The 288,358-nt window shown below is 41.2% G+C and overlaps 1 protein-coding gene across 1 annotated transcript; it reads left to right on the forward strand.

Annotated features, from left to right (window-relative positions):
* The first annotated feature begins 55,949 nt into the window (after positions 1 to 55,949).
* LOC126336745 (uncharacterized) lies at positions 55,950 to 221,565 on the forward strand. The gene is made up of 5 exons (XM_050000742.1): positions 55,950 to 56,070; positions 176,092 to 176,268; positions 181,417 to 181,490; positions 199,511 to 199,649; positions 221,409 to 221,565. Exons 1-5 carry the CDS (start codon positions 56,007 to 56,009, stop codon positions 221,438 to 221,440), a joined length of 486 nt encoding a protein of 161 aa, XP_049856699.1. The 5' UTR covers positions 55,950 to 56,006; the 3' UTR covers positions 221,441 to 221,565.
* Positions 221,566 to 288,358: the final 66,793 nt, after the last annotated feature.

Raw genomic sequence — 288,358 nt, forward strand, 5'->3', positions numbered from 1 at the left:
AATCAAGGATTATCATACAGCAGGAAATTACTGGATGAAGCCATGCAGCTTTTAAGAAACTGACCTGATATACAGGAGGATGAAGTTGCTCTGTCCAGCTGTCTGATATAGATTTTCCATGGTTTTCTTCAGTCACTAAGGCCAATGCTGGGATGTTGCCTTAATTAAGGCCATGACTGACCACCTCTCCTATCCTTTTGGGGTACCTGCTCCATCCTCATAAAACTTTATGTATGCTGTGTGTTGTACATTTTAGACTCTTGATTTGCACTAAATTACTTTGACAAATCCTATATCACTGAAGATGGTGAATAAAGAGAAATAAATCAATTTCTCATATATGGCCTCATCAGTACACTGTCAGAACTTCTGTGCCCATTAATGAAGTATAAGACTTAGGGAGCTGTTCATTGCATTTATTTAGTTCTATGGCCCGGGACTTTATTCAGCTTTTCTCACCTTTCCTTACATTTTACTACAGTGATAGTCTTCAAACCACTCTGAAGTGAAGTTTCCCACTATACCAAGCATTAGTGTTTCTTCCTGTTCCATTTGTGTATGGAGCATGGAAGAATAAGTTCTTTTACACCTCTTGAAATGCATCTACTGCTGCCCAGGACTACTAAATATACACTCCTGGAAATTGAAATAAGAACACCGTGAATTCATTGTCCCAGGAAGGGGAAACTTTATTGACACAATCCTGGGGTCAGATACATCACATGATCACACTGACAGAACCACAGGCACATAGACACAGGCAACAGAGCATGCACAATGTCGGCACTAGTACAGTGTATATCCACCTTTCGCAGCAATGCAGGCTGCTATTCTCCCACAGAGACGATCGTAGAGATGCTGGATGTAGTCCTGTGGAACGGCTTGCCATGCCATTTCCACCTGGCGCCTCAGTTGGACCAGCGTTCGTGCTGGGCGTGCAGACCGCGTGAGACGACGCTTCATCCAGTCCCAAACATGCTCAATGGCGGACAGATCCGGAGATCTTGCTGGCCAGGGTAGTTGACTTACACCTTCTAGAGCACGTTCGGTGGCACGGGATACATGCGGACGTGCATTGTCCTGTTGGAACAGCAAGTTCCCTTGCCGGTCTAGGAATGGTAGAACGATGGGTTTGATGACGGTTTGGATGTACCGTGCACTATTCAGTGTCCCCTCGACGATCACCAGAGGTGTACAGCCAGTGTAGGAGATCGCTCCCCACACCATGATGCCGGGTGTTGGCCCTGTGTGCCTCGGTCGTATGCAGTCCTGATTGTGGCGCTCACCTGCACGGCGCCAAACACGCATACGACCATCTTTGGCACCAAGGCAGAAGCGACTCTCATCGCTGAAGACGACACGTCTCCATTCGTCCCTCCATTCACGGCTGTCGCGACACCACTGGAGACGGGCTGCACGATGTTGGGGCGTGAGCGGAATACGGCCTAACGGTGTGCGGGACCGTAGCCCAGCTTCATGGAGACGGTTGCGAATGGTCCTCGCCGATACCCCAGGAGCAACAGTGTCCCTAATTTGCTGGGAAGTGGCGGTGCGGTCCCCTATGGCACTGCATAGGATCCTACGGTCTTGGCGTTCATCCGTGCGTCGCTGCGGTCCGGTCCCAGGTCGACGGGCACGTGCACCTTCCGCCGACCACTGGCGACAACATCGATGTACTGTGGAGACCTCACGCCCCACATGTTGAGCAATTCGGCGGTACGTCCACCCGGCCTCCCGCATGCCCACTATACGCCCTCGCTCAAAGTCCGTCAACTGCACATACGGTTCACGTCCACGCTGTCGCGGCATGCTACCAGTGTTAAAGACTGCGATGGAGCTCCGTATGCCACGGCAAACTGGCTGACACTGACGGCGGCGGTGCACAAATGCTGCGCAGCTAGCGCCATTCGACGGCCAACACCGCGGTTCCTGGTGTGTCCGCTGTGCCGTGCGTGTGATCATTGCTTGTACAGCCCTCTCGCAGTGTCCGGAGCAAGTATGGTGGGTCTGACACACCGGTGTCAATGTGTTCTTTTTTCCATTTCCAGGAGTGTATATTCAAACTTCATTTATTTTGCAACATACAACTATACTGCAATATTTTAAAAGATGTTTTAGTAGAGGAAGCATAACACATTTTTACTTATTTTTTGCATTGTTAAGCTCAATTAATATTCATTGAAGACATTACATTTTTGTCTTAGATACATTTCAATTTTTGTAAGTTGGAAGAGTAACTAATGATTCTGGTATTCTTGGAAGTTAATTTCTTCAGATTTTTCATTGTTGAGATTAGTTTATTTAATATGAGTTACAAAAGTATTGCAACTGAATACAGTACTGAACTTTCCAGTTACAGTCTTACAACTCCATACAAGATCTTGCACTTACACAACAACAAAAACTCTCAACTCAGTTCGATTATGTGACATAACTAACACTCAGCAGCCATAAGTAACAAAGATGTACGTGAATGAATGCAAAACACTGATTTTTATGGTTTATTATATTTTCCCACGTAATTCCTATATGTATCATGTACAAGATACTGGACTTTGCCTGTTGTTTTACAGCTTGCAAATATATGCTGTTTAAATTTTTGTAACATATTGGATCTATATAATGAATAGTTACATATTTGTAAATATTTTGTTCATTTACAACTTATTTCTATTCAGTAGGCCTTTCTGCCCAAAGCTTACTTCATTGGCAGTCTCTTTGTTTTGCCTATCTGCAACTCAACATATCCACTACATGGTGACTCTTTTCATAATATTGTCAATTACTTGTTTTCAGGCATGTATACAGTATGGGTAGTGAGTTGGGAGTATGTTAGGGAATTGGTTAAAAAATTTTATTTGACGGTTATCAGCTTTATCTTCCAAACACTTTCACATCATGTGCTCTTACTGTGGCATGCATGCTTGGTGGAATCTGTAATCATCAGGATCATATCACTTTTCTTGTTGTCACAGAACGAGCTAACATCATTCCCCTTCTGCTGAAAAAAGTAGCTACACACATGGGAGAAGTTATACTGTGGTTGCTGGCTTGGAAGGCTGAGTGCAGCATAGATGATCTCTAGTAGTTCAACTTTCAGCCAAAGCAGATAGCTCCCACTGTCTGTCCCTGGCCCTGTTCACCAGGACCAGCCACCACCCACGCAAACATGAACCACCCCCTCCCATGCTTACTATTCCTTTACGTTATTCAGCCAAGTAGAGTAGAAGTCGACCTTTACCTCCACAGCAGGTGAGCCCATCTGTACCCTGATTACCTAGAATATATTGCAGTACAGTGATTTCATATTCTGATTTTGAAAACCTTCCCTTTCAACATCCCTTCCCTCCCTCCCTTACCCCCCCCCCCTCCCCTCTCCCTCCCCCAGGCCCTTCCTTTCCCATCCTGACCAGGCTCCTCTTCTTCTCTTCTTGTATACCTCCAAACCTGAGGTACTGAGAGGTTGAATGAAAGTAGTTTTATAGTAGGTGGAATGTCACAGATTTTTTAATGTATTTAGTTCAGAAAGAGATCTTGTATATCTTGTTGTTATGTTTTATAGTTTTGTTCCTGCAAGATCTAAGCCTCGTTGGTACAATAAGGTCACTATTTGACCTGGTACTGTAGTCATCAACAATTTAGTTTTGAGTAAAACAGTTTTCTTTCCTCATTACACTTTTTGTGACATGCATGACTACTTCAAATATATGGATGTAGGGAATGGGTAAGTTTCTTATATCTTTCAAAAAAGTTTTGCAAGGTTTTCTGCTGCCTGCTTGTTTCATTATTCTTATAACTGCCCTTTGGTTCCTGGAAACTGCCTTGGTCTGATGTAAATTTTCCCAGAACATAATACTATAATGAATATGGCCCTAACTGTTTCAATACTATTGTTACTGGAATTTATTCTAACTACATAGTTAATATTTACTAGTTTTGAAAGATTTTCTTGAATATGAATTCCAAGAAATATAGTTTAAATAAAAGCCTTAATATTTTGGTTATTGATTGATTATCTTGTTTTGCACAGTTCTTGACATGTATATTCAACATCTGCCAGTTCACATTTTACAATATGCCCTGTTAGTTCTATTATTCCATTATGCATAGCAAAACTGTTGAAATGCTTCACAATTTTCAGTATCTTGTTATGATATCTCAAGCTCATCTCAGCCTGTAAAACAAACATTTAACTCCCAAGTGCATGTAATTATTAATGCAAATGAATTAATATTAGCTAGATGGTCTATGTAGCCAAAATCCAGTTCATGATCACATAAATATAATGTTTCCAGAATGAGATTTTCACTCGGCAGCAAAGTGTGCGCTGATATGAAACTTCCTGGCAAATTAAAACTGTGTGCCGGACTGAGATTCAAACTCAGCACCTTTGCATTTCACGGGCAAGTGCTCTACCATCTGAGGTACCCAAGCATGACTCACGAACCATCTTCACAGCTTCAATTTTGCCAAAACCTCGTCTCCTACCTTCCAAATTTCACAGAAGCACTTCTGTGACTCTTGCAGAACTAGCATTCCTGGAAGAAAGGATATCACAGAGACATGGCTTAGCCATAGTCTGGGGAGATATTTCCAGAATGAGATTTTCACTTCCTTGCCAGGAAGTTTCATATCAGCGCACACTCCATGTCTCTGCAGTATCCTTTCTTCTCGGAGTGCCAGTTCTGCAAGATTCACAGAAGAGCTTCTGTGAAGTTTGGAAGGTAGGAGATGACACACTGGCAGAATTGAAGCTGTGAGGACAGATCGTGAGTGGTGCTTGGGTAGCTCAGATGGTAGAGCACTTGCCCGTGAAAGACAAAGGTCCCGAGTTTGAGTCTCGGCCCAGCACACAGTTTTAATCTGCCAGGAAGTTTTAAATATAATGTTGCTCAACATTAGGAAGTGTTTCCTGCTTAATATTATAATCATGTTCTGTCAGCTGCTGATGGAACATTCAGTTAATGTTACAAATGAATTACTTTAAAATCAACAATGATATTATTCTGCTGCAACTGACAGTTTACCATTGAATTCTTCAGTTTTAGCATCCCAGCTAACAAACTCATGAACAAGCCTTTTTCAGACTGATACATCATAGTGTTGTAAATAGACCCTACATGTCATATCAGATGTTGCCAATGGACATTGGATCAAAATATAAGAGTTATATGAACAATTAATTACAAGGCAATAAAACAATGAACAGAACTTTCTTGATATAATTGTAGACAACGCAGTTACCACCAGTGCTCTGATATCTACAGGAAAAAGGACACTACAGAAAATACACCTCCCAGTGATGCACAAGAAACACTGCTCTATCCTGTGCAAGCCTCTTCATCTCTGATTATCTACTGCAGCCTACATCCTTTTGAAGCTGCTTACTGTATTCATCTCTTTGTCTCCCTCTATAATTTGTATCCCCCACACTTCCCTCCAATGCTAAATTTGTGATTCCCAATTCTATTCAATACCTCCTTATGGGCTACATGATCTACCCATTTAATGGTCAGCATTTTTCTGTAGCAGCACATTTCAAATACTTCTATTCCATTTTTGTGTCAACTGTTTATCATCCACATTTCACTTCCATACAAGGCTATACTCCAGACAAATACCTTCAGAAAAGTCTTCCCAACACTCAAATCATCTATAGCTGATGTTAACACATTTTCTTCTCATAACTGGTTTTTTTTCCCAATCTGCATTTTGTATCCTCTCTGCTTTGGCCATCATTAGTTGCTTTCCTTCCCAAATAGCATAACTCATTTACTACTTTTAATTTCTCATGTCCTAATGTAATACCCACAGCACCATCTGCCTGACTTCAGTTGACTACATTACTCTACCTTGTTTTGTTTTTGTTTATGTCCATCTTATATCCTCCTTTCAAGATGCTATCCTCTCCATTCAATTGGTCTTTCAAGCCCTTTGTTGTCTCTGACAGAATTACAGTGTCATTGGAAAAGTTTTTATTTCTTAACCCTAAACTTTAGTTCCTTCTCCAAATTTTTCTTTTGTTTCCTTTACTGTTTTCTCAGTGTACAGACTGAATAGCATCAGGTATAAGCTACAACCCTGGCTCACTCCTTTCTCATCCACTGTTTCACTTTCATTCCCCTCAACTATTTTGACACCTGGTTTCTGTGCAAGTTGTATATAGCTTTTTGCCAATAGCCTTTTGCCACCTGCATTTTACATCTGCTAATATCAGAATTTCAAAGCTTGTATTCCAGTTGACATTGTCAAAAGCTATAAACATAGGTTTGCCTTTCCTTAACCTATCTTCTAAGGTCAGTATTGCCTTGCATGTTCCTTTGTTTTCTGAACTCCATACTGACCTTCCCTGAGGTCAGCTTCTGCCAGTTTTTCCATTCTTCTGTAAATAATTTGTGTTAGTATTTTGCATTCTCCCTTAACTGACTGAATAATTTCTTTTATCTCACCATACATTTCTTCAATCTCTTCATTATCTGTGGAGCTAGGTGGCATATAAACTTGTACTAATGTGGTGTATAACAAGAGCCTACCTATTCGACCCTTCCTTCTCATTCTCTCTCCCGCTAAACGCCCTTACTTTTTTTCATCCTCTATCTCACACTTTCTCTTAATAAATTTGTTTGTCTCACTAAGGTTGTAAAATAAGCTCAAAGATATCAATCAATGTTGAAAATGAGCACAGTTAACATTGTAATAGCACAACAGTCTGTATTGGGTTCCATGAAGCTTGGAAAACAATCATCTGCTATTTAAAAGAACAGTATGTATGTTTATTCCCTGTATAGATGATGAACCTGTCGTGCTGCCAACCATGTTTTCATGGATGTACAAAACTGGTTCAATTGTAAGAAAGTACATATAGTTTCAAGGTCATATCATACAAATTGCAAGTACAACTTTAAATTGTAATGATCAGCAAATAGACCAAGTAAATTCACTGAAATCCTTGGGCTCACACAGTGACAACAGACTATACTTGTTCTGCAATATTCTGTACCTGTTGAATAGGCTTAGCTCAGGAGCCTTTCTGTTTTGCCTTCTGCAAACTTCACCTTCTGCAGGTAAAAATTCTAAGAAAACTGCATACCTCAGATACTATTATTCATTTTTGTACACGAATTTCTTCCAAATAACTGTAGAGACGTACAATGATGTCACAGTATATCTCCTACTGTATGTCCTTTGTTGATGAGAACTGCTCCCTCTGCAAAACAAACAGTGACTATCATGACAAAAATACAGTATCAACAGATGATCTGCACAAAAATTTAAAAAAAATGAGTTTTCCTCACAAAGAAGGACATTATTCAGTCACAATATGTTTAATGCACTCACATAGACATCATAAACTTCCAAACTAAAGAAACTACAAATTAATATCTGACTGAAGGAATATCTTCTGAAGAAATCTTTCTACTCACTAAAAGATTTTGATCTCTAACCAAAAACATTCTCCCCCCACACCTTTCCCCCCATCAACAATCCTTCACTCCACGTCCTATTATCCCAAATACAAATACAACAAGCAATTGAAAAGACAAATGGTAGGAATTGTCAATGTATACATAACAATTTAGATAGTGTAGTAAAACATAAACAAAAGCACAGTGTGAATTAATAATAAAAAGCATAGAGGATGTCTCAAAGCCTTAGTGTCAAAATCATACTGATGGTTGAAGGCTGTCTTCATACTTACATACAACTTTTAGGGCTTCTTCCCACTTCATTCTCACCTATAGCATGGTAAGAATGCTATCAATGACAAACATAATGACCTGCAGTATGATTTTAAATGCAATCCATCTGAGCACAGTGTATATCTAGCCCCCAGAAATTCCAAACAAATTATTAACATTATTAGTTCCCTAAAATCTTCCAGTTCCACAGGGCATGATGGCCTCAGTATTAATATATTAGAAGTGTGCTGACAAAATGTCTCTGTACCTCTGCCTGCAGCAGTAAATAATATAACAGAATCAGGCACCTTCCCAGACAGACTAAAAATAGCTCAGGTAACACCAATCTTCAAAAAAGGTGACAAACTGAAACTCCAAAGCCACAGACCAACCTCAATACTTCCTGTCTTTTCCAAAATAGTTGAAAAAGTCATACACAACAGAATTATAAAGTTCCTCCAGATGCACAACCTAATGATTGAAAATCAAAATGGATTCTTAAAATGTAAATCAACTGGCACAGCAGTTGCTCAGGTAATTGAAGAGACAGTAACTGGAATTAAGAACAAGCAACATATTTCAGGTATATACATTGATCTTGAGACAGCGTTTGACCATGTGAACGTCACTATCCTATTAGGTAAGCTATGGAACATTGGCATCAGAGACACTGCTTTTGACCTAATAAAATTTTACATGAGTAACCGAAATCAGTTTGTACTGCTTAAAACTGAAAGTGGTGCTCACAAACCCAAAATCACTTATATAATATGGAGTGCCCCAGAGCTCAGTACTGGGTGTGCTCCGTTTTTTATTTACGTAAATAATATAAGATATTGCACTCAAATTTCCACAATAGTTCTGTATGTGGATGATACATCCATCATGTGTAAAAAGGAATCATTTAACGAACTAGAGACCCACTGTAACAACATGACAAATGAAATCATTCAGCACTTAAATGAAAGCAACTTAAATGTAAGAAATAGTAAAACACATCTCATGGAGTTTAACAACAGTAGTTTTAATTATGAAATTAAACTACATATAGACAATGAATTAGTAAAAAAAAGTGTTTCATGTAAAATTCCTTGGTTTAACAATTCAAAGCAATCTAAAATGGGACATATATGTTGACACTCCAGCATGTAAGTTGTCTAAGAGCATATTTGTAATTAATATGATTAGCAAGTTGTCCTAAAGACAGCATACTATGCTCTAGTTTCCTCTCACCTGAATTGCTGTTGTTGTGGTCTTCAGTCCAGAGACTGGTTTGATACAGCTCTCCATGCTACTCTATCCTGTGCAAGATACTTCATCTCCCAGTACCTACTGCAACCTACATTTTTCTGAATCTGCTTAGTGTATTCATCTCTTGGTCTCCCTCTACGATTTTTACCCTCCACGCTGCCCTCCGATACTAAATTGATGATCCATTGATGCCTCAGAACATGTCCTACCAACCGATCCCTTCTTCTGGTCAAGTTGTGCCACAAATTCCTCTTCTCCCCAATTCTGTTCAGTACCACCTCAATAGTTACCGGTATGTGATCTACCCATCTAATCTTCAGCATTCTTCTGTAGCACCACATTTTGAAAGCTCTAGTCCTTTCTTGTCAAAACTATTTATCACCCATGTTTCACTTCCATAAACGGATACACTCCATACAAATACTTTCAGAAAAGACTTACTGACACTTATATCTATACTTGATGTTAACAAATTTCTCTTCTTCAGAAACGCTTTTCCTGCCATTGCCAGTCTACATTTTATAATCTCTCTACTTTGACCATCATCAGCAATTATTTGGCTTCCCAAATAGTGAAACTCATTTACTGCTTTAAGTATCTCATTTCCTAATCTAATTCCCTCAGCATCACCTGATTTAATTTGACTACATTCCATTACCCTCATTTTGCTTTTGTTGGTGTTCATCTTATATCCTCCTTTCAAGACACTGTCCATTCCATTCAACTGCTCTTCCCGGTCCTTTGCTGTCTCTGACAGAATTACAATGTCATCGACAAAACTCAAAGTTTTTATTTCTTCTCCATGGATTTTATTTCCTACTCCAAATTTTTCTTTTGTTTCATTTACTTCTTGTTCAATATACAGATTGAATAACATCAGGGATAGGCTATAACCCTGTCTCACTCTCTTCCCAACAACTGCTTCCCTTTCATCCCCCTTGGCTCTTACAACAGCCACCTGGTTTCGGCAAAATTGTAAATACCCTTTCATTCCCTGTATTTTACACCTGCCACCTTCAGAATTTGAAAGAGAGTATTCCAGCCAACATTGACAAAAGCTTCCTCTAAGTATACAAATGCTAGAAATGTAGGTTTGCCTTTCCCTAATGGATCTTCAAAGATAATTTGTAGGGTCAGTGTTGCCCCATGTGCTCCAACATTTCTAAGAATCCAAACTGATCTTCCCCAAGGTTGGCTTCTACCAGCTTTTTTCATTTATCTGTAAGGAATTTGTGTTAGTATTTTGTATCAGTGACTCATTAAACTTGTAGTTTCGTAATTTTCACACCTGTCAATACCTGATTGCTTTGGGATTGGAATTATGATTTTCTTCTTCTTGAAGTCTGAGGATGTTTCACCTGTCTCATACATCTTGCTTGCCAGATGGTAGAGTTTTGTCAGGACTGGCTACCAAGGCTGTCAGTAGTTCTAAGGGAATGTTGTCTACTCCGGGGGCCTTGTTTCGACTCAGGTCTTTCAGAATCATATCCCCCATTTCATCTTCATCTAGATCCTCTTCCATTTCCATAATATTGCCCTCAAGTACATTGCCCTTGTATAGACCCTCTTTATACTCCTGCCACCTTTCTGCTTTCCCTTCTTTGCTTATAACTGGGTTTCCATCTGTGCTCTTGATATTCACACAAGTGGTTCTCTTTTCTCCAAAGGTCTCTTGGTTTTCCTGTAGGCAGTATCTATCTTGCAACTAGTGGCATAAGCCTCTTCATCCTTACTTTTGTCCTCTAGCCATCCCTGATGACCCATTTTGCACTTCCTGTCAATTTCATTTACTGGTGTTTTATATTTTCTACTTTCATCAATTAAATTCAATATCTCTTGTGCTACCAAAGGATTTCTACTAGCCCTCACCTTTTTTTTACCTACTTGATCCTCTGCTGCCTTCATCATCTTCGTCATCTACAGAGCTAGTTGGCATATTAACTTGCACTACTGTGGTAGTCATGGACTTCATGTCTATCTTGGCAACAATAATGTGTTCCCTATGCTGTTTGTAGTAGCTTACATGCATTACCCCCCTTTGATTTTGTATTTATAGCCCTATATTTGCCTGACCAGAAGTCTTGTTCCTCCTGCTACCGAACCTCAATAATTACCACTATATCTAACTTCAGCCTAGCCATTTCCCTTTTTAAATTTTCTAACCTACTTACTGGATTAATGGATCTGACATTCTACACTCCAATCAGTAGAACGCCAGTTTTGTTTCTCCTGATAACAATGTCCTCCTGAGTAGTCCCCACCCAGAGATCCAAACGGGGGGCTATTTTACCTCCGGTATATTTACCCAAGAGGATGCTATCATCATTTAACCACACAGTAAAGCTGCACACCCTCAGGAAAAATTACAGCTGTAGTTTCCCCTTGCTTTCAGCTGTTCACAGTACCAGCACAGCAAGGCCATTTTGATTAATGTTACAAGGCGAGATCAGTCAATCATACAGTCTGTTGCCCCTGCAACTACTGAAAACGCTGCCGCCCCTCTTCATTAACCACATGTTTGTCTGGCATCTCAATAGATACCCCTCCATTGTGGTTGCACATACGGTATGCCTACCTCTATTGCTGAGGCACGCATGACTCCACACCAATGGCAAGCTCCATGGTTCATGGTGGCCTCACCTGAATTATGAAATCGAAATTTGGGGAGCAACAACCAAAGGAAATCAAAATAAACTGCTACTGCTTCAAACAAGGACTATAAGAATCATTTGTGTAGCAACATATGAGGAATAATGTCATGGCTTGTTTCCAAAAACTGTTGTGCTGACTAGTAAACATGTACAACCTAAAAGCCATATTACTTGTTAAAAGACTGCAGTCCAACATTTGTTCTGATTTGTATCAGTACAACACCAGGAATAAAGAAAAATTTTACATCAGCAACCACAGAACAGCACTCTATGAAAAGGGTCCACTATAATCGGGTTGAAAGTTAGCCAATGTAGTACCCACAATAAAGCTTCAATTTCAGCTAAGGAAATCCCTGTTACACAAGCCCTTTTACACATAAGTAGAATACCATACTTACATGCAGAATAAGAAGTGCTTCAAGACAATATATAACTAATGCTAAGCAATCCACTTTATTTGTAATTTAATCATTTTGTTAATGAATGACATATTCAGAGGAATGTATTATTGTATTATGTATCAAGAGCTGTAACCTGTTTTATAGATAAGCAATGAATCGTTCAATGTTGAATAAAGTGTTAAAAGCATTTTTCAAGCTAAATCCATGAAAATTTAAATTTGGAATCTCAGTTAGAAATTAAAAAAAAGTGTTTCTCTGTTTTTGGAAATTCAGCCCTTATGAGGGTGAAATGGAGGATGAAAGTTCTTATGGGAATGTTTCACTATGCAAGCATTTTGGAAGCCAAATCTATGAAAATTTGTATTTGGCTTCTCTGTTAGAAATAAAACATCGACAGTCACTGTTTTTGAAAATTCAACCCCTAAGGAACTGAAATACAGTTTGAAACATTTTATGAAAATATTTCATTGCAACAGCATTTTTAAAACTAAATCTTTGAAAATTGCTTTTAGGCTACTGATGAAAAAATAGGTGCTTCATTGTTTTTGAAAATTCAACACCTAAGGTGCTGAAATATGTTCAGACTGATTCACTGACCCGTCATCACCCAGCCCAAACTGCTAAGGATAGAAATATGAAGTTTGGAGAAGATGTGAATCTTATAATGTAAACATCATTTAAAAACAGATTGTCCAAACTTCTGCTACTAAGGGGGTGAAATAGTGAATGAAAGGCTTTTTTTGAAAGTATGTCACTATTAAGGAAATTTTGAGGCTAGAACTATAAACACTGGTATTTGGTTTCTCAGTAAGAAAATAAAAAATGTGTTCCAGCATTTTTGTTAATGCTACCACTAAGGGGGTAAAGTTGTGGGTGAAAGACATTTCTGAAAACAAATAATTGCTGAAGAACTACTAAAGGATTTTTAAGGCTCCATATATGACAACTGGAATTTGACTTCATTTAAAAAAAAAAATGTGTTTCATTGTCCGTGGAAATTTCACTGCTAAGGGATGACTATTTTTAAGAAAATATACTGTTAAATTTAAAAAAAATTAAAGCTAAATTTATGAAAACTGGTACTTCACTTCTCAGTTAGATATAAAGGAATATTTGTTAGGGGATGAAAGTTGCTATGGAAATATCCCACAAGAATTCAAAAGGCATGATTAATAAAAACTTCAGATTCCACCTACAGAATCGCTTTTTGGTCAGAAGTACATTCAGAAAAGACCATGCTTATATGGCCTGATTTAGCATGAAAAGTGTAGAATGTGTTGCAATATATGAATAACATAAAAATTTGATTAAATACAAATAAAAAAAGTGTATGCACACCATATAGCTTACACAAGGGAAGCAGCAGGTGCTAAACTAGTTAGTTTAATACTGCCTTCATGGTCCTTATGGGAGTGATATGTAGAGGGTGATAGTGTATTCCCATGTTTCTCACTTAATGCTGGTTCTTAAAGCTCATAAGGTGGCTTGCTCAGGATATTTGTGGCTATCTTCAAGTATCTGACAGTTCATGTTTTTCAGCATATCTGTGGTACTCTCCCATGAGTCGAAAAAAACCTATGACTATATATGCTGTTCTCCTTTGTATATGTACAACAACTCCAGTTGCTCCTATCTGGTATGAGTCCCACACACTTGAGCAATATTCTGGGATATGTAGCATGAGTGTTGTGATAGCACTCTTATTTGTAGACTGATAGCATTTCCCTAGTACTCTAGCAATAAATAAAAGTCTGCCACCTGATTTACTTACGACTGAGGCTAAGTGACCATTCCACTCCATATCTTACACATTGTTACATACTGGTATTAGTGTGAGCTGACTGTTTCTAATTGTGACTCAATAATATTGTAAGCATAGAATACTACGCTTTTATGTTTTGTGAAGTGCACAATTTTACATTTCTGAATATTTAAAGTAAGCTGACAAATGGAAACACCAGACTGGAATATCAACGATGCAGCCTGGACCAGAACCTGTCCAGATTCTGATCCAAGCTGCAGGAATTGGCAGTCATGTGTGCGTGAGGTGTGCTTCCTTCTGTAAATGAATGGTGTGAGTTTCCCTTCCTTTTTTTTCATTAAGACTGTAGCCCAAAGCTTATATGTAAGTGTCTAATTGTGCCTATCTGCAAATTAAGTGTCATCTTTACAGTAGGTAGAAATCTAGCTTTTCATGGATTGTTGTTGTTTAAAGTAATCTTATTGAGGTCTGACTGAATATCTGTGCAGCTTCTTTCATATAGTGCTTCATTATAGATAACTGAATCATCTAAAAAAGTCTGAGCTGATATTCGTACTGTCTCCTAGGGCATTAGGAGACAACATAAACAGTAAGGATCCCTGCAATCTTCCCGGGGGCGCACCTAAAGTTACTTCTACATTTGTCAGTGTTATTCCAAGGTAACATGTTGCATCCTACCTACCACAAAATTCTCAATTTGGTCACTGATTTTGTTTGATAATCCAGCCAGGGGCCACACTGCCATAACATACTGGATCATGCCAGTTAATCTTAGAAGAGGAATAAAAAAAATAAAAAAGTGTTTTACTCCATCCCTTATAATTTCCCTTATATGTCAAAAGTTTTGGAAACAATCTAGAACCCCTGCAGCTACGTCATTTTTCCATATAATATGTGGACTCAACATGCCACGGTGATTCTGCTTGCTGCAGGTTAGTTATCTCACAATGAGAATTGAAAATGTAAATTAAGTGGACAATAAGTAAACTACAAACAACAAAAAAGAAAATGAACACTTGTGCAGTATACAGTTTATTGAGTAGGAGTAGAACTGAGGATGCAGGTATATAGCAATCAGTGTGTCTGTGAATAACATGGTTGTCACAGCCATTCATTGTAAGTTTAACAGAATGTAAGTACTGCTTCACTCATTTTAAAGCTTCATACCTTCCATCAGTTCCAGACACATACAAGTACCACTCATGGCATCTGTTTCACACTTTTCTATATCTGTTACTTTTTTTCCTTGTGTAAGTCCTGGGAGATGAAGAAGCTTACACAGGATAGAGTAGCATGGAGAGCTGCATCAAACCAGTCTCAGGACTGAAGACCACAACAACAACAACAACAAGTCAGGCAGTGAACTTTTGTATTTCCTGATACTAGACCATGAGATTGTCATAGTGGTTCTTGGCTCTTAGAGAATGTTGATCATGATATTGTATCCAGTTCCCTGTACATTGACTTCAATTCATACAAGAAATATAAATTGATGCACAGCACTGCAAGACATCTACAGTGCATAGAACTCTAAGAAGCCACAAGTGCAACCACGGCTAAACTGGTAATTTGTAACCAAATCAAGATCACATTTACAGGCTATGTTCATCCAAATTATAAGTTTCATCAACAAACTGCATATGGGTCTCAGTGTATTAGAACACACAATCCAAATACACACAATATTAAACAAAAGGAAGCAAGTGACCACCAAAGAGCACATGGTATCAGACATGAAGCTCTGCTGTGTCCACCAGCAGCCATGTGGCTGTCAATGTATTAACATGTATTGGTGTTGTACAAAGTTAAATGCTTTTTGGAAATTAAGAAATGATGCCTCAAACTGACTGGCTTCAACTATGACTTTTACAGTGCCATGTGAGAAAGGGATGAATTCGGTTTTGCATGGCTGATGTTTCTGGAATCTGTGCTAACTGGCTTGGAGGGAGTCACTCTGTTCAATATATTTCATAGCATTTGAGTTCAGAATATGTTCTAAAATTCTACAACAGACGGATGTCACAGGTATTGGACGGTAGTTTTGTGGATTGCTTCTGCCGCCCTTCTTGTCAACAAATGTGACCTGGGCTTTTTTCTAACTACAGAGCAGAACTTGTTGTTCCATGATTTAAGGTATATTATGGTTAAATACAGGGTGTAATTCAGACGCAGTTTCTGTGTAGAATGTGACAGAGATTGCAATTTTGACCCTGAAAGTTTGGAATACCGTATCTCGTATTCATAGTTTTGGATTAAAGGACACTACTCACTGAAAAGCAGAAGTGTTAAGTTGTCGATTGGCACACACAAAAGAAAGAAAACTTTCTAGTTTCCAAAGCAATCCTATTACAAGACATGTCAGCTGGACTATCAGTGCCAGTGCTGATTTTTACAGTGCACTGGTTTTGGTGGGGGGAGTGTCATATGAGGAGGGTAAGGAAGAAGAAGGTGGGAGGTAGGGAGAAGGAATGAGGGTGGGTGGCTACTGGCTCTGTGAGAAACAATTGGTTTGCTGGCTAGGAATGTGGAAGGGAGGAGTGCCAGGTATATGTGTTGGACATGTAATGAATAATTGGGGGGGGGGGGGGGTGGCTAGTGGGGAGTGGCACCTACTGAAAGTGATAGTGGGATGTGAATTGGGAGGGGGGGGGGAGGGTGACAGGCCAGAGGAAGGGGAAACTGCTGTGGTACAGTTTGGATACAGGGGGTTAACAGAGATAAAGATCTACATCTACACTCTGCAAACCACCACGAGGTTCATGGTAGAGGATACATCCGATTGTACCCGTTATTAGGTTTTCTTCCTGTTCCATTCACCTATGGGCTGTGGGAAGATGTTTGCATGCCTCTGTGTGTGCATTAATTATTCTAATCTTATCTTCACAATCCCTATGTGAGCAAAACGTAGGGGGTTGTAGTATATTCCTACAGTCATCATCATTTAAAGCCAGTTCTCAAAACTTTGTTATTAGAGTTTCTTGGGATAGTTTACATCTATCTTCAAGAGTCCCCTAGTTCAGTTCCTTCGCTCTCTCTGACACTCTCACTGTTACAGTTACATGTGTTTGTATTTAATTAAGTGGCAGACAAGAGTTGGCAGCACTTCAGCTCTGAAGTCTTTGGAGAGACAAGTACTAGAAACTAGGTCTTTGACAATGTGTGTCTGCGTGTAGCTGTACAATGTGAAATAAACATAACGTTCAGTGAAGTAGACGATTCTTTTTAAACCCAAAACAAGTAAAAGTAACACTCACATGGATTAAAGAAACTTGTGTCCATTCATGCAACTACTAATATGTGTCTCCAAAAAAATTCTGAAGTCAGAAAGCCATTAAAACAGGAGAGGTCTCTTTCTCTAAATGCAGTTAAATGATGTATTCCTATCGTCCTACGGAAGCAACGCCAAGGTTGAAAAACCATACAATGTGTGTTATCTGCTGTTCTGCCAAATTTCGCCCTATGAGCATACAACGTCAAATATCATGAGCCATCTCAGATCTGCGGCCTTCAATTAAAGAATAATAGAAAAAGTGCCAGGGATCTCCACCTACCTCTTGTCTGCTCTTTAACACGGAAAGACTGCTGTTTGCTTTCCTTATGAAGCACACAGCTTTTGCAACTGTTTCTCGATAAAAATGGTACTCCAAATAAATGCTAGGCAACGTGCAGTCCATTGTTGAACATTACGTCACAGTGAAAGTTGTTAGTTGCGTGATTTGTGGCGTCTATATGCATTAAAGCGCACATAGCGATCACACCAGAGCATAAACGTTTAGTCAGACCAAGCATGGGCAACCTTTCGTGATCCACTTTCCTGGTTCACATACTTTCTTAAGATCGCAGGCCGCCACGTCATATGTGACAGCAACCCTCCTAGGGCATAAAGTCGAAACTATAGCGTCTGTGACGTTAATGTTTATGGGGTAATAAGCACTGATATGTTTGGAAGCCATTTCTCGACACGTCACGTACACCAATAATGCTTCAAAGAAGCGTTCTTGAAACTACAATTATTTTATGATCATCCGATCTTCATATGTTTGTGGTTTTTTACACGTCGTGAACGTTGTACCGTTTGTTTACTCAGGGCGTTCCACAAAGGCTGTCTTAAAAACTCCCGTTGCGAAATACTGCAACCTCATTAATACAGAAGCTATGTTCACGACATGTAACTGAAGTAAACAGCTGAAGAAGGGTTTCCAGGCATCTTTAAATGTCATGGAAAATAAACACCTATAAAAGCGACTCATTATAAACTATACTTAATTTAAACAGTTGCATTGTTTTAAGACGCCAAGTACGTAGCCAAGGAGGGGTGGGGGTATCCTGGGAGTCCAGATCCCCCCCCCTCCCCCCGTCCACAATCACGTAGATGCTGCGGCATATGTGCAATGTAGTGCGACTCCGATGTGAGCCGTACCGTGTCCTCCTCTTATCTGGCGCAGTGGTAGAACGGTGGTTGCTTTCTTGCTTAGGATAATGCGTTAGCTATCGTAAATGTGGGCGCACTGGTCTCCGCGTAGTTGGTAGAGAACCGCGACACAACTAGACACAACCTACTTATCGCCACTTTTCGGTTTGGGTGCAGCGAAAAAAACTATGCTTCAAAATGCGAGCGAATCGTAAAAAAACTCGGATGCTTGGCACTGCACAACAAGTTGTATCGACAGCTATGCAAGCCTACGCTAAAATGGAGCACTTTATTTATTTCCAGTCGGATTAATAAGATTCTGAACTGAATTACCTCCCTCGCATATCTAGTAAGGTAAATTCAAGATCGTATTAAGTGTAAAGATGTTTTCCAAGCTACTTTGATATGTGGAGAAACCAGAGAAAATCACTTGAAACAACTGACTACTGAATAGCATAATGTTCGCTATGTTAAAATTTCAGAAAGGAAATATAAAGTATTATCACTTTAATGCTGTCCACTGCCCATGTTCTTCATCTACTAATCATTTTATTCACTTTACCTGTATCCAAAAATAAGTATTTCTAGTTCTTTAACTGATTTATCACACTTGGAAAGAAAATGGTGATCTTTGGAAACAATGTCGACCATTCGTGGATTCACTTTTTGGAATAAATCGGGTAAAACAAAATTTTAGTAGTAATGATGTATTGTTTCAACTTCCAATTCACATTTACACATCCTATCGAAGCGACTAGTACTAATAGACAAGGTTCTTGCAGAACGAATCTGAACACACCAAGAGCATACAATGAAAGTTTCGGGCTTCTGTAACATAAAATTAGCTACGGCGTTCAGCTTTAAATTCTTGTAGTACCTTTATTTGTAGTTACTAACCTCCTCTCTTTAAATACCTTTTATTGAAATATTATTCAAATATACTTTTTACTGAAACATTATTCAAATACCTTTCCGAAACGTTTTATTAGAAGGAGGAATCAATTAAAAGTATCTGTTAATTACTCGCCGAAATGAGGGAGTGGTTACAGAATACATAAGCTACGGCTGCTACGACATTTTGGTATGGGATTAGTGTGGCATTCCTGTTCTTAATGACTTGCGTATGTAACTGTGGAAAAACAAACTACGGCGATGTTATTACTTTATGCGTCCAAACGAGACCATCGGAGGAATAAGAATGCGTTTTTGGTCTGTGTGATGACCAGACAGTTTCTAATTATGGATAACTTTGTAACAAGAAAGAAGAGGAAAACCGATTTTGATTCGTCCACTAGCATTATGATAAGCTGAAAACATGTAGGCACTACTATAACACCCTAAATACCTATCTACGGCAGTTTAATGTTAACACTGGAGCCGTTATTTTCAGACGGGTAGAACTTTGGGGTTGCAATATTTCAGTTTTTCACAAGGCAGCGGAGCGTTAAACATCATTATAAATAACATTAAATTAAAATCAATGCGTAAAAATACACTTGCATTTGCGTGTGTCGTCCAGAGCTCGCGTTGATGAACAAAAATACCGCCCAAACAGCAATGGTTGTATTTCTTTAGAAAATTGGCTCAAAATTCTATCAGTATTAGCCCAAATGGCAAAATATCGCACAGTTTGGTCAACCGGGCGGTACTCACTAATGAAAACAATGAGGAAAGGTTTGTGAAGTACGGAAGGGGTATGTTATGACAACACATTCGTTCGCTTCTATGATTCTTTTTCAGCGGGCTGTTTGAATTTGTCCAAGTATCATCCCTCGCCACCCTTCCGACCAAAATCTGTTTACGCTCTTGCATTACTACAATAACTGAAGCCACGAATTCCCTGCACAAATAAATCTTAAAACATTCATACATTCATGCACTATTAAATAACGAAACATGTATAATTAAAGGAAAAACGTGCAGTATAAGAATCCCATCTTTTTTGTGATTCATTTTATTTTATTTGATGTACAACAACCAGTTTTTCCAAATTCTCCATCGAGCGGAATAACTCTGCGCGTTGAGGCCCTCTGGATTCAGGAACCGAGGTGGTCTGAATCTACCCGACGGCAACCTTGAAAATGGTTTTCTGTGGTGTCCTATTTTCAGTTTATGCAGGGGCTGGTCTACTACTGTAGGCCACAGCCAATACCTTCCAATTTCTTTTATTTACTGACAGATCCGAGTTCACTCTCTGCGTAAATGAAAAGAGCCGCATGAAGGCGAGCCGAACATCTCTTTGGAGACTCTCGGCACTAAAAGCAATACTTACATCGGATCGTCATTTTGAATTACGTATCTGTGTGTCACTTGAAGAACGGCGGTGTGTCATGTCTTCAAGTTTTATACAAGACCGATGTTCTACTGTGAAATGTCTTAGACGTAATACCCTTGGAACAGTAAGTCCAACCACCACAACTCTTAACGTCGTACAAACGCAACATATGCTCATCAGTCCTCTGACTGGATTGATACGTCCTCAGTTGTTTGCTGAATAGATTCCAATGTCTGTCTCCCTTACAGTTTTTACCTTCTTCAGCTCCATTTCGTACCATGGAAGTTATTCCCCAAAGTATTAACAGATGTACTACTATCAAATGGTTCAAATGGCTCTGAGCACTATGGGACTTAACATCTGTGGTCATCTGTCCCCTAGAACTTAGAACTACTTAAACCTAACTAACCTAAAGACATCACACACATCCATGCCCGAGGCAGGATTCGAACCTGCGACCGTAGCAGTCGCGCGGTTCCGGACTGAGCGCCTAGAACCGCTCGGCCACCACGGCCGGCTCCTACTATCCTGCCCCTTCTTGTTGTCGGTATTTTCCATATATTCCTTTCCTCGCCGAATCGGCGGAGGACCTCCTCATTCCTTATCTCATCAGTCCATCTACTTTTCTACACTCCTGGAAATGGAAAAAAGAACACATTGACACCGGTGTGTCAGACCCACCATACTTGCTGCGGACACTGCGAGAGGGCTGTACAAGCAATGATCACACGCACGGCACAGCGGACACACCAGGAACCGCGGTGTTGGCCGTCGAATGGCGCTAGCTGCGCAGCATTTGTGCACCGCCGCCGTCAGTGTCAGCCAGTTTGCCGTGGCATACGGAGCTCCATCGCAGTCTTTAACAGTGGGAGCATGCCGCGACGGCGTGGACGTGAACCGTATGTGCAGTTGACGGACTTTGAGCGAGGGCGTATAGTGGGCATGCGGGAGGCCGGGTGGACGTACCGCCGAATTGCTCAACACGTGGGCCGTGAGGTCTCCACAGTACATCGATGTTGTCGCCAGTGGTCGGCGGAAGCTGCATGTGCCCGTCGACCTGGGACCGGACTGCAGCGACGCACGGATGCACGCCAAGACCGTAGGATCCTACGCAGTGCCGCAGGGGACCGCACCGTCACTTCCCAGCAAATTAGGGACACTGTTGCTCCTGGGGTATCGGCGAGGACCATTCGCAACCGTCTCCATGAAGCTGGGCTACGGTCCCGCACACCGTTAGGCCGTCTTCCGCTCACGCCCCAACATCGTGCAGCCCGCCTCCAGTGGTGTCGCGACAGGCGTAAATGGAGGGACGAATGGAGACGTGTCGTCTTCATCGATGAGAGTCGCTTCTGCCTTGGTGCCAATGATGGTCGTATGCGTGTTTGGCGCCGTGCAGGTGAGCGCAACAATCAGGACTGCATACGACCGAGGCACACAGGGCCAACACCGGGCATCATGTTGTGGGGAGCGATCTCCTACACTGGCCGTACACCTCTGGTGATCGTCGAGGGGACACTGAATAGTGCACGGTACATCCAAACCGTCATCGAACCCATCGTTCTACCATTCCTAGACCGGCAAGGGAACTTGCTGTTCCAACAGGACAATGCACATACGCATGTATCCCATGCCACCCAACGTGCTCTAGAAGGTGTAAGTCAACTACCCTGGCCACCAAGATCTCCGGATCTGTCCCCCATTGAGCATGTTTGGGACTGGATGAAGCGTCGTCTCACGCGGTCTGCACGTCCAGCACGAACGCTGGTCCATCTGAGGCGCCAGGTGGAAATGGCATGGCAAGCCGTTCCACAGGACTACATCCAGCATCTCTACGATCGTCTCCATGGGAGAATAGCAGCCTGCATTGCTGCGAAAGGTGGATATACTCTGTACTAGTGCCGACATTGTGCATGCTCTGTTGCCTGTGTCTATGTGCCTGTGGTTCTGTCAGTGTGATCATGTGATGTATCTGACCCCAGGAATGTGTCAATAAAGTTTCCCCTTCCTGGTACAATGAATTCACGGTGTTCTTATTTCAATTTCCAGGAGTGTACATTCTTCTGTAGCACCACATTTCAAACGCTTCGATTGTCCTCTGCTCCGGTTTTTCCATAGTCAGTGTCACAGCCATAGAATGCTGTGTTCCAAATGTACATTCTCAGTAGTTTCTTCTTCAAATTGAACACTATGTTTGATATTAGTATACTTCTCTTGGTCAGGAATGACCTCTTTGACAGGGCTAACCCGCTTTCGACGCTCTTGCTCCATCCATCATTGGCTATTTTGCTGCCTAGATAGAAGAACTCCTACATTGTGAACACAAATTCTAATGTTAAGTTCCTCGCTGTTCTCATTTCTCCTGGTTCTCATGATTTTCATTTTTTTTCGATTTACTCTCAGACCATTTTCTTTATACATTAGACTGTTCATTCCGTTCAGAACATCTTGTAATTCTTCCTCACTTTCACTGAGGATACCTATGTCAGCAGCTAATTTTATCATCGCTATCCTTTCACCCTGAATTTTAATCCCACTCTTGAACCCTTCGTTTTTTTCCGTCATTACTTCTTCGATGTATAGACTGAACAGAAGGGGGGCAAAAGACTGCATCCCTGTCTTATACTTTTTAATCCGAGCACTTCGTTTTGGTCTTCCGCTCTTATTGTTGCCTCTTGATTCTTGTGCATATTGTGCCTGGCGAGTCTTTCCCTGTAGCTTACTCATATTTTTTCTCAGAATTTCGAGCACCTTGCAACAATAAGCATTGTCGAAAGGTTTTTCCAGGTCGACAAATCCTATGAACGAGTCTTCATTTTTCTTTAATCTTGCTTTCATTACCAGCACAACGTCAGAACTACCTCTCTGTTGCCTTTAGCTTTCTTAAAGCCAAGCTGATTGTCATCCAACAGATCCTCAATTATCTGTTCTATTCTTCGGTCGATCAACTGGAGTATTTCTTTTGTTGCATACGGTTTCTTCGCAGGTACCTTCCGTGAACCAATGATTTTCTTTCCAGCTGCTGTGATACCATTTTTAGATACGTCCATTCCTTTTAAAATGAACTGCTGAATGCGTTATTCAATGTAGTAGAATCTATAGCGTCAGAGAACTTCAAGCGTCTCTCTTCATTCTTCAGTACTTCTGTATCCCACTTATTTGCCAGTTAATTCTTTCTTATTAGTCTCTTTAACTTCAGCCTATTCTTCATCACTATTAAATTGTGATCTGGATCTATATCTGCTCCTGGGTACCCCATGCAATATTTAATTTCGGTATCTGTGCCTAACTGGAATCTTCCTCCCTCTTGTGATTCTTGAACAGAGTATTCGCTATTACTAGCAGAAATCTATGGCAGAACCCAGTCTTCCTCCTCTCCTATTCCTATTACGAAGCACATATCCTTCCATAGCCGCCGGCGCTGTGGGCGAGCGGTTCTAGGCGCTTCAGTTCGGAACGGCGCTGCTGCTACGGTCGCAGATTCGAATCCTGCCTCGGGCATGGATGTGTGTGATGTCCTTATGTTAGTTAGGTTTACTTAGTTCTAAGTCTAGGGGACTAATGACCTCAGATGTTAAGGCCCATACTGCTTAGAGCCATTTGAACCTTCCGTATCCCTTTCTTCTACTCCTTCCCCCGCAACCACATTCCAATCTCCCATGGCAATCAAACTTTCATCTCCCTTCGTACTGAAGTACCCGTTCTATATCCTCATATACTTTCTCTATCTCTTCATCTTCTGACTGCGGTGTTGGCATGTACACTTGAACTATTGTTGTCGGTGTTGATTTGTTGTCGACTCTAATGAGAACAATCCTGTCACTGTACTATTCACAGTAACTCACTTACTTTCCTATTCATATCGAATTCTACTCTCATTAAACCATTTTCTGCTTACGCTGATATTATCCTATACTCTTCTGGTCAGAAATCCTTATCTTCTTTCGATTGATCACCACTGTATTTAGATTGAGCCTTAGCATTTCCCTTTTCAGTTTTTCTAGCTTCCTTACCAAGTTCGCATTTCGGACATTCCACACCCTGACCTGTAGAACCTTATCCTTTCGTTGGTTATGAATATCTCGTGGTCACTTTCGCAGTGGCCTCAATTGGGACTAGTCTCGAATCTTTTGCCAGTGGAGAGATAATCATGACACTTTTTCCAATAACAGGCTACATGTCCTGTGGAGACACATTATGTGTCATTAATGCAGTGGTTTTCGTTGCCTACTGCATCCTCATGCCATTGATCATTGCTGATTATTCTGCCCTTTAGGTGCAATTTCCTACCCCAGGGGCAATAGAATACCCTCTACCCGTTCCTCTGACCTCTTTGACAGAATGAGGGTGACTTCTTACGCCAGAAGTTTTCCTCCGGCATTGCTGATGTTTTTAATTCAAAATTGAAGCAGTGACGAGGTTCCTACCCAGGACCCACCACGTTTTGATTGGGAACCAAAGACGTTTCTCCCTCTTTTATCTTATTTTTCTCTTAGTTTGATGTGGCAACTACTTTATTTTTTTGTTTTCATTTAAATTAAGTTTGTTATTAACTGATACGAAAAGTTTTTCATTAAAAAGAAAAGTAATAATGGAGTAAAGTGCCTTTTGGTGGTTGTATGTTTCTTCATCCCTAAACTGTAAAGTAATTTTTTCGTCTTCTGAAATCCTTCCGGTCTCTTTTCCTTCTAAAAATGAAATGTATGCTTCTTTATAATTGCAAAGGAATTTTATATTTTGCCTAAATCCAATCGCTGGTCATCTATAGAAACTGAGGTCTTTGTTTCTTTACCAGGAAAATTAGAGAAATAAATAAAACAAATTTCTTTTGCCTACCTTTATCCTATCTCGAGATCGTGAGGTGCATTTAAAATACAAGTAACATAGTGAATGAAAGTATTAATCTTAATTCCAAAGTAAAAGGAGGGTATTCAGCAACCTGTACACTGGTCTTAATATCTGAATTGCAGGGATACCATGATCTTACATATTCTGTAAAATTGTTTTGATAATATCGTTTGTTCTGCAGTTCATGGTGTAATGTAATCAATTTGAAATTAAATTCCGTTAAACTCCGTGTTCCTGACGTTATTACATAGTTTACTAACTGAACTTATCCAGATAACTATATCGTTTTTCTGGTCATGGTATCGCCTTTGGTCTGGTGTGGCTGCTTCTTGTGTCTTGATATATTGCTGTGCTACCCGTAGTAGTGATGCAAGTTTTCTTTGAGTCCATTCCCAGATTTCGCGTGCATGTTGACATGTCAACTGGTGTATAAGTGTATCCTCTTCGTGAATCGGCAAGATGGATATATTACAATTTTGAGTGCAATGGAATCGTTCCGTTGACGACTTTGTACCTTTCTGTCCAAACATCTAACATAAGCTGTTTTTGTGCACGTTCTTCCACACCCCAGGTCTACTGACATGAGGATATTTAGTTTCGATTCTGTTAGGAACTGAACTTTTCTACATATGATGGTAACATTTCATTCCATTGCACGTTTTGTCTTCGTGGGTTACGTAGCTGTTATCGACTGTGGTGGTTCTGAGCAAGCTGAGCTTTGAATGTATTTTGCACGTACTGACGGATGCTACTTGCGTTTCTGCCTGATCTGCTTTCAGATATATACTTGTAAGGCCGGTAGGACAGAATTTTGATTTTTAAGGACAGTGTGTACATGTAATACCTTGCACTTTGCGTCAGTATATACTAATTCGTTCCCACCGTCTTCCCCCCCCCCCCCCCCCCCCCGCCCCCTTCTTTCTCGGGGGCTCTCAACTCTTTTATGGGTACGTGCTTTGTTATCACAGGGCCCCAGACTTTGCAACTTTACTTCCTTTCTGTACTGCACGCTTATACTTCCACTATCCCTTTCTCCCTCTGACTGTCCATCGGATGGTTTTCTTCGTGCCGATTCTGCTTGAATCTGATTTATGACTGTGCACTGAGTTTCCACTTCCAGCCTATTGCACAATTTTTCATTAAATAAACACTTGGTTCCTGTTGATGGGTTTTACCTGCGACTAATTTTCAAAATTCCCCAGAAGTGCAGATCGTACAGGTAAGGTCACCAAGGCGGTATTGTCCTCCACCTTTGTGCCTTTCCATCTGTGCATCCTTCCCTTTAATACTGTAATACAGGCAAAACCCGGCTTTTTTCTAAGATCAGACGACTTTATGTATACCAGACACCTGCAGGTATCTTGAATGGGCACTCCCTACATTGATCCAGACGCCATCATCGAACATTTTGTTCTGCACTATGCTCGAACCTCAGTGTCTGAGAATTATCAATCTGCCCTTCATGTCCTAAAGCTGTGATTGGCACGAAATATTTTACTACACGCCACCTGGAGTCATATAATGCACCATTCAGTGAATGGGAATTCGTCAGTGTCCTAGATCACTACCCTGATACAGCCCCAGGGCGACACCATATCCACAACCAAATGATTAAGCAAGCACCTACTGGTGGACTGTCAGCGTCATATCCCTGCCATCTTTAGCCGCCTCTGGAGTGAAGGCGAGTTTTCATCGCCATGGCGAGAAAGTATTATTGCCCCAATACTGAAACTGGGTAAGCACTTTCAAGAGATGAACAGTATCGCCCAATAAGTCTCACTAGTGTCCTTTGTGAGTTGCGCGAAGGCACGGTGAGCTGTTGGCTGTGTTGGCTCCTTGAGTCTCTGGGTCTTCTGGCTCTGTCTCAGGGTGGTTTTCGGCAAGGCCATTCCAGGACTGATAATCTGGTTTACCTGTAGACTGCCGTACAAACAGCTTTTTCCCAACGTCAACACCTTATACCTATCTTCTTCGTCCTGAAAAAGGCTTATAACACCACGTGATGACACTGCATCCTTGATACCTTACACGAGTGGGATCTCCAGGATCTGCTCCAAATTTTCATCCAGGACTTCCTATAGCATCGTAAGTTCTGTGTTCGATTTGGTGCTTCCATTAGTACCCCCCATATCCAAGAGAATAGGGTCCCGTGTGGCTCTGTTTTCAGTGTCCCTCTCTTTCTACGAGTAGTAGCCATCAATGGTCTAACAGTGTCTGTAGGATCCACAGTGTCACCCTCCTTGCGTGCTGACCATATTTGCCTCTGCTATTGTTCCTCTAGTGTGAGTGTCACTGAACGTCGATTGCAAGGTGCCATACAAAAGGCACAGGTGTGAGCCCTACCAGTGACTTTCGTTTTCCGCCACCAAGACTCACGTCATGTATTTTTGTAGACATCGTACTGTTCACCCACAACCAGAACTTTACCTTGACGTCCAGCTACTCGGAGTGATGGAAACATCATTTTAGGACTGTTCTTCAATTCAAGATGTACATGAATTTCCTGTCTTCGCTAGCTTAAGCGAAAATGCTGGCAGCAAGTTAATACATTTCACTACCTGAGTAACACCAGCTGGGGTGCAGATCACACCACACTTCTGCAGCTTTACAAGCCCTGATACAATCTGGCCTCTATTATGGGAGTCTGGCAAACGGTTTGGCATCACCCTCAGCATTGCAGATACTGGATCATATACACCACTGAGGAGTTCAACTCGTGACAAGAGTCTTTCAAATTAGCTCTGTGAGCAGCTTACTCATGAAGGCTGAGATCCCTCCATTGCGGATCAGGCGCCAACAATAGTTTGTCATTTATGCTACCCACGTTCACAGCTCCCCTTGTCATCTGAACTACTGTCTTCTCTCTCCAAACATGGTAATCCATGTCCTGCAACAGTGGCCCCAATCAGGGATTATGATCAAAATCCACATGTGGTCTATCCTCTCCGAACTTCAGTTGTTTGCTCTTCTGCCTCTCCCACACATGTCTGTGGAGCATCTCTCAGTCACAACTTCGTCTAGACTTATTACAAAAACTGCACGACTCAATTCATCCTGAGGCCTCTGCCAATTTTTCTCCATCCTTGGCACATCCCAGGGTTCGCAAGTAGTCTACTCAGCTGGCTCGACTGTTGCTTGTCATTTAGGCTTTGCTTATACTCATGTGGGACATACTGAACCGCTCTCCTTGACAGGTGGTTGTAATGTTTCTACTGTAGATTTGATAGCCATCTATCATGCTCTTGAGCATATCCGTTGCTGCCCTGGTGGTTCTTTCTCATTTGCAGCGAATCCTTGAGCAGTTTTCAAGCTCTAGACCAGTGCTACCCTCATCGTCCCTTGGTCATTGCTATTCAGAATTCCCTTTATGCCCTTAAACAGTGTGGAGGCTCAGTGATCTTCGTCTGGACCCTGGGCCATGTCGGAATGAACTCGCTGATAGCCTGGCCAAACTGGCTACCAGTAAAACGACTCTTAAGATCGGTATCCTGGAAACAGACCTTAGATCAATGCTAAACCATCAAGTTGTAGGTGCCTGGAACACGGCATGGCTCAGTTTGACTTCTCCAAACAAACTATTGGCGGTAAAGGAGACAACGAATCTGTGTAGATCCTCTTTTCAAGCATCTGGCAACGAGTGTGCCGTTATTTGCCGAATCCGCATTAGTCATACTTCTCTGACTCATGGTCATTTCCTCCATAGCAAGGACCCACACCACTGTTGTTGTGGCTCTTCTTCGACAGTGGTCCACATTTTGCTGGACTGTTCAAACGTAACCACCCTGAGGCAGACCCTTGATCTCCCTGACTTGCCACCCCTGGTGTTAGGAGACAATTTCCCAGCAGCTGACTTAGTTTTACGTGTTATTTGTGAAGAGGGCTTTTACCACTTTCTTCAAGGGAGGTCCACTTAACCGTAGCGGCCCATTGAGGTGTTTGCAGAACATTCAGTTGCCTACTCTGTCCCGACTAGGATGCAGCTGTCTGGATTTGGTGGTCCAATCTGGTCCTGACCCTCCCTCCTCTTTTAGTCTTCTTTCCCCACTCTCACATGGTCTGTTAGACTTGGTCATCTTTTGCCTCTCCGTGTTTCTCTCGCCAGTAGTTGGTCAGAAAGGTGATCAGTATCTGATAGATTTCAAATTTAATGTTATACAGACTAACGTCTCTCACAGAAAAAAAACTGAAATTCGTCCTTAGTGTTTCCGTACAGTAGAAACGCAAGGGCAACGCCTGCAGTGAAACGTTTCGCACAGAAACTGTACCGTATCTGATGTACCAAACAGTTCACTAGAAAACGAAACATCCATCAAGTGGTGATTTTGTTACGCAAATTAAGCAAAACTCAAAAACCAGAGGTGTTGATGTATTATAACGACTTAGTTACCATTTAACCAACAGTTAGTGAAGCTTTAAATTAATTTATAATTTGGATTACTTTCCATTGCACATAGCCTTCACTCTGGAAGAAATTTTCTACACATTTATGATTAAGCCAACTGAAAAAATTTGTTTTGCATATATTTTATGGACAGTGGCACAAATACGGTAAATGTCAAAGATCTGTTATTAACAGCAACGTCCGCTTTGGACGGGCAATAACGTGTTTTTAAGGAAGTTAAGATCTCAAAATGCTACGAATGATTTAAGCTATGCTCTTAGGATCATGCCTCACCACAATCTCAGAAATTCACGTTATTGTCTTCAAAGAGCTTTCGTATATTTATTTCATTGCCGTTAAGTTAAACTATACATTCTGCCGATTACGTTCGATAAAAGTTATTTCTGTTGTAAAACGTTTGGTTGTTAGCGCCTGAATTGGAATGTTCCACTGAATTCAAAGGCAAAAATTGAATTAAAATGCAATTCTCTTATTACTCGTCCCAGCATCTACACATACATCTGCATCTATGCACTGCAAACAACTGTGAAGTGCATGACAGAGAGTGCTACTTAGTAGGTCTTCTATTCGTTCCATTCGCAAATGGAGCGCGGAAAGAATTGACGCTTAAATTCCTCTGTCTGCGTTACAGGGTTAGTCCGATCATGTGGGGGGCTCTAGTATATTCCCAAGTTGCTCCTGTCTTCAAGCGCCTGCCGTATAAAGTTTCTCAGCATCTCCGTGACTTTATATAGGGAGTTAAAGGCAATGGTGTACAATGTTCTAGCAATTCCTCATAAACCACACAGTTCTGAAGTCACTGCTAAGTGACGTTTTGTGTGGTAGAAAGTGCGATACCAATGGGCAGTGGATAAATGGATACTAGTGATCTCGGGCGATTAATTACGCTATACCCTGTGGTAACCTGATGCATGGGTATGGGTTTGCCTAATGCCTGGAGAACGTTGCCTGACATCATGCGTAGTGCCTACGGCGGAGAATGGAGTAGGTAGTGTTAGGAAATTGGGATGTCTGTTGTTGTTAGGGTGTTATCTCCTTACTGCGATTAAGAAAACGCTAAATGCAGACGGATGTGAACACGTTTTAAAGCTTTGTGTTGTGCGTACAGTACAGGAACAGTTCGTAGATCATTGTTTGTATCAGCACGACAGTGCAAAATGGTTCAAATGGCTCTGAGCACTATGGGACTTAACATCTGAGGTCATCAGTTCCCTAGAACTTAGAACTACTTAAACTTAACTAACGTAAGGACGTCACCTACATCCATGCCCGAGGCAAGATTCGAACCTGCGACCGTAGCAGTTGCGTGGTTCCGGACTGAAGCGCCCAGAACGGCTCGGCCACAGTGGTCGGCTCACGAACGTGCACTCTGTGATAAAGCAGCATCTTTGAGACAATGGTTTGCTAACAATAACATTCCTTAAACGACTGGCCCGCCCAGTGTCCTGACCAGAACCTTATAGAATACATTTTAGAATGAGCTCCAGATGCCATTTTACAGCATCACTTTCTCTGGTTTCGGCTGTTGGTGAAGAATACCGTTTCTCCAAAGACATTCAGACACCTCTCTGAAAGCGCCCCTAGCAGAGTTCAAGTCGTCACAAAGGCGAAGGCTAGACACACCCCACATTAATGTCCACTAATAGACGTCCTAGTACTTTTAATCAGATAATGTGCTCAGTGTGCTCACATTGCACTGCATTGTGCTAAATTTCCTTCTGACGAATCTTCCCATTAAGAACGATATACTGAATTCATCTTTCTGTAATGTCTCTAATACATCTGTTTCTCTCATCAGATATTCCGTATCCGCCTATTTTATTTACGAGACGGTGGTTTGGATATGTGCCAAATGCTTTCTGGCAATCAAGGAGCGAGTAAGCGACCTTCACTCCGCTATCTCATGTCTTCAGAATGCGTGAATGAACAAGAAAGTTAGGTTTCACATGACAGATGTTAGCAGGATTGTTCACTACGGAACAGTTGTTTGGTCTCTAAAACAGTCATCACGCGAACGCAAGAAATGTTTCATAATTCTGGAACAGCCGGCCACGGTGGCCGTGCGGTTCTAGCGCTGCAGTCCGGAATCGCGGGACTGCTACGGTCGCACGTTCGAATCCTGCCCCGGGCATGGATGTTTGTGATGTCCTTAGGTTAGTTAGGTTTAAGTAGTTCTAAGTTCTAGGGGACTTATGACCTAAGATGTTGAGTCCCATAGTGCTCAGAGCCATTTGAACCATTTTTTGAATTCTGGAACATATTGAGGTCAGTTTGCATTTCTGACTATCTGTCCTGTTAATTTTCTTGTTGACCAGAATGATCTGCGGCCTTTTTTTCGGTCACGAGATAGGCTTCATTATAGCAGCGAACTGCGGTATCTTGTTATTAGTAGATTTTTTTTTCATCGATTAGGTGAAGAATCTAACGGACACTCAATCACATCCAGTGCCTTTCCTGCATTGACCGATCTGAGATGATTTCTTCTGTGATGCAATCCTGGATTTCAAGAATTTAGTGTTACAGTCATCATTCTATCACCTTTCGTCTTGGTACCATCAGGAGAATAAGTACTGTATTTGCGTTGTTGACTTTTACCCACTGAGCGATTTAAGTGGCCGCAGTGGAGCGGCTCTTGTATGAAAATTTTTAAAAGTCTGATAATCTTTATGAGGTACCCTCCGGTTTGTTTCCATTCAACGTAATATTTAACTGTATGATATTTTGGCGCATTACAATAAGAATGTCCCTGAGCCTTCAAAATAGGCAAAACAGAAAAACAAATCATGCAAGTCTTTCGATTTGACGCCACTTCGGCGACTTGCGCGTCCATGGGAATGAAATGATGATGATTAGGACAACACAACACTCACAAGGGGAGGCCGCCAATTATGGAATTCAGATTCGATTCATACTGCGCATAATAAAAGCTCAAGGCCAAAGGTGAAATGTGGCAAAGCACCAAGATGCAATTCTCAGCCGTTGTCGAGAGAATCGACAGTTAAAAGAAACCGTTGCGGTGAAATACTCTCTACGATTAATAATTTTCCACAGCGTCGTGGCGCAGCGGTAAGCGCTCGGGTTCATAATCCAGAGGTAGCCGGATTGAATCTCGCGCCATACAACTTTTTTTTTAAATATTTGTTTTCTGTAATTCAAATGTGTGCATATAATAAGTTGTTGAAAGTCGTTTGTATTGGAAAAACTGTCGACTTCGAACATCCTTATGTTTTCCGCAAACAAAGTTGTATTTCACTAATGTTATTAATTGTCTTCATAATGTTAACCACATATAGTTAACGGAAGACGTAGAAACGATATTCCGAAACGAATACGTATAGCGTAAGTCAAACGTTCGAATTAGAGTAGAAACCCCACGAACACAAATTTGCTGTGGCAGGTATGAAATATAAACTCCGTTACTCACTCGTTACACTTGAAGGACAGATGTTGAATGGGCCGTAACGACCCGCCGCATAACAGCGTAGTTGCGTGCTGACTTCGAAAGAAGGTAGATGCGGTCCCTAGCGCAACTTATAACATCGTCGAAAATAAGTGCGGACGTGAGAGCTTTGGTACACCCTGTTAAACAAACGGAAAAATGGAGGCGGTACAATTGGAGAGCGATCCGCCTTCACCAATTCAATTCATTAATAGTTTATATATATTTGAATTACAAAAAAAACCAATAATAAAAAAATGTTGCATGGCGCGAGATTTGATCCGGAGACTTTCGGATTACGAACCCGAACGCTTACCGCTGCGCCACGACGCTGTAGAAAACTTAATCGTAGAGAATACTTTACCGCAACGGTTTCTTTTAACTGTCGATTTTCTCGACAACGGCTGAGAAGTGCGTCTTGGTGCTTTGCCACATTACACCTCTGGCCATGAGCTTTTATTATGCGCAGTATGAATCGAATCTGAATTTTACAATTGGAGGCCTCCCCTTGTCAGTCCCTGAGCGGAGAAAATCTCCGACCCAGCCGGGAATCGAACCCGGGCCCTTAAGATTGACATCCTGTCGCGCTAACCACTCAGCTACCGGAGGCGGACCCTTTACTTGATAAACGCACCCATTAACAAATGTAGGTTGGTTGTTAAATTCATTTTCCTTAACTGTATAGTTATCGGTGCGTTTTTTTGTCAAGTAAGTTACAGAGACAGAAGAGCGAATCGTATTCTTCTTATGACTCAGCGTTGTCATCTCTACATATCTTCACTTTTTAAGAAAGCTAGCAATTGCAGTGTGCACAATGTATTCGTCTACAATTAGTTAACAGGAGACAATTTATTTGGTCGGGCATCGCAGTTCACGAGTGTGAAAATGGACTACAATGAAGTGCCAAACTAACAATGCCAGTCGTGATTTATTAGAAAAAAAGCACATATCTCTACAGAGAAGGTAATAGCTCTTGAATACCGAGCGAGGTGGCGCAGTGGTTAGCACACTGGACTCGCATTTGGGAGGACGACGGTTCGATCCCGTCTCCGGCCATCCTGATTTAGGTTTTCCGTGATTTCCCTAAATCGTTTCAGGCAAATGCCGGGATGGTTCCTATGAAAGGGCACGGCCGATTTCCTTTCCAATCCTTCCCTAACCCGAGCTTGCGCTCCGTCTCTAACGACCTCGTTGTCGACGAGACGTTAAACACTAACCACCACCAGCTCTTGAATACAAAAATTATTAGACTGGAGCATACGTTCATAGCGATTTTGTTCTGCATGTCGATATTCCACTTGCTATGGGTTTATTTATAGATTGTCATTTTTTATATGCAGTTCATAGTTCACTGTTGCTCTTTTAGCTTACATGTTGCCATTTTGTCACTTGGAGATAATGAGCGGAACTGTGGACGCTAGAAAATGGAGTGCCAAATGTAGAATTCTGAACATTTTCGTTATATTCTTCTGTTTGAGTTGTATAGAGAGGTATCAGCAGCGGAGGCACCGGGAACATTTGTGCCGTTTATAGGGATAAAGCTATTGGACAGAGAACGGCAAGAAAATAGATTTCTCGTTTTAAGCAGGATCTTTTTGACATTAGTGACTCCCCACATTCAGGAAGAACTTCATGGTTTGATGAAGATCGTTCAAACGCATTAATCCACAATGATCCAAGTCAGTGTAGTTGCGAACTGGCAAATGTGATGAACTGTGATCATTCCATCATTCTGCTTGAGCCATGTGCGGCTCGCCGTCATGGCGTTTACTGCTCGTCATCTTGTTCTTGTGGTTCTGTCGCCTCGTTTTTCTTTTAATTCGATTTACTGGCGTCACTAGGTTTCTGGTTTGCTTGCCCGTGAGTGGCAGCAGCAGCGCTTGTAAATAAGTGCACTGTCATACTATCTCTGGAGTGACCGATAGTATTTCCGGGTCATTGTGTGTCTCGAAGTGAGTCCGAACGCAGCAGCAGTGAAGTCGGGGATGGAGCGCCACTAAGGTGCAGACTTCCAGTGCTCGCAGACCGCTGACGACAGACATGAACTGTGCGACAGGAGGAGACTGGACAGGGACGACCGTTGGTTGGTCGTCTCATCGGGCGACGTGTATTTGGTCTTTTGACCGTTTCCGGGCCTCGTCACTTGGTCATCTTGCTGGACGTGGGTCGGTTCCTTCCTTGTGCAGAGATGTCGTGGCCAATGGGCAAGAGTTACCTCAAAATGGATGGATCCAAGTCAGGGTGCCCGGGTCGCCGAGTTTCCAAGTTCTGAAAGGACATGGAGTTGAGTCGGGTTGGAGCTGCATTCAGATTCGGGCAGCCAAGACTCGCCCGACCATTGCCGATACACGTAACTTGAGTGAGAACGACCTGGGTTGGTCGGTCGGTCGGTCGTGTCATCGGACGACGTGTATTTGGTCGCGGACCGCTTGTGGAAACACTCTGTGTGTCGAATTGATTCGTCCTTGTGGTTACACAGTGATTGTGTTAACAGTTGTTCGAGTTCTTGTGCAAGTGTTTTTACGTGGAACCGTCTGTAGTTTCTGTACTGGAGCACGCAGTGGGTCGGTTGCGACAGAGGGAATTGACTAGGTTGTTGGTTGGTTCTTCAGCCGTTCCTAGGTCGTGTTGCCACCCGATTGTTTAGTGTTACGCTTGGCTGCCTGTCTCACCTGAACGGTTTTTAAGAGTTTCCTCTCCAGGCCGACCCTTGGAACACAACTGAGCACCACTGTTGGTTGTTTGTGATTGTCATTTTATTTGGTCGCAGGTACTGTGCCAGGCCTTCAACCGTGTATTGATATTGTTTGTTTTATGTTAGTATATGGCCTTCAGCAGAACTTCATAACAACTTTAGGACTCGGCCTTCAGCAGTGTTTCATTTAAAATTCTTGTTGCTCTGTATTTATGCCTTCAGCCGCGTTTGTTTCAGAATCTGTGGCTTTAATGTGTGATGTTTCCCTTTAATTATCTGGAATCTTGAAACGGCCTTCAGCCGTGTTCTTTAAATGTTCATCTTAAGGTTGTCTGTAATTATTGTTGAGTAATTGTTTGGGCCTTCAGCCAACAAGATACTTCAAGTTTTCTTGAGATGTTTTCCTGTTGTACTGTGTAAAAGCCTATCTGTAAAGCTTCTCTTTTATTATCAAAAGAAAATTTTTTATTGGGACTTCAGCCGAAGAATTAACTTGAATTTTCCTTAATATGGCCTTTAGCCGGAATTTGTAAATGCTTGGCTTTTAAAGAATTCCTCAGCTGATCTGAAATATTATTTCGGCCTTTAACCGAGAAGATACTGTAACTTTGCTTAAGTAAGGCCTTCAGCCGTTACTTTGAATCCAGATGTTTTAAAGCAATCATTCAAACTTATTCTGAAGAAGTTACTTGGGCCCACAGCTGTGAATTGATATTTATTGTTTTAAAGAGAAATCTGTGCGTTGGTTGGAGGAATAAAGTTGTGTGTGTTCCTGTATAACTGACAGTAAATGACCTTGGCCCCTTTCCACAACCTGATCCGCTCTGTCCTGGGAAACCTTTTTTCGCTGCTGCATTTGCTTGCATTGGAGAACGTTCGAAAATCGGGTGTATGGGTACCGTATGCTCCAAGCGGAAATCCCAAAACTCAGTGGATTGCCGTAAGCATATTGCTCGTGATCGACTGATTCGTGAAAACCACCGACCACTGCCGTACTGCATCGTTACTTCTGAGGAGAAATGGTGTCTTTATGCTAAGATAAGAAAAAGAAAGAAATGGTGGAGCCCAAACAAAGCAGCAACTCTCGGTATAAAGACCTGCGCACATCCGCAAAAGATAATGTTATGCATCTTGTGGAACAGCGACTGTGTGGTGAACTAAGAGTTGCTTCCACGAGGTATAACCGTCACTGCTGACATATTTGTCTACAACTGAGACGGAGAACAACAACCGGGTGAAGTGATGCTACTCCACGAAAACGTCCGCCTGCATTCTGCTAGACTGATAACAAACACTGTACAGGAGTTGGGTTGGGAAATAAAACCACATCCGCCTTCTTCATCTGATCTTGAGTCCTTTGATTCAACTTTTCCGCTCTGTACGGAACAGCCTTCAATCAGCTTGCTTTCCGGATGAAAATCCGCTCTAAACATAATCTCAGTACAGCCCTGTGCCAGGCAAACAAAAACTGAACGAAATCGAAATTAGAATCCCAAGAAAATTTGGAAATTTGTGGTATGTTGCTATGGGACCAAACTGCTGAGGACATCGGTCCCTAGGCTTACACACTACTTATTCTAACTTAAACTAACTTATGCTAAGAACAACACACACACCCATGGCCGAGGGAGGACTCGAACCTCCGGCGAGAGGGGCCGCGCAATCCGTGACATGGCGCCTCAAACCACGTGGCCCCTCCGCAGGGCGTTTCACTTGTTTATTTCGTAGAAACTGCAGAATATAGAAACACATTGCGCATGTCATTGGATAGAGAACGGTTCAAATTTTTGTCACATCTGCGCTGTTGTTTGCTTGTAGCAACATGGCGACTGCACCACAAAAGAAATAAATTTGTGTGTTGGAATTTGCATTAAGTCAATCCATTGTTGAAGTGCAACTTACAAGAAACGGCCTCTGCATAAGCAACTTTAAGGCTGATATACAAAATTCTTGGAAGTTGATTGCGATATGCAAAAGGAAGAGCAGCGGTCGACCACGCACGTCCGAAGAAAATGTCGAGCGTGTTCGAGATGTGTTCAACGGAGTCCTCAGATATCCGCAAGACTGACTACTGTTTATATGTTTCTCGAGCAATGTATGGTGCTCGTGTTGAATGTATGGTATAATGTTTGCGGGAGCATAAAACGTCGAATCTTCCTCTACCCTGTGGCATGCGCAATGTTTCTACCTTTCATCGTTCGCTTGTAATAAAAAAATGAAATCTGTTCTTTCTTTTTTAATCACGCTGTATAAGTGAGCGCGGGACTGAAAGTCAACTAAATTCTCTAAACAGAGGAAAGGTGAATGGGCCCAGTGGGATACCTTACCAGTTTGTCTGCGCGAGCTTGTACGTAATCTACGCTTCATACAATTCCCTGACAAGCTGTATCCCGTGATGCAGGGGCTACCACGAAGTTTATCAGTTACTAAAATTATATGCCCATTAGGGAAATGCCACTACGAAGTTAATTAGAATTTAATGAGCAATTAATGATGCTGTAACGCTAAACTGTGGCTACAGGATCATAACGATGTCAATAATTTCGATGATATATAGCTGAATATTAAATGAGAGATGTGGTACAGTTATTTAATTATTTTAACCATACAGATTTAAGAAACTGATTTATGTGTACAGGTCGTCCTACAAATGTTGCGATAAACTTTGAAGGGTTGTGGAGATTGTCTTGTAGAACAAATGGGACAAATCGAGAATAGGAACCAGTGCACGCGTCGAAATTATAGGAGCCGACGTCTGTCACTGGGCCACCCCTTTCAGAAGCACCTGTGACTTCTTACGCTGACGGATCGTAGGCGGAATGTCTCGCAACGTTGTTTACTATTCAGTGATCGCGTTTGATTGTCACGATTGCTAGTGGAGAAAATGGAGCGATCCGCTGTGAATATGATGCTGTTGCCTTAATGGATGATGCTTTCGGACACAGGTTTCCATCGGCAGTTTATTTTTCGCCTGTACACAAAAGAACAGTGGAGATTTTAGAGGGTTTCAGGAGAAAAATGAACTGCATAGAGAAACCCGTGTCTGAAATTGGCAAGGCAACAGATCATTGTACTCATAGGAGACATGGCCTTTCTTCGCAGCAGCTATCACCATCTTTTCCACTGGTGATCGTGGCAATCAGTCACGATCACTAAATAACAAACAACATTGAGGGACGTTCCACCTACGGTCCGTCAGCGTAAGAAGTCACGTTTGCTGCCATAAGGGTAGCCCTGTGGTAGGCGCCTCCACATATACCTCCCGTGCCTTCGATGCCCTGCAGCGTAGATTTCCAGACACGAATTCCAAGCCTCGATATGTTCCTCACGAGGCCCTCTACACCCTCTCGAAATTTGTTGCTACATTTCTTGGACCCCCTGTATATTGCTTCATTTTTAGTACAGCTCACAAAAAGACCATGTACAGTTTGTTCATAGAGTCCTGAAGGGCTCCCTAGCACTAAATACAATACTGCCAGTAGAATCCGTTCGCCTCTGGGCTACGCTTGTTTTGTCTGCGTCACTGCCAACATTCGCTATTTAACAACACAGTAACTGTCTAAGGTGCTACAGTCATGGACTGTGCGACTGGTCCCGGCGGAGGTTCGAGACCTCCCTCAGGCATGGGTGTGTGTATTTGTCCTTGGGATTATTTAGGTTAAGTAGTGTGTAAGCTTAGCAGTTCAGTCCCATAAGATTTCACACACATTTGGACAACACATTAACTGTGTTTACCGTGGCTGTTACAAAGTAGTGATAGTGTCGTGCCAAACCAATAAGCATATATGTAGCGCCAGCGCTGCATGAGGAAAATGCAGCTTATTCTTTCCCCCTCTGCAACTCCACGCTCCCCACCATTATTTTATTGTCTGGCTGCTTAGCTGAGTGATAACGTCTTTGCCTATCATGCAATGGGCCCGGATTGCAGATTTCCTCCGCTTGTCGACTGTGTTTTGTGTTGTCATCATCCTTTCATCATCATCGCTGACAGGCAAGTCGCCCAATGTGGCGTCACCTGAAATAAGACTTGTATCCGGCGGCTGAACTTCCCAAGATGGGGCCTCCTGGCCAACAATGCTGCACGATCATTTCATTTTTTTTTAATTTTATGTTGGGCTCAGGTATGAGGAGCTTGCTTCCTCCGCTCGCCATACCGCCTCGCAAACTCAGCCAGGCCATCGTGAACAAACTATATATAAATTTAGAGAAATTCGAGCTCGCACTATTGTTGTTTCCGAGTGTCATTTGTGACTGAAACAGGAAAGGGGGAAGAGACATTGGTATTCAAATTACTATCCGCCACACATCATGAAGGTACCGTGCGGCGTATACAGTCTAACCAGGAAACAATAGTATGAAGTAATCAGTGCCAGGACTGATGATCATCCTGATACACTGGTCGAGCAAAGAACACGTTTTTAGAAGAAAACTGGTAATGATCATCCTTTTTTTCCACTTGGATCATCATCATCAGCCAATTCGATCACTTGGTGATGTGGCCACTTGGCCACTGTGAGTCGACGAGCAACATAAGAAACCTTCAGATTCTTCCATTTCTGCTGATCTTGAGCAACCTGTTGCCAGTTTTTTAAGGTTCTGTCCCATCTGTCCTGCGGTCTTCCTCTTGGTCTTTTTTGTAAAATTGGGCTCCAATCTAGGACTTCTTTTGACCACCTGCCACGTTTTCTTCGAGCAACGTGGCCAGCCCGCTGCCATTTCAAGGTATTCACTCTGTCCATTATGTTACTGACTTTTGTTGTCTGGCTGTGATCAACTACTTTCTTTCTGTCTTTATTGAGTAGCCCAACATTGATCTTTGCGTTCCTCTTTCTGCTACTATTAGTTTTCTGACAATGAACTCATTTACTGTCTTTGTCTCACAGCTGAAAGTTACTACTGGCACAACACACTGGTCAAAAAGTTTTCCTTCAGCTCAGCCGACATGTTGGACTTTAAAACTAAGGGGTATCTTCCATAAACTTGTCATCCTAATTAAATTCGTCGAAATATTTCTGGTTTTAGTTCTCCTTTCCTATTTAGCAGTTCAAAATGCTTCAAATGGCTCTAAACACTATGGGACTTAACTTCTGAGGTCATCAGTCCCGTAGAACTTAGAACTACTTAAACCTAACTAACCTAAGGACATCACACACATCCATGCCCGAGGCAGGATTTGAACCTGCGACCGCAGCGGTCGCGCAGTTACAGACTGTAGCGCCTAGAACCACTCGGTCACTCCGGCCAGCTCCTATTTAGCAGTTGACCCAGATAGATATATTCTGTGACCCTTTGAACTTGCGTACTTCCGACAGCTGTATTTCCCTCCTGTGTCCATTAATTCATCATGATGTTAGCTTTTGTAAGTAGGCTGTTTAGGTTTTTATATTGGTAACGCCACGTAGCGCTCTGTATGAAAATCACTGGCTGTGCTGTGTGCAGTCTGTGGCTGGGTGGCATTGTTGGAATTTGCCATTGTAGTGTTGGGCTGTTGGCTGTTACCAGCGCGTAGCGTTGCGCAGTTGGAGGTGAGCTGCCAGCAGTGGTGATGGGGCGAGAGAGATGGCGGAGTTATGAGAGCGAATGATCTGGACAGAGACAGTAAATTTGTAAGACTGGATATCATGAACTGATATATATATATAATGACTTTTGAACACTATTAAGGTAAATACATTGTTTTTTCTCTATCAAAATCTTTCATTTGCTAACTATGCCTATCAGTAGTTAGTGTCTTCAGTAGTTTGAATCTTTTATTAGCTGTCAGTAGTGGCGCTCGCTATATTGCAGTAGTTCGAGTAACGAAGATTTTTGTGAGGTAAGTGATTTGTGAAAGGTATAGGTCAGGGCCATTCTTTGTAGCGATTACTGAAAGTCAGATTCCGTTGCGCTAAAAAATATTCTGTGTAAGTTTAAGCACAGTCATGTATAATTGTTCAAAGGGGACGTTTCATATGTCGACCCTTAGCCGAGGATACCTCACTGGAATCTTCTGATTTTTTCCTTGTAGTTTGTGTAATTAGTGTAGCTTTTGTGTATTGCTAGCGCGTAATTGTAGAGAGAATCTCCTTTGTAGTTGCATTCTTTTATTGTTGTACAGTAAAACAGTTGTGGCATGCATGTAGATTTGCACCAAGTATTTCGCAGCTGCGCTTGCGATTCCGTGTTATCGTGTGAAATATTGTGACAATAATGGCGTGTGAAAAACGTAACACTAGGCTCCAAAGTAAACTGAGAAATGATAGTGAAGACGAAAGCAGTGTGTTAGCTCCACCGTGTAATGAATTAACTGATGTTCAAAGTAGTAATTTGGTAATTGAACATAGGGAAATGGAGCGGCCTGCAAATAATGGCGTAGACAGTGAAACAATTAGTGAACAGGGAAGCATTATCGATCGATCGGTCGGCAACAGCTCGCCTCAGGATTCCGAAATGACAGGACACAATCTTGCAAATGCTGTAGGTTCAGGTTTTGCATCCTCACCGTTTTCTCAAATAAGTCAAGACACATTTTCTGCTTTTCAAAATGTGAATATTGCCGGTTCAAATGCACTGCCGAATAGCACTGAGGAACATGTTTCAGACACCAGTGCATTGTTATTACAGTTAATGCAACAAATGTGACAAAGGCCACAAAAGTTAGACACAACGCTTGAACAAAATCAGAAACAAATGGGACAAAATTTTCTAAAGTTAGACGCAATGGAACAAAAGCTTCAAAAGTTATACTCAGTGGAACATACGCTTGAACAAACACGTGACGATTTAACTACTGAGTTACGTAAAATCGAATCGAAATGTCAAAAAGTCTGTAATGACGTAAAAACACAAATTTGTGAGCATTTCCAACCTATTTTTTCGCGTCATGAAAATGCTTTACGGAATCATGAAGCAGCCATAAAAGAACTGCGAACTATTGTTATTGAAAATCACGACACCTTGCAAGCTAAAATTGACTCAGTTGCATCTACCGATTCGGTTACGCAACTTGCAAAAACTCAGGAAAACTTAAAGGACACAGTAGATACGATTTCAACACAAATGGACACTCTGAAACTTGGTTCAGAAAAACACACAGAGGAAATAATTTCACTATCGGATAAAGTAGCCGAACTTTCAGATCAGTTCACTAACTTATCTACAAAGATAGATGATGATCTGAAAGACACAAGACCTGTAGCCTTCACTGACACTGAAGAGTATGAACAAATTAGAAAATTCAAACAAAATCAAAATCAAATCAACACACAGTACAAAAGAGAAATTCGGGAAGTACATCAGTTGACGCAGGTGATACAAGAATTACATATTTCAGAGGACACTCGCACACCAATACGGGAAGAGGGCCATAGAAATACGAAACAGCCACAAAATAATAACACGGGGCACTTCAGGAATTATGAAAGAAATTGGCAAGGTACACCGAATTTTGAGATGGAACCGCCGAAACGAAGTAACAATGACCGATATGCGACTCGCAGACATGATGATTCTGGCTACAAACTGTTTATTAGTACACGTAAATTCAAAACATTTAAGAATTCCGGCAACGGCATCCATCCACAAGCGTGGCTTCATCAATTCTCTCATTGTTTTCCCCCCAACTGGTCATTAGAGCACAGATTAGAATTTATGTGTGGCTACTTAGAGAATGAACCAGCTGAAAGAAAGCGATCGGTCATTCACGATTGTCACAGTGAAGGAGAATTTTATCATGCCTTCCTCTCAGCATATTGGTCTCAAGCTACACAAGACCGAGTAAAACATAGCATCATAATGATGAAACACTTCGAACAATCTGAATTTTCCAGTTTTGTGAAATATTTTGAAGACATGTTGCATAAGAATCAGTATCTTTCAAACCCATACAGCCCCATAGAACTCATCCACATTTGCTTAATCAAACTACCTGAACATTTACGACATATTATTTTGGCAGGACGTTGCAAAGACGACACTGAAGTTTTTCATGGACTGTTACAAGAACTGGAAATTGACACTGACAATCGCGGAACGGGAAAACAGGAGCACAACAATTACAGGTCACATCTGTCACAATTCCGGGATGACAGAAATAATACACGACAAGGCTATTCTTACAACGTAAATCGTGACCAAAATAGACACCACCCGTATGACAACCGTTGCCACACTAGCCATAATTACAGGGAAAGATCACCTCTCCGCGGTAATGACTATCACAGAGACAATCAGAGAAACAGACAATATGGAAACCAAAATAATTATTATCAAGGGAGACAGAATAACTTCAGACGCAACGGTCCAGAGCGCAGTTACGATTCAGGGGGACATTCTAGACCATGTGACCAACAAGAAAGAAATTATGGAATCTACCGTTATGACGACAGACGATATAATCGTAACAACAGACCAGAATTTAATCAGAACTGGTGGGTTTCAAACAGGGCAGGGCCTTCTCGACAAGGTGAATTTGTAGAAGTTAGACCTCCAAATCCCAACAACGACGAGCGCCAACAAAGAGACAGACAATGACTTGCGCCGGCTGGCTCAGAGAAAAATAACACCGACGCTAACCTTGAGAAAAATTTTAGCATTCCTTACCGACGTATAAAACATGATAATTGATTTGAAGTTGGAACTCTGCGCACTAGAAAGGGTACAAGATTGCACCACATTTCAAATGTAAAACCGTTTATTGAAAGATAATCTGTTTTTTAACTTAGTCTTTGCCATAAAACTTTTCACTTCACGCTACTAGTACAAGTTGTCACACTGAGAAACTGTTAACATGCAACAATGTTTTGAAGTTAAATATCCAGTCAAGAACGAAGAGAACTTATTTAAACAGAAATTACGAATGCATTGTTATAGTGAACAGACGACACAGTATTGTTATTTGTACATTCTTGCTTGTTTGTTGCACGATCACGTAACGACTATAAGGCTCACATGCTTAGAACATATACCGGCACTACTAATGAGATTTTCATGCAACATTTTGGTTTACTTGAAAAGACATTCTTTATTTGAAGTACTTTCTGTGGGATTAAAGATGACTTAGCATTTGGTTTCTTTGACAGCTACACAACTATATCACGACACTACTGATGTGTGAAACAATTTACATCGTTGCTTTTGTGCTGTATCTGCTTTATATCTGCACAGTTTTTCTGAACTCTTATGGAAAGTATAACATGTTTTAGTAGTAAATTTGTGGTATAGCTACAATAAGACAGCCTTTTTTTTGTAGCACAACAATACATTACAGTGTAATACTTTCTTGATCACGGTACTGTACGTAATAACTACGATATCTATACGCATAGCATTTTGCTTTTGTTTATTACGAGGTAAGTACATTGACTTCCACAGAACTTTGCTTACGGTCGACGATAATTACGACACTTCGCACAAATTTTACCCTTAAATAATGACAGAGATTATGTTACAACAAGACACACAATTTAGCGCTACAGGACACGCATTTGAGTGATTAATTTTGTACTTAAAACATTTATTTTTAAAGATATTTGAAGGTTTTCCGTGATACATTTCATTCCATTGCTGTAATATGTAACACCTGAGGGTATAATTATTTTAATCACCAAGGGGGTACACGCTTACTTTGTGTATCATGTGTTTGGCAAGCACAACGAGCCCTAGCTAATATGGTATTTGCTTATACAATTTTACACATTGGTACCATATTTCTCTAACACATAAATTACACATCTATCTGATCATTTAACTGAGAGAGACAAACTTTTTTTTTTACTACATCAGTGACAGATGTTTACACAATTACACAATTGGATTACTTCACACTTACGAAATTGTATTTTGTCTGTACTTTGTGAACTGTTCATATTTTTTTCAGAATCATTGTGATACAATGAGAGCTTTGAATGATGTATTTGGTATGAGATCATGATTTTTAAAGTACATTTGAGGTAGATGACACTATTGAAATGAGCAGAGAATATTTTTAGGTTTTGACATTATTGCTGAAAGCTACTGCGTTTTAGAGATATGACTGAGGTGTTATGATGTTATTTTTACGACGACGATGTGTATTATACTATTGAGGTATGTATATGATCAATAAGCTGATGCTATAGGAGGAATTTGATGATGCTACATATTTAAAATGATGAAATATTGAAGAATGTCGACGAATATGTATATGTGTAATAAACCAAGGAATAATGAGTAGTGGTTAGCGACTCTCGTTGTGAAAAAGGATGTTGGAAACAGAGAATCATACTTTAAGAGTTATGAAATGTGTGTATATGCCTGAATGTATCACAATGCCAGCGAAATTTTTTTTTTTTTGACACTGTTATATTTACAGGATTTTGTTTCTACAGATTTGCAACGCAAATTCTCGACCTGTGAAACTTTTATATGAGACTGTCACTGTAGTGCAAACTGGTGACGTAAATATTTCGGTAAGAAAGTTAAGTGACCACCTGCACGTAATGCGTCGTGGGCACCCAGCTGCGCGACATTCGCCTGGAAAAAAAATTAGTGTGTGCCTTTCAGAGGCACAGGTGGAGAAAAAAAGGCCATTATCCTCGCTATTGACATTCCTTTGTAGAAAGCATCGCAAATGCGACACGCTCAAACTTGAAAACATATGATTATACTGTGGAGCTCCTAATTTATGATATTTACTAAAATGCCTAATGAAATGATGAGAAACATTTTAAATATATTGTCTTTCTAATTGAGAGATTGCTCATTTTGTTTAATATCTAGTTTCTAGCTGCACTGCAGCATTGGTTAAAATAAAGTTTAATAGATGTACTAATATAGATATTTTGTGCCTTCAGATTCAGTAAATAACCATTTTATGATCTACTTCCAAAAAAAACGAGGGAGCACAAAAAGACGTTTCCCTTCACAGGAATTACATACATAATTTTTGTCAATGACTGGTAACTTTTTAGTAGTGTAAGTTAAGGTGAAGCATCACCCTAGTGTTAAGATGTGACATAGGTATTAAACATGGCCATTTTGACTGTAATATTTTTTCTGCTTGAGCTTTGTCATGATTAGATATAAGTTATTGCATTTAATGCTGCTGCTTGCCAGGCATAGTGCTACTAAATTTCACTTTGTATTACTCTGTTAGGCCAGTTTTATTACTGATTTATTTTTCTTGTTGCTGCACATTGTCTCATATTAGTTGTAATGTTGCATTGCTTGGTAATTTAGATTTACTGTAGCTTGCTTTGCCAATTTGCATTTTTTGTCATTGCTGTTTGTGTTAATTGTTTTGTGCTGCTGCATTACCTCATCCCTTAGTTTAGCATCTGAGCTCAGTAGATTTAAGTTAGCTCATGATGGGGTAGGCTATATAAGAGAACGAGTTGTGATTAATGGAAAGAAATGCATTGATAAGCTATAAGAAAATGGTTTGGCGAAAAAAGTACTTAAAAGAGGATATGAACAAAAAAGTAGGGTTTAGGGTCAACAGGTTTAGGTAGGATTTTCTTGGAAATAAATGATGAGGTAAGATAATGGAAAATAAATAATGAGATAAGAAATATGTGAACCTATAAATACAAAAAGAATGCTTGGATAGGATTTTTGTTTGGTGGGAAACAAATATTGAAATAAGACGAAAGATCTATGGAATGAAGTTTTGGGTTGGACTGCAGTACCAAATGTTACACTGAAAACAAACCCTGTCCTTTCCTCCTGTGTTACTCTGCTATGTGTTTGTGTATTCTTGTGTATTTGTGTTTTTCCTGTCTTTATGTGTGTAGCTGATGAGAGTTATGTAGTAGAACTTTTCTAATACTCAGCTACATTCACTATGATGAGGAATACTTTTATCATCAAATATAATTTGCATTAATAATATGTTATTTACTTTCTAAATATGTTGAGACATTATTAATTCTGTTGTTTCAATGCTCATATATGAAATTAATGTTTCAAAAACTGTTCTCATTATTTTATATATTTAATTATGTCACAATTCCTGTAACACTGATGTATATGTTTATCTCTATTCTTTTGTAAAGCCTGTATTACTACAAATGTTATCTGTATTATTATGTTTTTAATTGGTGTTTTCTGTATCTTTGTAACTGTATTCTCATGTTATATAATTGTATAGACACCAGTTCTTCATTTCACTGCACACATTTCTGTTGGTCATAGTATATGGACAATATGTGAGAAGTAGGGACTGATAGTGTTTGCACGTGTATTAATAATTCAGCAAGAGACTGGATAACAGCACTGCTGGTTCTAAGGACATTTCCAAAAAATGTTTTGTGTGTGCACAAGCTGTGGTTTATGGACTTGCTGTATCCTCTGCAAGACTCTTCGATGGTGATTGTGCACCTGCACAGTCACAATAGTTGGCTGCTGTCCATCTCTACAAGGATTACAGTGGGTCTGCATCTTTGATGACTCACCAATACTATTATTTCTACAAGGACTGCACTGGGTAGGCACCTTTGATGACTCGCCAATACCATACTCTCTAACACGACTGCAGTGGTCTGCTCTGTGATGACCTACCTATCAATATTCTTCAAAACGTCGACTGACTCTGCGGTGGGTTTGCTCTGTTGTGGCCCATTACCTGTCTTCATGTCAAGAGTCAGCACTGTCTTTCCGTTGGAAGGACAACACTACTTCTTCGAGACTGCATGGAAATCTATTACTTCCATGTGCATTTTCTTTTACTGCTCAGGCTTTGAGAAAAACAGTGCTATTTTACTGTGATGAACGATCAGGACTGTCTTTATGGACTGTGAGAAAATTTTAGCTTTTGGCCAACATTGTATCAATAAGTGTGTGCATTTGATTTCTTTGTCATTGTAATTATGAAATTTTTTTTCAAATCTGTATTGGCCACTGCCCAAAACAATTTGTAAAATATTTTGTGGGGAGCATGGGGGCTATGTAAGTAGGCTGTTTAGGTTTTTATATTGGTAACACCACGTAGCACTCTGTATTGAAAATCACTGGCTGTGCTGTGTGGCTGGGTGGTATTGTTGGAATTTGTCATTGTAGTGTTGGGCTGTTGGCTGTTAACAGAGCATAGCGTTGCGCAGTTGGAGGTGAGCCACCAGCAGTGGTGGATGTGGCGAGAGAGATGGCGGAGTTGTGAGAGCGAATGATCTGGACAGAGACAGTAAATTTGTAAGACTGGATATCATGAACTGATATATATATATAATGACTTTTGAACACTATTAAGGTAAATACATTGTTTTTTCTCTATCAAAATCTTTCATTTGCTAACTATGCCTATCAGTAGTTAGTGCCTTCAGTAGTTTGAATCTTTTATTTATCTGGCAGTAGTGGCGCTCGCTGTATTGCAGTAGTTCGAGTAACGAAGATTTTTGTGAGGTAAGTGATTTGTGAAAGGTATAGGTTAATGTTAGTCAGGGCCATTCTTTGCAGCAATTACTGAAAGTCAGATTCCGTTGCGCTAAAAAATATTTTGTGTGAGTTAAAGCACAGTCATGTATAATTGTTCAAAGGGGACGTTTCACTTTATCATAGTTCATTTCCAGGCCGACTTCAGAGCAAACTGACGTAAGTTCGCTAACCAGTATTTGAACTTTTTCTATACTAATTGCAAATAGTACAATATCACCAGAGAACCTCCGGTTACTTAGTCTCTTTCCCAGAATTTCGATTCTCTCTGTTTTCTGATCTAATTTAGACATCGCCTTTTCGAGGACTGCTGAAAATAGTTATGGAGACATAGAGGCATCTTGTTTTACGCGCAGTTCGATAGGAAATTTATTGTTTTCTTCAACTACATTCACAAACGCTATGGAGGTTTAGTATATGTCTTATAAAGCTTTAATACAAGCCTGTTCTGTTCCTTGCTCTGTTAGAGCCTTAAACACAACTGGGTGACTGATCGAATGGAATGCATTTTCAAAATTGATGAAGGCAAGGCAAAGAGGTAGATGATACTCATTTGTTCTAGTAATTGTTTCACGTAGAGTGAGAATATGATCGACTGTATTATACTCTGCACGGAAACCAGCTTGCTAGATGGGTTGAGCCAGGTCAAGTGTAACTCTCAATATGGCAGTAAAAATTCTAGGAAAAACTTTGTACAGTAGGACACAAGGCCGATAGAGCGACACTTCTTATATCCTTTGTACCACCTTCCTTACGTATTAGGATTATTTTGGTTCTATTCCAGTCTCTTGGTAATTTTCACTGTGCACACAATTTGAAAATATTTTAGCTAAATGCTTTATAGATTCGTCATCCATCACCTTTAAAATATCGACTGAGAGATCATCACTACCTGAAGCGGTTCCATTTTTCGTCTTGTCTATGACATGTTTGATTTCTGAAGGGAGTATTTCTGGGATTTGGCAAACAGAAGCATCCAAGTCGTCCAGGATTAAGATAGGCCTATCATCATTGACTTTACTGTGCAGGTCACTCTAAAAATTCTCAATATATTCGAGTATTTCTTTCTTGTCTGTAATTCGGCCTTGGTCTGTGTGTAACGCTATTAGCTGATTCTTTCCAATCATAAGTTTTCACCTGGCTATCCATATATTTATTTTCAATACTGGCATTTAACGTATCTACTTTATACTTCTTGATGTCATCTTTCATGCTCTTTCGCAGTGCCTTTAGCAGTTCCGCATATTCTATCTTATCTTTGTCTGTTTCTACTTTCATTTCTCCTCTCTTGTCCATCAAATTTATTGTTTTATTTGTCAGCTTATTTCGTTGATTTTAAAATTTACATTAGCCACCCATTTCTTCGGCTGTTATATTAGTGTCTTTCTTACTGTTTCTGCTTCACAATCTTTTAATTTTCTCTTAATTCTCTCTTGAAGTGTCTCTTTCCGATCTTCGAGATATTTGAAATTATCGTTTTTTACCTTTAATTAGTTTCAGTTTTTCATCTTTCGTATTTAGTCCAAGTCTTGCGCTTATTACTCGATGACCACTGTTTGTATTAGAGACAACTTTAATATTTTGAGAACTGTTGGTAAGAATGAAGTCTATTTCATTCTTCATTTTAAAGTTAGGACCTGTCCAAGTACATTTGCGACTCGGGTGCTTCTTGAAGAACATATTCACAATAGGTGTTTTCACGCATTCTGAAAATTAAACCAGTCTCTCACTTTTTTCATTTCTTTCATCTATTTCATGTTTGCTAATAACCAAATCATCTTACTTGTACTTTCCAACTCTAATGTCAAAGTTGCCGACTAAAAATACATGTATGTGCCTGAACTATTTGTATTTTATACCCTTCTGATATTATGAGGTCCAACGTATACTTCTATTTGAAGTTCCTTTTAATACTGCTGTCTTGTCTACTATTTTTTTTACTAAAAGCCCGACTACTTTCAGTTTTCCATTTGGTTCACCACAGTAAGAGAAGAAATTTTCCGAATTCAGTCGAAGTCAGCTTTCACCTTTACGACGTTCTTCACTAATTCAACAATGCTCCAGTTAATTTTTTCTAATTCCTCTTCTATTCCTGTCAATATGTCCTCTCCTACTAGTGAACGATAATTATATCTGCATGTGTGAAAGCATTGCTTCTCTCTCTTTGTAGACTTAGAATTTTGTGACACTAAAGCAGCCCCCACCCGGAGATCCGAATGCAGGTTTAACTTAACTCCGGAACACTTTACATTACTGACACACATCATGGCCCATTTGACTCAAAGGCGAGATGCATAATCGCCACGTTTGCTTCAGAACGGATTGACGATCTGATTTTCAATGCCACCCCTAACGTGGAAAGAGGCGCCTCTGGTTGGCCGTTCCTTGGAGTACAGACGCCGCTTGGATATGACTTGAATATGGATCCTCCGATAGAGTTTTTTCAGCTTTCAAAGTGCCACTATTTATCGCAAATCTAGTTTCACAGAAAATTCGGCATGATAGCAATCCCTGAAATCGTTTTTCTAAATTGTTTATATTAGAAATAGTAGACGAATATTGTTAATAACTACATCAAAATTTTAAATTCAGTCGATGTTATAATTAAAAATTAAATGATGTCTTTTGAAACTAATTGTCAACTCTTTGTGACTGATGAAATTTTATACAGAAAAATATATTCAACTACATCACAAATTGCGTAAAAACTGTTTCCGTTTATTCTACAACACTTCTCAATACTTGAACGTATGTAAACGTATGATTTTAGTTGTAAGTTTAATCATGTTTAAGAACTAACAGGGCACGAGAAACATCTCAGTTATTCTACAATATAAATAAGCTAGGAACTGCACTCGCCATCACTTGGTCTAACATTTTAGTCTGACTTTAAGCCATGCGAGTCAATGTTAATTTCATTTCAGCAGCAATCTGAGTCGAACAGTAATCAGAGTGTAAATTGTGTCACGTTAATTGTTCTTGGAAGAGTATAAAGTACTGTACTCATCTTTTTTCATTAGAGGGAAGCAATAAACAGAACACGGACGCAAAAAGTTGTCTGGTTAAAACCCACAAAAACCGAGGCAAACATTTAGCTTCACGAAAGGTAAATATATTTCCATAATCTCTGTTTTACGTTACCATTCGACTGCAGTTCGTATAAAATGTTCGCTGAGGACTAGGATCGTAAGTAATGCGAAAAAAATTTAACAGATAAAATATTTTAACTGTCTTCGAAAATTAATAGAACTTTAGAGCGTAAAACACGTAAAGCTCTGAAATTTTATATAACAGTTGCGTTACCAATCCTATTATATGGGAGTACACGGCGACTACTGAATAACAGGGAAGAAAGACAAATACAAGGAATAGAAATGAGATTTCTTAGAGCAGTGACTGGATGGAGAAGAATACATAATGTACGAAATGGAGATATTCGAAAGGAGTAGAAAATATGGAGAGTGAAAGAAGTACTGAATGAAAACAAAATGAAATGGAATGAATATGTAGAAAGAATGGCTCCAGACAGAGTACCACATCATTAGATAAAGAACTTTAAACCAAAAGGGAAAAGAGATCTTGGCAGACCGAGAAAAAGAAGAAGACCGTGACAGAGCACAATAGGTCTAATAACGAACGCACAGAAGAAAAAGAAGAAGAAGAAAATCAAAATTGATGTTCATAATTATGCGTTTTTTCCCCGGAAGGTAGTGTGACGATATGTTCACGGTCCAGACACATTAATTGACCACCACCTATAATCGACGTCAATGCGGAATAGCCACTCACAGACAGTAAGTGGTAGCACTAGCGGTGAACGGGATGTACGGTGTGTTGGGGGGAGGGGGGGGGGGGGGGGGGGGAAGCCACCAAAAACAGTACAGTCGTCGTCGTAATACGGAAATGAGCTATTTATCTGACGTCCAGAAGGGCTTAATCATTGGCTTTCGGGCCAAGATGGAAGCATTTCTGAAACGACTGTTTCCCATCATGGTTAAAGTATATCAAGCATGGCAAATTGGCCCTATCCAAAACAGCACCGAGGCAACTATGTTGCACAACGAGCAGTAGCTGTCTCTGGAGATGTGTACTAGAGAACAGACGTGCAACTGTTGAGCAACTGCCGAGAGCCCATATGAACCAGGAACCTGTCAACAGTGTCTGCTGAACGACAGCTCAGCACACGATGGTGGGCCTCTGTAGCAGGTGCCTGGTTCACGCACCCATGCTGACTGCTGTTCATTGGGAACAAAGGCTGGAATTTGTGGGCTAATTCTGCGACTGAACGTTCACTGAGAGACGACATGTAGCCTTTTCAGTTGAATCACATTATATTCTCCATTGGACAGATGACCGTTTGCATGTATGGCGTGAGACACCTTAAAGTGAACACCCTGTAACAATTGTCAGAAGGGTCCAGGCCGGTGGATGAAGCGTTATGGTCTGAGGAATGTTTTCGTGGCATTCACTGTGTCATCTCATCATTCTGAAAGGCAGATCCTTCGGGACCATAAGCACTCCTACACGAAGTTTGTTTCTCCTCAGTACGATGGTACCTGTCAGAAAGACAACAGTCGCGTGCCCCCGGACTCCAACCGCGTGCTGATGTAGTCGACGCCGTAGAGCTGCTACTGCCACAGCTCTCGCGGCTGAGTAGAGACACGATGCGATATAACGTCAGTCCCCTTAGATTAGTGGGAGAAAAAAACCTGAAAAACTTCCGAAAAGGCGTTCCTGGCGTAGTCGTTGTATCTCAATTACAAGTCTGCAGCGTTTCCACTTATGCGAACTCGTATAATTGATGCTTTTTGTTATTAATATTGTATTGTTAATTGCCCTGATTTGCAGTAGTTATTAATTCTTCTCTCGTTCGGATAGCACACACCGCTGATTGCGAGGAAATACTTTAGTCAACAGTTTTTTCTTAGGCTGTTGTCTCGTTGCTATGGAATTGTTGTGCTGTATGCAGCGAGATCCAGATTTACTCTTTGATTCAGTCTTTGTAAGATTGCGTCGTAATACGAAAATATTTTAAAGTTCACTTCTCAACTAATGACGTGAATTTTTGCACTTCAATGAAATAGTCTTTCATGAGTAGTCGTTGATTTAGTCGTTTATCAAACTATTTAATGATGTAGTCCACACCGGATATTTAACTGGTAACGAACAGTTTATTGTTATTTAGTCACTAAATACTTATAACTCCCGCACCACTCACACACGGAATAGTTTAGTTAAGTCAGTCCGATTGAGTTATAGTTTCTTGGCAATTACCACAACTGAACATTTTAGCGTAATTGTTTTATCTTCATGATGTCGTGTACTTGGGTACTACTCAAGACTAATTGTGTGTATTGTTTCATAGAATGTTCACTTCTCCTTAAGGTCCAACTCATTTAAAGTCAAGTCCAATGAGTCTGTCTGTTCCTGTCTCAGTTCATAAAACCAGTTTCTTAAGCCGTGAATCCCGTCACGCAACAAACACTTGTAAACTCGAAAACAATCTCGTCACGATTCGCAATCTCAGTAATTCAGATCAGAACTGCTCTCGTACGTCTGAACTGGTTGAGTTCTAGCAAGCGAATTCTTCTGTGGAAGAGCATTGTACGCGCATTGAACTTCTTCGTTGCGCTTACAACTCTCTTCCTCATAAAAGTTTTCTCTGATGACATTACTTTGAATATTAGATATTAATTTCACATTTGTCACATGGATATTCGTCCATTGCTGAAACACGATGTTTCTTCTTTCTCTTTCGCTAACAAATATGCTCAGTGGTGTACAATGTAGTTGTTGACAATACTCTTTCGTGTTAGCTCATCGTCAAAGATGCCGTAACTGCCAAGATAACTTTCCCTACTTCATGTTCTTTCTTAATTGACTTTAAGGTGGTCGTCGCGGCGTTACACAATGCAACGACTCACACAGCTCGCAGTGTGCGTGCGTGGTTTGAAGAGCAGCAGGATGAGTTTACTATATCCACCTGGCTGCCAAACTGTCTGGAATTAAACCCAATTGAGAATCTATGAGACCACCTCGGTCAGGCTATTTGCATCACCGATCCTCAAACCGAGGAACCTGGCACAACTGGTCACAGTAAGTTGGCATGGCTCGACATCCCCATCGGGACCTTCCAGAACCTCGTTGACTCTAGTTCTTTGTCCTGATTATTCAGGCTTTTGATTAGTGGTCATATTAAGGTGACTGAACAGTAGATGCACTAGGGTTGGCCCGATGGTACCCTTTGGTATATGTAACCCCACACCATGTAGCGCCATTGGATTACGTTTCAAAAAATGGTTCAAATCGCTCTATGGGCCTTAAGTTCTGAGGTCATTAGCCCCATAGACCTTAGAACTACTTAAACCTAACTAACCTAAGGATATCACACGCATCCATGCCCGAGGCAGGATTCGAACCTGCGACCGTATCAGTTCCGGACTGAAGCGCCTTGAACCGCTCGGCCACAGCGGCCGGCGATGACTTTTCCGAATATGGCTTCCCTTCGCCAATTTGTTCCTCAAGATGTCCTCTACAAACCCTCGAAATTTGTCGTCGTCGATTTGATACGCGCCCTTTAGCTACAGAAGAACAGCGATGCGTACTGCCGCCGACCTCCGCCCTTGCCTGCAGGTTGGCGCTCGCTTGCTTCCAGGAGCTGCAACCTCGCCCAATGTGCAGGCGGCGGGGTCCGAGAGAGCGGAACCTGTTCTGGCTGCCCGTCCCACGCAACAGGTTGCCAGCTGCGCGGCCGTGGCCAGTCGCGGTCAGTGCAGCGCGGTCCGCCGAGCAGAGAGCTTCCAGACGCATCAATGTTGGCGCCGACGCTGCTGCTGCTGCTGCTCCTCGCGCTGCTCACCGCGGCTGCCTCCGGAGGTCAGTTGCTGGATCGTGAGAGCTACTGTACCGGTAGTTTTTATGAAGCGTATTAATGCCAGTTCCTCCTAGTAATGTAGATTCCCGAACCCAGAATTCCCTGGGCTATACTTACCTTATGGTCGTTTATTGTTCACATTTGAAGGCCCATAGCTTCATAGTTGACTGGGATGTTTATTTAATAACTCTATAAATATCGAAAAAAGCGCGGTCTTCAGGCAAAAGTCTCGAGTTCGAGTCTCGGTCCGGCACACAGTTTTAATCTGCCAGGAAGTTTCATATCAGCGCACACTCTGTTGCAGACAGAAAATCTCATTCTGGAAACATCCCCCAGGCTGTGGCTAAGCCATGTCTCCGCAATATCCGTTCTTCCAGGAGTGCTAGTTTTGCAAGGTTCGCAGGAGAGCTTCTGTAAAGTTTGGAAGGTAGGAGACGAGGTACTGGCAGAAGTAAAGGTGTGAGGACGCGGCGTAAGTCGTGCTTGGGTAGCCCAGTTGGAAGAGCACTTGCCCGCGTAAGGGAAAGGTCCCGAGTTCGAATCTCGGTCCGTCACACAGTTTTAATCTGCCAGGAAGTTTCAAGCGCAGTCTTTGTTTATGTGACTTCTGAAGTAAGAACTACGTTTTTGAGATGCACTCCATTTATCATTGCTTTGGTGTTTCCACCTTCACGCTAGGCAGAAGCAATACAGCGCCAGCATGATAAGATCCGCACATCTATAGCTATCAAAACGTCTGCTTGTAACAGCCGTCGGTAGCGTGCCAAGACTGTCACCACAACCACCTTCAGCTAAGGCCGCTTCTTCTATTCTAGTGGCTTGTGACGTCATTGCAATGGCGTCAAACAAGTCCTACGTCACAATTAGGAGGAGTCTTAAGATTCAAATCAAGTTTCAAGTAATTTTAAGCTATGCTGACGGACAGTTATACCGATAATTCAGTGCATTCGAATGTCATTACAGTCCTTCATAAATTTCCGGTTTCGTTCGCCTGCAAACCGTGTTTGTAATAAAGTGACTGAATCAAGGGTGGGTTAGTAAGGGTAAAACAATACGCACACAAAAATCACTACGAAAATTCCAAAATAAAAATCCAACAGAAAGTATATGAAATATATTCGCAGTTGCTAATGTGGTCAGACATGAGCTTTGTAATGGAATGACGAAAATGAAAATTTGTTCCAGACCAGGACTCAAACCCGGACATCCCCCTTACCGCGAGCGGTCACCTTACCATTTTTTTAAAAATTGTTATCTCATTTTGTTCGTTATAGTTCGTTGAAATTGTTCATGGCGGACTTACACTGACGCCCGTTGACGTTCATTATTGATCCATTCACTCGACTTTTTTTTTTTTTTTTATTACAGAGAGCAGCTAACCCTCTGACCGAACACGCTGAGCTACCGTGCCGGCTCCCGTTAGGCAATCCGAGCACGTTTTACGGTTAGACCCAAACTTCCACACGTCGCCAACTTGCACTCGTACATTCATAATGTGTATTCTCGTACAGGGGAGACATTTTAATTGAAAGTCCTGGTGCGGCACAAAATTTTCAGTGTCGTAATTCCATTATACAGCGTATGATCGTCCATATTCGCAAATGCGAATACATTTCATGAACTTCATAGCGGCTGTAGTGCCAACAGCGCTTGTCCGAAGAACAATAGTTCTTCTGTACAACACCGGCACTACATTATCATATCAACAGAATATTATTGTGATGTATACCGAAATAATTACGAAACTGTAATTGGATTATGTCTAGGGGAACTTTTACAAGGGTCTAATTCCTCATAATTAGAGATGGAAAGCAGCGACCTGTATTTGCTGTGAAGTAACTTTTGATGGCCAAGATGGCATTCAATATATTTATTCGTGATGACCTGTTTCAACAGTTAAGACTGTCATCAACTGATCTTCAAATTTTTTTTTGTTGTTTTACGTTCTGTTCCAACATGACTGTATCGTACCTACCATGTCGACATTATAGTGGATAGTATTTAGCACATTCCACACAGGTTTGTCAGAAATATAAACAGGTTTGTCAGATACAAAAACAATAAAGTTAAAGAGCACATCCTCTAACTAGGTATGTCTACACATACAACATTCCACTCATGCTTGTTAGACGTTTAATTACGTGACAGTGCACATTCGTACATCTTTAAATTTACATAACGAGTTAAACACGTCACGGATGCACACTCTTTCAAGTACATAGTTCAGCTGTTGAACTGAACTGTATTGAGTTGAACTGTATACTTCAAAGAATGTGGATCCATGATGTATTTCAAACTCGTCATATAAATGTAAATAAAATATGTGAGTAAATGTGCATAGTTATGTAATTTAACATCTAGGAAGCGTAAATGGAGCCTCGGGCATGGAGGTGTGTGATGTCCTTAGATTAGTTAGGTTTAAGTAGTTCTAAGTTCTAGGGGACTGATGACCAAAGAAGTTAAGTCCAATAGTGCTCAGAGCCAAGCGTAAATGGAATGTTATGTACGTGACCATCACTAGTTACACGGTGTGCTTTTCAACTGTATTGCTTTTATTTGTGACAAACATGTTTTTATTTTCAGCAAACCTCTGTGGAATGCGCTACCCACTATAATGTCGACACGACAGGTGTGATACAGTCATAATGGAGCAGGACGCATAACAACACATTTGTTTGAAGATCAGAAGATGACAATCCTAGCTGTTGAAACCGGCCGTCGGGGATAACCAGTACTGAATGCGATCTCAGCCATTAAAATTTTATTACGAGAGTTATCGATGTAGCTTTATCGATGTTTCAATTCATTAATGGTCATTAAAACTTATTTTAACCAAATAACAAGTAATTTTTAAGTAATTAAAACTTCTTTTCACAAAACGAGTTATCAGATTCGAGATAGTTTGATCTCTCGCTTCGACTGAAATATCTTGAGTGCTCTTCTAATCAAGTGTGACAATCAAGATCAGGCTTTGCAGGATCAGTTTGTGGAAGCCAATCCGCACAATACCTATCTCGTCACTTTGATGAAGAGGTGGGTCTGATTTCCAGTACATGTTGATAAAGCTGGGAATAATTTATAAATGAGAAACCAAAAGTGAAAACTTGAACCACACGAAGACAGCTGATAAAAAAATTAATACAAGTAAAGGAGTCGATACGGAAACGGTCGGATAATTTCAAGCAGTTTTAGGTAGTGGCCGAAAATGCTCGTTATATCACATCAGGACCAACGTGTACTGTGTAGACTTTGAGGATATAAGCAGTTTTCATCTGAAGAAATCGATCTGGAATCGATAGAGTGGTCACACCCAATCTTTGATTTGTGGAAAGAGCGGAGAGTTTAATAGAATTATGTCACATCCACCGCTCCACGCCTTGGCATCATCTTTATCTCCACAGTGCTATGCCATTTACGATTTCTGGATATGCAGTAGTCTTCAAAAGCGTTTTGCAGATAGTATTAGTTACATAAGAATGTGTGTAATAGAAGAAATTGCCAATGGATAGTTGAAAAGTATGTAATTATACTCCATTTTGTATATAATTACATCTAGTTTAAACAAATATACGTTACATTCAAACAAAAAAACAATTCCTCGGGCTCAAAACTAATTTAAGGATAAGTATGTAAGATTAAAACAGAAATATTTTGGAATCTGAAGAACAAACCAGTAATTCGTTACATACTTATTGGCTTTGATTAGAGCTGCACATCGATTTGGCATTGAATCCACAAACTTCTGTAATATGTCAAGTAGGAGTTTTGACTAATCATCCAAAAGGGCTTCAGCAAATTCGTCCTTGTCTGAGTAATTTCTACCATGAACACGTCAGTCTACTACATCCCAGAGATGTTCGGGTGGGCTTAAATCCGGGCTCTGGCTTGATCAGTCGAAAAGTTTCGTTTTCTTCTCTGGAAAAGAAAGGCCGGAGGTGTGTTTTGAATCACTATAATGCTGCAATATGGAATTACGCGGCATATTCTTTCTCCTGTGTGGAACCATATTCTTTTCTAAAGTGTCATTGTACAGGAAAAGATCATTTGTGCCTTCTGGTTGGGCTAGAGAACCAGGTTCACGTCGAGGAAAACGTCCTCACATCATGACACAGCCATAACCGTGCTTTATGGACGGTACCTGACACTCTTTGTTGTCCTTTCGTCGACGTATAAACTCCACACCGTCAGAAGAATACTCATTAAATTTATCTTCAACACTCCCAACAACCTTGGACCAATCTGCAGCATTCCAAGTTTGTTGGTTGTTTGAAAACTCTATCCTGGCCTTCTCGTTTATTTTAATTTATGAGTGGTTCACGTGATTGTAGTCTAGCAGTTCAAACAGTTACTAGTAGGCGACGTTTTACATTGGAGACCTGCGGGTTCAGTCCATGACGCTGCTCCAGATCATCCCTAATTTGTCGAGCCCATTTTTTTGCATCGGCAGCTGACTGCTTACAAATCATTCTGTCGTTTCTGACCTTGTCTTATTGGCCACTATTCCTTCCTGTTTTTGCCGACGACTCTGTCATAGTCTCTAGCAACGCTAGACCGCGACTTTCGCTTCTTCAAAGCGAACAAAGCAGCTTGTCTCACACCAATACCGCGTTCTTTGTGTACCGGCATGCTTCTAGTTGCCTCTAGAAATAAACAAACACGTTCTGGATGTCTAAGTAACAATAGTTAATTAATACTGTCGGGTCCTGCCCACTCGTGTCTCATAGGGTGTCTAAAGAATGCTGCTCTCTCGGATAGCTAAACAACACTTCAAGCAAATCACATTAGTGGTTTTTATTACAATAAAGGAGATTGACAAAACAAAACTTTCGTTTACAAGAACATGTCGCAAGCGATTGTCTGCAAGCAAACAGTCAGTGCCCTTCACTATACACAATGTCCATGCAAGTAATGGACATGGATCATAAGTAACAGTTCTTCTGGTGCTCTCTTCTAGTCCGGGTCTACTTGTGTCCGTCTTCTTCTGTCCGGCCCAGGCTGTTCTTTTTTCTTTTCCTTTATTGAATTTAGATTCCCCCCCGAATGGGGCGGGCTGGCAGCAGCTTAGTACGCTGCTCTGCAGCCTACAGACTTTTTAAAAACGTAAGAACAAAAGAAACAATAAAAGCAGGCTATAAAACGGTGACTTAAATTGCAAAACGGCGGAAAATTGTGGAAAGTTAAAACATAAAGCAAAGGGGTTGGCAAGGCTAATAAAATACACAGGAATCAGACAAGTAACATAGTTGACACACAATTAAAAAAACATGGCGACAGTCTGGTTTCTGTGCCCAGGCTGGCAGGAGAGGCGCTTATATACCCTTCGGCTAGAGGCCGCTCCTGTCGTGCTGCGGTCCTAGTCAGAGAACTAATGGCTGAAGTCGTCTCACAGCCTTGTCTGCTCTTGCGACCTTCATCTCCGTGCCGGCGCTTGTGGCTACGCCAGCACAAATACCGTACTACCAAAGCAAATAAAAAAGTACGTTTGAGCTAAAGGAATATATTTTTACATTGTAACTGTATGACCTTCCTTGTGTACTAGATACATTACCACAGCGCCGAGTAGATCCTGATGGACTGACACAGTTATGTGCTGTACTATTGTTGGTGTATACAAATAGGCATACTGACAATATAACATCGCATAGTCCGTCTACAAAGGAGGTGGCTTACAAAACACTCGTTCTATCTATACTTGAGTATTGCTCACCAGTGTGGGATCCGTACCAGGTAGGGTTGATAGAGGAGATAGAGAAGATCCAAAGAAGAGCGGCGCTTTTCGTCACAGCGTTATTTGGTAAGCGTGATAGCGTTACCGAGATGTTTAGCAAACTCAAGTGGCAGATTCTGCAAGAGAGGCGCTTTGCATCGCGGTGTAGCTTGATATCCAGGTTTCGAGAGGGTGCATTTCTGGATGAGATATCTAATATATTGCTTCCCCCCCCCCCCCACCCCCCACCCCCCACTTATACCTCCCGAGAAGATCATGAATGTACAATTAGAGAGATTCTAGCGCGCACGGAGGCTTTCTGGCACTCGTTCTTCCCGCGAACCATACGCGACTCGAACAGGAAAGGGAGGTAATGACAGTGGCACATAAAGTGCCCTCCGCCACATACCGTTGGGTGGCTTGCGGAGTATAAATGTAGATGTAGATGTAGATGAACTGCAATGTACCGTACTTTTGACCGCTATTGTGCGAGGACGTGCTGACAAGTAATATCTCCGAATTTTTTTGTGAAAACTCTTAGAGATTTCTAAATGAAACAATTGTTATTAACATTTTACATCTTTAGTCTTCATATCTACATATTTATATCTCGCCCTGGAGAAGAACACCTCTCTCCTAACGAGAGACCAGTTTGTCGATACCGTCACTGTACAATGTTTCATGTTGACGGATGCACAACCTCACCTCTGATTGCACTGCTTCATCACTATCAGACTAAACTCCTCGAAAGTGTTCTTCAGGTGTTGGAAACAGACGGAAATCGGATGGTACCATGTCGGGGCCGTCTCAAGGATGATCGATGACAGCAAACTCAAGACGTCGGACTATTGCAGGTTACGCAGCGCTCGTGTGTAGTCTGGCATCGTCATCCTGAAGGAGAGAGGGCTCTATGTGGCGATGAACTCCTCAAATTCGAAACTCTATTACAGAATCCTGTTTCTGACGCATCGATATACACTGAAGAGCCAAAGAAGCTGGTACACCTGCCTAATATCGTGTAGTGCCCCTGCGAGCACTTAGAAGTGTCGCAACACGACTTAGCATGGACTCGACTAATGTCTGAAGTAGTGCTGGGAGGAACTGACACCATGAATCTTACAGGGCTGTCCACAAATCTGTAAGAGACCGAATGGTGTAGATCTCTTCTGAATAGCATCCCAGATATGATTACTAATGTTCATGCCTAGGGACTTTCGTGGCCAGCGGAACTGTTTAAACTCAGAAGAGTGTTTCTGGAGCCACTCTGTAGCAAGTCTGGACGCGTGGGGTGTCGCAATGTCCTTCTGGAATTTCCCAAGTCCGTCGGAAAGCACAATGCTCATGAATGGATGTAAGTGATCCGACAGGATGCTTATGTACGTGTCACCTGTCAGAGTCGTATGTAGACGTATCAGGGATCCCATATCACTCCAACTGCACACGCTCCACACCTTTACAGAGCCTCCACCAGCTTGAACAGTCTCCCGCTGAAATGCAGGGTCCATGCATTCGTGAGGTTATCTCCATACCCGTACACGTCCATCCGCTCGATACAATTTGAAACGGGACTCGTCCATCCAGGCAATATGTTTCCAGTCATCAACAGTCCAATGTCGGTGTTGACGGACCTAGGCGAGGCATAAACCTTTGTGTTGTGCAATCATCAAGGGTACACGAGTGAGCCTCCAGCTTCAGAAGCCAGTATCGATGATGTTTCGTTGAATGGTTCGCACGCTGATACTTGTTGATGGCCGAGCGCTGAAATTTGCAGCAATTTGCGAAAGCCTTGAACTTCTCTCACGTTGGGCGATTCTCTTCAGTCGTCGTTGGTCCCGTTCTTGCGAGATCTTTTTCAGGCCGTAGCGAAATGGTCTCGAAATGGTCATACGGAAAAATCCCCACTTCATCGCTACCTCTGAGATGCTGTGTCCCATCGCTTGTACGCCGCCTATTAATACCACGTTCAAACTCACTTAAATCTTGATAAACTGCCATTGTAGCACCAGTAAGCGATCTAAAAACTATGCCGTAAACTTATTGTTTTACGTAGTCATTGCTGACCGCAACGCCGTATTATACCTGTTTACATATCTCTGTATTTGAATACAAATGCTTATACCAGTTTCTTCGGCGCTTCAGTGTAGATAAGTTATACATCGGCATCTTACACGCTACATTTCGGAGCCCTCTAGCAGCAGAGGGCTGTAAATATGTAGACACGAAGAACAAAGGTGGAGAATGTTAACAATATTTGATTTATTCAGTAACTTTTAAGACTTTTCACAAGAAAAATTTCGGAGGTATTAGTTTTCACCACGTCCTCGTACTTCTCACAATGAAGTTTACAAAGCAGTAGTTTTCTCGTCTATAAATCAATTATCGGTTCGACGTGTGCGCCATTTCTTTGTATCCTACGACATTTTCATTGTGTCTCATTACGTACTATACCCATTGTCGTAAAAAATCCTTACGAAAGACGACTCCCAAGCGATACCGTCTTCTGCTATTTAAAACCCGTTTTCAGAGAACGACCTGAGCGTATTTCTCATCAAACCTGTTTCTCTTTCCGGTAACTTCCGGTCTCTTCACTTTGTTACTCAAACGTATGACACATACTACACATACTACTGTATCATTTCAAATGCCTGAAGGATCTGTTCCCGCGTTTTACTTCCATCTATGACCAAACCAACAATTTCAGAAATATTATTATCATATCCTTGTAGTAAGTTGTCTGAGTTGTTCCTAACGCCGAACAAATCCTCTTTCGCTAACATCTGTATAATCTTCCTATCTTCTTGCTTCTCTAGTGTTAAGTAATTTGAATAATTCTTTTTCTCTATGTTACGCAGTTCTCGGCTGTCTTACCTGCTACATATACTGTCCAGACACACTAATGTGACCACCTGTCAGAAGCCTGATAGACACATTTTGCAGCGTCAGACTTGCAGTCAGTGAGGTTCTGGAAGGTACCGACTGGGATATGGAGTCACACCGACTGCCACTGCCGTGGGCCAGCTGCTCTATGTTTTTCGGTTGAGGATCCACGACGCGAACAGCCCATTCGAGGTGGCCCAGAGATTCTCGACTGCGTGTAAATCTGTGGATTTTGGTGGCCAGGGGGAGTACGGTAAACTCTGGCGCTCATCGACCCACGCACGTACACTGCTAGCCATGTGACTAGTTGCATTGTCCTGCTGGTAGGTGCCATAGTGCTGAGGCAAAACAAACTGCATGTAGAGCTGGATATGGTCCCCAAGGATAGATGCATATATTTATTGATCCACAGTGCCTTCCACGATAACCAGATCACCCCGGGGAATGCCACGGGAACATTCCCCAGCCCAATACTGTTCTACTTTTGCAAGGTGTTTGCATTCAGTTTCACGCCATAAACGCCAACAGCCACCTGTCCGAGGGAGCATAAAGCGTTATTTATCTGAAACGGCCACTGTCGCCACTCAGTGGACGTATAGTTGAGATACTGGTGTGTACATCCAGCCTTCGTCGCCAATAAACAGGAGTTAGCATTGGTGCATGAACCAGGCGCTCGTTGAGGAGACACTGTTGGTAGCCCTTTGGTTCATCTTCTCAAGAGTTGCAGGTCTATTTGCCCTTACACATCTCCGTAACCGTCGTTCACACCTGTCATCTATGGCCGGTGGTGCACCGCAGTTGCTACGCACAGTTTACTTTAACCACGGCGGCAAGCGAGCAGCTTACGAACTTCTACGTTTCGGAAAAGCTTCCATTCTTGGCCCGAAAGCCAATAATCATATCCTTTTGCAATTCAGATAAACCGTTCCGTTTAGGCATTACGACAACGACTGCACTGTTTTCCGCGTCCCCCCGACACGTTTTATATGACCTCCACTGACTTTCCCTCAGTTCGTGTTTATTGGACGTTGACTTCGTACATAAGCGGTGGTCACATTAACGCGACTGGACCGTGTATATACTCCACAATCCACTGCATGGTGAGCGTAGGAGGGTACTTTGCATCAGTTATCAGTGCTATTCCGTTGTCATACTGTTGTTGTTGTTGTGGTCTTTAGTCCAGAGACTGGTTTGATGCAGCTCTCCATGCTACTCTATCCTGTGCAACCTTCTTCATCTCCAAGTACCTACTGCAACCTACACCCTTCTGAATCTTCTTATTTTATCTATCTCTTGGTCTCCCTCTACGATTTTTACACTCCACGCTGCCCTCCAATACTCAGTGGGTGATCCCTTGATGCCTCAAAACACGTCCTACCAACCCATCCCTTCTTCTAGTCAAGTTGTACCACAAATTTCTCTTCTCCCCCAATTTTATTCAATACCTCCTCATTAGTTATGTAACATACCCATCTAATCTTCAGCATTCTTCTGTAGCACCACATTTCGAAAGCTTCTAATCTCTTCTTGTCCAAACTAGTTATTGTCCATATTTCACTTCCATACATGGCTACACTCCATACAAATACTTTCAGAAACGACTTCCTGACACTTAAATCAATACTCGATGTTAAAAATTTCTCTTCTTCGGAAACGCTTTCCTTGCCATTGCCAGTCTACATTTTATATCCTCTCTGCTTCAAGCATCATCAGTTATTTTGCTCCCCAAATAGCAAAACTCCTTTACTACTTAAAGTGTCTCATTTCCTAATATAATTCCCGACTTAATTCGACTACATTCCATCATTCCCGTTTTGCTTTTGTTGATGTTCATCTTATATCCTCCTTTCAAGACACTGTCCATTCCATTCAACTGCTCTTCCAAGCAAGTCCTTTGCTGTCTCACAGAATTACAATGTCACCAGCAGATCTCAAAGTTTTTATTTCTTCTCCATGGATTTTAATTCCTACTCCGAATTTTTCTTTTTTTTTTCCTTACTGCTTGCTCAATATAGCGATTTAATAACATCGGGGATAGGGTATAACCCTGTCTCACTCCCCTCCCAGCCACTTCTTCACTGTCATGCCCCTCGATTCTTATAACTGCCATCTGGTTTCTGTACAAATTGTAAATAGCCTGTATTTGATCCCTGCGACCTTCAGAATTTGAAAGATAGTATTCCAGTCAACATTGTCAAAAGCTTTCTCTAAGTCTACAAATGCTGGAAACGTAGTTTTGCCTTCCGTAATCTATCTTCTAAGATTAGTCGTAGAGTCAGTATTTCCTCAGGTGTTCCAATAGTTCTACGGAATCCAAACTGATCTTCCCCGAGGTCGGCTTCTACCATTTTTTTCCATTCTTCTGTGAAGAATTCGTGTTAGTATTTTGGAGCCGTGGCTTAGTAAACTGATAGTTCGGTAATTTTGACATCTGTCAACACCTGCTTGCTTTGGGATTGGAGTTATTATATTGTTCTTTAAGACTTGGCGTACAGTATGAAGGAAAAGTGGTTGCTTTCATATTTTGGTGCACTAACTGACCATTGCGTCTTATTCTCACGACCCTTTCTTGGAATATGGTTATAACATGGCACCCACGAATTCGTACTAAAACGCGAAAGAATATACTTTCTGATTCTGTGTCCCAAAAGACCATTGCGTCTGAAGCTCCAGATTTCTCCATAATATCAAAACGAACTTTTTCAGACAACGTCTGTGACGCTAGTCTGTGTCCAGGCTATTGGCCTGTCTGCAGACAGAGTACAGCCTTTTTAAGATGCGACACTAGGAGAGAGAGGGTACTTTTTCAATACCAGGAGCAAAAAACGGGGAGATTTATGCCTTATGATTTAAAAACTATTGTGTGACACAGACACTGAAAGACTGATCAGACAATTGTCCCGCTTTAATTCATCCAAGCTCTCCTCATACACTCTTTTGTTGCGTCAAAAGATGCAACAGAAGTAGTTAAACGTGTTAGCATATTAGCCAACTCTTGAACTACGTGTAATTCCTAAAATCACGTGTGGTAAGCAGTGCAGACTCCTCGTGAACAAAGTTTACGTCGTCTGTTCACAGATGCTGCTGCGAAACAAGTAAACAAATACTACTTCCCAATACAAACTGGAATACATTTTTACATACTTGGTGTGTGGAGGGACGCATTACCTACAATAATTTATATTGCTACTCAGTGTCGTAGAGATACTTACTGCAAAAAAACAATGGATTTCTCTAAATAGGACGTCAACAATCGAGTTTTCTGGAAGATTACGTGTACCTCGAGGTATAACGTGTCTTCTGTTTTGACAACAACAAAAAAAAGGAGCACGTACACGGTGACAGATAATGTACAGTACCTCGGGAATAGCTTGCAATAGTCGTCAATTTCCTGCAAGGTTTATACAGTAAAGATACAGTGCTCGTACTCTCTGAGGCTTCGTTCGCAGTGGGACCTACAGTTACCAGACGCCGTCAACTCAGGTCTCCAGGTAAATCACAGTGCGTCCGATCTCCTTCTCGCTTTCTATCCATCTATCTACATCCGTACTCCGCAAGCCACCTGACGGTGTGTGGCGGAGGGTACCCTGAGTACCTCTATCGGTTCTCCCTTCTATTCCAGTCTCGTATTGTACGTGGAAAGAAGGATCGTCGGTATGCTTCTGTGTGGGCTCTAATCTCTCTGATTTTATCCTCATGGTCTCTTCGCGAGATATACGTAGGAGGGAGCAATATACTGCTTGACTCTTCGGTGAAGGTACGTTCTCGAAACTTTAACAAAAGCCCGTACCGAGCTACTGAGCGTCTCTCCAGCAGAGTCTTCCACTGGAGTTTATCTATCATCTCCGTAACGCTTTCGCAATTACTAAATGATCCTGTAACGAAGCGCGCTGCTCTCCGTTGAATCTTCTCTATCTCTTCTATCAACCCTACCTGGTGCGGATCCCACACTGCTGAGCAGTATTCAAGCATTGGGCGAACAAGCGTACTGTAACCTACTTCCTTTGTTGTCGGATTGCATTTCCTTAGGATTCTTCCAATGAATCTCAGTCTGGCATCTGCTTTACCGACGATCAACTTTATATGATCATTCCATTTTAAATCACTCCTAATGCGTACTCCCAGATAATTTATGGAATTAACTGCTTCCAGTTGCTGACCTGCTATTTTGTAGCTAAATGATAAGGGACCTATCTTTCTATGTATTCGCATCACATTACACTTGTCTACATTGAGATTCAATTGCCATTCCGTGCACCATGTGTATATTCGCTGCAGATCCTCCTGCATTTCAGTACAATTTTCCATTGTTGCAACCTCTCGATACACCACAGCATCATCTGCAAAAAGCCTCAGTGAACTTCCGATGTCATCCACCAGGTCATTTATGTATCATTTGAACAGCAACGGTCCTATGACACTCCCCTGCGGCACACCTGAAATCACTCTTACTTCGGAAGACTTCTCTCCATTGAGAATGACATGCTGCGTTCTGTTATCTAGGAACTCCTCAATCCAATCACACAATTGATCTGATAGTCCGTATGCTCTTACTTTGTTCATTAAACGACTGTGGGGAACTGTGTCAAACGCCTTGCGGAAGTCAAGAAACACGGCATCTACCTGTGAACCCGTGTCTATGGCCCTCTGAGTCTCGTGGACGAATAGCGCGAGCTGGGTTTCACACGACCGTCTTTTTCGAAACCCATGCTGATTCCTACAGAGTAGATTTCTAGTCTCCAGAAAAGACATTATACTCGAACATAATACGTGTTCCAAAATTCTACAACTGATCGACGTTAGAGATATAGGTCTATAGTTCTGCACATCTGTTCGACGTCCCTTCTTGAAAACGGGGATGACCTGTGCCCTTTTCCAATCCTTTGGAACGCTTCGCTCTTCTAGAGACCTACGGTACACCGCTGCAAGAAGGGGGGAAAGTTCCTTGGCGTACTCTGTGTAAAAGATTAAGAAGACTGGGTTGTGTTAGGCTAGATCTGTTCTATCAAGGAGGCAAGACGTTAGCCTCCGTGGACGGGCGGATGCCTCTGCGCTTGGAGGCTGTTTAAAAAGCGCCGAATGCCTGTGAATGAGCGACAACTGCCTCAAAAAGAACCCGGCTAGTACTGTGCCCTCTTTCGACAGTTACTGTATTAACCAGACAAGTTTTACGGACACGTGAATGACGAGAGAAACTTTATGTTACGTACTCGAAATGATTCGCAGTGACATTGATAAGCAAGATTAGTAGTGGTAGTTGTAGTAGTGGTTGTGTTATTCATCTGTAGAGCTCTTTTACAAGGATATTGAACATGTTTTGTATTACGAACTATCAGTTTAATATGTCACAGCTGCAAAATACTAACACGAATTCTTTACAGACGAATGGAAAAACTGGTAGAAGTCGATCTCGGGGAAGATCAGTTTGGGTTCCGTAGAAATGTTGGAACACGTGAGGCAATACTGACCTTACACCTTATCTTAGAGGAAAGATTAAGGAAAGGCAAACATACGTTTCTAGAATTTGTAGACTTAGAGAAAGCTTCTGACAATGTTGACTGGAATACTCTCTTTCAAATTCTAAAGGTGGCAGGGGTACAATACAGGGAGCGAAAGGCTATTTACAATTTGTAGCCTCTCCCCGATATTACACAATCTGTATATTGATCAAGCAGTAAAGGAAACAAAAGAAAAATTCGGAGTAGATATTAAAATCCATGGAGAAGAAGTAAAAACTTTGAGGTTCGCCGATGATATTGTAATTCTGTCAGAGACAGCAAAGGACTTGGAAGAGTAGTTGAACGGAATGGACAGTGTCTTGAAAGAAGGATATAAGATGAACATCAACAAAAGCAAAACGAGGATCTTGGAATGTAGTCGAATTAAGTCGGGTGATGCTGAGGGAATTAGATTAGGAAATGAGACACTTAAAGTAGTAAAGGAGTTCTACTATTTGGGGAGAAAAATAACTGATGATGGTCGAAGCAGAGAGGATATAAAATTTAGACTGGCAATGGCAAGGAAAGCGTTTCTGAAGAAGAGGAATTTGTTAACATCAAGTAAAGATTTAAGTTTCAGGAAGTCGTTTCTGAAAGTACTTGTATGGAAGTGAAACATGGACGATAAATATTTTGGACAAGAAGAGAATAGAAGCTTTCGAAATGTGGTGCTACAGAAGAATGCTGAAGATTAGTTGGGCAAATCACGTAACTAATGATGAGGTATTGAATAGAATAAGGGAGAAGAGGAGTTTGTGGCACAACTTGACAATAAGAAGGGACCAGTTGGTAGGGCATGTTCTGAGACATCAAGGGATCACACATTTAGCAATGGAGGGCAGCGTGGAGGTTAAAAATCGTAGAGGGAAACCAAGAGATGAATACAGTAAGCTGATTCAGAAGGATGTAGGTTGCAGTAGGTACTGGGAGATGAAGAAGCTTGAACAGCATAGAGTAGCATGGAGAGCTGCATCAAACCAGTCTCAGGACTGAAGACCACAACAACAACACATGTATTACAATTTAAGAACGAAAAAAATAAAGGAATTCGCATATACATGCATTTACAGACTTACAGGTCTAGTATGAGGAGGATGGAACATGCAGTCGGCCGTGGCCTTATAGTAGGAATCATCCTGGCATTTGCCTGAAATAATTTAGGGAAAGCATGGAAAACCTAAATCAGAATGTATGTATGAAGACAGGGGCCTATTTAAAACAGTGATACCTCGTTGGACTTAACACTTGTGTTCAATACCTTTTACATGTTAATTATTTAGTAGTGAAAAAGTCTAAAGCTGTACTGTTCATTCATTCCTCACTCCGAGTCACTGCAAACGCTACACACGCTGTATTATTACACTAAACACAATACATATACTAGCAGCTAATGCCAGGACCATTTTGTGCACCACAACTTCCCATTTTCCAGCTTGAAAAACTGAGTCAGCATCCCTCTGTAAGGAGTAACATGTTGAACTCAGAAAGAGGACAAGAGACTGGAATTACACATTGCGTAGCTTTGGGTGTACGTTTTTCCAAAAAAAAAAAAAAAAAGAAAGAAAAAAAGAAAAAAAATATAGTGTGAAAGTGTTATGTGTAATGACAAATGGTTTATTATCGTTGTTATTATTTGTGTTACATTCTTTTTGCCAAACCCCGACTTTCTGGTACCTAAGTAATCTTCCAATGTATAGAACGTTTTGGTTAAGAGGTAATTTCTAGCTGTCTTTTTAAATAAGTTTGTTTCAGAAATTTCTATAATCTCCTTTGGTAATTTATTGCTCAGTTTTATTCCTTGGTAGAAAATACTGTTTTGAGCCTTATGTTTAGTCTTTATTGATAATTGTAGCTTGTAATTTGAGTCTAGATCTTGTTCTATTGTCACGGAGAGTTGATTGTGCAGTAATTATCGATGTTATTTTTTGACGTGTATTCGCATGGTGCAATGAAAGTGGCCAGTGTTCGAACAGACTCTTAGAATGAGCACGACTACTGTTTTTGGTTATTATTCTTACGGTCCTGAATTTTGAAAATTGTGTTCTTATTTTGTGCGTTATTCTATAGGAAATGATGCCATATCTAAGAACTGAGTGTTCAAATGTATAATATGTGACTAAAAGGCAGTGGCTGTTACTCATTGATGACAGGGATCTAAGGGCATAATATAGTGATGACATTCTGTTTGCAAATATCTTTGGGTGTTCAAACCACTTCAACCGAAAATCATTATTCATTCTTAGAAATTTTGCATTTGTTACACAGTCTATAGCTGCGCCATCTACATTTTATTTAACAGCGTCATTTTCCCTCTTAGGTCTTAAATTCATCTTGAAGGCTTCATTTACTTTCTCTGGTAGTAGTCCTCCGGTTTTCCCAGTGAATGTAATATTACTGTAACCAGCAAAGAGAATTTTTTCTCCATGACTACCACTACTGGAAAAATTATTGGTGTATATCAAGAATATTAACGTATTTTAATATTGCAAATACTCTGCACAAATTCAAATTCAGCATAACAGACATACGTCAACTGACCTTCAGTTAGTGTCATTCAGTGTACATGTGAAAGACAAATATATATTTTAGAACAAGATACTCTGAACTCCTAAATTGCTGAAAAGTGGAAAAACATGCACCACATTTGCAAACCACCTGATATTACAGAATCAACAACCTACTGGCACAAAGATACCGGTAAGCAGTAGCAGTACTTTGCATACAGCTAATGTCCACTTACAACAACCCAACAACCCAAAAAGATCCACTACAGTAACTTTAAGGATAAGATATGCTACCCCTTTGACTTGCACAAATTATGTTTGAGGTTATAAATTACGCCTAAAATTTGGGATTAAAAGTTTGTCTGCTTGTAGTTTCCAATTAAGCTGCTTTTTCAGTCCACATATTCCTGGAAATTTCCTGATTATGATATTTTTCATCCTCAGGATACCACGAACACCTTCCTTGGACTAAAATTATCATTTAGTTACAGTCCATATTTCGCTTATATTAACATCGACCGATTCAACCGAAGAAAGCAAACTGATTTGAATTTCACCGAATCTTGTCCGAAGTCTTTATGTTCGGCCGATGAGATCGGCCGCATTGCGACCACGCACGTAATTGCGTAATGACTTGACAAGATCCGCAGTCTTTGGCCAATGTCGATCGTCAGTGTAATCCACCGATGTCGGTGCCAACGTGACCGCAACCTTACTCTCTTGGCCTCACAAACCGCAGTCAGTTTTTTGACTTCGTCAAATAGCCTTCTTCACAGCGTTCTGCCATTTGCGTCTTGTTCTCTAGCTTTAAGTATCTAAAAATCCTTGGCCACCTGGCCTTTCCGTATTATTTTCGGTCTGTCAAAAGTCTTCGACCTTCGGGTTTTCTCTCTGACATTTCTCTCAGTCTTAATCCCTCCTTTCTTCTATAGACTTGGCTGGCTCATCAGAGTCCCTTTATATTGGCTTCCGTAATATCTGAGCTATTATATATATGAGCTCTCTGTTCTTCCTCCTCCGCCATTCTCCTTCTTTACAATACCTGGTACAAATAACTTCCGCAGCGTTTTATTTCCAGCAGTCCACATCTTTCTCTCCGTATGCTTATCTGTCCTTCATATTTTTGCCCCATGTAGTAACAGCGGTCTGATTATAATTTTATGCACTGAAGAGTCAAACAAACTGGTATACTTGCCTAATACTATGCAGGGACCCAGAGAGAACGCGGAAGTGCCGCAACACGACGTGGCATAGACTAAACTAATGTCTGAAGTAGTGCTGGAAGGGATTGACACCATGAATCTTACAGGGCTGTCCACAAATCCGTAGGAGACCGAGAAGTGGAGATCTTTTCTGAACAGTACGTAGCAAGACATCCCAGATACGCTCAGTAATGTTCATCTCTGGGGAGTTTGGTGGCCAGCGGAAGTGTTGAAACTCAGAAGAGTGTTTCTGGAGCCACTCTGTAGCAAGTCTGGACGTGTGGGTTGTCGCATTGTCCTGCTGGAATTGCCCAAGTCCGTCGGAATGCACAATGGTCATGAACAGAGGCAGGTGATCAGACAGAATGCTTACGTACGTGTCACCTGTCAGAGTCGTATGTAGACATATCAGGAGTCCCAACACTCCAACTGCACACGCTCCACACCATTACAGAGCCTCCACCAGCTTGAACAGTTCCTGCTGGCAAGCGGGGTTCATGAATTCAATGGGTTGTCTCCATACCCGTACACGTCCATCCGCTCGATACAATTTGATACGAGACTTGTCCAACCCGTCATCAAGAGTCCAACGTCGCTGTTGATCGGCCCAGGCGAGGTGTAAAGCTTTGTGTCATGCAGTCATCGAGGGTACGCCAGTGGGCCTTCTACTTCGAAAGCCCATATCGATGATGTTTCATTGAATGATTCACACGCTGACCTTTGTTGGTGGCCCAGCATTGAAATCTGGAGCAATTTGCGAAAGGGTTGCACTTCTGTCACGTTGAACGATTCTCTTCAGTCGTCGTTGGTCCAGTTCTTGCAGGATCATTTTCCGGTCACAGATTTGATGTTTTGCCGGATTCATGACACTCACGGTACACTCGTGAAATGGTCATACGGGAAAATCCCCACTTCATCGCTACCTCGGACATCCTGTGTCCCAGACACTTGTTGTCTTATGTAGACGTTGCCGACCGCAGTGTGTTATTGCGCCTGTTTACATATCTCTGTATTTGAAAACGCATGCCTATGCCACTTTCTTTAGCGCTTCAGTGTATATATCCTTATTTTGGTTCCTCCTGAAAAAAATTTGTATAAAAATACTTTTTTGAGTGTATATTTCACTCTGGATGCCGCTTTGATCCTTGCTTCTGTATCCTTTTCCCATAATTTCTGCTTTTTACTACCAACAGATATTTAAACTCAAGTGCTACTCCAAAAATGTACATATCTATAAGGTTTCCCAGCTTCTTGTCTTGTAGTCTTGTGATTTCCTTCTGCCTTTATGAATGTTGTTTTCTCGTCTTTTGCCTCTAATGCAACTTTGTTTGCTTTTCTTAGTAGCTTTCTTGCCAGTATTTTCAGATATATATTTTCAGCGATTAATGCTACGTCATCGACAAAGGCCAGTATCTACATTCATTTTTAATGCAATGCTAATTCCCTCTTATGCTTCACCTAAAGATTCCAGTGCTTTCTGTAATATTGAACTAGCATGGTGATATTTCATCGCCTTGAACGGCGTCTGCTTTTATGTTAAAATCCATGGAACGTTCTCAATCAGTTTCATTTTGCCTTCGAGTGTAGCTTTTACAAGATTTTTAGTCTTCTTTGATGCTAGGAACTTCCGGATTTTTCCGATGACTTTTCTCTGTTTGTGTTATCGTCGGCTGAAATCAACAAACAGGACTACAACTGTTTCGCTCCACTCCCAGTATTCTGATATGGTTTCTTTCAGGACAAATACTTGCCCAGAGTTTGAACGATTCTTCAGAATTCCTGCTTGTTTCTCATCTATTACCTCTTTAATATGGTTCAAATATTGCCTGGAAAATCTTGGAGAACACTTTGTTGGCCGTGCTAACTAGTGAGAAGCCTCTATAATTTTTGCATTCTTGTTAATCTGCCTCTTTGTGGACTGCTGTTATGATCGCTTCTTTACATTCAGCTAACAATATACAATGCACACGAAATGTCATGGAGCATTAAATATTCTGTTACCATCTGCAGAAAAAGAGCCACAAGGCAGTTTGCATAAATCATAGCTTACGTGAAGGAAGGAATTATTCTGGTCATGTGGGCGCCTTTTAATGCACTATTGCAGTCTTGTGCTGATCTGATAAGGCCCTGCTCCAGACTGCTTAACTATCATAACCAGAAATAAGAAAATAATCCTTAATCAGGTACCGTAGAAGAGACAGAAACTTTTAGACCAGGCACAACACGGTGGACGTTACAGTTCTACTGTGTGCTCAGTGAGTGGAGCTGTGAATCGAGGTGGTGCAGAGTCCACTGGTTGGCCCCTGTTCAATCTTTGTCGCGTGAAACAGAGAGCAACATGCTCTCAAAGAGTTACGAAGTATGCAACGCAGTTGGTGTAGTCACGCGTTAGACCATCTTGGTTTATTGCCAGCCTGTTGAGAATTAGTTCTACCGGATTAAAGATAATTTTTTCAGATCTCAGCTGCATAGGGGCTTTCCGTTAAATGCAACGGCGGAATGTGAAAGTTTGTGCTGGCCAGGACTCGAACCCAGGTGTTCCGTATATCTAGAATGGTTGCCTTAACCCCTTCGGCCATACGAGCACGCCCGGGCAGCCCCAATTCCCAATGTAGTGTCCTCCGTGCACTATCCCCCGTTTGCTCGCAACTATTCAGCTGAGTCCCGTAAGGCTTCGGAAGAGTGAGTGCATCTGTGCCTAAAGGTGCATATTTATTTGTGTGGTGTCCTAAAGAACAGAAAACACACATATAAATAGTTCCACCGACAAACAACAGCGAGATTTTAGTAATTTTCTCTCATTCATCTAATTCAATTCTGAGCCTCAGCACACTACATAAAAAAACCAAAACACGTAGCCTGCAAAACATTTGTCCAGTTTTTATTATGAAGAAAGAAAGGAAGGAAGGTTAGGATTTAACGTCCCGATGACAACGAGATCGTTAGTGACAGAGTACAAGCTCGGATTGATTCAATGACTGAGTAGGAAATACACTCCTGGAAATGGAAAAAAGAACACATTGACACCGGTGTGTCAGACCCACCATACTTGCTCCGGACACTGCGAGAGGGCTGTACAAGCAATGATCACACGCACGGCACAGCGGACACACCAGGAACCGCGGTGTTGGCCTTCGAATGGCGATAGCTGCGCAGCATTTGTGCACCGCCGCCGTCAGTGTCAGCCAGTTTGCCGTGGCATACGGAGCTCCATCGCAGTCTTTAACACTGGTAGCACGCCGCGACAGCGTGGACGTGAACCGTATGTGCAGTTGACGGACTTTGAGCGAGGGCGTATAGTGGGCATGCGGGAGGCCGGGTGGACGTACCGCCGAATTGCTCAACACGTGGGGCGTGAGGTCTCAACAGTACATCGATGTTGTCGCCAGTGGTCGGCGGAGGGTGCACGTGCCCGACGACCTGGGACCGGACCGCAGCGACGCACGGATGCACGCCAAGACCGTAGGATCCTACGCAGTGCCGTAGGGGACCGCACCGCCACTTCCCAGCAAATTAGGGACACTGTTGCTCCTGGGGTATCGGCGAGGACCATTCGCAACCGTGTCCGTGAAGCTGGGCTACGGTCCCGCACACCGTTAGGCCGTCTTCCGCTCACGCCCCAGCATCGTGCAGCCCGCCTCCAGTGGTGTCGCGACAGGCGTGAATGGAGGGACGAATGGAGACGTGACGTCTTCAGCGATGAGAGTCGCTTCTGCCTTGGTGCCAATGATGGTCGTATGCGTGTTTGGCGCCGTGCAGGTGAGCGCCACAATCAGGACTGCATACGACCGAGGCACACAGGGCCAACACCCGGCATCATGGTGTGGGGAGCGATCTCCTACACTGGCCGTACACCTCTGGTGATCGTCGAGGGGACACTGAATAGTGCACGGTACATCCAAACCGTCATCGAACCCATCCTTCTACCATTCCTAGACCGGCAAGGGAACTTGCTGTTCCAACAGGACAATGCACGTCCGCATGTATCCCGTGCCACCCAACGTGCTCTAGAAGGTGTAAGTCAACTACCCTGGCCAGCAAGATCTCCGGATCTGTCCCCCATTGAGCATGTTTGGGACTGGATGAAGCGTCGTCTCACGCGGTCTGCACGTCCAGCACGAACGCTGGTCCAACTGAGGTGCCAGGTGGAAATGGCATGGCAAGCCGTTCCACAGGACTACATCCAGCATCTCTACGATCGTCTCCATGGGAGAATAGCAGCCTGCATTGCTGCGAATGGTGGATATACACTGTACTAGTGCCGACATTGTGCATGCTCTGTTGCCTGTGTCTATGTGCCTGTGGTTCTGTCAGTGTAATCATGTGATGTATCTGACCCCAGGAATGTGTCAATAAAGTTTCCCCTTCCTGGGACAATGAATTCACGGTGTTCTTATTTCAATTTCTAGGAGTGTAGAACGTGCCCTTTTGAAGGAAGCATCCCGGCGTTTTCCTGACGCGGTTTACGGAAATCACAGAAAATCTTAAATCTGAATGGTCGGACGCGAATTTGAGCAATCATCCTCCCTTATGCAAATCCAGTGTGCTGATCACTAGGCCACGTAGCTCGGTAACTTTTATTGCGCCAGTGAATATTAACTGAAATGGAACACAATATCATGCAATATAACGTGATAAGATGGGGTGTGATATAATGTCATCATAGTTGAATAATCAGTTTGTAAGGTTTCTTTCCTGCATTTCCGTTTTTAGGAGTATTTCTCAGTGCGACCATCACCTTGCAGTGCGTGCAGAACACTGCCAACACGCGTTTTTGCTGCGCGCAGGCGCCACAACACGTAGCACCGCGAGATAATGCAATCGGTCGCGTTTTTTTCCACCGCCACGGCCAACTAGTGACAGGCAAGCGCTGTCCAGTGAACTACACTGTTTCGGGACGGCAAAATAACGCGCAGCGGAACACCGCAGTGCGTGCAGTATCTCCCTGAAAAGCTTACATAGCTGTTAGTGTCGCTTGATGTAGTTTTTGTTTACCTTAAGTCTGGTTCTTGAGCTGACTGACAGGATTTGCCGTGACGTTAGTGACCACAAGACTACGTCACGGCCTGTCCCAGCCTTCTACCAAAGTTGGCTACCAGCATACAGCGTGTTGCAGAAAAGGTTACTGCATCAGATGGTCGACGACGAGATCTTTGGCAATGGAAGTCGGGACTGAACAATGACAGCCGTTACTGCCTCAGCAAAAAGGTTAGCCGCGAATAGCGCTGTGACTGGAGGTAGATTTTCAGGCTGAGCTATCTTAAACACGCGTTTGATCTTGCTATTCAAAATCAGATATCAAAGGTCGTTGTTAATCGTCACGTCGAGGTATTTACAATAGGACACATCTCTGCTGCACAAAATTCGGAAGGTAATTGACCACAGGTGCGAGAAGAAGAACAATCACCTTCAATGATTCGGAAAAAAAAGCACGGAAAACGATCAGAAATGAGAAAATCTGTCCCAAGTGTAAATAGATCAATAATGCCAGTCACTCTCCGCCACGATCGTTTTGCTGAAGAAACAATCTACTAACTTGCTATAGGAAGGTAACTTGTATGCTCCAGGAAGAATTAATATCGCCTTGCGGCAACAACATTTGACAACCAATCGTCTCAAACGGTGCTGATTCGAAGTTTGACACCAAGATAACGCCTTCTTTCGCGAAAATAAGCCGGAAGGGCTCGTAAACGAAAAAACCTTGCGACATGTACTATCAGATCACGGCGACGTCCATTGGCTCGTCCCGGGGTACCGTGGTGGCGCCAGCGGGCGGCTGCGAAGGCTGCGCGGTTCCGTGAAGCCTTGAATCTGTGGGAAGAAAAGCAGCAGAATCCCGGGGCAAACGAAAAATGGGAATTTAATTCTGGTGACGGCGCTGTAAACCATTGGGACCTGCAATTTGATACATAAGTGTGTCAATGCGTTTCTGGATCTCGCCTCGCTCCCAGCGCTGACATCGGCCAAAAACCCTGTAAAGGACAAGATCACGCGGTGTAAAGCGATACTTGTGGACCATCGGCGGCGCCGGATGCTACTGTGGGTGGGGCGAGTATGGCAGTATCCGATGGCGGGGGCCACGTAGAAGTTCTGCCGGTCGATGGTCTGTCTCGTAGGTGGGAACAGTAGGAGGAAAGAAAGAGTTGCTGCGCCTGCTCCCGTCTGTGGAAGGTGCAAAGCTTGGCCATCTATTTAAAAGTGCGTATGAAGCATTCTGCTTCTCCGTTGGACTGGGGGGGGGGGGGGGGGAGGGGGGGGTGAAATGGAGCACCTGTGAGGATCTGTTAGATGACGATTGCCATTTGCTTCACAAAACTGTTCAAAATCATGTGACGTGAACAGAGGTCCGTTATCCGTAACAATGACTTCATGCAATCCTTCAGTGCAAAAAGTTGAGGACAACGCTTGAATGGTGCTACGTGACGTGATAGAGTTCATAGGCACCGCAAATGCAAACTTGCTAAAACAGTCGACCACAATAAGCCTACTAGTGTCCCAGAATGGTCCTCCTGCAAAGTCAATGTGCACTCGTTGCCTTGATGATTAATTCTTGGGCCAAGATGCGTATGTCTGTGGCGGAGCTGATTGGTTTCCAACGCATGCGCGACGCCGTGACGTCATCTGTTAAGTGTGAGCCCCCAGACCCTGTCAAGTACAGTGCCGGGCGCTAACCATTTAGTGCGAACAATTACACAATGTCCTCGGCGAATCAGTTTTCAAAATAGCTCTTAGCACTATGGGATTTAACATATGAGGTCATCAGTCCCTAGAACTTAGAACTACTTAAACCTAACTAACCTAAGGACATCACACACATCCATGCCCGAGACAGGATTCGAACCTGCGACCGTGGCAGTCGCGCTGTTCAGGACTGAAGCGCCTAGGACCGCTCTGCCATAGCGGCCGGCAAGCAGTTTTAACAAATCCTTTTGCAACACTGTTAGGGTGAGAACACACGATTTTCCACTGTCAAATTGTACTAAGAACACACCTTCATGTACAAACAGGTTATGCCGACGAGCAATGTATCGGCGCACTACTGAGTTTTGAATACTGTTCAAAGAGCGAGGCCAAAACATGCGAATGTAATGCAAAAAATCTTCAGATCAGGGCCCGCTTCCGTGACATGTGCAACTTGTCTGTAATTCGATGGAAAAGATTTCAGTAGTTCAGTGCCCTGTGCATCGATTTGGCAACAAGATGCGTCAGAGGAATCAAAATAAGAGTCGGGGCCGATCGGAAGGCCAGAAAGGGCATCAGCATTGCCATAGGTCTGTACACACTTTTGTACTGATACTGGGATAGAAACATAGCCTAACGTTGCAATTTTTGAGCACTACTTGTAGGAACTGTCTTTGAAGGATGAAACAAGGACTGCAGAATCTTATGATCTGTCACTGAATAGAACTTGCAACCACACAGAGAGTGATGGAATTTTGTCACACTGCACACAATAGCGAGACCTTCTTTCTCAATTTGTGAATAATTTGCACTGAGTTTGAGCTAACAATTTTGAGGCAAAAGCAATAGGTCTGTCTTGCGTACCAGTTCTTTGCGAAAACACAGCTCCGATTCCATAAGAGGAAGCGTCTATTTGCAGAATCACTGGTTTGGCGGGATCATAATGTACTAAACATGAGCCATTGAGCAAGACATTTTTAAGTTTCTGATATGCTCGAGACACTCTTTGGTTGACACGAAAGACACATTTTTCCGACGCAACCGATGCAATGGAGCTGCGATCTGTAAAGCGTTCGGAATGAAGTGAATGTAGTATGTCGACTTGCGTAGCAGATACATTGCGAGGAACAGCCAGGTCACGGTTTGCAAGCAAACGTGATTGGAGGGGGTGCACACACTGACTATCACATGACCTAAGTACTGTAGTTCTGTCTGGAAAAAGTCACTTTTCGAGTCTTACATCTGACAACACTCGAAAAAGAATACGCAAATTGGCAATGTGTTCCTCTGGAGTGCGACATGAGACGACAATATCGTCAAGGTAATTCGAACAGAACAGCACTTGAACATTCAGCTGTTCCAAGTAACGTTGAAAAATTGCAGGTGCTGAGGCACGGCCGAAGGACAAACGCAAATACTTGAACAGGGCTAAGTGAGTATTAACTACAAACACTCTCTGTTATACTTAAGCTAAATGTATTTGCAAATAAGCGTCACGCAAATATATCTTAGAAAAGTAACGGCCTTCGCCAAGCCTGTCCGTAAGTTCCTCAGGGCGAGACATTGGATAATGGTTTATTGTCTGTGGATTGACTGTAGTTCTAAGTCAACACAAATGCGAATGCGACCAGAAGGCTCCAGCATCAAGCAATCACACCGTTGTCTTGCTATTTTTTTATTTAAATGGCTACTTGGTCTCATAAAGCAATGGGAACTTGCCGAGCCCGGAAAAACCTAGGCTGTGCACTGACTTTCAGGGTAATGTGCGCTACAAAATTATTAGCTTTTCCAAGTCCAGCAGAAAAGAGGTCAGTAAATTCCTTAAGCATACTAGCTGCACTGTCTTTTGGATTAAATCTGCCGGCCGGGGTAGCCGAGGGGTTCTAGGCGCTTTAGTCTGGAACTGTGCGACCGCTACGGTCGCAGGTTCGAATCCTGCCTCGGGCATGGATGTGTGTGATGTCCTTGGGTTAGTTAGCTTTAAGTAGTTCTAAGTTCTAGGGAACTGATGACCTCAGATATTACGTCTCATAGTGCTCAGAGCCATTTTTGATTAAAAGCCGACACTGAAAGTACATTGTCTTGGATGCTAAGGCCAAACAAGTCAAACGAACTGAAGCCAAAAATATTTTCACTGTCTCTTGATTGCAGTACAATAAATTTCACTGTCCTAGTGAGAGATTTGCAAGTACTGGGATTTCCTGTCTGTTGTATGCAGTGAGGTGCGTGTTAGGGTTTGATAGGCGTGGTGAGCTAACTGTTCGTAAGTGGCACGATCAAGCAAAGTTACAGAAGTACCTGTCTCCATTTGAAAGTCAACACGACGGCCAGCAATTTGTAATGTTGCAAATAGTTTGTTAGGATGGCGTCGCACTGTACTGGAGGCGAGATGAGGGCACAATCTTACTTGAATTACTGCTAGAACCTGTAGTCGGTTTTGAAAACAGTGCATTCACTGAATGTACATGAGACGTTCTTGCGAGAGCGGGCAGAATAGGCGTTCTTTGGCCGTTGCAAGCAAACTGCCTTTCTTTCTACATGAGTAACATGTCGCGTTGCGCGACGAGCAATCTTGCCCCTTATGGCGACCAAAACAGCAAAAGTAAGACTTCACTACATTTACAGACCTGGCTACTTGTTTACTAGGCTGTCTACGAGTCTGTGTGCACGCTCGTTGTGGCGGCTGGGTGGGACGGTCGCCGGCCCGAGTGGCCGTGCGGTTCTAGGCGCTACAGTCTGGAGCCGAGCGACCGCTACAGTCGCAGGTTCGAATACTGCCTTGGGCACGGATGTGTGTGATGTCCTTGGGTTAGTTAGGTTTAATTAGTTCTAAGTTCGACCTAAGAAGTTAAGTCGCATAGTGCTCAGAGCCATTTGAATTTTTTGAGTGGGACGGTCACGGGTAAGAGGTGACTCGATCCGACTATACGGGACTTGATCAAATTTATCGGTGGCTGTGGCGCCGTAATCGAATTGTTCTAATATTTTGAACACTTGATGGAGAAAAGGATCCGACTACTTGAGAATCTGTTCTCTAATTCTACTATCAGAGACACTTTATGTGATCGCTTCAGGGATCACCATGTCGCTATAAAAGTTGCCACAACTACAGTTGAATTCACACTTCCTAGTGAGACCCTGTAAGACCCGCCAGGGTAGCCGAGCGCGCTAACGCGCTGCTTCCTGGTCTCGGGTAGGCCCGCCGGCCCGGACCGAATCCGCCCGGCGGATTAACGACGAGGGCCGGTGTGACGGCCAGCCTGGATGTGGTTTTTGGGCGGTTTTCCACATCTGACTAGGTGAATACCGGGCTGGTCCCCACGTTCCGCCTCAGTTAGAAGCGTCGCAGACATCCGCACTATTTCACGATTTACACTAGACGCAGAAAGTTGGGGTACTCTGATTCCGCCTTGGGGGGTACGGGGTGGCGGCAGGAAGGGAATCCCTGAAGCTAACATTGCCAAATATGTTGTAACCACGCCGACCCTGCGATCGCTGGGGGACTGTGGCGTAAGCGAAAGAAAGAAAGTGAGACCCTGTAACTCAGTCTACCACTGACAGTATGTCTGTTAAGCCTTTTTCTTAAGAACTGGCTGCCGCGACCTGAATCTGCTGTTCGTAATGCTGACTTGATGCACCTACTACTTCATCATAGGAGAGTGCGTCGGAAGACGGCATAGGGAAGAGTTTTTGAACTAAGCGAAACGCAGGGGTTCCGCGACAGACAGGAAATAATGAGATTTCAAAGTACCTTGAATTCGATGGACTTGACAGTGGGCTTGGAACTTGCTGCGATATTCGAGCCATTCCGCTTCTTTTTCATCGAAGTGCTGAAAACGCTGGAAGCACTTGTTGGATCGGTTGGTTAGTCGGCTGGGCAACCGACGCACCTTGTGCGGCAAATAATTGCTGTACAGTAGACAGCAGTGTGACGATTTTCTGGGTCTGAAACCAAAAAAATCTGGTTTAGTTCGAAGGCAGGAGCAGTCTGTGGCTGAGGCGCAGGGGCAGGACGCGGAGGGGACAGGGTAGCCATTCTAACGCTAACAAATTACAGAAAAATATGAAAAGACAAATAGAAAATTCTCTGAAAACAGAAATAGATTACTTCTCCAGTGCGTGTAATACAGACCGCAGCTCGTGGTCTCGCGGTCGCGTTCTCGCATCCCGAGCACGGGGTACCAGGTTCGATACCCGGCAGATGACTGGTTATTTATGTTGTCCTCATCATTTCATCATCATTCGTGAAAGTGGCGAGACTGGACTGAGCAAAGGTTGCGAATTTGTACGGGCGCTGATAACCGCACAGTTGAGCGCCCCACAAACCAATCATCATCATCCTGCCCGTCCCTGGTAGCTGCATGGTCAGCGCGACGGAATGTCATACCTAGCGGCCCGGGTTCGATGCCCGGCTGGGTCGGAGATTTTCTCCGCTCAGGAACTGGGTGTTGTGTTCTCTTCATCATCCTCATTTCATCCCCATCGTCACGCAAGTTGCCGAAGTGGCGACAACTCGAAACACTTGCACCAGGTGAACGGTCTTCCCGACAGGAGGTCCTAGTCACACGTCATCATCACCATTATCATCCTGCAATACATGCAACATCAAGAACAAATGAGCAAATAGAACCACTGTAACGAAAGCTCCCTTGCAGCAAACTAGAACACATGAGAAGCAAGCAAACCTTGTTGACCAGGCTAGAACACATGAGAAGCAAGCAAACCTTGTTGACCAGGCTCGTCGCCAATTGTTGTCGCTGTGCTCTCTTGTAATATTTTGTGATTCCTGGCTGGATGAGGAGAGGGTGATATGATAGGTGTGTGGCTGGTTTCCTCTCATTACAAAACAAAATTCAAACTTGGTTAAAATACACTTTATTATAGGAACCAATTGATTACTTAACTTCAGTTTGTCCATTCTGAATTCAGTGGTTAACAGCAATCAGTTAACTTGTACTAATTCTCGAATCTGGTCTCTGTTCGTATCTCAACTATGTATAATGACTAACGTTCCCTCATAGCTATCTAATGTGCGAGGCGACGACTATCACTGTGGAAGACTAGAGAACAGTGTCACGTATTGAGGTGCAAAGCGAAATGAGTCCCGATGCGACATAAGCTGCCCAGGGGGCGTTATCGGCACGTAGTCTGTCTTGGTCTTCTCTTGTCATAGAGCCTGCGATACAATGTTTCCTAGTGCCGACCGGTAAGCTGGCGAAGGCGTAGGCCAGCACGCTGCCTATCTGACTTTTCAAAACCCTTTTTCTCAGAACAAGAGGACGTGCCCAGTTGAAATTTATGTCACACACTAAGGTTCAAATGGCTCTAAGCACTATGAGACAACATGTGAGGTCATCAGTCCCCTAGACTTAGAACTACTTAAACCTCACTAACCAAAGGACATCACACACATCCATGCCCGAGGCAGGGTTCGAGCCTGCGATCGCTGCAGCAGCGTAGTTCCGGGCTAAAGCGCCTAGAATCACTCGGCCACAGCGGCCGGCACACATTAAGGTGTGTCATTTATGTCACGTATTTTGATACTCGAACACTCATCAAAACCTTCCTCTTGTCTTGGAATTTGCCAAAAAGCGGAGTTTCACACTACAACCCAACGAAACAAATCCAAAAATTGTTAATTTATAATTATATCACACGACAAAATAATTTTTGTCATTTGTTCTTTGACTGTCTGTCTGTCCGTCCATCTGTTAAGACCTCTTTTTCTCAGGGACAGGAAGATATATCATGTTGAAATTCAGGTCGCATGCGAAGGTCTATGGTTCCGTGGCGGTATAATGAACTTTGGATTCTAAGTCAATGCAATCAAACGATAAGGCCGTTTATCTCACATATTTTTATAATCGCAGACTCATGCATCAAAATCTGTACGGTACTTTCCATTGACCAAGAATCATGAAATTTGGCGACAAGCAACGTTTTACTACACAAGTAAAGAAAAAAATTCAAACATTGTGAACTTGTAATTATGTCGCACGAAGAAGTTGTTTTATCATTTGTCTATCCGTCTATTAAGCCCATTTTTCATCAGGAACGGGTACAGTTATCATGTTGAAATTTATGACACACTCTAAGATCTGTAGTCACATGGCGGTGCAATAAATATAAGCTATTGAGTCAATGTAACATCAAGATACGGCTATTGATGTCACACACTTTGATACTAGCAAACTCATTCATCCAAACCTATGTGGTACTTCCAGTTGCCCTAGTATCATGAAATTTAGCAAGAAGCAATGTTTCAATGTACTATCAAAGGAAAAAAATCCGAACAATGTATATTTGTAGTTATACAAGGCATTTTTTTTTCATTTTGTACAGTGAAGGCCATTTACTAGTATAAAAATTTGATTTTTGTTTTTCACTTGATGTTCGTCAATGCCTTCTGCCTGGCGGTAAGTTGCAGCGTCTCAGTCACGTTGCCCAAAATCGGATAGAACCATCAGCAGCTAAACTCACGTGTTGCTGACTAGGTAATGCTACCGAACTGCGTCTTACGATCTGACCGACCAATAGGGAGGTTTGGAGGTGGTCAAGTGGGGGGGTGGAACCGCGGATGGCTGCCGGGAGCGGACACGCCGTTCGCTCTCTTCTGCTGGCAGCTTCCAAACCGACCACACGCCCTCTTCTCCTGCTCTCTCGAGCGGTAGCCCATTCCGTCCCGGCGGCTTCTCCAGCCCTGACTGGTTATGGCATTAAACTTCCATGCATATAAAAATATGTTTTCTTTACGGGTACCTACAGCTTTCCCCTCCTGGCCAATTCTGACGTATTAACAATTTATCGTCCGCCTGTTAAGATCCATTTCTTCCAGTAATAAGTAGACGTATCAAGCTGAAATTTTTGTCACAATGCTTTGGTTGCGTAAAAATCTTAAGCTCCAAAGTCGTTGTTGTGGCCTTCAGTCCTGAGACTGGTTTGATGCAGCTCTCCATGCTACTCTATCCTGTGCAAGCTTCTTCATCTCCCAGTACCTGCTGCAGCCTACATCCTTCTGAATCTGCTTAGTGTATTCATCTCTTGGTCTCCCTCTACGATTTTACCCTCCACGCTGCCCTCCAATACTAAATTGGTGATCCCTCGATGTCTTAGAACATGTCCTACCAACCGTTCCTTCTTCTAGTCAAGTTGTGCTACAAGCTCCTCTTCTCCCCAATTGTATTCAGTACCTCCTCATTATTCATGCCATCTACCCATCAAATCTTCAGCATTCTTCTGTAGCATCACATTTCGAAAGCTTCTATTCTCTTCTTGTCTAAACTATTTCTCGTCCACGTTTCACTTCCACAGATGGCTACACTCCATACAAATACTTTTAGAAACGACTTCCTGACATTTAAATCGACACTCGATGTTAACAAATATTTCTTCTTCAGAAACGATTTCCTTGCCATTGCCATTCTACATTTTATATCCTCTCTACTTCGACCATCATCAGTTATTTTGCTCCCCAAATAGCAAAACTCCTTTACTACTTCAAGAGTCTCATTTCCGAATCTAATTCCCTCAGCATCACCCGACTTAATTCGACTACATTCCATTATCTTTGTTTTGCTTTTGTTGATCTTCATCTTATACCCTCCTTTCAAGGCACTGTCCTTTCAGTTCAGCTGCTCTTCCAAGTTCTTTGCTGTCTCTGACAGAATTACAATGTCATCGGCGAACCTCAAAGTTTTTATTTCTTCACCATGGATTTTAATACCTACTCCGAACTTTTCTTTTGTTTCATTTATTGCTTGCTCAATATACAGATGAATAACATCAGAGATAGGGTACAATCCTGTCTCACTCACTTCCTAACCATTGCTTCCATTTCATGCCCCTCGACTCTTATAACTGCCACCTGGTTGCTGTACAAATTGTAAATAGCGTTTCGCTCCCTGTATTTTACCCTTGCCATCTTCAGAATTTGAAAGAGAGTACTCCAGTCAACATTGTCAATAGCTTTCTCCAAGTCTACAAATGCTAGAAACGTAGATTTGCCTTTTGTTAATCTAGCTTCTAAGATACGTCGTAGGGTCAGTATTGCCTCACGTGCTCCCATATTTCTACGGAATACAAACTGATCTTCCCCGAGGTCGGCTTCTATCAGTTTTTCCATTCGTCTGTAAAGAATTCGCGTTAGTATTTTGCAGCTGTGACTTACTAAACTGATAGTTCGGTAATTTTCACATCTGTCAACACCTGCTCTCATTGGGATTGGAATTATTATATTCTTCTTGAAGTCTGGGTGTATTTCGCATGTCTCATACATCTTGGTCACCAGATGGTAGAGTTTTGTCAGGACTGGCTCGCCCAAGGCTGTCAGTAGTTCTACTGGAATGTTGTCTACTCCCGGGGGCTTGTTTCGACTCAGGTCTTTCAGTGCTCTGTCAAACTATTCACGCAGTATTTTATCTCTCATTTCATCTTCATCTACATCCTCTTCCATTTCCATAATATGCAATGCAATCGAAAGATACGGCTTATTGTACCACGTATTTTGATACTCGCAAACGCACTCATTAAAAGGTATAGCGTACTTCTACGTGACCAGAACCATGAGATTTGGCAAGAATAAAGGTTCCACAGTACAAGTAAAGGAAAAACTTAGAAAATTGTTGATCTACAATTACATCACACGAAACAAATATTTATTTTGTCGCCTGAAACAAATATTTCTTCTGTCATTTGTTGTCCGACGTCAGTCTTAAAATTAAAACATTCTCGAAGGTCTTGGAGTCCCTGGAACCGATGTCTTGTCCGCATCAATGTCGATAAGAGACAAAAATTGTCAAGATCCTCGGATCTTCGATTCCCGGAATGGTTGAATTGTCTGCATACATACAGGTAATTTTGTACGGAACCCTCGGTGCGCGAATTCTACTCCCACTTGGCCAGTTTTTTTTTCTTTAAACGACAGTGCAAAACTGTATTAAATGCCTTCCGGAAATCAAGGAACACAGCGTCACCGTCGGCGCCCGTGTCGACGGTCCTAAGGAGCTGATAGACTAACAGAGTGAGCTGAGTTCCGCAAGATCTCTGTTTGCAGAATCCATGTTAATTTTTACAGAGGAGATTTCCACTCACCAAAACCGTCTTCATAACGAACTAACTGATGACTGCGAATGCGATTCCCCGCTATCGATAGAGAAGGGAGTAGAACCTCTTGCCTGTTCAGAGTTTCCAGTTTACGTTCGCAGCAGTTTGCGCTCGCGGCGCCCGCGGTATTAAGCCGGAGGCACAGCTCCTGTGACGTCATTACCTTCCGCGCCCCTCCAGGAGATACTGCAGCGAAAGAAAAAACGCGCAACTTGTTCCGCCGTCCGCCAAGAGTGAGGTTTAGCCTCCATTCTATGACTACTCCCGCCTCTCGCTTGCGTAAGCGACAGGGTTGCCAGTCCTCTAAAAAGAGATAAAATAAATTACGCGTTCGTCTGAAGATTGCTTCAATACTGCAATAAAAATGATATTACAGCTGGAAACATCCCTAGATTAGATACGGAGTTCCAAATACAGTCTTGTGGTTATAAAGACATGACTTACACAACTACGAAATAAAATGAGAACTGGGATGAGTAGCCAGCATAAAAAGGATACCTTGAGATTAAGGTAGTAGCGGATAAAGGGCTCTGGACAGAAATAGGAATAAAAGAAATTGTCTCCTACCCTTTAGGAAAGAGACAGGTCCTGTTGTGGAGTAAAGATCAGCATATTGGCCGAAAATTGATACCTTAGGACCAGTTTGAAAATTAGTTAAATGGTTTCAGTTCGCAAGATGAATGCTTCATTGTCTCTGTGCGATGGTCAATGCTACCCTGTCATTTGCCACATCTCGCGTAACTGTTCCGAATTTTTCCATCGTAGACTTAAGTGGTCGGTCTGAATCACTTTCAGGCTCTTAGATTGCCATTGTTCGTTTTCTCTCGACTCCCATTGCTGGTGGTGGACAGTCCGCCACCAACAATGGAGGGTGAAACTTTGACAATGCCAGCCACTCGTGTTGGCGAAACGTCAGAAAAATCATCAGACGAAAGTTGACCGAAGAACCGGAGACAGAAGCCAACAGGCAGTTTGTGTGATTTAAGTTGTTCGTAATTGCAATACCTAGGTATTTAGTTGAACCAGCACCATTAAATGTAAGCGATTTATCGTTTAACAGAAATTTAAGGATTATTTGAGCACTCGTGTGGATGACCCAACACTTTTTATAGTTTAGGATCAAATGCCGCTTTTCATATCAAGCAGATAGCTTGTCTAAATCAGTTTGCAAGAAGTTTTGAACTTCTTACGACTTAACTACTCGGTAAACGTCAGAATCACCTGTAAACAGTTTAATAGGTCTACTCAGACTGTCTCAGATCAGAAGAGATACAATAACACATTATTCGTGAGAACCAGATATCAGATCTGTTTAACTAGATAACTTTCCGTGATTACTGTGACATTTTACTTTGAATTTTTTATGCTGTTGGCCTGTGCTTCATTTGTGGACCAAATGCAATAGTCGAAAAGCGAAACAGCAAAAGAGAGGAACAGTGTGACATTACAATGTCAAAAATGATGTCCGCTCCAAGAATTGGAGGCTTTTTGAAATCTATAGAACTATACAGCGAAACATGCACTCATACTGTTACAAAGTCTGCCGGCCGTTGTGGCCGAGCGGTTCTAGGCGCTACAGTCTGGAACCGCGCGACCGCTACGGTCGCAGATTCGAATCCTGCCTCGGGCATGAATGTGTGTGATGTGCTTAGGTTAGTTAGGTTTAAGTAGTTCTACGTTCTAGGGAACTGATGACCACAGATGTTAAGTCCCATAGTGCTCAGAGCCATTTGAACCATTTTTTGAGGCGACTGATGACCTCAGAAGTTAAGTCCCATAGTGCTCAGAGCCATTTTTTTTGTGACAAAGTCAGGAGTGCAGTTGGCTTTGATGCGCAACAACGTGCCAATCTGAGGCAACAAGAACAGTCTTGGTTTAGTCTTTAGACTCTGTTGACCTATTGCCCAACGCCAGAGGCGTTCTGGGAGGTTTACCACATTCATCTAGTTGAATGCTGGCACGGGTTGCGCTTTACTCAAACAACCAAAAATGTTCCCTTCATTATACATTTAGTTCGCGTTTAAGTATACCAGTCAGCATTAAAAAACTGAAGACATGAACATAACCAATAAACAAACAGAATAATTTTGATGGTATCAAAGTTATATAAGAGGTTTTTAAACATTATATCTTGTTTTCTCACTTTGAAGAGTATAAATGAATGGCATTTCTTGGTGGTAATTTTTCTTGACGTCCAGCTAGATTTCTCCTGTCGTTCTGAATCCTTTATTTTTAACAACATGACATTGCTGGTACAGGAATTTCTTGTGAATATTTTCTATGTTTTTTGCCATCTCCTTGGACACACATAATTTAACTATTATAGGTTGTAACTTCAGTTCCTCAGTACAAAAAGGTGGCATTTATAATATAAAAATTTAAATGCTTACTAATTAAATATGCTTATCTTTTAGATATGAAAGTAATTTACCTTCAAAAATACTTTAAGTGGAACCCTATAAATCTTTTAAGATCAATGAATACTAAGTCCAGTGTACTTTTTGTCAATCTTAGTGCTTGGGAAACGATACGTCTACATATTCACCGAATCAGCTGTATCAAAATCTTGCACATTTTTGATAAATTTTTGCTGACACCCATGCTTAACTCGTTTTTCAATATGAGCTTTCGGAATTTCATTAGTAAGATGATCCACTTTTTTTGCAGCGTCTCCGACCGCTGTTTTTTCACTCTGTCTCTTAGAGAGAGTGTATCTCTTAGAGACAGGAAAGAAAATGAATGCGTTAGATTGGGGGAGTAGTTATGACTGAAGTGGAGGCAACTGGGACCTCTAGCCAGGCGAATGGATATTAGTCACAGCAGGTTAGTACTTTGACGGATTGATAGAGGCAAGCAAAGACGAAGACGACAGCCGTAACGAAGATGTGTACAGGACATGAGAACACATGGAAGAGCAAAATGGATGTGCACAGTTGGAGACCTTAAGGCATGGAGAAGTGTGGAGAAAGCCTTTATCCAGCAGTGGGTGGCAAATGGCTAATGATGACGATGGTGGTGATGACTGTGATGACGATGACGGCGACAATGATAATGATGACGACGACGGCGATGAGGATGACGATAATAATGGTGATCAAATCAACTACAGTAGGAAGTTGATGCCGCTACCAGATGTCATTGAGTACTCTGATCCTTCCGAGCTCTAATCACCAAATATTTTAGTGTCACTTACGAAAAAGGTAACTGTGTAACGTTTGTGCACTTCTCTGCAGTTTTCTGACTTGTAGCAGCCAGAACATGTAGCAATATGATGTCTATATTTATGTTATTCTTTCCCAGCACTTTCACTAGTCTAACAAAATTTAGTGGAAATTCCTGCAAAAACATCAGTTTTATCTAGAAGTTTATATTTTAAATATTATCCGCCTCATCTTCCTGCTGTTTACAAACCCACAGTACCACAAAAGCTCTTTACTCGTAACGTACCAGTTTTCTCCGTCGAGGTCATCACAGCTACGTAGCGTGGTGCCGGCGCTCACAAAAACGGCATGTAATACACCTCGCTCGCCGGTTTTTATTTATTTTCAGAACGCAGGCATCCGGCAAGCTTTTCGCTAGAAGACGAAGCCATTAGTACAGCACACGGAGAGGTGAATACGGAAGACTGTTGCAAGATGAAAGAGTCCGTGCCATTAGTCTCACAGAAAATCCAGCTCCCTTACAGAACCTTCAATCATCTATTTGAAAAGAATGTAGAAATTACCAGACCGTTTGATTTTAAATTGGACAGATATTGTTAAACGTTAAAATGTGGAAATCGTCAAGATCTTCTGTTTTGGAACTTTTTGGGCTATATATGGCCCAAATAACAACCTCAATTTTTTGTGCGTGGATTCTACTTGTTCCATCGGCCTTCCCGCAGCGATAACACCGTTTCTAGTCAGATCATCTAAGTTAAGCGCTGTTTTGGCGGGGTAACCTCCGGTTCTGCCGAGCCCTGTTGACAATCGGGATGCGCTCAGCCCTTGTGAGGCCAATTACGCAGCTACTTGACTGAGAAGTAGAGGCTCCGGTCACGAAAATAGACAACGGCCGAGAGAGGGGTGTGCTAACGACATGCCCCTACATATACGCATCCAGTGACGCCTATAGGCCGAGGAGGACACCGTGGTCTCGGTACCGTTGGGCCTTCCAAGATCTGTTCAGACGGAATGTCCTACGGGCCCGGGTTCCATTCACGGCTAGGCAGGGGGTTTTCTCTGCTTAGGGTTCAAATGGTTCTGAGTGCTATGGGACTTAACATCTCAGGTCATCAGTCCCCTAGAACGTAGAACTACTTAAACCTAACTAACCTAAGGACATCACACACATCCATGCCCGAGGCAGGATTCGAACCTGCGACCGTGGCGGTCGCGCGGTTCCAGACTGAAGCGCCCAGAACCGCTCGCCCACACTGGCCGGCCTCTGTTCAGGGACTGAGCGTTGTGCTGCCTTCATCATTTCATCCCAATCCGGCGCGCAGGTCGCCCAATGTGCGTCGAATGTAATAAGGTCTGCACCAAGGAGGCCGGATCTGCCCCGCAAGGGGCCTCCCGGCCAATGACGCCAAACGCTCATTTCATTTTTTCAGACGGAACTATTCTAGCTTAAATCGAAATGAGATCATGATTGGGAAGCAAATTATAAAATAATATAGTTTGGCTAATCACGAAAATTTGACGATTGGCATCACATTTCAATCGATGCATGTTGATTGAAATACCTTCAGTATAAGCATACGTGACCCATCACAGTACTAGAAAAAAAAATTAAAAAAATCTGTAACGTTAAAAACAGTTAAAAATCAGACTAAATGTTCTCCGACTTAAATGTTCTTTACTAAACATTAAATTCATGGTAGCTTTAAGCCATTTCTGTTTCAGATTGTTGTATTTAAACACGTAGAATAAATAGTCTACGTCTCATTCCGACAATTAACGTTTGCAAGTCGTTTTAATAATGCGAAATCTCTCAGCAAGATCCACCCTGGGCGCCTTCTTAAGTTCGATTCGCTAGCAAGGTTTCTTCTTATTTATTAACAACTTCCGTTGCCCTGGAGTAGCGTCCTTTTTTCCCGACAAGTGGCCAACACGTTTGCCAAAAATGTACACTCTAAAAGGTTTCCAGCGTAATATTATCTATCTTCTGACCCTTCCATAATCTGTAAAACTCCCTTAGGGTCGTAAATTTTCTGGTCCTTAGGCAGAGCTGTAGCTTGTCCATGGTGTACAGTTGCTGACTCTGCAGACCAAACCAGAGAGAGACCAGACCCACAACTAAAATGGCGCACGCAGAGGCGATTGAGGCGTCAACCTCGTGTGAGATGAATTTTTCCTGTCTTTCGACCCACCTACGAATAGATCCTCTGAGGTAAACGTAAGAGTATGCTTTCAAATAGACTGATTATAAAACTTGATGTGGCTGAAAACTGATTCGCTTTGAAAGTAACTTGTAGTCTAGGCTTAACGTTTTTATTCGCCATTCCATGTAGTGCATTTATGCGTCGTTGTGATATATTGGTTTGAACGATTTACTTGCCAATGCAGTCCTGGTATTATGCCTCTTGTAGAAGATATGCTGATAAGCCTAAACATTCTGGCCACTGCTGACCGCGAGATTAAATGCCTCCTGGTGGCTATGCAGGATACGTTACTCAGTACGGAAGGTATACGAGGTATGGCTGTCACACAGTCAAGTACGCATACACCAAAGATGAGTGACCAATAGCTATGAAGCCTTCTTCGTTGAATACGGCATCTCAGGTGTCTGTAGGCAAACAATGTGGCCGTGGCCTTCGTTTGTGTAAGAACTGTTATTTCATTCTGTTGGAATAAAGCAACAACTTGTCGCGAAGTTTCACCTGAAACTTGGAAAGATGGCTATTTAAATCTGCCTGTTACTGAAAGGAATGTATAAATATGACGAAGACGTTTTATCACGTACGAGAGCATTCCCAAGATGGCCGAGAAGACGCTGAAGATGACCCACACACGCGACGCCCTTCCACATAAAAAATGGGCGATAATCTCGAAAAAGTAGGGGATCTGATTCGATCCGACCGTCGATTGATTATTCAACCGATTTCTGAAACTGTAGGAATTGACAAAGAAAGCGTAAGGCAAATTTTACATAACCGGTTTAACATGAGTTAAGTGTGTGCGGAACTGATGACGAAAATTCTTACGATCAAAAAAAAAAAGCTCTTCAAAATATTTGTACTGACATTTTGAATACAATTGAAAACTATCCTAATTTCAGGGAAAGAGCGAGAACGTGTGACGAATCCTGGTTTTTCATATATGATCGAGAAACTAAGCGCCGATCCATGCACTGGCAGGGTCCAACTTCACCGACAACGAAAAAAGCTGCCATGAGTATGTCAAGCTTTAAGGCGGCTACACGAGTAGAGGGGGCTGTGTGGAAGGGACTGAACGGTTTTTTTAGGTTAGAGGGTCGCAGGAAACTACAGGAAGGGCGTCCGTCTAAAATGGGCCAGGTAAAACACAGTAAGGTAGTTGTAGAAACGATCGGTATTGTAGTTGTAAATTGTCGTAGCTGTGTTGGGGAAGAACCAGAGCTCCAAGCCCTAATAGAAAGCACTAAATCTCAAATAGTTCTAGGTACAGAAAGCTGGCTAAAGCCGGAAATAAGTTCAGCTGAAATTTTTTCACACAATCTAATAGTGGTCAAAAAGGATAAATTAAATACACTTGGAGGTGGAGTATTTATTGCTGTCAGAAGTAGTTTAACTTGTAATGAAATTATATAATCGGTGTTGACTTCAATCTACCCTCGATATCCTGGAAAGATTATACGTTTAAAGCAGACGGCAGGCATAAAATGACCTTCGAAATTGTACTGAATGCTTTCTAAGAAAATTATTTTGAACAGTTAGTTCATGAACCCACTCAAAGCGTAAATGGTTGCGAAAGCATACTTGACCTCTTAGCAACAAATAATCCTGGACAAATAGGGAGTATCGTGACGAGTACAGGGATTAGCGACCACAAGGCAGTTGCTGCTAGGCTGAATACCATAATACCTACATCCATCAAAAAGAAACGCAAAGTATATCTATTTAAAAAATCTGATAAAAATGCTCTTAACGCCTTTTTAAGAGACAGTCTTCAATCCTTCCCATCTGATCACGTAAGCGTAGAAAACATGTGGAATGATTTAGAAGAGATAGTATCGACGGCAATTGAGAGATATATACCACGTAAATTAATAAGTGACGGTGCTGATCCACCATGGTACACAAAACGGGTCGGATCGCTGTTGCAGATTTAAAAGAACGCAAAATCCCCAAGATTCGCAAAGTTTTGCAGAAGTTCAAAATATAGCGCGTACTTCAAAGCGAGATGCTTTTAATAATTCCCACAACAAAATTCTGCCTCGGGATCTGGCAGAATACCCAGAGACTCTGGTCATACATAAAGCACACCAGTGGCAAGACACAATCAATACCTTCACTGCGCGATAACAACGGTGAAGTCACTGATGACAGTGCTACTAAAGCAGAGTTATTAAACACGGTTTTCCGAAACTCATTCACCAAAGAAGACAAAGTAAATATTCCTGAATTTCAATCAAGAACAACTTCCAAAATGAGAAATATAGAAGTAGATATCCTCGGTGTCGCAAAGCAGCTTAAATCACTTAATAAAGGCAAGGCTTCTGGTCCAGATTGTATACCAGTCACGTTCCTCTCAGTGTATGCTGATACAATAGCTCCATATTTAGCGATTATATACAACCGCTCGCTCATAGAAAGATCCGTACCTACAGACTAGAAAATGGCTCAAGTCACACCAATACTCCAAAAGATAATCCGTTGTATTACAGGCCAATATCACTAACATCGATTCGAACATTATGAAGTACCTCGAAGAAAACTATTTATTGACACATAGTCAGCACGGTTTCATAAAATGTCGTTCTTGCGAAACACTCTTTATACTCATGAGATAATGAGTGCTATCGTCAGGGGATGTCAAATTGATTGCCTATATTTAGATTTCCAGAAGGTTGTGGATACCGTTCCTTACAAACAACTGTGTGCCTGTGGAATATCGCCTCATTTGTGCGACTGGATTCGTGATTTCGTGTCAGAAAGGTCACAGTTGGTAGTAACAGACGGGAAGTCACCGAGTAAAACAGAAGTAATATCCGACGTTCCCCAAGGAAGTGTTATAGGCCCTATATTGTTCCTGATCTATATTAACAATATAGGAGATAATCTGAGTAGCCGTCTTAGATTGTTTGCAGATGATGCTGTTATTTACAGTCTTGTAAAGTCATCAGATAACCAAAACGAATTGCAAAATGATTTAGATAAGATATCTGTATCGTCTAAAAAGTGGCAATTGACCTTGAATAAAGAAAAGTGTGAAGTAATTCACATGAGTACTAAAATAAATTCGCTAAATTTCGATTACGCGATAAGTCTCACAAATCTGAAGGCTGTAAATTCAACTAAATACTTAGGGATTAGAGTTACAAATAACCTAAATTGGAATGATCACATAGAAAATGTTGTGGTTAGAGCAAACCGAAGACTGCGATTCACTGGCAAAACACTCAGAAGGTGCATCAAGTCTACTAAAGAGACTGCTTACACTACGCTTGCCCGCCCTATTCTGGAGTAATACTGTGCGGTGTGGGATCTGCATCAGATGGGACTGACGGATGACATCAAGAAGTTCTAAGAAGGGCAACTCGTTTTGTATTATCGTGAAATAGGGGAGATAGTGCCACAGATATGATACGTGAATTGGGAGCGGCAATCATTAAAACAAAGGCGTTTTCGTTGCGACGGGATCTTCTCATGAAATTTCAATCACCAGTTTTCTCTTCCAATTGCGAAAACATTATGTTGCCACGCACCTACACAGGGAGAAATGATCGTCAAGATAAAATAAAAGAAATCAGAATTCGCACAGAAAACTTTAAGTGCTCGTTTTTCCCGCGCGCCGTTCGAGAGTGGGGCGGTACAGACAGCTTGTAAGTGGTTCATTGAACCCTCTGCCAGGCACTTAATTGTGAATAGCAGAGTAATCACGTAGATGTAGATGAAAGCAACGATGACTGTTTTTTCCGATATTAATGGAATTTTGTATCTTCACTGGCTTCCTGAAGGTCAGACTATTAGTCAACGTTACTACCTTTACTTTCTTGCGCAACTCCGTAAGAAAATAAGAAAAAAATTACCCGAAATGTGAAATTACAAGTCGTGGGTTCTGCATCAAAACAACGCACTGGCTCATACCGCATTGTCTGTTGAGAGGTTTCTAGATAAGTACAGCATCCCAGCATTAGTCCACCGACCTTTTCCGCCTCACCTATCACTGTGTGATTTTTACCTGAGCCTCAAGGTCTAATCTGCATTACACTTGAGTGATAAAAGTCATGGGATAGCGATAATATCGTGTACTGGGGGTGTATTGGAGGTGCTGTCATTTGTACTCAGTTGATTCATCTGAAATTATGTCCGACGTGATTATGGCCGCATGATGGGAATTAACAGACTTTGCACGCGGAATGGTACTTGGAGCTAGAGGCATAGGTCATTCCACTTCGGAAATAGTGAGGGAATTCAATATTCCGAGATCTTGTGGTGGCTGTTTTTGCATGGAATGGACTTGGTCCTCTGCACAAACTGAAGCGAACTTTGAGTGGAGATGATTACGTTTGGCTACTTACCCTCAGACGTCAAGAAGAATATAATAAATCCGATCCCAAAAATGTAGGTGTTGACAGGTATGAAAATTAAAGCTACGGCTGCAAAATACTAATGCGAATTCTTTACAGACGAATGGAAAAACTAGTAAAAGGCGTCCTCTGGGAAGATCAGTTTGGATTCCGTAGAAATGCTGGAACACGTGAGGCAATACTGACCCTACGACTTATCTTAGAAGAAAGATTAAGAAAAGGCAAACCTACGTTTCTAGCATTTGTATACTTAGAGAAAGCTTTTGACAATGTTAACTCGTATACTTCCTTTCAAATTCAAATACAGGGAGCGAAAGGCTATTTATAATTTGTACAGAAACCAGATGGCAGTTATAAGAGTCGAGGGGCATGAAAGGGAAGAAATGGTTAGAAAGGAAGTGAGAGAGGGTTGTAGCTTATCCCCGATGTTATTCAATGTGTATATTGAGCAAACAGTAACGGAAACAAAAGAAAAATTTGGAGTAGGAATTAAAATCCATGGAGAAGAAATAAAAACTTTGAGGTTTGCGGGCTACATTATAATTCTGTCAGAGACAGAAAAGGACCTGGATGAGCAGATTAACGGAATGGACAGGTCTTGAAAGGAGGATATAAGATGAACACGCACAAAAGCAAAACGAGGATAATGGAATGTAGTCGAATTAAATCAGGTGATACTGAAGGAATTAGGTTATGAAATGAGACACTCAAAGCAGTAGATGAATTTTCCTATTGGGGGAGCAATATTACTGATGATTTCAGAAGTGTAGTAAATATAAAATGTAGACTGGCTATCGCAGGGAAAGCGTTTCTGAAGAAGAGGAGTTTGTTAACATCGAGTATAGATTTAAGTGTGAGGAAAACTTTTCTGAAAGTATTTTTATGGAGTGTAGCCATGTATGGAAGTGAAATATGGACGATAAATGGAGTAGACAATAAGAGAATAGAAGCTTTCGAAACGTGATGCTACAGAGGAGTGCTGAAGGTTAAATGGGTAGATCATATAACTAATGAGGAGATACTGAATAGAATTGGGAAGAAGAGTAATTTGTGGCACAACTTAAATAGAAGAAGGGATCTGTTGGTAGGACACATTCCGAGGCATCAAAGGATCGTCAATTTAGTACTGGAGGGCAGCGTGTAGAAGAAGACCAAGAGATGAATACACTAAGCAGATTCAGAAGGGTGTAGGTTGCAGAGGGTAATCGGAGATGAAGAAGCTTGTACAGTATAGAGTAACATGGAGAGCTGCATCAAACCAGTTCTGGGCTGAAGACCACAACAACACTTGGAGACGATTTGCAGCCACTCATGAACTCCATGATCCCAAACAACGATGTCATATCAACAGACCACAATTATTCGCATTTGGTTTTCAGATATGTTCTGGACAGTTAGCGCGAATGACTTGGCCACCCAGATCGTCCTACATGAATCCCATCGAACCTTTATGGAAGATAATCGAGAGGTTAGTTCGTGCAGAACATCTTGCACTGGTAACACTTTCGCAATTATGGTTGGCTATAGAGGCAGCATGGCTCAATATTTCTGCTGGGGACTTCCAACGACTTGTTGAGTCCATGCCTCGTCGAGCCGCTGCACAACACCTGACAAAAGAAGGTCCCACACGATATTAGGATGCATCTCATGACTTTTGTCACCTCAGTGTAAAAGGAACTAGTTTTCAGTCCGTTGGAGCAGTGAAAGAAAAATGGGTACACGTAATCAAGGAGTTCATGTTGTTGGGATAGAGGAGGGGAGTATATTGAGGGTGGCAATAACTAAATACGTATGTTTTTCAAAATAAATGTTTTACAGTAATTCTTCTTTTGCTTGTGCCGTTTTTCCCGCGGATACGCTGGGTCGTCATGGTTAATCGGATGTGGCAATGTTAGTTGAAGGGGTGGTCTGATGCCCTTCCTGCCGCCACCCCATAACCCCCGGGTAGGAATTAGTGTACCCCAACTGTCTGCGACTAGTGTAATCCATGGAATAGTGCGAAAGTGTTCAGAGGTCTGATAGCCGTGTAACTGAGGCGGAACGTGGGGACCAACCCGGTATTCACCTAGTCAGATGTGGAAAACCGCCCAAAAACCACATCCAGGCTGGCCGCCACACCGGCCATCGTCGTTAATCTGCCGGGCGGATTCGATACCGGACCAGCGCGCCTACCCGAGTCCAGGAAGCAGCGCGATAGCGCGCTCGGCTAACCTGGTGAGTAAAATGTATCACAGCAATAGTACCGTTATTTTATAGCCACACCTAGTATAAGCGAAGCAGATATGAACGAGGAATCATTCTAGCGGCTACACGGGCCACAAATATGGAAATTCTCTGACAAAGGGAACCTGGGAACGAGCTTTTCGAAAACGTTGAAGTTGGTCGACCACGTTCTGCTGTCATGAGCATCTGTGGAAATTGGTTGAGGACGGGGAAACTACGACTATGCGACAAAGTGTTGGATGTCCACGCCTCGTCACAGGACGAGGTCAGAGGCTTCATCACTTTGCAAAAAGTGACACAGGTTGTAGGGGCAGTATTATGCTGCGGGGGATACTCAGTGGGTCTTACATGGGACGTGTGGTAGTAGTCGAAGGCAACATGACTGCTGTGTACTATGTGAACGTTATTGCGGACCACATGCATTCTTCATTCTTGATGTCTTCTCCAGTGCTGATGGCATCTTCCAGCTGGGTAATTATCCGCATTATAAGGCCAATATCGTGTTATAGTGATTTGAATAGCCTGACATGAACTCTTGCTGATTTACTGGTTACCAATTTCTCCTGATCTGACACACCTGTGAGGTGATATCGGGTGCAGATGGTGTCGGGCGCCAGCTCTGTGCCAACAAACCACCGGACTGTAATTTACAAGGAACAGTATGACTATATATCTATAAAGGATTTACCGAATCCCTGACTCGCAGAATCGTTGCTGTATTACTCTGCAATTCCGACCAACAAGCTATTAAGCTCGTCGTCATAATGTTTTGGCTCATAAGCTTAGAGCATTGCGTTACCCTAATGTGTATATACAGCGTGATTCCCTACCGAATCGGTTTATACAACCCGCACTGAGTGTGTATCAGGAACGGTATCTAGACAGACGATAGCCAAGTAATCGGTATAAATTCCCTTTGAGAACTGTGGTAGACTGTTAGCAAACGGAATCATATTGTAAAAAATGCAAGGGAGGACTGGATATGAGTTATACAGTATTTTTGGACCAAGGCGTACCTTACTTCTGCCATACTCATCCAAGTGCCTCCGATTATTCGTTGTGTAGTTAGCGTCATAGTCATACAAGTTTTGGATATCTCCGTAAGCTTTTTTTCCGTTTATAGTACTTAATATTTTGTAAATAGTACAGAAAGTTGCTTTATGAACTGAGTTTGACCATCGAAAACAACGTAGTTGACAGGCGATATCAAAATAGGAAATGTGGATGTAAAAACCTTCCAGTATATAACCTCTAACCCATTTACAAAAGATTAAGAACTATAAACAGAATATAAACTTAAGGAGACATCAAAAACCTGTATGACTACATTGATAGTTACACAAAGGAAGATTTGAGACACTTGGATTAGAGTGCCAAAAGTAAGGTATATCTTGGTCCAAAAATACTGTGTAGCTCATGTCCAATTCTCAGTTGCGTTTTTACAGTATGAATCCGTTTGCCAACAGTATCCTAAATCTCTGAGAGGGAGAACTTATACCGATTACGTGGCTATCGCCTGTTCGGATGCCGTTCCTGATACAGAAGTAGTGCAGATCTCATAAAACGAATCGGTAGAAGCAACGGAATCACCTTGTATATATTTTAATAGGAAGGTGACAATAGAGCCACGGTAAGTGGTTGTAGAACACACCGGCAAATACTGAATGTACACATGTATTATTGTTACTCTAAGTTAAGTGAGTACATAAAACTCACATGAGTGCAAGGGAATCAGAGAAAAAAAGAACGCCTGAAAATACACGATGACAATATCCGTGTCACAGTATTAAAATACGTGAGCATGGTATCACATGTAAATTTTTCAGAGAAAGATGGGGGCTGAGGTTAACCCAGCCCATAAATATGGAGGTCAAGTTATTTGTTCTTTCAGTCTAAAGGAATGAAGTTCCAATAAAAATTTAAACTTTACAGAAGCGTCGTGAGGCTGCTATATTGCAATGACCATGAATCATTCTATTTCAGCAGAAGAGACAGCTTTGTGCTTGATACTTGCGACTCCTTAGCCGTCTGCTTTTGTGTCTGGTGTGAGATGCGTACACGAAAAGACCCCAGACATTAATTGTCCAAGCGCTCTTTCCATTTAGAGCTTATAGTGTAAATGAACGGCACAGATAACGTAACTTACCGCGCTACATTCGTCTCAAAGAACTTAGTGCACCTGCGTTACAGCGATCAAGCTGCCACAAACTCAGAGAAGAAGAAACTCATTGTGCCTCACATTATGCATGATCTGGGGGGTGGGGGGCGTGTTAGAAAAAGGAAAGTTAGGATAAACTCTATTCATCTGTCCATACATTCGATGACTACAGCCTTATACAGTGAAACGCCAAAAAAACTGGTATAGACATGCGTATTCAAATACAGAGATATGTAAACAGGCAGAATACGGCGTTGCGATTGTTAACGCCTGTAAAAGACAAGTGTCTGGGGCAGTTGTTAGAGTGGTTACTGCTGCTACAATGGCAGGTTATCAAGATTTGAGTTTGAACGTGGTGTTATAGTCGGCGAACGAGCGATGGGACACAGTTTCTTCCAGGTAGTGAGGAAATGCGGATTCTCCCGTACGATCATTTCACGAGTGTACCGTGAATGTCTGCAATCTGGTAAAACATCAAATCTCTGATAGCGCAGCGCCCGGAAAAAGATCCTGCAAGAATGGAACCAACAACGACTGAAGAGAATCGTTCAACATGACGGAAGTGCAACTCTTCCACAAATTGCTGCAGATTTGAATGCTGGGCTATCAACAAGTGTCAGTGTGCGAACCATTCAACGAAACATCATCGACATAGGCTTTCGGAGCCGAAGGGCTACACGCGTACCCTAGATGACTGCATGACACAAAGCTTTACGCCTCTCCTGGGTCCGTCAACACTGATATTGGACTGTTGATGACTGGAAACATGTTGCCTGGTCAGACGAGTCTCGTTGCAAATTTTATCGAGCGAATGGACGTGTACAGGTATGGAGACAACCTCACAAATCCACAGACGGTGCATTTCAGCCGAGGACTGTTGAAGCTGGTGGAGGCTCTGTAATGGTGTGGGGCGCATGCAACTGGACTGATATGGGATCCCTGATAGTCTAAATACGACTCTGACAGGTGACACGTACGAAAGCATCCTGTCTGATCACCTCCATCCATTCATGTTCATTGTGCGTCCCGACGGACTTGGGCAATTCCAGCAGGACAAATACATCCAACACGTCTCGAATTACTGCAGAGTGGCTCTAGGAACACTCTCCTGAGTTTAAACACTTCAGCAGGCCACAAAACTCCCAATACATGAACATTATTGAACATATCTGGAATGCCATGCTACGTGCTGCTCAGAAGAGATCTCCACCACATCGTAAACTTACGGATGTATAGACAACCATGCAGGAGTCATGGAGTCACTTCGCTCCAGGACTACTTCAGACGTTCGTCGAGTCTATGCCACGCCGTGCTGCGGCGCTTCAGCGTGCTCGCGGGGTCCCTACACGATATTACGTAGGTGTACCAGTTTCTTTGGCTCTTCAGTGCATGAAATAATAAACTGGTGTAGACACAAAAATATAAATTAAAAAGAATAAGCGAGACTCGATGCAGCGATTTCGGATCCTGAACGCTAACCACATGATCAGGCCCATCTCGTGCTCATGGTCGCAGCGCACCAGTACGTCACTGAAAATAAATCTTCTCTTGCGATTTTCTCGAAACTGCCTAAATTGTACGCGTTACTGCTTTCACGTTATGTTGTCCTAATGGACTGTTAAAATTGTGCGAAGTTTGAAGTAAGTCCATGATACGAACGTCGTGGTTTTCCCTTGTGAATGTGGAACACCGAACGATTTCCTTGAACTAAACAAAAATATCGAAACCTACGTGTTCTACTTTAAAGCCCTTAATTTGTAAGTACCATAACAAACAAACTCATTTCTTAAATGAAGAGAAAAATCCTTCATCTGAAAAGAGAAGGCTCACTCTAAAATTGGCCTCGCAGCAGGTTCAAATGGTTCAAATGGCTCTGAGCACTATGGGACTTAACATCTGAGGTCATCAGTCCTCTAGAACTTAGAACTACTTAAACCTAACTAACCTAAGGACATCACACACATCCGTGCCCTAGGCAGAATTCGAACATATCGCGCGGTTCCGGGCTGAAGCGCCTAGAACCGCGCAGCAGGTGTTTTAGCTTGTGTTGGTACAGAAGTAGTGACGAGGCAGGAAATGAGCGGCTGTTTGTAGCCGCGCAGCTGCTAATTCCAGCGCAGCCTGCACGTTACATAAAGCAGTAAACAGCGGGTAGCATAGGCGGGAGGGAGGAAGGGTGGGGGCGCGTGTGCACCTAGGCGTGGCGGTCCATCCAGGCCAGTGGCGGCTCCGCGCAGTTGCTGCCTGCATCGCTGGTAGCCGCTGACCAGTGGTCCACACGCCAACGCCGAGAACGGTCCACGTCATGCAAGAGTAATTTCAGAAGTTCAAGGGCCACAAAAAAAAATCACGACATAAATAGAAGGAGAGTTTCATTGTTGTCGGTTCTGACGATTGATCACTGTTCGAAGAAGGAACATGTGTTCAAGCGACGTATCTCAGCCAACCTCGCTTTGCTAATCACTTGGCCTTCTTTGGCACTGGTGTCGATAAATTTTACTAATGAATGAAGAAACTTAATAAATCAATGGATATGGTATTCTGTAACTTACAAATACTCAAAGCTTATTACGTTAACCCTTACAGTACCAAAGTACAAAACGTGCAATACCAAGGGGTGAGTGAGGGTCCTTTGTGCCCACCAAAAAAAGATTATAATTCAAAGGTCTTTAATTTTTAAAGAAATTTATTAACAAAATATGCATAAAGAGCAACTGATGCACAATAAAGGTCAAAAAACTGTACATTTCTTTTAGCAGTTTACAAAAACTCGTTTAGTATTTTTCACTTTTTTCATCATTTAATTTTATTTAGTCTTATTTTCTTGAGCAGCGTCTCTTTACATAAGTGTCTCTTATAGTCGCTCCAGATCTTTGCTGCTTTGTTCACTTTATTGTACCTCACTGCTTTTGTCTGGCTTTAAGAACGATACAAATGAGGTCTTCCCCTTCCTCCTTCAGTTTCCTTCGCAGCGAATTTCTGCATGATATTCTGCCCGAGAACACCTTCTATGGCTGAAACGACACAGTTCTGGAATCCTCTAATAGTCGTAGTCCTTTCTTCATCATAAGGTTTCGTGAGCTGTAGTCCCAGTTCTTCAAGAAAAAGCCGTTCTTATTAGATTTTGTCTTATTGCCCTCTGGGAAGATGAGCGCTACTATGTCCACAAGAGTATAGAAAATACACTATTGGGCATTAAAATTGCTACACCAAGAAGAAATGCAAATGATAAAAGGGCATTCATTGGACAAATGCTAGAACTGACATGTAATTACATTACCAGGCAATATGGGTGCATAGATCCTGAGAAATCAGTACCCAGAACAACCACCTCTGGCCGTAAAACGGCCTTGATACGCCTGGGCATTGAGACAAACAGAGCTTGGATAGCGTGTACAGGTATAGCTGCCCATGCAGCTTCAACACGATACCACAGTTCATCAAGAGTAGTGACTGGCGTATTGCGACGAGCCAGTTGCTCGGCCACCATTGACCAGACGTTTTCAGTTGGTGAGAGATCTGGAGAATGTGCTGGCCAGGGCAGCAGTCTAACATTTTCTGTATCCAGAAAGGCCCGTACACGACCTGCAATGTGCGGTCGTACATTATCCTGCTGAAATGTAGGGTTTCGCAGGGACCGAATGAAGGGTAGAGCCACGGGTCGTAACACATCTGAAATGTAACGTCCACTGTTGAAAGTGCCATCAATGCGAACAAGACATGACCGAGACACCCCATACCATCACACCGGGTTATATGCCAGTATGGCGATGACGAATACACGCTACCCATGTGCGTTCACCGCGATATCGCCAAACACTGATGCGAAAATCATGATGCTGTAAACAGAACCTGGATTCATCCAAAGAAATGACGTTTGGCCATTCGTGCACCCAGGTTCGCCGTTAAGTACACCATCACAGGCGCGTCAAGGGTAACCGCAGCCATGGTCTCAGAGCTAATAGTCTATGCTGCTGCAAACGTCGTCGAACTGTTCGTGAAGATGGTTGTTGTCTTGCAAACGTCCCCATCTGTTGACTCAGGGATCGAGACGTGGTTTCACGATCCTTTACAGCCATGTGGATAAGATGCCTGTCATCTCGACTGCTTGAAATACGAGGCCGTTGGGATCCAGCACGGCGTTCCGTATTACCTTCCTGAACCCACCGATTCCATATTCTGCTAACAGTCATTGGATTTCGACCAACGCGAGCAGCATTGTCGCGATACGATAAACCGCAATCGCGGTAGGCTACAACCCGACCTTACTCGAGGCATCCCAAAAATGTTTCACCAGGCAACACCGGTCAACTGCTGTTTGTGTATGAGAAATCGGTTGGAAACTTTCCTCATATCAGCACGTTGTAGGTGTCGCCACCGGCGCCAACGCTGTGTGAATGCTCTGAAAAGCTAATCATTTGCATATCACAGCATCTTCTTCCTGTCGGTTAAATTTCGCGTCTGTAGCCACGTCATCTTCGTGGTGTAGCAAGTTTAAAGGCCAGGAGTGTAGACAGCGGCCACCTTCTTGTAGACCTGTTAGTTGAAAATATCCTCACCATTTGATCGACTGTGTCAACATCACGCTTCATCTCATTATAATGTATATTTATGACTGTTATTTATGACTGTTTTCTTCTTAGCGTCATTACGTGAACCAACTGCAGCGCCATAATATTAAGTCAACAGCAACAGGTTTTTTCCGGTGGGTTTTCCGGGAGATATAAGAAATAATTGTGATTATGATATTTCCAGTACTAGCATCGCTGAAAGCAAATTTAGTGGCATATAATTCTTTTTTTTCAGAGATGTCTTTCAGTTCTTGAAATATATGCTTCCTATTAGCTTGTAATGTTCCCCCAAAAGATAGCTTCTGATTCCTCCACAATTCTTCGGCCAAATCAGCTGAAGTGTAATATCTGTGTGTGGTGCCATTGCGCCCTGAATTATGTGTAGGAATTATGAATATTATGTATAGCTGCAGCTGAATTTAATTGTTGTGGACCCTAATTTTTCTTCCTTCATATGGCACCCTGTTGAGAACATATCTAGTTTTAGAGTCTTTGAGCATTCGTATAAATATACCGTACTTCCATGTTTTTCCTTCTTGAAGATCTTGAAGGTGTACATGCCACGGAACAATGACAACATTTCATCAATAACAGTATGCTTCCCGCCAGAATAATATCTTGTCCGCAATTCATTCATTTCATCAAATAATTCTCGTATTGCAGCAAACTTCTCATGTTCCCTTAGCTCATTCTGCGTCTCTCTGTCATCAGATATTTCTATTTTAGTAAGCTCAATAAGAAGGAACAAGAAACAATCAGAAACCAGAGAAAAAGGAATCATTGTCGTTACCCACACAGAGAAATTCCATGCCCAGAGGGCCTACACTACCGAATAGTTAAAATTTATGGAATAAGACACTCGCTGGCAAGTCACTACTACTACCAATGGGGTAGACTTTGTAACGACGTCATTAGACATATCAACAGATTAAGTTATGCTGAAAAAATTTACATATTTATAAAATCAGGTAGAGGAAATAATAAAAACAACAAATATTTTTATCAGAATTTTTAAATATGAGATACTACTCTAAATGACGATGTTTCCAAAAGGGGGGCACAAAGTACCCCTCCCCCGCTTGCTGCTGTAAGGGTTAATATGCTGGGTGAACCAAAATTCGTCGACTCTGAGGGCTCAGCATGATTCTTTGCATACAAAAAGCACAAAAGCGTCTGTAGCAGAATTTCATCCTGTGCATGTTTTCGACAGAAAAACGGACGTTGAAGCAAGGCAAGCTGGCAACACTTTGATCACATTTCCGATAAATCTCTTCATTCTACACCTACATCCATGCTCCGCAAGCCACCTGACGGTGTGTGGCGGAGGGTACCTTGAGTACCTCTATCGGTTCTCCCTTCTATTCCAGTCTCGTATTGTTCGTGGAAAGAAGGATTATCGGCATGCTTCTGTGTGGGCTGTAATCTCTCTGATTTTATCCTCGTGGTCTCTTCGCGAGATATACGTAGGAGGGAGCAATATACTGCTTGACTCTTCGATGAAGGTATGTTCTCGAAACTTCAACAAAAGCCCATACCGAGCTACTGAGCGTCTCTCCTGCAGAGTCTTCCACTGGAGTTTATCTATCATCTCCGTAACGCTTTCGCGATTACTAAATGATCCTGTAAGGAAGCGCCCTGCTCTTCGTTGGATCTTCTCTATCTCTTCTATCAACCCTATCTGGTACGGGTCCCACACTGCTGAGCAGTATTCAAGCAGTGGGCGAACAAGCGTACTGTAACCTACTTCCTTTGTTTTCAGATTTCATTTCCTTAGGATTCTTCCTATGAATCTCAGTCTGGCATCTGCTTTACCGACGATCAACTTTATGTGATCGTTCCATTTTAAATCACTCCTAATGCGTACTCCCAGATAATTTATGGAATTAACTGCTTCCAGTTGCTGACCTGCTATACTGTAGCTAAATTATAAGGGATCTTTCTTTCTATGTATTCGCAGCACATTACACTTGTCTACATTGAGATTCAATTGCCATTCCCTGCACCATGCGTCAATTCGCTGCAGATCCTCCTGCATTTCAGTACAATTTTCCATTGTTACAACCTCTCGATATACCACAGCACCATCCGCAAAAAGCCTCAGTGAACTTCTGATGTCATCCACAAGGTCATTTATGTATATTTTGAATAGCAACGGTCCTACGACACTCCCCTGCGGCACACCTTAAGTCACTCATACTTCGGAAGACTTCTCTCCATTGAGAATGACATGCTGCGTTCTGTTATCAGTGTTAGAACACCCACTGTATTCGCCTGACCTAGCACCATATGACTTTTATCTATTCCCCAAGATCAGATCCGCATTAAAATGAACAAAATTTCAGTCCGCTGAAGCAGTAAAAGAAAAAGCGGCTCACGTTATCAAGGATTTCACGGAGGAAGACTTCCAGCTCTGTCTCCATCAATGGAAAATTCGCATGGATCACTGTAGGGATAGACGAGGGAAATGTATTGAGTGTAACAATAACTAATATATATGTTTCTGAAATAAAATGTTTTATACCATTAGTCCCGTCATTTTTTGCCTCGCCTCGTATGTTAATCGTCTCCCGATTGATAAGTTTCGTAATTGTTTCTGTCCTATGACAGGTAATTTATTTTTAAGCGATTCTTATTCTTCATAAATATTTTCGACGTGTTTGACCAATATCTGTTACTTTCAACGCTTTTAAAACTGTTGTTGTAGGACATGATCATTTGAGAAACAAGTATGAGTTAATGTGACAGCTATCTTCTCACAGTCGTATTCTAACTTGTCCTATATGTACTTTTGTTTTTTATCACAAGTCGAAGGCATTTGCTGATAACATTCACATAATTGTTCAGCCCGGCCGGACTGCGGCGCTCATTAGCAAGCCCTCCCACCCCCCACCCGTTGGAGGTTCGAGTGTGTGTGTGTGTGTGTGTTGTCCCTAGCGCAAGTTAGTTTAAGTTAGATTAAGTAGTGTGTAGGCCTAGGGACCGATGACCTCAGCATTTTGGTCCCATCGCAACTTACCACAAAAAAATTAACACGCCACTTGCGAATCTCGAGGAGGCGTGCCGATGAATTAACTTCAAGGTCGATGTGCTGGATAGCTTGGATGAAGTTTTTAGGCGGTTTCCCACAGCTCACTAGGTTAACAACAGGCTGGTGCACGCATCCCGCTTCAGATAAACGATTCACAAACAATTAGAAAATGTTCTCGCTCTTTCACATGGTATAACTCTAGATGCAGACCGACACCATACACCAAGTCCGTCCTGGGGAGGGGGAAGGGGCGGGAAAGAGGTTGGCCGCGAAGGGGTGGGGGTGGGGGACTGCGACAGGAAGAATAGTAATGCAATTCTTCAGTTATATGGCTGTGGTAATCAGAGTATGATTTTTTTTTCATAAAGTTGGCAACGGCGACGTCTTTCACACCTATAAATCATCAATCACTTGTTAAAATCATACGTTACATAATGACGCTTCTAATTTGTTTTACTTTCGTTACTGCAATACCTACAGCAAACAAATGTACTTCAGCCTTTCTACCATCGATGCTAAGTGATAAGTCATGTGTACTTCCGCACGTTGTAAATACAAAGCATAACAATTTAAACGTGAACGATGTCAGTAATGCTTCAGTAAATTTCGTGTGTGTGCGCACAGTGGTTCGTGTTCCAACTATAAAGGCACTTACGAGCTTATCACGGTCTCGTAAGTATAAAATAAAAATTAGATGGCTAAGTCCGCAGCCTACATGCATATTTCTAAGCGCTTCGCACATATTTCTGGCTAGTCTTACGAGCCCCGGCATTGCTTCGCTTGCAACTACTAACACCGCTGTTTATTGTAGGTAATGAAATGAGAAAGTAAGGAAGATATTTTCAATGTCCTATCGTTCTTCGTTAGCAGTGGTCAGAGATTCTTTTTCTTCGTTATCATTTCTCACCATATTGGCGGGGATCGCTACACTCTGTTTCCAGTTGTCGTGAGCAGAGAGAAAGCCAGTAATTTGCAAGTTGTATTCTTTTCTATTACATTAGTGTTCGTCCTTGGAGACAATTGTCTTCTACCTCTAAGGCCCTTCTTTTCTTCACTGTCGTCTTTTCTACTCTTAGTACGTTCACACATAGGTCACAGACCATCACAGAGGCATTCCTCAACTTCTGATGACAGAAACGTCGCTACATTGCCCACACATTCTTCATTAGTAACCGATCACTACGTGTAAGATCAGTTACTCAGGAAGTATCTGTCTTACAATGAGGTACCTTGTCGATTCCTGTTTTCCCGGCCACCGTTTGGCTCCCAAGAAGTCAGCAGGTTGCACACGAGTGTGCAAATCTTAAGAACGAAAGTAACTTTCGCATTGTGTGTCACCGCCAAGTAACATACGTCGATGAAACTTGGACCGTACATAGAAAAAACTGCACTACTGGCCATCAAAATTGCTACACCAAGAAGAAATGCAGATGATAAACGGGTATTCATTGGACAAATATATTATACTAGAACTGGCATGTGATTACATTTTCACGAAATTTGGGTGCATAGATCCTGAGAAATCAGTACCCAGAACAACCACCTCTGGCCGTAACAACGGCCTTAATACGCCTGGGCATTGAGTCAAACAGAGCTTGGATAACGTGTAGAGGTACAGCTGCCCATGCAGCTTCAACACGATACCACAGTTCATCAAGGGTAGTGACTGGCGTATTGTGACGAGCCAGTTGCTCGGCCACCACTGACCAGACATTTTCAATTGAGGACAGATCTGGAGAATGTGCTGGCCAAGGCAGCAGTCAAAAATGTAAGGTTTCGCACGGATCGAATGAAGGGTAGAGCCACTGGTCGTAACACATCTAAAATGTAACGCCCACTGTTCAAAGTGCCGTCAATGCGAACAAGAGGTGACCGAGACGTGTAACCAATGGCACCCCATACCATCACGCCGGGCGATACGCCAGTCTGGCGATGACGAATTGACGTGTCCAATGTGCGTTCACCGCGATGGCGCCAAACACGGCTGCGACCATCATGATGCTGTTAACAGAGCCTGGATTCATCCGAAAAAATGACGTTTTGCCATTCGTGCACCCAGGTTCGTCATTGAGTACACCATCGTAGGCGCTCCTGTCTGTGATACAGCGTCAAGGGTAACCGCAGCCATGATCTCCGAGATCATAGTCCATGATGCTGCAAACGTCGTCGAACTGTTCGTGCAGATGGTTATTGTCTTGCAAAAGTCCCCATCTGTTGACTCAGGGATCGACACGTGGCTGCACGATCCGTTACAGCCATGCGAATAAGATGCCTGTCATCTCGACTGCTAGTGATACGAGGCCGTTGGGCTCCAGCACGGCGTTTCGTATTACCCTCCTGAACCCACCGATTCCATATTCCGCTAACAGTAATTGGATCTCGACCAACGCGAGCAGCAATGCCGCGATACGATAAACCGCAATCGCGATAGGCTACAATCCGACCTTTATCAAAGTCAGACACGTGATGGTACGCATTTCTCCTCTTACACGACGGATTACAACAACGTTTCACCGGGCAACGCCGGTCAACTGCTGTTTGTGTATGAGCAATCGGTTGGAAACTTTCCTCATGTCAGCATGTTGTAGGTGTCACCACCAGAACCAACATTGTGTGAATGCTCTGAAAAGCTAATCATTTGCATATCACAGCATCTTCTTCCAGTCGGTTAAATTTCGCGTCTGCAGTACATCATCTGCGTGGTGTAGCAATTCTAATAGCCAGTAGTGTAGTTCTAAGTCTAGGGGACTGATGACCTCAGACGTTAAGTCCCATAGTACTTAGAGCCATTTGAACCATTTAATCCTCGAAAATTCTGAAACATATGCCGAACGTCTCAATTTTTGGTGTCTTCTTGTTGGGTGTGTGTTCATAATGTCGGAAGCGAGTCGCGGTAAGTCAGTATTCAAGATGGGGGGAGAAGCTAAAACATTATTTAAGAATTATATGACTGCGTGGTGATTGTTCTTTTGGACATGTTCGAAAGAATAGACACCACGCATTCATATAATTAATTCACCTCGATGCACTACGAACCCACCGTATTCACTGGAGATGCACAATTACGTTCGACCTCCTGTGGGAATCTCAAAGAATCGACCATGGAGGACACAGACGGGGACTGCAGATATGTGGAGCTCAGTGGGAGTGTGGGATGCCTGGGAGACGTACCGTGATAGTGAGCATAATTACGATAAACACTGTGTATGAATGGTGCAGTTGTTCACACACTTCCCTACTAAGCGGGAGCTCTCAGGTTTGGGTCCCGGTCAAGCATGTATTTTCACTTTTCGCCGCTGATTCAGCATGAAGTCCTGATGCAGCTGACGTCTTCCTTTCCTTTCCCTTCCTCCCCCCCCCCCCCCTCCTCCCACCTTCAATTTACAAACTAATTAGGGAGCTGAGTGTTTTCGAAAGGTATAATTCGGGCTTACGATGAGTTGTCCCTTTCGTTCCTCGGCTGATGCCGACCTCTTCGCTTACCGTATCCAAACTTTGATTACCTTCAGCAGTGAGCTCAGAAATTCGTTTCGGGGCTTTCAAGTACTCTATCATTTCTGAAGTGAATACACACTTTCGTTTGTAATTGCTAGCAGAGCCAAAAGTCGGCACATTTGGCGTCGCTCGTAAGCCTTACGCGGGATGGGTCACGACACAAAAATGAAGACATCTTCGAAAATGGGGACATCCGATACCACAAGGCGAAAGGGTGAGCGGAGACGTCGGCATTGACAGCACACCCGCGCCTGTTAACAAGCGCACATGGGGTGAGCCTGAATGGAAGAATTTAGCGGCTTATAAAGACTGAGCCTGCTATATATCCCGGTCCACATTTTCTCTTAATTTTCACAATTCCAGCGTCTGACCCGCCGGCGTAATTGCCAGTCAAATAATATCTGAGTAATGGCAGATACCGAAGGGTCAACGCAAGTCAGATGCGCAAATCGCATGGGACAGAAACCCTGATGTCAAGCGTCCCTAAATGACCTTGCGGACTCTAAGACCTCCACGTCGTGATTCAGAAAGCGTCACCTCACTTTCCACACAGCAATCAAGTTCCTCGTCGACCTCTTCTACTTGGCATAACGGTAATTCTAGGTGGATCGCATTCGGAAGGATGACGGTTCAAACCCGCATCCGGCCATCCTGATTTAAGTTTTCCATGATTTCCCTAAATCTCTTCCGGAAAATGCCGCGATGGTTCCTCTGACAAGGCACGGCCGACTTCCTTCTCCTTCCTTCCACAATCCGATGAGAACGATGAGCTCGCTGTCTGATCTGTTCCCCCAAATCAATCCAACCCCAATTTTTCCTACGTGGAGAAGACGATTGTACAGCAAAAATACTAGTACAATATTTACGTCGTCGAGTGTGTCATTTGTGGATTTCGTAAGCACAGACAGCAAAATCAGACACTGCACTTGTCACTATCGTTGGGGTAAAAAGGAACACGCCTGAAATTCATTCGTGTGTGAGGCACGTCCAGCCACTCATAGCTAAAACAATTTTAGTGTTCTGTTATTTTACTTAATATGTGGTCCACGCGTTACAACATGCACTATTTACGACACTTAACGAGTTTTTCGCATGATTCAGCAAATTTCGGCATTGTTGACCATTTTATCATGACTACCTCAGAATCTCTTAGAAATTACGTGATGCGTCAAGTCCCAACCGTAGATAATAAACCCGCCTCGGATAATTCCAGCTGTTGTTCAGAAAAATATGACCTATTGGTCGGATGAAATAGTATTCTGAATAATTCCCAAATTATTCTCCAAGCTATAAGTTAATGCTATTAAATTCCTAAAAATTAGTAAAAGATCAGTAGCCATGCGTAAAAAATTACTTTGAGTTATCTGTAGCAAACAATGGAACTCAGACAGCTATACACAGTACCACGTTAGGGGACCTGGGTTCGAAACAAAAGTAATCTCTTAAAATTCAGTCGTATCCGTTGAAAATCAGGTTAGTTATGTTTACAAAGACAACAAAAATTATATAGAGAAAGCTTTATGTTGGATTTACTGCGAGGAAATTATTTACTAAACATTACTGAAAACCTTACGATGTTTTTGGGATCATACCACTTTCAAGTACATACATAGCACCTGTTTCTCATTCAACAATTTTTCCAAGTCTTAATAGTTAGTACCAACTTTCAGTCAAATTACAATAAAAAAACTACAGGAGAATCTACAGAAAAGTATTGTTAGCTGCTGCAAAAATTACAAATTGTGAGATAATGTTGCACACAGAAAACAAAAGCAAAGCAGCCTGGAATGTTATAAAACGGGAGGCTGGAAACGTTGAACAGAATCATTTGAAATCACAAATTAAAAACGAAGATTGTCAAATAAGCCATCCGAAAGAAGCGTTAAAATTTGTGAATGTGTACTTCAACAACATTCTAAGAAATTATAACAGAAATTTCCAGACATTTATGTCTTACCCACCCAGAACCAATCACCAAACAGAGAGAGGGGGTGGGACAACTCATACGTCAATAAAAAAAATCCTAGCTTGTGTTCTTAAAGATTTTGCAGGTACCATAAAAGCTACATTAACAAAAATAATCAATAAATCATTCGAATCTCGCATTTCTCCGAGTACATAAAGCAAGCAATTGTAATACCCTTACTTAAAAACGATAATGCGGAAAATGTATAAAGCTGCAGACCAATCTCTTCAATGTCCATCATTTCCAAAATTATTGAAAAACTAATGAAAAATAGATTAATGAAGTAATTAAATAAATTTAACTTTTTTGGTAATGAACAACATGGTTTCAGGCCCAGAAAAGGTACAGAATCAGCTGTTGCACAGTTCACAAAAATCAATTTTGAGGCACTGGAAAAAGGTGTTCACGTGGATGGAAGTTTCCTGGACTTGTCAAAGGCGTTCGACACTGCTGACCATGGAATGTTATTAGATAAATTAGAGCTACTAGGAATAATAAGTGTGGCTAAACAGTGGTTTAAGCCATGCTTAGAAAACCGGGTGCAACGAACTTAGACTTCACATACGTCAAAAAGATTTCTAGTAAAATACCTATCAGATTTAAAATATATCAATATAAGTGTCCCACAGGGAAGTGTATCAGGGCCAATCCTTTTTCTCATTTATGTTAATGATTTGCCACAAAGTGTCGGATGTGGAGAAAAAATACTGTTCGCTTATGACAGCAATATAGTGATCACAGCTAAAAGTAGAACAGAGTTGATAGAAAAGGCTAATGCAACTAAAGTAACTCTAAAAGCAAAGAAAACTAACTCTATGCTCTTCCGCATGAATAAAATACACAATGATACTAGATTAAAAATAAATGATGACGTATTAGAAAGTGTAACGGACACTAAATTCTTGGGTTGGAATGCAGACTATCAATTCAGATGGACAGAATATGTCAAAGCTTTGGCAAAGTGACTACCCACTGCATGTTATGCTTTGCGAATACTTGCAGCAGTCTGCAGTATTTCACGCCTCAGAGTGAGTTATTTTGGTTATATACATTTAATCCTAAGTTATGGAATCATGTTTTGGGGAACAAGTGCTGGGAACATTCAGACTACCTTCAAGTCACTGGAAATGGCTGGGTATATAATAACAAGTAGTAGCAATAGGGCCCATTGTACGGGTTTACTCAAGAAGCTAGAAATTTTAACTGTCCCATGTGAATTCATATTCCAGACTATAATGTACATGAGAAAGAATATTCATCTGTATAATAGAAACAGCTCACTTCATGAGCATGGAACTAGATCCAGTGACTACTTATACATAAATAGGAAAAAAAGTAAAAAACGCAGAACAGTATGTTATATAATGGCCTAGAAGTGTACTACAATATATTTATTATGCAAAAGCTGTTGCGGTGTAAATGAATATTTATATAATTTATAGATAGGCACTTAATATTCATGGTTACTCTATATAGTAAGCTCCACTATGTGGCATAATTATAAATGTTGTAAGTGGATTATAAGAACCGTAAAAATTGTAAGGATCCATGTACGTTTTATTTAATAAAAAACATTGCACCAACAGTAGTCGACACACATATAATTTGCGTTATTCTACAGATGAATAAATATATCAGTCTATCTATTTACCTCTAAGATGAATGCATCGTCGGACTATACATTTTGAGATTTAGAAATTGACTGCCTCATTAGACTTTTAAGTAGGAGCCATGCTGCAAATCTCATTGTCCATTGTGTTTGGAAAAGGCGGGAACCAATCATAAATTAGCGAAGATTCCAGATCTTCCCTCGTACATCGGTGATTTAGGGTACACAAGGGAACACAAGTTGTTGATATTCTCTCACAATTGTATTTCATCCCAAATACCTTCTGAATTTCTAAGGGTGTATTCCAGTCAACATTGTCAAAGCTTCTTCTAAATCACCAAATCCTATAAATGTGGGTTTGGCTTTCTTCAACTTATCTTCTAAGATAAGTTATACAGTCAGTACCGCTTCAAGTGTCCCCATTTTTCTACGGAACTTGTTACGTTGCAGCTTTATTTCGTTCCCTAGTTTTTCAACCACGATGGGAAGTAATGTCTTCTTCTTTAAAATGAAATGAATTTACGTAAATTTAATGCAGCCAGAAGACCAATGAAAAATAGACAGTTCGTATAAGTATTCAGTATCAAAAAACAATTGAGAACGGCCCGTTCTTCTGGATTTCTTGCCGAGAATTGGATTCACACTTAAGGTTCAGAAAGTGAGTAATGTAAAATAAGCGACAGATACGCCTACATACTTATCATTGACGATTTATTACATACATTGACCTAGGTGGTGCGTCACAAGAACTCTGACGAACAACGCTATCCACGAGGCGTCTACTGTTCTTTTATAATATCCCAAAAATGTTTTTATTATTGCTGTTACAGATTTTCGACATTACAATTAAAAATAATTACATCAAACTGAATTCGCTCGCGTACATTATAGTTCCAAATTCAATAGTTTTAGACATGCAGTTCAGCTAGATTACAATGCTATCGTACAGGTTCACATTAAACATTTAAATCAAACAATTAGTTTCCTAGTTTTCTTTATTACATAAAGACGCAAACACACTCAATGTACTTAAATATGTACAGTTTATATTGATAAGATTCTTTTATTAATATGTGCCACAGTTCTGTTATTTTCCACAGAAGTTCCGTTTATCACTTTCTTTACATCTTTCAGGCTGCATTGTTATGGGAATGCATTTGTTTTAGGCACTGACAGTAGCAAATCACGCTATTTCATGGGTTTACACCAATAAACGAAAATTAAATAACACTGCATTATATGATTTTATTATTCAATAATCAAACCAGAATATCTTAATTTCAGACTTTCCAACCAGCTGACATGTTCCAAAGGTTTGGTGTATTGCTGTTTAAAAATTATACACATTTTATATCATTCACAAGGTATAGATTAATGGTGCAAATATTGCATTTATATTATAATTATAGTGTTAAACGGAATCTGGGTGACTGCATGCCCCAAATGAATTAAAAGTTGTTTGGTTGGTGCAGTAAACCTCCTAAAATGGTATGTTACGTATCAAACTCAAACTGACAAAACTCGTCCACTAGGAATACTGAGTGGCATCTCCTTTAAATGTGGATGAAAGTAATCTTGTGCCTGTAACAAAGAGAGGGAATCCGATAGTATCCGATAACTATATTGGTGAAATTCTGGATCCAATCACATCGTTTAAATATTACAGTAAATAATAAGATGTGATACTCAAATAGACGACTTTATAAAATGAGTGGTATAGAGGGCGAATGAAAAATTGATTTCTTGCAAGGCTTCTACAAAAGTTCGGTTCATCTGACTGGTATATTGCTCTAGCGTCTAGAGCGCATATAGAATGAATTCAGAGACACGCTGCTATGAGCGTAACAGCCCATAGGAATGTCTGACAGAAATGCGCGGAGAATAGACTCGTAAATTGCAGTCTTTGAAAAAAGACGACGCAGTTCTCCTGAAACCCAGTTTGGAAAATTTAGAGAGAACGTATTATTCTTTCTCTTTCACACAACTTGAGCTCATGATGAGAGAGCAGAGAGATGAGGGCGATTACGGAGGCTTATACATATTCTTTCACCGTTCCATACCCAAGTGATACACTGTATAAAATGAAACACCTACCTCCGTCGTTTTGATGTTCTTTGTTACATTGCAGTGCAATAAAATAACATCAGTACGACGGCTATAGGTGCTTCATTTTATTACGTAAGTGAACGATGTCCCTCAGGCTATCAGTCACAAGGATGGTCATACAAAAACGAAACAAAATGGATAATACTAGTACAAAATACTGTCTGCTATGTATCGAAGATTAGCTGGTGGACTGTGTGTGCAAATGTAGATGTGATCAGTTTCTATAAAATTTTAATTTTTAGAATCACAGATTACTCATTCAAGGTGCTATGGGTCAGGGGCAGACCGGTACTGTTACAGACGGAACAGGAGCACAACCGTCAAATCCTGCAGACCGGGACAGAACCACGCCCAGAGATGCTTTTCGGGAGGACAAATGAGACACCAGAGGTGTCAGTAGGAATTTAGATAGCATCAGAATTAGAGCCGACAGAGAAGGGAGACCTCCAAAGCGAGGAACTAGAAAAGAAAAAAAAAAAAAAACGACATGACACCGCGTGTGAGGAAAACAAGGAACAAAGGTGAGCAAGAGGAGCAAAAGAAAGAATATGTCCACGAGCAGAAAAGACTTTAAGGATTAAAGGATAGATACAGACCTGACTGAATGAATAGTGGAGAATCAGCTGCAGGAAACGGCCGTGTACTGTATATCCGTGCACCCCTGGTGACGGTACAGAGAGGCACTTGCGTAACTGGTATTTTGAATATCACAGAAGAAGAAGGCATACTGGAATGTCCCAATTCAATAGGAGAAGGCGAGGAATGTCACATACATAGATTATAAAATTAAGCTTCGTCAACAGAGATTCACTTCAAACAAGCATAATTACATTAAAACAGAACATTTTGAAGAGTTAAAAAAATGTAGCTTTCTGACGCAATGAAAGCAACGAAATCTCGTTGGATCAAAAGTAAGGTCCTCGAATCAGATTCTCGAGACAAAAAACATTTTAAAGCAAACTCACTAATGATTTCCTTACCAGACGTATTAATATTTATGTATTTATTTTATACATCTAGCTCCGTGGGACCAAATTGAGGAGCAAGTCTTCAAGGTCTTGGAACGTGTCAGAACATGAAATCGCAATTTAAAAGTAATAACAGATAAAATAAAATGTTTATTAACCCAAGAAAAGACAAGCCATAAGTTTATGTAAACGTTATCAACAATATGCTACAGGAATCAGCTTAATTTTTCAACGAACTCCTCGACAGAATAGAAAGAATGACCCATAAGAAAACTCTTCAGTTTCGATTTCAAAGCGTGTAGATTACTGCTAAGACTTTTGAAGTCTTGTAGTAGCTTATTGAAAGTGGATGCATCAGTATACTGCAGGCCTTTCTGCACAAGAGTCAAACAAGTGCGATCCAAATGCAGACTGGGTTTCTGCCTAGTATTAACGAAGTGAAAGCTGCTAATTCTTTGGACTAAGCTGATATTGTTAACAATAAACGACAGTAAGGAATATATATATTGAGAGGCCAATGCCTGAATACCCGGACTAATGAACGGGAGTCGACAAGAGGTTCGCGAACTTACACCACTTGTAACCCGAACTGCCCGTTCTGAGCCAAAAATATTCTTCAACAATGGGAATAGTTACCCCAAAATATAATACCATACGTCATAAGCGAATGAAAATAAGCAAAGTAGACTACTCTTCGTGTCGAATTATCACTTATTTCGCATACCGTTCGAATAGTAAAAATGGCAGCATTAAATCTCTGAACAAGATCTAGAAAAAATAGGTATCCCACGACAGTTCAATATATATCTGAACACCTAGAAATTTGAACTGTTCTCTTTCACTTATCATATTCCCATTCTGTGAAATTAAAATGTTGGATTTTTTTTATTGTGAGTTACAAACTGAAAAAAACTGAGTCTTACCGTGATTTAGCGTTATTTTGTTTTATAAAAGCTATGAACTTGTGTGGTGAACTGCAGTATTTTAAATAGTGCCAATGTTGCACTCAACATCCTTTACTACCAAGCTAGTGTTATCAGACAGAAATATTTTAGAACCACCTGCAATACTAGACGGCGTATCATGTATATAAATAAGGAACAAATGGTTGAAATGGCTCTGAGCACTATGGCTCTGAGCTCAGATGTTGTCCCATAGTGTTCAGAGCCACTTAACTTCTGAGGTCATCATTCCCCTAGAACTTAGAACTAATTAAACCTAACTAACCTAAGGACATCACACATATCCATGCCCGAAGAACGATTCGACCCTGCGACCGTAGCGGTCGCGCGGTTCCAGACTGTAGTGCCTAGAACCGCTCGGCCACCCCGGCTAGCTAAATTAGGAACAGGAGAGGGGCATCCCCCATTTGATCGTGTCCCACTCAGACCCCACGTCAAAGCCATTCTCAACACTGTGGATAATGACCTTTTGCTGTCTGTTGTGAAAGTAAGAGGTGAACCAATTGTGAGCTACTTCCTGTATTCCATAATGGTCCAACTTTTGGAGCAATATTTTGTGATCAGCACAATCATACGCCTTAGTTAAAATAAAAAAGATGCCTAGTGTTCGAAACCTTTTGTTTAATCCATCCGGCACCTCACAGAGAAAAGAGAATATAGCATTTTCAGTTGATAAACCACTTTGCAAATTGAACTTTATATCTGACAGAAAATTAAATAAAATAAAATGATCAATTATCCTTACATACACCGCCTTTTCAATAACCTTAGCAAACACTGATGGCATATAAATAGGCCTAAAATTGTCTACATTATCCCTTTCTCCCTTTTTATAAAACGGTTTTACTACTGAGTACTTTAATCGTTCAGGAACTTGACCATTCTTAAAGAAAAAATTACAAATAAGGCTAAGTACAGGGCCAACATGTGCACTTCACATGCCTGAAGTTACATGAACTGCTTTAATCTTTTCGAGTGTACTGTTATGAACTTCTTATTCCTTAATTGGAGTACTTCATTTGGTCACGAATCCTTACAACGCGAAGAGGTCCTCTCCATGAGTTTGTTTGTTTCTTTGACAGCCCCCTTCTCACACTTTCTTCATTTACTACCTTGGCTCCTGCCTTAAATTCATTGAGATTTGGAGTGCAATCATAATACTCCTTATTTTTCTCTTTGCATTCATTATTAAAGTTCTTTGCCTTCTGATGCATCTGGTGCATCCCTTCCTTTAGTTCCATTACATAAGCATCGTAATTGTATTGCACTTTGGCCAGATCCCGTCGTAGGATCCCGGTATGTTGCATATTCTCACGAAAAATTACAGTGAACCCAGTTGATAAATGCAGTGTGGTGTTGTATACAACAGTGGTAAAATGCATCCATTTATCCCAAATTTTATCTTTCGTTGCCACATAATGGCGCAGATATTCTGTTAATTTTTGATGTTCCGAGTACTCCAGTCATTTGCGTATGGTAGCACAACATTGAATCTTCTCGGTCTTCAGTACACGACAAACATTCTTTAGCATGTTACTAAGGAAGTTGGTTCCTTGGCCACTCGGTAACACTCATAGTATCCCATAACTGCAAATTATTCTCTGTACGAAGCCTCACGCTACTGTGTCAGCACCATGCGCTACAGTCTCTGCTACAACGAATTTCGTGAGGGCGACCTGAAACGTTAAGCTGTATCTGTTCCCTTTCTCTTCTTTCTGAAGCAGTCACAATGAGCGAATACATGGTTAGATATTTCGATCAGCGTTAAGGGCATCTTCACCTTATTCTGATTAATATTGTTCATCTGACAACTCTCACAACTTCGAATGTACTCTCATATGTCTTTCTTCTGCCTCTCTATTATCTATACCTTTTAATGCTACATATGTGCGAATAATTTCTTGGCGTCCATCTTATGGTAAATCGTGAAATCGTTTCACAATAGCTCGCTTCTCCTTTTCACTAATTACTGGTTGCTAGGGGGCATGTACTTCCTCGCCAGTTTCTACCGCATTCCTCATGACTGAATAGGGGTCTTCCGGTATCTGAGCCAATCAGTATGCTACTGTGTTTTGCGATCCCTTTTGTGGATTATCTTGACTATGGATATGCGCCAACCATTCCAAGGTTTTGTGATCAATACATACAATGAATTTTCTTCCGTACACCTAAGGTCAGTAGTACTTTACTGCCCACACTGTGGCTAAGAGCTCTCGCTCGATCGTACTATACCACCTCTTGCGCGGATCAGCGGTCTGGATAGGAAGGCTACTAACAAATCCAGTCCTAGAAATTGTGCAATTTGCCGTGAGGTCTTATGGGACCAAACTGCTGAGGTCATCGGTCCCTCTGCCTACACACAACTTAATCTAACTTAAACTAACTTGCGCTAGGGACAACACACACACACATGCCCGAGGGAGGACTCGAAGTTCAGTCGAAATCCAGTCCTGATTCTCCTTGACTCAGTAAGGTACCGATCGACAGCTTGCTAGCGATTGTTGTAATTATGAACTGCTCCATCAACTCAGGATACTGTAAGATCGGTGAGCTAACTATTTTCTCTTTCAATACCTGGGAAATCGATCACTCCTAGTTTGCTCCTTTCTTCCGTAAGTCGTGTAAAGGTTTCGCTATTCGGCTCCCACTGAAGTCTTTGATAAAACGACGACAAAACGACACGATTACTAAAGAGCTCTTCAACTGATTCGTGTAACTGAGTCTTCGACACTTTTTTTTACCACGCTCACCTTCTGTTTTAATCCTTCTGTCATAATTATGTGCTCCAAGTAAGTTACCTTCTTATCAACCTGCAGTTTTAAATTGTGTAATCAGAACCTGTCAAACGGTTCTCTAAGTCTGGAACTACGCTCTTCGAACGTAGCTCATCTGAATATACAAACACCTTGTGACCCTTAAGCCCTATTAATACTGCATTCATCAGCCTTTGAAATGTGGCTCTGCTATCTATTATTCCCATCGATATCCTTTGTATTCGTAATGCCCTTTGAAGTAGAAAAAGGTGTTGCTCTCTACCATCCTTATTCAACAGTATCTGGTAGTAACCGTTTGCACAGTCTAAAGAGGTGAATGGTCTTAGCTTTTCCTAAGTTATCTAAAGTCTCATCAATACTAGGTAGAGGAAATACAGTGCTAATGTAGACGTCATTTAATCTCCAGCAGTCCACAAATGTTCATTAATAACGGGAAATCCCACCCACTTGTGCTCGGCGTGTTGATATCCTTTCTTAACGTCGCGCGAATCACATTTCGGAGGGCCTCCTTTTGCGCTTCTGATAGTCAATACAGACGGATATTTGTACTGTACCTTGCGCCTCTGTTTTCAACTTAATTTTATGCTTCACCGTCTTAGTATACGCTTACCTATCTCCGGACAGGTGAAATACATCATGATATCAATAAGCAATTCAATAACTGAAGTCTTATCTTCTTTGTTTAAGTGATCCACTCGCAACATTTCCTTTAGTCTGCTATTCCAATACCTTGTCTCTTGGTCCACTGAAGCAAAATTACTAAGGGGCGTTCGTCGCCTTCTCCTGTGTCAGGTAATGCTTCTGTCTGTACTTTGGGGCATACCAGTATGACATCTTCTTCTGAGGTATTCAAAATACTCGTGACGCAAGTGCCTCTCTGCACGGTCACCAAGGCTGCAGGCAAATACACGCTCATTTGCAACTGCTACTTCTCCACTATTTCTTCAGTCAGATCTGTGTTCTTTATTTTAGTCCATAATTTTTTTTTCTTCTTGTGGAGCTATTCGCATAACGCCACGCATACTCTTTTTCCCTTCATCCGTTGCTCATCTTCCTTGTTTCTCTTAATGCGGCGTCTTACTGGTTTTTATCCGTCCTGGTTCCTCGCTTTGGAGGTCTCTCATCTCTCTCGGATCTAAGTACGATCCCAACTGAATCCCTACTGGTACCTCTGGTGTCGCATTTGCCCTCTCGAAACCTTTGTCTCGGCGCCGTTCTCTACCGGTCTGCAAGATTCGATGGTTCGCCTCCTGTCCCATCTGTAACCGTACTAGTCGGCCCTTGACCCATAGCGCCTTCGTTGCGTAATCTATGATTACACTTAAACTCTCGCGGAATTCTCTGCCTAAAATTCCTTCGCGCTGGCCGTCTAGCTCGTCCTTCATTATCTTAAACGTGTGTTCCACACACACATCTTCATCTATCCTCAGTGTTAACATCGGGGCTCCGCGCGTCTCTTTCACTTCTTTAGTGGACCCTTTAGGTTATCCGTCAGAATTATTGCCCACTCTTCAATGCACAAGATTTATTATTATGGCCATCCGCAACTGAGAGGCACGATAATAATGTTCAGATTTTCTATATCATCGCTAATAACGTAAGTTTGCTTGCTTGTACATCACCGGCACCTCCGTCGCACCGCGCTTCATACCTCCGGCGTGGCCCTCTGCACAGCCGTGGTTGGCGCTCCTACTGCATGACAGCCGACCGCATGTTATTTATGTATTACCAAATAATATAATTTCATACATATGAAACGAGATTTTAAAATCGTGTTTAAATAAATCTTAGTACAACTGAAGCGAATCTCTCTAAATTAATTATCGTCAGTGCTGATTCCTTTGTTAAGCTCGCCTGAACGACACTATGTACAGGGTGTTCCCGTTGAAAACTTCTGGGACTTGTAAAGAGGAGTGAGTGCACAATATTTTGAATAGGAATCCATATCCGGGACCGTCAACCGACAATGCTACAGAGCGTCAAAGTTACAGGCGCCGGCTCCTGTAAATGTATGTGTATAGAGGATGATTCCGTGATGATGTTACAGTCTTTATACGACGATGGAGAAGGGTAAATGTGTCAATTTGAGGTGAGGGTCCCTGGTTCGAAACCGAATGAGTCCAGAGTTACAAGCGAAAATCGTTTTGATACTTCTGACTGTGGAATACTGTTCCGCTACTGTTATTGCTAAGAATGTAGGGTATGCATAATGTTGATTTATAAAAAACATAGATCATAGAATAAGATTTTCACTCTGCAGCGGAGCGTGCGCTGATATGAAACTTTCTGGTAGATTAAAACGTCAACCGACAATGCTACAGAGCGTCAAAGTTACAGGCGCCGGCTCCTGTAAATGTATGTGTATAGAGGATGATTCCGTGATGATGTTACAGTCTTTATACGACGATGGAGAAGGGTAAATGTGTCAATTTGAGGTGAGGGTCCCTCGTTCGAAACCGAACGAGTCCAGAGTTACAAGCGAAAATCGTTTTGATACTTCTGACAGTGGAATACTGTTCCGCTACTGTTATTGCTAAGAATGTAGGGTATGCATAATGTTGATTTATAAAAAACATAGATCATAGAATAAGATTTTCACTCTGCAGCGGAGCGTGCGCTGATATGAAACTTCCTGGTAGATTAAAACGTCAACCGACAATGCTACAGAGCGTCAAAGTTACAGGCACCGGCTCCTGTAAATGTATGTGTATAGAGGATGATTCCGTGATGATGTTACAGTCTTTATACGAAGATGGAGAAGGGTAAATGTGTCAACTTGAGGTGAGGGTCCCTCGTTCGAAACCGAACGAGTCCAGAGTTACAAGCGAAAATCGTTTTGATACTTCTGACAGTGGAATACTGTTCCGCTACTGTTATTGCTAAGAATGTAGGGTATGCATAATGTTGAGTTATAAAAACATATATCATAGAATAAGATTTTCACTCTGCAGCGGAGCGTGCGCTGATATGAAACTTCCTGGTAGATTAAAACGGTGTACCGGACCGTGATTGTTCGTTGCATTTGTTCGGGGCGGACGTCCCGTGACACCTGTTGAAGTTCATTGTTGGTTCATTCACGCAGTTTTTTTATTACAGAGAGCAGCTAACCCTCAGATCGAACACGCTGAGCCACCGTGCCGGCACCATCTGAGCACTACTCACGCCCCGTCCTCACAGCCTCACTTCCGCCAGTACCTCGTCTCCAACTTACCCAACTTTGCAGAAACTCTCCTGCGAACCTAGCAGAACTGGCGCTCCTGAAAGAAAGGATATTGTGGAGACATGGCTTAGCCACAGCCTGGGGGATGTTTCCAGAGTGATATTTTCACTCTGCATCGGAGTGTGCACTGTTATGAAACTTCCTGGCAGATTAAAACTGTGTGCCGGACCGAGACTCGAACTCGGGACCTCTGCCTTTCGCGGGCAAATGCTCTACCAACTGAGCTACCCAAGTTTCGTATCAGCACACACTCAGCTGCAGAGTGAAAATCTCGTTCTGGAAACATCCCCCAGGCTGTGGCTAAGCCATGTCTCCGCAATATCCTTTCTTTCAGGAGTGCTAGTTCTGATAGGTTCGTAGGAGAGTTTCTGTAAAGTTTGGAAAGTAGGAGACGAGGTTCTGGCAGAAGTGAAGCTGTGAGGACGGGACGTGAGTCGTGCTTGGGTAGCTCACTTGGTAGAGCACTTGCCCGCAAAAGGCAAAGGTTCCGTGTTCGAGTCTTGGCCCGGCACACAGTTTTAATCTGTCAGGAAGTTTCAATCTAGATTATGCTTACTAGATTCTCCAATCAGTTATCAGGACAAATGGCCACCTCCACGTAAAACTTTGTTAAGGTTCGGGTATACGTTGTAATGTATGGTGCTGCAGATCACGAACCATGAAAGTGGAAGTTTCTGTTGCTTTAATCGAACCTTTAGGTTAAAATACTCGTCACAGTATATGTGACATGTAGCCATAGGTACAAGTAGACAAGTTTACGACAGAAATCAATATCCCTAGCCGAGATGTACGTACAAGAATGCTTTGCAAGTTCTTCCTAGTACACAAAGTTAACTGGGTTTAATACTCGTTCACACAGTATCTGCTGAAGGCTCGTTCATCCCAGGCTGCTGTCTTCACTGTAGCTCTCGAATTCTGCCGAACACTCACTTGCTTGGGGTTCGAGGGACTCTGCATAAGGCGTTTGAGGCTTTTAACAAATTCGAGGGTTGGAACTTTAATATTGGCAAATGTTTACGTACAACTTACACAAAATAGCTAAATGTCTCTAAGTTTTACTGTCTTTCAGGGTAGTCACCAGAATTGTGTATAACTAGTTGTCAGTGATGTGGAACTTGTAGGATATCTTTAGCAGCGCCAGTTGTGTTGATAGTTCGACAGGAGCGGTCTATTTTCCGAATCTCTATAACAGTTCTGAAACGAATGCCAAAAAGTGCTTCCTTCATCTTAGGAATCAAGTTGAAATCACAAGGGCTTAAGTCCTGGGACTGTGGTGGATTGCAGGCTGTGTTCCAAAAATGAACAGCTTAGAGAAAGAAGCGGCGACACTTTCTGCAGAATCCGCCCATCATTTTGTAGGACAATGCCCGGTCTCGTGTGTCACCAACTGGCGACTGATTTGGCCGATCGATGGGGCCTGATTTCTGAGATGAAGGATCCGCTTTATGGCATTCGTTTCAGAACTCTTACAGAGATTCGTCAGGCAGTTGACCGCTCCACTCGATGTATCAAGACATCTGGTGCTGCTAAATGTGTCCTACGACTTCCAAATTGCTAGTAAGGGGTAATACACTGTGCTGGTGACTACTCTGAAGGACAAGAAACTTTGAAAGATATGTCTGCTTTGTGTAAGTTGTAAATAAATATTTGCCATTATTAAAGTTCCAACCCTCGTATGTGATACGAGACTGCTTCGCTTTTTATTGCAATCAGTGAGCGTAAAATCAGCGAATTCTCAATTCATATGATCTCTTAATGGACTGACAAAAGCTACTTGCACTGTATGCCTCTATCTACGTTACAAGGTTTACAGATAATACTCACACTTAGATGATTTTTCTCTTTTTTTCTAGTAACCATTCATGATTCGGTCATTAGACCATGTCACTGACCTTTTTCTACGGTTAACATTTACATTTTTAAATCCACTTTTTAGCGATTTTAGTTGCGTAATTTCACTTAGTATTTCAATTAGTAATAATATGAAGTTGAAATTTCGATGGCAGTGTTTGCGAAGGTTGGTATAAAGGATGACTAAAACTTTAACTGCAGATATTGCAGAAACGGAAAGTTCTATTGCTGTGCAGATTTCGCAGAATGGACTGGTAATCAGGGGCTCGTATTGTTAGCCAATAAACACACTGTAATAATACTTTGAAAGTGCATTTTTTGACAAACATACACTTTTTAAATGGAGCAATGATTATTGAGGTTAACAAACTAAAAGTGGGGTAAATCAGAATGTCAGTGGTGTTTGCTGCACGAGTCTACTGCGAGTCGTTTAACTTATACTGCATTTTGAAAAAGTTTCCACACTGACAACTTGTTTGCGTCATTCAATCTACGTAGTTGCTAGGTACGATGTCGTTGTTTGCTTACAGAGTGCTTGTGTTTTCCTTGAGTGCACTGCGACTTGCAAGTCAGTTAATGTGCGGTAGTCTAAGCAGTAGGTCGTGAGTGGACGATGAGATTTACCAATCCAGAAAAAGCCGACATGCTCATAGTGTATGGAGAGTGTACAAAGAATGCAGTTCGTTCCTGTACGGTGTATGCGGCAAGATGTCCCTATAGTCGACAACCATCTCGGCAGTTATTTATCAACCTCTTCAACCACTAACGTGAAGGTAGTACTGGAAAAAAATCAAGAAGACTGACGAGCCTCAAACCTCACTTTTTAAACAGCCACTTTCATTTGAAAATTCCGATTGTGCCATTGAGAAACAATAGGAGCACTTTTATCAAAATATCAGTTCGCTGCTATACCAACATAATGGTACAGTACTGTTGGAGACATCACCGAAACGCACAGCAGACATTTCATCGCAGAAAAAACTAGATTAATTCTTGAAGGAGAAGAGAGAAAGCAAGTGCATGCTATGAACGCATTTCCTATGTAACAATGAGGCATTATCATGTTTATATTTCAATAAAATCTCTATTAATATTGGAAAATTGAATTATTTTTCATTCCAGATAGATATCATTGCGAATTTTCTAGTTTATAACGATGCCACATTGTCATGAAACTATTGTTCTTGTTGTTGTTGTTGTTGTTGTTGTGGTCTTCAGTCCTGAGACTGGTTTGATGCAGCTCTCCATGCTACTCTATCCTGTGCAAGCTTCTTCAGCTCCCAGTGCTTACTGCAACCTGCATCCTTCTGAATCTGTTGAGTGTATTCATCTCTTGGTCTCCCTCTACGATTTTTACCCTCCACGCTGCCCTCCAATGCTAAATTTGTGATCCATTGATGCCTCAGAACATGTCCTACCAACCGGTCCCTTCTTCTTGTCAAGTTGTGCCACAAACTCCTCTTCTCCCCAATTCTATTCAATACCTCCTCATTAGTTACTTGATCTATCCATCTTATCTTCAGCATTCTTCTGTAGCACCACATTTCGAAAGCTTCTATTCTCTTCTTGTCCAAACTGTTTATCGTCCATGTTTCACTTCCATATATGGCTACACTCCAGACAAATACTTTCAGAAACGACTTCCTGACACTTCAATCTATACTCGATGTTAACAAATTTCTCTTCTTCAGAAACGCATTTCTTGCCATTGCCAGTCTAATTTTATATCCTCTCTACTTCGACCATCATCAGTTATTTTGCTCCCCAAGTAGCAAAACTCCTTTACTACTTTAAGTGACTCATTTCCTAATCTAATTCCCTCAGCATCACCCGTCTTAATTCAACTTCATTCCATTATCTTCGTTTTACTTTTGGTGATGTTCATCTTATATCCTCCTTTCAAGACACTGTCCATTCCGTTCAACTGTTCTTCCAAGTCCTTTGCTGTCTCTGACAGAATTACAATGTCTTCGGCGAACCTCAAAGTTTTTATTTCTTCTGCATGGATTTTAATATCTACTCCGAGTGTGTGTAGGGGCTTATGGGCGCTCAACGTCGAGGTCATCAGCGCCCAATACCTACTCCGAATTTTTCTTTTGTTTCCTTTACTGCTTGCTCAATATACCGAGCGAATAACATCGGGGAGAGGCTACAACCCTTTCTCACTCCCTTCCCAACCACTGCTTCCTTTTCATGCCCCTCGACTCTTATAACTGCTACCTGGTTTCTGTACAAATTGTAAACAGCCTTTCGCTCCCTGTATTTTACCTCTGCCACCTTTTGAATTTGAAAGAGAGTATTCCAGTCATCATTGTCAATAGCTTTCTCTAAGTCTATAAATGCTAGAAACATAGGTTTGCCTTTCCTTAATCTTTCTTCTAAGATAAGTCGTAGAGTCAGCATTGCCTCACGTGTTCCAATATTTCTACGGAATCCAAACTGATCTTCCCCGAGGTCGGCTTCTACCAGTTTTTCCATTCGTCTGTAAAGAATTCGCGTTAGTATTTTGCAGTTGTGACTTATTAAACTGATAGTTCGGTAATTTTCACACCTGTCAACAACTACTTTCTTTGGGATTGGAATTATTATATTCTTCTTGAAGTCTGATGGTATTTCACCTGTCTCGTACACGTTGCTCACCAGATTGTAGAGTTTTGTCAGGATTGGCTCTCCCAAGGCCGTCAGTAGTTCTAATGCAATGTTGTGTACTCCCGAGGCCTTGTTTCGACTCAGGTCTTTCAGTGCTCTGTCAAACTCTTCACGCAGTATCATATCTCGCATTTCATCTTCACCTACATCCTGTTCCATTTCCATAATGTTGTCCTCAAGTACATCGCCCTTGTATAGACCCTCCATATACTCCTTCCACCTTTCTGCTTTCCCTTCTTTGCTTAGAACTGGGTTTCCATCTGAGCTCTTGATATTCATACAAGTGGTTCTCTTTTCTCCAAAGGTCTCTGTACGAGACAGATAAAAACTGGGATCAGACATGGATTGAGTGCCTAAAAACCCGTGGGGCTGTTGGTTAACACAGATTTATGAAAAACATTTTCGTCGTTGTCGTGAAGCAACGCGCCTCGGCAGTGCCGGACGTACCAGACGGGCAGGTGGCTACGCGTGGGCAAGGCTGTCCCGCTGGACCTCGTGGGCTCACCCTTGACCTTAGCAGGTGGCTCTGGCCGAGTGTCGTCGGCGGCCGGGCCGGTCGCTCTACCGCGAAGCCGGTGCGCCTGCGTCATAAACTAACACTGCATGCACGCCAGCCAGAAATCCCCACAATTAAACGTGCACGCTGTTTAATTTACGGTACTGGCTATAGGTTTCCCCAACAGCTAGTAGAGAAAGTTCATTCCTTACTGATGAATTTTCCACGCGTATGAAGAGATCATAAAGATTTAATAACCACTCTCAAAAATCAAGCTGTGACCGTGATTATTGGTTGTGATCTTAATCCTTGTCTACACATTCAAGCGTCAGTGCGACACAGCTTCCCCAACGGTGGATGGCGTGATGTAGATAAATTACTGAATCTACTAATTAAAATAACTGAAGATAATAAAATTAAACCCAATATAGATTCATATGAAATAGTTTGAACAACAAAACATAAAGAACCTAATAAAGAATAATATCTGTTTGATGATCAAACAGCAACTCTTACAGTATAGACTTCTAATCTACTACAACCTAATGATGATGGTGTCGTGTGACGAGGGCCTCCCGTCGGGTAGACCGCTCGCCTGGTGCAATTCTTTCAATTTGACGCCACTTCGGCGGTTTGCCCGTCGATAGGGATGAAATGATGGTGATTAGGACAACACAACACCCAGTCCCTTAGTGGAGAAAATCTCCGACCCAGCCGGTAATCGAACCCAGACCCTTAGGATTGACAGTCTGTCGCGCTGACCACTCAGCTACCGGTGGCGGACACTACAACGTAATAGAACTGCATAACAAAAAGAAAACGTGTAAGTTAAACAATGAAAAATAATTCATACACCTAAAGAAATCATTAACTTAAAATTATAATGTGAATAAATCGGTAAAATAAGACTGGATCATTGCTTGCAAACTAATTTAATTGCATCTCTTAGATAAAAGTGACCTGGCTCACGTCAGTCTGTACTCATATCGCGTAGGAATTTAAAGGTCGAACAGACGTAATTACTGGGTTCCTGCTCCCAAAATTTTTCTAAATCCATCGTCGAGGTAGCAGCCTGATTTGTCGATGTGAACTCTCAAAAGCAATTATGGTTCAAATGGCTCTGAGCACTATGGAACTTAAATGCTGTGGTCATCAGTCCCCTAGAACTTAGAACTGCTTAAACCCCACTAACCTAAGGACGATCACACACATACATGCCCGAGGCAGGATTCGAACCTGCGACCGTATCGGTCGCGCGGTTCCAGACAGTAGCGCCTAGAACCGCTCGGCCACTCCGGCCGGCGATCAGCAAAAGGCTACATAAAAATATAATCTCAAGTTCTATAGGGTCTTCTCGTCCTAAAGACAAATTTATGCCTTTTGAATCTGCACTGCAGCAGTGTAAGAAATGTTCCACCTGGAAAATCTCCTCTTCGTCATTCTACATGTACATCTATATTCCGCAAGCCACCGTAAGGGGTGTGGTGGTGGGTATTTTGTGTACCACTGTCACCGTTTGCGTGAACAACAATTGCTGATAAGCCTTCGTGTGGGCTCAAAGATCTCTAACTGTGTTTTGATGATCTTCTCACGAGATATACGTAAAAGCAAGCAATACACTGGTTGACTCTTCTATGAACACACGCTCTCGGAAATTCAACAGTAAATCACAAATTGGTGCAGAGCGTCTCGTTTGTAGTGTCTCCAGAGGGGTTTACTGAGCATTTTCATGACGCTTTAATGCATATTAAATGAACCTGTAACGAAATACCCCGCTCTTCTTTGGATCTTCTCAATTTCCTCTATCAGTCCTATATGGTACAGATCACATAATATTACGGAATACTAAACTATTGGAAACTAGTATTTTGTAAGATACTTCCTTTGTTAATGGACTGCATTTCCTGAGGATTTTTCCAATGAATCTCAGTCTGGCGTCTCCCTTACTTGCGATTAATTGTTTGTAACCATTATATTTCATATCGCTCTGCACGCATACTTCTAGATATTTTACAGAAATAAATTCTGCCATTAATTGTTCTGCATTTGTGTAATCTGTTATATACATATGCCATAACATATGTGTGTATGTCTGGGATCTCCTCCAAAATCCCTTTATTGATTTCTGACAAATCTGGCACAGATAGAGCATACCTCATGAGTATCAGTACTGAGGGATTTATAACCTCCTAGCTCTAACTGAAACGGAGGCCCAGGCAAAAACGTGTTTTTTGAGCTTCAGACATATATGCTACCCTGAAAAACAGGCGTGTTGTGTGGGAACAATGTCAGCATGCCAAATCACCTACTTTGCAGGGCAGCCTACATGTCAAGGGCAAGAAATGGTTTACCAGGTCCTGACATGTATGTTACCCTGTATGACAGATGTGTTGTACTACAGTAGCATAGGTCTGCTTTACTGTGCTATATCGTAGGGTCTACATGTGCTGATGAGTATGACTCGAGACAGGTTGAGATGAATAGAGGAGGGGATGGACAGAGCTAGGAGAATGACGAAATGGCCAGAGAGATGGGAGGAGCAGGAAATGCATGAGGCGGGCGGAAGTTGTAGGAAGGTAACGGACAGGTGGAAAAGAGGAGGTGGAGGTGGGAAGGGCAAGGAGGTTAGAGGGTATGGTCATAGGGAGGGAAGTAATATATGGTCAGAGAAAGAGGGGATGAAGGAAGTGAACGAAGAAAGTGAACGAAGAGAGAGTGGAGATGAGGAAATAGCGGTGGGAGGATGAGGTGGACAGACAGAGGGTGGAAGTGGCGAACTCTGAGAGGGGGAGGAAGACGTGTGTTCAGTATTTGTGACGAATGCGCATGTGGGTGAACTCAAGCAGAAAAGGCTAGTTATACAGTAAAAAGTTCTGATTACTGTGTATTCGCAGTACGTTACTACATTTATGTCCAGGGTCAGTTGCCACTCCCTGCACCGAGTGTCGATCCTCTGTAGATCTACCTGCAGCGCCGTGACATCCCTTTATACACTGTATACAACAGTATCGTCCGCGAAAAGGATTACGGTACTTCTGACTTTATCCATCTACACTATGTGATCAAAAGTATCCGGACACCCCCAAAAACATTCGTATTTCATATTAAGGGCGTTGCGCTGCCACCTACTGCCAGGTACTCCATATCAGCGACATCTGTAGTCATTAGAATTCGTGAGACAGCAGAATGGGGTGCTCTGTGGTACTCACGGACTTCAAAAGTGGTCAGGTGATTGGGTGTCACTTGTGTCATACGTCTGAACGCAAGATTTTCACATTCCTAAACATCCCTAGGTCAGCTGTTCCCGATGTGATGGTGAAGTGGAAGCGTGAAGGGACAAGACAGCACAAAAGCGTACAGGCCGACATGTCTGTTAACTGACAGAGACTGACAACAGTTGAAGAGGGTCGTAATGTGTAAAAGGCAGACATCTATCCAGACCATCACACAGGAATTCCAAACTGCATTAGGATCCACTGCAAATACTATGACAGTTAGGGGGGAGGTGAGAAAACTTGGTTTCCGTGGTTGAGCGGCTGCTCATAAGCCACACATCACACTGGTCAATGGCAAACGACGCCTCGCTTGGTGTAAGGACCGTAAACATTGGACGACTGAACAGTGGACAAACGTTGTGTGGAGTGACGAATCGCGGTACACAATGTGGCGATCCGATGGCAGGGTGTGGGTATGGTGAATGACCTGTGAACGTCCTCTTCCCTCGCGTGTAGTGCCAACAGTAAAATTCGAAGGAGGTGGAGTTTGATGTGATCATGTTTTTCATGGAGGGGGCTTGCACCCCTTGTGGTTTTGTGTGGAACTAGCTCAGCACAGGCTTAAATTGATATTTTAAGCACCTTTTGCTTCCCACTGTTGAAGAGCAATTCGGGGATGGCGATTGCATCTTTCAATACGATAGAGCACCTGTTCATAATGCACGGCCTTTGGCGGAGTGCTTCCACAACAATAGCATCCCTATAATGGACTGTCCTGCACAGGGTCATGACCTGAATCTTACAGAACACCTTTGAAATGTTTTGGAACGTCGACTTGGTGCCAGGCCTCACCGACCGACATCGATACCTCGCCTCAATGCTACACTCGGAGAAGAATTGCTTGCTATTCCCCAAGAAAGCTTCCAGTACATGACTGAACGTATGCCTGTGAGAGTGGAAGCTATCATAAAGGCTAAGGGTGGGCCAACACCATACTGAATTCCAGCATTACCGATGGAGGGCGCCTTGAACTTGTAAGCCATTTTCAGCCAGGTGTCCCGATACTTTCGATCACATCGTTTATGTCCGCCTAAAGACACAAGAACTTGCGTTTGACGACTCGTAATGGTTTCTTCATCAGAAGAAAGCTTAACAAGTCACTGGGAGCTATGTTAGAAGAATATAGGTTGTTGAGCAAATGTCGATTGCCCAAAGACGCAGCATTTGTAACTACACTCCTGGAAATGGAAAAAAGAACACATTGACACCGGTGTGTCAGACCCACCATACTTGCTCCGGACACTGCGAGAGGGCTGTACAAGCAATGATCACACGCACGGCACAGCGGACACACCAGGAACCGCGGTGTTGGCCGTCGAATGGCGCTAGCTGCGCAGCATTTGCGCAACGCCGCCGTCAGTGTCAGCCAGTTTGCCGTGGCATACGGAGCTCCATCGCAGTCTTTAACACTGGTAGCATGCCGCGACAGCGTGGACGTGAACCGTATGTGCAGTTGACGGACTTTGAGCAAGGGGGTATAGTGGGCATGCGGAAGGCCGGGTGGACGTACCGCCGAATTGCTCAACACGTGGGGCGTGAGGTCTCCACAGTACATCGATGTTGTCGCCAGTGGTCGGCGGAAGGTGCACGTGCCCGTCGACCTGGGACCGGACCGCAGCGACGCACGGATGCACGCCAAGACCGTAGGATCCAACGCAGTGCCGTAGGGGACCGCACCGCCACTTCCCAGCAAATTAGGGACACTGTTGCTCCTGGGGTATCGGCGAGGACCATTCGCAACCGTCTCCATGAAGCTGGGTTACGGTCCCGCACACCGTTAGGCCGTCTTCCGCTCACGCCCCAACATCGTGCAGCCCGCCGCCAGTGGTGTCGCGACAGGCGTGAATGGAGGGACGAATGGAGACGTGTCGTCTTCAGCGATGAGAGTCGCTTCTGCCTTGGTGCCAATAAAGGTCGTATGCGTGTTTGGCGCCGTGCAGGTGAGCGCCACAATCAGGACTGCATACGACCGAGGCACACAGGGCCAACACCCGGCATCATGGTGTGGGGAGCGATCTCCTACACTGGCTGTACACCTCTGGTGATCGTCGAGGGGACACTGAATAGTGCACGGTACATCCAAACCGTCATCGAACCCATCGTTCTACCATTCCTAGACCGGCAAGGGAACTTGCTGTTCCAACAGGACAATGCACATCCGCATGTATCCCGTGCCACCCAACGTGCTCTAGAAGGTGTAAGTCAACTACCCTGGCCAGCAAGATCTCCGGATCTGTCCCCCATTGAGCATGTTTGGGACTGGATGAAGCGTCGTCTCACGCGGTCTGCACGTCCAGCACGAACGCTGGTCCAACTGAGGCGCCAGGTGGAAATGGCATGGCAAGCCGTTCCACAGGACTACATCCAGCATCTCTACGATCGTCTCCATGGGAGAATAGCAGCCTGCATTGCTGCGAAAGGTGGATATACAGTGTACTAGTGCCGACATTGTGCATGCTCTGTTGCCTGTGTCTATGTGCCTGTGGTTCTGTCAGTGTGATCATGTGATGTATCTGACCCCAGGAATGTGTCAATAAAGTTTCCCCTTCCTGGGACAATGAATTCACAGTGTTCTTATTTCAATTTCCAGGAGTGTATGACTTCCTCAGAACGAGCTGGGAAGGTGGAGTGGGGCAAAAATACCCTTGTACAGCTTCTCGCGATGCTCTGTAACCTCATCAAGAGATTTCGGTAATATGTAGCTGTGGCTATTCTTCCTTACCAGCAGAAAGTATTAGCACCTACCGTGTCACGAAACACACCCAGCATGCGTTGTTCGACTGTAGATGGGCTTCATCCTTTTCCGGCGAGTCGCCGAAGTGTAACACCTGAGGCAAAGGTCGCTGCATTTTGATGTACGTGTTATATCGGAGAATGCAGGACCTAATATGGACTTTCGTAGTTTGGTATCGTCTCCACACATTGGACTTCATAGTCTGTTTTACAACAGGAGGCACTCGCTCATGTCCGGTTTCACGGGAATACAATATATCAAACTTTTTGATTAGGGTGATGTGAGTAAGACTTAGCGCTCCACTGGATTCCTTCCTCACCTGTAAAGGGCCCCTAGTCCTCCTATAGACACGCCACCTGCATGTAAGTGGATGAGCATTGATGAATCCTGTACATCTTCCAGAGCAGACAGTATGCACTGGAGAGGCATTTCCCCCACACACCCATTGAAAGCAGATTCTAATTTCTTGGCAGCAGTCAGAGTGATTTCTGTCTACTTACGATCACCAACTAACTCATCCCGTGTCTGAGAACAGCATTCACAGTGCTACTTTCTTTCGACTGGTAAAATGTTCATTTTAATACTGAATTATTAACTTTAAGTTAGCGGCGCTAATACTGTGTCAATTTCAGGATCTGATATGCTACATGCATTATATATTCACTTTAAGATCTGGAGCTACAATGCCCAAGAAAGTGGTCTGTCTAAATAACGAGAGACAAATCCACAGTACAGATTTCTCGAAGATAACTTTGTTTCTGGAATTTTTGTCGAGGTTATGTTCACTAAAAAAAACTCGTGCAACAGTGTCTAAAAGCGTGTTAATCTGCGCCAAATGTCGATAACATTCATTACTGCCGTTATGGGAAACTAAATTGAGCTCGATATGGCAGTTGTAGCATGCCCGAAGCATAATATTGAAACCTAAAAGTAAACTCCGTCCTCATGTCGGTAGCGACGGATCGCCGTGTCATCCTCTACCAAAGGCGTAATAGGATGCTGTATGGAGGGGCGTGGAGTCAGCAGACTGCCGTCCCATCCATTGTCAGTCTTCAGTCTCGTGACCTCGTGCCGCTATTACTCTGTCGAGTAGGCCCTCCATTCGCCTCACGAGGCTAAGTGCACCCCTTTCCAGCCGCCCCCCCTCCAAATCAAGGCCAAATCCCTGGCAGTAGTGGGAATGGAACCTGGGAACCACCCTGCCTCGCCCCCCCCCCCCCCCTCCCCCGCAGTCAGATTCACGAACCACTCAGTTACGGGGGCTGAAGGGAACGCAGGGGATGAACTCCAAAGAGCTAAGTTTACGTCGCGATCGTAAAACTCCAAACACTTATTAGAAGAAGCAAGCCAATGAGCAAAGAAAGGGAAATATTGCACCTGTCACCTAAGATTCAACACTGCAATAAGGGGAAAAGATCTAATGAACAAGAGCACTTTTCGACACGGGTTTCGTCGGCAAGCGTGAGAAATGGTCATCAAACTCCAATGGTTAGCGCTACATGCGACACATTGTGTGCATCGCAGAGATTTATGAATATAATCAGTTTGGATGTTAGGCAGAGTCACTACGAAACACTAAAACAACTAAAATGTAGACGTTTCGACCGACTTTGCAGGGATCTGCCTTCAGGGCAGTTAGTCGCCTTGAACAGGACCGCTACAAAGTCGATCAACTTGTCGGAATTTTAGTTGTTTTAGCGTTTCATAATGAAGCGACCTAACACCCAAAATGATTTTATTCAGACAATGGCCGTGGGAACCGACGAACTTAAATAGCAGAAATGTTTACAGTCGAAATTCCGAAGACGTTCGTTGCAAGAAGAGTCATGTAACATATTACTTTGTCCCACTTTCACCTCAAGTAATGACGACAACGGGAAATTAATACATATTCGAGTTCATACGGAGACTTCCCGACGTACTTCTTCCCTGAACTACTCACGAATGGAACATATCATGGGAGGGGGACGGTGGTACCAGATGTGCAGAAGTACCGTCATGGCTGCAATGTACAAAATGCGGAATTTACAAAAATAATGGCTACTGCTTGATAGCTCTTTTTAAGTAAACTTAGGGGTCGTCCGACTAAAGACTCTTTGATCTTAAAATTGACCGACCATGAAAACAAAGACCGATAGAAGAATGCAACGCCGGCCGTTGTGGCCGAGCGGTTCTAGGCGCTTCAGTCTCTAACCGCGCTGCTGCTACGGTCGCAGGTTAGAATCCTGCTTCGGGCATGGATGTGTGTGCTGTCCTTAGGTTAGTTAGGTCTAAGTAGTTCTAAGTCTAGGGGAATGATGACCTCAGATGTTAAGTCCCATAGTGCTTAGAGCCATTTGAATCATTTGAAGAATGCAATAAACGACACGTTTATTGTGAAAGCTGTAAGAATTTTATGAAGACGTTTCGAAATAGTATTTATAAAAGCTGATAACAAGTGCGCTGTAATCGCAACAGTATTCCGAAGCCCAGAGTGATCAATTCCGCCACTGCAACGTGACAGAAGTAACGAAGGAAGAGTTTGAAATTATGTAATCCATTGAACAAGCTTGTTTCTGGTACTGGAATATCACAGGTCATAACACATCATCACTGCTACAAGACCCAGTTTTCAAACACGATTTACTGTTCCTAAGAGGAACCGGTACGAAAATCATTCACAAACTCTTCGCCAAATTCGAATGCAGAGGCAGCCTGAATGATGATCCAGAGGCTAACTTCAGTTATTCCTGAAGATGTCGCCATGGTTTCTGGACATATTCAGCATCATCCGAGGAAATCTGTTCGAAGAACTGCAGCAAAAACTGGTTTGAAGCGTTCCAGGGCGCATACAATAGTGAGAATCAGTCTACACATGTTTCCTTTCAAAAGCCAATGTCACCACCTGAATGTGCCCTGCTGTTTGACAAAATGCTGACTTTTCGGATCAGATTCTCACAGTAACTGAAAATGGTTGACGGATGAAGCGCACTTCCACCTGAATGGATTTGCGAAATAAAAAAATCTGTCGGCCTTGGGATTCCGAGTATCGACACGATAGCGAGTGGTTGAAACAAGATGGGAACTGGCCACATCGCAAGGAGTAGGTGTTTCTCCTTCTTGATGAACACGTACATCTTGCTGAGAGACCATGAAGATAAAACTAAAGAGATGCGAACCCACACGGGGGCTTATCAGAAATCCTTCTGGAACAAGAAAAGGGGAAAGTGGCACTTGTACCCTCCGCCGTGCACCGTAACGTGGCTTGTGTAGTATAGATGTCGATGTAGATACTAAGGGAATAAAGCCTTTGCGTTGGATAAATTCAAATATGACGGCGAAAGCATGGAATGGCCTCCACATTCACCTGATCTGATTACTTTTTGGGGCACATTGAAAGACACCTACCGGAGCCATTCCACTTCGCTGTACGAGTTTGAAAAGTCGATGTTTATGGCAACTGAATCCATTTCCTATAACCCTAGAATTAATTATTACGATTGTCAATTCTTATTTGTTGCTTGAAAAGCGCAGGAAGGTCATAAGCGCTTCCATCTAGTCAGTACATTCCTACCTTAAGTGACTGATTGATGTACTTATGATTGCCATGAAGAAACTCCTTGTCAGATTTAATGAAGAAAATGACACGAATCAGGGAGATAAAATTAGGAAATTACTTGATGAGCTCGAGCAAGGGGAAAATGACTCGACAAGTGAAGGTGAACCCGATAACGTTGAAGAGGATGATATTGACCCTACAGATGGCCAGAGTGACAAATTAAAATCGTTGGTGCAGACCCTCCAAATTCTGGCGAAAAAGGATACGACCCTCTGTTGCGATCAAGAAAGAGTCCCAGGATTGTTTCTTCATCTTCCTCGTCATCACTGTCACCCATCATTTCAAATTCCCGTAAATGTGTTTCTTCATTTATCGATGGTAAGGACTACATCATTCTGCCTCGAAAGATCTCTCTGCAGGGTAAGGATGGACGTCGCTGGTCATCTGTAGCTCCTAAAAAAAAAGACAGCTCGTACACCTCAAAGAAATATTATTCATCATCGTCAGTCCCCTATCAATGGCGGTAGGAATGCCGCTACGCCGTTAGAAATATTGTCTTTATTTTTCACAGATGACATGTTACAGTTGATAGTAAATCACACGAACGAGGAGGTAATGAGGAAAAGATCAGATTATCAAAATTCAACGATCACTCAGAAGTAAAAGCTTTAATTGGTACCCTGATCTTGACACCAACTTTGAAGAATAACCATTTATCAGCTGGTGAATTATTTGACAGTAATTTATGTGGCCCTAGATATAGAGCAAACAATGAGTTCCGAGCAATTTGAGTTTTTAATTTCTTGTTTGAGGTTTGAAGATAAGTTGACTCGTGAGGAACGAAAGCAATCCGATCCATTTGCAGGTATCAGGGAATTATGAGATGAATTTGCTATAAATTTCCGTAACTATTACAATGGACGAACAACTACTTGCTTTTCGTGGTAGATGTCCGTTTCGTATGTTCATATTAAGCAAGCGCACTAAATATGGGATTAAAATTGTCATGGCGTGTGACGCAGGAACAAAATAAATGGTTGATGCTTCCCCTTATCTCGGCAAAGGCACAGATACAAACGCTGTGCCACTTGTAAAATACTACGTGAAGGAGCTCTCAAAAACAGTGAGAGGATCTAACCGAAACGTTACAGTTGATAACTGGTTCACATCTATTAAGTTAGCCGACGATCTGCTACAGGAGAAACTCACTCTCGTTGTACTTTGAGACACAATAAGCCAGAAATACCTACAGAACTACTTATAACCAAGAAGAGAGAGATAGGAACATAAAGGTTCATCTTCGACAAGGAAATGACTCTTGTCTCATATAAACCTAAGGCAAATGAAATAGTCCTTCTGTTATCGACGATGCACGACCAAGCTGAAATAGATGAAGTAACTAAGAAACCTAAGGTGATTGCCGGCCGGTGTGGCCGTGCGGTTCTAGGCGCTTCAGTCTGGAACCGTGTGACCGCTACGGTCGCAGGTTCGAATCCTGCCTCGGGCATGGATGTGTGTGATGCCCTTAGGTTAGTTAGGTTTAAGTAGTTCTAAGTTCTAGGGGACTGATGACCACAGATGTTAAGTCGCATAGTGCTCAGAGCCATTTGAACCTAAAATGATTCACTGGTACAACGACACAAAAGGCAACATTTCTTGCAGCCGGAAGACTAATCGCTGGCCTTTGTGCGTCTTTTATGAAATTTTGAACATTATGTATGTTAATATGTGGGTAATCTACGTTCACAACACCACCTGTGAAAAGGAGAATGTCCTAAAGGGGAAACATTTCCTAATACGACTAAATGAAGAGCTACTCTCGCCATGGATGCAAAGCAGGCTACACATACCAAGAATATCAAATGACCTGCACCTCACAATACAGTCTGTCCTTGGAATCGAACCCCATCGCAAGAACATTGGTGGAAATGCTGGAATATCATCTGCCCCGAGGAGAACTATCTGCCACATATGTCTGTCAAGAAAGAGAAGAACGACAACAACGTTTTGTGCTGTTTCTTGTCAGGCATTTTCCAAAGAGTATCGAGCGCATTTATGCTTTAATTGTTCGAAATAAATGTTCTCATTGTTGTCAAAAACTATTGTTTCTGTGATTGTAACTGTGGTCTGTATTGCTTATTAGTGATAATAAATAACAAAATGTGTTACCAAATTTTGCTTAATTTTTGTTATGTCGTAAAAATTACGAACGTTTGTAATATTAGATAACTGAAAAACGTTTGTGTTCTAGGGTTTGGTACTGTAAGACATGACAGTAAATTTCATTGTTCGTTTGCGGCACCTCTCTAGCGCAAGTGGTGGAGATTTTGAAAAGATTGTGATGGGATTGCAAACACTGCTTGCAGAGGATGTCTATTCATTTATGCTGATAGGATCTTTTTCACTACTATTTCGAAACGTCTGCATAAAATTGTTGCAGCTTTAACCATAAACATAACGTTTCTGGCGTTCATCTATCGATTGTTTCAAGCTATTTTATTTTAAAACCAGGAAGTCCTCTTTTGGGCACTGTATCTTTTGATGAGTCTTCCAGATTAATCTTTCATATAGTCATCCTCTCTATTTGCGAGTATCAAATATGTGTTAGTGATAATCAGTTTTGCAAACAATCGAATTCGTGAATATCGAAGTCACTTACACGGAGGGATAAGTGTCTTTATTGTTTATTTTAGAGCTTATAGTAACATTGCTCTAACACATTTTTTTCTGTTTCACTCTCTGACGCAACTATGTCATGAGTCTGATAACATACAAGGAAGTAGCAGTGCATTTAAAATTGAGATTTTCTGTTGTTTTATTTGGTTAGATAACACACCACCTGGAAGTTCATGCCTCTCTCGAAGGTGAAATGCTTCGCTAAGACAGCTGTTTAATCATCTCTGCGTTACACTACGGTGCGTTTAGACGAAGTACAGTGGTGTCCACTTCTACGTAAATCAGGTTTACTTTTGTCACATACCTTAACGTAGATTCACAGAACATTGTAGTAGATGTCGATGCCCTGGTGAAGATGTTCAGTCGCTTTCTTGCATCCAGCGTAAGGAAGAGAGAGTCAGCTAGCCTTGGAAATCTCAAAAGGTCAGCAGGTTTAACGTCCTCAACGGACGGGAAACCCATCTTCAAACTAACCGTCTTCTCGCGTCATTTCGTGCCAACACAACCGAAAAGTATTACTACACAGCACCTACGAATCTCACAGCTTCCGCAACCGGAATGTACATGCGTGTGCCTTCTATAAAGGTCACATCAAGAAAATGCCTTGGTTTTAGACTGTGCCGCATCCGTTTTTGTGTCATTGTTTTAAGGAAGATTGCGTATTTAAACATCAGAAACAGAGCTTTACGTTACACGCTATAGATTAAGTCTGTTGAGTCCTGTACTGCTTTTAATGATTAAATTACGGCAGTAGTCACTCGTTTGTTACGGAACAGACTAGCGAAAAGTCTTTCGGTGGCAAGTCACCAACCAAGAGTATCTTTGTTCACACCTGCCCGTAGAAATTACTGCATCAGGAAGAGTAGCAATTAAAGCAATTTCACGTAGTGTGAGTTTAAAGTATAGCAGGAAGAATACACGATTAAATTTGTAACTGATTTGGAAGTACCCCGAGCGGGAAATTTGATACACAGAGTGGCCACCTCTGGCAGCAGTAGTACATCCAACCTAGCTGGAAGTCAACTTGAACGAAGATTGGGTAACAGGTACGGTTAGTCATTTCACGCTGCTTCATCTCTATTGGCCGAATGCACCAACCTCGTTCGAAAGGAAGATAACTGAGGTCCCATGATCAAGGTTAAAAGCAAAGTCTCTGCGGTACACCGATGTTAATTTAAACTCCGCTCGAGCAGACCACGAAGGCCGAACGGTACCGACTGGCCGTCAGTCCACAGGTGTCACTGGATGCGGATATGGAGGGGCATGTGGTCAAACACCGCTCTCCCGGCCGTATGTCAGTTTACGAGACCAGAACCGCTACTTCTCAATCAAGCAGCTCCTCAGTTTGCCTCACAAGGGCTCAGTACACCTCGCTTGCCAACAGCGCTCGGCAGAGTGAATGGTCACCCATCCAAGTGCTGGCCAAGCCCGACAGTGCTTAACTTCGGTGATCTGAAGGGGAACCGGTGTTACCAATGCGCAAGGCCGTTGGCACCAAGGTCAATTGCCAGCCAGCAAATCGTCGTCAACCAGCAATGCATTTGACGGCGATTAACTGCGCGTATTGCAATGGAAGGTGCCCTGAAGATGCATAGACGTTAATAGAGAAACGAATTTGCATCCGGTCGCATTTATACATAAGTTTCCTAGACAATCGCTGGTGGGTGACGTCATTGGTATGTGTTCTCACTTTCGTCAACAAGCAGAAGTGTGTTTATATTTCTCTACTAGTCTGTTCGTTTATGTTTGGGGAAATGGAAAGGAAAAGGAGAACATCAGATTATGAGATGGATATACTTCTCTAATTGGCCTGTGCAATTGCATCAGTTTTTGAAAATAAAAGAACTTACAGCTTCAGTATAAAAAGAGAAATTTTCAATGTCTCGTTTTGGTCATCATTTATTTCGTTTTTTTTTTTTTTCGTTCAGTTCGAATACCTACGTCATTTAAATATAAAATTCATCAAATATATGCTAATTAACACATTTAATCTCCACTTTTACGAAAAATAAACGTCTTTATATTTCTGACTGTATACTGCACGCAAAAATCCAGTTTTTATTGCAAACAAAAATTCTTAATTACCAATCATTTATAAAAGTCTGTTAATCAACAGCCGGCCGCGGTGGTCTCGCGGTTCTAGGCGCGCAGTCACGAACCTTGCGACTGCAAGGGTCGCAGGTTCGAATCCTGTCTCGGGCATGGATGTGTGTGATGTCCTTAGGTTAGTTAGGTTTAAGTAGTTCTAAGTTCTAGGGGACTAATGACCACAGCAGTTGTCCCATAGTGCTCAGAGCCATTTGAACCATTTTTTTGTTAATCAACATTGCATGATTACAAAACTAACAATTTAAGTTTTCTATCTTTTTGTAATTTACACTTCACATAAATGCTCATAGAACACGCACCTTTGTTTAAAAGCTTGAATCCACCTGAAATGGAACCCATGCCCCAAGCAGACAGCAAGCATGCTACTGCAGAGCCAAACTGTTAGCCGAAAACAATGTTCCATGTTTTAATGGGTGTGGATTCAGTTTTCTCAAGAATTTTTGATAGTTGTAACAAACTGGTTTGGAAGAGGTATATTGAAGTTCTCAACTCTACATACCAAAAATATAAAAGATTATAAAAATCCGATTGTCATGCGAGCTCCCTATTAGACAAAAACAAGCAGTGTGGTCACATGTGGAGGCACAGTTTAATTCTACTCCTGCTAAGTCTGATTCATAAATTGATAAACTTTCTGGGTTCATCTTACAAATAGGGTATGGTATCCGATGCCTTGGGTCTGTCTCAGTACACCAAAACGCACCACTATCTTAATACAGTATGCGTATGGGACTCTGGTCATATCGAGAAAACGGGGTGAGCCACGATCAAACGTAACCACACTCGATTCCCTCGTTTAACTTTGATCAAGGTCAGTGCGCCAGAATTTTGCGGAGAACAGGGTTCAATGCCGACTTCACCATAGTTAACTTTTAATCAAGATTGGTGCACTCAGCAGTATGCCACATTTCATCAGTCACAGTGACTGAAAAATGTTGGCGTGGCAGCCGCTACGACAGCACAATAAATGAACACCCACTGTATCTAGGGAGGTCAGGACGGTACAGGCGTCATCATCTTGAAAGCTTATGTCACGAAGACCTCGAAAATAACGCACAGTCACCTGCATTAACACACCACAAATGTGACAAATGGTGTCTAAATTAGCGGCTATGCAGCCCCTGGTGAACATGTGTCTCTGATGGCACCCATGCTAGCATGTTAGGTGCAGGGCCGGCATCATTATGAAGAAGGCGACCTGGCAACCTTTGTTCCCCTAGGAGCCTCCACCAAACATAGGCTCGTCCACCGTGATGCTGTACACAGAAATGGAATTCGTCTGAAAAGTTGATGTGGCGGCACTCTAGTGTCCAGTGTTGTCTGCATCATTGTCAGCGCTCCTGCTGATGGTATGTGAGCTTCAGATGTCGTCACGCCTTCCAGATTTGGAAACTTCTCTTGTGTGCAAACAAGTCCATTTCCTGACTGCAGGCACGTAACATGGCTCTGCAATCCTGCATAACAGAGTGAACAACATGTCTGTCCTCTCAGGAGCTAGTCATGTGGGGCTAATAACGCAGGCGTTGAGTACAGTGTTGTGTACAACTTCATACACAATGGTAAGGAGAGGTGAGCTACAAAGTGTTGCAACAGCTGTTATCATAGGAAAGGTGGACGGCACTATAAATGATTAGTGAACAAGATTAAAAAGCAAATAGAAGATTTACTTAACTTAGATTTAACGTCATGGAAGATGAAGAACTGCTAATAGCTCTTCAGATATGGATTTTAGAGCCCCTGGTTACTAGACTTTTTAGCTTCAAATGATCGTTCCTGTCATGTCCCTGAAAACTGACCACTCCTCCTGGAACATCCTGTATTTCTGTTTATCCACGTATATGATTTTAGGAGAGTGGTACCAGACCTATGGACCACCCTGTTAAAATAGTCTATTCAGTTACTGAAAAAAGGACTAGCGACAATACAGTCTTCCCCACACGTTCTTGATATTATGTTGTTGCTTGTAGGTAATATAGACAAAACAAGAAAGAACTATCCAGCGAACATGGGCTCTAAAATGCATACCTTAAAAGCCGTTAGCACTTATTCAGTACAAGAGATCTGTTTCACAGTAGCGAAAATCAACACATAGTCATAGCTCTTAAGGTACGCATTTTAGAGCCTATTTTTACTTTTTTCTTGTTTTGCTCCATACCACTACATCTCAAAATATGAAAAGCAAAGAGCTTGCAGTAGAGGAGATTTGTTTCACAGTATCTAAGATGAGGAAGTGCTCATAGCTCTTACGCTATGCATTTTAGAGCTCATGGCTATCAGACTTTTTTGCTTCGAATGATGGTTCCTGTCACATCCGCGAATATTGACCAATCCTCCTTGGACATCATGTATAAGGCCAAAAAATATGACATCGGAGAGAGGTAAACTTTGCGAGGCTATGTTACCAACATAGCGGCCGTTTTGGAGACCGCCGTCTTGTAGATGCAACTCGTAACATTCAAATGGAAAGAAGTTCATGTCACATATACCGTGAACGGTTGAGCCAAGTATTAAAAGACGGTGATGTTGGGAAAGCGGACACCCGTAGGATTATCGAATAAAGGACAATGTTTAGTAGGCAAAATTTATATGTATTCCAGAGTACGGAGCATATGGGTCCCGTCAAGAGGTGCCGCACATGCCACCAATCCTCTGGAGGAGTCATAGTGACTAAGTGGACCAAAATCCAAAAAACAGGATACGAGCGCGGAGGATAGGTGCGTACTGTCGGTCTGAGGGTTAAGAGCAGAGAGCAAGCAACTTCTTCAAATTCTTGTCGCTTTCCCTGGAACCACAAATGACATCTTTCCCACGCTTCCTATTGGACGCGGCAGGCACCACTCGCAAAGTGTGCCCTGCCAGCAGTTGGTAACTGGTGCAAATCACTTCTGGCCAGAAACATACACTGGTTCTGGCACGTAAAGCATGAGAACAGCGCCGTGAACAGACGATAGTTCTGAACGTGAAAGAAAAATTTTAATTTTCAATAAATTGACGACAAATCGCTCCCGGGAATTCCCCCAAACAGGTAGCGGCCTGTACAGACATATCACAAAGATGGAAAATTACATGATATAAACAATGGAGTTCTTCATGAAACCAGGGCGTCAATCATTTTCGAGTTACGTTGCATTTCGTAGACAGCAAGGAAAATGCTGCAGATGACACACCTTGTCTACAGGATGTGCTCGTATTTTTTTTATTTATTTAATTTATTGGCTAGCTAGCGAAATGTCAGTTACGACGATACAGACTTGAGGACAACAAGTCACCCATTTTCGGAGCCGGCCTGGAATCGAACCCGGCCCTCTTCGATTAGCATATCCGCCGCTCTATTAAGGCGGACATTGTAAGGGTGTCATTATCTTCTGCACCCATTCCTCATAAAGTTTAACCAAAAGATGTACCAAAATTCTCATTAGTGATGTACGGCTCACCCTAGTTTCCTGCAAAATACGGCGCGTACTGTATCATCTGTGCTCTCATTAAACAATGCCTGAACAGCGATTGACATTGTTTCATCGTAGCCATTCTGGATTGTCCAGCTCTCGGTTTGTCTGCGACAGATGTGTCACCACCACATTCAGGTAATGGGTGGTGTGAGGTAACGGGCGAATTGTGTCGCCCTGAAAATATTCTAAGTTTGCGTGGCCGCAGGGCCCCGGCAGCGAAAACGTGGTGGCGAACGTTAGCCGGACGAGAGGGGTAGCCCCAGCGCGTGGTCCAGCCGCGTGGCTGGGAATTCCGCTGTGACGTGGACGGTGCTTTGTGTCGATGAAAGATACCTGTAGGCCGAGAGTGCTAAAGATGGTGGACTTCGTGAAACCACCATGGCAGACGTTTCAAAGTTCGTACAGAAATTAATAGTAGCCAGATGAACTATGATACCTCAAAAAGAAACATGTACATTACTATTATTTGCACGACGATTCTGATGGTGTAACCAGATTTTCAATATCTTTATTAGTTTAAAGTTTAGTATCTGACGGTAAATTATACAAGTAACATCCAGCAACCAATTTCCAAAATATAAATGCATCATCCGATTTTGTCGATCGCCGTGTCATTAGAAAGCTACACTACTGGAAATTGAAATAAGAACACCGTGAATTCATTGTTCCAGGAAGGGGAAACTTTATTGACACATTCCTGGGGTCAGATACATCACATGATCACACTGACAAGAACCACAGGCACATAGACACAGGCAACAGAGCATGCAGAATGTCGGCACTAGTACAGTGTATATCCACCTTTCGCAGCAATGCAGGCTGCTATTCTCCCATGGAGACGATCGTAGAGATGCTGGATGTAGTCCTGTGGAACGGCTTGCCATGCCATTTCCACCTGGCGCCTCAGTTGGACCAGCGTTCGTGCTGGACGTGCAGACCGCGTGAGACGACGCTTCATCCAGTCCCAAACATGCTCAATGGGGGACAGATCCGGAGATCTTGCTGGCCAGGGTAGTTGACTTACTCCTTCTAGAGCACGTTGGGTGGCACGGGATACATGCGGACGTGCATTGTCCTGTTGGAACAGCAAGTCCCTTGCCGGTCTAGTAATGGTAGAACGATGGGTGCGATGACGGTTTGGATGTACCGTGCACTATTCAGTGTCCCCTCGACGATCACCAGAGGTGTACGGCCAGTGTAGGAGATCGCTCCCCACACCATGATGCCGGGTGTTGGCCCTGTGTGCCTCGGTCGTATGCAGTCCTGATTGTGGCGCTCACCTGCACGGCGCCAAACACGCATACGACCATCATTGGCACCAAGGCAGAAGCGACTCTCATCGCTCAAGACGACACGTCTCCATTCGTCCCTCCATTCACGCCTGTCGCGACACCACTGGAGGCGGGCTGCATGATGTTGGGGCGTGAGCGGAAGACGGCCTAACGGTGTGCGGGACCGTAGCCCAGCTTCATGGAGACGGTTGCGAATGGTCCTCGCCGATACCCCAGGAGTAACAGTGTCCCTAATTTGCTGGGAAGTGGCGGTGCGGTCCCCTACGGCACTGCGTAGGATCCTACGGTCTTGGCGTGCATCCGTGCGTCGCTGCGATCCGGTCCCAGGTCGACGGGCACGTGCACCTTCCACCGACCACTAGCGACAACATCGATGTACTGTGGAGACCTCACGCCCCACGTGTTGAGCAATTCGGCGGTACATCCACCCGGCCTCCCGCATGCCCACTATACGCCCTCGCTCCAAGTCCGTCAACTGCACATACGGTTCACGTCCACGCTGTCGCGGCATGCTACCAGTGTTAAAGACTGCGATGGAGCTCCGTATGCCACGGCAAACTGGCTGACACTGACGGCGGCGCTGCACAAATGCTGCGCAGCTAGCGCCATTCGACGGCCAACACCGCAGTTCCTGGTCTGTCCGCTGAGCCGTGATCATTGCTTGTACAGCCCTCTCGCAGTGTCCGGAGCAAGTATGGTGGGTCTGACACACCGGTGTCAATGTGTTCTTTTTTCCATTTCCAGGAGTGTATTAGTGTAAACCTAAACTGTATGAATTATTGGCATGTAACTAGAATAGTACATGAGTTATTGGAGGTCAAAGTGGCCGATTACTATCCATCGCGTCAGGCCATAAGTACTCCACAGTTACACGAAAACACGGTAGCAGCATGTTTATGAATATATTTATTCATCTATGTCTTTGTTTATATCCGATATATATACTATTCACGAAGAAATTGGTTAAATATTTATTGTATTTTAGAAAGCAAAGAAAAATTAGGCTACTGGACTACCTTTTGTTGCTATTCCTATTATATATGTTTATTTAACTTGTTTATTTATTTAATAATATGTGTTAGAGCGTGTTTATGGTCCAGCCGTAGGAATATTTATTTAATTTCAAGTTATTTAAACGTAAATCCAGTATTTCAAATATGTTTCATTATGATTGTGAGTGCGCGTTGGCTTGAAGACAGGAGGGAGCGCTCTAGCCAACCACAGCGATCGTTACACAAAGGACGCGTGGAGAGACTGTATGGAAGTCGGGAGGAGCATCGTTTCCAGAGAGGACACGGGGGCAGTGCTGAGCAGTACGGCACAGCACACGAAGTGCTGGACGGCGCGACGGACGTACAGTCGCGAGAGGGACTTGGGAGAGTGTGGTGCAGTTTGCGAGTGGTCGTGGCAGATGGAAATACTTCGGAGTGCCGACTTGTGCACTTGTGAGATTTCCGTGAAGACACAGAGTGCGTTTAGAAGTGAATATTTCGCGAGCTGTGTTGTTGTTCATAACTAATTACAGGGTGTTTCAAAAATGACCGGTATATTTGAAACGGCAATACAAACTAAACGAGCAGCGATAGAAATACACTATTTGTTGCAATATGCTTGGGACAACAGTACATTTTCAGGCAGACAAACTTTCGAAATTACTGTAGTTACAATTGTCAACAACAGATGGCACTGCAATCTGGGAAAGTCTATAGTACGATATTTTCCACACATCCATCATGCGTAGCAATAATATGGCGTAGTCTCTGAATGAAATTACCTGAAACCTTTGACAACGTGTCTGGCGGAATGGCTTCACATGCAGATGAGATGTACTGCTTCAGCTGTTCAATTGTTTCTGGATTCTGGCGGTACACCTGGTCTTTCAAGTGTCCCCACAGAAAGAAGTCACGGGGGTTCATGTCTGGCGAATAGGGAGGCCAATCCACGCCGCCTCCTGTATGTTTCGGATAGCCCAAAGCAATCACACGATCATCAGAAATATTCTTTCAGGAAATTAAAGATGTCGGCCGTGCGATGTGGAAGGGCTCCATCTTGCATAAACCACGGGGTGTTCGCAGTGTCGTCTAAGGCAGTTTGTACCGCCACAAATTCACGAAGAATGTCCAGATAGCATGATGAGGTAATCGTTTCGGATCTGAAAAATGGACTAATGATTCCTTTGGAAGAAATGGCGGCCCAGACCAGTACTTTTTGAGAATGCAGGGACGATGGGGCTGCAACATGGGGCTTTTCGGTTCCCCATATGCGCCAGTTCTGTTTATTGACGAAGCCGTCCAGGTAAAAATAAGTTTCGTCAGTAAACCAAATGCTGCCCACATGCATATCGCCGTCATCAATCCTGTGCACTATATCGTTAGCGAATGTCTCTCATGCAGCAATGGTAGCGGCGCTGAGGGGTTGCCGCGTTTGAATTTTGTATGGATACAGGTGTAAACTCTGGCGCATGAGACGATACGTGGACGTTGGCGTCATTTGGACCGCAGCTGCAACATGGCGAACGGAAACCCGAGGCCGCTGTTGGATCACCTGCTGCACTAGCTGCGCGTTGCCCTCTGTGGTTGCCGTACGCGGTCGCCCTACCTTTCCAGCACGTTCATCCGTCACGTTCGCAGTCCATTGAAATTTTTCAAACAGATCCTTTATTGTATCGGTTTTTGGTCCTTTGGTTACATTAAACCTCCGTTGAAAACTTCGTCTTGTTGCAACAACACTGTGTTCTAGGCGGTGGAATTCCAACACCAGAAAAATCCTCTGTTCTAAGCAATAAACCATGTTGTCCACAGCACACTTGCACGTTGTGAACAGCACACGCTTACAGCAGAAAGACGACGTACAGAATGGAGCACCCACAGACTGCGTTGTCTTCTACATCTTTCACATCACTTGCAGCTCCATCTGTTGTTGAAAATTGTAACTACTGTAATTTCGAAAGTTTGTCCGCCTGAAAATGTACTGTTGTCCCAAGCATATTGCAACAAACTGTGTATTTCTATCGCTGCTCGTTTAGTTTTTATTGCCGTTTCAAATATACCGGTCATTTTTGAAACACCCTGTATGTGCTGCAGGAATCTATTGTTTCCCTGTTATTCTACTTACATTTTGTTCAATTGCTGGACCATCGACACCAATAAGTGTTTTGCAGAAGTATACCGCATTCTCAAAAGTACCTCTACTATCGTACTCATCATTTGAAGTCGTTAAGAAAGTACCAGCAGATTTTATTTAATTGCAGTCTTTCATTTATAAATTTATACGTTACTTCCATAAATCGCAATTGCAGGGTGATAGAAACCTTCGACCATTCGATTCATGTTTGTATTCTTATCGTATACTGTTGACTCAGCAGTATTTGGCGTGTAGTGCGGCAACTACGTATCCAGTCCGTAGACAAGGAAACCAGCCAAAACTTTTTATATTACAACATTGAGTCTGTGGGTGCGTAGTTGAGGGCCATCACACCAACATACTCATTTCATTCTACTGTTTTGGAAAGCAAGCAGTGGTCTGTCTGGGTGGGATTTGTTGAGTGACTCTGCAATAACTGGATATCAGGACGATCTCAGTGCGTTCTGTTTGTGTTAACGCCATCAGCTTTTATGTAGCCTGTAAAGAGGAAATATCACGCGTAGATCGAGAATGAATGAAGCTATGCTCAAATGAAAGGCACTATTAGAAGCCACTATTGTTTTTCTCCAGTGATTTTCTGTATGTTTGATATGTCGCTTCACCCCCTTTCCATTTGAAAATCACGGCTTGCGTCCATGATGGCGGCTTGCAGAATAGGCAATATGTTGATAACATAGCCCCTCTTTCTCATCTCATGCCGCTTGACTTTAAATTTCTGTTTACTGATCTACTCTCGTTTTAGAAGGATTGCTCCATAGTTATTGACCACTGTGTACTCAGTTTTTAGTGTCTTTTGAGATTTTTTATGAGGATTTTTACTTCACGAATAACAGAATTTTTACAGTAATCATTTGACCTATTACTATGTTGGTAGGTACAAAATGGCAAAGGATTAAAAAGGAACACAGCCGTATGATAAAAGCTAGTAAAGATTTGGAAGGAAAACATGCGCTTAAACAAGTCGACAAAATTATAAACACTAGGTTTTGAGGATCGTTCAACGATTACTTGATGGGCTACTGCACACTCTCCACAGTGTAATTTGGTTATGTTTTTGCCATGTTTCATGTTATAGTAGTGAACTCTGTGGACGGTGAACACTGTGAAGATCCACGGAAAACTCTGAGACGATGTTATCAGCACTCGTCACAGTTTGAAATGGGCGTCATTCTGAACCTGCCTGTGGCTGGATGGTCGAGTTCTACAAATATCTAGGCATCTGTAACGTTCGGATTGGACAGTTCTCCCATGCTCGACTGAATGGGAAAATGAGGCAAACCACACGCATCTTCAAGGTTTTGGTAGAGCAAGTCCGTCCACACCAAGAGAAAAACACTGCTTTGTGAGGCAACCACATTGTTGTATTATCCTCATATATGCGCCTTTCATTTGGACACAATTAATGGGCTCTCTGTAACACTGTCGTTGTGACAGCGAAGGGAGAGGTCATACTCTGCCAATGCTTTGAAGAGACACGCCGGTGTGTCCTACTGTCATGATGTGGGGAGTCATTGGTGGTAGCTTCAAGTCACACATGTCACTGATCGAGCGAATTCCTACTGCAAAACAGTACATCACAGGCATCCCGAATATTTATCTGATATCTGGTAATGTCTTCGAACGGAGCACGGCATAAGTGGCTGAAAAAACATTTTTTAATCGATTCTTGAGTATTGATCATTTTGGTACAGTATAAGAGATCGAGAAGGTCGAATGAATTTAGGATCGTTTCGTCACGGGAGCGTTTAGTAGGCACGATGGCGTTGCGGAGGTGCTCAACAAAATGGTTCAAATGGCTCTGAGCACTATGGGACTTAACATCTGAGGTCATTAGTCCCCTAGAACTTAGAACTACTTAAACCAAACTAACCTAAGGACTTCACACACATCCATACCCGAGGCAGGATTCGAACATGCGGCCGTAGCGGTCGCGCAGTTCCAGACTGAAGCAACTAGAACCGCTCGGCCACACAGGCCGGCGGTGCTCAACAGACTCCAGCGGTAAACGTTACAAGAAAAGTATTGTGCACCACGGAGAGGTGACTGTTGAAATTCTAGGAGGGTGCGTTCCTTGATGAGTCGCGCAACATATTACTTCCTCCCACATGCTTCTCAGGAAATGACCACAACGGGAAAATCAGAGAAACTAGAGGTTTATTGACAAGCTTTCTTCCCGCACTTCATTCGTGAATGGAACAGGAAACGTAGAGTATAGAAGAGGTTTTATGGCTAAGGAGGTGGGGGGGGGGGGGGGGGAAGGAGGGGGGGGGGGGGAAGGAGGGGGGGGGGGCGGAGAAATTGATACCTGAATATGAGAAGTATTCTCCAACACATTCACACACAATAAGGTGAAATGTGCAGAACAGTGTACACCCTCGGCCAGTAAGGTACCTCATTACGTCCCCAAAACCTGTGTCACTCCAACTCGATGTTAATATGCCAATATCTAGAGTGTTGAGGGCCATTGACACTGAACTGACAATAGTCATGTGATAACGATATGCACGTATACAGATGGCGGTAGAATCGCGTACTAAAGGTACAAAAGGGCAGTGCGCTCGCGGAGCTGTCATTTGTACTCAGGCGAATCATGTAAAAAGCTTTACGACGTAATTATGGCCGCACAACGAGAATTAACGCACTTTGAACTCGGTGTGTTAGTTGAACGTAGACACATAGGACATTCAGTTTCGGAAATCGCTAGGGAATTCAATACTCCGAGGTCAATAGTGTGCCTAGTGTGCCGAGAATACCAAATTTGAGGCATTACCTCTCACACGGGCAACGCAGTCGGGACGGCCGTCACTTAACGAACGAGAGCAGCGACAATTGCGTAGAGTTGTAATTCCCAACAGACAAGCAACACTGCACGACATAACCGCAGAAATCAATGTGGAACGTACGAAGATCGTATTCGTTAGGACATTGGAGCGACGTTTGACGTTAATGGTCTGCGACAGCTGACGACCGACGAGAATGGCTTTGGTAACAGCAGGACATCGGCTGCATCGCCTCTCCTGGGCTGGACCAAATCGGTTGGACCACAGACGACCCTAGACGACTGTAAAACCAAGGCGTGGTTAGATCAGTCCCGATTTCAGTTGGTAAGAGTCGACGGTAGGGTTCGAATGTGGTTCAGATCCCACAAAGACATGGCGCCAAGTTGTCAACAAGGCAATGTGCAAGCTGGTAGTGGTCCCACAATGGTGTGATCTGTGTTTACATAAAATGGACTAGGTCCTCTTGTCCAACTGAAGTGATCATTGACTGAAAATGGTTATGTTCGGCTACTTGGAGGTCATTTGCAGCCATTCATGGACTTCATGTTCACGAACAACGATGGAATTTTTATGGATGACAATGCGCCATGTCACCGGTCACAGTTTTTCGCAATCGATTTCAAGAACATTTTTGACTATTCGAGTGAATGATTTGACCACCCACATCGCCCGACATGAACCTCATTGAATATTTATGAGACGTAATCGAAAGATCAGTTCGTGGACAAAATCCTCCACGGCAAACACTTACGCAATTATGGACTGCTATAGAGGCAGCGTAGCTCAATAATTCTGCAGAACACTTCCAACGACTTGTTGAGTCCATGCCACGTCGGGTTGCTGCACTACACCGGGCAAAAGAGGTCCGACACGATCCCATGACTTTTGTTGTCTCGTTGTATAACAGCGATGGGCCAGTTTCCCTCGGGAGATAATCCATCGTCCGACCATATGACGCTCTTCTCAACACAATCAGTACACGCATCTAGCCTCAAAGTAGTGCAGCAGTGCAACACATCGTCCGTATGACACCCTTCCCAGCATGATCCATACCTACATCTACGCTCGGGCTCGAGGGGTGCAACATCCTGCTGACCAGGAATCAGCAGTGCAGACGAGGACAAAGTATTCGATTCTGGGTTGAGGGGGCGGGGAGGGGGGGGGGGATGAAGCAGGGGCTCATAGTTTCTACCCCTCCCCCCTCCCTCAAATATAACTTCCCTTTACTCCCAATAGCAACGTGGCACAGATGTTTGGAATTTCAGTAACGATAACTATAAATTATATAAAATGTTTTGGTATAACAATAATTACTTTACTTCAGTGCTTAGTACAATACTTTGACATAACTTACAAACCATTGGAATTCGGAAAAACAAGTCATTTGAGAAGCAATCGTCCGAAAATTTGGAAAGTTGTTGTGCCAACCATTTCATTTATAAACTTTGTAAACGTCGTAATTTACTCCTCAATCAAGGTGTGCACTCATGATTATCAGTATCTCTTAGGACTGTGACTGTGAAGAGATGTCTACGGACAGTGGTTACGCGGGCACCTAAATGACAGGAATGCTGTTTCTGTCAAGCCTTTTCCACCAACATTCGGGAAGTCAATCTTTTACGTTTATTTTTTTCTTAGTTGATAGTCACCGAGTGAGATGGCACAGTGTTTAGCACACTGGGCTCGCATTCGGGAGGATGACAGTTCAATCCCAATTCCGGCCATCCTGATTTAGGTTTTTCGTGATTTCCCTAAATAGCTTCAGGCAAATGCCGGGATGGTTCCTTTAAAAGAGCACGGCCGACTTCCTTCCCCATTCTTTCCTAATCCGATGGGACCGATGACATTGCTGTTTGTTCTGCTCCCACATCAACCATCTAATCATTAGTTGGTAGTCTTTCCTATTCTGTCTTTCCTTAGTCAACATCCTGTAGTTTGAGGGCCATATCTTTGGACTCAAGGGCCGTGCCTGAATTTTAGCGGGAGCAGGTAGTACGAGCGGCCTGTGAATGGGCGACTTTTCCTTGCCGGGATGTTGCCTACAGGCGGTTGGCCCGCAAGCAAATCAACGTGGGCAAGCCCTTAGGCAAACAGCTGAAAAGTATCCTCTGCTAAACACAGCTTGCAATGTCTAGAGATTCTTGACATTTCCGACACAGTTATCATGCTACTTGATCCTCCGAAAGTTACCTGACAAACTGAAAATCGATATAAGTGAAATTAGACTGCCTGACAAAAAAAGTGAAGCATTCAGAAGGGGAGGAGGAAACCAAATAGAACTGCACCGGTTGAGTGGGTATGCGTTATTGTTTCTCTGGTTACAATTTGGGGTCAAGTGGCAGTATGAGCTTCTTACCAAATCATGTTGTGTTCCATCCGACCTCGGTGCATGCACTTAATCGGTTGAATATGGCGTCATAAAGACGTTGTATCCCCTCCTGAGGGAAACTGCCTGACAACTGTTGTAAGTGGTCCTCGATATCCCGGACTCTGGCACTAGGACAGAACTGACTTCAGAGCTGGTCACACACATATTCTAGTGGGGACAGCTCTGGGGAATTTTGCTGGCCATGGGACTACCTCAACATCATGCACACATTTCATGGAGGCACTATGATACTATGAGAGCGGAGGATGTCCATGACGTATCGTTTGTGCCATCTTATTTTCTTCAATTACTACGATGGTAACCTGAAATAATACATGACGGCTCCCCACTCCATGACGCCAAGAGTAACCCCACTGTATCTCTCGAAAATATTAGATAATAAGATGTTTCCCCAGATCGTTGCCACACGCGCCGACGATGGTCATCTGGTCGCTAAACACAATGCGACGCCATTCATCAGGAGTCCATTCTTCCTTTTCCTGGTGACAGCACCACTCCAAACGTAATGATCTGTATACTGGTGTTAACGGCAGCGTACACGTGGGACGCTAATTCCCTAGTCCCACAGCTGCTGGTCCCTGACCATTAGATGCATGATGACACATAACGGTGCAGGGAGTCTATTACATGTTCTCGGATGACAGGCGCAGGCACGAAGGCGTTACGACGTGACTGGTACATAGTACGACGATCCTCCCTTGTGGTAGTCAGACAGGGTCTACCAGAATCTTGATGAAGAGTGAGCCTGTCCTCACATTCCGATGCAGTCCAATATCGGACCACTGTCACATCCAAAATTCTGGATATTGCACGATTCGACCAGCTGGTCAGATGGAGAGTTACAATGAGACCCATTTAAAACTCTGTCAGGCGCTGATAACTCAGTCTCTCATGAGTACGCGACATCTCCAAATTACTCAACCAGCTAGTCAAATGGAGAGTCACAATGATACCCATTTAAAACTCTGTCAGGCGGTGATAACCCAGTCTCCCTCGAGTACACGTCATCTCTATGTTATTCACAGTGATCACTCAACACCTGATGCTGTTCACTCCACCTGTATACCCTTGTATCAACAGTAATGGACTCTGGTGCCAATCTACCAGTCACACACAATTGCAAGTCTAATTGTTTATGTATCAGCCGATAATGCGTGCGTGTACGAAGTTATATTGACATCTGACCATGTCTCAGGGTGCCTGACATTTTTTACCAGGCAGTGTATATATGCAGTCACTGAAATATTCTCGGAGGAGGGGGGGATATAACATGTCCAGCCTGCCCTCCCCCCTTGGAACCGCGTCTACAACAGCGTAGTGACACTGCCAACTTCCTTCTTCATTTAACTTGACTTTGGAATCTGTGTAATGAAACCACATCAGCTCTCAGTGGATGAAACTTCATTTCACTTGCTTCGCTCTTTCTGGGTGATAAGTGTTTTTTTCTCAGTGAATGTAATTGTGAGGAACGCTAGTGTACATCGGTAGCAACTGAGAAACTGTGTGGGCTGCTGAGTGAGTGTGACCTGCGGTCGGCACAGCGCGCTTTACGCAGGGCCGGCGCCAGCGGCCTCAGTGACCTCGACTCCTCCAGGAAGCGCCGGCTGTCCTTGGCTGCGGACCGTTGTGCAAGGAAGCGGCGCCGAACGACCACCACCCGCAATTCTGCGGTTGCGCTACACGCGCGCCATGCCCAGATACGTATTATCAGCCTCACGATCACCCTTCTCTTTCGTTGTTTCAAACCGATGAAAGGGAAGAGGGAAGATTAGTGCTACCGTCCTGTTGACGGCGACATCTTAAGAGATGGAGCACACATCTCGAATTGGGGAAAAATAGGATGGGGGACGGTCGAATCCACTTCAAACGAACCATCCCGGCATTTGCCTTAAACTATTTATGGAAAACTTAAATATATACATTTTACAAGCTGCGACGGACTCACAAATAAAAACAGTCAACCATGAAATGTAGAATTTATTTATTTAATTCTAGTTACTTCGTATGGAGAGCATTATATATATACTTTCTTTTGTTGTGCTATTTCTGTCAACCTTCTTTTTGATTATCTCTTCTTTGTTTCATAATGTTCTTGCTGAGTACCCGGCGTTGTATGGGTGTGTATTTACTCCATTCTTCTATTAGAACATCTTCTTCGTTCCCCCTCTCTCTCCAACTCCCATTTTATCTCCTCTCTGTCCATATCCTCCACTCCCTCCTGTCTGTCCGTCTCCTCCTACACTCCATCTGTATCAAGCTGCTCCTCGTCCCTCTGACCATCTGTTTCTTCCCCACGTGTCTATCTCCTCCTCCCTCCTCTAATTCCATCTCCTTCTGTCCCTCTCTCTATCTCCTGCTCGCTCCTCTCTTTGTCCAGCTCTTCCACCCTTTCTCTGTCCATTTCCTCCTCCCCCTCTGTCGATTCATCTCCTCCTCACTTCTCTCTCTGCCTCTCTCTTCCTTCCCCTGTCTCTGTCGATCTCGTCCTCCTTCCTTTCTCTTTTCATCTCCTCCTTTCCTCTCTCTCTGTCCATTTCCCCTTCCCTATCTCTGTCCATCTCCTCCTCCTCGTCCTCCTATCTGTGCCTATCTCCTCCTTATCCTTCGCTGTCCGTCAGTCTCCTTCTCCCTGCCTCCCTTCCCTCGTCATTCAGTGTCATCACGCTCACCCCAATAGAAGACTGGTGGTTCTTACCCCTAAAATATTCCTTTCCAGATTATGACTAATATTTGTACCAAACATGATAGAAATCGTTCCAAAGATTTATGAAGAGCTTTTTAACTGTGGTTTTACCCTCATACGCACATATCATACATACACCACAGGCCATTAAAATTGCTACACCAAGAAGAAATGCAGATGATTAACGGGTATTCATTGGACAAATATATTATACTAGAACTGACATGTGATTACATTTTCACGCAATTTGGGTGCATAGATCCTGAGAAATCAACCACCTCTGGCCGTAATAACGGCCTTGATACCCCTGGGCATGGAGTCAAACAGAGCTTGGATGGTGTGTACAGGTACAGCTGCCCATGCAGCTTCAGCACGGTACCACAGTTCATCAAGAGTAGTGACTGACGTATTGTGAAGAGCCAGTTGCTCGGCCGCCGTTGACCAGGCGTTTTCAGTTGGTAAGAGATCTGGAGAATGTGCTGGCCAGAGCAGCTGTCGAACATTTTCTGTATCCAGAAAGGCCCGTAAAGGACCTGCAACATACGGTCGTGCATTACCCTGCTGAATTGTAGGGTTTCGCAGGGATCGAATGAAGGGTAGAGCCACGGGTCGTAACACATCTGAAATGTAACGTCCACTGTTCAGAGTGCCGTCAATGCGAACAAGAGGTGACGGAGACATGTAACCGATGGCACCCCATACCATCACGCCGGGTGATACGCCAGTATGGCGATGACGAATACACGCTTCCAATGTGCGTTCACCGCGATGTCGTCAAACTCGGATGCGACCATCATGATGCTGTAAACAGAACCTGGATTCATCCAAAGAAATGACGTTTGGCCATTCGTGCACCCAGGTTCGCCGTTAAGTACACCATCACAGGCGCGTCAAGGGTAACCGCAGCCATGGTCTCAGAGCTGATAGTCTATGCTGCTGCAAACATCGTCGAACTGTTCGTGCAGATGGTTTTTGTCTTGCAAACGTCCCCATCTGCTGACTCGGAGATCGAGACGTGGCTGCACGATCCGTTACAGCCATGCGGATAAGACGCCTGTTATCTCGACTGCTAGTTATACGAGGCCGTTGGGATACAGCACGGCGTTCCGTATTACCCTCCTGAACCCACAGATTCCATATTCTACTAACAGTCATTGGATCTCGACCAACGCGATCAGCAATGTCGCGATACGATAAACCACAATCGCGATAGGCTACAATCCGACCTTTATCAAAGTCGGAAACGTGATGGTACGTATTTCTCCCCCTTACACGAGGCATCACAACAACGTTTCACCATGCAACGCCGGTCAACTGCTGTTTGTGTATGAGATATCGGTTGGAAACTTGCCTCATGCCAGCACGTTGTAGGTGTCGCCACCGGCGCCAACCTTATTTGAATGCTCTGAAAAGCTAGTCATTCATATATCAAAGCATCTTCTTCCTGTCAGTTAAATTTCGTGTCTGTAGCATGTCATCTTCCGGATGTAGAAATTTTAATGGCCAGTAGTGTATTTCATATATATTTAACATGTTTCAGAGTTATTTGTACACATACTGTATTTCACCTACGTATCTACGGAATTCCTCCTAGCGGTTTCATTTTCACACAGCTGAATGTTTATAGCGTCGTATCTCCTGAACTATGTGCTGTACAATGAAATAATTTTTCAGGTACGTCATGTGTTTATATTTGGCTACTGCCTGCCAAATGTGTTTCCGAATAGAGCTCGTAGTAACGGAAGAATAAATGAAAACGTCACGCATGACACGGCAGGTTTTCACGCATCCCTCTATGCGAAATCGTATCTCCTGAACTGTTAGTTGTACAGTGAGTTATTTTTGTAGGTATATTCAGTGGTAGACGTGAATACCGTGTGCGCAAATTATTGCGTATATATTTCATAGCAATGAAGTGATAAATTTAAACGTCTTTCATGATGCGATAGTTTTTCACGCATCTTCGTATTTATGACGTCATATCTTCCGATCTAAGTTTCGCAAAAAAAAAAAAAAAAAAAAAAAAAAAATGGTTCAAATGGCTCTGAGCAGTATGGACTTAATGTCTGAATTCATCATTCCTCTAGAACTTAGAACTACTTACACCTAACTAACCTAAGGACATCACACACATCCATGGCCGAGGCAGTATTCGAACCTGCAACCGTAGCGGTCGCGCGATTCCAGACTGAAGCGCCTAGAACCACTCGGCCACATGGCTGGTCTAAGTGTTGGACAATGACGTAAATTTTCTGGTACATTCATTGATATATGCGAATACTGTCTCCCAAATGCGTCACGAATATTGTCATTAGAAAATATGTGATAAATTAAAACGTCATGCCTGGTGCGACAGTCTCACTAGATTAGCAGCAAAAGTGCAGTAAGCTATAAACTTCTTTCTTCCTATCATTTCCTGGGGCCGTCGGCGGGACGCAGTTTCACAAATGCTTGTTGCAAGTTTCTAACTGTTCTCATTCTCAAATACTGTAAACTATGGGCATTCGCGCATCGTGAAATGCACTGCTTTTTTACGAGCATCCCCCCTTTGACTGGTGAGTGGTTTTACCCCACAATGATTCCTTCAAGACATGCGTATGAAGTTCGGTTTAAATCAGTCCAGTGGTTTAGGAGGAGATGTGGAACATGGATACAAATATACATAAGTATACACGTACATTCATTTTTGTAATTCGTATGGATTACGTTTGCTGTCGGATCTTACTACGTAATGGCGACAATTGTGTGTAACCCTTTTCTTGGCTCGACGTATCACGAGATAACGACGGCCTCTCTGGCGGTTGCGTTCCTCCCGTCACTACTTGCCTTCACCAAAAGGAAGGCTGAAAGGTGAAAGCAGTATATAAGAGTTTATATGAGGGCAACAAACTGGAGGACCATGTTGTAGAAAGAGAGGAAGAAGTAGGTGAAGATGAAATGGAACATGTGATACTGTTCGAAGAAACTGACAGAGCATTGAGAGACGTAAGTGGAAACAAGGGCGCTGCAATAGATGACATCTCTCAGATTTATTGAGGTCCTTGGGAGAACCAGCCATGACAGAATTATTCCACCTGGTATGCAAGATAGATGAGACAAGCAAATTACCTACAGTCTCCAGAAAATGTAATAATTTCAGTTGCAAAGAAGATAGGTACTGACAGGTGTGAATGCCACCAAACAGTGAGTTACGTTGCAAAATTTTGACACAAATTATTTACAGAAAAATGGAAAAAAATGATAGAAGCCGACCTCGGGGAAGATGAGTTTGAGTTTCAGAAAATGCAGGGACATGCGAGGCAATACTGACCCTACGACATATACACACATCAAAAAAAGTTTGCCAGCCGCGGTGGTCTAGTGGTTCTAGACAGTTAGAAACTTGCAACAAGCATTTGTGAAACTGCGTCCCGCCGACGGCCCCAGGAAATGATAGGAAGAAAGAAGTTTATAGCTTACTGCACTTTTGCTGCTAATCTAGTGAGACTGTCGCACCAGGCATGACGTTTTAATTTATCACATATTTTCTAATGACAATATTCGTGACGCATTTGGGAGACAGTATTCGCATATATCAATGAATGTACCAGAAAATTTACGTCATTGTCCAACACTTAGACCAGCCATGTGGCCGAGTGGTTCTAGGCGCTTCAGTCCGGAACCGCGGGACTGCTACGGTCGCAGGTTCGAATCCTGCCTCGGGCATGGATGTGTGTGATGTCCTTAGGTTAGTTAGGTTTAAGTAATTCTAAGTTATAGGGGACTGATGACCACAGATGTTAAGTCCCATAGCGCTCAGAGCCATTTGAACCATTTTTTTGAAAAAAAGTTTCGCATCACCCCACTTCTCAGAACCCCTGAAGACAGACGTTGACTGTGGATATGCTATCACAGACACAATCCCTATGACTGTTCATAGATGTCACTAAAGCCCCCCAAAGATGTAAACAACCATGCATGAGCAACGCCTATTAAACGGAGGGGTCCGACAGCCGCTCATTTCCAGTCATTCCACCAGGAAGGAGGTACACGGCTCGTGTTATCTGTAATTCAACCATGCCTAGACGGTCAATACCGCGGTTCGATCGCGTCTGCATTTTTACCTTGTGGCAGGAAGGGCTCTCAACAAGGGGAGTGTCCAGGCGACTCAGAGTGAACCAAAGAGATGTTGTTTGGACATGGAGAGACAGAAACTGTCGATGACATGCCTCGCTCAGGCCGCTCACGGGCTACTACTGCAGTGGATGACCGCTACCTATGGCTCGGAGGAACCCTGATAGCAACGTCACCATGTTGAATAATGCTTTTCGTGCAGCCACACGACATCGTGTTACGACTCAAACTGTGCGCAGTAGGCTGCATGATGCGTAACTTCACTCCCAACGTCCATGGCGAAGACCACCTTTGCAACTACGACACCATGCAATACGGTACAGATGGGCCCAACAACATGCCGAATGGACCACTCAGGATTGGCATCACGTTCTCTTCGCCAATGAGTGTCGCATATGCCTTCAGCCAGACAATCGTCGGAGACGTGTTTGGAGGCAACCCGGTCAGGCTGAACGCCTTAGATACACTGTCCAGCGAATGTGCAGCAAGATGGAGGTTCCCTGCTGTTTTGGGTGGCATTATGTAGGGCCAACGTACGCCGCTGGTGGTCATGGAAGACGCACTAACGGCTGTACGATACGTGAATGTCATCCTCCGACCGACAGCGCAACCATGTCGGCAGCATATTGGCGAAGCATTCGTCTTCATGGGCGACATTTTGCGCTCCCACCGTGCACGTCTTGTGAATGACTTCCTTCAGGATATCGACATCGCTCGACTAGAGTGGCCAGCATGTTCTCCAGACATGAACCCTATTGAACGTGCCTGGAATAGATTGAAAAGGGCTGTTTATTGACGACGTGACCCACCAACTACTCTGAGGGATCTACGCCGAATCACCGCTAAGGAGTGGGAGAATCTAGACCAATAGCGCCTTGATGAACTTGTGGATAGTATGCCACGACGAATATTGGCATGCACCAATGCAAGAGCACGTGCTACTGGGTATTAGAGGTACCAGTGTGTACAACAAACTGAACCACCACCTCTGAAGGTCTCGCTGTATGGTGGTACAACATGCAATGTGTGGTTTTCATGAGCAATAAAAAGGGGGAAAATTATGTTTATGTTGATCTCTGTTCCAATTTCATACACAAGTTCCGGAACTCTCGGAACCGAGGTGATGCAAAACTTTTTTTGTTGTGTGTATTATCTACTCAAAAGTATCCGGGGAAACATATGTTATGCAGAATTGACTATTAGACAACACAAGAAACTGACCAGCCAGGATAAAAGGAGGAGGGGAGAATTGTCTTGTCAGTGGAGAAGCAGTAACAGCAGGATGGGTCAGTTATGGGAGCTCAGTGGCTTTGAACGTCAACTAGTCACTGGATGTCACTGTGAAGTGGAAACACGAAGGACCATAGTTAGCCCAAGATCAGGGAGAGCTCATATACTGAAGGACAGGGGCCGTCTGCCATTACAGAGGCAGTTGTAAAAACAACATGAAATCAAGGGAAGGAATCACGCGGGAGCTCCATTTCGCACTCCCAAACTACAAGCAGAATGTGTAACTCCTTGCACCGGTGTAGCTGACCTGGGAGAGAAACCAATATGTTTGTATCAATCTCCTTCCCCCTCCCCTCCCCCTTCATAGGTGAAGACGAAGACTAGGGGTGGGGGGACACACCCTCCCACCAGCTTCACACTGCAGTACACATAGACCCCCTTCTCTGTACTTCTTAAGTGGTTCAAACCTTACTGTGTGTTTGCATGTCCTTGGTCAAGAAGCTCACCAGAGATGGCATCATATCAATCTCACATGCGGAAGCACTTTCTGGGTCACGTCTTGTGTGCTCTTGTTCTGAGACCAGATGATTTTTCTGTAAACCACGTCAGCCATTGTCACTGATGCTGTCTATCATCCCCTATTATAATTCTGTGCTTATCTCTTGTGTGTGAAGATAATATTACTCTCTTTGGTGTCATCATGCTCTGGTAGTAAGTCACTACTTAATGGAAAGTTAATTTCAAATGAAAACATCAGCTTGGCTGGGGTTGTCTTGCCTGCTTTGTGGAAAGTGGTGTTGAATGCCAGACCAACCAGTTCATAAAGCTATCCCATCTCTTTTGTGACCCAGAATGATAGATTATTCGAGTGGACTTTAAGTTCCTATTTATGTGTTCAGCAAAAAGGGGGGGGGGGGGGGGGGAATAAGGCATGATTGTTACATGTGATCATACCATTTTTAAAGCAGAACACCCAGAACTCCCATGAGGTGAGCACAGGTGCATTATTACTAACCAACATTCTCATTAGACCAAAACTCACAAAACTTGGTGACAGATGTTAATGCTCAAGGTACTTGTGATCCCTTTGCTTGGAATAAGCCACATGAAATTTGTAAATAGGTCCACGATTACCAATGCAAATAAATTGCTGTCTTTAGTAGATGGAAGAGGGCCTAAATAGTTAATGAACAACATGTCCAGAGGTCAAAACTCCCTGGTGAAATGGAACACACCATTCTGTTGTTAATATCCGGTTTCTTCTGATTGCATTCCAAGCAGCAGTTTCTATATTTCAGCACTCGTACCATGTTAGGTGCTATTTGATTTTCATTATTGTTTTTTGGCACACTAAATGCCCACCACACAGTGATTGACGGAAATAACTAAAGATGCGTACCACCAAACTCTTGGGGAGGAAGATCTTCAGTTTTCCATCATACCTATTTTAGTAACATAACATGTCCTTTTCGAGCAAATAACCACTCACTGCGCATCATTTCTCCAACTCCTTTTGAATACTACCTGACTCAATCATCCTTTTGTTGCTTCTCCTTAAGATCATAAAACAAGGATGGAATCTTGATCAGGGCAGTGCTGGCAACTTGGGAATCCAGCACCTCTACTCCATTCACACATGTTGATGCCTCCTGCCTATGTCCCACCATCTCTTTCCCTTACTGACTGAATATCTGGCAAAGCATATCATCCACTTGATTTTGATACCCTGTTATAAACACCAAATCAAACTGGGAAGTCAAAATACATACTGCCAAATGTACCTGTTTTATACCGCCAGGCTAAGACACCACTTGAAGCCTGATTATCTGTTTCTAGCTTAAACTTATTGTGCTCTTGAACCTCTCTGACATAAGTAACACTGCCAGAGCTCCCAGCTTGTACACAGAATAGTGAACTTTGGGTCCAAACAGGGCCAGCACTCACCTTCTTGTTTCTGGAGTAAGACACTGATGCCTAAATTGGGGGCATTGATTTGGAGCACAAAAGTTGGATTGAAATTGGAGAGTCAAAACATTGGGGCATTACTGAGTTTGCATTTCAGGGAATCAAAAGCAGCTTGTTGGGAATCACCCTACCTAAACTTTTCACCTTTCTGCTACCTCTGGTTGAGTGGAGCTGCTAACTGAGCAAAGTTGGCCACAAATTACGTAAAGAAGTTCAATATCCTGACAAACTGTTCTATGTCCTTTTTGTTCTGGGGTTCTGTGAATTTATAAATAGTGGCAGTCCTAGACCGATGAGTTATGACCCCTCTTACAGACACAACATGCCCCAAGTGTTCCAGATGCTCCTTAAAAATTGCACTGTGGATGACCCTGTCATCAAAATAATTCTCCAAGCATTCGAATTTCATGTCTTCCATCATCTCCCAATAATATCACTCGCCATTTGTCTCATAAAAAAGTGACTAATGGCATATATGCTTTACTGCACTCAAAGAATTGGAAGTATCACAACCAATTAATATCTGTGATAAGAAAACCACACATTAATTTTTATTTTAGGTTCATTTATTAAGCCACTAGATTCATTCTAATGAATATCTTCAGATGACAGAGTGTAAAATGTATCATTGGTATGATGTAAAATACTTAATTGGTGAATAAAGCACTGAAAGGCACATGTTGGAATATGACAAGTACAATATTCCACTTTGATTGCTGTGCTTGGTACGTGACATATTCCAACATGTGCCTTTCAATATTTTATTGGGTGATTAAGCATTTTAAATCATGATACTGGAACTTTTCTGCCACTTTATCCCCTGAGCATATGTGCTTAATATGTGATGCATGCATGTGCCAACTTGCTCCTCTTTCCCTTACCAGTACTTCACTGATATTATCTCAGCAATTAATCTCTACTGAAGTGAATTACAGTCAATAGAAATGAATTTTTTGTCTTATTATATATTGGTAATATACTTTTTCTGTTGTTGTATAATACGAGGGTTATTCAGAAAGTAAGGAACAATCAGTCACGAAATGGAAACCATAGTGAAATCCAATGAAGTTTCACACAGGTCTGTTGGGCAGTGTCTCAAGTAGGCCTGTTGGTCACATTACATTGTTATTTTTAGTTCTGAAGACACAGGTATCACATGAAGCTACCTCGAACAATAGTGTCTCCCACCAAATATCAGGGTCTGGTGAGAAATTTTGCCTGAAGCTATGCAGCCAATGTTACATAAATGTTGTGTGTTTTCTTCTTCAAGACAATTCTCAGTTGCATTCTGCAGGGGCAATGAAGATGCTCCTGCATCATTTTCAATTGCAAATGGTTGATTATCCACAATACAGACTGTAATTGTCTCCCTCTGAGTTTCATCTCTGCTTGCATGAACTGCTGGCTATGAAGACAACCTTTTGGAACAGACAATGAGCTGTAGGCCAGTGTACAGAATTGGCAGAAAGCACTGACGGGTGCCTTCTATAACAAGGGTATTGGAAAGTTGGTACAACACTATGACAAACGTGTAAGTCAGATCAGTGACTATGGAGATAAGTAGCTAGAAGTTGCAGCTAACTGTTGCAAATAAAACAGTTTTTTTTTTCACTGTGGTTTCCATTTTGCAACCTATCATTCCTTACTTTCCGAATAGCCCTTGTAATATGAAGTGCAAGTAAATTAAAAGCTATGTAAAAAGCATACTATCCTTTACATGATTTATGTTAACTGTTATATGGCATAGTTTAGTACAATTTTAAAATGATAAACTGAAGTGTGCTTAATTAGTACTAACTAATTTCCTTTTAGTTTTACAAACCAGCTTGCAAACCATGTGTATTTGAGGTACAATTGTCAATGGGCATTGCAGTAAAATAAAAATATTTTCATATGTTCCTTTTGGAATACCATCTTGGAATTTGGCACACACATTAACAAATAGTGGATGACTAATATATTCAAAACAAAAAAAATACAATTTAGAAATTTTCAGAATTTAAAAAATTTGACCATGTACAGGCAACACATATTTTAAGGCTTATAATAATCTGAATGGAACACTGTAAATTTCACATCTGTACATCAGATACTTTTTGATATATGGGCATTTTAAGGTTTCAAAATGTGGCAAAAGATGCACAATTTTGTAAATTTTAAAAATTAATAACTCGAAAATGAAATGTCCAAAAATTTTTTAATTTCTTATAATACTGTATTTTGAAGGATAGACTAAAATGACCAAAAATTACAAAATTCTAAATCATAAATGTTGAAATTTATTTTTAATGACTGATTTCATATGGATTGACTCATCAGTAAAAAACCTTTTTTTTTTTTTTTTTTTTATACAGTTGTTGCTGTGGTCTTTATTTCGAACACTGGTTTTATGCAGCTCGCCATGCTACTCTATCTCGTGCAAGCCTCTTCATCTCCAAGCAACTACTGCAACCTACATCCTGCTGAATCTGCTTAGTGTATTCATCTCTTGGTCTCATTCGACGAGTTTTGCCCTGCACGCTTCCCTCCAGTACTAAACTGATGATCCCTTGATGCCTCAGAATGTATGCTACCAACTGATCCCTTCTTCTAGTCAAGTTGTGCCACAAATTCCTCTTCTACCCAGTTCGGTTCATTACCTCCTCATTAGTTACGTGATATACCCATCTAATCTTCAATATTCTTCTGTAGCACCACATTTCAAAAGCTTCTATTCTCTTCCTGTCTTAACTGTTTATCATCTGTGTTTCACTTCCACATATGGCTAGACTCCGTACAAATACTTTCAGAAAAGACTTCCTAAAAATTAAATCTATACTCAGTGGTACCAAATTTCTTTTCTTCAGAAATACTTTTCTTGCCATTGCAAGTCTACATTTTATATCCTTTCTTCTTCAATTATCATCAGTTATTTTGCTACCCAAATATCAAAACTCATCTACTGCTTTAAGTGTCTCATTTCCTAATGTAATTCCCTCATCATCACCTGATTTAATTTGATTGCATTCCATTACCTTCATTTTGCTTTTTTGGAGTTGATCTTGTATCTTCCTTTTAAGACATTGTCGATTTTGTTCCACTGCTCTTCCAAGTCCTTTGCCATCTCTGACAGAAATATAATGTTATCAGCAAACCTCATGGTTTTTATTTCTTCTCCCTGGATTTTCATTCCTACTCCAAATTTTTCTTTTGGTTCCTTTAGTGCTTGCTCAGTATACAGCCTGAACAACACCATAGATGAGCCACAACCCTGTCACTCCCTTCTCAATCACTGCCTCTCTTCCATGCCCCTCAACTTTTATAAATGCCATCTGGTTTCTGAACAAATTGTAAATAGTCATTCACTTCCTGAATTTTACCCCTGCCACCTTAAACCTTCTCCTGCTTTACAATGTCAACAAAGTTGATGAATATGACAAGTCAGGTGGCATGAGAATTCAAACACCTATGTAAGTCTGAAGGCGACCAGATTTTTAGCTGAAATTAGTAGTGTCCAAATAGAGAAGATTTCATGTGCTATCTTGACTTCATGGGTTTTTAATCCCTAATATAATAAAACAAATTTGCAAGAGATCACATATCTCCTGGCTGAAAAGTCAACAAACTTGATAAATGTGTCAACTCAGGCAGCAGGAGAATTTAAACAACTATGTTAGGTCTAAAGATGGCTAGATTGTTAGCAGAAACTAGTAATCAATCCAAATAAAGAATATTTTGGATGCACTCTTAACGGGTTTTTAATCCTTAACGTAAAAAATAAATTACAACAGCTTGTGTATCTCCTGGTCGACAATGTCAAAATACTTCAAAAACAAAAGTTGTGAAGATTTTTGTCATCATCACACTGTATGAAGCTTTATCTGCACTGCAGCTCATATAGGAATGTGAACTACATATCATTTCCATGTTCACCAATAACACCTGTCTCATATTTTATCAAAAAAGTGGCTCTGAGCACTATGGGACTAAACTTCTCAGGTCATCAGTCCCCTAGAACTTAGAACTACTTAAACCTAACTAACCTAAGGACACACATCCATGCCCGAGGTAGGATTCGAACCTGCAACCGTAGCGGTCATGCGGTTTCAGACTGTAGCGCCTAGAACTGCTCGGCCACTCCGGCCGGCCATATTTTATCTCTGTCCCTAACTTGGGTGACATTTCCCAGACACAACTAATTCATTCAATAGTTCTGTCAACTGTTGGCACACTTACACTACCAACAAAGTAATGACATCAGCTTCTCCACAGTTTTTCACACACCTTACTCAGGCTCTCCCCCATCAATCACTGAGTGAGGTGGTGCTTTGCTGAAGGGCATTTGGGAGGAACAAGGGTCAAATCCCCATCAGTTGTCCACCTTGAACCTTTCCTACCCCTTTGTCATTTAATCTGAGCATATGCTCTGTTCCTAATAATCTTGTTTTTAATAGGACATCAAACCTTAATTCTCCTTACTTTCCCAAGTCAATTGCTGACCTATATAACCAGAAAGCTTCTCAGCTCAAAGTTTCATTCTCAATATATCAGATTGAACTGTTCTCCACATACTTTCCTTGTTTCTGTTCACACTGCCAACGAGATGTCGATGTCACCTGAGTGGTAGTGTTTCCCAGCAATGATATAGTCAAAAAAATATTCTTGGCCATTTATTTCCTTACTATTAAACTGTGTATTGCAATAAATAACAGATAAACTGATTTCTCTGTATCCTCTTACATGAAAGTATGTACCCCCTGAAGAAGAAAATTTCATTCTTAAAGATGCAAACTCCTCTTGATCTTTGAAGCTGTTGTAAGGTCACTTAATAAATCATATTCCTCCCAAACTAAAACGACATATATTTTTTGGTAGTTTCAAACATATGCTTTACAGCTTTGTACACAATAGAGGGAATGGATTATGAAACTGCTGGCCCCTTTTTTGTAGAAATTTCCATTTGAATGAGTATAACAAGACAGAAGCAATGGTTTGCCTGTGATTTGAGGGTTTTGAGTGGCTAGAGTTTGGAGCTGACAATATAAATCACCATCTTCCCATATTTCTTTCTCTGATGTTGATCAGGCATGAATTCCAAACACATTATTGTGTCACTGTTTTTAAGAATCAAGTCTCATTTGCCTGAAAATGTAGAGAAAGCCACAGCTTTCAAAATCTTCATAGATCCAAGTTTGCAATCATCACCTTTGAATTAAAAATTAGTTTCAGGAAGCTTTACAGATTAATAACATACATGTGGATCAAAGACATAACAAAAGAGACTCAGAGTTTCATTCTGCTCATTTCAGTTTTTGTGTCAAACCTGGATGCAATCTGCTCGAGATGCCTATGCCATGCAGCAACCAGCTGTGACACATCTGCTGGATGCTCACGTGGCTACTGTGGACCCTTCTACATATCACGAGTATACTGGGCAGCAGCTGGAAAAATAGTGCTACCAGAGGATGAACCAGAACGTGATGGAGGTAATGTTCAACACCAATGGACCATAACTGAATGCAGGCCACAAGAGATTTCAGCTTTTATGCATCTGTTCACAACTAACTTTGGAATATCAAATGTATTCTCATGCAACAGCAGATAATCTATGGTAACAGACATCAATTCTACCCATAAATACTATTATTAGGTTTATTATATGATCTAAGCTTTTGAACTTTAGAAAGTGTCCTCACATGTGATATTCTGCAAAAGTAATTAAAATTTCAAATATGTTTCATAAATCCCACAAAATATTTTTTTTATTCTTAGAAATCTATGTTAACAACATATTAATATAAATGAGCTATAGGCAATATACATAATAAACATTAAATACAAATGCATTGTGTGGAGTTTGTGAAATCATTTGGTGACACACTGTGTTCTTGTATTGGCAGCATGATAAAAAATTTATTCCTGTATACTGATACTTATAAATGTTTTGAGTCATTTTAGATGTTGCAGCTGGTATATTGATCATCTGCCTGTGACATGTGTATTGCTTACATATAGACTGTTGTTGTTTATTCTCCTGCAGCTTCTCCTTGGTATGCAACAACCAAGTACTGGGTGATCAACAAGTCAGTACAAATTTGAAAACTTAATAAACCACGGAATAATGTAGATAGAGACGTAAAAATTGACACACATGCTTGGAATGACATGGGGTTTTATTAGAACCACCCCATATTGCTATATGCACGAAAGATCTCTTGCGCGCGTCGTTTGGTGATGATCGTGTGCTCAGCCGCCACTTTCATCATGTTTGGCCTCCCAGGTCCCCAGACCGCAGGCCGTGCGATTATTAGCTTGGGGTTACCTGAAGTCGCAAGTGTATTGTGATCTACCGACATCTCTAGGGATGCTGAAAGACAACATCCAATGCCAATTCCTCACCATAACTCCGGACATGCATTACAGTGCTTTCCACAACATTATTCCTTGACTACAGCTATTGCTGAGGACTTTCCTGTAAAGAATATCATCTTTCTTTGTCTTACTTTGTTATACTAATTACTGCTATTCTAATCAAATGACGTGCCATATGTCAGACATTTTTTGAACTTTTGTATTTTTTTGGTTCTAATAAAACCCCATGTCATTCCAAGCATGTGTGTCAATTTGTACCTCTCTGTCTACATTATTCCATGATTTATTCAGTTTTCAAATTTATACTAACTTTTTGATTACCTGGTATATGGAGAGATGTAGCAGTCAGTGCTTCCAGTTCTTTTTTTTTATATGGTCTACAAATGCATGGTTTCTCATTGCAGAGAAGCATGTGACTGCCTTTCCTTGCCAAATAAAATTATTTTTGATTCCAGTGAAATATCCCAAAACACTACTCTATATTTAGAGACTGCACAAGAATTAGTATAAAGAGTTATTCAATAATTTGTTACTTACACAAGTCCTAAGTTTAGCTGGAAAATAACGAATTTTGTACATATACAGTCTGTTATTTTTCCATATTAGTTTCAGATGTAGATAAATACCAAGAGATGTAGCAAAAGGTATTACTGGCAACACTGCACAGACCAAAAAAAATATTTCCTTTTTCAGATCGCAGTTTTTTACTCTGAACCATATATTAGATATTCAGAGGAGTGGAGTTAATTGTATCAAAAGGGAACTGCACTTGATATAACTACAAGAATGTTTACAGACTGCTAGCCAGTAAGTACTGGCCAGCCATCTATAAACATTCAGGTACTAAATTTCAGTACTGTCAACACACACATATAAAAGTACATACACTATTTTAGCTTTCAGAACTATTGGCTGGTGAAGGTCAAAAATTAAGGCTAGGTCACTCAGATCCCAAGATGAAAAGGGCCCACCAGTTGTGGAGACAAGATGCTGAGAGGCATGGAACAGGTGGAGGAAGGGGTGCATAAGAGAGAGTAGATCAATTATAGTACATTGATGAATACCGTGCCTACTGCAGTGCAGATAAAGTGAGAAGTAAAAATGTGGGTTAAGAGGAAGAGAAATGTTAAGTGCTATTAAGAACAGGATGGAAAGAGAGATCGAGTGATAACAAAAATGTAAAAGCAAAAATTAAATAGACAAAATAAATTTTTAAATATGAAAGCTGATAATGGAAAAAGAGAGGGGGAAATATGTTAAAAGATGCCAAGTCCTGGAATATGATGGGTGCAAAAAAAAATAGTATTAGTTGGAACAATCCAAATGATCTATGTGGTATAGCTGACACTGCAGTCCTTTGAGAACTGACTTTGAGTCATATTAAAGAATGTGTATTAAGCAGTTGGGTACTCAGTGGCCTAAAAGTGAACAGTTCTTGTTGAGTTTGTCAATGGGCATAGAAGAATTGTCCACCTTGGAGACACACAGAAGCGAGTTTCTGAAAACATGATATATTATGTGCAGTATTCTGTGCTTCAACTGTGAGTCCAAATGTATGTCAGAAACAGAGCATCCAATTTTCTGCAATATACATGAAACAAATGTGTAATTTTCATTAAGTGTGTGTTGTGTTTTTCCTCTTCCCATAGTTTTATTGAAAATGATCACAACAAAATCAGCTAAAGGAGTCCTATGAAACATTTGAGTTCATAGTCATCAGATGAGTGATGGAGAGACAGACAGACAGACAGAGAGAGAGAGAGAGAGAGAGAGAGAGAGTTTGGGTCATATTTGTGCTTAATGTTGAGGCTATGAGAATTTTCATCAAGTATGGAAATGTGTGATATCTAGGAGTTAGCACATGCTTGATTTCTAGAAGCTCACAGCACAATTATTAATATACATGCAGAATTTGTGTGAAGTTAATTGTCAAAGGTGGACCAAACATGTCACTCAGATGCTTTTAGAGACTGCCTGTGTCACAAGCTGTACTAGCATAGTAGTTCAGAAAGAACTTACAGAATTTCATGACCAATTATCCTGACACTATTGTAACAAGGAGAGGCTTCAGCTTGCCAGCTATATGATGAGATCAAAACTAGCACTTAAGGCAGGGAATCCTGTGACATTATTGTGAGTGTCTTGTCTGAAAATTAAGTCATACAGGTAGAGAACCAACAAGTGAGAGCAACATCGTAGACCTCCTACCAACAAACCTGAACTCTTTGAATCAGTTAACATAGAGGAGGGCATCATTAATCACTATGTTGTAATAGCACTAGTAACTATGATTGTTATGAGAACTGTCAACAGCATACAACACCATCAAATTTTCAGTGCATAGTAGCACAGTTCACATCATCAAACCTTCACTGCAAACAGCATCATATTCATGTCTATCTGTTTTCTATTTTCATATTAATACTTCAATGTAATTTATACATATGTTATTTCCATAACCATGGAATCACCATAATATAAAAAAATTAAATTTTAGAATCTTGTCCGCACTTGGACAATTTTCTATAGTCATCCCTGATCATTAATGGAATTCTAAAATGTAAAAAAAAGCAAAACAAATTGACTTCATCAGCTAAAATATTATTCATGCACTCTCCCTCAGGAGTTTTCCTATAGTAACCATGCTATCAATTTCATCAGCAGTAAAAACTCCAGTATCTTTTATTAAAATTCAGTTTCTAACCATAAAAGTAAGTTGCTACTTTTCTCAAAACCAAAGCAAGAACAAAATTTTTGAAATAATGCAGTAAATGTAACCAAAATAGTTTATTTTGTCTAATAACTCTTAATACCCATTGTTTGTTCATGTTTTATTTCTGTAGCCTCACTTGATATATACTACCATATCCCATGTATTTCCAAGTCAAGATGACTTCATTATTCTTAACTGCCTGTCACTAGCAAAAAAAAACATTGTATGTGTTTGCCTATTCTTCCTTTCTAATTTTACAATCGATAATAATATTTTACATGGAAGAATAAATATAAATATCTTTGAGGGGTTTGTATTCATACAAGCAATTTCTACATCATAGCATTTACTTACATAATTATGTAAAATAGTTCTCAACTTCTTCTAGATAAGCTTAAGTATTGTGGTGAGTGGGACATTGCACAAATGGTTTGATAAATATCTAACTCAAAGAATGCAGAAGGTTGAAATCAACATTACAGATAGTCTGCAAAAATTAGAAGAGTCCTCTAACTGGGGAGGAATCAAGAACCACATCCCCCTGGGTTCAGTCTTGGGTCCTTTATTGTTCTTAATATATGTTAACGACTTGTCACTCTATATTCATGAAGATGCAAAGCTAGTTCATTTTAAGTACGGTAATTACACCTAACAAAAAAAGCAGCTGAGGAAATGGTAAATAATGCCTTTCAGAAAATTATTAAGTGGTTCTCTGCAAATGGACTCTCGCTAATTTTGAGAATACACAGTATATACAAATCTGACGAGTAAGTGGCATAATGCCATGGATAAATATAGGCTCGGAAACACATCCGCCATCTCCAGCTGAGATTCTATGTGTGTGTGTGTGTGTGTGTGTGTGTGTGTGTGTGTGTGTGTGTGTGTGTGTGTGTGTGTGTGTGTTTTACTGGCAACTCCTTCTAGTCAATAGATGAATTTTTAGATATGAAGCAATATAGCTGAAAATATATATATGGAAACTTATGTTAAACTACACTTTCCACATCATTGTGAAATGTTGTAGTCATTATCCATGGAACAAGTAATAACGTAATATACTAGAAGGTTTCAATAGGTACTAGACTATTTTGCATGGTACACTCCTGTTGCATGTGGTAATCCACAACTTCTTGCAACCTGTTAGTCAGGAAATATAAGACCCCCACCAATACATACATAATGGGAAGACCAATCACTTAACAAGGAATCTGAACATCAAATTGTTTGCATTTTTCACATAATCTATAATTTTTCAGATGTAGAAAATATAATAGGTATTAATAAAATCATAGTGCTGATTAACAACAAAGTTGCAGAACTTTCCAATATTGATTCAGAATCAAATCAATTAGTTGCAATAAGAATTTGAGCCATATAAATACATTTCTACGAAAGATAAGGTGTTTTTAAAAACTCAGCAATGATTTATGTGGTTCACTAATATGAAGTTAGTGACCCGTAGCTTCACAAAGTACTAAATTTCTCAAGTTGATTTTGTACTCTGTTTCTCACCTCTATCATATATAGTATATTTTCATCTACTTTGCAGCTTACCAGGACTGCACACTTGACTACAACTGTGCCAAAAGTGTTGTTGAAAATTACATGGCCAGATACGGCAAGGTAAGTTAACTCCTCGCACTTACTGTTTAGTGATTGATGTAGTTTGAAAAATAATGTAATCGGAAAATTTTCCAGCTCCTAGGTAATGACAATACAATAGAGGCTGACATTTCTCCAGTACCTACAATTTGTATTGCACAGTCCGTCATAATTATACCAAGCTATTGTTTCGGATTGTTAATAGCTGCTGTAAGAATGTCTCTATGCACTCAACTTCAGCTGATATAGCTTTTCTTTCATTTTGAAATAGAAAAGCACACTGCATGAAAATAACTTTACAGGGCCTTCTTATTTATTGTGAAACATATTCCATAGATCCATTATTGCCTGATAGCGTGTCAATATCAAATGAGTCAAGATATTAAATTCATTATTATATTCATGTCATTGATCTTCACATGAAAAGGTTAATATACACATTAATAACCAAAAATACAATCAATAACACTAATTAACAATCACATACAGAGATAAAAAATACAAACTTCACATATTATCTCAACATAGAGTTTGAGGTATAGAATATAAAGACTGACTGTATAAAGGTGATTAGAAATACCTATGAACAAAGCACATACAATCAGTGCTACTCAATAAATTGCTCATTATTCATAAATATATATGAAGTATGTGAAGCACTGTTTTGAGTGTGTTATTTAATTTGTGTTCATTTTTTCTGTTAATATTATTATTTCAGTCTATACTTTACTAAGGGACTATAAATTCAATAGAAATATAAAGTATGTCCAGAAATCAGGAATTATCACTTAGATGCAAATAACTTAAATTTGTGGAAAATATTTTATGGGAAATGGGGGATGATGATAAGGTGTATATAAAGCACCCAGTGCATTGAAGGATAACTAACATGCACTGTGTAGCACAAATCCATGAAAATGTTGAATGTGGCAAGTTTATAATAATGGAGAGATGAGCACATAGATAGAATCCACAGTTACAACAACTGCAGTATATGAAGATAAATAACTACTCAGAGGATGGGAGGACAGGAAAAAAATATTGCAACCTTAGGCTTTAGACCTAGAGAGAGAGAGAGAGAGAGAGAGGTAATCCTGTCTGTTAAATTTTCATGGCTCAACCACTGAACAAGATTTGATGACATGAAGTTAAGCTTGAACCCTGAGGGAAAAAATAGACTACATGCCTTTGAAAATGTGTAGTACAAGATATTTATTGATTTGAATAATAATATGTGAATTACAGAAAAGTATTTGCCCTTTGGTTTTTGAACTTAATCATATTCTGTCATCTGGGGTTACTTTGCTTCACTTTTTATAGATTTTAAAAGAAATTAGGTTCAAAACAGTGATTCTTTAATGCTTTTATTTTCAGGTTTATTTGATTAGTAAATATACCTTTGCAAAGTAATGTGTATTTATTTATCTTAAAATAACGTTTTATTTCTATTTTTAATTTTTTTTAAATGGAGAAAAGTTTCCCCTGCCCTGGTAATACTTTGCACCAGATATCTAAATTAAAAATAAGGATTACAGAGGTTTTGATCAGTGTTTGACTTCAAGAATGAAGGAAATTAGCACTTGCGTATGCACTAACAAATTTTATTATCAAAATTGTTTACAATTTAAAGATTTAACACAAAACATACTCTCAGTTGTGAGCTATTACCACCAACATCGAAGCTCTAGTGTAACTGTAGTACATTGGCTTATCTGTATTGGAGGCTGAATGGTGCCAATCATTTCATCACCATCATACGTCATTTCATCTTCGACACTGGCCACTTCGATGATTTCTTAGGCTTTTGCCTTGAATTTATTGAAGCCCCATCATCACTTAAATCAGTAATTCATCCAGGAAAATATCTCCCTTCATATTTGAAGATCATATCCTCGTGTACAGTGCACACAACTTCATCAAATTCTAAACTACTCTTCTTCAGCTATTTACTAACTTGGCATAATCTGCTTCACATGTTACACATGATGCTGCTCTGATCATCTTCAAAAGAATCTCTTGGAGGGATAGGTTGAGAATATTCTTCTGGGCTACTTGCTTGATTTTTGTGACTTCTTCTCTGTTTCTTTATAACCTTCTGCATCTCTGTCAAACTTTTACTGGGAGTAACTCTAATTTTACTTCTCCCTCTGTTCTCTTATGGTGGAAGGCTTCAATGAAAGAGTTCTTTACTGCATCCTTGTCAGCTGTCCTTGAATAAAGATGGAGAATTTCAACAACATTGATTGGATGTATGCTGCACATTCTGAAACTTGCAATTAGGTTTCTGCCTAATATAACTGTTAGTCCTCTTAACAGAAATGGTAAATGCTACTTCTGGAAGAAATTTTTTGAAACCAAGCTTGCTGCTTTTCCACTCTGTAAGAATCTGTCTCCAGGTTGATTTTATGGGCTCAGTGACAAAAGCATCCAATGGCTGTGCAATGTGGGTACTGTTCACTGGCAGACAGATGAATGATACATCATTCTCACTACAGAGTCCCACAACATAGGTTGTCAAACATGAGAATAAATCATCACAGATTACTACTTTCTTTCCTTCCAGGTTTCCCAATTTCAGTAGCATCAGCCTGGTGAACAACTGTCAAACCATCCACTAGGGAAAATTGGGTAAAAATAGCCACTGGGCCCATTCTCTGTCCATCTAGACTGCAAACAAATGAAGGCAAGATTTCTCCCTTGTCACTTCCAGCAAACATTACTGATATGTTGCTCTTGGAGGAATTACAAATGTGTATTGACTATTTTGAATCTCTTTTTGCAAAAGTTTTCTTTTTCCTAGAATTATCAATGAGATTGGTTTCATCAAAGTACCAGTTACTGCTTGCTGGCATATCTTTCAGTTCAACATGCTAATGTTCAGTGTATTCTCTGCACATCAACAGCATCTCTACTCACTTTAACATTGGTTGCAAAGTGTACATGAAGTTCAGGGTAGTGTTGGGTGACACTCAAGACACTTGGCCTGGAATCTATTAACCTTACATTCCTGTCTGGCAATGTATGACTTTACTAGCATTTGAAGTTCAATGGGAGTGACAGGAACCAAAATTCACTCAGTTACGAAACATCTATAACAGGCTGTGATTCTTCTTCATTAGTAAAAATCTGTGGGAACACTGAACATGAATTAACTTCTTCCTTTAACTTCAGTTTATTAATTAAGTTTCTTCTGTGATATCTCCTTCCCCCTAATGGCTTGTAGGCATTTCTCCAGATTTCTGGGCTGTAATCACAGTACTGCCTACTTCAAACAGTTCTCTTGAACTTCCGTATCTTTTCACCAATCTTCTCTTGTACTTCTGTATATTTTCAACGATCTGAAACAGATAACAAACATTATTCACTGCCAAGAGCACATTATGGTGGTAAACTAACTTAGAAATATTTGTAGGTGTGTAAGATATGCACACTGGGGATATTTTCTCCACTTTTGTTGTGGTACAAAGTTTCATGAACTAAGACATTTTATAACATACACAAGTAAACATACAGTGACACATACAACATTCCAATAAATGAAAATCTACAATACTCTTCAGCAGCTACACATTCTGAGTAATTAAAGTAATGGTGACTAACCTTCACAGTGACCAGTTTTCCTTATGACAAAAAAAAAAACAAAAACACTTTCCCAGCTTAATTTGTTACACAGTTGACCATGTCTTTACTTACGTGTGTGTGAAAAATTCAAAAGGGCCAACAATCAAACAGGCAAGCAAGGTTGAAACCTAAAAGTGATGCAGTTCATATAAAAAGTAGTTCACAGATATACAACATGGAGTGTGTGAACCAACAAATCTCTCTCTCCTCTTTTTCTTTTTTTTTAAAAAAAGGTTGATGTATGGTTGACCCTAAAGAGCAAAGTAATCCCAAATGACAATATGTGAAATTGCTTTTATTGGTTGCTAAGTTCTATGTAATATGATTCAACATAATGAATACAATGCTTATACTGTCTGCGACATAGTTAATCCATACTTTCATACTAACATTATAAATTCAAGAATAGCTCTGTCCATTAAGTTTTCATGACTAAACTGCCAAACTGATTTTAATGAAATTTCGTGCAGTGGTAGCTTGTACCCTGGGGAAGAACATAGGCTACTTTAGGGGGAAAAAAGAAAAAAAAATTGACACCATGAGAGGGTGAAGTAGGGAATGGAACATTTTTTTGCATTAGTGAAGATAAATTATATTTAAAAAATTATTAAATATGTTGCATAATGTACACATTGTATAATTTATAGTTACTTCAATAGCATGGTGAATAGATGCAAACTCCTGCCCACACCCAAGACCCCCTCCCCCCCCTCCCCCCCCCCCACCCCCCCCCCCCACCTGCCCCACCCCCACACACACACACACACCATTCGACAGCAGCACTCTGGGTGCCATCAGTTATGCATTGTAGCAGTTAGGTGGAGGACATGGTGGGTGGGCAAGGGGGCACAACACAAGCTACGGTTACCCAAATAGGCAGACACATGAGGACAGCTGGGATTATTGTGCATGCAGTAGGTTAGTTACTCACTATCACTCATCATAATAAAACTACTGATATGCAAGCCACAGCTGCGGGTAACAGCTAGTCATTTATATCTGCTCTTGATTAAGGTAGTATTATGGCAATTTGATATTACTGATTAAGCATGGTTTACATGCACTCACTCATAACATTACATATGTTATATACAAGCCTGAATATAATGGTACTAGGGGCCCAGCAAATGAATGGCTTCATTCAGTTCTCACTAACTGCAAGAAAATAGCAAACATAAGATATGTAGATGTAAAAATACAAATAGTCTCAGAACACTTGTCACAGGAACACTCCATCAACATGGAGTACCTCAAGTGTCAGTAATGGGACCTTTTCTATTCCTGGTTTATGTGAATGACCTGAACATACTTGATGATTGACATAAAACAGGTTGCTTCTCCCACAACATTATTAGTAATGCACCTAAAAATGACAATGCCCAACAAGTAGTAAACTGTTTCAAGCCACCTCAGTAAATAGTTTAAATAAATCTGTTCACATTACAAAACAAGAAAACAGTATCAATAAATTTCCACGGCTTTCAAAATAATTTCTTGTATCAAAATTAAAATTCTCTCAAGAAAACAATAAAATTATGAGACAGAATTTAAGGCCACTATCTAATTTCAGGAGGAATATAGGTATTGCCCATAGACACATATAAAAATACATACATGCATAACTAATAGTTCCTTCCTAGATGGAGGAATGGATTCAGAAAGGTTAAAAAGGAAGGTCAGGTCACTCAGACCCCAGGATGGGAGGGACCCACCTGTTAAAATTCATCTTGCATTACACTGATGTCACCATAAAATCAACCTATTGGGAATAAAGAAAGAAGAAAATTTCTTAACATTTGGATACAAACTAATCTATATTGGGACAACATACAGACTATACCAATTCCAAGCTGAGTACAGGCTGTTAGCTTTCAAAGACCCTAGAGAAATGTACAAACAATCAGTCACTAATTAGTGCTTACTATGCATATTTTAATGTGCATCTAAAATATGGTCTTGTATTCTGGGGAAATTCTTCAGCAGCCCTGGGTAATTATGGACAATCCAAAAACTGCTAAGTCTTCTACCAATGAGTTCTCACTGTGCTCAAGAACCAACCATGGTTCTTGTTCTCATTTCTTGTTTCTCACTTCTTGGTTCTCAATTCTAAGTTCTGATTTTTTGGGTTTTATTTCTTAGTTTTCACTTCTCATTTTTCAGTTCTTGATCATGTATTCATTTGTCTTGACATAAACAAGACCAGAGTTCTTAGATTTGTATTTGTATTTATTTGTACTCACTGCCTTTTACTACATTATTGCATTTTTGGTTATTCAAATTAGAAATTTGAACTGAAATATATATCAAAAGAGCATATTGTATTTTTAACAGTAATAACATAGAATTATGGGACAAAATATTCCATTAACTTTGAAAAATGATTGTGGAAATACAAGTGGGTAAAATATTTTGCTACCACACTGTGATGAAAATAATGAAGTTGTGTAAGAACTATATGGGACACTGAATAATCTGAATACTGCACCTAGAAAGTCTAACATACATCCTCCTTTTAACTGTACAATGGGGCAGGGGAGCAGTGGCGGGGGGGGGGGGGGGGGGGGGGGGGGAATTTTGGAGTGGATGAGTGGATTACTTTAAGGAAAAAGAGGTAGTGGGGCTGACATACTTGTCAAAGTTCTCAATTTTAAACATGTATTTGTTTCCTTTTTGTTCTTAAGAACACAGTTCTCAATACCTTGATGTTATCAATGCTGCCTTTCAAAATCCAAAAAGAGAGCCATTAGGTTTAAAAAGTTAGGTAAATCATTGTTTAAAACAATAAAAGTGCTTTCATTACCATGTGTGCACGGGCACACTAGTGTAGGTTTTTAAAAAGTAACTGGCAATAATAATAACATCAGATAAAATTGTGACACACGTAATCATAATACCAGATTAAAAGGAAATTATTTGTAATCTCAATTAATAAAAGTTTGTGATAGATTGGCACATGCTATATATGTATAAAATCAAGCAGCATGTTGTCAGAGAATCGAAAATGTATGGTAAATACAAATATATTTGAAAGATATAGTAGAGCATATGTACACTACTATTGCTGCAATTCAGGGAGTGAGGACATGAACTTCAATACATATAATTTTTAACACAGAGGCCTACATATAAACATGATTATTTTTCTTTGTAAACACTAGATATAAGTCCAGTCCAACATCATCTTGAACATTGTATGGTATATGATCAAAGAGCTAAATAAATAAAAACTATAGATCTAAGTAATGATAACTGCTACTATTCTGACTCTGAACATAATAAGAAACATGGTTGTAAGGAAACAACAACTACTTACGTGACCATGGCATGACAGCATAACAGAGACAGTTTAGCACAGTTTCTTGATACAGGGTATTTCAAAAAAGACCGGTATATTTGAAACAGCAATACAAACTAAACGAGCAGCGATAGAAATACACCCTTTGTTCCAATATGCTTGGGACAACAGTACATTTTCAGGCAGACAAACTTTCGAAATTGTAAACAACAGATGGTGCTGCGGTCTGGGAAACTCTATAGTACGATATTTTCCACATATCCACCATGCGTAGCAATAATATGGCGTAATCTCTGAATGAAATTACCCGAAACCTTTGACAACGTGTCTGGCGGAATGGCTGCACATGCAGATGAGATGTACTGCTTCAGCTGTTCAATTGTTTCTGGATTCTGGCGGTACACCTGGTCTTTCAAGTGTCCCCACAGAAAGAAGTCACAGGGGTTCATGTCTGGCGAATAGGGAGGCCAATCCACGCCGCCTCCTGTATGTTTCGGATAGCCCAAAGCAATCACACAATCATCGAAATATTCATTCAGGAAATTAAAGATGTCGGCCGTGCGATGTGGCTGGGCACCATCTTGCATAAACCACGAGGTGTTCGCAGTGTCGTCTAAGGCAGTTTGTACCGCCACAAATTCACGAAGAATGTCCAGATAGCGTGATGCAGTAATCGTTTCAGATCTGAAAAATAGGCCAATGATTCCTTTGGAAGAAATGGCGGCCCAGACCAGTACTTTTTGAAGATGCAGGGACGATGGGACTGCAACATGGGGCTTTTCGAGTTCCCCATATGCGCCAGTTCTGTTTATTGATGAAGCCGTCCAGGTAAAAATAAGCTTCGTCAGTAAACCAAATGCCCATAAGCATATCGCCGTCATCAATCCTGTGCACTATATCGTTAGCGAATGTCTCTCGTGCAGCAATGGTAGCGGCGCTGACGGGTTGCCATGTTTGAATTTTGTATGGATAGAGGCATGAGACAATACGTGGACGTTGGCGTCATTTGGACCGCAGCTGCAACACAGCGAACGAAAACCCGAGGCTGCTGTTGGATCACCTGCTGCACTAGCTGTGCGTTGCCCTCTGTGGTTGCCGTACGCGGTCGCCCTACCTTTCCAGCACGTTCATCTGTCATGTTCCCAGTCCGTTGAAATTTTTCAAACAGATCCTTTATTGTATCTCTTTTTGGTCCTTTGGTTACATTAAACCTCCGTTGAAAACTTCGTCTTGTTGCAACAACACTGTGTTCTAGGCGGTGGAATTCCAACACCAGAAAAATCCTCTGTTCTAAGGAATAAACCATGTTGTCCACAGCACACTTGCACGTTGTGAACAGCACACGCTTACAGCAGAAAGACGACATACAGAATGGCTCACCCACAGACTGTGTTGTCTTCTATATCTTTCACATCACTTGCAGCGCCATCTGTTGTTGAAAATTGTAACTACTCTAAATTCGAAAGTTTGTGCGCCTGAAAATGTACTGTTGTCCCAAGCATATTGCAACAAACGGTGTATTTCTATCGCTGCTCGTTTAGTTTTTATTGCCGTTTCAAATATACCGGTCATTTTTGAAACACCCTGTGTATACAAGATTTGTTGATGCGTACAGGCCGACAGGTACAGACTTGTTGATGGGAACAAACTGGTGAGAAGTACAGACCTGGTCAGAGCTGATGCACAGACATATCAAGAGCATTTTTCCCACTATAGGTGACTCATGTGCTGTACCATGAGTGGCAACATCTGGTGGAGGCCTAGAGTTCCTGAACAGTGTGCTGCTTGAATTTCATGATGTGTGCTGCAGTAAAGGCTGCTAACATGTAGTAACGGTTACTACACTCCTGCTTCCCTGGGGGAAGAGCGACCTGCTGCCCAATCTTCCACGATATACTGACGGGTGATACTTCCTTAGGAGGAGTAGCCACTACGTGCCATAAAATGGGGAGTCACAGTGTCTGTTGGGTGTGTAAGAAGTGCCAGCAGGAGATAGCAACGCCAATGACTGTAAAGGAGCTGCCCATGTCAGTGTTTGTGAGATTCCTGCATTGGTGCAGGAAACACCAGCATAGGGTAAGAGGCACATGCGAAGGTGCAGGAGGCACCTGTGGCTGGTAGGAGGTACACACATAGGTGCAGCAGGCATCCACAACAGAGTAGGCGCACCCCACATCAGTGCTGAAGATGCCTGAAGGCAACCACCTCAGTGCTGGAGGCACTTGGAGCAAGATAGAAGGCACACACTTTTGTTCTATATGTGCCTGGAGACCCCTACATAGGTACTGGAGGTGCCAGCAGATGTAAGACGTGCACACATCATTGCAGGAGACGCCCACATAGGTACAAGCGGCGCCTAGAGGTGCTTGTGTTGGTACAGAAGCTGTTGAGAGTCCAAACTGAACTGCTTTCCAAAAATTCACTGTACAATGGAGGCCTTCGACAAGAAAAGCATGTGGCAGTGCTGTACGAGTCACGTCTACTGCAGTACATGGACAACAAATAGCAAAAGGAAAAAAGGCAGGCGGCATCAAACGACCAACAACCAAAAGTGTCTACGAAAGGTTCAACAAAGAGAATAAGGATTCTGTCCAGAGGTAGCACTGGTGCTAGCTAAGGGAGAAAAAACATTGTTGAGTACTGAAGGGAGACTGTGTCATGCCTTGACCCAGAACAGGAAATTGCTCTGAAAGTTGAGGAGTGAAAACAGCTACTCTGGTGTCAATATGCAACTCTCTCATGTTGCAGGAAGCAAGAAGAGCAAGGCAGAAGTGCCTCCAGGCTTGTTGTTTTCAATGGAGTTGCCCATTGCGGCCAGGTTTCCTGACTGGGATTGCAGTGGCTTCTTCTTCATCTAGTGGGCTTGTTGCTACATGCCAATGTGTTCAACGAACAGCAACAGTGCAGCCACCCCCCCCCCCCTTCCCACTGATTGGAAAGAGCAGAAAACAGTGTTCAGAACCAATGACACAGACACTGATGTGATGGATTGCTACACAAGGAAAAAGGTGATACAAGACATGGGTGCACAAATGATGTGAAGAAAACAACAGACAACGCATGATGGCATACGAATGTGAAGCCGGGCCCAAAAAAGGGGGCTTATTGACACAAGGAGGAGGTAGGTCTAGAAATGGTGGCCAACGAACAGAACAGGGGAGCCATTCCCGAAAGGGAAACCAGCAAACAGAACAACAGAACAATGGGTCGAGGGAGGCTGGATCTGAAAAGGAGGCCAGCTAACAGAACGACTGAAATAAGGAGAAAGAAGGCATGACAAAAACAAAGTGTTATAAGTGTCTACGTCCATCACCCAAATTTTTGACTAAAAGGAGGCACAGCATTCAGAAGTTTGCCAACCCCAAAAAGTAGTGAAGTGGATTGCACAGCCATGGTCAGAGGTTTGCCAAGCTGCAGCAGAATCATTGGGTGGCAGAACCCTGTGACAGTACACTGTGAGATAGCAGAGCTTGGACTGTCACTGTGGCCAAGAAGTGGTTTCAGGTTACTAGAAGAAGGTGCCATGCTACAGTAGTGATGAAAACAGTCATAAACGTGACACATGAACCTTCCATAGCAAAGCATATGAAAGTTTGACTTATCTCCACTTGCACTATACAGAAGACACGGAGAGGGAGAACAAGCGCAAGAATGAACACACATGAGAAACAGACTCATTGCCACTTGTGTTCTGCCTCCAAACACAATAAGAAATACGGCGATGAGAAACCAACAAACTACTTATTTCGTCATGGTTTGACAGCATAAGGTAGATAGTTCAATACAGTTTCTTGAAACGTATGAGATTTATTGACACGTACAGACTGACACATGGATACAGGCTTGTTAACTGGCACAGACTAGTAACACGCACGGATTACTGGCTGGATCATGGACATATAAAGAGCAGTTTGACCACTGATGGCAGCTGGCTCTTAGCTGCAGGTGACTGAGGTGTCCAGAACCGTCTTTAACCTATTGGCGGCCCTGGGCACATTAGGATAATGCGGCCCCTATGACCTTGACAGAGCACTATTTTGTTAGAATAGACAAAGAAAGTAGGTAAGCGAGGTTCTAGATAATATAATCCACAAAAGTAACTCTTTTAGCATTCACAGGTTAGTGCTTAAAAATCTATGTTGATTGAAGAGGTACCTTCAAGATTTGACAATGTTGAAATCGTTAATCACTTCTTCAGAATCTATATTTTTGAGCATATCACATTCTATGGACATCAACGATAAACTGGTTAATCTCTCTGGAAGCATCGTACTTCTTAATTCATTTTTTATTCTTTTCAATTTGGAGTAGGAGCTTTCTGCACTGCACTTGGTTACCATCATGTTAAAAAAGATTCTCCATGTGATTTCTACATTTGGAATGTGGCTTCAATTTTGTTTTCTTTCAAAAGGTGATATTTTTCCGTTGTGCTAATTGTTCCCTACTTTTACTATGAATAATTTTCAAGTGCTCTGTTAAAACCAGACAATCCGATTCCAATTCTTGCTCGTTAACGTCTTCATAATGAATTTCAGCAAATACTTTGCAACTTGGCCTCAGCTCTTCGGAAAAATAAACCATAACGTTGACTAATGTTCTCTTAGAAACTTAATCTCTGTTTTAGATGAACCCTCAGGGTATCAGTTATGGGAAGACAGGTTTTTTTCTTTGAATTTCTCTTTTCCATTCAGTTGGACTGACCGTGCAGAACCATCAAAAAATCTCTGGCGTGAGCTTCTACATTTCTTGTTCGAGATAGGTCGTTGTAATCAGATTCTGGGTTTCTTTATTTGTCGGACGATTCGAAGCCATCAAATTTATCCCTGTGGTTCATCATAAAATCATCAAGTGAAGCAAACAAATTAGTTGCAATGTGCAGTATTAATGTTTCTTTCTAAAGAAAATTACTTGTTTTGTCTATTTTTCTAATATAGAACTCTAAATTTCCGTTATTATAATAAATTCTAGCTTTCCCATTTTTATGGACAAACTAAGGGCTTTGTCTGTAGTTTCTCTTGCCTGTTCAGTGTTCTGTATCTTCTGCGATGGACATCAAAGTTTTTATAATTTTTAATGACCTATTTGCAAGGCGCTTACCACATCAGCTCGAGCTGACTATCTGGTTTGTGAAAGACTTCTAACAACTTTTTTGAATCTAAATGTTCTGTCGATATTTTCCATTGGAGAGTAGAGCTCGACTGTCTGAACCATTTCAAAAAAGTTTGTTGCCTCTGATAACACACACCCAACAGCTTGGACACCCACCAAGTTTAATACATGGTACAAAGGTGACAAATTCACATTTCCCCGTAATAATTGCTAATAGACCAGTAGAGTTCCCTGACATGTTTGAAGCACTGTTATAACTTTGTCCTCGACAATTTTCATTGGAATATCATGATTCTCTAAAAAATTCAAGATGGTTTCCGCTATACTCATATTTATGTTTTTAATAGATATTAATTTCAGGAACCTTTCAACAGGAACATGTCTTTTACGTATCGAATTATAAAAGTTAGCTGCTCAATGTGACACACATCCACCACACTGTCAATGCTAATGGAAAAATAGTTTGCTAATTTAACTTCATTTATAACTTTTTAGGACTCGTTTTCCCATTACATCAATAAACTCATTACAGATATTCGCTGATAAATAAGAAGTGTTACGTTTTCCAGGATTCCTAAATTTTTATAAGTGATTTTCAAGAAATGGACCGAATTCAGTCAATAATTCCAAACACTCAAATAATTCCCATTGTTGAGAGATCCTAGGATTTCATTGTTAGCACAGAATGGACGCCCTTTCGATACCAAAAATTTTACAACAGCTACAATCCTTTTAAGTACATTTTTCCAGTAATTCACTTCTTTTTAATGCTGAGATAATAAGCTTATATCTATTCTACCAATTGCTTTATTTTATGCCAGATACGACATCACAGACTGCCTATGTGCTACCAATTGCTTTACTTCGTGCCAGATAAGTCATCACAGACTGCCTATATGCTGGGCTGTTTTTCATGTGTTAAAATTACGTGATTAATGTGCTCCCAATCATTACATCTACGCGAAGGGCATAGATGTACATCAGAAGGGATAAATAATCACTATGAAAAAAATACAGAATTTGTGGTAGGCTAGTACAAGAACAATGTTCTTTCGACGCTTTCATTGTTCTCTAATTTCCGAATAAATAATGCTTTGTTGAAATACCTATTACTAATTTATTATCTTCTTTGTAGATTCTGGATGCCTCACAAAAGTCAGAATCTTTATTTTGAAAATATACACATCCCTTACGAATCAAAATTTCACGATTTCTTTCTGCAAAATTTTCATGAAAATAATCAGCGGGATCGTGTGATATTTATTCTGAGATGGAAAACTGTTATTCAACTGAGGCAGTTGTCGGTGTTGGTGAAGTCACCGAAGTTGTTGCACTTTCATCATAGGAGCAGTCGCTTTTCTGATTCAATCTCTTTTCCTAAATTGGTGGAACTCTGAAACTGGTGTAGAACATGAACATGCAGAAATTCCCGCAATTTGTGATTGACACCACTCATCATGTGATTAGTACTTACAGAAGTTGCTGCGGTAGCAGTAGCACAATATGCTCTTAATTTTGGTTACTTTTCAGTTACTTCCTTCTGATGTACAGCTCTTTTCCTTTTTGCAGATCCACTAGGATACGACCGTTTCGACATTTTATATTATAAAGCAGAATTAATCAAAGAATACCTTATAGCAGTCAGTAACGACTACAATCAAAACAAAGACAAATACAGGGGAATTCCCAATCGTCGAGTCGGTTTATTTAAGTCGGTCGGTCAAGTTTACTTTTAAGTCGCTATTCGCTCGGTACACTCGGTGCAGAACTGTGCATTGTGCTAAGCTAATAAGCAAGTCAGCCATCATCGTTCGATTTTTTCGAAATAAATTTGTTTTTCAGTGATAAATATCGGTTATCGTTTGGTAATCTGACATTAATGAGGGGGCTCCTATCGATCGCGGGGCCTTGGGCATGTGCCCAGAGCTTCCAATCGGAAAGAGGGGCATGGAGGTGTCACACCATGATCGGGGACCTCTAGTGTGGGTCTGGGGCATGCCGAATGCTGTGCTAACCCAAACTGTGTAGTGTGCACCGCAGTCATGGCAGTTAAGGAGTAGTAACACATGAATTACTACAGCTACACTACGGTATACCCTAATTTCACTTTAGGCTACTTCTGTTAAGTATGCTAACAAATCATGATCTGTGCTAATCTACTTACATTGATAATCACACGAATCATTTCTAGAGTATGACACTTATACAAATACAGGAATATCATTGTAATCAATTAACTTCTTTTGCTGTTCAGAGTTATTTAGAGTTGGTTTACTCCAAATGGCATTTCCAGTTTTTGTCGTTGCACTGTTTCGTCTGATTTAATTTGCCTGCTGTGGTAAATCTAATCGACTTTTGTTACTTTATGAGACTGGGCTGAAACAAGATTGAGTATTCTTGCACAGCTGTACATACATTCTGCAGACTGACTGCTAGCTTGTTACTATGTCTGTGAACTGGCAGCTGGATCACTTACTTCTGAAACTTTGGATCCAATAAGTTCATCTGCTAAATTTCTACAAATATTTCAGTGTAGTTATTTTCACCAAGAATGTTCAGAACATAAGATTCTTCTTCAGTTGAAGCAGTTTCCGACAGAGATGAAGTGAGCTGCATTTCACTGAGTTGTACGGCATATCAGAGTTGTGTTGATGATTTCTGCGCATTTTTTTTTTTCACTATCACTGTCACTTGGGATAATGCTCAGTAAGACAGAAATGTCATTAGGGTCCAGTTTTCTTCCAACTCATTTCCCCTCTATACAGGGTGAAGAGATATTCGCGCACTCGGGCTCCAAAGCGTGACTCCTTACATGCCAGTGATAAAAAAAATGTCTCTCACAAAATTTCGTCTGCTAAGTACATCCAGCAGGAAAAGGACGTTAAAGAGTGGCAATCTGGCAACACTGTAACCTCATGTATGGTAACTACCTCTGTCAGTACATGTTACTTGTGTTGTACAGTTGGCGCACTCGATAGAGTTTTGGCTTACTGTGTGAGGGAGGTCAATGGTTGAATCCAGGTTTGAGGCATATGTTTTTAAATTGGTACACTTAGTCAGGTGGTACGGTACCTGGCATCTTAATCGTCAACAACGACTGCAGCGGGTCCTCTAGAAAACATTTGCACTTACATACTACAAATGTAGAAATAGAATATTGGTCAGCTTTTAAAGAAGCCCTTTCCATGTTGTGGGCATGAATGTATTCACACCACTTCAGTTAATAGATACGAAACCTGTTTTCTTTGTATCCTTTTCCAATGGTATCATAAATTAGTACCAAGTATTGTACTTGCCTTGTTCACATCCATCACACTTTGTTAGGGCTTTACATTACAAGTAGGACTAACAATGTGCTTTGCGAATACTGTGAATGGTCCCAGCAAGACCAGGAAGCCAACTTCATGAACACCATAATATGGCCGGATGAAGCAGCATTCAATCTTGATGGCGTCTACAATATGCACAATGTCCACCATTGGTGTGAGGTTAACCTGTACGTCACCTGTCATCGTGGATATCAAGTTCGAATTGGTATCAACATCTGAGCCGGAGTATTTTGTTTGGGCCCCTACATATTGCCTGACTGGTTGACTGCACGAAAGTATCATGCATTCCTCTCAAACTACCTGCCTGATGCAGTGGAAGATGTCCCACTACATGTTTGGCAGAGGATATGGTTCCAACATCATGGTACGCCGCCACGCTCTGGAATTAATGTGCGGCAATATTTGGATAGAACATTTCCAGGGAAATGGCTTGGACGTGGAGGTCTAGTTGTATGACCACCACGTTCACCTGACCTAAATTCCCTGGATTTCTTCCTGTGGGGACACCTGAAGGAGCACGTGTACTCTACTCCACCAAAGAGTATGGAAGAATTGCTAGTAATTAGCGAGTTCGTGCTGCTCTTTTTACTGTGGATGCAGATTTTCTGTGAAGGGCCCAGAGCTGTATGGTCCAGCAGGTTTCACAGCATTTGGACGTACAGGGAGGACGCTTTGAGCATCTGTTGTTCTGAGAACAAAGTATTCTGTTGTGAAGGTCAGGCAGTCATTAATTTGAACATTATTACTGTCACTGCTAGCTAATGGGCGACATCTGAGCGCCCATACTACATGTAGTATAAAGGATAAGTACTGTGCTACCATCTTTAGTATCGCGAAACTGATATTGCTTTTGTAGTTATTCCGTCCCATGACAGGTCAGTTGTTTCAACTGTCTATTTCTTATTTGTCTAACTACATATTTGTTATGCCCAGCATTACAAAATGTTGTAAATTTAAGATACATGTGACCTAAGAAACGGTGTATATTACAGGGTGAATTGTCGCAAAGAGATTAGCAAACAACAAAAAAAAAAAAAAAAGAATTGCGCCCCAACCCAGCGTCGACCTCCTGCTGACCTGTGCTGACAGAGGTCGTTACCATACATCTGGTTACAGAGTTGCCAGACTGCCGCTCTTTAACGCCCATTTTCTGCCAGATGTATTCCCCAGGTGAAATTTTGTGAAAGACATTTTTTTGTCGCTGGCATGTAAGGAGTCGCGCAGCGAAGTCCGAGTGCGCGATGCACCCTGTATAATGAACCGACATCTATAAGCAAGATGATAAAATCATTGTAGAATGTTCGATATTATTATTTATTGGCTTTCTCTGACTACTAAAACTGTTCTATACTAAAGGAAATTGTATAAAATAATCGCCAGAATCATATGTTAAACAAACATACTGTTACAAAAAAATGAAAAGAAAATAATTAGCCACATGAAACATAAATGCACAGTCATTGTCAGTTCCTATCTCTTCATATATGATGATTCATTTGCGATCACATGAGGATTCATAAATTAATCACTTATATTAGACCATAATTTCATAAATAAACCTCATAATATACAAACGTACAAATAAACACACGACAAAATCCAATACATTGCCAAAAAGATAACAAAAATGGTCGAAAGAAAATAATTAATCACCCCATTTCGTTTTCGAATACCCGCTCGGGAAGAGATAAAAAGCATCACAAAGAGATCAATTGTGGCAAGATCGTACATGATTCGCAAGAGGCACTATCACAGCTCCCAGTTATCGTTGCCAACTTTCCTCCCGTCCGGGTTAAAGTTTAACCCGATGATCCATACATGAATCGTTCATATTGTAGTCAACATCTATAAATAAGCTGTTTAATGTAACGATATGTAAGCCTTTCCCATTCCCTCCTGATTTTCGGGTATAATAGTTTATGTTTACAAATCGCTTGTGAGTCCCAGATTCGAATATTCTCGCATGTGTGGGAGGTATTTCAGTACACATTCTTCCAGCACTCTGTATGCGACTGATACGGGAGGAAAGGGTAAAGTACCCTTTACCACGTACAGCTACTACCATAGCCAACATCACAGTGGGCTATGCTAGTAGTGTAAGTGCGGCGAACGACACCTGAGAACCCACGCCAAATAATCATCTGCTCTTGGTATCCTTCGACAGCCGCATAAACAGCGAATTTCAATGTTTTTCATTTCGTTCAACGTCTTACATCGTGGCACCAAAGAATAACAATTCATATTTTTAATGAAGTACACTCCAAAGTAAAAGAATTAATTTTTAGCTATGAGATCATTAAATACGCATATTTAAATATATATAGGTACCCACATTTACCCTTAAGTTTTATAATTTTTTTCGCAAAACTGGAAGACCGCTACCAACTGTCGAAATATACAAGATGTGCATAAAAGCCAATATTCACGTGACGTATTTGAGTATTTACTTACCCGTGTTTCGTTGTAATGAGCCAAAATAGCATTTATGAAGCCTTGATATCACAACAGTTAAATTAATATAGGTACACATGCTGATAATTTATGACTGTCGCTTGTCTAATTGCTTGAGCTATTTTTAGCACACCAAAGATAGTATGTTGTGAAGATCGTAGGAGTGACGTATTGTTGTGTATGTGTAAAGTGTAATGATACGTATAGTGTAAGGTGTTTGTTTATAAATATTACAGGACTGCAACGGTGACGGAGTAACGAACTGTGATGATTATGCGATGATTCACTACAACGGTGCAGCAAATTGTGAGCGGCCGGTGGAGGGCAGTAAATTCTATGACCGATACCTCACATGTCGGCCTCCAGCAGCAGATGGTAAAATTAAAACGTTATAGTGATTTGAAACAGTTTGCAACTGCTTCTTCTGCTCTGTATATTTTATGTTCTGTGCTTCGCATTTAATGATTTCGGAGCTGAAGAATTTGGACTAACCACGTCTGTTTCTTAGAAGAGGGGGGCGGGGCTCAATAAGAAAAACTTTCCAAATGTGATGTCGTAAGAGTAGTTTTACAGTTTCAAAGTTGTTTACAGAAATAGAGAAACTTGGTAGGAGTGCTTACTTGGGAAGAAAGTTGAGAACTCATAAACTGCTAGTATTCCTAAATTTGTGGGTGCCACTAATTTCCATGGAAAACTACTGAAGTGAAGGTTCCAAAACTTTTTCTCACAATTTTCAAGAAACAGTTTTGATAGCAAAGGAAAAGTGAGAACTGCATTATTGCACATGAGGCAGCATCGTAAACATGATTTTCTCTTGTTTTGACTGTTCGTTCTATAGTGTGACAATCTAATAGTAGTGTTGTATTTAAGCGTATCTTTACAGTTCCTCCATATAGTGGCTGCTGTACTTTCTGATCACAATTTTGAGGTTTGGTGTCCAATCTAGCATCCCATAATTTCATTGACAACGTCTTTCTCGTGTGATTCAAATTATTAAAGCTAATGTCCTTAATTTATTAATTCAGTAGTTCACCAATGTCTGACAAATAGTTGACAACACCTAAATTGCTCATGCTGAATGTTTGTATATCTGGATCAGAATAACAAAACAGCTGACAGCTATTTATGCACACGTCAGCTGCCATAGCAACAACTAATCAGATCTAGAGTTTGGTTTAACATTCTTCCCTTAGCATAGTTTTCATATTGTTTTGCTACCCTGGCTGCCAGTCAACAAATCAGTTGTGGTCTGTAGCATAATTATTGTGTTGTGATTTGCTATAATTTTCTTTGTTTCTCTGTTCAGTTAGTTTCTTTTACGAAATACATGAAGCTAACTGAGAAATTGCTTAGGAAAGAGTAAAGCCTATTAAGATGCTGCAAAGTGAATTCACTGGTGAGCATTACAGATCTGCACAGCTGTTGCTTGTGTGAAAATGCCAAACTGACATTCTCCTTATCATACTCAGCTGGGGCATTCCATTTCAAGGGAACCGGGAGTCCCCACTCGACCATCTCCAAATCTAATGAAATTTGGCGTGGAGGTTCTATACGGTCTTTGGTGGCTACATACCAAATTTCAGTTCAGTATCTTCAGTGGTTGAATTCTTAGGGGATTTTAAAGGAAGGCTACTCACCTCCACATCATGTACGAGGGTGCAAATGTGCCAAATTTGCTAGGTTTTTTTAAAATTTCTAGCAAACATCTGGTCATTTGCTGTAATATATACAGACAACTTTTTATACTGAATGACACCGTGGCAAAAATTAGGGATTTTGTTGTACCTAAATATAGATACAAGCCTCTGAAATGGCTAAAAAAATCTGTCAAACCATTCTGAGAGCCATGGTCTGACCGACCACTGCTACTTTTCATGTAACCAATCACACTAAAACTTCAGAGGGTTATTCATATCTGTTATGTCTATATATCAACCAAATTTAACTAACATTGGATGCCCAGATGAAAAGATATGCATCTACAAAGTTGGCCAAAATTTTCTAGTTGCAAATTTTTGAGTGTTTTTTTTTTTTGGGGGGGGGGGGGAGGAAGGGAGCAGCAATATCTTAACTGTGTCTTCTTCAATGCCATTTTTTCTTTCTACAGCTGGAAAAAGCATGCTTTAAGCTTTCAAAAAAATATTGGTTAATTCCTGGATCTTTCAGTTTGACGAGTAAGAAAACGTTTCAAAACTTATTATTTTAGCACTTCGAGAAGGTTCAAAAGTCAAATATTTTGCTTATTAAGTTCCATACTTAATTATTTTTATTCAGGTGTATAAGTCAGTTTCAAATATTGATTTAACACAAGAAGTAAAAACAAGTACAGTACAAAACACAGCAATTTGCAGAACAAAAATACTGGAGAGTCAGTTCCATTTTTGTTTAAGCATTTCTACAATTTTGTCAATGACAGATTGTGGATAACTGTATTGTCTTCTTGGTTATGCTGCTGCTGCTGCTGATGATGATGATGGGGCTTCTGAAGTCATGAAGATACATTGCTCAGGAATTCAGCTGGTATCTTTAGTAGACGGCTAGTGGAAGGAACGTGCATGACCGTGTGGGTGCATAAAGCTGATAAGGATGTCTTGTTGTTCAAGTGAAACTTCACACATGTCCAATCCAGCAAAAATTGCCATACATACAAGTGCTGATTATAAAGTTGGAATTGAGACTGCTGGAATTTCTTCATCTGCTTTGAAGGTGTCAACTATGAATGCTGTAGCATCATTGGAAACTCTTCTTACTCTGAGCTGATTACAATTAATTGTTTTTCTCTTGTTCCAGATACTGTATGTCCCATGGTAAAACTTGTTTCTTGATCTGGGTGGAAATTTTCAATTTCTTCTTTTGGTACATAAAAAAGCTTTACGCCTGGAATACTATCGTCACAGAATTTGAATAAATCATATGAAGTCAATATTTTGTTACCTAAGGCCCTCTGTAGACTAGCACAGGCTGCAAGTCCTTTTGCTGTTCCCCCAATGTCATCATAAGGCAATTTACTGTGGCTTGTTCCAAAAAAAAAAAAAAAAAAAAAAAAAAAAAAAAAAAAAAAAAAAAAAAAAAAAAATTTCCATTTGGCAGTGATACCAAGATCCTTTTCATGCAGGCATAAATTGATGAAATTTTTGAAGTTCTTATATTGGGCAGCTGAATCAACACTAAAGTAATAAATATTCTTAATGTTTTCAGTCATGGACAGCAATGGTATTATGACAGAACAGTCACTGATCATTGTTGTTGTTGTTGTTGTTGTCTTCAGTCCTGAGACTGGTGTGATGCAGCTCTCCATGCTACTCTATCCTGTGCATCTGAATCCTTCTGAATCTGCTTAGTGTACTCATCTCTCGGTCTCCCTCTACGATTTTTACCCTCCACGCTGCCCTCCAATGCTAAATTTGTGATCCCTTGATGCCTCAAAACATGTCCTACCAACCGATCCCTTCTTCTAGTCAAGTTGTGCCACAAACTTCTCTTCTCCCCAATCCTATTCAATACCTCCTCATTAGTTACGTGATCTATCCACCTTATCTTCAGTATTCTTCTGTAGCACCACATTTCGAAAGCTTCTATTCTCTTCTTGTCCAAACTAGTTATCGTCCATGTTTCACTTCCATACATGGCTACACTCCAAACAAATACTTTCAGAAACGACTTCCTGATACATAAATCTATATTCGATGTTAACAAATTTCTCTTCTTCAGAAATGCTTTCCTTGCCATTGCCAGTCTACATTTTATATCCTCTCTACTTCGACCATCATCAGTTATTTTACTTCCTAAATAGCAAAACTCCTTTACTACTTTAAGTGTCTCATTTCCTAATCTAATTCCCTCAGCATCACCCGATTTAATTTGACTACATTCCATTATCCTCGTTTTGCTTTTGTTAATGTTCATCTTATATCCTCCTTTCAAGACACTGTCCATTCCGTTCAACTGCTCTTCCAAGTCCTTTGCCGTCTCTGACAGAATTACAATGTCATCGGCGAACCTCAAAGTTTTTACTTCGTCTCCATGAATTTTAATACCTACTCCAAATTTTTGTTTTGTTTCCTTTACTGCTTGCTCAATATACAGATTGAATAACATCGGGGAGAGGCTACAACCCTGTCTCACTCCTTTCCCAACCACTGCTTCCCTTTCATGCCCCTCGACTCTTATGACTGCCATCTGGTTTCTGTACAAATTATAAATAGCCTTTCGCTCCCAGTATTTTACCCCTGCCACCTTTAGAATTTGAAAAAGAGTATTCCAGTCAACATTGTCAAAAGCTTTCTCTAAGTCTACAAATGCTAGAAACGTAGGTTTGCCTTTTCTTAATCTTTCTTCTAAGATAAGTCGTAAGGTCAGTATTGCCTCACGTGTTCCAACATTTCGACGGGATCCAAACTGATCCTCCCCGAGGTCTGCATCTACCAGTTTTTCCATTCGTCTGTAAAGAATTCGCGTTAGTATTTTGCAGCCGTGGCTTATTAAACTGATAGTTCGGTAATTTTCACATCTGTCAGCACCTGCTTTCTTTGGGATTGGAATTATTATATTCTTCTTGAAGTCTGAGGGTATTTCGCCTGTCTCATACATCTTGCTCACCAGCTGGTAGAGTTTTGTCATGACTGGCTCTCCCAAGGCCGTTAGTAGTTCTAATGGAATGTTGTCTACTCCCGGGGCCTTGTTTCGACTGATCATACGAATGCTTATACTCTGACATTCTTTGCCATTGAAATAGACATGATGTGGATGAAACGTGGCCTGACTATTCTCCCAATGGAATCCTTGCACAGTATCCTGAATGACAAATGAATAATTCTCAGCAAACTCTGTTAATATAATTCATTCATTTTCTGCTAGATTTCTTTTTACCTGCATAAGGTGTAAATTTTGATGTTCTGACACAAAGTGATGCCTTCATAACTGGTAATTTTAAAAATCAGTGCCTCCATGAAATCGTCAACAGTTCTCCAAGGTGTCTGCCAGCATGGACCCATTGCTTGTATTCCATTGTTTCTTCATGGTCATAGTCTTTAAAAGTGTCTCCAAGAAAAGCCTATAGTCACATTTTTCCTGGACATTCCTCATAACGTTGGAGCATACAATTTTTTGATTCTGAAATGCATACAGTTTTTTTCATTAATTCCTTGTAGTCACCTTGAATGGATGTTGCTGAAGCCAACATTAATTTGACATTTTGGTGAACTGCACATATACATACTGAATGTGATCCAGAAGCACCAGCTGTACTACATCATTTCGGCCTGAGATCACAAAATTTTGAGAAGCTTAGTTCATTTCCATATTGCTTACAATAAGCTATGGGCATTTCTTTAAGGCTACAAAGTAGTAGGCGTGAATGTTTCTCTATTTATTCTTGCTGCAACAGAATCCTTTTTGCCTAGGCATAAATGAGAAAACTCATCATCTTCAAAGAGAGTGAGGAAATTTTGTTTTATTTCATGTATGAGTTTTGTACCCCTTATTGGTGCGCAGGTGTTGCCAAAACCTCATCTTGCTTCTTTAGTTTCCTAGCCTTCGTCACTATCTTAGTTGAAACAGCAAATTCCTTAGCCATTTTTCCAGTAGTGCAGCTATTTGGGATCAGTGACAAAAATTGAACTTAAATGCTACTGCTTGAAGTCTGAATTTTAATCTTAAGTTGTTCAGTTAAGATGTCCATACCTTTACATTTATGGCACTCTTCGATTTGTATCTGAGCAATAACTACTTGGCTCACCCCAGCAGCTGTGGCAATTACCTTAGTAATCCTGCCTTGGGCTTTCAGACCTTTGCACTTTATGTATCCCATTGAATCGCTTTCACTGACCTGTTGAAGCTTTGTTAGTGATCCTCCATGTGATGATAATGAACTGTTAGCAATAAAGCGAGCATCAACAACACCCATGTCTTCAATGGATGGTGATTCTTGCTTATCCTGGCGGGATGATTCTTTTTGGGCATTTCATGTCTACAGTTGGTACAAATTTTCTGACATCTATCAGACATTGCAATGTTAACTGGTGTTCAAGCCTTCTTAGTTATATGTTTTTCTTTACCAAATGGGCTGCAGAAATTCTACAGAAATTGAATTTTTTGTTGTCAACAAGGCATTGTGGTTTGAACAAGTTTGGGCATCTTCAGTAAAACCAAGCTCAGACCTACACTGAAGAAGCTGCTTGTCAATTGGTGACATTTCCTTAACTGATTGTAGTTCCCTTCTGCCATGATAGAATGGTGATGACTTAAGACAATATTCAGTGTTGTGTTTTACATAAAATGTATAAATTGGACCATCAAAACATATTGTTTTAATGCTTACCTTCAGCTACTGATTATTCAAACACTCAGTACTCAACATTAAGACTATACAGTGTCAACATCAAAGATTACACTGCACAAAAGACTGGAACCATTAAAATTGCCAATAATGGAAGCAGCAATTGAAAGTGGTGATTCAGCAATGTATATCACTGCTGTGAGGATAGAGCCGTAAAAAAACTATTGCTGCTTTAAAATATCAGTAGAAACTGGGTGGCAATGCATTGTAAGGTTAAACCCTTCTAAAGCAACATCGCATTCCATTATGTTCTCCTAGATTTTATAATCCACAGGGCACTTTCTGAGGTTTTATTATATTTATATTCTACACTTTACATAGTGTAAAAATACTTCTTATTAGCATAGTTACTTTCCCTAAACCACAGGAAAATCTTATTCTGTTAAAAGACACTACAATTACACGTTTTTTGATTTACAACTTCAGATTGTATTAATTTTTGCATTTATCAGTAATCCATTTTTCCTACTTTTGATAGGTATTCTTACTCATAAATATGCAAGATCGAGAAATTAAACAATATAGTTTTGAAAGCTTGAAGGATGCTCTATCCAGCTGTGGCAAGAAAAAAAAAAAAGGATTGAAGAAGACACAGTTGAGACATTGCCCCCCAAAAATACCCTAAAATTTGCAAGTAGAAGATTTTGGCCAACTTTGCAGATGCATATCTTTTCATCTGGCATCCAGTGCTGATTAAATTTGATTGATATGTAGACATCATAGGTAGGAATAGCCCTCTGAAGTTTTGGCGTGATTGGCTCATACAAAAAGTAGCAGTGGTCGGTCACAATAACGCGACAAATTTTTTAGCCACTTTAGAGGCTTGTACCTATATTTAGGTGCAGCTAAATCCCTAATTTTTTCCATGGTGTGATTAAGCATAAAAAGTTGTCTAAGTATACTAAAGCAAATGACCAAATGTTTGCTCGAACTTTTAAAAAAGCCTAGCAAATTTGGCACATTTGCAACTTTGTACATGTTGGGGAGGTGAGTAACCTCTCTTTGAAATCCTCTAAGAATTCAACCACTTAAGATACTGGTCTGAAATTTGGTATATAACCAATGAAGACCATATAGAACCTTCAGACCAAATTTAATTAGATTTGGAGATGGTCAAGTGGGGACACTTTGGTCCCTTTGACGTGGAATGACCCAGCTATGAATAATCAACATCATCATCATTGATTGGCCCAGTCTGATCCATTACATACTTAAATAGTGTATTGAATATATAACAAGTTGAAATTGAGAGAAAGAGAGAACAAATACAAATTACAGTCATAAATTACAAGTAGTACACAGCACAATTAAAATGGTAGAAATTATTACAGATTCAGTTCACAAAAGCTGTCATGATTTTTTTCCAAGAATTCTTTTATTGAGTAAAACTAATGTAATGTCAGTCATGTTTAAAGGTATTTTTATAACACTGCCCTTTAAATCACTAGGTAGGCTGTTGAATAATTTAACTCTTATCTTTGTTTCTGATTTAATATTGTTCTAGGCTGAGACTCATGGATATTACTGATATTTTTATTTTGTAACTATGGATATGTTGTTATGATCCAGTTGTAAAATTTGCATAGCTTTTCCCCCATTTAAAAAATTTAAAAATGCATCTGATGAAGGACTTGGAGCAACTTTCATCTCATTGACCTCCTGCATGTGTCACCTTGTCCTTTTTCTTAATGTCTATATTTCTTCAGGGAATCAAGAATTTCCAAAATAGAGAGAAAAGAAAAAGGGAAACCAAGTAGTCTGAAAGCCAAAGATTCAATAATTTATTTTTCAATTTGTGTGTCTGTGGCAGCATAGCTCCAGCTATCCTAGTTGCAGCAGCTGGTAAGTAAATGCTCCTCTCCCACCAGAAATACCATTAACATTTGTAATTTTTTTCCATCACAGTAAGGTAAACAAGAGCTTTCATTGTTATTTTCTTGCCAACTCCAGTAATACAGTGAAAAAACTATAGACATAATTCTTAGGAAATTCTGAATTTTAGCTCAGTGTCCACATTTGTCAGTATACTTTCAAAATGTTTGCAGTTATGGTGAAGAAGGTAAATAAGTTATTACGCCAGTTTCCTTCGTAAATACTATATCTTAGAGAATGCATTTGACAATGTTGACTGGAATACTCTCTTTCAAATTCTGAAGGTGGCAGGGGTCAAATACAGGGAGTGAAAGACTATTTACAATTTGTACAGAAAACAGATGGCAGTTATAAGAGTCGAGGGACATGAAAGGGAAGCAGTGGTTGGGAAGGGAGTGAGACAGGGTTGTAGCCTCTCCCCGATGCCATTCAATCTGCATATTGAGCATGCAGTAAAGGAAACAAAAGAAAAGTTCGGAATAGGTATTAAAATCCATGGAGAACAAATAAAAACTTTGAGGTTCACCGATGGCATTATAATTCTGTCAGAGACAGCGATGGACTTGCAAGAGCAGTTGAACGGAATGGACAGTGTCTTGAAAGGAAGGTATAAGATGAACATCAACAAAAGCAAAATGTGGATAATGGAATGTAGTCGAATTAAGTCAGGTGATGCTGAGGGAATTAGATTAGGAAATGAGACACTTACGGTAGTAAAGGAGTTTTGCTATTTGTGGAGCAAAATAACTGATGATGGTCGAAGTAGAGAGGAAATAAAATGTAGACTGGCAATGGCAAGGAAAGCATTTCTAAAGAAGAGAAATTTGTTAACATCGAGTATTGATTTAAGTGTCAGTAAGTCTTTTCTGAAAGTATTTGTATGGAAGTGAAACATGGATGATAAATAGTTTAGACTAGAAGAGAATAGAAGCTTTCGAAATGCGGTGCTAGAGAAGAATGCTGAAGATTAGATGGGTAGATCAGATAACTAATGAGGAGGTATTGAATAGAATTGGGGAGAAAAGGAGTTTGTGGCATAACTTGACTAGAAGGAGGGATCAGTTGGTAGAACATGTTCTGAGGCATCAATGGATCACCAGTTTAGTACTGGAGGGCAGGGTGGAGGGTAAAAATCGTAGAGGGAGACCAAGAGATGAATACACTAAGCAGATTCAGAAGGATGTAGGCTGCGGTAGGTACTGGGAGATGAAGAAGCTTGCACAGGATAAAGTAGCATGGAGAGCTGCATCAAACCAGTCTCAGGACTGAAGACCATAACAGCAACATAACAATTAATGATGTTTCAATTTGTTGTTGTGAAATGAAAACTATCACTATAACAACACAACAACATCAGAAAGTGAGTTGTGTGGCTAAGCTACTTATTAACTTATTATGACTATATTTGGGTAACAGAAAATTGATTTCCTGCTATAACCAAATTAAATTCCAGTTCAGTTAAACAAAATATGAACAGGAAATGATTTTAGCTTGCATGTCTTCTCTGCAATATTGTGATGATTGTCAGCTTAATCTTTGTTTTTCACACAAAATTTATAGCGAAAGAACATCATTTAGCTGAGTAGTTTTAACTCTTGTGAGCAACTGTCTGAGTAACACTTTTTAAGGTCCCCCTGTGGTTCCAAACCTCTGTAAAAGTTTCTCTGCTTAGCTACGAGTCTGTAGAAAGTGCTGTAGTTGATCTACAATATAACTGGTCATACCTTCCCAATGGAGACTGAGCAAGTTAAATCTTTCCACTATTACCTCAGTGAATTGGTGTGTGTTGGAATTCTTTCTACTTGTTTTCTGTGATTCTCTTGTTTATGTTATCTCTCAAAGCACTTCTTGTAGCACATTGGATTCCTTAGAAGATGTAACCAGGCAACCTATCACTATAAGTGGAATGCTGGTAGCTAATACACTTGAAGTATGTCCCTGGACCCCATTAGAGTGCATTTGTTAGTGAACATTGTAAAACAGTCACAATTAAATAGTCTGAAACACTTCATCTAAAAAAAAATTAATTAAACTCAAGAGCATGATAAAACGGACTCGCTTTAGTCGCTGACCGGTGTGCTTGGTGCGCAGCTGAAATCACTTACATACTTCATAAAACTTCATAGCTATTCATATGTTGTTGGCAGTTTAACAATATACATTTGTTCACTGTTTTAACTGGTTTCCTGCAGTTTTAGTAGTTTAGTAGCATTGCTGTATTAAAGCTATGATGACATGTAAGTGCCCATAAGTATTTGTTATGCCAAAAGTGGTCATTGGTAGCTAATATTTAACAAATTCTGAATCTCACACCTGAATGTATGTGGTTCCCCTGCATATTGATCACCAAGGAAGATTCATTCTCATGGCTCAAGTACATGTTCTGAATCCAGTGGTTCACTATTGCACCATATGTTTCACCCGTTACCTACCCAGTGTGGGAAACAGTGTCTCACTTGCTGCTGTTGCATTTTCCAGTGCTGCTTAAGAGAGTGAATTACTTCTGCTAGCTGCAAAATCCCAAATAAATAAATAAAGTAAAATTTAGAAAATAAAATGCTATCCAAAATAAGATTTAACTCACAACTCGCTTGAAAAACTTGTAGAGAAAATTCAGATAATTGAAATTTTATGATGTATAAATTAATTACGTTCTATTTGAATAATTTTAATGGTTTCATTTGACTAAAGAGGTTGTGAATTCATGGTAGCATCCATAGCTGAGAGGTGTGCTTAAATGGCTGCCATGTGCAGGACCCTGGTACTGCCAAAAAGTTTCCATGTTGGGATGGCTGATATGGTGTGCAATCTGCCTATTGATGCCAATTGAGGAGCTACTTGACTGAATAGTAGTGGTTCAATGATCTGGAAAATCAGGAAAATGGCCAGGAGTGCACTGTGCTGACCACATACCCCTCCATATTGCATCTGCATCACACTGTGAGGCAGAGGATGATTCATTGGACAGTTGACATCCCATAAGCCTTCAAGCCCTGGATGAGGAGCTCGTTTCTTGGTTATAATTGTGATACACAATTGAGCATGATATTTCTGTTTGCTTTACAGAATGTCTAATACCACATTAATACAAAACAATGTATTTTAAAAATAAGCACATCTAGACTTCAGTTTATGTGTCCAGTATAAGTTTATATCTTGTGCCAACAAGTCTTCTATTTACATTTCTGGTTCTTTCTCCATGAATATGCCTAATTTTGAGCAAGCAATAAAGGAAATAAAAGAAAAATTTGGTGTAGTTATTAAAGTCCAGGGAGAAGAAATGAAAACTTTGAAGTTTGCCGAAGACATTGTAATTCTGTCAGAGACAGCAAAGGACTTGGAAGAACAGTTGAACGGAATGGACAGTGTCTTGAAAGCAGGATATAAGATGAACAATAACAAAAGCAAAATGATGATAATGAAATGTAATCTAATTAAATCGGGTGATGCTGAAAGAATTAGGTTAGGAAATGAGACACTTGAAGTAGTAGACGAGTTTTGCTATTTGCGTAGCAAAATAATTGATTATGGTCGAAGTAGAGGAGATATAAAGTGTAGAATGGCGTTGGCAACAAAAAGTGTTTCTGAAGAAGAGAAATTTGTTAACATCGAGAACAGATGTAAGTGTCAGGAAGTCCTTTCTGAAAGTATTTGTATGGAGTGCAGCCATGTATGGAAGTGGCACATGGACAAAAAACAGTTTAGACAAGAAGAAATGAAAGCTTTTGAAATGTGGTGCTACAGAATAATGCTGAAGTTTAGACGGGTAGATCATGTAACTAATGAGGAGGAACTGAATATAATTGGGGAGAAGAGGAACTTGTGGCACAACTTGACTGGGAGAAGGATCCATTGGTAGGACACGTTCTGAGGCATCAAGCGATCATCAGTTTTGTATTGGAGGAAAGTGCGGAGGGTAAAAATCATAGAGGGGTACGAAGGCTTGAATACACTAAACAGATTCAGAAGGATGTAGGTTGTGGTAGTTATTGGAGATAAAGAGACTTGCACAGGACAGAGAAGCATGAAGAGTTGCATCAAAGCAGTCTTTGGACTGAAGACCTCAACAACAACAAGCCTAATTTGGCATGGGTGTGTGTGATGATGTGAGACATATACACTCCTGGAAATGGAAAAAAGAACACATTGACACCGGTGTGTCAGACCCACCATACTTGCTCCGGACACTGCGAGAGGGCTGTACAAGCAATGATCACATGCACGGCACAGCGGACACACCAGGAACCGCGGTGTTGGCCGTCGAATGGCGCTAGCTGCGCAGCATTTGTGCACCGCCACCGTCAGTGTCAGCCAGTTTGCCACGGCGTACGGAGCTCCATCGCAGTCTTTAACACTGGTAGCATGCCGCGACAGCGTGGACGTGAACCGTATGTGCAGTTGACGGACTTTGAGCGAGGGCGTATAGTGGGCATGCGGGAGGCTGGGTGGACGTACCGCCAAATTGTTCAACACGTGGGTCGTGAGGTCTCCACAGTACATCGATGTTGTCGCCAGTGGTCGGCGGAAGGTGCACGTGCCCGTCGACCTGGGACCGGACCGCAACGACGCACGGATGCATGCCAAGACCGTAGGATCCTACGCAGTGCCGTAGGGGACCGCACCGCCACTTCCCAGCAAATTAGGTACACTGTTGCTCCTGGGGTATCGGCGAGGACCATTCGCAACCGTCTCCATGAAGCTGGGCTACGGTCCCGCACACCGTTAGGCCGTCTTCCGCTCACGCCCCAACATCGTGCAGCCCACCTCCAGTGGTGTCGCGACAGGCGTGAATGGAAGGATGAATGGAGACGTGTCGTCTTCAGCGATGAGAGTCGCTTCTGCCTTGGTGCCAATGATGGTCGTATGCGTGTTTGGCGCCGTGCAGGTGAGCGCCACAATCAGGACTGCATACGACCGAGGCACACAGGGCCAACACCCGGCATCATGGTGTGGGGAGTGATCTCCTACACTGGCCGTACACCTCTGGTGATCGTCGAAGGGACACTGAATAGTGCACGGTACATCCAAACCGTCATCGAACCCATCGTTCTACCATTCCTAGACCGGCAAGGGAACTTGCTGTTCCAACAGGACAATGCACGTCTGCATGTATCCCATGGCACCCAACGTGCTCTAGAAGGTGTAAGTCAACTACCCTGGCCAGCAAGATCTCCGGATCTGTCCCACATTGAGCATGTTTGGGACTGGATGAAGCGTCGTCTCACGCGGTCTGCACGTCCAGCACGAACGCTGGTCCAACTGAGGCGCCAGGTGGAAATGGCATGGCAAGCCATTCCACAGGACTACATCCAGCATCTCTACGATCGTCTCCATGGGAGAATAGCAGCCTGCATTGCTGCGAAAGGTGGATATACACTGTACAAGTGCCGACATTGTGCATGCTCTGTTGCCTGTGTCTATGTGCCTGTGGTTCTGTCAGTGTGATCATGTGATGTATCTGACCCCATGAATGTGTCAATACAGTTTCCCCTTCCTGGGACAATGAATTCACGGTGTTCTTATTTCAATTTTCAGGAGTGTATTTATCAGAGGCTGAAAGACAATGAAGGTAAAGAATGAAACGGACATCCATATACTCCTATTGTTTTATAATTAAGTATCAATACAAAGGCTATCTTACTCATTTCCATGATCCACATTGTTTTGGGAATTGTTGCATTAATATTCTGCATATTTTATTCACTAGTCTATGTTATGTTGGGTATGTGACTCAAGTCTGAAGTAGTCTAACAAGACATTCTTCTAGATGCCTTTCATCTTCTAGAATGAAAACTTCATTCATATTTCAGCTAGCAGTTGCAAGGAATGCAGTCTGCTTTATATCACATAACATATCACATTACATATTGAAAGTTTCATCATTGACTTCTGTGGTCTGACAGGCTATGGTCCTGCTGGTCTGTATGTTCCACAGGATATTTTTCCTGAACCTACTTAGACATCTTCAGATGCCTGGCATCCCTCCAAAAACTTATGTTTGTAAAAGACACTGTTTAAGAAACATGGAACATCTAAAGGTGCATAGTGGAACTTCTGGTGAAACCTTTTCTTTTTTGCTTTTTCATCAGTCTTTTGACTGGTTTGATGCAATTCTCCACAGATTTCTCTCTTTTTACCATGCCCTTCATTTTAACATAGTACCAGTGTCCATAGTTACTTGTTGCACATGTTCCAGTCACTCTTCCACTTCAGTATTTGCTCTTTATGTCTCCTTCTGGTACCATGGAAGCTACTCACATGACATATCTTGTCCACTTACTATTCAACATAATTCTGTAACACAGCATCTGAAACTCTAAAGTTCCTTCTTTCAATATTATGCTCTAGATGTTTAAACATATAATTTTTTTCCTCAAATTAAAGCTTGTGTTTGATACTAGCACACTTCTTTTGGTGAGGCATGCTCTCTTTGCTTGTGTTTGTGTCCTTTTTTGTATTCTCCAAATGTGATGCATAGTTAGACTGCAGCCTGTAAGTTTATTATGGCTTTTATATAAAGTGAAATATTCCTTCATTGCCATTTGCAAGCCACTAAGTAACTCTTATTTGTTTAGTTATTTATATATTTATTGGAATGCCCCCCATGAACCACAGACCTTGCCACTTGTGGGAAGACTTACTTGCCTCAGCGATACAGGTAGCCATACCGTAGGTGCAACCACAATGGAGGGCTATCTGTTGAGAAGCCAGACAAACATGTGGTTCCTGAAGAGGGGCAGCAACCTTTTCAGTAGTTGCAGGCACAACAGTTTGGCCTTATAACATTAACTAAAAGGCCTTCCTGAGCTGGTACTGCAAACAGCTGGAAGCAAGGGGGTAAAATATCCCGGAGGTAAAATAGTTGCCCATTCGGATCTCCGGGCAGGGACTACTCAGGAGGATGTTGTTATCAGGAGAAAGAAAACTGGTGTTCTACAGATCAGAGCATGAAATGTCAGATCCGTTAATTGGGTAGGTAGGCTAGAAAATTTAAAAAGGGGAATGGATAGGTTGAAGTTAGATATAATGGGAATTCGTGAATTATGGTGGCAGGAGGAACAAGACTTCTTGTCGGATGAATACAGGGCTATAAATACAAAATCAAATATGGGTAATGCAGGAGTAGATTTAATAATAAATAAAAAATAGGTATGCGGGTAAGCTACCAAAAACAGCATAGTGAATGCATTGTTGTTGCCAAGATAGATATGAAACCCCCGCCTACCACAGTAGCACAAGTTTATATGCCAACTAGCTCCACAGATGAAGAGATTGATGAAATGTATGATGAGATAAAAGAAATTATTCAGATAGTGAAGGGAGACGAAAATGTAATAGTCATGAGTGACTGGAATTCGGTGGTAGGAAAAGGAAGATAAGGAAACGTAGTAGGTGAATATGGAATGAGGATAAGGAATGAAAGAGGAAGCCGCCTGCTAGAATTTTGCACAGAGCATAACTTAATCGTAACTAACACTTGGTTCAAGAATCATAAAAGAAGGTTATATACATGGAAGAAGCCTGGATATGCCGGAGGGTATCAGATAGATTATATAATGGTAAGACAGAGATTTAGGAACCAGATTTTAAATTGTAAGACATTTCGAGGGGCAGATGTGTACTCTGTTGGTTACAAACTCTAGATTAAAACGGATAAACTGCGAAAAGGTGGGTATTTAAGGAGATGTGATCTGGATAAACTGATAGAACCAGAGATTGTAGATAGTTTCAGGGAGAGCATTAGGGAACGATTGACAAGAAAAGGGGAAATAAATACAGTAGAAGAAGAATGGGTAGCTTTGAAAAATGAAATAGTAAAGGCAGCAGAGGATCAAGTAGGTAAAAAGACAAGGGCTAATATAAATGCTTGGGTATCAGAGGAGATATGGAATTTAAATGATGAAAGGAGAAAATACAAAAATTCAGTAAATAAAGCAGGCAAAACGAATACAAACGTCTCAAAAATGAGATTAACAGGAAGTCCAAAATGGCTAAGCAGGGATGGCTAGTGGACAAATGTAAGGATGTAGAGGTGTATATCACTAGGGTAAGATAGATACTGTTTACAGGAAAATTAAAAAGAGCTTTAGAGAGAAAAGAACCACTTGTATGAATATCAAGATCTCATATGGAGAACCAGTTCTAAGCAAAGAAGGGAAAGCAGAAAGGTGGAAGGAGTATATAGAGGGCCTATATAAGGGTGATGTACTTGAGGGTGATATTATGGAAATGGAAGAGAATGTAGTTGAAGATAAAATGGGAGATACAATACTGCGTGAAGAAATTGACAGAGGACCTAAGTCAAAACAAGGCCCCAGGAGTAGGCAACATTCCATTAGAAATAATAATAGGCTTGGGAGAGCCTGCCCTGACAAAACTCTACCATCTGGTGAGCAAGATGTACGAGACAGGTGAAATACCCTCAAATTTCGAGAAGAATATAATAATTCTAATCCCAAAGAAAGCAGGTGTTGACAGGTGTGAAAATTACTGAACTATTAGTTTAATAAGTCACGGCTGCAAAATACTAATATGAATTCTCTACAGTCGAATGGAAAAACTGGTAGAAGCCGACCTTGGGCAAGATCAGTTTGGATTCCGTAGAAATGTTGGAACATGTGAGGCAATACTGACCCTATGACTTATCTTAGAAGATAGATTAAGGAATGTCAAACCTACCTTTCTAGCATTTGTAGCTTTTGACAACATTGAGTGGAATACTCTCTTTCAAATTCTGAAGGTGGCAGGGGTCAAATACAGGGAGTGAATGGCTATTTACAATTTGTACATAGCCAGATGGCAGTTGTAAGTTGAGGGGCATGAAAGGGAAGCAGTGGTTGGGAAGAGACTAGAACAGGGTTGTAGCTTGTCCCCAATGTTATTCAATCTTGGTATTGGGCAAGCAGTAAAGGAAACAAAAGAAAAATTTGTAGTGAAAATTAAAATCCATGGAGAGGAGATAAAAACTTTGAGGTTTGCCGATGACATTGTAATTCTGTCAGAGACAGCAAAGGACCTGGAAAATCAGTTGAATGGAATGGACATTGTCTTCAAAGGAGACTATAAGATGAACATCAATAAAAGCAAAATGAGAATGACGGAATGTAGTCATATTAAATTGGGTGATGCTGAGGGAATTAGATTAGGAAATGAGACACTTAAAGTAGTAACGGAGTTTTGCTATTTGGGGAGCAAAATAATTGATGATGGACGAAGTAGAGAGGATATAAAATGTAGACTGGCAATGGCAAGGAAAATGTTTTGAAGAAGATAAATTTGTTAACATGAAGTATAGATTTAAGTATTAGGAAGTCATTTCTGAAAGTATATGGTGTGTAGCCACGTATGAAAGTGAAACAAGGAAGATAACTAGTTTAGACAAGAAGAGAATAGAAGCTTCCAAAAAGTGGTGCTATGAATAATGCTGAAGATTAGATGGGTAGATCATGTAATATCAGTGAGTCACTGTTGGACTCAGCCAACTTATATAAATAACTGGGTATAACAGTTTGTTGTGTTATCAAATGGAATGATCATATTGGCTTAGTTGTTGGTAAAGCAGGTGGGAGATCTTGGTTTATTGGCAGAATACTGGGGAAGTGCAATCAGTCTACAAAGGAGATCACTTAGAAATCACTTATGCGACCAGTTCTAGAATATTGTTCAAGTGTGTTGGAACCTAACCAAATAGGATTAACGGAGTATATTGAATATCAGCAGAGTAGGTCAGTACGAATGGTCGCAGATTTATTTGAATTGTGGGGAAGTGTCACAGAAATACTGAAAAACTGAACTGGCAGACCCTTGAAGATAGACGCACACTATCCCGAGAAAATGTACTAACAGAGTTTCAAGAACCAGCTTTAAATGATGACTGTAGGAATATACTGTAAACTCCTGTGTGTCACACTCATAGTTATCAGAGAATAATATTAAAATAATTACAGCACACACAGAGGAATTCAAACAATAATTCTTCTCGCACTCCGTATGTGAATGGAATGGGAAGAAACCCTAATAATTGGTACAGTGGGACATGCCTTCTGCCATGCACTTCACTACAGATGTAGATGTAGAAATATGTTTTTTTCAAATGACTTTTAGCTCTGTTTTGTCTCCTTATTTCTGTAGTTCTGTGATTGTTTCTTTGGCACTATCCAGTGAGTCTGGAATTAATGCCAGGTCATATGCAAAAGCTGGATGATCTCTGGTGATTTTATTTCAGTTTCTTTGTAGCTGAACATCCTTGGCACAGATGGATTTTTGCCATTCTCTCACTACCTTCTCAAATGTGCAGTTAAAAAATGATGTTGATAAACCATCTCCCAGTTTTATTCCTGATTCTGATTCAAGAGGTTTTGACAGTTCTCCCTTAATTGTGTAATTCTTTGAAATAGTTCGCAAGTATTCTGCAGTTGTTGATACTATTATGTACAGTTTCTATGTTTTTGGGCCCTTAAACTATAAATTAGATGGTGTGTACTTCTTTGAATTATTTTTGAATGTTTTATAAAAGTTTCTTGTGTTGTTCTGCCTAAAATGTGATTCAATTAATGTTAGTTGATCTTTTGTGTGTTGTAGTCTGGTCTTCTGAGACTTTTCAATGCATATTTCCTTGCTTCTGGTAAATGTTAATGTTCTCATTATTTCTATTTGTATTCCATATATTCCAAGCTCATTGTCTCTTTATAATTAACTCATCACAGTCATGCCCTGCACTTGGGGCTGGCAGAGTAGGCTTACTCTCTTCATTAATTCACACTTCTTATGTGTGACTTAACTTAAGAATCTTGCCTTCTTTCATTCTGTAAAACAAATGAAGTAATGGCAATTTCTTTCACATACATATGAAATTAAATTGGCATACTAATATGTACATGTGAATATCTCTTGTAACATAATGTTGATAAACCATCTCCTAGTCTTATTCCTGATTTTGTTTCCAAAGGTTTTGACAGTTCCCCCTCAGTTGTGTAGTTCTTTGAAATAGTCCGCAAGCATTCTGCAGTTCCTGATGCTGTTATATACAGTTTCTATATTTTTGGATCCATAAAATGTAAATTAGAAGGTGTGTAGTTCTTTAAACTATTTTTGAATGTTTTAGAACAGTTTCTTTTGTAGTTCTCTTTAAAGTGTGATTCAATTGATGTTAGTTGATCTTTTGTATGTTGTTGTCTGATCTTTTGAGACATTTCAATACATATTTCCTTGCTTCTGGTTAGTGTTTTTTTTTTTTTTTGTGAATTAACCATTTAGGATCACACTACAGTTTCATTTCTTCTTTATCTGAAGTTTCCTCTTTTATCTGAAGTTTCTCCAGCACTCCTTCATATGGACACTGTGCTGTTGCTTCTGTTCATCCCTCCAGGCTCTTCGATTCTTCTTATTTGTTTCAACTTGAAATCCTTCCAAATTTTGAATCGTGGCCTGAAATGTACCCCAATTTAACATCTGAACTTTGTGAATGTTGAACCTTTACAGATCTTTATGAGCTTCCTTAATCCATATTGTTGTTGTCTTCTTTTTCCACAGGTAGTCGAATATCCTTTTGGTTAGTCTGGTTTTGTCCATTCTGTACAGGTGTCCTAGAAATGATAACCTCCACTTTTTCGTGGTCTCCGAGATTTTCTCCACTTTTTTTTTGTAGATTTCATAGTTGCTCCTAAGTTTCCAGGCAGTTTCAACCTCTGTTGGATCCATGATTTTCAGTAATATTTTTCTTTCTAGTATCTCCAGCTTTTCCAACTTGTAATTCATTGAGAGACATTTGCTGGCATACAGGCATTCTGTTTTTACCACTGCATTGTAGTTCTTTATTTTGCTATTCAAGAGATGCACTTTTTGTTATAAATGTTTTTAGTTCATCCATCAGCTGTCTCCATTTTTGAGATCCGGTCCTCCACAGCAGCTTTCCCCAGTCCTTTCTCTTGTATGGCTTCACTGAGGTATTTGAATTTTTTTACCCTTTCAATCCATCCAATCTCTGTTTCAAGGAATTGTTGTCCATGTTTGTCACTTTTCATGAATTTGGTCCTCTCTTTCGAGATCCTAAGTCTTGCTTGGACAGCGATTTTTTCTAGTAAGTTGATCTGTATGGCCACTGTTTCTAAGTTCCCTGAAAGTATTCCAAAATCATCAATAAAAGCCAAGCAGTGGACTTTGATTCCTCCCAATTTTCTTCCTAGACAGATTGGGCTAATCCTTTGATTTTAAAGTTCGGAATCCCAAATTCTCACAATCTTCGCCAGGACACAGTTAAATAGTATTGGTGATAATCCATCGCCCTCGCACACCCGTCTTGATTCCAAATGGTTGGGACAGTTCTCCCATAAACTTCAATTTGGAAGTTGTGCCTTTTATGGTTTCTCTGATAGTGTTTGCCTGTTTGTTTTTTACCCCCAGTTCTCTGATGATCCTATCAAGCGTCTCACTATCCACCGAGTCAAAGGCTTTTTTGAAGTCAATGAAAAATACCACTATATTTACGCCATTCAGCATTCTGTGTCGGATTATTGATTTCAAATAAAAATTTGTTGGGCACAGGATGGCCTTTCCGAAACCCACACTGGTATTCTCCAAGTTGTTTACCTAGGATTCCTTCTTTTCTGTTCAGCAGTATCTCTTAGATGATTTTGTAAGTGACTGGAGGTAGTAACACACCTCTGTAGAGGTTTACATCTTGTTTGTCACCTTTCTTATGAAGGGGGTGGATCAGTGTCATTTCCAGTCATGTGGCAGTTTTTCTTTCTCCCATATTTGTTGGAAGATTCGGTGTATGCCTTCTACAATTTCCAATACTTCCCATTTCAGCATTTCTGCTGATATTGAGTCTTTTCTGCTGGCCTTGCTGTTTTTGAGACTTTTTAGGGCTTCCTTTATTTCTTCTTTTGCTGGTGGCATATGATCTTCTATGTTCTCAGGAGGAGCCAGAAGTTCCAGTTTGGTGGTTAGAGGTGGGCAGTTGAGCAGCTTCTTGAAGTATCTGGCTAATACATTGCAATTTTCTTGATTTGGCAATCCAATTTTGTCCTGTTTATTTTTTAAGCTTTCACTTGCGAGCTGCTATCCTTTGAGCTTGTCTTTGAAAGTTTGAAAGAAATCTCTGCTATTATTTTTTGTGAAAAACTATCCTGGAGATTTTGTAATTCTGCATTCTCAAATGATCGTTTGACTCTGCAGAATATTCTTGATGTTTCTGTTCTTTGTTTGCTGAATTGCTCCCAGTGTTCCATATTTTCTGATCTTTCCCATCTGTCATATTATTTTTATTTGCGCTCCATATACTCCAAGCTCATTGCCTCTGTATATTTAACTCATCACAATCCTGCCCTGCACTCGGGACTGGCATAGAAGGCTTACTCACTTTATTAATTCAGATTTCTTATGTGTGACAGAACTCAAGAATCCTTCCTTCTTTCATTCTGTGAAACAAATGAAGTAATGACGATTTCTATCACATACATGTGAAATTAAATTGGCATAACTAATAAGTACATGTAGATATCCCTTATTTTGCAGTGACATTTTAGTTTTGGGCCAGTTAGTCAGTTGCAGTTTTTGTAACTGTCCGCCACAGATCAGCTTTTTCTCTTATTGCAGAGTTCTCCTTCTGTTCTCTTTCTAAACAATTCTGTAGCTATGTACCAGATTTATTTTTGTTTCGGTGTTCCTATAATTCCTTCACATTGTTCCCATACTAATTTGTCAATCACTGTATTTGTCCTGTTGGTTTTTCTTTTTCTTTTTTGTTTTAAATTAGGTGTGTAACACTCACTCATAGGATGCATGTACTTTCTTTCAGAATACGTTTATTTAGTTTTTAAATCACACATTCTTATTCCATAAGTACTAAGAGGAAGAGTTATTTGTCACCGTTACATTATGTATTAAATGAAACATAATGTTGTTTTCATTTTATGTTTCAGATACCTTAGATGTGGTACCTCCAATCAGGTAATACATCACTGAAATTTCTATGACAAAGCAGTCACCTGAATCATCTGTTGTTTCTGTTCGTATTTAGTATTTTTGTTCACACTTAATTTATTAAATTAATTTCAATAAATAATTTTGGTTTTGTTATTGACTCTTTTTCCATTCACACATGAAAACCTAATTTCCATTCAAGCTGTGATGGGTAAGTTCATCAGAATCCTTTTCTTCAGTGAAGTTGTTTCATCAGTGCAGTACAAGGTAAAGTTTGGTTAGTAATTAAAGATCTATAAGTATTTGAGTACCTATTGAGTTCATTGTTTCTGAGAGAGATTATTTTATTTTATGTTATGATTCAGAATGAATTCTGTAGTCACAGTATATTTAAACTGGTCATCTTATTATGCAGAAGTAACTGGAAAACCAAGTTCTCATAGTACTTCAGGTCAACTTGTTTAGTATTAAATATGAAGGAAACAGTGACAATTCCCAATTGTTTAAAAATACAGATATATTTTTGGAATGAGTGTGCAAAAACATTTAAAAAATTTTGACAACACATAGTACTTCATGTTCATCTTTTTAGTAACTATTTAGTTATTTTTTGGGAAATTAGCATTAATGTTAAACAATTATAGCATCCTCATGTGATCTATTCCCCACATTGCATCAATTTTCTACACACACATATCCTATAAAACACAGCTGTGTGCTTGCAGATCAAGTGCAGAAAGAGCTGCCTAATAGAAATTTCCACCAGTGAAGAACTGTGTGAGTTGATGACTGTCGGCACCACGAGGTTTTGACCTAAAGGAAAATATAGTAACTCTTACCTGCAAGAGAAGGCACTGCGCTAGATGAGAAGAGACTGTACAGAATTTGTTGAAACAGTTGTTAGTATTAAAGTATATAGATTATATATTTTCTGCAGTGAGGAAACTTTAGGTGGTACCAGGGACCCAAAATTTCAGTAGTATAACTAGAAATTTATGTGCAGTAAAGTAACATATGCTATGTAGTTTAGGCCACAAAGCCATGGTATATATAAAGACTCTAACATACAGGAAAAAGCCAGTTGATTGAGTGCCTTCTAACCTAACCTAACCATGGATGTTCACCTGTGAATGCTAATTATATTGTTTAATTGATTGTTATGAACACATTTATAATTAGATAGTGTTTTTATAGGCACATTGGACTTCATTATGATTGATTGGTCACTGTTCACAAACACCAGCTCTGATAATGCCTTCACCAAAACAGTAGCACAAAAGGTACACGCATTGTTTAATCCGAGCACTGCTTGTAAATTTTTCAAATTAGTGTTCTCACTGCAATATTATACCGCAAGTTAATTGTCATCACACTGCACATGTGTTAATTCACTGTCTGTTAAACCCTCAGTAAAAGGAAAAAAATTGAAAAAAAAAAAACATTTATGATGGCTAGCTCTCTTTTCATCCACTAATCAGAAGATGATGAACAAATTCATCCACTTACATGAAGCATAATTGTAAAAAAGTACCACCTAATCTTAGATATTGAAAACTTGTTGAGAATTATTAGACTACAGAGACATTTTTGTGAAACTGATTTACAGATAGCTTTGTTGTTGAAGAGAGAGCGCAACTCTTTGTGGAAAATGGAATAGTTTGGTATTTCAGGTGACTGGAATGTTGTCAGACATCATAAGGTCCTTTGGTGTGACAGACGATCCCAGGACTGGCAAGATACACAGATTTGGTCAAAACCAAACCTTGGGTGCCTGCTGCATGTGATGGTCCATCTAAAAGGCTGTGCAGGCATTGAGGTTGATACAGGCTGTTGAGTAAACAGTGTACTGATGTTACAATACATATGCCTACTATGAGTATGCTCTAGTCTTTTATTATTCTTGATGTCATCTCTACAAACTTAAAATTCTTTTTGCCATTAAACAAATATTTTCTTGAGACAAAAGCTTTATACCATATGTTTCAGATCCTTTTTTTTAAATTATGTAACTATTTTGCCCCCTTTTAAAACATTTTCTTGTGTTTCTTTGTGTCACATGCAATTTCATTAGAACCATGAATGATGGATGACAAGGAAGTTGAGACTTTCTGGCAGGCAGATTAAAACTGTGTATCAGACTAGGGCTTGTACCTGGAACCATTGCCTATTGTAGGCAAGTGCTCTACCAATTGAACTATTCAAGCATGACCCATGACCTGCCCTCATAGTTTAACTTCCTCCAGAAAACCAGTCTCATCTCCCACCTTCCAAACTTCACAGAACTTTTGCTACATACATTGTGGCTCTAACACTCTTGGAAGAAAGTCCTAGATTTGAGTCCTGGTCCAACACATAGTTTTAATTTGCCAGGAAATTTCAGATCAGCACACACTCTGCTGCTGAGTCAAAATTCATTCCATAAACAATTCCCAAGGCTGTGGCAGAACCTTGTCTTTGCTATATCCTTTCTCCCAGGAGGGCTAGTCCCACAGTTTATGCAGGAGAACTGTTGTGAAGTTTGGAAAGTAGAGGAGATGAGATACTGGCAGAAATAGAACTGTGAGGGCAGGTTGTGGATATGCCAGTCAATACAGCACTTTCTCATAAAGGACAGAAATCCTTCAAGTACTGGTCCGGCACACTGTTTGCCAGGAAGTTTCAAATCAGCTCACATGCCGCTGCACAGTGAGAATTGATAATGGATGTGCAGGATGTTATTGCTTTGTGCAAACTCAGCAGAAATTCATGCACTGTGCATTTTCAGAAAACCCTGGATTACATAGTTTCACATGTTACGCATACATGACATACCATACTTTTGTTATTGAACCAAACCCAAAAATAATTAGCCATGAGGGCAGTATTTACAACCAACACTTAAAGAAAGCTGCTGACATATTATATCATTCCAGCAAATTGGAAAATTCTAAATGCTCTTCTCTGGAAGATTCCTGGTATATCCATTTTTATAATAGTTCTACATCAAGAACAACTACAATTTTTCCAGGGCTTAAGCTTGTTGCCACAGAAGCACAAATTTCAGCTTCAGTTATACAGAAGGCTGGTGAGTTTGGTTTGTTCCTAGACACACCTAGATGATGAGATTACCACATATTGTATATCCTGTTGTACATTTTGATAGACAGTTCTGTGCCAAGAATTGGTATTGTGCCTACAGTATCACTAGGTTTTTATTTAGGGAGTTGGAATATTATGTCACACTTTTACTCACATTAAACCACCCAACTAGAAAAGTTCCATGTTTTTTGTATTGCTATTACTTTGTGGTATATGTTGATTCACTCGTAGCTTTTGTCATGATTAGTTCTGGGCTATCATAGACACTTGTATACAGTTTTATGTAAGACTAACACACAAGTGAAACACTAAACAGAAGTTTCATTCATTCGCTCAGACATATTTAGGGACAACTACTTTCCAAAAAAGGCTACAGCTCTTTCTCTTCTATTACTCAACTGCTGTTTTTATGTAACACTTCAAACAAAGCATTTATGTACATTTTCACAGACCATTACCAGCTACCTAAGCATTGACAAAAGTCAAGACATGTTTAATATAAATGACAGAGTTTTTGGAATTTACGTCCCTTAATTGAATTATTCCAATAAATCGTGGGAGAGGTTAATGGGATTTTTAATTTTCATACTTCATTGTGCTGCTTGGCTTTTTAATTCTGTTGACTCTAAAGCTGTTTAATGCTGTTGACTCCACATACGCACATGAGTAGCATACTTTCTAAGCCAACTTTAGTTCTATCATTCCATCTCAGTCCACTGGGTCAGTAATGCTTTTTCGTAACACTATGTGTGCTTATTCTTCCATTGAGTTGTGTAACTGCCTGACTGTGGCTTTGAAACTATAATTTAGATATTGGTGGACTTAATCTCGAGTCAGTACCTGTATTCTAAACTAATAAAATTGTATCTGCATAAAGTTTCAAATTTGGCTTGTCTCTTCATCTTTTTCTACTGTATTCCTAATTATGAGCATAAAAAATAATCTTTATTCTGTCTCTAATAACTTTACTCTCAGTGGTTTGTAATTGATAATGGAAAGAAGAAATCACATTGTTACTTTTATGTTGCAGAATTTATTTTGCTATGGTTATATTTTTAGTACTGACACGATTGCTCAAGTACCTATTTGGAGCTTGATGAGTTTCACACCAATACAAGAGACTGGTGGAAGCTTGTACCCCCCCCCCCCCCTCATCCCTCCACACACACACACACACATACACACACACTTATTCTTTTCTTTCACTATTTGTCTGAGGTGAATACTCTTTCCTGCTAGTGTTCCCCCTTAATTGGCTCATATATAGTGTAAAATAGTTTAGGTTTTGTGACATAATATTCTCGTAAACATCCATTGCTGTCTTGTTTCACATTATTCCTTCTAGCCATTGCTATTTTTCTAGGATGTAAACAGATTTAAGAGCAAACATATATGCTTTTGTTTCATAGGGCACTGCTCCATCGTCTCCTTTTGAAACTGATCATACTGTGCACGCACTTTTTGTCAGCGAATTTTGTAAGGAAGTACAATATTATTAAAAGAAGGAAGCCCAACTTTTCACGTAAGCTGCTGTCAGGAAAGTAGCAATGTGGATTTAGCAAACCACGATTGCAGTCACTATACCTATGTACTGTACTTGGAATCATTGATTCACACTGTAGATGGTGAGGCTCCTTTTCAGATGAGGAAGAGCAGTAGGAGCACCCTGTGACAAGCCAGGAACTGCAACATGGGAATCAACTTTGGCTACTATGGCATCTTTGTATAAGCTATTGTTTGAAAGCTTGAATTGGCAGTAACTCGACACAGAAGACTAGGGACCCAAAATGTTCCATTTGTACTGATTCAAAACTAGGAAACGAAGAAACCAAAATAAAGTCCTTATGCTGTAGAGTTAAATGTAACATATGCTGCAAGACAGCAGTTGTCACTTAACTGCTTGTCCATGTGACAAACTTCTGTCTACCCCTGCCTCACGTTTCTCAATTTTTCCATGCAGAGAAACTGTTTTCTCAAATGCCAGAATTTGACTTTGTAACCCTGCAGCTATTTGCGTCTATTATGTAGCAGTAGTCTAAAGTGTTTCCTCTTATCTTACATTTCATTTTGTGTACCCTTTTTCATTTTATTGCTTACATACTGCAATTCAAATCAGAACTATTAAATAAAACCACTCTAACTCACATGCATTTCCACCATTCACCATTCTCTCTCGTAAGTTCTATAAAGAACTATATGATTGCAAAATATTCAGCATTGTTTGCAAGTTTTTTTAAGAAGTGTCTGTATTGTCACAAGAGCTGATTTCTTTAATTGGTAAGTATTAATGTTGTTTATTTTTATATTGTATTTTCAATCCTAAAATATTTGTCACATATTTGAATGCTACACTACCACAAAAAATCATATACATAAATATATGTCTTACACTATGAGGCATTCGGCATACTACTAGTGTTCTTATAAATACAGTGAACTAACACTGTTGCTAGTGTCATATTAAAATGTATTAACATATTTAAAGGTCTAAACTGGTAAAGAAACAGTTGGGACATCTTTTAAGCACAAAAACATTTACTCTGTCTTGGGCAATAGTTCATTTGGTAAAGATTGGTAAATAGCCTCAAAATTAAAAAAAAATCTCAGAAAATATATCTCACATATTAGTTGTTATCATTTGGTGGCAACAATTTATAATTACTAACATTATTTTGCCTATGTGTGAAGAAGAATAAAAAATTATCTGTGCTTTCATCATAACACACATTTAAAGTTTAGTTGTGTACAGGCTATTCGACCCCAACTGCTTCGGATGCATTCTGTCAGTGAGAGTATAAACGTGTCCATTCCACTAGTAGTTTGTTCCAAGAAGGAAGTGCAAACAGTGACTTGATTTTTTTGGCTTGAAAGGATGAAAATGGCTGAAATTCAATACAGACTTTCAGCACAACACAGGAATAGCGCTCTGACAAGTAAAAGTGTCTATTTGTGGTCTGGACCACCAAAGACAAATAATAATAATAATAATAATAATAATAATAATAATAATAATAATAATTTCCTGCTATCAGCAGGAAAAATTATCCTAACCATTTTTTGGGTTGCAGATGTGCCTATACTGGATAAGTACATTACAAAGGGAACAACTATCAACAAAGAATCTTATAGTGAATTTTTGTAAAACGAAGTTCAAGCTAATAATTCACAGCCAAGTCACTTGCATGGCAATGCCCATCTCCACGCATCTCACTACAGAGTTGAAACCACAAAGCAGTAGAGTTTCAAGCTGCTGGGACACCCTCCCTACAGCCCAGATCTTGCTCCCCCAAGCTTCATTTGTTTGAGCCACTGAAGGATGCTTCACGAAATTGCCCATTTTCCTCAGATGTGGAGGTGCCAAAGGTGGTACAAAAGCAGTTTCACAACCCATTGAGAATCTTCTTGACAGGAATTTGCAAGCTTTTGCACTGCTGGACCAAGAGCAGTGAAAAGGAAGGACAATATGTTTAAAAATATTGTACATGTGAACCATTATTTTTCCAAATACGTTGTAGAGTGGAAAGTAGACATAATTTTTGAGTCTCCCTTCTAAAAAAACCTTGGCTTGCTGCCATACCATTTCTGATTTTTTTCTTCTTTAAGCATTCTTTGTCATTCACCATGGAGATACTAATGTTGTTATAATAGATGCAGAGATGGCCCTAGAGGCTGCAAATGTAATTAAATATCATTTAATGAGCTTGCAACAATAGAAAGTACCCTCTTGACCTAGGTTTTAAGTGACCTGTCCTTCCTTTTTAACATTATCAAAAGTATCCCTCACTCTTCCCTAAGGAAAGAACTCTTAGTTCTGTTTACTATTTCATGTAGATCTACTGGCAGTAATGAAATTTCTGCCCCTTAAGGTATGCACTGCCAACAGTTCTGTCTTATAAGTTTATAGCTGTATCAAGTGAATTTTCCTTTTTATACACAAAAAAAACTTGATCCAACAAGAGATTGAACCACAGACATTTAGATTTGTAGCTGGATCTGAGGCACACCTATATCCAATATAATACTCTCAAAAGCAAACAAACAAATGGAAATCACTGTACTGTCATTTAATGTATGTGCTCTCATTGTTTTGTCATCTAAACACACCACATCTGTGGAATTCAATAAGCCAGAATGATTTGCCCTGCATTGTGCCAAATGGTGAGCATCTCTGGGAACTTAAAGTAGTCCTGGGTGGCTTCCACTTTTGGTGAACCCTGGTATCCTGAGCTGGGGCTGATCAAAAATGGCAACAGAAGTGTGGATTGAGAGAATTAAAATCTTGTGTTTAAGTGCGCAGATCCCTAGGGTGATACATCAATAAAAAAACCTAAACCTCAAGTTGTGCTAAATGTAATGGAGGTGTACTGTTGAAGAAAAGCAGCCCCCCCCCCTTCCTCCTCCTTGCCCCCCCCCCCTGCCCCCCCCCCTCCACCTCCGGACTCTACCATTCCACAGCTGAAATTGGCTTGTCTAAATAAAGCAGGAATCAATTTGAATCATCCTTTATTTCCCTTTGCTGCTTGCGGAAACCTCGTAGTTTGGAATTATTCACATAAAATTGCTCGCATTGTGATAGCTGTACCATGTAAAAACTATAAAACTCAACTAAGAGGCTTTGGACAGTCCACCAAGAGCTTCATCTCGGAAATGCATGCTGAACCATAAATGGATACCTAGTGTGTCTGGAATATTTCTTTGATTGTTAATGAAAGAGAAGTGCTGCTTAAAGAGCTGTCTCCTTTTTATATACAGAAACATCTCTGTTGCATAGTAGGTTGGTGGAGCATCTAAGAAACTGAGCAGAATTAGTGGAGACGGATACTTTCCATCGTGTTACACAAAACCTGATATGAGGGTGGTCCCATAAGTACCCGGCCTGATCGAGAGAGGGCAGTCATTGAAAAATATCTCTGGATTAGAAAGTATATGATCTATGAAGCATATGTTTCAAGTTTGAAGACACCACATTGTTTAGTATTTGTTTAGAGGCCATCAATAGTGAACATTGTGAGTGAACTTGTTTTCTTTTTTTTAAAAAAAAAAAAAAGGCTTCAGTACAACCAATATTAAAGTTGAGCTAGATTTTACTTAGGGAAGAGTCTGCTCCTTCATTGACAACAGTAAAATATTGGGTAACTAAGTTTGAATGAGGCCATACAAGCTGCCAAGATGAGCATCGCAGTGGTCAACCAAATAAGGTGACGACTCCCGAAATGGTGAAGAAAATACACAAAGTGGTACTGGATGACTGTCGACTGGAAGTGCATGAACTAGCAGACATAGTAGGAATTTCAAAAAGTGTGGTTCACTACATATTAGCTGAAAATTTGGACATGAGAAAACTGTGTACAAGGTTTGTGTTGCGTTTGCTCACTCGAGAAAAAACAACGCTGTGAAGATGTTTCAGTTGAGTGTTTAGCAAAGTTTCACAGCAACAGAGCGTTTTCATATATATATAAAAAAAAAAAACATGGATGAAACATGGGTCTACCACTTCACTCCCAAGACAAAAAAACAACGTCCGCAGCTCGTGGTCGCATACTTGCTTCCCAAGCACATGGTTCTGGGTTCGATTCCCGGTGGGGTCAGGATTTTCACCTGCCTTGAGATGACTGGGTGTTTGTGTCGTCCTCATAACTTTATCATCATTCATGAAAGTGGTAAGACTGGACTGAGAAAAGGTTGGGAATTTATACAGACACTGATAACCACGCAGTTGAGCGCCCCACAAACCAAACATATCATGTTTGCTAAAGAACAATCAAAACTATGGACACTATTTGGAGCACCAGCTCCTAAGAAGGCGAAGACCATTTCATCTGCAGACAAGGTCATGGTGTCATTTTTTTGGGATGCACATGGGATAATTTTCATTGACTACCGTGAAAAAGGAAAAACTATCAACGCGAGTTGCATTTGGCCAAGAAGAAAGTGTTGTTTCTTCTGCATAATACACCAGCTCATGAGTCCATTATTGCAGTGGCCAAAATTAATGAATTAAAGTTTAAATTGCTACCTCATGCACCCTATTCACCAAATGTAGCCCCCTTGGAGTATTTGCTGTTCCCAAACTTGAAAAAATGGTTCGGTGGTCAAAGATTTTCAACAAATGAAGACGTGATGTTGGTAGTTAAAAGATATTTTGAGGAGTTAGACAGTCTTCATTATAAAAAGGGTATCGAACTTATTGAACATCGCTGGGAAAAGTGTGTAGAGCTGAAAGGAGATTATGTTGATGAAAAGTAAATACATTTATTTCCTAAATTTTTGTGTTTGCTTTGTTGGGTTGGGTACTTATGAGACCACCCTTGTAGAGAAAGTATCCAAGAATCACACAACTTCACCAATCAGCAAAGGTGATGTAGCATTCAAAGTATGGATGGCAGGGGCAAGGCACTAGTGGTGTGAGAAGTATAATGAAGAATATCAGTGGCAAGCTTCATAAAACAGCCACCCTTGCATTGACATTTCATCATGGATTGTGTTTCAACACATAATGGCTGGTTTCGTATGACATAAGATGAAACCTTACCTCCCAAATCTGATACCCTGTCACAAGTGTCTGCATTATGGACGTACAACCATTACATCCAAAGAACATGACCAGTGGGGGAAATGCAGACAGGCCACACATGCGGCAGGAACCTCCTGTACTGCATCAAGCAACTGTAGTCTTAATTTGAACATCTGTAAATACTATCATATCCATGAAAAGGATCCAATCAGAGACAATTTTTCCATTTTCTGCTCCTAGCAGCCTCATGCCAGTTGCAACCAAAAGTTAAGAGGCTGAAGGTATGGCCAGGAAATACCAGTTTTAAATGTTACAATGAAAATTTGTGAGGCTCTTTTTCAACTATTTGTGTAGTATTGTTAGCATACCTAAATTGGTACTTTAATGACACCATTTTATATTTTGATGAATTGACAAGTTTTCTGGGCCTAATTTTTTTTTCTGAACCTTTAACCTGGCTGTCATACCTGAGTGACCCTGGAAAGAAGGTTTTTAGAAAGCACTTAATATTTTCAAATTGCATAATCATGAGGTGTGGAAAGTAGAAGGAAATGTTTGCTCCCATTTTAATAAATCTTTTGCGGTCCCAGTTGGATAATGGATATATGGTGTATGAGTATGTCAGTCCAGTATATGTAAAAATATTAGTTGCAGCCCACCATGATGATGATGTCCAATTGGGTGATGTGTGACCTTTTGCGCAGAGGTTGGTGAGCTATCGCTGTCCATCAGACAACAACTTCTCTTGGTGCATGAAGAATTTTAAATGTATTTGTATATCAAGATCACCTTAATGTCGTATTGTTGCTTGCGTATCTTTCAAGTACCCAGCTGAGACAATGATACAGAATATACAAGAGTTACAGTTTGCAAATAGTTTTCATCTATCACGAAGTTTCCAAACAGTGCACAAAATGTTGCAGAGTGAATGATTCCTTCTGATTTACAGAATATCTCTCTTTCCAACAGAAAAAATTCTGTATCTTTATGCTGGTCTCCACAGCATGCGATGTAGTTTGAATGAATGATTAATTTGGTCTAGGAACCAAAGAAGCCTACAGGGAATGCAGTGGTGAGACAGTTTGCCAGTTGCCAACAGGCTCTCATTTCACTCATTGTGTCAAAGAGCGATGTAGCTGTGGATTGAGAAATGACTAACAGTGAGGGACATCAAGCTATCAGTAAAACCACCTGTTGCCTTGTGGTACCTCACATATTTCACTCTGATTTGGTTAATATATCCTCGTGCATAATCTGACGGGGACACTGCCTATTAATACAGGGCTGCACAAATCACTATGACCATATTTTAATGGAGTTCAGTGATGGATAACATCTAGCGTGAATCTACTCTCTATCATAGTTGTGGACAAAACAAATGTGAAAACCTCCCCAAATTTTATGTTTTGTCAATACACCAACCTATGCTTTTAGTTTAAAGGTTTTTAGTATTTTTCAGGTGTCTGGCTAATCTTTTTTTAGTGTAATAATTAGCTAGACATTTTACCTTGAATTATTTCATATTTACATCTACAGACACACTGTGCAAACTCCTGTGAAATGAATAGCAGAGGATATTTGGAATGGTACCACATGTTAGTGCTTAGCATTCGAAGTGAAATTTCCCAGAAAACATCAAAAGTTGCTATTTTGTACATCATTACCCTGTTTAATTGCTCCTGCAGCAGGAAAAATTGACTATTCAGTGTAAGGAAAATCCTTGATTATTCATAACTCTCTTTCTGACATAATGCAATCAATATTTGTAAATGGATAATGCCAGACATGAACAGTTTATCGGTGCTGTCAATGGCATCCCTGTAGCAGTATTCCATTCTCATTATGATGCGTGATAAGAGATTGTGTTTTGCATTATTTCTGCAGATATCTGTCATTATATAGTGTTATCACATTCTGTGGTCCACTGTTAGTACTTGATGGTCATTAGGTTATCTAATCTCATTTCTCAGTATACATTAAGTAGTTGCAGCGTGGCATGTCAGACACTGAGTAAAGTTGCAATACAGAAGTTATTGTTTACACTGGTTTAGTTATTTATTGTTATTCAAACTATGTAGATTATGCATACAGCATTGTTGAATATTATATGGAAAAATGATTCCTGTCAAGCAGTTATCGAATTATTGAGATTATCGTTGATTGTCAACAGTTCTCATACGTCTCGCACTACCGTTCATCGAAGTTCAGGTAAGTCATTCATTCTGCATTTCTTGTGGTTAGCATGTCCAGATTTTCAGTTCCATTACGTTTCATTATGTTTCATTTTATTTACTGTCATCCCTGCAGTATTTGTTGTGTGTTTTTGTGTTAAGTGGTTTCATTTTGTATTTTCTGTTAGCAGTAAATAATAAAGTTAATGTCAAACATGGGTAATATATGTTGACTGTTGTGATGCATCAACTACAGCCATCAAAAACAAGATATTAATATTCAGCATGGTATACATATGTATCATTGTATACACAGAAAAGTGGGGGAGGAGGGCAGGTGAGGATAGGGATTATTATTTTTACTGGAAATGTCATTCTTCTACTTAATTGGCCCCATTAAACTAAACTGGTGTGCAAAATTTAATAATGAATGTAACTTTCATGTGATGTGTCACTGTCGTGTACAATCACTTGATGAAATCTTGGACCACACATAGAAAGAACTGTCACATAATAGTACAGAAAGTAACTGTAAGAAATGTGCCATGAGGCAAACAGAAATGACGCTTTTACTCAAAGACAATAATTACATTAAAGGCACTGTGATTCGTGATCATCCTCCGGGCATAAAAAAAGGTAGGACATGGGTCTTATTGGGTGTGTAATCTCCACAGATGGGAATGCATGCTTTTCACATTCTCCTATACTGGTCACAAGGTTGTTAATGAGTTCTTGTTATAGGTTATTCCATTCCTCTTCCAGCCACAATTCTTAACATATCCTTATATTGCGAGAGGTGGAAACATACGGTGCACCCAGGAACTTCATTGAACATGATGGTTTTGGTGGTCCAGGTATTGCAGTGTGGGGTGGCATTGTGTTCCATGGGCTTGCTGACCTCCGAATCTGTGAAAGTGGTACTTTCACCAGTTAACGTTAATGTGACACTGTACTCCTTCCTGACGCGCACCTTTCCACGGGTGCCTTCAGCCCTGACTTTATTTTTGTGAAAGACAATGTGCAACTACATCAAACAGCGCAGGTGGAGGAGGTCTTGTATAGAGAAGAGGTTTGGCACATTGACTGGCCTGCCTGATCTTCCAACTTAAATCTCATCAAGCACATTTGGGGTGCACTGAGAGATGTATAGCAGCACTTCCACATGCACCAACCACCATCCAACAATTGTCAACCACACTGGTGGAGGAGTACAATACCCTTCCACAAGAACTACTTACCAAACCTTGTAGCTGGTAAAGGGAGCATGTTGCAGACTATGCACTGCCATCCGTGGTGATCACACACCCTTTTAAGAACCTTTCTAACCATTTGTAATGTCCAGGGAACCAGTATGAATCGTGCTGATTTCAGTGTAATTATTGCCTTTGAATGAAAGTGGCATTTCTGCTCATCTCAATGTACATTTCTTCCAGTTACCTTCTGTATTATACTGGAGCAGTTCTTTCTATGTCTGGTCCAAGTTTCACTGAGCAATGCCACTTGGCAGAGACACAGCATGCAAAAGTTACTTTCATTCTTAAGTTTTACGGACCAGTATACGTTTGCTGCTCAAAAACAAAAAACCATCTTCGAGGAATCATTTTTTCATCTGATCATACAGAGAAACCTGTTCACTTAGAATGATTCCAGGGTGAGGTCCAGCTTTATAGCGAAGTGTGAGATGTATATGTGCTGTCAAATATGATTCTTTAGGGATAACTTTCAAGTTGAGAAAGGTGATCCATAACCAGAAACTAAAGACTGTTTTATTGGAACTCCCCCATTTCTGCATTTATCATATATTTCTTCTCGTGCCAGTACCAGTATGGAATATTTTATGAGTCACGTTTCACCACTGTAAATTCTCATTCATGTAAGCGGAATCACTTTATGTGCACAGAAAGAAATGCAGAAACCATTATATCTGTTGATAATCAGCTAAGTATGATACGAGAAGGCTTTCTCTTGCAAATTCTGTGATCATTAGAAAATAACAAAAACAAATTAAGCACTTTGATATATCAATGAATTATTTCCTATGCATGATTCGCATTCTGCATCACGCAATCTTCATGGAAATTTCTGAGGCTGTTTCTTGAAAGTGCTTTGCTGAGTAGTTGTTCGTGATCTTAGTCATTTCAGTTGCTCAAGGACTTATTCATAAGCGAGTTTTCATTGTCGAAGAATTAAAAACTTGATAGGTTTAACTAATACAGTTAGCATAGGTTACTATTATTATTATTATTATTATTATTTACATTGGTAGATTTCTTCAGAGCCAAATGTTTAGAGGATAGATAATGTAACAAAGTAGTTTTAAAGGTTCACCACGCATAATCATTCGACGATCATAATAAAGATGCAACATGTTAATTAACAGCAAAATGCGGCAGATGAGATCTCTAACACTGAAGCTTTCCCACATTAGGTACTTGTCACTTTCTCCAGCCCAATGTTTCATTATTTTTTGCTTTCTATAAGGAATAGTTTCTCCAAAATGGAGCTATGGTCACAAATAAACAATAAAATGTATGCTCCACTAGCAATTTTAAACACCAAGGTGAATAAAAGGTGAAATTATTGTACTGAAACCACTCACGATATCCATGTGTTGTAAAGATGTGGCAGAACAGTAACCCAAGTAATATGTTCAATAAATGCTAGCAACAGTTGCCATCGGTGCACATTTGTGGATGAAGAGACTACTACATTACAAAGTATGATCTAAGAATTCATTTTGACATAATGTCAGTTGGAACCAAGCAACTGATATTGCACTGTAAATAAAGCAAAGTATGGTATGGACTTCTGTTTTATTTTTAATATGATTCTTTAATTGATTCACCATATGCCACTGAGCCCATCAAGAATGAGAACCTTCAGGATTTCAAAATGAGTCAAAGAAAACCATAGAAATTTTATCAGCTTATTATGTTAACAGTAAACTTATAACGATGCTGCTTAGTTCTGTTTGTGCTTACATCAGCTAATGCAGCCTACTAAAGTAGTAGGAAAGCCACTGCAGTCAAGAAAGCTGCTGCTTCCTCAGTTGCATTAAGTAGCTGCTGCTTATCTGTACTGCTAGTTTAATATTTGTGATTGTTATGTTACTATGCTCTAAGATGTGGTTAAAGTTAACACTATCTCCCTGGGAAATGCCTGTATCTCAGTACTGTACACAACGTACAAAAGTGCTGAATGATAATGCTCCGCCATATTGTATTGGTGCTTTTATATGTGGATATTTAGAAGATTTATTCTGTCACATGGTGGATATACATGCACTCTTACATGAAGATCTCGTCAGTCACTATGAACTTCCATCACAGAGGACAAACACAGAACTGTGCAGGAGCTACCCACTGATTCAGGTATTTGTCAACAGTGTATGGAATTTTATGAGAGAACTTGTAGAAATACAAGGTTTGAGTAAAGTATATATATTGTGGTAGAAGTGAACTCGTTATAAGACCTACTATGCCACCTAAAGTGATTTAATTGTGAAGAAAATGCCACAATAAATTGAACTATTTCAACTGAAGTAAGCTCAAAAGTATAAAAACTGAACAAAAGTTTAAATAAAATAAAATGCAGTATTTCTTGGTATCCAAAAAGAATTTGACACAGTACCACACCTACACTTATTATCAAAAGTACAATCACGTAGCATATCAAGTGAAATTTGTGACTGGATTGAGGACATTTTGGCAGGGAGGGCACAGCATATTATGTGGGATGGAGAGTCATCATCAGATGTGGAAATAACTTTGTGTGTGCCCCAGGGAAGTATGTTGGGACCGTTGTTGTTCATGTTGTATATTAATGACCTTGCAGACAATATTAACAGTAAAATCAGGCTTTTTGCAGATGATGTAGTTACCTATGATGAAATACTATATAAGAGAAGCTGCATAAATAATTAATCAGCTCTTGATAAGATCTCAACATGGTGCAGAGATCGGCAACTTGGTCTAAACGTTCAGAAATGTAAAATTTTGCTCTTCACAAAACGAAAAAATTTGGAATACTATGGCTATAAATCAGTGCATCACTATTGGAATTGATCAACTCATGCCAATACCTGTGTGTGACTCTTTTTAGGTATATGAATTAGATGATCACAGAGGTTCAGTTGAAGATAAAGTAGATTCATTGGTAGAATACTGTGGAAGTACAATCAGTCTATAAAAGAGATTGCATACAAATCACTCATGTGACCAGTTGTAGACTACTGCTCAAGTGTTTGGGATCCATGCCAGATAGGACTAACATTGGGTATTGGGCATATAAGAGTAGGGGAGCAGAATGGTAACAGGTTTGTTTAATTCATTGGATAGTGCCACAGAGACACTAAAGGAACTGAACTGGCAGACTCGAAAACAGATGTACACTATCCCAAGAAAGTCTGTTAACAAAGTTTCAAGAACTGGCTTTGAATGATAACACTAGGGATATAGTACAACCTCCTACACACTACTCACATAAGGATCGTGAAGATAAGATTAGAATAATTATTGCATGCACAGAGGCATTCAAACAATCATTCTATATGTGTATGGAACTAGAAGAAAGCCTAATAACTGATACAATGGGATGTACCCTCTGCTATGCACCTCACCGTGGTTTGCAGTGTATAGATGTAGATGTAGGTATCAGAAATATGTGAGCTTTGAAAGAATCCATTGGCCAAAAATTTGATGAGCATTGTGACTGCTGGTGTGTGTGACTTTTTGGAGTATCACAATGTGTGTGAATGAACAATGTCAGTACTTACTATTGCAGGTTATCTCTGCCCTACAGTTCAGGAAAAGAATTTTATTGTTGCATTGCAACACAGTTTTCCCCAATATTATATAACAGAGTCCAATAGTGCAGATCTTTCTTACATCAATAGGACAGAATTCCTAAAACATCCTCTTCTTTTGTGTGATATTAGTCCATGTAACTCCCATGAAGCAATAGTTTTACAAGTAGCTATGATCTGTTAATTGCATAAAAAGCTAGTGACTATACATTAACAGATCACACACAAATGATCATCCTCAATAGTTCTTATTGTTCAAGTCAGTATGTGGAAGACATGAGGGATTACTTGGAGGGTATTACACATGTAAACTACAACGTGTTTATAATTAGCTAATCATGTAACAATGAATTTGGTTTCTATGTCTTTGGACCTTCTCTACACAGGATGACTCAAACATTTGGGTCAGATTGAAACAGATGATAATGAATCCACAATCGATTATATTGAAGTAGGGAACCAATGTTCAGAAATGCACTCTGTTGTGTGATGAATATATATTGTATAACGACAGCATAGCTTATAGTAATTATTCAAAGCAACAACTGCCAGTCTCTATGGATGTTTTACAACAGAGCATGCAGTTCTGCCACACTCTTACAAAGATCCCTGGTGTCTATTGTACACTGGAGCAGGCAGTAGATGATAAACAATATACAACCATGCCACCAGACAGACATACTGGACACAACTTAGCTCATAGCACACATGTCATGTGATGACCACATGCATCACAGCAGTGCATTAACCTGTGCCATGTGCCTGGTGCGCATATTTCTAAAAATATCTTCTTCAGCAGGAGAGTGACTTCTTCAACAACCACATCTGGAGTGAGGACAGTCTCCACCCCACCCACTTTGGTGGCAACCAGCAACAATTCTCTCTCTACATATGGGGGGGGGGGGGGGGCGGCATTGTCCAAGATCACGTAATAGGTCCTTATTTGCTGCCTCCCCATTAGACTGATCCATATTCCTGGTGCTCCTGTGGCTCCTGTGAGATGTTATCTGGGATGTGGTTTCAATGCACCAGCACACTTTGATGCTAATGTTGGCAAGTGCCTGAACAACATATATCCTCATCATTGGACTGTAGGGGAGGTCTTGTCCCCTGGACAGTGCAATAACCTCTGGACTTTTTCCTGTTGGATTACGTCAAGATGTTGATGTATGAAACACCCATAGAAAAGGCTGCTTGTCTCCTTGTATAGCAGGCACCAGGGATCTTTGAGAGTGTGCCATTGCCATGAATGCCCTTTGACTGCCAGATGTCACTTTGAACAATCACTGTGATCTGATTCAAATCAAGAACTGCTGCAACATAAGTAACATAAAAGTAGATATCCTCAGTGTAGCAAAGCGGCTTAAACCACTGAATAAGGGCAAATTGTTAGGTCCAGATTGTATAGCAAATAGATTCCTTTCAGAGTGTGCTGACACAATAGCTTCATTCATAACAATCATACACGATTGCTCACTTAATAAAAGATCCATACCTAAAGGCTGGAAAGTTGCATAGATCACACCACTACTCAAGAAAGGAAGTAGGAGTAATCTGACGAATTGCAGACCCATGTCACTAGCATCGATTTGCAATAGGATTCTGGAACATATACTTTGTTTGGCATTACATATTCCTTGAAGAAAATGATTTATTGACAAATAGCATGGGTTCAGGAAATATCATTCTCGTGAAACAACTAACTCTTAATTCTAACAAAGTAACGTGTGCTTTCAACATGGGATCTCAAATTCATTCCATATTTCTAGATTTCCAAAATGCTGTTGATACCATTCCTCACAAGCATCTTCTAATTAAATTATGTGCCTATTGCGTATTGTCTAAGTTGTGCTACTCAATTCATAATTTCCTGTCAGCAATGTCACAGTTAGTAGTAACTGACAGTGTCATCAAGTAAAACAAAAGTGATGTCTGGCAATCCCCAAGGAAGTCATAAAGGCACTCTGCAGTTTCTAATGTATATAAATGATTTAGGAGATAACCTATGCACACATATCAGATTGTTTACAGGTGATGCCGTCATTTTCATCTAGTCATCAAAAGCAATTGCAAAATGATTTAGACAAGATATCTGTATTGTGCAAAAATGGCAATTGATACTAAATAATGAAAAGTGTGAGGTTATTGACTAAGTGTTAAAAGGAATACATAAAACTTTGGTTACATGATAAATCACACAATTCTGAAGGTTTTCAACTCAACTAAATAACCAGGAATTACAATTACAAAAAAATTAAATTGAGATGATCACAAGGGTAATGTGAGAACTTCAAAACAAAGACTATTTGTTATTGGCAAATCACTTCGAAGATGCAAGAGATCAATTAAAGAGGCTGCCTACACCGCACTTGTTCATCCTCTGCTAGAGTATTGCTGTATGGTATGGAATCCTTACCAGGTAGGATTGACAGAAGATATAAAAAAATGAAAGGAAGTCTGCTACTTTCGTATTATCATGAAATTGGGGAAAGAGTGTCTCGGATATGATGAGTGAATTGGAGAAGCAATCATTAAAACCGACATTTTTTGTTGTGGTGAAATTTTTTCATGAAATTTCAGTTTCAAATGTTCCCCTCTGAACGTGAAAATATTTTGTTGACACTCACCTACATAGGGGGAGAATGAGCATGGTAATGAAACGAGAGCAAACGCAGATCACACAGAAAGATATAAGTGTTTGTTTTTCCCACATCCTGTTTGAGAGTGAAATGGTAGACAAATAAGAGTGAAAACAGTTTGATGAACCCCCTGCCAGGCATTTAAGAGTGAATTGCAGAGCAGCTATGCAAGTGTAAACAGATAGTGTGAGCTCAACCCAACCGTCCGCAGGAAAACTGATGCTTACGGTTTTTGGGACACACAAGGTGCTGTACTGGAACATTATGGGAAAAGGGGCACAACAATAAACAGTGTACGTTACAGTGACATGCTTACTGCCAGGTTAAAGCCTGCAATTCAAAGCAAACGCTGGGGATTGCTGTCAAAAGATGTTGTGTTGCACTCCAATGCCCATCTGAATACTGCTGCCCATACTACTGAAATGCTCCAGAAACTCAAATTTGAAGTATTGGATCATTCTCCATATAGTCCCGATTTTGCCCATCTGACAATCACTTGTTTGGTCCACTCAAACAGGCATTAAGGGGTCGTCAATTTGCCTTGGATGAAGCAATGAAGGAAGTGGTGCTTTCCTGTCTCGCAGCTCAACCAAGAACCTTCTTTTATGAGGGCATCAGGAAGCTTGTACAATGATGGACCACATGCACTGAAATGCAAGGAGACTCTGTCAAAAAATGGCATTCTTGTAAGTTTCCTATTTGATTATAATGACATTGTATAACTACTTTGCTGATAATAATTGACTTACCCTCGTAGTTCTTTAGTCTCATGAAGTGAATGAGTGCTGTCATCAGGGGCTATCAAACTGATTCCATATTTTTAGATTTCCAGAAGGTTTTTGACCCATTCCTCACATGTGCCTTCTAAGCAAATTTCGTGCATATGAAGCATCACTTCAGTTGTGTGACCCGATTCATGAGTTCCTGTCAGAAAGGTTACAATTCATGGTAATTGACAAGAAGTCGTCAAGTAAAACAGAAATAATATCTGGCATTCCCCAAGGAAGTGTTATAGACCCACTGTTCTTCCTGATGTACATAAATGATTTAGGAGACAATCTCAGCAGCTTAGATTGTTTTCAGATCCTGCTGCCATTAATTGTCTTGTAAAGTCATCACATGAGTAAAACCAATTGCAACGTGATTTAGATAAGATATCCATATGATGCAAAAAGTGGCAATTGACTGTAATTAATTAATAGTGTGCAGTCATTGACATGAGTACTGAAAGAAAACCACTAAATTTTGGTTCTGCGATAAATCATAGAAATCTAAAGGCTGTAAATTCAACTAAACACTTAGTAATGTAAATGGATATATAAAAAGTCTACTCACTAAGCAGGAGCAGGAGAACACATACACACAAAGCAGTTTAACTATTACAAGCTTTTGGGGTCAGTGACTCCTTCTCTTGACAGATGAAGATGAAGGAAGAGGGATGAAGGAAAACGACTGGTTTTAGGGGAAGGGGTACAATTTAGAAAAGTAACCCAGAATGTAACAGAGGTGTGAGGAAGGACAATGAAAAACAGACAGGTCAGAAAATGAAAGATATAGTAAACTAAAATGGATAGAAGAAGGGATCAGTTAATGTGAAGGTATGCTGAGACGGAAGGAATTAATGCCAGGTGGGTTGAAAGAACCAAGGACATGTTGTAGCGCTAGTTCCCACCTGAAGAGTTCTGAGAAACTGGCATCTAAGGGGAAAATCCATATGGCGCATGTGGTGAAACAGCACTGAAGTCATGACTCCCACGTTGTAGAACATGCTCTGCAACAGGATGTTGTGTGTTGCCAGTAGACCTTCTGCCTATGCATGACATATCGCTTCACAGGTGGCTCTCACTTTGATAGTATGTGTTTTTCCAGTTATGGGGCTGGAATAGGTGGCAATAGGTGGTTGGGCATGTCTTGAAATGGGGATGGTCACGGGGACGTGAGCCTTAGGGTAGGGAGATGGGAGCAGGAGCATAGGGTCTGGGAGGGCAATGAAAAGGTATTCTAGGCGTGGTGGATTAAATCTCAGACCGAATGAATCTCATTTCAGGGCATGATTTTAGGAAGTCAATACCTTTTCAAAGTAGCTGATTAATGCATTCAATACCAGGATAATACTGAGTGACAAGTGGTGTGCTCTGAAGTTATTTTTGGAGGGATCAGCAGAACCAGGATTGGATGTGATTGTCTGCGAAATCTGCTTTTGAACTATACTGTTGGGATAATTACATCTAGTGAATGCTGAGGTGAGAGTGGTGGAGTGTTGCATCTCAACAAATATACTTCCTTTGAATGCCAAGGCTGTATAGAAGTGAATTTTTGACATGGAAAGGATGGGAGCTATCCAAATGTAAGCACTATTGTTTGTTAGTAGGTTTAATTTGGACAGAAGTGTGTAGCTGATAGTTGGTGAGGATGAAATCAACCTCAAGTAAAGTGGCATAGGATTTGGAATAGGACCATGTGAAATTAATTGGGAAAATGTACTTAGAGGTTCTAGGAAATTTAACAGGCCAGACTCACCATGAATCCATATGGCAAAGATGTCATCAATGCATCTAAACCAGACTAGGAGCTGAAGGCTTAGTGGATCCCAGGAAAGTCCCTTCCAAGTGACCGCTGAAAAGATCGGCATAGGAAAGAGCCATCCTGGTTCCCATGACTGTACCCATGATCTGTTTATGTGTCTGCCCCTCAAAGGTATCATATTTGGTAAGTATAAAGCTGATTAAGGTGAGTGAGGAGGACATCATAGGTTTGGAATCAGGTGGGTGTTGACTGAAAAAAATGGTCTGTGGCAGATAGACCAAGTACATGGGGGCTGCTGGTATAGAGGGAGATGGCATCAATGGTGACAAGCAAGGATGGTGGTGGGAGTGGGATGGGGATGGATTTTAGGTGATCTGGGAAATGGTTGGTATCTTTAATATAGGAGGTAAATCTTTGTTCTGTGGATTGCATGTGTTTATCAACTAAGGCAGATATATGTTCAGTGAGTGCTTTTAAGGAAGTGACAGTAGGGTGTCCAGAATGATTGGGTTTGTGTATTTAGGAAGAAAGTAAAATGTGGGAGTGCATGGTTTGGGCAAGGTAAGAAGTTCTATACATTGAGGTGTAAGTCCTTGTGAGGGGCCTGAGGTTTTTAGTTTTTAGGAATGACTGCACGTCAGTTTGAATCACAGGAATGGGATCTTGATGACATATGCTGCATGTAGAGGTCAGACAGATGGCATAGACCTTAACTAACATAGTCCTGTTAGTCAAGGACCACAGTGATAGACCCTTTGTCTGCTGCGAGGATAATGATGGAGTCATCAGCCTTTAGGGAATGTAGTGCCTGGAGTTGTGCAGAGGATAGTTTAGGGTCATGTTGTAGGGCTCTGAGAAAGGGTTGTGAAGCAATGCGGGTCATGAACAATTCTTGGAAGGCTTGTAAGACATGATTTCAAGTTATTTGTGATTGATCAAGTTGTGATTGTGGTCAGAACTGTTCAAAGCAGATTTCAATGTCAGGTTTGCTGATGGGAAGGTTTTGGTATTGGGTTGCAAAGTGATGTTTCCAGTTGACATTGTGTGTAAAGGAAAGCTGATGGAAAGGTTTTGGGATTGGGTTGCAAAGTGATATTTCCAGTTGACATTGTGTGTAAAGGAAAGTTGGTCCCTCACCAAAGCAGCATGATTAAATGCTGGTTTAGGGCAGAAATTGAGATCCATGGTTAATACAGATAATTCAGAAGGAAAGAGCTTTTTAGACGAGATGTTGAGAACAATATACTGTTGTGACCGGTTCTTATGACTGTGAGTTATTACTGGTCTGGGAGGCAATGGTGAAAGCTGTGAGACATTGAGGAGGTTAACTAAGCTCGGTTTGTAGGAGGGGCTGTTTGAGGAGCTGCAGTCGGACAAGAAGGGGAATACCGCTGTCGAGGTAGTTTAGGAGAGGATGACATAGCTTTATGAAGTGAACTCTGGCATGTTGTTTCCGTTTGAAGTTGGTTTGGTGGATGATACCATCCAAGGAAACATGAGGGGCAGATAACTGTAGGTTTTTGTAGAAGGAGAGAAGTCTTGTGGAGTGGAAACTGGCAAATAGGTCATAGATCAGTCAGGTAAGTTCAAGAGATTGCTATATTTGAAACTGTAAAAGAGCCTGGTATAGAGTAGGATTATATCTCGAAACAGGGACTTTCAATGTTAGGCCTTTGGGAGTAACTCCAAGGAACAAGTAGGTTTTGAAAGAGCACATTTTCGAAAAGAACGGATGTAATATGTGGTGAGATTCATCATGGCAAGAGAGGACAGTTTGGAGTGTTGGAAATGGTGGGAGTGGCAGAAATGAGAGGCAGAGAGTGAAAAAAGATAGAAAAACAGAAGAAAAGCAGGGAAAAATTTGGAAAAATCAGAAAAAAATTCACAAAGTTAGTGAGAACAGACAACGGTTAACAAAAGGCAATAAGTGGTTAAGAATTTCTTGCCAGAAGAGTGGTCTATATAAGCAGAAAAATGATTATAAAAGAAAAAAGACCGATTAGGGAAAGTCATGAAAGGAGATAAATTTTAAAAACTGGGCAGATGGAAAGAGAAAGTCACAGCAGATCACATAAACTACTTTGCCTATGAATGAAGTAATGTAGGAGAGAGCAGTAAATGTCGATCAGAGTGGTATAGCGAAAAACAAAAACATGAATAAACAGGGTAACTGGAGGGTAGGGAAGAAAACATACGTGAAATTTGCAAATAAATCGGTGAAAGATGATTGGGAGAAGGCCCTGCAGTGTAGTCAACTGTAGGCAAATTCATAAGTAACAGTGGAATTGTTACTGGTACATGCGAATTCGCAAAGAGCAATGGGCCCATCTACATGTATGGAAACCGGTACTAGAAAAGATGTAGGGGCAAAGTGTTGATTAATCTGGGTGGCAGAGATAAATAAACGATCAGACTACTATCACTAAAGATAGAAAACAGATGTTAGTTTAAACAAGATAGATGACAAACAGGGTTACATAAGAAGGGATGATGGCCACATGGGATAATATAACAACAAAAGTAATCAATTATTGCCAATATAATGTAAGTGGATAGATAAAAAAAAACTAATCACCAAGTGGCTGCAGGAGAACACACACACACAAAAAGGTTTAACTTGTACAAGCTTTCAGAGCCACTGCCTCCTACTTCTGGCAGAAGAGTTGAAGGAGAAGGAAGAGGGGCAAAGGAAAAGAACTGGAGAGGTTTAGGGAAAAGGGTACAGTTCAAAAAGTCACCCAGAACTCCAGGTCAGGGGACACTTATGAGGTGGGATGAGACGGAAAGACTGATTGTTGGGGACTGCACCAGACAAGAGTTAAAATCTGAAAGCTTAAAGGTGGAAGACAGGGTAATACACAAGACAGAGGTTACTACTAAGACATCGTGTATGGTTTAATAAGAATGAAAAGCTAAGTGCATTGTATGGAAAATCTCATATAAAGATGTGAAACAAATACTAACAAAGAGATAGAGGGGCTGGCCAGTACTTACCTCAGCTCAGTACAGCCGATAGATACACAAAAAACAACCTAAAATTTACGTTCCTAGCTTTCAGAATAAATGTTCCTTCATCAGGGAGGAGAGAGGGGAAAGAAAGAGAAGAAGGGAAAGTGGATTTAGTTACTCACAACCCAGGTTATGAAGCAACAGGGAAAGGAAAACAGGGAGGGTAGCAAGGATGGAGGCATGGTTGTCAGAGGGAAGCCAAAGATATTCTATTGTAAGTACTGTGCCAGCTTCAAACCAAAGAGGATGCATACAGAAGTAAAGAGGTATTAGTATAAAGATGTAGGATGAAAAGATGCATGAATGGCTAAAGAGGAAAGGGAAAGAGGAGAAGACTGAAGAGTAAATGGGAGTGAGGTTGTTTAACGTAGGTTCAGTCCAGGGGGATGGCGGGATGAAAGGAGGTGTTGGAGTGCAAGTTTCCATCTCTGCAGTTCAGAGGGACTGGTGTTGGGTGGGAGAAGCCAAATGGCACATATGGTTTAGCAGGTTCCTAGGTCCCTAGAATTATGCTGGAGGGCATGCTCCACTACTGGGTATTGGACATCTCCTAGGCGGACAGTTCGTCTGTGTCCCTTCATGCGCTCAGCCAGTTTAGCTGTTGTCATACCAATGTAAAAGGCTGTGCAGTGCAGCCATGTCAGCTGATAAATGACGTGTAGTTTCACACGTGGCCCTGCCTTGAATTGTGTATGATTTACCAGTAGCGGGGCTGGAGTAGGTGGTTGTGGGGGGATGCATGGGGCAGGTTTTGCAGCAGGGTCGGTTACAGGGGTAGGAACCACTGGGTAGAGAAGGTAGTCTGGGAATATTGTAGGGTTTAACAAGGATGTTACGGAGGTTAGGGGGGCGACGAAAGGCAACTCTGGGTGGTGTGGGTAGAATTTTGTCAAGGGATGATCTCATTTCAGGGGTTTACTTGAGAAAGTCATATCCCTGGCGGAGTAATTTATTGATGTATTCCAGGCCAGGATAATATTGGGTGACAAGGGGGTTGATTCTGTGTGGTCTGAGGGTAGGAACATTGTTGTTGAATGGGGAGGAATGTATTGCTCAGGATATCTGTTTGTGGACAAGGTCTGCAGGATAGTTGCGGGAGAGGAAAGCACTGGTCAGATTATTGGTGTAATTGTTGAGGGATTCATCACTGGAGCAGATACGTTTGCCACAAATACCTAGGCTGTAGGGAAGGGAGCGTTTGATGTGGAATGGATGGCAGCTATCAAAGTGAAGATACTGTTGTTTGTTTGTGGGTTTGATATGGACAGAGGTGTGGATGTGAGCTTCAGCAAGATGAAGGTCAGCATCCAGGAAGGTGGCTTGGATTTTGGAGAAGGACCAGGTGAAACTCAGATTCGAAAAGGAGTTGAGGTTATGGAGAAAATTAAGGAGTGTTTCTTCACCATGAGTCCAGACCACAAAGATGTCATCTGTAAACCTATACCAGGCCAGGGAAAGCAGCTGTTGGGTCTTCAGGAAAGCCTCCTCCATGCGGCCCATGAAGAGGTTGGCATAGGACGGAGCCATCCTTGTTCCCATGGCAGTTCCCCTGATTTGTTTGTAGGTCTGGCCTTCAAAAGTGAAGTAATTATGGGTGAGGGTGAAGTTGGTAAGTGTGATAAGGAATGAGGTTTTTGGAAGATCTTCGGATGGGCATTGGGAGAGGTAGTGCTCAAGGGCAGAGAGACCATGGGTGTGTGGGATGTTTGTGTAAAGGGATGTTTTTTGTGTATCTATCAGCTGTACTGAGCCGAGGTAAGTACTGGCCAACCTCTCTATCTCTTTGTTAGTATAAGTGCATTGTATGTAACAGAGGTGGGAGGAGGGCCGGTGAAAAACAGACAGGTCAGAAAATGAAAGATGTAGAAAACTAAAATTGTGTGAAGAAAGGAATAGTTACTGTGAAGATATTTTCAGACGGAAAGAATCGGCGTAAATTAAGGCCAGGTGAGTGACAAGAACCAAGGTCACGTTGTAGTGCTAATTCCCACCTGCAGAGTTCTGAGAAACTGGTGTCTGGGAGAAGAATCCAGATGGTGCGTGTGGTGAAACAGGCACCAAGGTCGTGAGTATCATATTGTAGAGCATGGTCTGCAACAGAATGTTGTGTGTTGCCTGTATACACATTCTGCCTATGTCCATTCATCCTGACTGATAACTGGGTGGTAGTCATAGCAATGTAAAAGCCTGAACAATCTTTACATAACAGTTGGTATATGACAGATGTATCTCCCTTTGATAGTACATGATTTTCCAGTTACAGGGCTGGAGTTGATAATAGCAGGTGGGTGCATAGAGCAAGTCTTCCAGTGGGGATGGTGACAGAGGTAGGAGCCATAGGTTAATTCCTTCCGTCTCAGCATATCTTCACAGTAACTGCTGCTTTCTTCACTCAGTTTTTTGGTTTTCTACATCTTTCATTTACTGACCTGTCTATTTTTCACCATCCCCCCTCCCACCTCTGTTACATACAATGCACTTAGATTTTCAGTCTTATTAAGCGATGCACAATATTTTAGTACTAATCTCTGTCTTGCATATTACCCCATCTTCCACCTTTAAGCTCTCAGGTTTTCAAATCTCGTCCGGTGTGGTCCCCAACAATCAGACTTCCCTTCTCATCCCGTCCAGTAGGTCTCCCCTGACCTGGGGTTCTGGGTGACTTTTTTGAATGTACCCCTTTACCTAAACCTCTCCAGTTCTTTTCCTTCTCCCCTCTTCCTTCCCCCTCAGCTCTTCTGCCAGAAGTAGGAGGCAGTGGCTGCATGGTGTGCATCAGATGGACTGACAGAGGACACAGAAAAAGTGCAAAGAAGGATAGCTTGTTTTGCATTATCACGAAATAGGGGAGAAAGTGCCACAGGCATGATACATGAATTGTAATGGCAATAATTTAAAAAAAAGAGGAATTTTTAGTTGTGACAAGATCTTTTCATGAAATTTTTATCACCGATTGTCTCCTCTGACTGCAAAAATATTTTTTGGTACCCACCTACATAGAGAGAAATAACCATCAGAATAAAATAAGAAAAACCAGAGTTAACACAGAGTGATTTAATAGCTTGAAGGTGGATGAATAAACCCTCTGCCAAGTGTTTAATTGTGAATTGCAGAGAAATTGTGTAGATGTTAATACTTGCAACACAACCTTTTCTCCCATAATCCTCCTGGAGTCAATCTCACTGTTCCACACCCTCCAAATAATAGCTATTAGCTTCCCATTCCTCTGTCCTGTCATTGTAGTTGCAATGATGGAAAGCAACAAAATTTTAAATTCTGGTGATAATAGAATGCTTCAAACACACACAACAGAGAATACAATTTTGGAAGTGATTAAAGTATCCACGAACAGAGCATAATCAGTCAAGGCTAAATAAAACAGGTCTGATGGCTGAAACAACATATAGCAGTAGAGGTGTTAAAGGTTTCATGGTATAATTACACTGAGGTGACAAAACGCATGGGATTTGCACATATACAGATGGCAGTAGTATTGCATACACAAGAGGGTTCACAAGGTATAAAAGGGTAGTGCATCAGCGGAGCTGTCATTTGTACTCAGGTGATTCTCGTGAAAAGGATTCTGACCTGATTATGAGCTAGCTGCACCACAAGAATTAATAGACGTTGGATGGGGTAGTTGGAGCTAGACATATGGGACATTCCATTTCAGAAGCCAGTAAGGAATAAAATATTCTGAGATTCACAGTGTCAAGAAAGTGACAAGAATACCAAATTTCAGGCTTTACCTCTCACCACGGTAAACACAGCAGCTTATGATCTTCACATAATGACCAAGAGCAGCAGCGTTTGTGTAGAGTTATCAGTGCTAACAGACAAGCAACACTGGAATAACTGCAGAAATCAATGTGGGATATATGACAGTTGTATTGTTAGTACTGTGCAGCAAAATTTGGCATTAATGTACTATGGCAGCAGACGACTGATATGGTTGCCTTTGCTAACAGCATGACGTCACTTGCAGCATCTCTCCTTGGATCACATCCATATCAGTTGGGCCCTAGAAAACTGTAAAACTGTGGCCTAATCAGATGAGTCCCTATTTCAGTTGGTAAGAGCTGATGGTAGGGTTTGAGTGTGGCACAGACCTCACAAAGCCATGGACCCAAGTTTCAACAAGACACTGTATAAGCTCGTGGTAACTCCATAGAAGTTCAGGGTATGTGTACTCGGAATGGACTGGGTCCTCTGGTCCAACTGGACCAATCATTGACTAGAAATGGTTATGTTCAGCTACTTGGAGACTATATGCAGCCATTCATGGACTTCATGTTTGGGACAATGGTGAAATTTTATGGATGACAATGCTCCATGTCACAGGGCCCACAACTGTTCACAGTTGGTTTGGAGACAATTCTGGACAATTTGAGTGAATGAATTTCGCCACCCAGTGTGCCCGACATGGATCCTATTGAATATATATGGGACAATATTGAGAGGGCAGTTCACACACAAAATCCTGCACTGCACACTTTCACAATTGTGAGTTCTGGGAAGATCAGGTATCAGATCTATTTTCTGACCTCTAAAGAAGATAAAGGAGATGTTACACTCTGTTAAGGGCAGTTTCAGTCTCAGGATTCTGAGATTTACAACACCTCCTGTGAGTGCACAAGCAATTACAGTGATCTATCCATCTGCACCATTTATGACCATTGTGCAGAACATCAACAGCATATTAAAAATCAAGAACTGGAGAAACCTGCAGTCACTGACAGGATGACATAGTTACTAACCAATCAAAACCCATCTTTGGGCTATATAAGGCCATCACAGCAGCAGTTCTGACAGTCAGTTGTTCCTGACAAAGACAGTGAAGGAAATCATTGACAGCTTGAGGTCTGACCCTGAATTAATGCAGCAAGAAGTCCAACAATGTTTTATGCAACAGTATTGTCATGAAAGACTTCATTCTCGACACATTAAAAATTAAAACTCTATTCCTAGTCTTATCAGTTCCTCCCTCAGAGAGGAAAGAAAGAGAGAAGGGTTGAGAAAGGGGTGGCAGGTCATTCAGATCCCAGACAGAGGAACCCACCTGTTGTGAAAACGGAAGGAAACAAAGTTGAAGGGGTCAGTGAAGAGGAAGTAGGGCAATAAACACATTATATTGGTAAGCACAGTGCCAGACTCAGTCCAAAGACAACGTGCAACTGTGTGGAACAAAATGTGGATACCCAAAGAGATATGAGAAACCAAAGTAATATCACAATAAAAACTAAAAAGAGGGGGGATGAAACAGAATGAGAAGGGGTGGAGGTAATTGATAAAAGTTAATAAAGGAAATAAAAAATGCAAGGGGGAATCTTATGTTAATGGAGGACAAGTTCAAGTGGGCATCAGGATGCAAGGAAATGTTGGAATGTAAGGTCCAACTATGGAATTCATTGAAGCCAGTATCTGGTAGGGTGATCCAAATAGCCTATGTGGTCCCTTGAGTCTTACTCTCTGCTCTACTCCAACTCTACTCTACTCTAACAAACAGTTCTTTGTCCATTTGTGCTCTCATCGAATATGATTGTGGTTATTCCTGCATAAAATGTCATGCAGCAATCACATGTAAGCTGGAAAACAACATATGTGGTTTCACATGTTGCTGTGACTTTTATGTTTTAGGATTTACCTTTAGTTGGAATGTAGTAAGTGGCAGTGGAAGGGTTTATGGGGTAAGTTTAATAGTGGTAAAAATTGCTTTAGTAAAAATTTTGGAGTAGGAATAATGGTCTGAGAATGTAATCTTGTGTTGACAAATATGTTATGGAAGTTGGGATGATGATAAAAGGCTACAGACGATGCTGTGGAAAGAGAGTCAGGGAAAGAGAAAATGTGATGAGGATAGGATAGCAGGCTGATAGGTGCAGCATAGGGAGGATGTGCTGTGGGAGCAAAAGGAGGAGAGGAGAGGAGAGAAGCAGAGACTGAGAAGGCACAATGCATGTGCTGAGGGGAAAGGAGGGATAGCAGCCATGGGCCATGGGTGAGGCTGGTAAGAGAGTAGGGAAGGGGACAGTGAAAGGTAGAGATCAGAGACTAGGGAAGGATGAGGCCAGTGGAAGGGGGGGGGGGGGGGGAATTGATGACAACAAAAGAATATGTTACAGGGATAGTTCCACTTGCACAATTCAGAAAAGGTGGCGTTGATGGGAAGAATCCATATGGCATTCTTTAACTAGCACATCATGTTGGGCAGCATGCCTGGCAATTAGGTGGTCCAGATGTGTCTTGACCACAGTTTGGTATTAGGTGGTAGTCCAACTGTCACAGGCTGTTCCGTAAAGGCAGGGCCACCTGTGAAAGCAGTTATGTGGTCTGCCAACTTAACTTCAACCACTGTGTGGCACTGTATATGGGCAAGGCCATGAACAAGCACTCTCTCTCTCTCTCTCTCTCTCTCTCTCTCTCTCTCTCTCTCTCTCTCTCTGCATAAATGGCTGCTACCAAACTGTGACCAAGAGGCACATGGCCTACCCAATTACCAAGCATGCCACCAAAGGTGATGTACTTGCATTCAGCAACTGCTTCAAAATCCTTACTTCATGCCCTTTCTTGCTCCCTCATACATGCCTTCTTTCCCCTGTCCTTTACCCTTCTCTGTTTCTCTTCCCTCTCCCCCGAACCTGATGCTACACCTGGCAGCTCACCGTTCTGTTTCCACCACATCCCTGCACACTTCCACATGCAATACTACAGCATCTCCCCTTAGTTCTACCATGCTATCCCTTCCCATGCCTCCCTCACACCTTTTCTGGACCACCAATACCCATCCCAGCCAAAATTGCTAAACTCTGTAGCCGAGCCTCAGTGTCTGGAGATGGTAGTGGTCATGTGTGTTTTAGTTGTGAGTGTACTTTTAAATGTGCCTCTCTGACACTCAATGCTTCCTCTACATAGTCTGTAGCAATCTATCCTAATTCATAAGTTTACTAAATACATTAACCATGAACAATAAAAGGGTGAATTATCGATCACTTCATAAATCAGAGGTCATAGATTATTTTAAACTAGAGATAAAGGCAAGAGAGGTGTAAAGGAAACCTAAATTAAACATTGAACAAAAATCTACAAAAAAAGTATAGTTATTATTGTTAAGATAGAGAGAAGTTGACAAGATAAGTTGAGCTGAGCCATCAGTTTTGTCATGAGGTAAATTTTTTTCCTGAAAGCTGAATAAGAGACTATTAAGTTCAATTTCCTATCATATAGTATGAGATAAGCCTGAGTAACAGCACTCCACAGAAACATGAGCTCCAGTCACAGACCTGCCCAGCACATTCAAAGCAGAGAGCAGTGGGAAGAGGAGGAAAGGTAGGTTGCAGTCAGTGTGTCAGACTGCCAAGAAGACTTTCCTGTATTGCCACATGTTCACCAGTTTGCTCACAATATGAGCTATGTTTACATAAGATTTATATTCTACATATATTAGGCACACTATGCCGTACATGCACTGGGCAAAAAATAGATAAGCCTGATTGCTCAATTCAGGATGGGATTTTATTTACTTTTTCATATTAGTGCTGTGCAAAGTGTTTAATATGTTATTGTACTATTATGTGCTGGAAAAATAAGAAGAAGAAAGGTCTGTTCTATAACACCCAGCTCAAGAACTTAATCCTCAGATCTCAGAATTTACAAGACCTTCTATTTTTAATAAAAAACATTGTATCAAGAACAACATCCTCAATTGCACAGATGTGGTGCTAAAGTGCTTTCAGTATTTTGTGCAGCATGTCTGTTCAAACTATTTTTTTCTGTGATGAAAATTACCAAGCTCCATCATAAGTAGGGTGTAACAGATTTTAACTAGTGTATCTCTAGCATCTGGAGCCACAACAACTTGAAACATTGTTTCATATATCTAAAACATTATACAGTCTAAAAATGCTTCAACTTACAAACAACCTTTAACACTGTTAAATGCCTGTGTGTGAACTGTAGCAAATAACATCTTTATTTGTCACCACATAGCGGAGATGCTGAGTCACAGGTAGGCACAACAAAAAGAATGTCAAAAAATAAGCTTTCGGCCAACAAGGCCTTTGTCAGAAATAGACAACACACACACACACACACACACACACACACAAAGTGCAACTGACACACATGACCATGGTCTGTGGCAGCTGAAGCCACAGTGTAGTGTCACTTCAGCTGCCACAGACTGTGATCATGTGTGTGTGAGAGTTGTACTAGTGTGTGTGTGTGTGTGTGTGTGTGTGTGTGTGTGTGTTTTGTGTATTTTTGACAAAGGCCTTGTGTGTGTGTGTGTGTGTGTGTTTTGTGTATTTTTGACAAAGGCCTTGTTGGCCGAAAGCTTGTTTTGTAACAGTCTTTTTGTTGTGCCTATCTGTGACTCAGGATCTTCACTATATGGTGAGCAGCAACTATCCTTTTCATAATATTGTTATATTCCATCCTTGATTTTCCATTGTTTGATTTTACATTTTTATTTATGATGATCATATTATCATTAAGCAAAGGACTTATTCTGTTAAGAGATATATCTATTTTATTGGCAAAAGAATAAAAAGTTGAGAGTAAATTGATAAAAACCTTGTTACAAAAATGGCTACAATACTCACTTCCCAGAAGTTGTTGAACTGTATTTTGGAAACATCTTTCCTGGTTTCTCAAGTGCCTTGACACTGTTGATATAACCATTGCATTCACACCCATTTCCAATAGTGCAGTGTTGGGGAAAGCTGGTGCATTGGATAGGCATGGCTTTGGTCCTGTGGTGCAAACTCATGTAAGAAGTACATTTCTTGGCCGGGCCTGGTGTAGGAGACCTATTTCTAAAGATGCCTGATTCAGACTTTTGAAATACAGAAGCATAGGTGATATGGATAGTATAATTGGTAACATATTATGTACTGGTAGTAGAGAGATTTTTCTTGCCTGAAGAGATTACACATATGGCAGAAGTAGTGGGAAAGTACATTTTTAGTACAGGCTTTGCTCATATTCAGATCAGAGTCCATATTTAAAAAAATGTGGACAGTGTCCAGAAAAATCTTCATTGGATTTAATTTAGAATGAAAGCTTGCATTGCTCTAGGGAATTTGAACTATCACCTGTCTATATTCTGAAGTGTTAGTCACCAGATGAATGAACAAACTAGTAACCGTGAAATCCCAATTGGCTACTATTAAAAAAAAAAAAAAAAAAAAAAAAAAAACGCTTGTAGGTTGCACATCTTCTTTTAATGTTTTTGACATGTTTCACTCGTGGCTTATTCTGCTGAGGACCTCCTTGTTTCCTATAAGTTCACCTAATTTTCAACATCTTTTTACATCATCACGTCTCGTAAACTCCAATTCTCATGTTTTTTGGTTTTCACTTCCATTCAATGATATGCTTCAAAAGTACATTATCAGAAATTTCTTCTTCAAACTAAGACTGAAGTCTGGTACTGGTAGACTTCTTTTGGTCACAAATGCCCTGTTAGGCTGTACTGATCTAGTTTTTATGGCTTCTTTGTTGTGTACAGCAAGCGTTATTTTGCAACAACAGAATTCCAGCGCATTATATTCCTCAATTACGATGTTAAGTTTATTGCTAATTTCATTTCTGCTAATTCTCAATACTTTCATCTTTCTTCAGTTTACCCTCCATCTGTAGTGTGTTTTTATTAGACTGTTCATACCATTCAATAACATTCAACATCCCTCACTGATATCCTTTCGCCTTGAATTTTAATCCCATCCCTAAACCTTTCTTTTCATTTGTTTCTGTCATTGCTTCTTCAATGTATAGATTGAACAGTAGGAGGAAAAGATTACATCACTGTCTCATACTCTTTCTAATTCAAACACTTCTTGCTTGGTCTTCCATAAACCAGCTGAAATAGATTCACCAACATGAAATTAATGGATTTATGGATTTTGTATTTCTTGCTGTTCTCATAGGAGTAAACTCAGTTCATTACTGAGAGCAATTACAGCTCATTGCAGTTGCAACACACATTTATTCTCAAATAAAATGGGCAGTACAACACACACAATCAGACATTTAGATCCCTCAAAAGGAGGTCGTAGAGAACTATATGCACAACAGTCAGCAGCAGTCATTCCCCATGACTCACGATCCCCAAGTTTAAGTCTCACCTGCTTCCAAGCAGGTGAACACTTGCTGAGTGCGGCCTAATTGGCAAGTGGCCCATTCAAAGCAGTTAAGGAAACAGGATGATCAGCTACAACACAGTCTAATGCAAGGCCTACAGAAGAGCTTCAAGCCTGGGCACAGTGCAATTTCACTGTGTTGGTGCACCAGTGTGCCATCCATGTGGCTATGCATTTCACACAAATGGCTGTGTCATTCTGCAAGATAGAGTTGGTTATCTTCAGTAAAGCTGTGCAAAGTTTATTCACCTTCTCTGTCACACACCACACGAGTGAACAGCATGAAGATTGAGGGCCTGCTCTTCGAGTGCTCTAACATTCACCTCATTTTCTCTTACAGGACTGAAGATCAGATACTAAATAATAGAGTGACTTTAAAAATAAGTTAATTTGTCACATAATGTTGAAGTGGATGATTTTATTGATTGTTGTAAGGCTTAAGGTGGCTGGATTTGATGTGGCAGTGATGCTAATGGTGAAGGTATTGCTTGCTACCTTACCACTGGTGCTGACCTTGGAGGTTGACAAGACAGTATTGGTGAGTCCAGAGGCACAGATGAATCTTTAAGTTGCAGGGAACACTGAAAGTGAAAAATTGTATCTGGAACGATCGTTGCAATAGAAAAAAATTCAACAGATTTCAGTCAGTGACCTCTTAGTCAGTCTCATCGTGGAAATTACTCAATCTTGTGGCAACTGCTTCTAATCCAATTAACCATATGTAGATTGTCCAACAGAGAATGAACTACTTCTTTAGGTGAAATTTCTCAGAATAATTCAATGAATGTGGTTTGCTATTTTTCCATCATCTTCTTATGTATGTCAGTATGTTAGACTATACTCTGTACACTGCATCAAAGGAACAAATGAGTAGGTGATTGTTCCATTGTGGTGTGTGGGACTTCTCCATATAGCTGAAGAAATTTATTCAGATTTTCTTGTAGTTATTCTGACTTTGCACACATGATGCAATCTTTTGTTACCTTTACATTACATTCTGCTTAACCATTTGTTACTAGATGATAGGGTGCAGTGCGTTTGTGAAATTTTATTCCACTTGACTTTAGAAAAGTTTTAAATCATGAGGCTTTAACTGTAATACATGTGTTAGGAACCCCATATGAAGCAAAGATGTTGTCCAGTACTGAAATAGTAGAATTTATTGTGGTGAAGTAACTTGCTCTCATCACCAGCTATTTGCAATGGGATTCAATGATGATGATTAACATCATAACTGGAACTAGTCATTCATAATCAGTATGTATCCACTTCTGTGATCCTTTGGGATAGTGGTCTCAGTATTTTGGAGGAGAATGTGCATATCCTGTGCCCTTCCTCCAAGATTTGGGAACTTGTTCAATAGCAGTGTCAGTACTACACCGGTAATCAAGAGAACAAACAATGTCCAGACTAGCTTTCCATCTGGAGTGCAATGCAATGATGACAAGAAACTTAAACAGTAAGCAGTCAGCTACTAATGTATATGTGCCTTCTGGTGGCATGTGTCTAATGCATGCAAAGTTCTTTCCTGCTTCTAGCAGTGGTATAGTTTCTTCAAATCCGGCTCTGAAGCTACATATTCTGCTCCTACTGGCAGTTGTCCAGTTTGGCACAAAACAAGTTGACCAAATATATCATGAGCTGTTTCTTCTTTAGGTACGTGTGAATAGGTTTTGTTGTTTTTCATAATGGCACTCCAGAGCAATAGTTTTCATTTGTGCTGCACTTTGAATTTGGCACCTAAGTAAAAGTAAGAAAGCTAATCAGCAGAGTTACCCTGCAACTAATGCATAATACAGGTAATAATTTCTCTGACTGTAGAATTTTTGCAGTAAAATTATGGTCAATCATATTTTTATTTGTGTCTAGCTTCTTTATTAAAAAATAAAGTTTGCCATAAATTCAATAAGAAAAACAGTAGAATGTTACATAGTTATGGAATTTTACGTTGCTTGTATTATCCCACCAACAATGTGTGTCCTAATCTGTTTGCTGCATCTTCTGTCATTGTGTGTGAAGATCAGGTAGTACATAAATTCTGCATTCTAATAAAAATAATGCACACAATTCTTCCAATTTTGATTATGATTTAATGAGATCCAAATGCTTTTTCACAAAACTTTTATAGTCGAACAACTGAGACGAACTTCTGGCCTACAGCCTAAACATTCACACTGTGACTAATTGGAACTAATGTTGCCCCAGTGTGAATGCTACCCTCCAAACATATGCGTGAATGAAGCAATTGAAATTTTATAAGGTATCATTGAAATGATAACATGACTGAATATGTAATTAAAAATTGGCCAGGTATGAGTAGGACTGCACTCTAAGGGTTTTCTAATGGTTTGGATGACTTAAAGTGTTGTAGTATGAATGCAAACTTCCACTTCTTTAACGAGACAACTTATTTGAGATGTTCGGCCAAACTTTCCTGCTGGCTGGCCTGCTGGTGCAAACTCTCTTTCACTTCTTCTCCGAAGGTGCAGGATTTTCCTGCTAGGTACAGGAATTTCTTAAGACTCTTTCTGCTTGTATACAAATTCCACACTTCACATAAATAAATATTGTTTTGTAAATCTCTTATGTCTCCAAGCATTAGAAGCAAAATAAGTTACATATGAGAGAAAGTTGGCTTAAAAACCATGTCCATTCTCAACATGAAACAGAATACACATCTTCCCTACACCAAGGCTAAGACAAAAGTTTTTAATGGTTCTTTTCCAACTATTCACGTTGCTATAACAATGGCCAAAACACAACTGGAACAGAGTAGCATAAACACTCCATGGTTCTTCTGTCCACTTTCACTAAACATCCATGGATTGACCGACAAGTACTTGTTGGTGCAGTTCAACTGGCGTGTCTACATTCTGCTTGCGACTCATTTCCACTCTGCACACACAAACATGTGACACACAGTAGGTAGGATTCCACTTTCTGACAGTCATATCTAAAATATCGTGAGTTTGAGACAGTAGAAGGCCGAGTGGTTATAGAATTTACGCAGAAATTCTCGAATCACTATAGTTTCATATGAACTTAATTATGTATATAGACAATTCATCAACTCCAGGAATAAAGAATCTTGACAGTTTTTGTCTGTTATTAACATTGATTTTGGGAAGAGTTTGGTCCTGGGAATTCCAGGACTTTCAAAAATGTTTTAATTTTATAAGAGGCAACCAAAAAGTTTCTGTTTGAGGATGTTGCTGCAGTATATAGACAATGCAACACAACACCAATGAGGGTATACAAGCACCAACATGCAGGGAAGGGATTAGTGTGGCATTCATGCCTTTCTGATGTGCATGCACTGCTTCATGACAGCATATATACCCATAAAGCAAATGTCGCAATGCAGACATCATGCCAACTCAAATGGGACACACTCAAGCACCCACCCAATTGTCCTGGTCTGTCCCCATATGATTATCATGCCTTTGTTCCCTATAAGAGGCCTTGAATGGTTTACAATTCCTGCTGGATGAGGATGTGCAGCAGGCAGTTGTGGACTTCTTCATGCAACAGGACACAGTGTTTTATTACACCCACATCTTCAACCCAGCGTTCAATGGGATGATTGCCTCAATGCCCATAGTGATTTTGCCTGGTTGGCATACCAGTTCTGGATTCTATGTCCTTTGGATGGAAATATTTTGATCACCCCTTATAAATTTGAAGTTGAAACACAAATGACAAAAGAAAGATTTTTTGTGTGATATAATTACAAATTAACAATCTGCTGGTTTTTTTGTTTACTTTTACTGTGAAACCTTGCTTCTTACTAAATTTCACAATTCCAAGTGGATGAGAAGTACCCTACAGGTTTCAATGAGTGATTTTGTTAATATCAAAATATATGACACAAATGGTTGTATGTTTTGACAGCAGTTGTGTTAGAAACTTAAATTTTTTTACATCAACAAGTAAAACTAGACCTTACTGTGTGATACATATTCCGACTCTTCCTGAGAAAAAGAGTTTTTAAAATCAGACAGACAGACAACAAAGTAATCATATAAGGGTTTCATTTTTAACAACTGAGCTATGTAACCCTAAAAATTATGAATTCACAAAAAGTTTGATATGGCATTATACTTGACAAAACAATGGAAAATATCTGACAGAATTACAATTTCCAAACAATATAGCGGAGATCTGAGTCGCGATAGGCACAACAAAAAGATTCACAAAATTAGAGCTTTCGGCCATTAAGGCCTTTTTCAGCAGTGCACACACACACACACACACACACACACACACACACACACACACACACACACACACACACACACGTGCGTAAACAAAACTTGCACACACATCTGCAGTCTCAGAGAGCTGAAACCACACTGCGAACAGCAGCACCAGTGCATGATGGAAGTGGTGACTGGGTGGGGTTAAGGAGGAGGCTGTGGCAGGAAGGGGAAGGGATAGTATGGTGGGAGTGGCGGACAGCGAAGTGTTGCAATTTAGACGGAGGGCAGAAGAAAAGATGCCGAGAGGCGGGGGATAAGTAGCGGAAATGAGAACAATAAAAGAAATTAAAAGACTGGGTGTGGCCGTGAAATGACGGCTGTGTAGTACTGGAATTGGAACAGGGAGGAGGCTGGATGGGTGAGGACAGTGACTAACGAAGGTTGAGGCCAGGAGGGTTATGGGAACGTAGGATGTATTGCAGGGAAAGTTGCGACCTGCGCAATTCGGAAAAGCTGGTGTTGGTGGGAAGGATCCATATGGCACAGGCTGTGAAGGTTGTGAAGCAGTCATTGAGTTGAGGGATATCATGTTTGGCCAAACATGATATCCGTCTTCTCAATGACTGCTTCACAGCAACATTGCTTGCACTTAAGAATAACACAATTGTCAGCAGTTATTAACATTAATGAATAAATTGAGTAATGAGTCTGAGTATTTATGACTGTGACAAAAAATGGATCAATAAGTATATTTGATTAGGAAGTCACAAACTTCAGTTTATGCTTCTTGATCCAGTACATTACAATATATGGAACAGAAGAATTTGTATAGGCCAAACAACTACTGATGTCTGCTCCTCAGTCTACATTTACACCAATACTCCTCAAGCCACCTGATAGTGTGTGGTGGAGGATACTTCTAATACCTCTAACTGAGCCCCTCTTTCCTTCTCCACTTACAAATGGTGCAAGGGAAGAATGATTGCCAGTAAGCCTCAGTATTAGCTCTAATTTCTCAAATTTCCTTGTCAAGGTCATTTTGCAAAATGTATGTGGGAGGAAGTAATATGTTTTCTAACTCTACCTGGAAATTACCCTCTAAAAGCCTGCCTGGCTAGCCACATGGTCTAATGTGCTGCTTCCTGAGTGGGAAGGCATGCCGATCCCCAGCAAAAATCCACCCGGTGAATTAGTGTCGAGGCCCGGTGTACCGACAAGTCTGTGGATGGTTTTTAAGGTGGTTTTCCATCTGCCTCAGTGAATGTGGGCTGGTTCCCCTTATTCCATCTCAGTTACACTATGTCAGCAATTCGTGTGCAAACACTGTGTCCACGTCCACGTACACCGTAATTACTCTGCCACGCAAACATTTGGGATTACACTTGTCTAGTAGGAGACGTTCCCGGGGGGGTCCAATGGGGCCGAACCACACAATAACTCTAGGTTTGGTGTGGGGTGGTGGTGGGGTGGGTGAACTGCTGTGACCTGTTTTGGGGATGTGAACCACTGAGGGCTACGGCGGGACGAAGCCTCTTTGCCGTTTCTAGGTCCGTGGTTCAGTACACAATACACATAATACCGTCTAAAAACTTCAATAGTATACACCTCTCTTGTAGCCTTTGCTACTGGAATTTGTTGAGCGTCTCTGTAACATTCTCACACCAACTAAACAATCCCATAATGAAACATACCATTTTTTACTGGATCCTCTCTATCTCTTCCATCAGTCTCCTGGTAAGGATCTCAGATTCATGAAAAGTACTCAAGAATCAGTTAAACAAGCACCTTGTAAGCCACTTCCTATCTGAATGAATTACATTTCCTTAAGATTCTTCTTATGAATCACAGTCTGTCATCTACTTTTCCTTCTGTTTGTTTTATATAGTCATTCACTTGAAGTAGATGTGGATCTCAGTCTGAGAATACCATTTTTCAGCAATGGTTAATATATAATTGATTAACATTGTTGGGTGTTCTGGGTCATCCTAAAGTTGATGTAATGAAACAGTACACACTCCTATCTTTCTTACATCTGTTGGAAGTGTGGCACCATAAGGCATCAAAACTTGTGGAGAAATCAGCACATTCTTCAGTTTATGTTATCACATTCAAGAAGGTGTTTTCCATGCAAGAGGATCTGTAAGAAATGCTTCTCTCAGTGGGCAGCTCCTAATTGAAACAAAGGGATTGTAGTACATAACTTTGCCTAGGAGTAGCTGTAATTCCTCTTTTGTGGTTGGCTTTAAAATTGCTTCAGTATCCTTGTCTAATTTCTGTATACTATCAAAATATGAATGTTTGAAGTGGTGAAGGTAATTTCTTGCAGCTGAGGTGAAATCCATGTGATTGTTATCTTTCTAATGCCTCATAAAAATTAGCATTATGTTGTTGAATTTATTTGCAAACAGCAACATTTCACTGAAGAAATTCAGTGCTTCAAGAAGACCTTGTAGAACGGTTTTGATACAACATTATCAAATAGCAAATGTCTTTTTTTTATTTCTGCCATACTATGAACTACAAGTTTAGGATGAATAAAACAATGTATTTTTAAAATTGTAGTGCATCCCAAAATTATTTGTCTACTGGTAGGTGAGTAAAGACATCAGTAATACTCACATGGCAAAAGATGTCAGCTGTTTACTACCCAGTTGAACAAATGTTCAGTTTTGGAATTACATTCACTTATGTACTTCAGGGAAAAATAAGTTCACTAGTATGCAAGTTCCCCAGTCATGCTGTCATCACTCAAGGAGACTTCATTGGTCCAATAATCAATTAGGAACATTAAAGTTTTCTGTGTAGTGGACATGGCAAGACATCCTATGAAATCATTATTAAATATATGTTTTCTCTGAAAACTACCTAGAACAGATAGTTCATAAGCCCACTCATGATGTAAATATATTGGATTTAATAGCTAAAAGAAGCCGTGTCTGTTCTAGAATATCCACATTGGAAATGGCATCAGTGTTCTACCAGTGAACTGAAGTCTGCCTCCTGTATTACCTGTGGCTAAAACTATATGATCATTCCATTTCATATCCCTCCAACAAATAGTTACACTCATGTATTTGGACGAGTTGACCAGTTTCAGTTGTGATATTTTGATCTTGTAGTCATTGGATGCTAATTTTTTTTTCATTTTGTGAACTGCACAATTTTAAATTTCTGAACATTTAAAGCAAATTACATATTTCTGTACACCATGCTGAACTCTTATCAAGATCTCACTGAATATATGACCAGATTTTTGAGAAAGTACTTTGTTATAGGTAATGCATCATAAATGCCTGTGTTTTGCAATATCATTGGTAATTCAATTTCTATTTTTGACTACAGCTTTAGGAGAGGGAAAGGGGGGGGGGGGGGGTTACACACACACACACACACACACACACACACACACACACACACACACACAACCTCTCTGTGCACCTACATTGTGCCGGCTGATCACACAATGCCATTGCACTTCAGCAGGTGGACTAGGGTGGGGTGGAGATTTCGCTGGGTGAGGTGGGTAGAGAGAGAAAAAGGCAGGAAGCAGGAAGAGGGGCTGGGGATGGGAAACTAGTGGTTAGGAGGGAGGCAGTATGAGTGCTGGCTAGGAATGTGGGAGTGAGATGTGGCAGGTGCACAAGCTAGGCACATGATGCCTAGGTACCAGGGCCAGTGAGGTGCAGTGCATGACGACAGGTGATGTGGAGAAGTGGACTGGGAGGGGATGAAGAGACAGAGGAATGAGAAAGCTACGATAATGTTGGAAGCAGAAGAAATGAATTAAAATTTGTGCTGTAGCCAAGACACGAATCCGGGTCTTCTTGCTTTCTAGGCAGAAATGCTAACCATTACATCACCACAGCACGATGGTCAACATTGCTGCATGAACTACCTAAGTTGAGTGTCCTCCCTAACACAAACTTCTGTTCATATCTTCTGATTATTTTCCCTTACATTACATCCAACACTGAGGTGCTATTCCAATATTGGAGAGCCCTGGCAATAGTGACAATGTAAGGGAAAATAAGCAGAAGATATGAATGGAAGTTTGTGTTGGGGAGGGCACTTGACTTAGGTAGTTTGTGCAACAATGTTGACCATCATGCTGTGATGGTGTAATGGTTAGCATTTCTGCCTAGCAATCACAGTGTTGTAGTGGCTCAGACATGCCTAGCACACCAGCCATTCTGCATTTAGTGTGATCTTTGTTTACATCCATGAGGCTTCACATAGCGGTTGTATTGAGTACTACAGATTACAATTGTACTTTCTTACTGGAAGGTGACTGTCAAGTTCACGTTCGATGCACAATACACAAGACTAAAAGCACACGAAATTGAACATTTCATGCGCGAAGTGATAAAACTAGATCCCTGGGAGCTGATAGGAATTCACCTATCAATAGTGGCCAGCATCGTATACATAAAACTCCCAGACGAGGCAGCATGCAACAGCCTTATCCATTGATCCACCGAAGGTTACCGCTTTAGCCAGGCCGATGGGAACATAGGTATGGTTTCTGTTGATCATGCTGGTCTCGGAGTGAGAACGGTACATGTATTCGTACTTCTGTTTGAAGTTCCTGTGGACATGGTTATCGCAGCACTTCGACCTTACGGCATGGTCCTTAATCATGCTGCAGAGAAATGGGCCAATTTTGAGACGTATCCTGTACTCAACGGAGTGCATGAAATAAGAATTGAACTTCACAAGCACATACCATCTTATGTGACAATAGGTGGCTGGTGAGCTACTGTTATCTAAGATGGCCAACCAAAAACCTGCTCTGGCTGTGGGCAGGTAGACCATGTCCTGACTGACTGTCTTCAGTGATGGCTAGTACAGTCACCTTGGGACACCCAGCATCCGCCACAGCAGATAATGTTGCTGCCTGTTACATATGTGGAAGCACTACAGAACGACGTGGGCGATGAACATGACAAGCTGTTGCCCATAGAATCTGCAAGTATTGCCCACAATCCCATGTCACTGGCGGCGCATATGGCCTCGTCACACCAACAGCCAAACACCCCACAACAGCTGTGGAGCCATGGTCCTACCACGCTCCAGTCAAACCCACCTTCAGATATGGAAGCGGATCCAAAAGAGGATCGCACTGAACAGGATCCCTCAGCAGATGTGGAAGCTCCACCACGAAAACAGCGGTCAAAGAAATGAAAGAAGCGATGGCTGTCCACAGAAGACGAGCAACACAACCGAGGCAATGGACAAGACAATGGGAATTATCAAGATTCGTTTCCATTGCCAGGCCAGGATGACATCACATCCACAGCATCAGTGCTACAAACTGTAGAGAAGCCACCACATCACCGAGATGCGATAGATACAGATATGCAACAGGATGAGATCCCACCTGCAGATGAATGCTCATCAAGAGTGAGAGTCATCAGTGCATTAGTAGATTGGGCACAAGAAATGGAACAAACTGATGAGATGCATGAGGACGATGTTCAATCATTGGCTCCCACCGATAACGAGTCGGGAGGGAACACTGCGCATGGCAGCCAATGAGGCTGTGTCATGTGGTCCCGGTCCAGGAAGAACACTCCATTGATGACCAATCAGTAGATGCTTGAACTCCCAGCAGTGCACACCTGCTAGATATGATGCGGGCAGCGTTGACATAGTTTTTCTGCAGGAGGTATGAAACGATGTCCCAGTTGAGTTTTACAGTTATGACATCTATCATTGAACAAGTAATGACAGTAGTGGTGGCACAGCCATACTGTTATGAGAAGGAATATAGTGGTGGAGGATGTGGAATACTTACTACCGATCTGTGGTGTTGCCCTGACAATGTCAGTGGCGTCAACGTTCACACAATTCAGCACTTAAATGGTGGCTCTGCATCAAACCAGCTTTATGCAGAACATTCACACGATATGGCCAAGATAAGTCACATTGGCAACGGGTGACTTCTGAATTTTATTTCACTGCTCTATGGTGAGTTGGCGAAACAACCACAATCTGCCGACCATCAGCAGGCTGTCCAGCGTATCAAAGCACAACTGCTGCATCTAACGGCAGTGAAGATGGAAGGAGTTAAAATACATGAGAGGGTGCTCAATGTATTATGCAACAAACAGCCATCATTCCACTACATACTGAGAGAAAGAGGGCAGTGGCGATGTTGGAATGGCTGATGGATTGCGGGCCACATTACAGAAGGATATTGCATGTTCTTTTGCTCACCACTACTGCAGTTTCTATGCAGAGGACCATCTGGACAGAACAGGACTGACAGACGTGTTTCACGAAATGCCAGCAGACGAGCATCCCACTGAAGTTGGTGGCCTTAAGACGGAAATCATTGTAGATGATCTGTACTCTGCCCTAAAGTGTGGTGCATTAAACAAATCCCCTGGATCGGATGGGCTCCCTCTTGAGTTCTACTACACTTTTGCTCCCCTGATGGGACCAACATGGGTACAGATGTACAATGAACTCTTAACACCTACCTCACATCTCCATTCCAAAACCAAGTGGTGTGGTCATAGACCACAAGACTACCAGCCTTTGACATTATTGAATGTAGACTACAAAATCTTGGCACATATCCTCCATGATCGCCTTCAAGCAGCGATAAAGGACAAAATACATTTAGAACAAACGTTTCTAGGTGGGAAGAGCAATATGCACACAGCGCTAGGGGCATACAGGGACGTCATAGCATTGATGTCGGCATGTCGATTACGAGGAGCCATCGTGGCAGTGGATTTCGATCGTGCTTTCGACCGAGTGGATCATGTGTTCCTCCAAGGGGTCATAGAACGGATGGGAATCCTCCTCCAGTTTGTGGACACAATCACGAAGTTGATCAATAGTGCAAACTCAAGAGTCTTGGTGAATTGGTATTAGCTCTTGAACCTGCACTACACAGCCTCCAATGATGATTTGGTGTCCAACTATGGATTGCATCCTTTCAATGCAGTGCATACACCAATCATCATTCTTTTGGTCAAGTGGAATTGCGCTGGAATGGCTCCAGCAATATGGAGCGGTGACGGTTAGTGTCAAGACCCTATGTATGGAAGTGGGCAGAGGGCTGCCACCAGGGATGACAGTGCCCATCACCAGAGTCCCCAAGTGTTTGGGAGTGGTATTCCATGGAAACATATGGTGTACAGTGCTGGATAATTATTGATGGCTATGGTGACATATTTGCACATTGGAACGGCAACATGCACTGCACACCATAGATACATTCCAGTGTGCACATTATGTCAACATCTACTTGGTACTGAAAATAAGTCACTTGGCACATATACTGCCATCGCCCACCATGACCGCGTCAAGACTACAGTCAGCTTTCAGACATTTCGTAAGTGCTGATCTCCTCTTAAAAATCTGCTACAATACCTAGATGCTGCCACCGAGAGGAGGAGGCATTGGACTCATAAATGTGAAGAATGGGTGCATGTGCTATTTCTTAGTACGATGCAATGCTATTGGAGAACTGAACATGTCACCTTAATGGGCACTGCGATCAACGAAGTGACTCCCCATTCACTCTGTCCACCAGTCAATGTAGGACATATCACGGCACCACTCACACACCATCAGGACTTCTTTGTTGATTACAGTTACATTCAGGACAGTTTGCTGGAGACCATGGTGCCCACAACAAAAGAAATACATTGAAGTTTGCTTCAGCAACAAGCTCACAATGTTGCCAAACAGAAGTACCTGGTGATACAGTGGCAGAGAATATGGAGAGCAGTTCATCTTCCCTCTCTCCCTACAAAGGTACATGCATTATGGTATGTAGTGGTGAATGGCAAATTTGCAAACCATCAACAACTGGACTCTATTCATCTCGTCGACATGCCGATACGCCCCCACTGCTCGGTCGTCAACTCCAATGAGATTGGTTTGTTGCACGGCAATCAACTGTTGGCTTCTAATGAGGAAACTGCTGGCCCTCTTACTGTGTGCTGTGCACACGGCAATCAGAGCTGATGACCTACTGTTCCCAGACAAAGTATACTTTCCCACTACCAGTACAAACACTGTAAACTGGATAACGGGGATGGTGACACATTATTTGTATCACACTGATGACAAGAATGTCATAGACTTCTGGCATATACTGCAAGAGTGACATGATATCTTGCAGCGGCTCGTGAAATATAGAACGTGTTTTTCCGATTACTTGGGTTCGTTATTCAAAGACCCTCCAGCTAGCTTGGATGTTCCAGGTATGTGAACTGAAATAAGGAGATAGCTCAATGCTCAGAACTAACATTCGAGCCTGATGTATTCAGGGGACTATACATAGTTTTTTAAGTTAACAAGAAGCCGACCTGGATACACACCAACAGGGCCATTGAAGGGTCCCATTTTCTTTTCTTTCTTTCCCTAGTGAACTCTTTAAATCTAGCTGGGTTAGAGGCCATTTTTTTATATTTGGATGTGTTGAATGGCATTTTTGTATATTGTGTTTAGCACCTATGAAAGACAAAAAAATCAATAGACACAAAAAAAATCTCAATTAAATCCCTTTCATATCTTGGTCCACATTCCCAGGAAAGGGAGGGTGGATTTATGGTGGCCAGGCCTCAAAAAAAAAAGGGGGGGGGGCAAACAAGAAGACCCGTGTTCGAGTCCCGGCTGCAGCACAAATTTTAATTCATTTCTTCTGCTTCAGTCATTATCGTAGATAATGAAGAGACTTGAATGTCTCAGGAAAAGATTTAATTACAAGAACGAGAAATCATTGGCTGGAGGATGTGGGGGCAGTAGGATAGTGGGGATTGAAGACAGGACAATTATGATAGTGGTGTCATGTTGTGAAGTATGTGTTGCAACAATAATTTCCATGTACATAGTTCATAAAAACAAGTACTGCAGGGAAGGATCCGGACTGCACAGGTTGTGAAGTAGTCGTCGAATTCTAGCATGTTGTGCTCAACAGTGTGATGTGCCATGGGGTGGTCAACTACGCTCTTGAACACAATTTGGCAGTGACATTCATTCTGGGAGACAGCAGGTAAGTTGCACAAGATTTGCTATACAACACAGTTGCTTTCACAGGTGACCCTGCTTCTAATTAGATAGGGTAATCTTTTGACAGGACAGAGTAAGATGTTCTGGGGTGCAAGCCTTTTACCTGGATCTTCCACAGAGATATGAATACCGAGGAATGTGTCAGGAGAGGGAGTGGTATAGGGATGGACCACGAATTCATGTAACTTGTCTGGACAACAGAACACTACCTCGGTGTGGTTGAGAAGGATTTTAGATATTGCATTTGCAGGCATGATGGTAGATAATCAAAGCCCTGGCAAAGGAGGTTCAGTTGTTCCAGTCCAGGCTGATAATGGGTACTGAGGATGACTATACTTTGTAGCTGTTTCTTGAAGATGGTGTGAGGATCAGAGGTGTGTGAGGATATGGCTCAGGAAATTTGTTTTGAGACTAGAAGGGGGGGGGGGGAGGGGGGAATGGTAGTACCTGGCTTTGAAGGCACCTGTGAGACCCTCAGTATACTGGGCAAGCAAGGGAATTCTCATTACTGAAGGTACGTTGTCCACAGGTGGCCAGGCTCTTAAGCGAGGTTTTCCTTATGTGGAAGGAGTATCATCTGTCAGAATGCATGTGTTGTTGGTGGTTATTGGGCTTAATGTGGACAGAGATATGGAAGGAACCAGGAGGGACATATAGGTCAGTGTCCAGGAAGGTAACACGAAAGATTTTAATAGGCAGGTGTCATGTGGGTGCCATGTCTGTGATACATATGTACTTATCTACCTTCCCCTCAAATGAGAAGTGGTTGTGTGTGAGGGTATAGTTGGTAAGGCATGTGAGGAAAGATGTAGTGGGGTCTGGAGTTGGAAGACAATGGGAGAGGTAGCATTTGATAGCAGCAAGGCCATCGGCAATAGGTGTGCTGGTGTACATAAAGCTGGCATCCCAGTGATGAGCAGAGAGCCAGATGGTAAAGGGATGGAGATTGTGGAGAGTCAATGGAGGAAGTGGTTATTATCTTTTATGTGAGAGGCTGTGTTTGTGGATTTTGGGGAGCATGTCGTAGATCAGTGCATGTGGTGTTATTGGTGTGAGATGGGAGATGAAACCAGCAGAGGGGTTTTGGGATGGGCATAAGAATTTCAGTAAGGATTGTCAGTTATGCTGAATTTATGGGATAGGATGTCTATAGCAAAGCTTGTAGTGGAAGAATCAGACAGTTGATTGACCTGTACCTCTCTGATGGCTCCATCCACAGTTCTATCCATATTAAACCAACTACCAGGCCACAGTATCTGCATTTTCACAGTTTTCATCCCTTTCACTCACAAAAAAAACCACTAACATACAGCCTTCTCATCCATGGATGACATATATGTCGCAATGAGAATGTTATAGGTGTCTGGAGTGCCTTCACAGACAAGGTACTACCCTCCCGCCCCCTCCCACCCCCCACTGCCTAAACCTAATCCCCATACAGATTTCCTACACACCCCTGACCTCCAATCACCCTCAAAAATCAGCTATCCTCATTATCCACTATCACCCCAAACTGTATCAACTGAACCTCCATCACCAGGGCTTTGATTAGCTATTATCATGCCCACAAATGAGGGGCATCCTATCTAGAATCCTTCCCGACCCCTCTAAAGTGGTATTCTGTCACCCACCCTACCTGCACAACATCCTGGTCTATCTCTATACCAATTTTACTCCCAACCTCATGCCACAGGGTGCATGCCCCTGTGAAAGAACAAGGTGAAAGACCTGCCTGATTCACACATCCAGCATTTTCTACTCTGGTCCTGCCACAGGCTTGTCCGGTCAGAGGCAGGGCCACCTGTGGAAGTAGCCACATCGTATACCAGCTCTGCTGTAAGTACTGCACAGATTTGGATGTGGATATAAAAAGTAAACAACCAATATCTGCCAGAATGAATGGCCACCACTAAACTGTGATCAAGAACAAAGTTGACTACCCAGTGTCACAACTTACTACTGAGCACAATGTACTCAAATTCAATGACTGTGTCTCAACCTGTGCAATCCAGATCCTTCCCTCCAGCACCAGCTTTTCTGAAGTACATGAATGAGAGTTATCTTTGCAACATATCCATCACTCCTGTAATCCTCCTGTCCTTAATCTCAGCTAACCCACTGCCCCCACAGCCTGTACCCAACAGTTTCCCCTTCCTTTGTCCTGCCACACCCTCCCAGTCCATGCCTCCACATCATTGTCATCATGTGCCATACCTCACTAGCTCTGGCAGCCATGTATCACATGCCTGTACTGTGCACCTGCCATGCCTCACTGTCACATTCCTAATCAACAAACCTGCTGCCTCCCCCCTGAGCTGCTAGCTACCCATGCCCAACCCTCTTCCTACTTCCCACTTCTCTCTCCCTGTGCCCACCCTCCTCTTGCCACCTGCCAAACTGCAATCTCACCACCAATACCAATACTTTTGGTATTTGGTGAGTGGTCTCTTTTATAGTTGTAGAATGATTTCTGTACAACTGCACATAAGTGTTGCAAACAACATATTTGTGTCTTTATCAAGGGAGAGAGCATATACCACCCAACAGAAGAAGATGGCAAGAAGTTTTGTGTGTTGATAGCTGCTAATTATACACTGATAGCTGACAGTGTATTTAACTGACAGAACAATGTTTAACAATTGTAGAATCAACAATAATTCAAATTCATACTCTTGGTCCAGTGATAATCGTGTATTATCATTTTCAACATTTATCACTTAAGTGTCATATTTTATATTGCTGATAATCAACTCATTCATCCATTAATTCAAAATAACCATACACATGGAGTACAATATATGAAATACATACAGAATGTCTTGTGAGAGTACTTGGATCTTATGACAGTGAGGGCTAAAAAGTGCCAATGGCCTTGCAGTTGTAACACCGGTTCCCGTCAGATCGCCAAAGTTAAGAGCTGTCGGGTGGGGATGGGTGACCATCCAGTCTGCCAAGCACTGTTGGCAAGTGGGGCACACTCAGCCCTTGTGAGGCAAACTGAGGAGCTACTTGACTGAGAAGTGGCAGCTCCGGTCATGAAAACAGACAATGGGTGGGAGAGCAGTGTGCTGACCACATTCCCCCTCCATATCCACATCCAGTGACACCCTTGGGGCTGAAAGGATGACATGGCAGCCTGTCAATACCACTGAGCCTTCTGAGGCCTTTTTGGATGGAGTTTAGTTTCGTTTAGAGGGCTAGAAAGTACTTGCTACAGAAAATAGTTGGGGGAGAAATGGTGGCATTTGCAATTCATTGGCCACCAAAATCAGTTGTTACTTCCTCACAGAGGCACCAAATATTGCATCCACTGACAAACTTGCAAATACAGATGCAGTAAATTTGAGTGTATGTACCACCAACAGACAATAATTTCAAAAATACAGGTCCAAAGTAGATTGCAAATTTAATTTGTAGTAGAATATTAAAATCTAGTGCTGACTTGATAGGAATTACCCTTAAGCTACATTTGTAGCCACCAATGACTCACCGAGCGAGGTAGCGCAGTGGTTAGACACTGGACTCGCATTCGGGAGGACGACGATTCAATCCCGCGTCCAGCCATCCTGATTTAGGTTTTCCGTGATTTCCCTAAATCGCTCCAGGAAAATGCCGGGGTGGTTCCTCTGAAAGGGCACGGCCGACTTCCTTCCCCATCCTTCCCTAATCTGATGAGACCAATGACCTCACTGTCTGGTCTCCTTCCCCAAAACAACCCCCAACCAATGACTCAGGACATAATATCCGATGGACTTCAATATTCCACTCTTCTGTAAAACTTGACATAAACAAACCACTTCTAATTACTTATTGCCTGTGATCGAATAATGACTCATTTAACTGAGCACAACTTATTATCCTCATCTCAATTTGCCTTTCATCGAGCATTCTGCACAAAGAAAGTGATGCAAAACCTTAGAAATGAAATGCCAGAAGAGCTAAACAAGGAAAGTTATTCAGTTGGTGTACTTTGTGACCTTGGATTGTGTGGATCATAAAATTATAATTCACAAATTTCATTAGTTACTGTTTCTACAAAAATATCTGAATACACAGATTCAAAATTTGTGAAGTTCTGATAGCTACATGGCAAGTAGCAGTGTTGACTGTAAGGTTGTGCGACAAATATTAATGTGCTTTAAAAAGGAATCACTATTTACACACAGGAAAATTTTTTCTTAGACTAGTGAAATCATGTAAGCCATCAAAAGGTGATAAACAGTAGCTATTTAGTATAAGTGATGAAGCAACTGCCTTTTCTAAAAAAGCAGCAGTGTTGTTTCTAATTTACTTGATCAACTTTAGACAACATAAGCATGAAAGCATTAGGCAGCATAGTGATAGTTTATTGCTTAAGGGTGGTGCTCAAAAGGTGTCACCATTTTGTTTTGGAATAAACACTTTACTGTCAAGACAAACTCAAAGGAACATATACTACTAACAAAAACAATCTGTGGAGAGTTGTTCTAACTCACCACATGCTCAGTATGACCACCATGATTACCAATTTCCTTCACAAGAACACTGGTGTTAGTGAGAACCCTATGGCACATGTCTTCCATCATTTTACTGCAAGCTTGAAGAATAAGCCATCGGAGCTTCATTTTGGGAAAACTGTTTTCTGTTGGTACACCCAAAGAAAGAAGTCATATGGGTTGAGGTCTGGTCTGTTTGAATTTCTTCAAAGAAAAAGGTCGAATAAGTCCATGACTGGAAATTGCAACCCACAATGTAGTCTTTGGAGCATAATGTTGTAATTCATGAAGCATTTTTGGATTTTTGGTAGCTCCGTGTATATTTTATTTCTCAACCAGGCCATCCAAATGAAAATTTGCCTGGAGTGAAAACCAAACATTGTTGATAGTTTGTCCCTATCCTCCACTGCTTGTGTTCTGCAGTGAGCTTCTAAGCAGAGGTTATCTTGTACGGATACATCCAGAGGTCATTTATAAGAAAGCATTGAACAGAGTGTCTGGATTGCCAAGTTTCAGTACTGCCTTTCTGCAGGGTTTGCTAGGGCTTCTCTAGAGCAACTTGTACCAGTTCTGTAGCCTCAGGCAAACAAACAGGCTTCAGTTTCTTCTAGATGGATCTTATTGTAGTATAGATTAATTTCTAAGCCAAAATGCATAACACTTCCTGAGTATGCTAAAATTTATTTTTATAGACTTTATGGCCTAATCATCATTCTTTGTCTATCTACAGTGTAATTTAAAACTGAAATGTATGTATATCTGTATGTATAACTGTATATTCATTCAGAAGTCAAGTATGACAACTCATATGTAAGGTAATATGCTAGCTTATCTGTTCCCGTTATTTATGTGATAAGAACAATGTACTTGTGCACTAAACAATAAAGTGTAAAAATTTGACTCATTCTATTTCCAGAGATATATTCTCATATGAATCTACAAAACACGAAATAAATAAAGCCAAGATCACTTCACTTCAGTATTGATCCTTCCCATATAAATCGAGCATACAGCATGTGAATGGTTCACTTGGAAGGGAGCTCATTATGTGTCAAATTCTTGTCAAAACTGCCTTGGACTTACAACATTAAAAAGTAACACAACTGCTGATTTCTGCTGTGTTGTTAGTCGTTCACTGTCAGTCATGTTGCAAGTACTAGTCCTCTAGTGATGGTAACATAAATTATGCATCATCTCATAACTCGTTTGTTTCTCCAAGGACTACTGCTACTGCTGTTGAGATGCTTAGTGAGATATCCAGTGTTACTCAACTTATATACGAAACAAATGGTGTCAAATTTCATGTGCCACCCTGTGCTTTTTATTTGCTAATGTATATCTTGATGTGATCCATAATCCTGAAGGTTCTTTTTCTTGATAGTATCTATGGAATACAATGAATCAATGAGTGATGGAGCACCTACCCATGCTCTGTGATGAGTGACACAGTACCTCTCTCAGACCCAGGATCAATCATGACAGTGCTATAGGATGGTGACCCAGATTATCTAACCTTTCTGCTTCAGACTATTGTTTGCAGATTTCATCAAAGAGTGAAGCCCACAAACCAACATGCAGACAAGCAAGGAATTCATTTTTCAGATTTTTAATGCTTATATTCATTTGTGATTAAGAAGACAGTATCTCCAGAATGAATTTCCACACTGATTTTTAAACTTCCTAGCAGATTAAAATTGTGTGCCAGATTTGGACTTGAAACTGTGACCTTTACCTTTCACAAGAGGTATTGTACCTACTCAGCTATTCAGGTGACTCACAACTGGACCTTGCACCTATCGCTCTACTAGTTATGCATTTCTTGTCTTCCAAACTTCACAGAAGTTATCCTGCATACTTTGCAGGACAAGTGTTCCTGAAGAGAGGACAACTATATTCACAGAACTAAAGCAATGAGGTGATCATGATTCATTCTTGGGTAGTTGACTCAGTAGAGCACTTGCCCACAAAAGGCGTACACTCTAGGTTCAGTTACACATAAAAGGGAAATGTCAGTAACACATAATGAGTAATAGTATTTATATACTATTACTTCCATTTCTAACAATGTTCAATAGCTGTATTTTAGAAACCATTGAAGATGGTTTGTGCGCGCACTCGTGTGTGTGTGTGTGTGTGTGTGTGTGTGTGTGTGTGTGTGTGTGTGTGTGTGTGTGTGAGAGAGAGAGAGAGAGAGAGAGAGAGAGAGAGAGAGAGAGAGAGATATGTATTTTCTAATTTTCATTACATGTTACTATATTTGAATTTCCATTGTTGTAACAACAGTAAACTGTGAAGCACTGATAAATGCAGTAGATGCAGAACACAGATTCTTGACCAGCTTCATTTATCTGCTGTCTCCATTTTAGCTTTTTATGCATCTGAATAGCAAAACATTTTATGATTCATTTATTTATAACATACTAGGGAATGCACAAGACTAGGCTAGATGCATCACGTGGATTGAAACAAATGAGACAACAGTGCATAAAAGAATTTTGGATTATGCATCATATTTGATATCAAGAATGAAACAGTCAATATACTGGAAAATGTCATCAATTATTGTTCATTCTGTTCTTTAGAGATGGGCCAGGAAGAGGAGAATCTGGACAAGGCTGTAATAAAAACAGGAAAAAATTGAAAATAAAATAATTGTATATAGACTGTGAGAAATTTTAAATAAAACAGAATTAAGATATTCATAAATATGAATAACAAAATAACATATCATGTTGGTAAACAAAAGAATTTTAAGTATGTGGGTAGGAGTCATCAATATTATTGCTTATCATCATCAAAGCACCATCGTCATCTTTTCATTTCAGCAGTCTGAGTGTGTTGTCTGTGAGCCTCTTCCAGTTTGTTGTACCCATCTGAAGTTGTTGCCTTAAGGCATTATTAATGTTTGTTCACCTCTAGTAAATGTGTCTGAGGATCTAATTCTTCCAAATAGAGCTAGCTAGTGTTCCTAGTAAGGTTCTTTCAAAATAGTGTCCTGGGATACTATTTAAAAGCATTCTCTACTTATAACCATACCATAGCAATAGGCTCATCTCTGCTATGCTGACTGCATTTCTTCTTCATTTTTCGTTTTATCCATCATAGTTTTTTGACTGCAACTCTGAGGGAATTTTATTGTTTTTCTCTTGCCAGCTGTTGGTTTGTGGAGTCAGTGTCACTGTTTTCACTCATATGTAAAAAATGTGATAAGGTGTACTTTGGTGAGTGTAGTTCCTTCAGATAATAAGAAACTCCTGTCTCACATTTACTGATGAACTGAGTAGTAGTAATTAAATGAAGTTGCATAAGTGTTTGACATCATCCAGTATAGTTATTTCTTCATTTCAATCTTGGTTTTTAATGTTTGTTACTGATCAGTTCCATTTACTGGAATTCTGTTTGCTGAAGGTCAGTTTCATCTGGAGCTTATGCTTTTGATTCTTCCTATGGGGTCCCATTGTCGTCAGAAACTGATGCCTTCATTTAATCATTAGTGCACTGAATAGTGATATCTCTGAACTTTGAAAAGAAATGAGTGAGCCATTAGGCAAACAAAGGTTCATTTCTTATCTGCTTAAAAATTCAAATAAGTGGACTAAAATACCATATAAAAACAAAAGTTTGAGCACAAAACATTTGACAGAAAGTGAAAACATTGTACAACTGGTGCTTTAAAACTAATTTCAAGGTCTTTCTATGAGTGAAGAGACTGAATCAATACCAATAAGAGGAAATGAACATTCAAAACTCACTGTGTTGACAGAATAGTGAAACATCGTCTAAATTTAACAATAGGAAAACCAGCGGCAGTGTGAAGCTGTGCATATCATCCACTGCACATAATAATGAAATGAATGTGAAAGACACTGTTAACAAAAAAGTGCATCACAGAAATTGTGCATATACCCATGTACCAAAGAAAAATAGCAAAATACATGTTCTCACAGATACCCATGGTAAAGGAATCACCGAAATTTTACATAATGCCCACCAAATACTTGATGTAACTGGCATTGTCAAACCAGGAGTGCCTTTATCTGAAATTCTAAAAAAAAACTCTGAAAGCTCTGTATTATCTGAAAGCAAGTGTGCTGTGATAGAAGGCACAAACGGCATCAACTGTAATGAAAGTAGATGGGCAATCAGGGTTTTGGAAGACAGACTGCAAAATAACCCACAAACTACCTTTTTTGTTGTTGCTATTCTGTGGAGTTATGATTTAATAGAAAAATTGTGTGTTAATATTGAAATCAAGAACACTAATAGAAAACTACAAAAAATTTGTACATCCTTTCCCAATGCAACTTTCATACCAGTTGACAGCTCTGTGAGAGAGCACTTTACAAAAGATCATCTGCACCGAAATAGCAAGGGTAAGGATGCCATGTGTTCTGAAATAATGGAAGCCATTCTATCAACAAGTAAAATAAACAGTATCCCAATTCTCATGTCACCAGTGAAAAGTATTGAAAATCCAACCATACCTGTGCAAACAACAGATTATTCAACAGGAACACTACCACAAACTTCAGATTCATCAACAGTGGAATCTCAAAATGTAGCCATCAAACCTACAAGTGCTGTCCCCTTTGCATTCATCAGCAGCAGCGGTAGTAATTTCACCTACTGTTGACCTTCCATCAGTGGCTCAAGACACTTCATCAGTCTTAATACCTCCACAATGTACAGCAATGCAAGACCCTGCTCCACCTAATGTGTCTCCACCATCACCAGCAGTAACAGAGGCAAGCATAAGAAGCACAAGAACCGAGAAATGCACAACTCTTACAGAATTTTTGGTACCCAGCCCCAGTTCCAGGACTAACTTAAGTCAAAAATCTACAGTTACAATGTCTATAATCAGCAATTCCAATTTACAACAATCAGAGCAAAGAGTTTAGAAATGACAAACTTTGTATTTTTCATCAGAATACAGGGTATATTAAAAAGAATCATCCTATTTTTAAAAAAAATCATAACTACTATGTTATTTGAGATATTTATGTGAACAACATCCTGTTGGAAAAAGAGCAAACTATCAAGTTTTACATAGTTCCTGCTAGGTAGCAGTGTGTGCCCACTTCAGTTCTAGTAAAAATGGTGTCGGAACAACAGAAAGCGTGTTGTGTTCTGCGTTTTGTGCAGTGCAGGTCAGTAATAATTGTTCAGAGTGACTTTCATATTAGGTATGGTGCAGATCCCTCTACAGCACAGAGCACTAGTCGATGGCATGAACAGTTACAAGAAACAGATTGTTTGTGTAAAAGCAAACGTCGGGACATCCCCGAATGTATGACACAGATATCGAATACATCTGCCGTAGTTTCACAAGGTGTCCACAGAAGTATCTTTGCCATGCAGCTCGACAGCTCAGCATGCCCCTCCCTCCCCCCCCCCCCCCCCCTCTCCACGCATGTTTAGCTGGATCTGGCATGTGTTGCATTGACATTTACACATGAAACCATACAAAATTCAGCTACTGAAAGCTGTTTGTGAGGGTGACAAACAAACAACATGTAGAGTTCTGTAATTTTCTTTTTGGCAAGATGGAGGATGAAAGGTGTCTTCCATGCTTAGTGTTTAACGACGAGGCAACATTCCATTTAAATGGAAAGGTGAACTGTCATGATGTGAGATTGTGGGGTATGGAACAACCACATGAAGCTGTACAAGATAAGATGGACTGTCCAAAATTTAATGTCTTTTGTGCAATTTCATGGGAAAAGATGTATGGTCCATTTTTCTTTGCTGAGAACACTGTTGCAGGAAGCATATATCTTGATATGCTTGAGAACTTTCTTTTCCCACAGTTTGAGACTGACTGGAATGACTTCATTTACCAACAGGATGGTGCACCGCCATACTGGCATCTGGAAGTGTGGGAATTTTTAAATCAAAGAGCTACTGAATGATGGATCGGTCACACTGGATCAAAAGATTTAGCCATACATTACTGGCCTCCAAGGTCACTGGACCTGACTGTTTGTGGTTATTTCTTGTTGGGGTTTATAAAAGAGTCTGTATTTGCCTCCATTCCAACAATAATGAATAAACTGAGACATTGCATAACAGCAGCTGTGAGAGCTGTAACTCAAGACATGCTTGCTGCAGTGTGGAAACAATTTGAATACCTCATTGACATATCCCATGCAACTCAAGGGGTGCATATTGAAAACCTACAAAGAAGTGTGAAAGAAACTTTTTGAGTTTCCCGTTCATCAAAAAACAAAATTCATTGTATATGTTTATTAGTTTAAGAAATATAGACCCACCAAATTGGATGATTCTTTTTGATACGCTCTGTATATTGTAAACAGTCAAAGCCCTGTCATTCTCAGTTGGGGTACTCCCCAAACTAACATCATATATATATTTACTTATGTTAAGAATGACATGTTGATTTCTTTCTGCTAGGAACTCCAGAATCCAGCCACACATCTGGTCCAGTACTTGGTAAGTTCGTATTTGTTACTAAAGAACAGTATGGAACTGTGACCTTCCTGAAGTCAAGGAATATATTAATCTTGATGCGATTAACTATGGATGTCTCATGGTCCAACAGAGTGAACTGAGTTTTGCAAGATCTCTGTTTGCAGAATCCATATTGGTTTTTATAGATAAGATTACCGTACTCTAAAATCTTCATGATGCATGACAACAATACACGTTCCATAAGCCAACAACAAACTGATGTCAGCGATATTAGCCTATAATTGTGTCTTCGTGTGATATTCCCGGCACGGTCATTTTGCCAGGTGTTTGTGGAGAAGAGTAATCTTCTTTGTATTTTCTCTGACTCCTCTATTAATCATATCTGTTCCAGATACGAATGCTTCACGGGAAGAATGAAATGGAAATGAGCGTTTGGCGTCATTGGCCGAGAGGCCCCTAGCAGGGTAAATCCGGCCGCCTTGGTGCAGGTGTTAATACATATAGGCGACCTGAGCGCCGGATGCGGATGAAATGATGATGAAGACAACACAACACGCAGTGGAGAAAATCTCCGACCAAGCCGGGAATCGAAACCGGTCCTGTAGGGCGGCAATCCGTCACACTGACCACTCAGCTATCGGGGCGGACGCGGGGAGAACGATTGCTGTTAAGCCTCCGTGTGAACTCAAATCTCTCTACTTCTACTTTCATGGTCTTTTCGTAAGATATACGTAGGAGGAAGCAATATATTGATTGACTCTTTTAGGAACGTACATTCACGGAACTATAACCGCACACCAAACCATGATGCAGAATCCCTCTCTAGGAGCGTCTTCCACTAGAGCTGGCTGAGCATCTCCACGACATTACAAATACGACCCGTTTAAAACGATGTGTTGCGTACTATACGCGTGGAAATAACGAATCCAGTCAAAAAGCTCCAATGTTTTGCAAGTTCCTATTTTTTTCCACTAAGTGGAACAGAAACAATGCGTTCCGGAAGTGAAGGAAGACGGCATCTGTCTTTGTGCCACTGTGTACTGCCAACTGAGTCTCACAGACGAAGACAGCAAGCGGAGTTTCACAAGATCCTTTCATTGTGTGCTGCTTTGTAAGGAACAGAAATGAAATCCATGTGGCACGGAACTATTAGGTTGGTGCACAAGTCGCAGCGTTTTTGCGTAAGTTTAATAATCACCACAGCTACAAATAACAGAGACTTTAGTCATGAGTAAGATGCACTCCTTCGCCATTAGTTTTGAGACGAAGAACTCGACGAACCATGTTCGGAGCGTATTTTCATCAGAAAAGGAAGTACTTGGAAAATGAGGACGCACGATTAAGTGAATAAGGTGGTAGCGGAATGACTTCCCATCCAAACTCTTGAATAATATTTGTTGCCAGTCTAGCAGAACCTAGGCGCGCGTCATTGTCGAGTAGCATCACTTCACACAGTCTTCCTGGTCGTTGTTCTTGGACTGCGTCCGCAAGACGTCTCAGTTGTTAACAATAAATGACAGCTGTGATTGTTACATCTCGGGGGAAGCCATTTGAAATGCACCACACTGTCGCTGTTCCACCAGATACACGACATTACCATTTTTGGATACACGCAGGTCTTTGGAAGAGGAGTTTCTGCTTTGTTTGGACTCAAATATTCCTTCTTTTCCTTGCGTTAGCAAAAATACACCATTTCTCGTCACCGGGCGCAGGATAAGAACGATCGGTGTTATTCATTAATCGGTTGATGACAAACAGGGTGAGATGTGAGTCACTAATGTAAATACGATCCTCCTCGAAACGAGGAAACCATTTTCTTGCCGTGCTCTGTCCAATGGCATTTACCCCCGTACACGGCGCAAATGTTTCTGACTGCCTCCGCTGCTGTCTCTATTGAAAACAAACCGAAGAATACGTCGGAAATGTTCTGATTGCTCTACTCCATTTTCTAGCGTCCGCAGCTGCACTCACTATCTCCAAATGATGAAATGGCAGTACATAAACTCAAAGGCAACAGTGAACTACAAATAAAAAATGACAATCAATAAATAAACCCTTAGCAATCGGAACACCAACATGCAAAATAAAAACGCTTCGAACTTAGGCACCAACCTAATATTTTTGGATTAATAAATAAACAGGCAATGTTAACATAAGAACACCTCTGAAGGAGACTCCATCCTGAATGTCTCCCAAAAAGAGACTGTCCGAAGTGTGCCTAAAAACTGGCGCTCTCCGCTTCTGCTGTCGAGATGCCGCCAGAACTGCTGGTAAGCCAATCTAAATAAACGTCTCTAGATTTGGAAATCTTACTTCAAAGATGTTGCACTCACTATCCAACATAGTCTGATCATTTTCAGGAAGTTGCGAGTTCGGATGGACGGTAAGCCACAGTTCTCATATTTTGGGAATAATGTCCAATCGTAGCCTTACTTTCCCGTCTATATCGCACCTGAACAGTATTTTTAATACCGGCGCCAGCGAGGTGTCGACAGTGTACAAATCTGGCCCTAACGGTGGCGTTTTATTCTTCCAATGTTATAAAGCGATCTTATTTTGCTAAGTGCCCGGAGTTACACGCTTCTACAGCATGACGCCTGGACGCCCCGCCCACAATGCGAATGGTAAGTGGCAGTTTGGAGACGCTCTACAAAGTACAATGCGAGCTCGCGGAAGAGCAGATGGCGACTGGTGGACCACGCCAACCCAGGCGCCGCCAGTTGAGGAAAAGTTAATACCCTCAAATAGCGAAATTGCCAACGCTCCTGAAGGGACCTTGATGAAATGGCCCTCGCCTGTGCCAAGGCCTGGGGATGATCAGTACCCCGGACACTGATCTTGCCTCCCTTGCTCCCTGTCCTAATGGCATCCCTTGGCCGTCGCTCTGCACTTCTGCCTTCTAACTACACAAAGATTCAGTACAGCAAGATATATTAAAATTATAAATCCGTAATCGCAGAAATCGTCACGCATGCCCCTTGAGACCAACACCATCAACAGTAGTTCTAGTATACATGCTGGCGTCGCATGCAGAAGATGAAGAAACAGTGAAAGTGTATGAGGATACTGAACGGGTAAATCGGTAAGTAAAGGGAGATGAAAGGCTAATAGTCATGGCACATTGGAATGCGATTGTACCAAAAGGAGTAGAAGAGAGGGTTATGGGGCTTGGTAGTAGGAATGGGAGAGGAGAACGTCTAATTGAGTTCGGCAATAAATTTCGGCTAATAACAACGAATAGTCTGCGTAAGAATCACAAGAGGAGAATGCATACTTGGAAGAGGCCGGGAGATACGGTAAGACATCAGTTACATTACATCATGATCAGGCAGAGATTTCTAAATCGGATACTGTATTGTAACGCTTGCCCAGGAACAGATATAGACTCAGATCGCAATTTAGTCGTGCTGAAGAGTTGGCCGAAGTTTAAAAGACTGCTCAGAAAGTATCAGTGGGCAAAGAAAATGGAAGTACTAGAGAATGAAGAGATACTATTGAAGTTATCTGAGGCTATAGATACTGCAGTAATGAATAGCTCAGTAGCCAGTCCAGTTGAGCAGAAATGAACATCTCTAAAAAGGGCCATCACAGAAGTTGAAAGAAAAACATAGAGTAGCGAGGAAAACACGAGTAACAGAAGAAATGCTTCAGCTGATCGACGAAAGAAGGAAGTTCAAAAATGTTCAGAGAAATTCAAGAATACAGAGATACAAGTCACTTAGGAAGGAAATAAATGGGAAGTGTAGGGAAGCTAAGGTGATCTGATTGAATGAAAAATGCGAAAAACTCGAAATAGAAATCACTGTCGGGAAGACTGGCTCAGCATATAGGATAGTCAAAACAATCTTTGGTAAAATTAAAAGCAAGGGTAGTAAGATTAAGAGTGCAATGGGAATTCCACTGTTAAATGTAGAGGAGAAACCGGATGGGTGGAAAGAGGACATTGAATGCCTCTATGAGAGGGAGGGCTTGTCTGATGGCCTGATAGAAGAAGAAACAGATATGGAAGAGATCAGGGTCCAGTATTATAATCAAAATTTTAAAGAGCTTTGGAGGAATTAAGATCCTTAAGCAGTAGGGTTAGATAAGAATCCATCGAAATTTCTAAAATCATTGAGGGCAGTGGTAACAAAACGACTGTTCACATTGATGTGTAGAATGTATAACTGGTGATACACCATCAGACTTCCGGAAAAACATTATCCGCACACTTCCGAAGATTGCAAGAGCCGATAAGTGCGAGAATGGTCGCACAATCAGCGTAACAGTTCATGCATCCAAGTTTCTGACAAGAATGACATACAGAAGAACGGGAAAAAATCGAGGATTCGTTACATGACGATCAGTTTGGCTTTAGAACGGCAAAGGCATCAGAGAGGCAGTTATGACGTTGCTGTTGATAATGGAAGCGAGACTGACAAAAGAGAATCAAGACACGTTCAAAGGATATATCGACCTGGAAAAAGTGTTCGGCAATGTAAAACGATGCAAGATGTTGGAAATTTTGAGAAAAATAGGGGTAAGTTATAGGGAGAGACGTGTAATATACAGTATGTACAAGAACCAAGAGGGGACAATAAGAGTGGAAGACCAAGAACGAAATGCTCGGATTAAAAACGATGTAAAACAGGAAAGTAGTCTCGCCCCAACCGGTCAAACTATAAATCGAAGAAGCAATGGCGGAAACGAAAAGAAGGTTCAAATGCGGTATTAAAAAGTTCAGGGTGAAATCATATCAATGACAAGATTCGCTGATGACATTGCTATACTCAGTGAAAGTGAAGAAGAATTATAGGATCTGCTGAATGTAATGAAGAGTTTAATGGGTACAGAATTTGTATTGAGGGTGAACTGAAGAAAGACGAATATAATAAAAATTAGCAGAAATGAGAACAGCGAGAAAATTAACATTAGATTTGGGGGGTCACGAAGTAGACGAAGTCAAGGAATTCTGACGGAAGGAGCATGGAGGACATAACAAGCAGACGAGCACTGGCAAAGAGGACATTCCTGGCCAAGAGAAGTCTACTAGTATTAACCGTAGGCCTTAACTTGAGGAAGAAATTTCGGGGAATGTGCGTTAGGAGCACAGTATTGTATGGTAGTGAAACACGGACCGTGGGAAAACCGGAACAGAAGATAGAAGTATTTCAGATGTGGTGCTACAGAAGCATGTTGAAAATTCGGTGGACTGATAAGGTAAGGATTAAGGAGGTTCTCCGCAGAGTTGGCGAGGAAAGGAATATATGGAAAACACTGACAAGAAAAGGAGACAGGAAGATAGGACACCTTTTAAGGCGACAGGGATCAATTTCCGTGGTACTGGAGGGAGCTGTACAGGGTAAAAACTGTAGGGAAAGATGGGTATTGGCATACGTCCGGTAAATAATTGAAGACATAGGTTGCATCTCTGAAATGAAAAGGTTCGCACAGGAGAGAAATCCGTGGTGACCTGGCTGGGTCAAACCAGTCAGAAGACCGGTCACTCAAACAAAAAAAAAAAAAAAAAAAAAAAAAAAAAAAAAAAAAAAAGGAAGGAAGGATCCCGTAGGCTCAGTTGTAGTTCATTGGTACGATACTGGGAAAATTCAATCAGTTTTCAAAGGGAATTGTTTACATATCACTCGTGCAACCCATACTAGAATGTTGCTCAAGTGTATGGGAACCATACGAAATAGGAATAACGGGATATCTGAGTGTAAATAAAGAAGGACAGCATGAACGGTCTCAGGTTTGTTTGCCGTACGTAAGAGCATAACTGAGATGCTGCAAAATTAGAACTGACAGACGCCTAAAGATAAGTTGCCAATTATCCCGAGAAAGCCTACTTATAAAATTTCAAGGAAAGCTGTTAACCCAATCGCATCAAATGATGAGCTGAAGTCGCATAAAGTTGCTGTGACATTTAAATGACGAGTTCAATTTCCAAAATGCGCGCATCGCTTTATGAATGCACGGAGTTCAATTTCTAGCTAATAGACGCTTCTTAAATGTATTCTAAAACGTAGCACAGATCTTGTGTATCAAATGGTAGCAGATCTTAGTGAACAACCAACTTGAAGAAGAGTATCTTAGTCGCAATGATACGGAGGATTTAGAGAAGCATGTTGATAGGGTTTTCAACAATGATAATGAAGTAAGTGGTTTGTCTTTCAGTTATTCAGACTCTGAAGAACGGCAAGCAGTAGTTTAACAAGAATCTGTTTCTGAAAGCAGTTTTGTATGTGACGGCAATGTAGAGTGTGCACTGGCCCGTTCAAAACGGTTTTATATTGCGACACTACAAAGAAAACTGAAAGAGACGAACAAAATTTATGATAACCCCCCTATCTTTTCCCTTCATCGTTTACGGTGGGGCTTTTGAAGATTTTTTGAATAAATATAAAGCAAAACTAGCACCTAAAATACATAGATTTTTAGAATAATTGAATGTATCCGAGTATTATGTTCGTGGGCGAGCTTCAGCGATTCCCCCCCCCCCCCTCCCCCCTATATGATAATTTACACAAAATACCAACAGAGAAGAAAAAATGTCTCATAAGTATGTTGTGTGCTACTCAAGACGAAAAAGAAATGAATGTGCATGACTGTGTTAAAAGTGTGGTATTAATCTCCATGCAGAAGACTTTCTCGAGATCTAACAACCCAACAATCATGCGAGTTAATGCGTAAGAGAATCATACTAGCTGATACGTATTAAATCTGATTTCTCAGCAACCAGAAGCGGTATTTAAATATTATTTCATTGGGTTAAGAGAGGAATCAAGGACTACAGTAATAACGCCCAAGATAGCGCTCCTGCAGGGACCGCAAAGACAGGTTAGATTGATTACAGCGCACACAAAGGGCTTTCAGCAATCATTCTTCCCATGATCCGTACGTGAATGCGAAGGAAAAAAGCCTTAGTAGATGGTGCAGTGGGGACCGCCTTGTACCATTCACTTTGCAGAGTATGGATGTAGATGTAGATGTAGATGTTTTCCGTGGATTCCACTCCGTCTGGTCGTTTGCCTTAGGGGCTTGCACAGGGGAATCAACAATATCGCTCAATTTTCTAGGGTACCGCCACATTGTCGATTTTAGACCATAAATGATATAGACTGCGCATTATGTCACTATAGTAAAATAAATCTCGACTGGGGGCAGCACCCATTTGCAGGAAACTTCTGGAACACTGTTCAATTTGTCTTTGTTTTAATTGTAACATTTTCAGTCAATGTGCCTTTGTTACAATCGTGGAATCTGTTGCCTGCGATTGGTAGCACCGAAAGATACGTGAAAGGAAGTAATATTTCTTTCACTGCTAAAGTTAAAATTTTTTAAAAAGAATGAGAAACTTTTTTGGGATTAAGTTAGTGAATTTACAGAGTGAAGCTAAGAATGAGATGGTCGCCAAACAGATACAAATGACGTCTATTTGAGAGTATTTATTTGTGTTGAAATGTTATGAACTGAATGGCAGGAGTCATCATATATGTATCTCGTAAAAATATGCGCGGAAGTTTATGAAATGTTAATTCCAAGGCCTTTCTTTTTTCTGTGTAGCTTCGTAACTTGTTTTTATTTTATCTCCAAACTCATTACAGGTCCAGAATGAGATTTTCACTCTGCAGCCGAGTGTGCACTGATATGAAACTTCCTAGCACATTAAAACTGTGTGCCGGACCGAGACTCTAACTCGGGACCTTTGCCTTTCGCGGGCAAGTGCTCTACCAACTTTTTTTTTTTTTAAATTTTGTTCGTTGTTGATCGGTGCGTTTGGTCGTTGCGGACGTCACATGACATGCGTTAAAGTTCGTTTTGTTGATCGGTCCACGTAGTTTTTGTGTTACAGAGGCCAACCAGCACTCTGACCGAACACGCTGAGCTACCTGCCGGCTAACCAACTGAGCTATCCAAGCACGACTCATGCCCCTCCCTCACAGATGGAAGA

This window comes from Schistocerca gregaria, chromosome 2 (assembly GCF_023897955.1).
Source record: "Schistocerca gregaria isolate iqSchGreg1 chromosome 2, iqSchGreg1.2, whole genome shotgun sequence".
Classification (NCBI taxonomy): Eukaryota; Metazoa; Arthropoda; class Insecta; order Orthoptera; family Acrididae; genus Schistocerca; species Schistocerca gregaria.

Excerpts from the sequence above, each read along its gene's own strand:
- LOC126336745 (XM_050000742.1), top strand. The coding sequence starts at position 56,007 with ATGTTGGCGCCGACGCTGCTGCTGCTGCTGCTCCTCGCGCTGCTCACC. Across the intron at positions 181,491-199,510 it reads ACATGGCCAGATACGGCAAG|GACTGCAACGGTGACGGAGT; the intron begins GTAAGTTAACTC and ends TAAATATTACAG. Across the intron at positions 199,650-221,408 it reads TCGGCCTCCAGCAGCAGATG|ATACCTTAGATGTGGTACCT; the intron begins GTAAAATTAAAA and ends TTTATGTTTCAG.